Source organism: Peromyscus maniculatus, chromosome 1, assembly GCF_049852395.1.
Source record: "Peromyscus maniculatus bairdii isolate BWxNUB_F1_BW_parent chromosome 1, HU_Pman_BW_mat_3.1, whole genome shotgun sequence".
Lineage (NCBI taxonomy): Eukaryota > Metazoa > Chordata > Mammalia > Rodentia > Cricetidae > Peromyscus > Peromyscus maniculatus.
In genome coordinates, this window is record NC_134852.1 from 131469037 (window position 1) to 131757394 (window position 288358).

The 288358-nt window shown below is 45.1% G+C and overlaps 1 protein-coding gene and 2 long non-coding RNA genes across 3 annotated transcripts in view; 2 read left to right on the plus strand and 1 right to left on the minus strand.

Annotated features, from left to right (window-relative positions):
- The first annotated feature begins 80232 nt into the window (after positions 1 to 80232).
- Positions 80233 to 186472, plus strand: Hs3st2 (heparan sulfate-glucosamine 3-sulfotransferase 2). The gene is made up of 2 exons (XM_006980334.4): positions 80233 to 81180; positions 185117 to 186472. Exons 1-2 carry the CDS (start codon positions 80696 to 80698, stop codon positions 185733 to 185735), a joined length of 1104 nt encoding a protein of 367 aa, XP_006980396.1. The 5' UTR covers positions 80233 to 80695; the 3' UTR covers positions 185736 to 186472.
- On the minus strand, positions 186243 to 225073 carry LOC121831482 (uncharacterized). Its single transcript, XR_006074949.2, has 3 exons — positions 224732 to 225073; positions 215235 to 215387; positions 186243 to 186351 (listed from the first exon to the last, which is right to left on the minus strand). It is a non-coding gene; the product is annotated as an uncharacterized LOC121831482 (long non-coding RNA).
- A 48565-nt stretch (positions 225074 to 273638) lies between these two features.
- The window catches only part of LOC143268554 (uncharacterized), a 14876-nt gene continuing 156 nt past the window's right edge, over positions 273639 to 288358 (plus strand). Inside the window, exons 1-3 of the long non-coding RNA XR_013044619.1 lie at positions 273639 to 273736; positions 286369 to 286618; positions 287128 to 288358. The exon at positions 287128 to 288358 is cut by the window's right edge and continues 156 nt beyond it. This is a non-coding gene — a long non-coding RNA (uncharacterized LOC143268554). The remainder of the gene's footprint in view (positions 273737 to 286368; positions 286619 to 287127) is intronic.

The following is a 288358-nucleotide window of genomic DNA, read 5'->3' on the forward strand; positions in this document are numbered from 1 at the left end:
AAAATTTTTCTTTCAGGATAAAGATAACTTCACCCATACCCAGCAGGAAGCAATTTTAAGAATATGACACCCACATTGCCAAAGAAGTGGTGTGGGGCGGGTGGTTTTTTGGTTCTTTTAATGGGTTTTGGGTCTGGGATAATTTTCAATTGTTTAGGGGGGTTGGTTACAAGTTGTTGTCAAGGGTTAGGAAAAAGGCTAAGCAAAGGAGATTAGATTTAAGGTTCTTGTTTAAAAAAAAAAAAAGAAAGAAAAGAAAAAGACAATTACTAGTTTTAAATACTTTACATTATTACCAACTATTAGGATATAAAGAAATGAAAGTTAGTAGTTAGACATTACAATAGAAATTGTAGTCATATTAGATATGTTTTAAAAATTGAGCAGATATATTTTAGACAGGTCATCTTCAAACCCTTCAGAGATCTAACGAATATGGCATTTAAAATATTTTAATAACTTAGAAATTTTTCTTTTTTGAGACATGTCAGCTCCTGGCAGTACCAATCTACTTCAGAGAAAATATGGGCATTGAAGAAACTGCATATGGAGTTAATTTTCATTGTGGCAAAAGTTAGCCACTGGACAACAAAGTATCCTCAAATCAACAGGACAAAATGGACAGACAGAACACGAAACAAAGGACTACCGATTCCTGCCAAAACAAGTATGGTTATGGCTTTATCAGAAGGCATCTTCTGAGGCCAGGACAATATGGCACCATCCCTGAAGTGGCCTTCACAATCTGGAAAAGGTACAGTGCCCTTTTCTTTGAAGGCAGCTGAACAGGCAGTGGGCCGATGGCTTCTGTTGTGCAATGGAACAGCAACTGAAAGCTCACGCCTCTCAATAGTAGACTGGCATTTAATAGAGGGATGTGGAGAAGGGCATGCTTAGATGAAGCCATATATACACAGCCAAGAAGAATGGACAGCTGAATTCAAAAACCATCAACAATTTCCAGAATTTAAAATCCTGAATCATGACATGACACTAGTGGAATTCAGGTGTTTCTGGTACATGGACTGCTCTCACCCAGTGTGAGGTTGAACTGTTGACCTTGTGTACAACCTACTTCACAAATGAGTCTGTCAGATACGCTAAGCCTATAGGCTGAAGATGATGCCCCAACACTGTGGAGAAACCTCAGGTGACTGTCCAGGCAGCTGGCTGTTTCTGTCAACTCACAAAATTTTTGGAAGTTGCTTTTGTGCACTTCCTGTTTTTATTTTTGTTAGCTAATATTATTTCCTTCTTGGGTCTCTGAGGGAGTTGAAGATTAGTTAGTTATAGTTGAAGATTAATTAGGATAGAAAGTGAATTAGATACATTTTGGACTTACTAAAATAGGATAGATAAGGGAATTATTTTCTCTGATTTGTCAAATACAAATGGACTAGACATCGTTTAGGTATTTGTTACTTGTATATATTGTATATAGTTATTGTACTTTTGTATATAGTTTTTCTTTTGTTAGTTATAACCTTTTGCCTTTTTTCTTTTTATTAAAATAGAAAAGGGGAAATGTGGTGATATTTTATTTGTACTGAAATGTTATTTTAATTTTATGTTAATAAATAAAGTTGCCCTGGGGTCAGAGCTATTAGAGCCATAGTAAGAGTGTGGTGGTTAGAAGAGCTAGGTAGATTTCTGTGTGTTCAGGGATACAGCCAGTATTGGAGACATACGCCTTTAAGACCTGGAGGGCGGTACTTACAGGCAGTGATGAGGCAGTCATGTGGTTGGGTTTACAACCAATGAGAAGGCAGAACAGAAAGAATATTTAAACAGGGACACAGGAAGTACCTCCCTCTCTCGGGGAAGCTAGGAGCACTGCAGGAGGTAAGATTTTATCTCTGAGCTCTGACCTCTCGGCTTTTCTCTTTTACCTTGGCTCTGTGTTTCTTATTTTAATAATACGATTGGTTACATCTACACTTGCCAACTACAATTAGACTGGAGATTATTATTACAAATATATATAAAGAACTGCAAAAATTAAACATAAAAAATTAGCCATCCAATAAACATTTGTCAATAGAAGACATTATAAATGGCTAACAGATACTTGAAAAGGTGTTTGACATCTTTAGCGATCAGGGAAAGACAAATTAAAACTGCTATTAGAGTCCATCTCACCTCAGTCAGAATGGACATCATCAAAGCAACAAGTGACAAGGAATGCTGGCAAGGATGTGGGGAAAGAGCAAACTAACAAACTGCTGGTGACATCTGACACTTCTTCAGCCACTGTGGAAATTGGTGTGCAGATTTTTCAAAAGTGAGCACTCACAACCGTCTCACATATACCTGAAGGGAGGGCTGCAATCAACATGCCGCAGAGACACCCACAAATGCATGCTTATTGCTACACTATTCACAATAGCCAGGAGTGGAGACAGCCTAGACACCCATCAACAGACAGATGCGTGACAAAGATATGGCACATGCAGAGAAGTGAGTTGTATTCAGCCATAAAGAAGAATGAAGTCATGACATTTGTAGGAAAACAGATGGACCTGTAAGTCATTCTGTTAAGTGAAATAAGTCAGACTCAGAAAAACAAACGCTGCATGTTTCCTGAAATGTGAGGAACCTAGATTTAAAATTGTGTATATGCATATATATGCAGGGGAGATCACGAAACTTGACAGTAGATCGTAAGAGGGGAGGAAGAAGTCTTGGTGGAGGGGATGGTGGGGATGGTATAGATTATGTGACTTGAAATTAGAGGTGTGTAATATCTTGGGGAAGGAACTGAACCAGCTACAGAGGCAGGGGCACAGCAGGGTGCACAGTGGAAGATATGTGTATGAGAGTGCCACAATGAAACCCACTACTGTATACACTAACTTTCAAAACATTATCAGCTCAACTTCACCCAGGAGGGACTAAGGGGCGGTGAAGGCAGCCAGCTGCAAATTTCAGATCAACACGCTCCACACTTAATCCAAAAAGTTAGTCATTGTCAATCTGAACTTCACATTTATTTATTTTGTGAGTGTGTCTATGTGGGGGCGTTTGTGCCAGTGGGTGTGTTGCAGGAGTCAGTTCTTTCTTTCCACCACATTCCGAGTCGTGGGTTCCAGGGCTAGAACAGAGGTTGTCAAACTTGGTGGCAAGTGTCTTCATTCGCTGTTAGCTTGTCGGCTCTTGGTCCTCATTTTTCTTTGCTGAATCCAGCGTTGAAGCCTAGGGTCACCCTTGGTACCACACCTGCCTGACTGTGACACAGCCCATAATGTCTTCATCTACTGAGGCTGAGACAGAGGTCCCCAGCAGCTGCTTTCAAATGTCCCCGGAGCCACTACTGTCTTTTGGGCATGTAGGAGGCAGGAGGTGCATGCATTGTCAAGGCAACTGGAAGGAGCCTTGCCACTTTGCCCTCCAGGAACAGGGTGTCAGCAGCTAAGTAGCTGGGCGAGGCTCCTGCCTGCTGCTTCCCAGGGAAATCAATGATTTAGTTAAAGCCTGTCTGCCCCGAGCTGCGGATCCCGGCCATCCCAGCGGAGCCGCTCTGCGAAAGCCTTTTTATAAACCGGCAACAATTTACACTCCAAATGATGTCCTAATAAACTGCAGCCGCAGCCCTGCCAGGAGCAGGCCGGATAAACGCTGCCTTTTAATAAAACACATCGAGCCTGGCCCAGCAGGGCGGGAGCCCGCTGTGTGGAACATCCTGGCCGCACAGCCGGAGCCCAGGTCTGGCGGGATCCTTGCACACCCCCACAGCGCAGGGCTGTATGTGTAGGCTGGTATTCTTCGAGGATTAAACAATGTGTCCCTGAGTTTTAGATTCCAGAGGTGGGAGGAGACTTTGATTTCATTCTAGTATGCTCCACAGAGGATGCTGGCTTTCTAGTGTCTAGGAACCTCCCCCATGATTCCCTGTTGAACCAGGAGACCTGCAGTCTTAGAGCAGAGAGCTCTCGTGAGGGATTGGGCAATTTGATTCACACACTGAGCCGGCCTCTTCCTAGCTGTGTGACCTTGGGTGCTTTCTTAGCCTCTCTGTGCTGCATGTTGTGATTTATTAAGTGGGGGATAATGCTGGCACCCCTTTCTTAAAATTGTGCAGTGATTAGCACACAGTAAGTGACTTAATGGCAACCGGTCTCATGGTTATATTATGAAAATGCCTTGCTGTGTCACGACTGAGAAATTCCTAGTACATAATAAAAGTCTAGTTAATGGTATAATATTTGTAATCTGAGATTTAGTTCAAGTACAGTCTACATCAGAAAGATCTTCAGAACTCGGAGATGAAGCTGCGTCGCTGTTAACCCTACCCGCTGCTTCAGCAGCTGAGCAGAGTAGATTTCATCCTCAAGTCCCACTCCCCGATGTACAGATACAGGGGACTCCTTTTCTTCAGCTATTGTCCCCAGCATGCTCCAGTTCTTTCCCATGAGGTCTCATGTTTGAAATGGTGACACTAATACCTTCCAGGATGAAGTGCCTGTAAATTCATGGTATAAACCAAGTACACTTCCCTCTGCTTTCTACCCAAGAGCAGGATGCCATTGCCACACTTCCTGGGAGTCAGGTGTCTTAGGAGTCATTCATCTTGGGTTCCAAGGCTCCATCAAAGCTGGGTGTCCTTGGGTAAGTTACATAACTTCTCCGTGCTTTGCTTACGTCATCTGAAAGATAGAAATAATAGCTATGTGTGCATGAGTTAGTTGACTGAGACGGTCTAGCTGATGCAAGCTAGTTTAGTGTATGCTAGACACTCAGTCAGTCTTAGGCTGCTTGTGTCCCAGAGTGGCGGCATGGAGCTGAGGGGGTTGTCCACGAAGATGGCTCCTTAGCCCTCTCGTTAGCCCAGCAGCAGCTGTCCTCCATCTTCAACATCTTCTCACTGTTGGCACATTCTGAGCTTCAAATCTCTCCACACAAGCTACCATTAAACGTCAACACGCTTGTCTCATCCCCCACCAGCTGTTACTTCCTTTGAACACAAGTGCAGGCCTTCACATTAATCCATATTTAATTTCATCTTGCTAGCTTTGGGCTGTGATTCCAATTGTTGGAGAATCTTTTGGATGCTCAATCTGTCATCCAGCCGCAGCCAGCACTCCTTGTGTCCTGGCTCACAGACAAATGTATGCTATAAAACCTGAAGGAAGAGCTTGAGCTCGGAGAAGATTCTGTTCCTCATGTCTGCCCAGGGCTCATGTTTCATTTAGGGGCTGTTGTATCTCTGTATCTGTTCAAGGAACTACCCGAAACCATGTCCCATGATTTGAGGGAAGTTGTCAGTCACAATCCAGATGCCAGAGGTGAGTTAATGGGCCAATCATATTCTTTTTCTGGGATTTAACGGTTCAGACAAATGGCAGGAGGAACTAACTCCACAGGAACAGAGGAGAAAGACAGAAAAGTAAAAACAGGTTAGAACTGGTTCATCTTCGGAATTGCTCATGTCCGTAGCTTCCTACCCCATGGGTCCCTAATGCCTCCTTTCTCTGTGCATGGTAGCATGGCTCTTAACTTTGCCTTTGATACAGTAGATCAGTTTGTTTATCGCCACAGAGTCCTATGTAACAAATGATCACACCACTCTGACTTGAAACGTTAAGCATTTATGTTATGAGTCTATGGATCACTAAGCTCTGTTAACTCAGGAAGCTACAGTTAGACAAAGATTCAACTAAACTGTTCTGCTGGTCTCATCTGCCTGGTTGGTCATCTAGGGCCTCAGTTAGAACATCAATGGTGTTCACTGTGCCTTATCTTTCACTAGATTTGTAGGGAGGGAAGGAGGGAGGGAGGAAAGGAAGGAAGGGGAGAGGGAGGGAGGGAAGAAAAGAGGAAAGGAGGGAAGGAGGAAAAGAGGAAAGGAGGAAGGAGGAAAAGAGGGAGGGAGGGGAGGAGGAAAAGAGGGAGGGTAAGCCGATGCTTTTTAAAGACTTTGCTTGTACCATACCGTTCTTGACAGCCAAAGCAACAGGAAGAGCAATGAAATCACATTACAAGGAGCGTGGATGGAGAACTGGAGAATTTGGTGGCATTCACGCCACGCCACAGGCTAGTTCAAAGGTCCCTCATAATTTTACCCCCAGCCCTGATGGAGTGATGGCTGGAAAGCTTTCTCATGTGCAGTGATTCAACCTTTGGAGCTGCAAACCACTCCCTGGTCCATCCAGCGAAGACATTGTCAGTGACACCTCAGGTACTTGCAGGTCCTGGAAAACTCAGAAAAATCAGAAAAGGAAAACCTTAGCTTTTGTGTAACTAAGTTACATCTGAGGAGCAGCTCCTCTGGAGGCCAAAATGGGGTAGAAGTCAATTCCAGGAAAAATGAGCGGAGCCTGGAAGACGGCATCTTCACCTGAGTGAGGGCTGGCGTCAACTCAGAATAAATGCTGGCTCATGCCAGTCTCATCGGCTACTGTGTGACCTTTCACAAGTCACTTGATCTCTCTGGTCTTCATCTTCATAGGAGTATAGTGACAGAATAAAATTCTTTTGCAAAGTAATTGTGAAAGAGTCCCTCTTTATTTTTGCACACACTGGCTAGATATTAAATGGCTGTATGTTGGCTGCAAATTCAACCCTTTGTATTCGTCTTTATGATGCTGTGACTGAGACTCCATTAACCATATTTCTTTCTACTGTGAGGCATATTCTTTACTCCCTGACTGACTCTGTCCATAGGGGAGGCTTCCTCTGTTAGCTGTGGAGCTGCAACAGGAAGGGGAGACTTATCCTCTTCCTATTGGCTTCCTGTTCCTATGAACATCTTAACAAGATTCCTCCCTTCATATCTGGTCTATGGTGTTTTGTTTTCTGAACTCATAGATGACTCAGTCTCATGAGAGACTTCAGCGTCAGTGCCAACTGGTTTGCATCACCTCTGAACTTTTGAGTTTTAGTAACACTGCTTCCTTCCCTGGTTGCCTCGACCCTTGGGGGATGTACTCTTGTCTCTTCTGAGTTTTCTTCCCTCCTCTTAGTGACCCTTTAAAAAAAACTTTATAGCTTACAAAATGTTTCTTAGTTTGTATTCATCCATCCTAGTAACTAGTGTGGCTCCTATGAGTGATAAGCCTGTATTCTCTCACAGAATCTCATACAAAGTCCCATCCCATTGCTCTGAATAAATTCTTTCCTTATATTCCCATTTTTCCTGGGCTTCCCCAAGGTAGTGATCACCAAACTTGTTTTGACAGAATTCACTGGCATCTTAGTTACTTTTCTATTGCTATGAAGAAACACCATAAGCAAGGCAACTTATAGAAGAAAGGGTTCATTGAGGCTTGCTTACAGTTTCAAAGGGTTAAGGGTCCTTGGCCATCATGACAGGGAGCATGACAGCAGACAGGCAGGCATGACACTGGATCAATAGCTGAGATCATATGTATTGAGACAACAATGAGAGAGAGAGGATGAGAGAGAGAGAGAGAGAGAGAGAGAGAGAGAGAGAGAGAGAGAGAGAGAGAGAGAGAGAGAACGAGAGAGAACCCTAGAGCTAACTGGGAATAACATGGGATTTTTAAATTTCACCCCCACCGGCCCTTGTGATAAACCTCCTCCAACAAGGCCACACCCTCTAATCCTTCCCAAACGGTTCCACCAACTGCAGAATAAGCATGTAAGTATATGAGCCTATGGGACCATTTTTATTCCACCACAACTTGTATCCTTTAACCTCAGGTGAGCAGCAGGCTTTATTCCCACTCCCCCTCTCTCCAGATCCATCATTTTTTTGTATTGTGAATTTATGGTCCTCCTGTCTCAGCCACTCAAGTGCTGGGATTAAAGGCATGCACTATCATGCCCTGTAGAAGTCTGTATTTTCAGAAAGTTCTCCAGGGACAGATGAAAGTCTGGTTCAGAAAATCACTTTTCTGTAGCCAAGGACCCTGTTGCTCCAACTTTGTTTCTAGGACTTTTACTCTGTGCACACTTCAACATGAACATGTGTTGAATGGGTGGGTATTATATTTATGCTCTTCTGTCACTGTTTCTTTACTATGAGACTCAACAAGAACTGCCAATGACTGTTTTTCTGTTAATGAAGCATGTGCAGTGGTGGTCAGCATGGGGGTTATAGTTCAGCTGTGTTTTCTCCCCCAAGGGCTTCTGTATTGGAGGCTTCTTCTATAGTATGGTGTGTTAGCCACTGGTTAGGTCAGTGGGAGGCATGCCTTTGCCAGGGACTGAGGGACTCCGGTCATCTTGGCTTCCTGTCTGGTGATGGGATCTCTGGTTCTGAGTTGGGCACCTGCCATCTGCCATGGGTGCCTCACTAGGTTCTTTGGACTTTCAGTCTCCCCAGCTATGACCTACAGAAACCTTTTTTTTTTTTTTGTTACTCAACTGCACGTATTTTGTTATGGTAATGAAAAGTGACTATTTATTCTTGCCACTAAGCCTGAAGACCTGAATTCTATTCCCTGAACCCACACATCAGGAAGAGAAAATCAACTCTAGAAGCATCCTCTGGCCTACACATATGCACCGTGGAATGCACCTCCCATTCCACATAATAAATAATAAATAAATGCAAAAAGTGGACTAGTACACTAACTTGTGTTTGTCTCTGAGGTAATCTTTTGGACTAAAAATTCAATCCTGAGTTTGATAAAGATGTGTTTGTCTTAGGATTTCTATTACTGTGAAGAGACACCATGATCATGGCAACTCTTCTGAAGGGAAAACATTTAATTAGGTGGCTTACAGTTCAGAAGTTTAGTCCATTATCATCATGGTGGCATGCAGGCAGACATGGTGCTGGGAGAAGTTGCTGGAAATTCTACATCTTTGATCCACAGGCAACAGGAAGTGAACTGAGACACTGGGTGTGTATTGAGCATATATGAGACCTCAAAGCCTGCCTCCACAGTGACACACTTCCTCCAATGAAGTCGTATCTACTCCAGCAAAGCCACACTTCCCAATAGTGCCAGTCCCTGTGAGCTTATGGGGGGCCAGTTGCATTCAAACTACCACAGTATTCAAATGTTCCCAGAAAGTGTGCCCTAAAATAACAGAAAGTACTACTTAGGTGGCTGGGTAAGCTCAGTTCCTGATTAGTTAATTGATGGGGACAATTTGGAAAGTTTCTTTTTTCTTTAAAGTTTGACTTGAGCTGAAGTTTTGCAAGCATATGAAGGCATGCTACCAGTCTTTATCAGTCAAAGCTGGTTTGGAGCTCTCTGATGGGAAGCTCACAGAGGGAAGATAGCTTTTACTAGTCTGTCTGAAAGAAGAGAGAAAAGCTGGGAGGGCTTAAGTGTTAACTGATGTGCAGTACTTACCTCTACAGTAAGAGGATATGGTTATTCAGCACTTGTCCTATGCATATTGAATTAATAAATGTGGGAAAATACCTATCAGTTGATAAATCAGTGTCACTTAGTATCCCCAAAAGAATGGCTGTTGAACACAAGACCTCTGCCTTTAGATGTCTCAGGGCTCTGACCCTATAATGTAGCCCCTGCCGCTGCAGGTTGTATCTATACAGATTTATGAATATAGCAATTCTCAGCTGAGAATGATTATTGCACCTCTATTCAGCAACCTTGGCGGGAGGACATGGTGAAGTCTGTACTACTTGGACATGGACCCAAGAGGTTTCTTATTGTGTGAACCGAGGGATCAAGAGATACCCCAATTTCAACAGAGACTTCTTTGGCTACCCTATTTCTCACACAATCTTTATTTTAAAAAAAGAAAACAAAAAACAAAAAACAAAACCTTGACAAGAAATTCATTTGGGGGAGCTGGATGGCTCAGCAGTTAAGAGCACTGGTTGCCCTTCTAGATGAGCCAGGGTCAATTCCCAGCACCCACATAGCAGCTCACAACCATCTGTAACTTTAGTCCTAGAGGATCTGATGCCCTCTTCTGGCCTCCTCAGGCACCAGGCACTTAAGTGGCACGTATACACACAAGCAGGCAAAGTATCTATACCCATAAAATAAAAATTAGTTTTCTACAGTCTAGTCTTTTGCAGATAAACTTGTCAGATGGAATTGTTTGTAAAGTCCTGTCCATCTTATGAAAGAGAGAGGTTTCTTGACTCTTAGGAGGTGACATCTAGATGATCACAGTGTCTAGGAGGAGGCTGGGGACTATAGAGAGAGCTGCTGCTGTGGCCCAAGAAATAACATTGGAGAAATGAGAATTATTCTAGGAGAATTATTCTTTTAAAAAATAGCATTTATTTATTTAATTCTTTAATTTAAAAAGAGGACAAGAAGAGTTGTATGGAAGGAAGAAATAATTAAAATTAAACTTATACCTAAAAATAATATTCACTTAGTTATGTGTATGTGTGTATGCACATGGTGGTCGGAGGACAACCCATGGGAGTCAGTTCACTCCTTCCGCTCTGTGGGTCCTGAGACTCAAGCTCAGCCTGACAACAAGTCCCTTGACCCACTGAGGAATCCTGCCATCCCCAAAACACTCTTCTGAGTTAAGCTAGTTTTATATCACTAGCCAAGCCTCATTTTAAGTTTTTATTTATTTTAAAAACTGGCATACAAACTATTAGGTTTCATTATGGTATTTTCTTCATTTAAAAATGTTTTTATTGTTTTTTGAGAATTTCATACAATCTATTTTGATCATATTCCCCCTTCTAATTCTTTCAAGATCCACCCACACCTCTATAACTCCCCAATTTCATGTCCTCTTTTCTTTAATATATAACCTATTAGATCCAATTTGTGCTGCCCACACGCTCCTGGGTGTGATGAAGTTTCCTGGACCACGATTGGCCTCCTAGGAAGCATACCCTTCAAAATTTGTCTCTTCTTCCAGAAGCCATCAACTGTCCATACAGCACCTCCCAACCCATGGTTGCGAGCTCACAGGTCCCAGCTGTGAGACTATTCCTTCTACTCATCTGCCCGAGGGACACAGCACCAAACTGTCCTGTGCATTCATGTCCCTCTACTGTAGATTAGCACAGCTCTCAGACCTGAGGAGAAATAAGTTTCTTTGTGTGATGGATGGTGGTTAATTCAGAAAGCTGCAGCTGATCAAGTTCAGAGAGTGTCCCACTCCATGCTGGAGTATTGACTGCTTGGTCTCCTGCAGGCCTCGTGCGAGCCACCATAGCTACGGTGAGTTCATGAGTGCAGTGGTCCTGTCCTACCTAGAAGACACTCAGTCCTCCCCGAGGCTCTTACGGTCTTTCCACTCCCTCTTCTTCAGTGGTCCCTGGGCCTTAGGGAGGGTGTGATGCACCATTTGTGACTGGACACACTACTGACTCTCGACCAGTTGTGAGTGTCTGACTTAACCACCATCCACTGCGCAGAGAAATTTACTTTTCTCACGAGGTCTGAGAGCCGTGTTAATCTACAGTAGAAAAATGTGAACTTAGAGGGCAGTTTGGTGCTACGTCCATCTGGTAGAGTAATGGTAATAGGTTCACTCCTAGAAACTATGAGCTCTCCACCAATGGGTTCTCGCCCAGATTTACAACACCAGACATGTGCTTCCTTGTGTGAACCAGGCCTTAAATCCAATCAGAAAGTGATTTGTTAACCCCATAACATCTGTGCCATCATTACACCCATGGGTCTGTCTTCTCATGCTGGTCATTATTGCAGTTCACAGGGTTCACAGCTGGGTAAAATCACTGATTACTTTCCCCCCAAGCAGCCTGCATGCCACCTTCCAGAACTGTGAAAGCTAGCCAGAACGGAAGAAGCGTCTCCTTCGATTCTAATTTGATTTATCCATGTTTTGTAATGGATATGTGTGATTTTTTTTCCAGAAAGTGTCCTACAAATTGAATTCTGGCTGGCAACCAAGAACAATGGTAAGAACCTGTATTGTTTAAGGGGGCCCCAGGACACCTCTGATCAAACACTTAAGGGGAGGTAAACCATACCTGGTACTAGACTTTTTATTTGGCAACCCACGGTTTCTGGGATAAGCAAATCCCCTGTGTAGGGAAACTTCAATCAAATTCACACATACACACGTGCCCATGTGAAAACACACACACACACACACACACACACACACACACACACACACACACACACACACGGTTTATAAAATATGGCTTTTTCCAAATATCCTTAGTGTGAGTTATTCTTCCCCTAATGCTCCCCTCTGACCTATCCTCCCACCCATCTTCCCACTTAAACTTCCCTTCCATCATTTCCCTTTTCTGTTTCATATCTCCCCTGTCATTGTGGTATTTTCCCCCAACCCCTAGTATTCCCCACCCTGTCCTTTCTTTGTGTCCTTCAGACCCCAAGCAACTTACCCCACTTTCATGCTGCATGTGCCCTATTGCCTCCCCCAACTCCCACAGCAATATATATACAGAATGGAATTTTATTCAGCCAGGTCTTTTGTCTGAGAGAGTCTGCAGGCATTTTGGACTTGGCTATCTACAGAAAGGAAGTTCTGTGCAAAGTGAGAGAAGAGGGATGTTCAGTGTGCCTGCGGCAGAAGGAATAAGTGATAAGAAACAGCCTCAGGGGCTAAGCCTTTGGCAGAAGGGAAATTTGAAAGACATCACATAGGAAACAAAGGAAGTAAGAATACGATCAGTTAGAGGAAGGTGGCTGTTGAGACTCTGCAGGCAGACAGATGAACATGGCTTAATTAGATAGTGCATCATTAAGTTGCAGAATGGCACAAGGACCTAGATCTTCTTAGGTATCAGTTAGCCTGCGATGTAAGAAGGTTTCCAATGCTAGGATGCCCCCCACCCCACCCCAAGGAGGGCAGACACAAAGGAGTGTGAGCTGAGCCAGCTCCATGCCAAGGAATACACAGGGATCTAACAAACCCTTATCCACCGGGGATAAGGGTGTGGCTATGGACAGATCTTAGGCACACAGTGTGCCTCAACTTGAGAAAAAGAATGTGCCTATATTTTAAGAGGATTTTTTTGGAAGGGGTGCATGTTAGCAGAGAATTTCTACTGCAGAAACTATTGACCTGGGGTGTGAGCATTTCTGCATCTGTTGGGACAAATAAAAAATGATGAACGATGCAAACAAAACAAAAGGTATTAACTATGATGTAGTACCAAGGGCTGCCATGCCTGTGATAGTGTGAATCAGATGCCCTGAGCTACTAACCACCAATTCCTCCCTCCTGAACTCTACAACACCTTACTGCACAGGCCACATCTACACAACATACTTGTCTTCACCAGCTCACAGAACCCAGGTACCGAACCATAGGAATGGTGGCTGTAGCACTTTAAAAGGTGCTACAGATCAATGTAAGAAAGCTGGATTATCCCAGGGACATGATTCATAAGAACATAGTGGGAGTATACTTGTAATAGGGCATCTTTGCTAAATGATGCTGGTCAAGGGGACACTCTTTCTTTAACAACCCCTTGACTGTCTGTCACTTATCTGTCCATGTCTATTTGCATCCATAAAAAGGTACTGTTGAAACAAGAGGAAGCAGGGAAAGAGACCAGAGAAATGAGGAGGATAGATGGCCTCTGACAGCTGGCTTCCTTCTAAAGATAGGGGTTGGTTTAGGAGGTGATGGACTTGTGGAAATGAGGACATGGGACAGATGTCTGACTTCCCAGAAGGTCGGGGGATGCTGCTGCTGATGCTGGTTCTTGGACCACTTCTATCAAAGGGCCCCCAAAATTTCCCTGGCTCTTGCCTTTACCGTGGATTTCCTGTCCTAAACCTTCATGGATTCTCTGCTGTCTCTGAGGCTTTCTAGTGATTTCTCTGTTGAGATTCCTGGGTTTTTTATTTTTATTTGTGTGTGTGTGTGTGTGTGTGTGTGTGTGTGTGTGTGTGTGTGTGTGTGTTTGTTTGTTTGTTTGTTTTTGCTTTTTTCAATTCCAAGGAATCACAACTGAATGTTGATGTGTTCCTACTGCTTAAATCCACATGATGGAATCATCCTCATGTCCAAAGCCATATCATTTGGTAGTGGAGCCTTTGGAGTATAATTAGGCCATTTGGGTGGAGCCCTCACCGATGAGTTTAGTAACAAGTAACTGGGGAGGGGATTGCTTAGTTGGTAAAGTGCTTGCTGTACAATCATCCGGATCTGAGTTTGAATCCTCAGCATTTATGTGAAAAAGTTGAGGTGGTGGACATACCTGTCACCTCAGCATCGGGGAAGCAGAGACAGGAGGACCTGTGGGACTTGATGGTCAGTTAATCCAGCGGAATCATTGAGCTCCAGGTTCAGGGAGAAATGTGTCTCAAAAACTGAGGTGGAAAATGGCTGAGGAAGACACCTGATGGCAGCCTTCAGCCTGCACACACACAGCCACATGCACAAGAGGGCACACAAGGCTCAATAGCTTTCTTTCTGAGCCATGAGAAAATAAGAAAATACAAACCAGGAATGGGCTTCCACCAGACCCTGGGTCTATAAGCACCCTGATCTCAGATGGCCCAGCATCTGTATAATGGTTTATATATCATGTATTCCCCACAGGCTCATGTGCTGAAGGCTTGGTTTCCCAGCTGATGACACTATTTTGGAAGTTTCTAGAAACTCTGGAGAGTAAGCTCCAGCTGGAGGATGTGTGACTATTTTGAAGATTATACCTGGTCCTCATGCACTTCCTTTCTCTTTGCTTCCTGTTGTCCATGAGGTGAAGAACTGTCTTTGTCACATAGGCCCCACACCATGGCATATCACCTTAGCCCATGCCAGGGAGGGGGGTCAAGTGACTATACACTGAACTCTGGGAAACTGTGAGACAAAATAAGTCTTTCTTCCTTCAAACTGTTCTCTCAGGTTTTTGTTAAGGTGCACAGAAGAAATGCATACCTAGCAGAACCGTGAGAAATAAATACTGCAGCTCAAGTGATGCTTTGAATGTTTGTGTCTCTCTAAAATTTTTGTTGTAATACAGTTCCCTAATGCTAAGACTTGGGAACTTTAGGTTATGAGGGTTCCCCTTTGTGAATGATATTAATGCTTTTGTTTACAAAAAGCTTCCCATGGAGCTTTGCCATTTTGTTTTTCCAATATGAGGGGACACATTATTTAAGACATCATCTTGGAAGCTGGGGCCAAATCCTCACCAGATACCTAACATATTGAAGCTTTTGTCTTGGACTTCCCAGGCTCCAGAAGAATAATAAACGCATTCTGACTATTACCAATTTCCAAGCCTAAGATACTTTGTTATCGCGGCAAGACCAGATTGAGAGGGCCAAGAAGTTTCTGTTTATTTGTTACAGCAACTTGGAAGGAATAAGACAGAAACCTTGAGTAAACAGTGGGCAACTGGAATCACCCAGAAGAAACCGTGAGTGATAGCCCAGGGTCAGATCCAAGAAGGCCAGGGAGTGGGGACCTGGGGGAAACTGAGTCTGGGAGCAGAACAGGCTGTGAAAGACAGCTTTGATCAGAGCATGGGTTTTAGTTCTGAGGCTCTGGACACACAAGGATATCAGATGCCTGTTTCTGGGCTTTGTGGGGTTAAAAGGAACAAGCAACAACACCCACCAACAAAGGAATCTGCCTTCTCTCTGAGAAAAGCAAACAAGAGAGAATCCCCATGTGCCACCTCTCCTTACAACAGAAACCTCTAAAAAGACAAAATGGTGATGGCAAATTGATTTGGTAAGAATCCCCTTAGAGGTAGACTGCTAGAGAAGAAAGCGTGAATGTAAAAGGTGAACAAGTATATAGAAATATGCATTAATAATAAGAAAAATGCAAGTGAAAATAATAACAAGATACCACTTTACACTCTTGGGCAAAGAATCTGGGCAGGGCTGAGTTTGGGTGGGGAAGGGCACCTCTGGAAGCCTTAAATCTGCAGAAGGAATGGCAGCCGGTACAGAGTGTCAGCAGAATGCTCTGACACTAAATGGAATTGAGCATCCGTATCCCTGAACCCTGCTCCCAGTAGAACCGAGGGTGAAAGTGAACCCAGTGTTACGGCAGCGTCAGAGTCCATCACTGGAAGGGTGGAAAGTCATGGCAGCGAGACCAGTGGCTCAGAGAGCATGAAGAGCAGGTCTTAGAAAGCTTAAGGCCATGCTGTCCTTCCAAGGCATAGGGCAGGGAGAAGGGAAAGGGGCTGACCAGTCAGCAGAAGAAAAGAAGGGTTTTGTGCAGGTTAGTGATGATATTACAAAAGTTGAAAAATACTAAACAAAAGAGAGTCAGGTGAGGCTCTGTCTTAGGGCTTCTATTGCTGTCAAGAGACACTATGACCACAGCAGCTCTTACAAAGGAAAACATTTAATTGGGGCTGGCTTACAGTTCAGAGGTTTAGTCCATTATCATGGCAGGAAGCATGGTGGCACACAGGCAAACATGATGCTGGAGAAGGAGCTGAGCATCTACCACTGGGTCTTCAGACAGTGGGGAGAGAGCCACACTGGGCCCGGCTTGGGCTTTTAAAACCTCAAAGCCCACCCCAGTGACATTCTTCCTTCAGCAAGACTGCACTCACTCCAACAAGACCACACCTCCTAATCTCTCAGGTAGCGCCACTCTTTAAAGACCAAGTATTCACATATTTGAGCCTATTGAGGACAGGCCTATTCAAAGCACCACAGGTACCTAGCACTCCTGCCTAGTTGAGGCAGGAGGCTCCCAACTTCAAGACTAGCCTGAGCTACATGGTGAGGCTTTGACTTGGAAAAATACAAAAGAAATACAGATGAACAACCAAAGAAACCAACAAAAAACAAACAAGCAAACCTGAAAAAGACAGAAGGAACCTTTCCAACCCCCTAAGGGCTCTGTTACACTTCCGTAGGATAGGGGCAGGGGTCAACAGCTTGCCAGTCCGTTCAGGGTAAACCTAGCAAGGAACACAGTAGGTCTGGGCCTGCCCTAGAAGGGTTTTCCCACCCCCACATCCTTCTATTTCTGCAATGTCTCTGTTTTCTCACATCCAGTCTTCCTGGGTATGTCTTCCTGTGAGAGGATTCCAATGCGTGAGTGAACTAAATTGGGACTCTATTGGGTATTGCAACTACAGCAGGTGATGATGTCATGGCAGGCAGGCAGTCTTCAGTATCTGTGGATTCAACCAAATGAGGATTAAAATTATTTTAAGAAAGTATCTGCAGTGAACATTTGCAGACATTTTTCTTATCGTCATTCTCCAAGTAATATCATACAAGAACTGTTTATACAATATGTTTATACAACATTCAATTTGTGTTAGGTATTGTAAGTAAACTAGAGATGGTTTAGACTTCCATCATTTATACCTTAGACTTTAAAGCATATGGGAGGGTGTGGGCATCCGCAGATGCGGGCATAGAGTGGGCTGTAGAGCCAATTTCCAGCAGTTACCATGTGACAATGGCCTGTCTGTTCTGAGGACCCATCTAGGAACTGTTTCATCAGCTCATTCAGAGGTGAGGACTGGATCTGCGTTTGCTAATAGCCTGGGTTATAAAATTAGTGTTTTAGCATTCAGATGATTCTTGTTATGTCAGGTTTGGCCACTGACGGACCAGTGATTTTCAATATGGATGGCATGATGTAATCACTAGCAGAGAGAAAACCAACCAACTAACCAACCAACCAACCAACCATGAAGAAGTGTCTGACCTAGTTCCAGGTCATGAGTGGCTTGTCTGTAAAGGGACTCTGCTCAGAAGGATTGTCCCAGAGAAATTCCTCTGTTCATCATCTGGGTGCTTAGTAAACACACACCTTTCCCTTTGCTTCTTTGGAAATTCTGGTGTGTGAGTCATCAGACTTTAATTTTTTTTTTACATTTTTTTATTTAATTAGGGAACAGGAACATGGCAAAACATGCAGAGGCCAGAGGACAAGTCAGTCCTCTCCTTCCACATGTGAGTTCCAGGGATGAGATCAGGTTGTCAGACTTCGTGGCAAACTTGTCTGCTGAGCCATCTTGCTGGTCCAGACTTCATATTTTTAACCAGTGTGCTTGGCCTCCCATAATTTTGGGCTCCACATGGATGAATTCAGCCAACAACAGATCCAAGAAACTTGGAAAAAGATTTGTGTCTGTGCTAAACACACACAGACTTCTCTTTCTTGGTGATATTCCCTGAGGACCACAGTCTAACAGCCATTTATATGATGTCTGCATTGTATCTGGTATTCTAAGTCATCTGGAGATGATTCACAGTGTGTGACAGGAAGTGTCAGGGGTGTATGCAAATAGAGTGTCATCTCAGGTGTCTTGACACCCTCCAGATACAAAGAGATATGGCTGTGTAAGTCCTGCCCCAACTACAGCTTCAGGATAAAGGATCTCCTTTTCTCTGATAAAGAAAGGAGTCTCCTCTATTGTTTTCTTGGAAGCCCTTCTCCCACTTCTGACTCTGGCTGATCATCTTTCTTGGAAGAAACAGGTGCATTTGGGACAGCACTTTTGTTGTCTGCTCACTAGCACTGATCCCTGAGTTCTCAAGGTCCCTTGGTGCTCAGACAGACACTTATTTATGGAGTGACAACTTTGTGACTTCCCTTATGCGTCTCTCCTTTATCAGTGTTACATTCCCTGGAGCAGGATGTGGCTCTCCTTGTACAGATCTTCCCATCATGGATGTGACATGGAGGGGCTAGGTTTGTTGTCACTTAAAAACTGGCTACTAGGATGCTCTTCATCTAGCCCTGGCTTTGCAGCAAGTGCCTTGGGTTGAAACCACTCTTTGTAGACCAGGCTGGCCTCGAACTCACAGAGATCCACCTGCCTCTGCCTCCCAAGTGCTGGGATTAAAGATGTGCACCACCACTACCCGGCCTAGGTTGAACCCATTCTTATTAGCTCTATCACACGACACTGAGAGACCCCTGTTCTCTTTTGGACCAGAGATTGTTCCAAGTTCCTTTTGGAGTCATTCTCAAGAACCTGTGGCATCATCTGAACTGAGATAATGGGCTTCAATCTTAGCTCAAATAGGCAAAGGACATGCAACGGCCTTTTTTACGGGTGAAAAATACAAGTGACCTATGCACCAGTAATAATAATAATTAATAACATTCAATAAAATCATAGCCTTTTGCCTGGCAAGGATAAAAGATTATTAATAAAGTGCACTGTCTATGAAGGGACTGTGAAAACAGGTGTTCCTGTTAGTGGGGATAGTGAATCGGCCCAGGAAAATCTGGCTGGACTTATAGAAAATTTAAACGCCCACATCACTGAAAAAGCAATTTCAGTTCTAGTAATTTGCTCTATAGGGCTAGTCATAAAAGAATGCAAAGGTAAGGGGCAGAGAGTCTACAGCAGTGCTCCTCGTGGCCATGAAACCCTGGGAAACTGTCCGTGTCCACCAACAGAAAGCAGGTAGGCAGCTCTGGCACCTGGAATCCCTGTAGCTGCTAATGAGAATGAGGGTGGACCTGTGTAGACAGATATGGAAAGATTGCTATATTGTCAAAGACAGCAAATCTTATATTAATTAAATAATGATGTTTCCTCAGCTTGCTTAACTCTCTGAAAGCCTTTTTTCAGCAGTGACAGTAGAGATGTATGTGGATGCTTTGGTTCTTGATTCTATCACATTCGAGTCCTGTGATGTGGCCCCAGTTTCTTCATATCTTTGGACGTCAGAGTATTTATATTTAAAATGGAAGTCATAACAGCTACTTTATAAAATTCCTACCTTGTTCAAAGAGATCAGGCGGGAGTTCAGTCAGTAGAGGTGCTTAGCATGCATGATCCCTGCATTGCAGAAAGCTGGGCATTGCCGTGCAGTCCTGTGATCCCAGCACTTGGGAGGTAGAGGGGGGTAGGATTAGAAGTTAAAAGTCATCTTAGGCTACATATTGATTTGGAGGCCAGCCTGGGCTACATGAAACCCTGTGCACAAAACAACAAAACAAAATGGTATGTATAAAATCTTCAGTGCAATATAAAAGTCAATCAGTCTTAGTTCCCCCTTCCTTGAAAGTAAAATTGAAGTGGTATAAACAGAGGTCTATATGTAGAGGAAGGCTAGATCAGGCCCTTATCTACCTCAGTTGAACGCATTGTCTAGATCAGCCTGGTGCTTTTCCTGGAGTCTGTATGCCAGGCAGTCTGTAGTTTATGCTGGGGAGTGAGGCCGTGTAGGGATTAGAGGATTCATTTAGCCTGCCTTTGTCTATTTCGGTCCAAATTCACTTGTTATCTATTTTACTGAGCTATTGTTGGCTGCCTTTAAGGCAGAAATTGAACGAAAACTCTATTTTAGTGCCCAAAGTGTAAATCCTCTCTTGAGTTTGGAAGGTAATAAAAATGAATGTTTAGCAGGCAGGGGCGTCCTGTTAGGATTTAGGAGGAGTCTGTTTCTACGAAGATATTTGGTTATGCCCCACCCCCAGGTCTAACTTTTATTTTCCCAGTTTCTACTAGAGGGAAGAAGAGAGAACGTTCATTTTCCTCTCTACCCTAAGAAAAGCAGCGTGAGTGTAGCAAGAGAGCAGTTTCAGCACCAAGGAGCCCATAGGGAATGGTAGAGACCACAGCAAATAGTAAACCACTCTGCCTTAGGCTGAGCAGCTGACTTCCAGCCTGAACTGGTGATGCCATCCAGAATTAGCAGCTTGCTACTGTCCCTTTATCTAAGTTGTCAAGGGAGGCTATTTTGTTTTGTTTTGTTTTCATTTTTTTTTTTGTTGTTGTTGTTTTTTCAGTGATGGCAACTCTCCTTGCAAATATGAAAACAAGTGAAGACCCAACACACCACAGGCTTGAGGAGACACACCTGTGCCACTTGTTGCCCAAAGGACTCAATGTGCAGCCTTCATCTCAGCTTCTTCATCAAGTGTCCGTGAGAAAAGAATGCCGAGAGAGGTATGCATGAGAAAGAATGTAGAGTGCTTGCTATGCAAGTGTGAGGCCCTGAGTTTGTATCTCCAGCATCCACACGAAAGCTGGGCATGGCAGTGCACACCTGTGACCCCAGTGCTGTGCTCAGAAGGACAGAGATGGGCAGCTCTCAGGGAGACTAGCCAAAGACATACCCTGTCTCAAAAATAAAATAAAATAAAATAAAATAAGGAGGAAAAGGTGATTAAGGATGCCATCCTGATGTCATCCTTGGGCCTTCATGGGTACCAACACAGGGGAACACACCCTCCCTTACTCACCAACTCATCCACCACCCAAAAAACTCAGAGAGGAAGCCTGTGAGTCAGGCTCTGCTCGGAAAACAGATGGCACATTGAAATAAGCACAAGAGAGAGCATCTATATTAAATAAGGGGACCACAGAAATGCGGTGGGGTGATGGGAACACTGGGTAGTGGGGACCTGGGGGACTTGGAGGATGGTATAGTGGAGGGTGAAGCCACGGTGTTGTTATCTCTGTGCTGGACAGTTTTATGTCCATTGACACACGCTAAAGTCATCTGAGAGGATGGAATTTCAACTGAGAAAATGCCTCCATAAGATGGGGTTGTAGGGCATTTTCTTAATTAGAGATTGATGTGGGAGATCCCAGACCATTGTGGGTGGTGTTATCCCTGGGCTGGTTCTCTAAGAAAGCAGGCTGAGCAAGCCAGTAAGCAGCACTCCTCTATGACCTCTGCATCAGCTCCTGCCTCCAGGTCCCTGCCTCATTAGAGTTCCTATCATGGCTTCCTTCAATGTGGAAGCGTAAGCCAAATAAACCCTTTCCTCTTCAGCTTGCTTTTGGACATGGTGTTTCATCGCAGCAATGGAAACCCTGACTAAGGCAATTTCCTCATCTCCAAAGGGAAGTAGAATTATGTGGAACAAGTAAGCTTTTGGGGCTGACAAAGGAACAGGAAACTGGGAGCACAGGAAGCTGACTGGGAGCCCCCCAAAACCTGACTCTGAGTCTGCTTGTGTCTCAGTGAGTCCCATGCCACCCATACACCACTGGGCATGCAATAGATGCCCAGTAAATCCTTCCTAAAAGATGAGATGCTTGAGCAACAACGAGACATTCGTACAATAATCTCAACATGGAACCTTCCTGCCATCTTGGGGACTAGACCTCTCCAAGCTGTAGGCATCTGAATGAGAAGAGCCTGGATGGAAGAGCTATGTCCCAGTACTACTCTGGGATCTCCTGGCTCAGAGAGCAAAGCCTAAAGCCTCCTTCCCGCAGCTGCCTCCTTCTCTCCAGCTGGAAATAACTGTGGAAACAAGTGGCTTGTGTCTGTGCATATTTCTCACTTGGCAAATCAGCAAGCAAGCAGTTGGATTAGAGGATTAGGCCTCAAATGAATGGCTAATGGCATCTGTGAGATGCTTCCCAGAGGATGAGAGGCAGGTGGCAGGATCCTAAGGCAGGTCCCAGGCCTCTGTCCCGGAGAAGCCTGAGGAAAGAGCAGGAGGCACTCACCCCTTCTCACTTAGCCACAGCCGGCTTGACCTATGTTCTCATAAACCAGAGCAGACCCAGGGGCTTCTTTGCAGCAAACCAATACTTATCAAATGCATGCAATGGACCAATCTTGTCCTAGGTGGAGAAGGCAGATCAGTGACTGACAGAGACCCTCTTTCCCCCTTCATCTAAGTTTATAGTGTGTGCCTCAAAGGCCCAGAAAGCTCCTTCAAATACAAATTTTAGGACCCCGTGCTTGTATATTCTGACATAATAGGTCTGAAGTAGGAAGCAACAATCTGTGTTCTCTCTCTCTCTCTCTCTCTCTCTCTCTCTCTCTCTCTCTCTCTCTCTCTCTCTCTGTGTGTGTGTGTGTGTGTATGCTGTATGTATATATGTGGATGTGCTTGCCTGTACAGGCACATGTAAAGGTTGATGCTAGGTGTCACCCTCCATCATTCTCCACTGATTTTGTTGAGGTATGGTCTCTTAAGGAACATGGAGCTCTCTTTTTTGACTAGTTTGGCCAGCCATCCAGCCTCCGGGATCCATGTGTTTCCGGCTCCAGTTCTGGGGTTGCAGATGCATGCCACTATGCCTGATTTTTAGAGTGGGTGCTGGGATCCAAACTCAGGTGTGTGTATTAGTATGCATGGAGGACACTTCACATGTCTTCCTTAATGATTCTCCACCTTTCTGAGGCAAGGACTCCCACTTTTATCTAGAACTCCCCAATCTGGCTATCTCTACCTCAAGAGCTGGGATCATAAATGGTCTCCTAGTCCTGAGTATTTCACGTGGATTCTGGGTATTGAGTTCAGGTCCCCAGGATTTCATGGGAAACAAGGCTAAATGAACTACTTCCCTAGCATTGACCTCAAACCATTGACTGACCATTCTATCTTAACCATCTTAATTCTGGATTTATAGGTGTGCACCACCAGGCCTGTCATGAATACGGCATTTACAGGCATGTGCCACTAGACTTGGCATGAATAAGTTGTGATTTCCCGTGTTTGGTTGTTATTTGGTTTTAGTGGGAACTGAGCCTAGAGTCTTGCACATGGCAGGCGAGTACTCTGCCACTGAGTTACATCCCTAGCCTTCCTTTTGTTTATTTTTGAGACAGGGTCTTGTTGCTGGAGGGCTTCTCTCCAGGCTCCACCAAGCCCCGCAGTCCCACAATCCACGTATAAAATAATCACTCAGACGCTTATATTATTTATAAACTGTATGGCCGTGGCAGGCTTCTTGCTAACTGTTCTTTTATCTTAAATTAACCCATTTCTATAAATCTATACCTTGCCACGTGGCTGGTGGCTTACCGGCGTCTTCACATGCTGCTGGTCATGGCGGCAGCTGGCGGTTTCTCTGACTCAGCCTTCCACTTGCCAGAATTCTCCTCTCTCCTTGTCCCACCTACTTCCTGCCTGGCCACTGACCAATCAGTGTTTTATTTATTGACCAATCAGAGCAATTTGACATACAGACCATCCCACAGCAGGGTCTTATGTTACTTGGGCTGAACTTGAACTCACTCATAGCCCAGATAGGCCTCAAACTTTTAATCCTCTAGGCTTAACCTCCAAATTACCGAGATGGCAAGTGTGTTCCATTCTGCCTGGTATGAATCTGCATTTTCTTAAAGCAAGCATCCTAGATGCTTCTCCTGCAACTGGCCTTAGCCATGACCCGAGGGTCATCTGGTCTACCAGGTTCTATGCCTATTAAGGAAGACAGCTGTACCAGACTCCCTTAAACCGGAATTATGCTTTGCCTTAGGGTTTCCAGGGCATGTAGAAGGAGGACAATCTAGCTGAGGCAGCAGCTCAGATGGTAAAGCATTTGCCTGACATTTGTGAGGCCCAGGGTGTGATTCCTGGATGGGAATGACAGTAGAAGAAAAAATCCAAAGTGCCAGAAAAGGAGGGAGGGGACCCTGCATTTTCAAAATTCTTATTGAAAATCACCAGGAAAGGCTCTGTGCTGGAGATCATAAGCCACCTTTCAGAAAGGCCAGCCCAGCCAGTTTCCGTCACTATGGGAAGAAATCTCTTCTCCAATTGGATATCCAGTGAATGGCTGCAAGAAGGCCCTGCTGTTTAAAAAGTTAATAACACTGAAAACAAAGGTACTAATCTTTAAATGCTTCACGGTGTGATCATCTTTTTGTAGCAGAGCATGGGGAGCAGCAGGTTCAGGCCCCATTTCAGGCTGGCTCTGGGTGTGCCTGTATTGAATGGAGTGGCAAGCAGAATTGCCTGTACGTTTCCGTTATTATTTCCTTTTGTTAAATTTCTTTCCAAATACAGGAAGTAAGATTAGTAGAAATTAAATGCACACATGATACAACTCCATGCTCATGATAGACTACAAAAGCTGCCCAGTGCTTGCCTTTCCCAATCTGGGGAAAGTTTAACATGCCTCCAAACCTGCCTCCAAGTCTCCCTTGTAAGAATACAAGTCCTACTTCATATCATGTGACCCAAAGGGGATCACACCTGTGCTTTGCACTGCATGATTTCCAGAGGTGCTGTTCATGTAGGCTCAGTGTAAATGATGGCCCTGGAACTGTGCAGTGCACAACCTGCATGACTATGCTGTCTCCAAAGACGTACAAACAACCCTGAGAATCTGCCCCAGGCTTTTGATTGGGTAGTCAGGAAGCACGCCTATTTTACTGCTATCAATAATACAGTGCTGGAAACTCAGACAAATGAAACACCCCAGAGACCCTAAGTATCCGTATTTCCAATCACACTGAGCACACGTTCTTCACTCCACAAGTGCCAATTTGTATTATTCTGAGTTCCACTGAAACTGGCCCAAGCCCCTGGGGCTCTGCTTGCCTAGTTTCACTTGTTACCCTGGGATAATTGGTTTAAAACTGATTACTGGGTCACTAATTATGGGGCCTATTGACAGTGTATTTCAGCTTAGAGAAGCAATTAAAAAGTTCACCCTAATTAATCAGGGGTAATTAACAGGTCTTAAATTTTGTCAAGAGATTAATTATCAAGAAATCCAGAACAAATCAATGTGTGTTCCAGGAGGGTAAGCGGGGACCCAGGCAAGGGGTGTGGAGGTTACCTGACTTGCTCGTTCATTCACTTAACAAACGTTTGCTGAGCACCTACACAGTGCCAACCCCAAGTAAAGGTATTGTTGTCACAGTCTAGGTATGGTACTTAACATGCATTACTTCACTGAATCTTTTTGGTGGGGCTGGGAATGTGGCTCAGTCAGTAAAGCGCTTGCTGTGCAAACCTGAGGACCTGAGCCTGGATCCTCAGCACCCCCACAGAAAGCTGCACCCATCACCATGTGCTTTGAGGAGGTGGAGACAGGCAGAGCTCCTGGGCTTGCTGGCTGTCTATAGCCTAGCTGATGGTCTTTGTAGCATTTGTCATCCCATCTTCACACCACACTAGTCTAACCCTCTCTAATCCAAGGACTGCAAGGGAGGAAAAGGTGACTCTCAAGGAAGGAACAGGGCAGGTCCAGCCATCAGAATTGGTGGCAAAACAGTAGGAGAGGCGTCTTCCTGCACAGGCACTAAGTGACTCCAGGGGTGCATACCCACCAGGGGAGCTGCTGCTCCATGTTACCATGTAAAAGGCTAGAAGACATTATTTTCTCTTTAAAATCTCTTGACAAGAAAAGCCAAGGGGAAGCTGGAGCTCTGGCTGTGTTCTCCCGTGTTCTGCCTCTGGCTGCTCACTCCCTGGCACCCCCACTTCTCCCTGGCGCCTCCACTTCCCCTCTGTGATTTACAGTTCCAAGCACTCATCGCTGCTTGGTATGCTGTCTTCCTTGTTCATCACAGTAAGAAGTGAACTCCTTGCGCAAAGTCCCATCCATTGCTCTGTCTCCTATGCACAGGCCAGTGCTTCCTCCAACAGGCATAAAACCACTCCCTCCCTGGAGCAAAAGTGTGCCAGCTGGGATATTCAAACTGTGAAATTCTGAGGGAACAAGAAAGAAGCCAACACAGAGAAAAGGAGAAAACACCAGAACAACACGCGAGAGAACTACTTTACCTAAGCAGGTTGTCTTTCTGCTTGCTAGCTTGCTGCAAGAACTCACAAGCTTTGCAGTCTTTCCCCCAGAGCTCTTTGACCAGCCGGTCTAGCCAATGAACTCCAAAGTCAGCGAGAGACCCTGCCTCAAAAGAGAGTTGAGAGCAATAGAGGGGGAAATGAGATGTCCACTTCTGGCCTCCACACCTAGAGCAGAGGTTGATGCTGGATGTATTCCTCTAACATTCCCATCTAATTTTTAGAAAGGTCTGTCATTAAACCTAGAGCTCACTGTTTCTGCTAGACTGGCAGGTAACCGAGGTCCTGGGATCTGCCTGTCTCCACCCCCACCGCTGAGTGCTGGAATTACAAGTGCACGTCATGCCTGCCTTTTACTTAGGGGTCTGGGGATTCTAACTCGGGTTCTCATGCTTTCAAGGCAAGCACTTCTTCCACTGAACCCTCTCCCCAGGCCACCAACTGAGCTTTCTAAGCTGCGACTCTGGTTGTGTTACTTCTTCACATGAGCCTGGCAGTGCTTCCTAGGTTAAATCCCAAGTTCTTAGCAGGTTCCATAGAGAGCAGATTCTAAGATGCAGTTCAGCACAAAGCATGCCTGTTAAGAGGTCTACCCTTGGGATCCTCACCCACGAGAGGGAGAAGGGACTAGAGATATAGGAAGCAGAGGTATGAAATAGGCCTAATGCAGCCTCAACTAATTCCCAAGGAGCTCTGGACTTAAGCCTGTTCCTCACAGCTCTCCTCAGGTGTGTCAACTCTTTTCACCCTCATTGTCTATGAGGTGCCCCATGAAGAATGTGAAGACAGGTGAGGCTGCAGCCAAGGCCATGCCTGAGGGATCTGACAGCTGAAGGCTGGACAACATGTGTCCAGAATCAAGAGTGACCATTCCTTTCTTGAAAATAGTCTGAGGGGTATGGTACAGTGCTGTCATATGAGGCCACGACATTTTTTTTCAACCTGCCTACTGTATGCCTCTTCAGTCTCATTTTGAAATTATTCCATCATTTATTATCTACATTTTCAGGCACATTACCTTTTCTTTGCAGATTCCCAATCCACTACATACCTTCATGCCCCAGGACCTTTGCACACACTGTTCCTTCAGTCTAGAATATTCTTTTCTGCATTCCTAGGAATTCAGGAATTTCCCTGCTTCCCATCTAGACACTCCAACTAGTTCTTCAGGTCTGCCAAGTGTAGCTTCCTCTGAGGAACTGTTCTGATCTCCTGCCTGGGATGGGACACCTGACACACACTTTCAAAGCTTAGGTACCCTTTATTCTTGGAGCTAGCAAGTGAGGGGCCCATGCAGAGCTACATCGTCCCTGGAAGTTGTGTGTAGAAAAAGACAGGAGAGCCTAGTGAGCCAGCTTGATGAGAGTAGATTAGGGGAGCCAAGTCCAGTATGCAGAGGGCTAATTTTCCTTAACATTTAACATAGAGATTTGGAAATTCTTCTGTTTCTTTTATGCTATGCTGGGACTAGAACTTAAAAGGAGGAGTTGGTACCAGACTCATAGTGAGGGGCATCAAATGAAGTTAAAATTGAGGAGAATAAACTTCAGAGTATTTGTCGGCCACCTCTCCTCACCAGAGAGATCCTCTTCTTTGTAGTGAGCAGTGGAGATCCACAGTCTGGCATGAGTGAACATTTCTAACGCAAGAACTGCATCCACACTAAACACTGTTTAAACAACTCTATGCCACTTTTGCTTGCCAGATCTCCTTAATCCTCCTATCAGCTCTGGAAGGAGGGGGCTATCTTTTCTCTTTGCTGGTAAGATGTACCAGGGTGAAGTAATTGGCTCACAACCACACTTGTAATTAGGAGCAGAGCTGGGCTCAAAGGCCCGGTTGCCTGATAGATGGAATTTCCATAACAGCACAGTGAGCATCCAGCTTTTTTGACCTTGGTACCTGAGCCTTCCCAAGGGGCCAGAGCTCTGGCCCAATCCCTGTTCCTCAGTAGTTCTGAGCCCTGGCTAAGGTGGCCAGTCTTCTGTCACCATCCCCCAAGCTGCTTTCCCCCTCCTGCCAGCCTGGGCTGATCAAGTCCCAGCATGCCTCAGGCTGTGGCTGGCTTGAGTTATGACATAACTCTCCTGAAATTTTCCCTGTAAAGGGAAAGGGGCCAATCCAATGTGAGTTATTCTTATTGTAAGCTCCCCAAAGCCAGGGACCTTATATGATTTATCTCGGTATAACCCACAGTACTGGGGACAGGGTCTGGCACACTGCATGCAATAAATGTTTATGGAATTGACTGGAGTTTTCAGAGAGGTTGAGGACTAAGCATTCTCTCTCTCTCTCTCTCTCTCTCTCTCTCTCTCTCTCTCTCTCATACACACACACACACACACACACACACACACACACACACACACACACACACACACACGAATACACATTTTGTGCTCAGTGTGTGAGACTGTTTGTGATCTTTCTCTTGCTCTGACATGTTCCTTGTGTAACCTCATCACTCATTTTAATTACATTATTGTGGACTCTATTTGGCCTTTGGCTATTTCTGAGACCAAATTAGAAAATTTAAAAACAGCCATCTTTCTTAGCAGAGAACCTAGTCCAGCACAGCGACTGCCCTGGGGTGGGAGCTGGGATTTGGGGGTGTGGGTGAAGGATTTATTTCTTGTAGACCTCTCCTTTATTCTGTTTGCATTTTTCTTTTACTCATGTTCGTGTATTGTGTTTTCAAAAAATAAAAATAGAAACATTTGAGACAAAAAATACAGCCACGTTGCTTCTAACACCACCACTGACTTACATAAAAAGCTTTTATAACTGGGTTAGTGAGAGACTAAAGTTGGAGCCTGTTCTGGACAGGTTTACAGGTCCTCAGGGACATATCACCATCACCTGGAGGGGAAGGAGGACAGCACAGGACTGGATGAGCCTAGCAGGGGTGGCCTTTCTCCAGGGACAGTTCCCTGTGTTTACCCTCAGCATGCATTTAGTGATTCTCCCTCACTGGGTCGGAGACAGACCTTGCAAGGATTAGGCGGGGTAAGCTCAGAAATCTACTCAGCAAGATGAAATCTGTCCCTTCATTCTTAGGCTCAAGTGGAAGTGATTAAAACAGAGAATCAGGGCTCGAGGGGCAGAGCCCTGACTGTGGCTCCAAGTTCTGTTACATTCTTTCCGAAGATTGTGGGATCATTGGCATCTGGTCTCCAGACGCCGTGGCAGCTGTTTGGAGCCTCTGAGATAAACTCCGAGGAGGATCAGGGTCTCCAAGGTGGACGGTGAACTTATACCAGCTAATGAGCTCGCTGCAGCTTTCTTCTGAGTCCAGAATGTTCCTGGAGGGATTAATTTTTATCAAATGACTTCTTAATGAGACTACGCTTACCTCCAAATTTGGAGACCTCAAAGCTCCTGAAATTTAAAGCTAATCATCAGACTGGCTGGCTTTGAATGTGAGGAGTTCACACAACCAGAAGCCCAGAAGACAGCAAGTCAGAGGCAGCTAGGAGCCAGCAGAGTGGGAAATACAAGTAGGAAATTCAGCAAATGCCTTGACATGTTCTGCAAAAGGCGCAAAGGTCTGAAATTAGGGTGCAGGGAGCTGGGTCCGGCTTACAGATGCAGTTCATTGAGTCCACAAATAATTTTAAATCTAGGGAGATTTCATGTTTGAGATTCTACCCAGATGACAGTCTCCTGAGCTGCTCTTTGTGATAGGCTATGTGTTTCAGGCTGCCACAGTCCCTACCTCTCCCTTCATAGCAAAGCTGTGTGCCATGTTCTGTTACTTGCCCAGTTCTTGTGGGCATTTGGTCTTAGTTTCCTACCCTTGATAAAACCATATCCGTGCTTAGAAGTTATAGGATGGAGGGAGTACCTTGTAAAGTTGGGGGTCATTTTGCAAGTTTTGGAATCATTTGGTTGACAGACTAGACCAAGATTACTCCATGGCACTCAGTTTGGGAACTCTTCGATCCCAAGCCACCCTCTGCTCTCATTTGGAGTCCCTAGGAGTTAGCTTTAGTGAACTAATAGTATTCTTTTCGAGCTCTGCATTAGAATGACTCTACGTCTGTCCTAAATCATTTTCTGGTACTCTCATATCCATATAGTCTTCCCCTCCTGTCCTAGCTTTATTTCTGTTGTTTTGATAAAATATCCTGACCAAAATCGAGGGGAAGAAAGGGTTTGTTAAGTTCATGATCCAGGTTACAGTCCATCATTTGGGAGAAGTCAAGGCAGAAACTCAAGGAGCTGTTCACATTACACTTACAACCAAGGACAGAGAGAAACCCATGCTGCCTGCTTCCTAGATTCTCTCATTATTATACATTCATCCTCTGTCTAGGGAATGGTGCTGCCCATGGTGTGCTGGGTTGGCTAACAATAAAGACATCCTCTCACAGACATGTCCACAAGCCAACCCATTCTACATAATTCCTCATTGATTTTCTCAACTGACTAGATTGTGTCAAGTTTACAGTAAAGTCTAACCAGTCCACCTCTAGAGGGTGGCCAGGACCTCTGACCCTCCTCTCACTAATATGGCAAAGATGGCAGGATGTAACTCTCAAACTTATGATTTATAAAACAGTGTATTTTGCTAGAAGACTTCATTCTTGCAGGCTTTTTGACGTATCCTAAGTGACTGTGTTGAGGAGGCCAACAAATAGCTGGGGGCTGTTAGCTGGAATCCTGGCTAACAACTAGCTAGAGACTGGGGCACTCAGCCCAAAGCCCACAGGATCTGAATCCTGCCAACAACCACATGAGCTTCAAATCTGGTTCTTCACTAGTCAAGCCTTTGGATGAGAGCTCAGAGCCAATAGGCACCTGGACTGCAGCCTTGTGAGACATGGAAGTAGAGACCCAGCTAAGTCATGTTCAGACTCCTGCTTGGTAGCAACCATGGTTACTAGAGATGAGCCATTTGAAGAGTTGTTGATAATGTCGTTAGCGATGGGTAGCTAGTGCCTCCTCACTTGAGTTTGGAGGGTCCACCCTATGACTACCTTCCTTCCTGGTGTGATTGTCTCTCTATCTCTAGTACTTTCATTCATGGTTTAGAATTTCTAGCTGGTGATATTGATTATCAGCAGTCTAAACTCCACCCAGAATAGACTTTTCTTTAGGGTTAAGAGGTACCATCAGCTCATTCTCTTTTATTCAATTTACTGAATGTCTCTCACCATACATATGACTTTCTTCATTTAAGGGTCCCTCTCTTGTAGTCTCAGTGTCAGTGATGCTGAGAACTGAGTGCACGCTCCAGGACCAGTTGCTAAGTGGAATGAATATTGTTGGATAGGGGGCCTTATTTTTTCTTCTCCAGTTTCTTTCTGTTTTTCAAACACATCATAGTTTGAGTAATTTCTTTTCGGCATTTATTTTGTTTCCAGAGAATATAACCACTGTATGGATGAAGGATTCTAATGGCTAACTATTTATGCATATTTATGATTATTAAGGGGCCAAAATGTATAAATGATGTTATAGTTTCTAGATGTTTTCTAAAATGACATTTATTCTCTTGGAAATTGTAAGTGCTGACATTTACTTACTAGGCCAAAGTCACTTGATATGGCGTTAAGGAATGAAACCAGGCCAAATGGAGGGTCCTCAGGAAAACTTAGGCTATGGCAATTTTGTTAAGAGCAATCAGACTTTTATACCTTTATCAGAAACAGAATATAATGGCAGTTGCCAGGAGGCAATGATATTTGCAAGCTTTTTAGATTCATGTCTAAGACCAGTTGTCCTGTCAAACTTACACGTTTCCTTGATTTCTAAGGGAACATACAGAGAAACACAAAACAGCCTGAATGCTTCACTGCCTGAGGGAGTACATTAGTCTTTCAGGAACTGGAAGGTACATTGTGCCCCAGGAACCATGGACTCTAACCTAAAAAACCTATGGTGCGTGCCTCTCAAGGCAGCTAGGCTAGGCCAACTCCATGGTTCTCTGCAGGAAATGTAGTGTACAGGAATGCTAACATCCCTACACATTTTTCAATGCAAGACAGTGTGTTACAGTTTAATAGCTGGGAATGTTATCTTATTGTTTTTGTTTGTACTAGTTTGTTTATGAGTAATACAGAATTTTTACTAGTTGTTTGTTCTTTAATAAGGTTATATTTCAGATCCATTGACCATTTTTCTTCTAGGATGATTGATCTTTACCTAATGAACTCATATTTTACATTATAAGACCACAGAGGGGTGAGGTAATTTCGCCAGATGGAATCACTGAGAACAAAACCATATTTCATTAACTTACTCTGCAAATATTTATGGAGCACATGCGTCGTGGCAAGTACCATTCTAGATGCTCAAGGCAAATCAGATGAACATGTTAAAACAGCTTCTGAGAAGAGACTGCCTCAAGGAGCTCACAACCTAGGGGGACAAGGGACAAACAGCAACCACAGTAAACAATGCAACTGTAAAGCCCCAGTTCTTAAATGATGGGTCCTGACCTCATGAGGAAGTGGCAGAAAGGCTGTCAAGAGTCAAAGTTTTCTGAATGTGCAATAATTAAAAATGAAGTCAAAATCAGACACACATCAAATCCCGAGTGTTTTTGCAGGGCACACCCATGTAGTGTCATGTGACTCCACTGCAGCATGGTTCTGAACACACAATGCTCTCTCTTCACTACACATGTCATCATGCTACTCACTGTCCACAAATGTTGCCAATATACCTTGACTGAGCATTGAGATGATTGGTCATCTTGAGCTGCAGTGATCTTGCTGTGTATTAAATGTCTTCTGCTCTTACAGACACATAAGTTACTCAGTTGAGGAAAATGAAGACACTTAATAAATTTTTCACCGTCACTCTTCAGCATGTAAGTATAAAATTAGTATAACTTTGGGTTGTATTATTTTAGAATGTTTGATTTTAAAAATTCTTGTTTGAGTTGCTGATGAGTTTTGCTAAAACATTGTTCAATGAATTTTTGTTTTAAAATTAGGATATAATTTCAAGGGAAAAAAAAACCTGAAATAGCCCTAAATTTACTTCTGCTATTTTGTGCTGTATGTTCATGCAAAGCAGCATTTTTTAACACTGACAATTATAAAATCAAAATATCAGTCAACTCTGCAAAATGTCAAATATGCTTTTCACCCAAGAGCATCAAACATTCAGCCAAGAACTAATTCTTTATGGAAGAGGTGAACAAATAGACCCATCTTGTTAGTATTCAATCTTTAAATACATGGTAAAATCATATATATGTTGAAGAATTGTCTTAAAATAAATCCTTTTATGGTTTATTATCAGAAAATATTTGATTTGTATATGTATTTTATATTTCTGGGGTTGCATAAAAGTTCCTCAGGTGAAACGGGTCACAGGTAGAAGCAGTAAAGAGCCCAGGTATAGTTGATTAGGAGATGACAAAGCTGTTATATAGAAAAGTGGAACATAGTAATTGCCAGAGCTGGTGCATGTGTGGGATGGACTCATGGTATTAAATACGGTGGTCAAAGGATGCATCACTGAGAGTGTGATTTTTAGCTGCTATTTGAAAGAGGTGTAGAAGTTAAGATTGTGATATTCGGGGGTGAAGTCCTTCAGGGCAAGATTCAGCAGCAAGAGTAAAGGCCTTGAGACTGGGGAGTCCAGGGTTCTGGAGGGGCAGCAAGGAAGCAAGCTGTGCAGGAGAAGCAGGAGGAGGAATCAGAAGAGGAGACCAAAGTGGGAATGTGGTGAGACAGGAAGAACACAATGCAGGCCTCATAGGTTATTGTGAAGATTTTGTCTTTTCCTTTGAATGCAGTGAAGACCGACCCACCATAGAGTTTTGAGTAGAAGAGCAAATGATCTGGAAAATCATTAACATGAGATGGAACAGGAAGGCCAGACTTCTGTACCTCACCACACTGCCTGGTTTAAGATAATCATTCTACAACAACCAACTTTCTTCTAAGTATATGAAAGCCATTCCCACAACCCCAGCACCTGCACAGTGCCTGACTTGGACTGGTGTACCAGGGTCCTGTGCTGTTGTTCCCTTTGGGGGAAGGGACCAAGTAGGTGCAGTGTCAACAATACAGGCTTTGTCATCCCTCAGACTGGCATGTGACCTTGCTGTGATTCAGTGATCCTCTATTGTCTTTTGCAAACCAATTTCAAATGAACCCAGCATGTATGAACAGATCCTGTGCAAAGGGTGAACGACTGGTGAAAGCAGAAGAGAAGCAGACTATGTGCATGAATTCCAAACTCTGTTCCACAACTGTCAAGTGTGCTTTGCGGGACAGCAGTCAGACTTCCTCAGGGACCCTAACCTTGCTTCATCTCTCTTGTGTTTACACAGACACCCCAACAAAGCCTCTTTCAGTTGGTATTGCTAGCCTATTTTTATTTCCTTGTTTATACTGAAAATTTTTTGAGGTTATAAGATAAGATCTCTTCTCTCACCTCCATCCAAATCCTCTCCTATAACCTTTTCTTCTCTTCTTCAAATTCATGGCCTCTTCTTTCATTAATTGTTATTGCATGCATATATGTATATGTACATACGTATTTCCAAATATAATCCACTCAGTTCATGTAATGTTACTTGTGTGTGTGTTTGGTACTAAACTGCCAATTCATGTGCTCTCCCCTGGGGAAGACCACCTCTCCCACTCCCAGCTTTTCTCAGTTGTGTAGGGTTGAGGCCTCATGGGCTTTCCCCCACCCACATTGGCATGTCCATTGGTGGTGTTCTTGTTCATCTCACATTTAGTCACTCATGTTGGTAAGACGTTCTGGTGTGGATTCTGACTACTAGGAGATACCATCTTCCAGAAAATTTCCTGATCCCCTATAAAGATATAATCCTGTATATAAATATACATATGTGGTTTTAATGAACTTTTTTTCCATCTGGGCTAATGGTGTGCCTTCCAAGAGCCAAAATCCAATGAACAAAAGTAAAATAACAGACAACAGACGCTGTTAGAGGATATTAAATCACAGTGTGAACCCTAAGTCTGCATTTTCATTAATTAAATAAAATTAACCTTGGGTCAGGAGGCTGAGTGAGCAACTAGTTGACAGAAAATAATCAGAGCATCAGAGGGCATCTGGAAGAGACAAAGAGATGCACTGGAAGTAGCAGGGGGGATTTGGAGAGGCATGGCATTTTTTCTTTTTGGTTTGGTGAAACTGAAGGGTGCTTTCTTGGGGAGACGCCAGCAAAGAGAGAACGATAGCTAGTTGCTACTCAACCTCACTGAGCTAGCAGGTTTTCACCCCAGCCTTTGAATCTCATGTCTTATTTATAAATAGATCACTAGAGACTTTGTCAAAGCTGCCTTTAGCGGTGGGAGCAGTACAGCTAGGGCCCAAGGGAACAGAATTCCTCCAGGCTGTGGCCTGGGCAGCCAGGCCACTGTCAGAGAATCAGGATGGTGACTATAGCGCCACAATTGCTGGCTGAGATGGCAGTAGATTAAGGCACCACCACTGAGCTGAAGATAAAGCAACAAGTCCTCTTTGAGTTGTTGGTCAGGACTGTGCAAGAGACTCCCCAAAACAGATGGCCTATTGCTGTTACCCTTGGTTGTCCCCAGAGGCAGAAGGTAAGTTCCTATTGCTGAAGATACCAGGCATTTCCAAAATAGGGCCCAGAGACCCCTGATCTGGAACTGACATGAATATCTCCTCCCTGAGGACTAGCTTCCATGGAACCAGAAGTCATCACACAAGCTTCCAAAGGAGGGAGGCAACCAAGAGGGTGGAAACATTATTTTGTATTTTTTTTTTGTGGGGCTGACCAAAAGAGCCTTCAATGGATTGATAATCATGGGGTCTGGTGGCTACTGTATAGAGAGCAGACCACAGAATAGAGGCAGTAAGGTCAGTAAAGAATCCAATGAGAAAATCATGAAATGATGGTGGCTCAGACCAGGATGACATAATGGAAAGCAGGAGTATTTGGATCATGTGCCAGTGCATGAGAAAGGCCAGTAGTTGACTTCAGGTATCTCATTATGTGACCATTACCTTATTTCTTGAGAAAGTGTCTGCCTGTGAACTTGGAACTTTCTATTTTGGCTTGGTTGGCTAGCCAGTGAGCCTCTGACACTCCCAGCTCCATTGCTGGGGTCTCAGGCACACACCACCACACCCAGTTTGTTGCGTGTGAGCACTGGGGATCCAAACTCAGGTCCTCATTCCTGCTCAGTGAGCATCTTATTCATAGAACCATATGTCTAGCTCCAAGGACTCTGGATGCATTTTGAAGGAAGAGCTGGTGAAACTTCCTGACATGTTAGATGTAGCATACAAGCTGATGTGAACAAGTCAGAGGAAGGAGCTGCCATTAACTCCAAAAGAGAAGGTTGCAGAAGGAGCAAGTTTTGAAGGAAAAGATGTCAAACTCACTTTCAGACATCTGAAGGATTGTTTCTCCTGCCTTTTGTAATAGCCTTTGATTTGTCAGGGAATGGTGCTAGGCATGATAAAAGTTGTAATGCCTCGCAAGGGAGGAGGGAAAGTATGCCAAGAAAGAGAGAGGTTTCAGTGAAGGTCACATGAGTATGTTATGAAGAATTTCCTTCTTGTGGGACTTGTCATGCTCACCGTCATCTGGTTTCCTCCTGGACCCACCTGAGGAGGATGCCTAGAAGGTTGGGTAGGATTATGTGGCCAGTTGTGAACAATGGGTTGGAGTGGAAGTGAGGTGCACACCTTCTGACACAAAGTATTTAATAATCAAGCTGACAGTGTCCCTTGCCTCTGCTGTGAGGGCACAGATGGTTCAGCCACACAGCGTCAGAGCCTCTGTGATCTTTACCATCTTGGACCCCTGAGAGATTTCACAGAGCTGAGCTCTCCATTGGTCTTGCTAGCTAGCTGAGCTCTCCATTGGTCTTGCTGGCTAGCTGAACTCTCCATTGGTCTCGCTGGCTATGCATCACTAGGCAGCAGCAAACCTTCTTGGGGTAAGTGCCTGAGATTCCAGGTGGAATCTGTGTCCACATCAGAACCAGACTGTCTTGACCAAAGCAGCTCTTAAGTACAGATGCAAATTGCACTTGCCCTTTCATCTTTTATCCTTTTAAGCATCCTAGATGCTGTTAATACTCTCTGGACGCTCCTGGTAATACACCAGAACTCTCACTCACCCTCGGGGATGCAGCTCTGCTTGAGACACCCCCGCCCCCAACTCAAGCAGAGTTCCCAGGATACTGCCATAGTCCTGCTGTTAGAGCACTTTCTGCCTTGAGTGGAAATTCTCTCTCTCTCTCTCTCTCTCTCTCTCTCTCTCTCTCTCTCTCTCTCTCTCTCTCTCTCTCTGTGTGTGTGTGTGTGAGTGTGTGTCTGTTTCTGTGTGTGTCCTGCAAGTATCAGTCTATTCTCCTCTTAAGAACCATGGAGAAATACATCAAAGGAAGCTAAACCTGGGTAAAAGGCAGCTATACCACTTTACCGGGCAGAGTTGTACTTCAGAGATTTTTTTTTTCTTTATTTTGGCAACAAAAACCAATATTGCTAGTTTATGTGGAAAAAGGAAATGTCTTGGGAGGATCTAAGGACACAGAAGTTCTTGGAATCTCAGAGAAAGGTGAATTATCAACTCAAGGTGTTATAGGACTCATTTCTCAACCTTCCCTCTAAAGTTCTGCTCTAGTCCAATTGAACTTCCCTTCTAAAGCCCCAGTCTATCATTTAGATAACTGTTATTGTTTGTTTGCTGTTTATTTGTTTTTTGGTCAAGACAGATAATCTTATCAGTATGGGTCACATGCTTGTCTGTGATCCAATCACCAACTGCCACAGGAAAAGCACCTGTCTGCTTCACAACTCTGCCCACAGTCTGGACCTGGGACTTTTGGACTCTAACCAAGTGCCCATCCCGCAGCCTGCTTTCATGTCCAAAACTGCCCTGAACATATACAGAATTTCTTAGGTACATGGTCTCTTTCTGGATCGCAGAAAATATCCTTGAAGTCTGGGTGATCTTATTTGCCATTAGCTGGCTCCTTTCTTGCCTTTAGCTGCATTTCTCTTGGTGATCATTGGGACTCTGGACTCTGATCATCACCTTTATCAGACTCACGTGAGGCCAATTGCTTATTGGCTGGAAACTGACAAGTTTCCCCACATGAAGCATATAGTAGGGGTGAAGAGATGGCTTACTGCATGAGTATGATGATCCGAGTTCAGATCCCCAGCACTCACAAACAAACAGGTGTGGTGGTGGGTACCTGTAATCCCAGCACTGTGGCATAGAGATGAAAGGATCCTTCAGGCTTAGTCATCTAGCCTAACTAGTGAGTTCAAGCTTCAGAGGGAGAGCCTGTCTCAAAACAAATACGGTAGAGGACAAGAAAGGAAGACTTTGACCTCTGGCCTCTGCACACCCATGCACAGACACATACACCTGCATACACACATGTTCACTCACATAGAGAACAAAGTAAATGTTCATTAACTGGAGCTAAAATGGACTAAGATGGGAACCAGAAGCAGGCAGGAACTTGGCAGGTATGAGCCACACATTTCAGAAACAGATCACTCCACACTATTCTTTTTCATTTATTTATCCGCTTGCTCATTCAACAAACATTCCCAAGTACCTGGAATGTCAGCACTGCTTTATGTCTTTATGAGGACGGTAAGATAAAAAAGATCTTGGCTTGCTATATTCACTATAATGGGGAGAAATCAGCCACTTAAATCTTGGGTGACAAAATAGTAATGAGGTCATTTTGAAAAAATGCAAATATGAGTTTGTGGTGGTCAGCCATTAGAAGCTGGGCACTCTAAAAGGGACTCAGAGGAAACCAAGAGCAAACCCCCTCCAAGAAATGTGAAATCCAAAATGCTGTATAGTCCACCCTAACTTCATGTGAGAGACTGCAGTCAAAACACAGGTATACTAAAAATATTCTGTAAAATTATCTCTGGGCTCTATGTCTAAGATATAAATGAAGTTCAGCCTTAGAATTACATATACATGTAATATATATTTATATCTTCCAAAGGAAAAAAATTCAAAAGCCACAACATTTTTGATACTAAGCATTTCAGGTAAGGAATCCACACAGCCTGTATTACGGGCTTGGAAGTACTGTTGTTGAAAATGACACCCCTGTGCAATTTATGATAGATGAGGGAGCAAAAGAATTGAGAGAGTAAATAACTCATTCAAGGTCATCCAGCTCAAAGCAAAGATGTGAATCCCTAACATTACTCATGTGTTCATAAAAACCACCACCAGTTATTGGGCAATTAAGTTACAGCCAGCTAGGTCACAGCATATAGATGCTCCTTAGCTTACAGTGGGTTATGTCTTGATAAATCCATCATAAGTTGAAAATATCTTCCATTGAGCATGCATTTAATTCTTATACTCCACTCCACATGCCAGCTCAGTGACCCAGGGCACTATAGATCATTGGCTATTTCCCTGATTGTGGGGCTGACTGGGATGGAGTCCATACTACTTAGAGTTAGCAAAGGAAAAGGTCAAATCTGAGATTTGAAGTACAGTTCTAGGAAACGAGTCTTCTTTTGCATCATGGTAAAGTTTTTTTTTTTTTTTTAAAAAAAAAAAGGAATATTGAATCATCCTTAGTTGAGGACTGTCTAGCCGTGTCTTATGTGTACTGTTCCATTTGCTGCCTATGAGGCACGTGATCTCGTTATCCTTCAGTTAACACGTTAAAACAAGAAAGCAGATCCTGAGAAGTTGATGGAGCCTGCCCAGCTCACACTGGTCCAGGCAGTGCATGACCAGGATGAGAAATCAGGAGTGTCAGACTCCGCAGCTGAAGCCCCTTTGGCACCTCTCAGGAAGGTGTGGGAACCCACCAGTGTCGCTGTCCCCACAACTGCTTCCATCTCCCCCCCCCCCCCCACCATCGTCCCTTGCTTGGAATCATGCAGGGAGCACTCAGAGCACCTTCTGTGTGGGACGTTTGTAGCAGTGGAGAATCAGAAACCAGGGTTTCCTCTGAGGCTTTTCACTTCTAAGTTTTGGCCTTAGAGAAAAGGGACATAAAACACAGGCAAAGAAGATTAGCTGAAGAAATGGGGAGACTCCATTGTCACTAGAATCGAGTCTTCTAGATAAGGAGGAGCACTGAGGGCGCCAACAGAGGAGCAGAGGAAGGAAAAAGAGAGTGAAAGAGAGAAGAAACAAAGCGAGTCACAGATAGGTGGAGGGGAGAGAGAGAGAGAGAGAGAGAGAGAGAGAGAGAGAGAGAGAGAGAGAGAGACTGAGAGAGACAGAAAGATAGAAAGCAAAAGACAAGGACTCTGGATGCAAAAGAAAAATGTGGCATGGCCCTTGGGAAGACCAAAGTTTAAATTTCTACAGATCAGAGCAATACAAAGCTTGTAAGAAAAGAACCTTTCATCAGGTTGAGCTGAAAGAGAATGAACTAGCAAAGGGCTTCTTGTTGCCTATCTGAGTTAGATGATGGATTTGTGATGTGTTGGGTGATGGGCCAACAGAAAAGCATGTTGTACATGGTGAGTGGAGAGAGCTGTTGTGTTGAGGTCAGTACCACTGATCATCAAAGGCAAACCTTTGTCCATTTGGGTTGCTCTTTTCTATCTGCTCTTTCTTCAAGGATGATGGGCAGTATTGAAAACTGAGGTCTGAGTAAGTTAATGCTGGATCCTTGATGTGATGTGATGTGGTGTGTGTGTGTGTGTGTGTGTGTGGTGGTGGTGGTGGTGGTGGTGAGACCAGAAGAGTTGTGTTCATTGGTCCTGATCAGAAAAGTTGTTGAATTTATCACTAGGTTGGAACCTAGGTTCGAAATTTGCAACATACCTCATCCATGAGAAGCCAAAATTCGAAGCCTACACTATGGGGTCACTTTACAAGTGAAGTTTGGTAAATCCCTTTTAAGTGCAGGGTCTTTAAATTCTCAAGTGATTGGCTAACATCATAAACTTGTTCTACACCAGCAACCCTGATGTGTCCTTATTAGACACTGATGTAAAATCTTGCTCTAGTAACTGGGCTCCATGAAACATCCATGACATTAAATAATCCCCACTAGGATTTAGGAATAATTAAAAAACATCAGACTATAAGAAGAAATGGTCAGCTATGAAGAGGATTCAGCAGATTCCACAGGCAGTAGAATTAGCAATCCAAGGAACTTCAGGACCAGAAACAGCCTGTAAGAGCCTGTAAGTCTATTTAACAAATTAAAGAGATAAAAGAAAAAAAACTGATATCAAAACCAGGATAATATGAAAATATTAAAAAGCATATTTGAGAGAAAAACAAATGAAGTGGGTCTTGATAAAATATATATGCTTTGGAAAAGCAAACCTCAATAATAAATGTGTTAGATGCCAGATTTAAATAAAATTAAATAGAATTGTTAAGATATGAGATAAAGCAGAGAATATTAATGAATATGAATGTCACATTAAAGAAGAGGTATACAAAACAGAGAAGAAATATTTAGAACAAAATATGAGAAAAGCTTTGGAAGGCAAGAATTGAGAGAGTGAAAAACCGTCAACACTCAAGGAGAAGGACTTCTGAAACTCAGGAGGCACACTAGAGCTCTCAGGGGTTAGAAGCATAAAGCACCTGGGTCAGAGTGAAGCTGAAAAATATTAAAGACAAGAAAAACTGTAACAAGTCACCAGAGATAAAAGACAATGAAATTACCTCGGAGGGAAAACAGATTGATAGCCACAACTGCAACTCAGAACAATCTCTTTGATATCTTGAAAAGGGAGTGTCGACCTAGGACACTTCATCCAGTTTGAATATCAAAAATGAAGATAATAAAAAGGCATTTCTAGAGACAAGAAAGGGGAGAGAGCTCAACAGTCTCAGGGCCACACCTCAGTAAATGGGTCATGAGAATGAGCCTTCACTGAGCCAAGTGGAGACAACTGGAGCTTCTCTAAGGAAGTATTTCTCTTATGATGTTTATATGAGATGGACTAAAACAAGGTGGACATAAAATAAACACTCAAAAATAGAGCAGATGGGGAGGAGGAGATGGGAGTTAATGGTTTCTAAAATCTGTGTTGCTCTGGAGGATAGTAGAAATAGGCTTACTACAGTGGTGAAGTACCCACATTGAAAATGTCAGGGCAACCACCAGAAGACCAGAGCCTGACTTCAGAATGTATGGAATTGCACAAGGGAGCCTGACTCAGTATGAGAAGGGACCAGCAACCGCACAATATAGAAAGCAGAAGAAAACGCACACGACGAGATGATAAAAATCTATCTGTCCTAGAAATCACAATAAATGTAAGTGGGTTACAGCCATCAACTAGTACACATGTACACTTGAATTGTCTCAAAGCCCTGAATATTCCCATATGCTAATCACTAGACCCATACCTGAAAAGCAACTTTTAGAAGTTGCTGTGGAGATCAGAGAAGCTATTCCTAACTAACAAAAGAAGCCAACAGACCAGCATCAACAACGATGGAATACTATTTAAGACAACTTAGTATAACTGAGGACTCAAATTAGTCATGACATGTATATTTAAGAGAAACTTCACAAGCTCTTTATAAGATTTTTAATATAGATGTTAAGCATGAGGTTATAAGAAAGAGTCTCTGTGAAGGGAAATAAGACACATCTAAGAGCACGGGTGTGGGCTTCTCTGAGAGAGAATTGCCTCCCAAGCTATTTTCGACAAACAACACAGCTTTAAAACATATAAATCCAAAATGATAGAGCTGAAAGAAACATGACAGTTTTGCAGCCACAGAGGGATATTTTAATAAGCATTTCTCAGAAACAGATAGATCAAGAAAATGAAAAGTACATACGGATATTGAAGTTCTGAATGCCACAATTAATAAGCTTACTCTAATCACATGTTAAGGATATAGATGATAAAATTAGAATATATTCCTGTTATGCACACCTGGAAGAGTTATTAAAATTTCCCCGGGCAATGAAACAATCTCAACAAACACAAAAGACCCAATGTAAAAGCATTGGTTAGAAATTATTAAACATTCAGACATAAAGACAAAAAGCACGTTCTGGTGAAACAGGCAGATGCCAACTCTGAACGCCCCTGTGGAAGGTGGAAAGGTCATGACTAGTGCAAGTGGGAAGTGGGTTTCTTTCGCACTGATCAGTGTGGCAAAAATGTAGAAGTTCACCAACGACAGCCACCAGAGAGACGGGAGGTGACGGAGCCTCCCGCACTGCTTTGAGCTGGCAGGCAGTGCTGAGGACTGGCTGGTCAGCATACACACCAAATAGAAAACCTGTGTGCCTCTATCCTTCCGAGTCTGGCTTATCCAGTGAATGACATGGTGAGCGTCATTTGATCCACCTTCATGCCGGTGACACAATTCCATTCTTCTCTGTGGCTGAAGAAAACGCCATTGTGTAGTTCACAGAAATGTTGCTTTTTGATCTTTTGGTGTAAGCTTTTCTTGTCACCATGCAACAGAATCCAGTAAGCCTTTTGTACACTTTAAAGTGATTGTAGGTAGATATAGATATAGAGATGTATATATATTACATCTATATACCTCCCTCTCCCCCCATCTCTTGTGTGTGTCTAATAAAAATACTGGAACATTCCCGGAGAAAGAACCACACAAATTGAGGGGTGTGTTTAGAGGGAGGCAGTCTGGAGGTGTCAGGCTGTAAGGTGAACCTGGGAGGTTCTCTCACTTTGCAAGTCACAAGTGCATATGCGAAAATATACATACTTAAATGATTTTGGTGCTGGACACATAGCTGGCTGTTTTCTCATTTGATGTAGGTTGTAAGTCATCCACAAACAACATTTTAAATATTAAAATTCTGACCATAAAAGTCCCTGCAGAGTGTGCCCAACGCAGCAGAGGCTCCATCACAGCACAGCAAGCTGAAGGTCGGGTGTGTGCTTGGCTGTTCGGAAGGGACACTTATTGGCATTTAAGCGTGAGGCCAGGAAGATAGAATGTAAATTTATATCACACACCCCAGTGAAATCAATAGAGGTAATTTTGTGATTCAAACCCATAGATGTGCACAGAACCATCCGGATCTACAGAGAATGAGACACAATTGAGAGGGAGCTCAGGGGGCGATTTAGGGCCTGAATTATTCAGCGTGTGTCTCCTGTCCCCTTCACTTTGGGGCGCGGTGGAGAAGCAGGAATCCGGCTGCCGATTGGCCTCAGCTCGGATGCTCTGACAATAACAGAGTCACGGTGAATGATAATTGAGCCTTCTCTACATCAGTGTATGGAAATCTGTTTATAGATTTGGATTACAAATTCTGGAAGCTTTACATGTTTAATGATTTTTCACCAACCTTAAAGGGCTCCATACTGTTTCAACCACGACTATGCCTGAACCCTTGGCTTTGTTGAATTAACTCCAATCTGACCCAGAGGCATCCACTTTTGTGATTAAGAGGAGGTTGATTGTAATCTCAACATTCAGGAGGCTGAGGAAGGAGGATCTGGAGTTCGAGGTCAGCCTAGGTTAGTGCAAGTTAGAAAAGCTTACAGTGGGCCAGGGGAGACAGCTCGGTTGGTAAAGTGTTGGCTTCACAAGTGTGAGGAGCTGCCTTTGGATTCCCAGGACCCACACAAAAGCTAGGCATGGTAGTGCATGCCTGTCATCCCAGCGCTGGGGAAAGCCACAGAGACAGGTGGATTCCCTGCAGTTCACTGTTCAGCCAGCTAGCCAGTGAGCCCCAGGCTCAGGGAGAGACCCTGTCTCAAAAAATAAGGTGGAGAGCCATCAAAGAAGACAACCAAAATCAATCTTTGGCCCTCAGATGTATGTGCACACATGTTATCTGTGTGCAAGCATTCACACACCCACACAAATGCATGCAGACGCCACACATCCATAAACACACACACACACGCACGCACGCACGCACGCACGCACGCATGCACGCATGCACGCACGCACACAAAACAAGAAAAAAGAAAAGCTTGATGTGCCATGTTCCACCCCACTCCCAGCCTGTGTTCCTTGTGGGATTCGGAATGCAGAGGGGAAAGGAGAAAGGCAGACATTTTGGGAAAGACTTCAACCAGTGACTGCTTATATCCCCTGGGATTCTAGGTGCCCAGTAATTCCAAATTTCCTAACACAAGTCCCTGGGGGCCAGAGGGTGGCCCACTGGGTCTCATTTGTGTTTTTTCTAAGATTGAAGCAACTGGCCATGAAGTTGAGACCTAACAGGATTAAGAAGCATGGCAGACAGTGGAGGGCTACAAAATCCAGAGGTGCTAAGAGAGACACACACACACTAGAAAAGGAAAATTGAATTAGCAGTGACATTTTTTTGGCTGCAGGCATTATTTTTCCTTTTGGACTGTGGAAATAAAGAGAAACTTTGATCTATTCTACTAAGAACTTGACAAAACATCGAGGCCAGACTATTGCTTCTAATCTTATTTGTTCTTTCTAGACTGCATCCCTGTGGTTCCTTTTTCCTTGAGGACAGAGCTGTGTGTGTCCCTGAATGGACATTTCATGCTTCTGTTACAATTCCATAGGGTTCGTCTTGCTGGGCACTAGGGAGGGGTCTGGTGATGGTTGTGAGAGGCAGCTACAGTAATTTATCTGCTTGTACTGGTCATGGTCCTGTTTTGATTCACACAATTTCAGTTTTTCTCTTCAGCGTGGAAAAACCATCAGTAGTGGAAGTTCAATAGAAAAAGGACAGTCAGTGGGTAGAGGATCATAAATATTTATTAAACAAAACTTTGGTGTGTGTGTGTGTGTGTGTGTGTGTGTGTGTGTGTGTGTGTGTGCTGTTGTTGTTGCTGGCAACCCAACCTGGGCCTTTACACATTTTAAACACATTTCCACCTGGTAACACCCACAGCTCTATTAGTCTGGTTTTCCATTGCTATGGTAAGCACCAGGACCAAAAGTAACCTGAAAAGGAATACAAAGTTTCACTTTATATTTCCAGGTAACAGTTGAGGGAAACCAAGGCTGGAAACTGGAGCAATAGAATGGAGGGGTGCTGTTTACTGTCTTGTTCCTCATAGCTTGCTCAGCCTGCTTTCTTAGATAACCAACCCAGGACCACCTGCCCAGGAGTGACACCACCCACAGTGAGCTGGGCTCTTCCCCATCAATCATTGATCAAGACAATGCCCCTACAGGCTTGCCCTTAGGCCAATCCAATGGCATTTTCTCAACTAAGGTTCCCTTTTCACAGGTGACTCTAGTTTGTGTCAATGACAAAAATGAACCAGCACAGCAGCCCAAATTTCCTGTTCTTAAGTGAAAAATTTTATCATTTTCTCAAAAAAAAGAAAATTAGTGAAATAGACATAATCTAAGCATGTGTTTTACATTTTGTGTGTGTGTATATGTGTATGGTGTGTACACATGTGTGTATGTGTGTTCACATCTGTGTATAGGTGCACATGCATGTGTATGTGGAGGCCAGACGTTGATGTCCAGTGTCTTCCTTGATCCCTGTCCACCTTAGTCATTGAGGCGAGATCTCTCTCTTGAGTCCAGAGCATGACAGTGCGTCCAGTTTGGCTAGCTAGCTGGCTCTGAATGTCATCTGTCTGTCTGTCTGTCTCTGCCTCTGAGTGCTGGACCACAAGTGGGCTACCACACCCACACAGCTTTTTAATGTGGGGTGCTGGGGGACCCAAATTCTGGTCCTCAAGTTTGTGGGACAAGTGCTTTGCTCACTGAGCCATCTCCCAATCCCCCCTTTTACACTTTTGAGACAAAGAAATTAAGCAGCAAGCATAAAGCAAGAAACCCAGGGTGTTCATTTGTTTGCTTGCTTGCTTTAAACAGGGACTCTTTGTATATCTCAAGCTTGCCTTGAACTGCCTATGTTCCCCTGGGCTGGCCAGAAATTCTTGCTTCTTCTGCCTCAGTCCTAGGATTGAAGGCACGTGTCACTAATCTGGTAAGAATAGTTATTTTTCAACATAAAAAAACAAAAAACACAAACAAAATATGGACTTGATGTTTTAGTAAAGGACCTGCTAGACTTGGGGCTGGATGTGAAGGATGTTCCACCACTTTAAGAATGGAAGACTATAAGTCAGCATGCACCCCAATCAGTATCAGAAATTGGCAACAGTGTGAAGGAGATCCTGGCAGGAGTATGGGACTGCATCACTCTCCACAAGTAGAAAGACTTTGACATGTAGAACTTTGAAGCCTGCAGCTGTGGTCCAGAAACTCTGTTTTTAAGGCATTATGTGATTGGTGGATATTTAAGATCATTTCAACCAATGAGGCTGAGGTGATAGCTCAGACAATAAAATGCTTGCTGCGGAAGCATGCAGACTCAAGTAAAGGCAAGTAAAAAGGCCTGGTGTGGACTGTGTACCTGTAATCTTGGTGCTGGGGAGGTGGAGATGGGATTCTTACTGACCAGCCAGTACAGCTGAATCAGTGAGCTCCAGGTTCAGTGAGGGACCTTGTCTCGATAAATAAGGTCAAGTTAGTAAGAAAGACACCCAAAGCCAATCACTGGCCTGCACACAACCATGCATACAAGTACACACACACACACACACACACACACACACACACACACACACACACACACACACAGAGAGAGAGAGAGAGAGAGAGAGAGGGGGGGGGAACTATTAACCCAGCTTGCTGGATGAAGGACAGACTACAGAGTAGGAATGGATATAGGAATGAGAAGGATTTGCGCTTACCAGGTAAGACGTGATGAGGGTCCAGCCTGGTACAGTGATAGTGGAGAGAATACAGGATTTGAAATCCCTTTTATAGGAGGACAGTGCTGCTGATGTTGTTGATAAATTGCCTTGGGGGCTGGTAGGCAAAGGGAGGGCGCAGAAACAACTTCGCTTTTCTGGGAAAATGGTAACTCAATTTGCTGAACTGAGAGAGACCGATGGAAAAACAGATGCTGAAGATCAATGGGCTGGCTTTGAACCTGTTTCATCTGAGAGTCTGAAATATTCAAATATAAAAGCCAAGGCATTAGCGGGGTATGCACGCCTTAGTTAGGGTTTCTATTACTGTGATGGAACACCATGACCAAAAAGCAAGTTGGGGAGGAAAGGGTTTCTTTGATTTATGCTTCCATACTGTGGTCCATCATGGAAAGAAGCCAGGACAGAAACTCAGACAAGGCAGGTCCCTGGAGGCAGGAGCTGATGCGGAGGCCATGAAGGGTGCTGCTTACTGGATTGCTCCCTGTTGCTTGCTCAACCTCCTTTCTTGTAGAACCCAGGACCTCCAGCCCAGAGATGGCACCACCCACAATGGGCTGGGCCCTCCCCCATTGATCACTAATTGAGAAACTGCCCTACAGGCTTGCCTATTTTATGGAGGCGTTTTCTTAATTGAGGTTTCTTCTTCGCAGATAACTCTAGCTTATGTCAAGCACAGTAAAACTATCCAGCATAGTGCAAGACTAAAAGTGCGAACTATGCTCCCAGCTCCACTCTTCTGCACCCCAAACTCACCTCCCATCTTTTAGTATCTTCCCATGCCCATCCCTTAACCTTCTAGAAGTGCCATGTCACAATCAATCAATGCCCAGTGTCCTCTACTTCCAGCCCTCTGACTCTTATTCTTCCTCATTCCAATTAATGACTTCCCCACACTGGTCTATAATTTCTGCATCCCTTTCACAGCTCAGATAAAGGCACATCCAACCCAAATCCCCAAACCTTAATATTCTCATTGATCATCTTTTTTCCTGACACCACAACCAACCATTCAAGAAATCTGGTGAGTGTCTATATAACTCAGTGTAAAGTCAAAGGATGAACCAAAGTTCTCTCTGACCGAGCCCTCATGCTCTCTCCGACCTTGCCTCTTGCTCCTGTCTCCTTTCTTCACTTCGTTCTAGCCACATTAGCTCCCTATTGTTCTTCAGGGACTCTAGTCACACTCCTAGCACAGGACTGGGGCACCGGATCTTTTTTCCCCTACTTGTAAAAACCTACATGACACCCTAGTTTCTCTCATGCCCTTCAGACGTCACCTGGTCAGCAAGGCACCCTCTGGTCCAATATAAGGCAGCGTCCTTCCCATTCTCATCCCCATCTAGTGTACTTCCCATGTCTTTGTTTGTCTGTCCTTGCTGGCACGCCAGTCCCCCTGAGACTATTGTATTCATTCTGTTCACTAATGTATCTATGGACTAGAACAATGCTCAGCTGTGGCAGATGCCAGATCAATATTGCTGCTGGTGACTAGGAGTCAAATGATCCGGAATTTAGTTTTAGTGATGACCTCATTCGACCTCACCGAGATCCATCTGTTTTAGCTTTGAGGCAGGGACAATAATATCTCCCTTGCCTATTTAGTGGGTGTTCATGATGATCAACTGAGTCGCTGTCCCACCATGACTTAATTGATAGAAATAAAGGCTATGACATTTCCATAGACTATGACCCCATGCCAAAAATGCAAAACAGAATATGTGAAACTCAGTAAAGGATGCTTCATGGTTCCCTACATAATACCCATAGGAAAATGGGGTGGGGAGGGTAGGAATCCTAAACAAACAGATTTGATCGCAAAATGATCATTATACAAAAGATGGGGGGAAAGGGACCTAGGGAGATGGCTCTGTCAGTAAAGTGCCTGCTGCACAAGCATGGGTGCCTGAGTTCCAGTCCCCAGCACCTGTGTGAAAAAGCTGGGCATGGAGCAGGTGACTGGAGCCCTAGGACAGAAGGTGGGGAGATGGGGAGGGGGGAGGGGCAGTCCCTGGAGCTCACTGGTCCAGCCTAGCAGGTCAATGAGCTCCAGGCTCAGAGAGACCCCGTCTCAAAGAATAAGGTAGAGTTCATTGAGGAAGACATCTGACGTCAATCTCTATTCCCTAAATGTACACACACACACACACACACACACACACACACACACACACACAAAAAAAAAAAAAAAGAAGGATAAAAAAAATCAAAGGTGAAGGCACAGAGTTGTATCCATTGCCTAAAAGTGGTTTCAGGGAGGCTGTGTTTAAAAAAAAAAAAAAGAGCTAAGGTTTGCAAAAATGTTAAGGACAAGAAAAATTGATTTGGGGGCACATTTGAAGCAAGAAGATAAATGACAGGATTGTGCCAACAGATGACAGATTGGAAGCAGAACTTGGATTTTAGTTGTTTCCAACAAAGAAAATGGCCTTCTGATCTGAAGTAAGAAATTTTACAATACAAAATCTAAGAGCAAGAGAGCTCCAGGCACAGTGGTGTGTGCCTGTCATGCCAGAACTCAGGGCTGAGGTTGTTGAATCACAAGTTCAAGGCCTGTCTGAGCTACAACATGATCCTGTCTTCAAAAGTCAAGGGCCAGAGATGTACCTCAGTAGAAGAGCCCTTTTCTAGAGGGCATAAGGTTCTCAGTTCCACCCCCAGTACCACAAAGAGTAAGAGAGACATGAGAGAGATGGAATTCTGATTTATTAGATGAGGAATCCCCAAACCCAACATGACTGTCAACCCAATCACCCATGCCATTTCATGTATTCACTGCCTCTCCCCCAGGCTTGGACCCAGGCTGCCATTCAGTTGTGGTCACATTCTCATTTAGTTTGCAACTTGTGCTGGTGAGAGAGATGATTGAGGAGCCATTCTTTCCAACCTAAGTGGCTGCCATATACATGGGAAGAGACTCTGGTATAGCATGAATCCTAATTAGTCTTAATAATAAAAACCTGGAGCCAGATATGGGGTAAATGTTCAAAGATCAGAGCAGCCGAGCAGCCAGCCACTAGAGAGACTTCTTACCTCTACTGAACCCTCAGCCTGAAAGGGGGAGCTCCTGTCTCCACCCTGTCTTATCACTTCCTCTCCCCACCCCAGTGCTGGGATTAAAGGCATGTGCCCCTACTGCCTGGCCTCTAGTGGCTAGCTCCGCACTCTGATCTTCAGGCAAGATTTATTTATTAAAGCACAAACAAAACATCACCACACTCTGGGTGACTGGAAAGAGATGCAAGTCCTGTGGCACACACCTGTAATCCTAGCTGAAGCAGAAGGACCATGAGTTCAAGGACAGCCTCAGGTCATAGTGAATTATGAATTTTGAAACAAAAGCTAATACTTGATTCTAACAAAAGAAAACTCAGAGCAACTAAAGCAAGTAGACCGGCAAGTCCTTGACTGCTTTGTGAATAACGGGGAAGGAATTCTGTGGTCACTGAGTAAGTCACATGAAACTGACCTCATCTCCTGATCCTGAGAGGGTCAATCTCAGGAGTGTGGTGTAGAACTTGCATGATTCAACTGTTTGGTTGCACAATGAATCTACTTTTTATTGTGGCAGAATAAATCAAACTTTAAATTTACTGTCCTAACCAATTTTTTTTTTTTTTTTTTGGTTTTTTGAGACAGGGTTTCTTTGTGTAGTTTTGGTGCCTGTCCTGGATCTTACTCTGTAGACAAGGCTGGCCTCGAAATCACAGAGATCCACCTGCCTCTGCCTCCCGAGTGCTGTGATTAAAGGCGTGCACCACCAACGCCCAGTCATGTCCTAACCATTTTTTTCCTTTTATTTTATTTTACAATACCATTCAGTTTACATATCAGCCACGGATTCCCTTGTTCTCCCCCATCCCACCCCTTCCCCTTCCCCCCAGCCCACCTCCTCCAGGGCAAAGCCTCCCCCGAGGACCGAGACCAACCTGGTAGACTCAGTTCAGGCAGGTCCAGTCCCCTCCTCCCAGACTGAGCCAAGCGTCCCTGCATAAGCCCCAGGTTTCAAACAGCCAACTCATGCAATGAGCACAGGACCCAGTACCCATTGCCTAGATGCCTCCCAAACAGTTTTAAGTGTTCATTTCAATGGCGGAAAGACAGGCATGCTACTGTTCAGACATCATCACTATCTACATAAGATTCTCATTTTTTAAACTGAAACTCCATTCAGTCATTCCCCAGGCCCTGGTAATCACCATCTTCCTTTTCTTAACCCTTGAACCCTGGTGCGTGCGTGCGTGTGTGTGTGTGTGTGTGTGTGTGTGTGTGTGTGTGTGTGTGTGCGCGTGTGTGTACATTCACAACACAGGGGTCCAAGAAAACACTGAAGATCCCAGACTAAAAGAGTATTTATTGCTATACCAGCATGTAGGGGTTGAACACCTGTACAAAATGGCGACGACCCTGAGAGGAGCGTGCAGGCTCCTTTTATGCACAGCTAGGGGAATTTCAAGAGCAGTTAGGTCATCTCAAACATAACGGGTCAAGCAAGCAGCAGTTATTTTCACATTTTTATTATTAGTTATTAGTATATTTTTAATTGGCTGAGGTTTTTACCATTTTTGGATATACTTGAGCAAGTTTGGGCAAATCTGGACATGACTCTGAAGGGGGTGGCTGCAGGATTTGTCCTTGAGACACTGTGGGGCAGACTCAGGCCTTGTGTGTGCTCTCTCCCTTGTTTCCGAATAAGGGTGGTGTTGATTCCTGGCCCTTTGTTGGGAGAGACACCTGTTCTGCCCCTCTCAGAGAACTGAAGCCTAAGTTCAGTTGTAAAAAGTGGGAACGTTTAAACCCTTCAACAGCTGAGTGTGCGTGTCAGGGTGCACACACGCCACAGTGCACACGTGCAAGTCAGAGGACAACCTGGGGTTTCGGCCCTTGCCTTCCACCTTGCTTGAGACGGGATCTTTTGGTTTTCTTGTACATGCCAAGCTAACTGGCTCACGAGCTTCCAGGAAGTCTCTCGACTCCCCCCATCTCCTTGTAGCAGTGCTAGGATTATGGATATTAACTACTGTGTCTAGTTAGTTAATTCAGTGGATTCTGGGGATTTGAACTCAAGTCTCCATACCTGCTTGCATGGCAAACACTTTATCCACCAAACTACCCCCTACCCCTCCACTCTGAGTTTTTGACAACATAGGAACTCCATACAGAGAAAGCCTGCACCTGTCCTTTGAGGATGGCATAGTTAATTTAAGCTGATGCCCCCAAGTTTATTGTTCTAGAATTTCCTTTTAAAGCTGTTCAGAATGTGGAGTGGGGGCATTGGAGGCTAAAGCATCACAGAACCCCTGTTATTAGATACAAGCTGTCTCAGAAGTCCCTCAGCACCTTTATCCATTCTGCTCCAGATAGCATGTGTTTCTAACAGTAACTGTAGTGAACACACAGTAGGGACTGCCCATCTAAAACCTTGAGGATAGTACAAATTGGTCAGAACAGCTCTTCTGTTGATGATGAATACGGGTTCAAAAGACGCCGTGTTCTAAAATGACATACCGAAACCAAGGATGTGAAGCTTAACCACAAATCAGTGTATTAGGCTAAAATTAGGCTAGCTAGCACATGCGCATGCAGGCAAACAGGCGCGCTCACACAAGCCACAGCACAGGATGGAGCGAAAGGAAGAGCCGTGTGAGCAGAGACTGTGGTTCTTAATTGACCACAAGCTCAGTCTGAGTCAACAGCGGGATGTGGTCACCAAATAAATGATTGATGTGATCCAGGGATGCATTAAGAGCTGCAGCACGCAGGAAGTAACTCCTGTGAAGCCTGGATGGGTAGGCCACACCAGGAATGCTGTGTTCAGTTCGGTGCCATGGGTCCTGAGGGATAGCAGACTGGAGGCTGTTTGGCAGAGGGTGAATGACATGGAAAATATGTCACCCGAGGAGCAGGAAGTGTATCTGGAAATGCAGCACTCTTGCAGGGAAACAAGGGAGATGACTTTGAAATCAGTAAAGCTTGCTTTGATGTGGTGTCAGAAATCAGAATTATAAGTCAAAGTTGGAAGTTGTGGGACGGAATGTGTCTACTCAGCAAAATAGTTCTATGGTTGGACTTCTGAGACAATCGAATCGGCTGCTTCAGAGTGAGTTCCCCGTCATTTGAGGCAATTAGTTGTTTTAGGGATGGGCAGATATAGTGGCACATATATTCAGGACACAGAGGCAGGTGAATCTCTGTAAGTTCAAGGCCAGCCTTGTCTACATAATGAGTTTCAAGCCAGACAGGGCTGTGTGGTTGGACTCTGTCAGAAAAAAAATGTTGTAGGGATCTGGGGAAATGACTCAGTTAGCAAAGTACTGCTGTGTAAGCATGAGGATCTGAGATCGGATTGCTAGTGCTCATTTAAAAGGTTAGGTAGCAGTGCATACATGCAGCCCCAGCACTGGGAGATGGAGACAGGAGGATCCTGGGACTGGCCAGGTAGTCTGACTCCAGTTGGTGAGTTCCAGGTTCAGAGAGGCCCTGTCAAAGTAAGATGGAATCATAATCTCAAAACAATAAGAGTTAGAATAAAAATAGTAAGATGGGACGTGATAACAGAAGACACCAAATGATGACCTCTGGCTTCCACATGCTCATACACATGTACGTACACACACACACACACACACACACACACACACACACACACACACACACACACACGGGCATGCCTGCATGTGCACACACATACACAGAGATGTTTTAGAAAGGCAACTTGGGATTTTTGCAACCCCTCCCAAGAATATTTGCCCAGGTCTGTAGATTTTGTTGATAATTTCAACTGGGGCCGGGGAAAGCTATGATTGGCTTGTAAAAGGAGAAGCTAAGGATGCTGTTCAGCACCCTGCAATACAAGGGGCAACCTCAGAACTCAGAATGAGCCAGCTCAGATTGTCCACAGCACTGAACCTGAGAAAGCACGGTATGGCTAGGGGTCCTTGTAGCTGGTGGAAGCTCGAAAGCAAGGCAACTTAAAATCCAGTAGGTGGAACTTCCGAAGAGTCAGATGACTTAAGTAGTCAAACAGACATCTTTCTCCAGAGAGTCTAACTTTGGGATATTTGAAATGTGCAAAGACTGGGCCAAGGCAGCCATCCATTGCCCCGAGTATGGACTGGGTGTTAGTAGGTCCCTTCCTGGATGACTGTAATCCAGCAAAGCCAGGTGGGAGCTGAGCAGGCAGAAGTTAACCCCCACCCTGCCATGGTGCTGGCTTGTGCTACCGGGGAAGAACCACTAAGTGAGCTCAATGACCTCTACAAGCCTGAAACCTCAACCTTGGCAATGACTCACTCCTGTCTTCCAGAACAAGTCTATGTAAATCCTCAAATACGCCCTGAAATAGAAACAGATGACCTGAGTGCTGTGGGCTGGGAGCAGCTCTTTACACGCAGAGATGGAGTTACGTTGAAGCTGCAGGCTTCTCTGATTCAAGGGGCAAGAGGAAACATTTCTCAGGTTCTAGCTCTTTTTCGGGCACGGTCAACATGTGATGATTGCTTAAATAACCTCAGAAAGCAGCTTATGTGCTTGTGTGAGAGTCCTTAGCTTCTAGCAACAGATACCAAAGCTGCCTGTTTAAGCTGAAAAGAAACCTATTAAATGGATATTGGGACAGCGTAAGCGGGTTTAAAATATGCCTGCCTTCTGATGCATCGAGGCAGTGACTTATTAGACAACCAAACAGATTAAACTTGTATTAATATACAAAAGGCTCATAATATAAAGGTTTGTGAGAAAATTAGGTTATACAACAGATTGAGTTGTGACAGGGTTTACCTTTCTAACGTCACACATTTACATTTATTTGTATGGCTAGACACAAAATGGAAACAAAACAGGATGGAACATAGCTTTAAATACAAAATGTATTTATACACCTAAAACTTCCATAAAAGTGAGAAAAATATGAGTCCTTAGGCTCCACACCAAAAGCATTAGTTTATAAAAGGAAAAGTTGGTGAGTTTGACCTCACCCAAGTTTAGAAGGCTTTCTCTTCAAAAGACCCTAGGAAGGAGCTAGAGAGATGCTTCAGCAGTTCAGCTGTTTCTACAGCGTTCAATTCCCAGCACCTACAATGGGGTCTAACAACCATCTGTAAGTCTAGTTCCCTGGGATCAGATATACACGCACTCCTCTGGCCTCTTCCAGCACCAGGCACACAGGAGGTCACAGACATACGTGCAGGCAAAACTCCCATAGGCATAAAATATAAACAAAATAAAAAGACCTCGTGAAAAGAATGAGAAAGCAAGCTGCAGACACAAGAGAAACTATTTGCAAACCATGTGTCCCCCAAAGGACCAGTAAAGAAAATAAAGACCTCTTTATGCCAAGATTGAAAAATTCAGCTTAGAGAACGTGTGAGAGACGTGAAGATACATTTTACCAAGAAGTACATAGATTGTGGGAACAAGCACACAGAAAGATGCTGCTAAGCATCACTAGCCATGAGGGAAATGGTCCCTGACTCTAGAGGGGTGTCACTACACACACCTATTAGGACTGCCAGAATGAAAAAGTAGTGACAGCAGCGAACGCTGTGGATGTGGAGAAACTGGATTGCGTGCGTGCTTTTGAACGGGACGGTTACTCAGAAAGAGTTGGCCTGTTTCTTTTGAGGTAAACATTCAATTACTACTTATCCACAGTTGAGCTCTTGGGCATTTATTTATCCACAGAAATGAAAATTATGTCCACACAAAAAAACCCCTACACATGCACACCTAGCGGCTTTATTTGTAATCGGTAAGTACCATGACTAAAGAAAATCACAGAAAATCACCATAGCACACACAGGAATGAACTGTTGACACATGTAACATATGAAATTATGCGGAGCGAAAAGGGCCCATTCTCAAACATCGTCTGGCATGTGATTCTATGTGTGCAGTAGTTGAACCGGAGAGCATGTTGCTCATTAGCCTAAGGAGTGGCATGGGGGAGAGGGAGGGAAGCTCATCAAAGGTTGCACGACAGGTTTCTGGGATGCTGGGGCTGCTCTGTACTTTGGCTGCAGAGCTGGACATATGATCTCTAACATGCTGTATAAGCAAATCCACACTCGGATGAGCACAAACAAAACCGGGGGGCTTTGGTTAAAAATAATGAAGATTAAGAGCACTGGCTGCTCTTCCAGAGGACCCAGGTTCAATTCCCAGCACCCAAATGGCAGCTCACAACTGCCTGTAACTCCAGTTTCGGGGTACCTGACACCTTCACACCAATGCACATAAAATAATATGAATAAATTATTAAGAAAATAATGAGCCCCCAGTCCATGGGATGGTGCTGTCATATTCAGGGGTCAGTCTTCCAACCTTAGTTAAACCTCTGGAAGTGCTTTCACAGATGTGCCCAGGTGTCTGTCTCCTAGGTGATTCCAAATCCAGCCACATTGATCATTCACCAAATCCACCACTTGTCACTTTGATACCCAAATGAATAGCTTTAAGCCATAATCTTGTATCCTTGGTCCCAAAAGTCTTTAAATAAAAGTGTTTATTTCATTCATTCATTCATTCATTCATTCATTCATTCATTCGTGTGTGTGTGTGTGTGTGTGTGTGTGTGTGTGTGTGTGTGTGTGTGTACCCATGCATGTACATGCCATAGCACTTGTGGAAGTCTGAAGACAGCTTTCAGAAATTGGTTTTCTCCTTCTACCATTTGAGTTCTGGGGACTGAACTCAGGTCAACAGGCTTGGTGGCCAGTACCTTTACCCGCTGAACCACCTACCTGGCTCACGATAGTTTTTAACAATCACTTCTGCCACTCAAGACAACCCCTCAACTGTAAGCCCTTGTAAAATAAAAATTGACATCTGCAATCCCATACCAAGAGTAAGGAACAGGAATATGGTAAGGAAAGATTGGGCCAAAGAGCAAAATCTAGCAGAAGAACTATTAACCCCAGGAGTTCCAGGTCCACCACCCGAGGCTCATGATGGAGTCATTTGGACTCTGATGGCCTTGGGCAGCCCCACCCCTCCATCTATGCTGCTTATAGCACATATGACCTTTTTGTTAGGTTGGGTCCACTCTGCGTCTGCAAACTCCAATATCCTTGGGTCCCCACTACAACCCAAGCTTCACCTTTCCAGCTTCAGGTAATGATTGCTCACTAGGGGCCTCCTTAGAGAGAATCTAACCTGCCTACACATTGCCTGGCCTCAGTGACTTTCTGGAACTTGGTGCAAGCCTCCATGACCCCTATACCTCTTGAATGTCGCATACCAGCAAAAGCAGCGACATGAGGATGATGCTGTCAGGTTCTGCTGCCAGCTTCAGATGTAGCCTGGCTCCCTCCTACCACATCCGGAGTGGCCTCTGAGCACCCTGACAACAGAACCCAGGCCAACACTTCCCTAGGCAGCTGCTCTCAAGTGTGGACTTCTTCAGTGGGTTCTCAGCTCACTTGCATTTCCACAAGCTCGACACGTTAGCGGGTAGAGTCCCACCCTCAGGCAACCATTACTACTCTGCAGTGCAGAAGAAGCTGGTTTCTCTTTCACGACAGTAATCCCCTTAATAATTACAGCTGCTTCCTCTGTGCTCACTCATCATTCCCCGAAAAACAACACAGGAAATCTTTTGAGTATCCCTACTTGTAAGGGAGTCCAAGAAAGTAAAAGTGGACACTTTCCCCACACAGAATAGAGTGGACTTGGCTGCCAACACTCATTGTGTAAGAAAGTCCATTCTTTCTTGGATGGTTGGAAATAAGAGGAAATGTCCACCGCCACGGTTTAACACTTGACTATTATCTGTGGTTCACTCAGAGTCATGAATAACAATGATGATAATAACACCTGGAGGCTAACCTTTTCTAAGCACTCACTTCTGTCTGCTGGCACCAGGCAATCTCTTTACATCCCTTCTTACTTAATTTTCAATTCCATGATGAAATCCTCATTGTTATTATTACCCCCAACAGAGATTAAAGCTGAGTTACTAGAAATTCCATTAATTCGGTCAGGGTCACCTGGGAAGTCATAACAGACAGACCTTGAGCTCAAGTTGGCCAGGCTCCTAGATCTACAGGCAGGGGGGCAAACTGGAGATGACTTGGGTCCAGAACATTGAAATTTAGGTCTGTTCTTGACTAGGAATCCAGACCTATTCTGGTACAAGTGTCAGGTCTGAGTCACACTACCCATGACGGGTTCACTGCTTGGTGTGTCCTTTGGGGCAGATAATGAAGATGATGAGTTCAAGGTGATTTGAACAGCCGGACTGACTGATTTCCTCTTACCAGGTTGTTTGTTTGTTTTATTTGTTTCTTTGGGACCAGGATTCACAAAGGTTGCAGCTGTAGAACCAGGTCTAAGGCCTCACAGTGAAATGGAAATTAGCATAGCAAGAGACTGGGAAGTGGAGCGGTGCTGCTGTTAGAGCAGAGAGAAGGCTTCTGTCACCTCGCTTCCTTCTCCAGTCTCCACGTCTCAGGTACAGGTTGAAGGTCACATGTTCCTTGGAGTCATTAATATCGAAAACGCTTTTCAGTTTTGACCATTTGGCTCAAGTGGTTTGGATTAGTTGGGTGTCTGTTAGCTATTTCCTCATCTCTGTGATCAAACCCCTGAAAGAACCCGAAGGGAGAAGGGTTTCTCTTGCTCATGGTTGTAGAGTTCAGTCCATCGTCACTGGCCCTGAGCACATGAGCAGACTCTCATGGCAGTGGGCACACACAGCAGAAGAGAGCTGTTCACTTTATGGAGGGCAGGAAGCAGGAGAGGATGCAGGAAGGGGTCTGGGAAGACACACCCCCAGTGATATACTTCCTGTAATGAGGCCACACCTCCTACCTTTCACCACTACTCTATAATGTCATCATAGGGACGTGTCAGTGGATGAATCTGGTTAGAGTCTAATCGACCCTGGAGATACATCACAGACATTAATCTCCTTGTAGTTTCTCAGTTCCATGAAGTTCTATAATCATGACTAACAGTCCCTGGGGCTTTTGAGCTGAGTGACTTGGAGGGTTAATCCAGGTGATTCTGGGGGTGATGGAGGTGTCTGATTGCTCTCAGTGGAATGCCTAAGAGAGGAGTTGCCTCCTAAGAGAGGAGTAGCTTATCCTCACAGCAAGGTACTCCCCAGAAGCTCAGCACAGCTGTGATCCAGACCTGCTGAATTAGAGCATTTCAGGAAGCGATTTTTGGTGCTAGATGGTTGACTTGGCTTAAAGGCAGAAGAATCCCAAATCATATTCAAGCATACTTCTGGGTACAGCTAAAACAGGGAGATGGGCAGGGAGAGGCTCTCACTAGAAAGAAAAGCAAGCATTGGGCTGGCCTCTCCAACTGTTTAAGGACCAAGAAAAAAATCAGCTCTCTCTCACACAGCCACCAACTGCAAAGAATGTTGTTCTACTATAAGCATCTTTCAGTCCTTTTGATTATTTCACAAGATATTAACCTGGGGCTAAAATATTGTTTCTTTTACCTCTTATGCTTATTCAAATTTTAAACAAAGAGAGATGAGGTTTCAAACCCAGCCCCTGGCAGGCAACAGTATCTAAAGAATGATACAACACTGTTTGGTCTGTGTCATATGTTTTAAACTTACCTTCAATTTTGGAAAATGACACTGGTCTTTTGTTTTTAGTAATATACAAATGTACGCATCCTAGTCAGCTTTAACTGTCAACTCAATACTCTAGAGCAGTGGTTCTCAACCTTCCCAATGCTGCTGACCCTTTAATACGGTTCCTCATGTGGTCGTGACCCCCTGTCTTAGTTTTTTTTTTATTGCTGTGAAGAGTCACTATGACCATGACAACTCTTATAAAGAAAACATTCAATCATGGTGGCTCTCTGACAGTTCAGAGGTTCAGTTCATTATCATCTTAACTGGAAGTATGGAGGCATTCAGACAGACACAGTGCTGGAGAGACAGCTGGGAGTGCTACACCTTGCAGGCAACAGGAAGTCAGCTGGCACACTGGGTGGTATCCTGAACATAGGAAACATCAAAGCTCGCCCCCACAGTAACACACTTCCTCCAACAAGGCCATACCCACTCCAACAAAGCCATACCTCCTAATAGTGCCACTCCCTATGAGATTATGGGGCCCCATTACATTGAAACTACCATATCCCCAATCATAAGACTATTTTGCTGCTAATAAAATGATTTCACTGCTGTGATTTTGCTACTGTTATGAATTGTAATGTAAATATCTACTATGCAGGATATCTGATATATGACCCTCAAAGGGGCAGGGTTCACGGGTTAAGAACCACTATCTAGAGTCATTTGAGAAGGGAATTTCAGTTGAGGGATTACGCATCAGAATGGCCTGTGGGCATGTTTGTAGATGATTGTCTTGATTGCTAGCTGACACAGAAGGGCCCAGCCCACTATGGGCGGCACCATTCCCTGTATAGATTGTCTTGGGATGTATAAGAAAGCTAGCTAAGCATGAGTCTCCGATCAAGCTAATTAGCATCCTCCTCCATGGTTTCTTCTTCAAGTTCTTGCCCTGACTTCCCTCAGTGATGAGATGAAACCTCCAAGCTGACATAAACCTTTCCTTCCCTAATTGCTTTTGGTCAGAGTCTTTATCATAGCCACAGAAATGAAACCAGAACAGTATCTAAGCATAAAGAACAAGACAGCTATGGTGGCATGCGCCTGCAACCCCGGCACTCGGAGGGCAGGATTGCTGTGAGTTCAAGGCTGTCTTGGGCTACAAAATAAGGCCCTGACTCAAAACAAACACACAAACACAGAGACGAAGAACTGTGACAGAATCAATCATGTAGCTGGCCCGTGGGTGAGACAGACACGAGGTGCTGGTATAAATGACTGAACTTCAGGAACAGTGCTTGGGATATGGGAAGTGTGTGTACCCTACTCCGTTTCCTCTCTCTTAGGAATCTTAGTGAAGTAGAAATAGCCCAGAGACTCGGACACCACAACGAACATTATCCACGCGTTCCACGCTTCTTTTGCTCTATATCCAGAAAGCGGGCTCTACACATTAGTACCCTCCTCCTTTGGTGTGGTAGTAGCATCTGAAGTGAACCACAGTGTAGTTTTCCATCTCACATCCATAGACAGGGAAAATGGGGTGGTGGTGGTTGGGAGGCAGATAGAGATTATAGAATAGATAGTCATTGATGAAAATAGGGAAGCATTTTCAAGGTCTGCAGCTAAGCCCCAAGCCGTCACTGTGTGAGCAAGGGGGAGCAGAAAAGTTGTTTGTGTGAAATGGAGTGTAAACTGCCAACTTGCTATTGAGGTGGGGGAGAAGGCAGCAGAGACAGGAAGAAGGAGGGTAGAAATAAACTAGAGGGACAGAAGGAGGTACCCACTTAAGGAGCAGTAGACCCCCGCATGTGGGAGACTCTGTAGGAGTTTGTCTGCCTTTATTTATACAATACCAGATAACGCTGCCGCTCACACTCTGTTTGCTGCCGCCACCCCCACCAACAGATGGAGGTAATAAAGAGGCTAAAAATGGAAACTCAAACTGGTGTGTGGCTTTGTTATGGCAGTTTGTCACAGAACAGTCAAGAATCCTTCTCTAGTAGGTGTGCCTGTCAAGGTCGCCCACGGCCCTTTGGGTACTAAATCAAACAGACACTTGGCTGGCGGGGTGCTAGCGTGTCCAGGGAAGCCAAGCTCTTGGGGGATAAGGTTGGCTACTGCCCATTTCTGACTGGCCAGACGCAGGCAGTGGCCTGGTCTCCCTAGGGTTTCTTGAGGGCCGTTATTTGCAGTGTTGGTCAATAGCCTGTATAATTAATCAACTTAAAGGGAGTTCTGGTTAGCAGTGGATCTTGACCCCGGCTGCACATAAGAATCATCCAGGGAGTTTTAAAATGAAGACTAACCCCCACCCTCCCCGCCAGGCCTCATCCAGGACCAATGGAATCAAGAGCCAGTGAGGCCTGGGATACAAGGGGAATTTTTTTTTTTAATCTCTGCAGGTGTTTTTAAGATTTATTTTTTGTTATTTTATTTTATTTTGTATTTTTAATTGTGTGTGTGTGTGTGTGTGTGTGTGTGTGTGTGTGTGTGTGTATGCACATGGGTACAAGTGCCCACACTGGCAGTGGGTCCCTTAAGCTGGAGTTACAGGTAGTTGTGAGCATCCTGATGCCGATCAGGCTGGGAACTGAACTTGACTGTCCTACCTGGGCGGTGTAGGCTTGTGCTGCTCTCCAAGCCCTCTCCGGGTGATTTTAACGTGAAGTCAGAACTGAACCACGAGGCTGGCCCAATAAAGGGACAAGTTCAAACACACATGCCTAGTACTGCTCTCCCTTGTCAGCAGTCTAAGTGACCTGCCTTTTCCTGGCCAACTCTGAACTGGAAGACGAGAGCAAAAGACTACAAGACAGCCACGTAAAAAAAAATCCCCGAGTATAGCTGAAGTTTTCTACAGAGCATTGCCCTTCAGATGGCTTCCAATTACAGGTATTGGCTAAAGTTCATGATACTCACAGTCAAATTGTCTCCCAGAATCGCTGTCCTGATGTAATTGCTCGAGTTTTTAAACACTCTTCCCATAAGCCTATTGCTTATCGCTGAAACAATATCGGCCAGCTTGAAAACTGATCAGTTCTGTTTAACATTCATTTTGTAACTTCAGTGCTATTTTTCCACTCGTGCATCTAGTCACGAGAGAGATGAGGGATGGAGCCGTTAATTTCAGTGAGGAGAGAGGACCATCCAGCAGTCGCTCTAGGACAAAACAGTGAAGAGAGATGGTTGGTCATTCAGCAGCTGCTCTTGGCCAATTGCTTATCCTATTGCAAACTACTGACAGCCTTGTCTCAGATGACATGAAAACATACATTTCAGGAAATTCGGCAAAGTCAGCGAAGAGGAGAATTCCAGACAAGAAATTACCAATGTTTAAAAACATATGAAAATGTTCTCACCCTCAGCAATAGAGGGATACAAATAGAAAAGTGATTACATATAAACTGTTTTCTAGATGACTGGCATTTGCGGTCCTGGGGAACCTTGAACCCAGAACCTTGAACACCCTTGGAAAGAGCACTACCATTGAAAGATGTCAGGAGGCTTTGAGGTTCTGAGGCACAGTCTTCCTATGTAGCTCAGGCTTGCCTGAAACTCCCTGTGTAGCCAAGGATAACCCTGAGTGTAAGCTCTCCTTGCCTCTCCTACTGGATTCAACAATCCATTTGCAGATATGCACCACCACATCCACCTTAAAATTATATTTTAAATCTAATTTCTTAATTAATTTGCAGAGTTGAGATTAGATGGAACTGCTGGAAGTATGGCTTAACATAGCTACTTTGAGAGAAATTATTGAAGTTAAAAACCATGCATATCACATACTGAGAGGCAGTAAATGCCCTTTACTGAGGAAGTGTCCACCCCCAGGACAAGCAGAAGCAGTACTCCATGAACTACCCAACTTCTTTTTGGTTGGCAGAGAGCCTGGACCTCTTGAATGTGCTCTTGACCCTTACACCCGTACATCCCAGGCCACTTTCCTCTCAGCTTCACGTTCTCATGGAACCAGACACTGTGGTAGTGACTGGCACACAAGGAGCAAGTCCATGGCTACTCAAAGGTTTCACTGGCTGAGAACACAAGACTGACCTCTGTGTCAAAAGAGGCTCCCCAAAGCCTCCTAAGGATTAGAATCTCAAGAAACTGAGGCCAAAACTGCCACTTGCCTTCCGAATATCTACTTTCCTTTTGGAGGAAAAATCCAACCAGTTGATATTTTGTCCATCAAAAGTGGCTATGTCCTAACATTCAGCCGGGTGTTGCTGTGTAATTAAATTCTTTAAATTAAAAAATACACTTATTTATCTATCTACATATCTATGCATCTATCATGTATGCATGTGTGTATATATGTATGTATCTATCATCTATCTATCTATCTATCTATCTATCTATCTATCTATCTATCTATCTATCTATCTATCTATCTGTGTGTATGCATGTGGGCACAAGTACCACAGCATGCAAATGGAGGTCAGAGGACAATTTGCAGGTGTCTGTTTTCTCCTTCCATGGTGTGGTCACTTAGGTCATCAAGCTTGGCCACAGCATCTCTACCCACTGAGCCATCTTTCCGCCCCCCTTATATGATTAAATCGTAACAAATGAAAAGTGTGCAGACGGTTTCCCTCAGAAGCAGGCAGCACCCCATCTCCCATCCCCCAAGCCATCATTTCACTGGAGACCCAGCCTTCGAGAACCTTGGCACCTATCTTCCAGGAGGAGGTGGGGTACATCCAGAGCTGCAGAGATCTGGAAGCAGCTGGGGTGGCTGACACCACCAAACTCCACACAGACCCAGACTGCCTTCTATTGGACAATCTTGAAGTGAGACAAATTTATATCTTATTCAAACTGCTGTTGTTGGGTGTGTGTGTGTGGGGGGGGGGGTGTCAGTCAGATGCAGCTAAGTTTCATCCCAATTGTAACCAACTAGAGGCAGCGGCTCTGTGAGGAATGTCTCTCAGAAACTGGGTTCAGTCTATAGGTGTCAGCACGTCATGGGAACCAAAGTTGCAGGACACCATAGCACTCTGTGCACGGCAAGTGTCTCTCAAGCCTCCCCCCCACAACACAGAAGTGTTGTCCCATTTTTCTGTGTATGAAATGTCTTTTAAAAGAGCATAATTATATTTCCTAAACTATGATAATATTAAACAATTCAGGGGGTGATGAAGAGAATACATGAAAAAAATATACCCGGAACTGTCAAAAGCCACCCTGTCTTTGCCTGCACTAGTCTACATTTTCACCTAACGAATGACTCATGGACTGTTTGTACGGTATAAATTAGCTAGGTCTCCCACAGGCGCAGCCCCTGACCTCTTTAAACTGTTTTCATGCCTGCTGCTTGCCACCTGTGGGGACCTCAAAACCGCCAGGGCTGGAGACCTGGATGTGAAAAAAATCAACCTCTTTGGCGAAGAGAGATAGCGCAAGAGGTCCCACTGGGTGTTTTCGTTGGCGGAGTTCATGGTTCTTTCAGAAGCCCTCTGTTGTGTGCACCGTGTTTTCACCGTGCCACGGGGAGACAAAGGAAAGGGGGTCATTAATCCACAAGGAGGAAAACTGGGAGGGCACAGTGTAGCAGGAATCTTAAAAGTTTTTATTAATAAAATCAAATCTGAGGCGAGTTATTGGGGTCCATGCTGGTAGATCAGAGAGATAGAACAAGCCACAGCTATCTTACCTTGCCAGTTCCTCAGCTGGTCCTGTTTCCTCAGACTGGAAGCTTCTGTGTCCTCATCCCAATGGCTCTCAGCTGAACTGCTGCTTAAAAGCCTGAATGCTTATCCAGCCAAATCTTAACCAGCCAAAAGCCTCTAGTTTCTGGTCCTCACGCCTTATATATCTTTCTACTTTCTACCACCACTCCCTGGGATTAAAGGCTGGCTTTCTGGGATTAAAGGTGTGTGTCATCATGCTTGGCTATTTCCAATGTGGCCTTGAACTCACAGAGATCCAGAGGGATTTCTATCTCTGGAATGCTAGGATTAAAGGCGTGTGCTATCACTGACTAACTAGTGGCTTGTCTGTTCTCTGACCCCAGGTAAGTTTATTAAGGTACACAATATTTTGGTGAACACAATACCACCACAGCACAGCAGCAACACAAGGTCACGATAGAACACCGGAAGCAGGGTCAGGCACCGCAAAGCCAGCGGCGCTGCCACCACAGTCTGGAACAGGAAGTATTTCCTCAGGCAAGCATCTAAACGGTTCTTCTGCATCTAGAGGTACCACCCAGCACGGAAGGCAGAAGAGGTACAGGTTGAGAGCTGCGCTCCTACTTCATTACTTCTGCATTGTTGTGGCCAAAATAACCAGGGGGAGGATTGGTTATTTTGACTCATGGTTGGAGGGCCTGCCTCGGGTCCCTTATCCCCATGTGGTTGGGCAGAGCCTCGTGGCAGTGGGAGCCTGTGGTGGAGGCTGCCCTCACTTCAGAGTGGACAGAAGCAAAACAAGGCGGGTCCTGGTGTTTCTCTCACTGTCTCCTTTTTCTCCTTTTATTTTGTCCAAGTTCCCAGCCCATGAGAAGATTGCCATCCACATTCATGCTGGGTCTTCTCTTTTATCAGTCCTCTCTAGAAACATGGACACAGACATATCAGAGGAAGCCTCATTAATGCCCTAGGTGATTCTAGATTCAGTAAAGTTGACAAGGAAATTAATCACCCCACCCCCTCACCGCCACCTTTGTGAAGTAACCCTGGCCATGTGCACAGTCAGACAGTAGTGTGGTTTCCTCTCTTGTTACTTATTCTACAGGAAAATAAGATGACTCTGTTCTGGGTGACCCCACACTGGTAGTAGGTCAAGTGTCAACATAAAGAGAAGAAAATTAGTTCACCATCATGCCTTGTATTAGTAAAACTTTCCAAACATAGCAGGGGTGTGGGGAATTGTCAGGACAGCAGGAAAACCTCCTTGTTATAATATTAAATGGTTTTCTTTAAGTTAAAATGACCAGACTTACCCTTTACAATTGACAGAGGACTAGCTAAAAAGCAAACCATCAAAATTCCGTGTGTCGTTTTCTTAACCCTTGTGGCTGCCTCTCAGTTTGTACAGAGCTTTATTAATTTTAGCTGAGCAGGTGACACTTTTTGTTCTGTTTTGTTTTTTATGAGGCTGAGTCTGGGGTGTGTGGCTCTCGGATTAGGCTGGGCTGCTCGGTTTACAAACTGGAGTGACGCTCCTTCCTGCTTCTCAGCACTGGGATTAGAAACGCAGAGTGCTACACCTGGGTTCTCAAAAGTTATTACGTATGCTTATCTGCATATCGTGTGTGTGTGTGTGTGTGTGTGTGTGTGTGTGTGTGTGTGTGTGTGTTAAGCACACAAGCCATGACACACGTGTAGCTGTTAAAGGACACATTTTGGGAATTTGCTCTCTCTTACCATGTAGTCCTGTAGATCTAACTCAAATGGGCAGGCCTGGCTGTAAGTGCCTTTGCCTGCCGAGCATCTTACCGTCCCCACTTAAACCCCCCACCTGGCATTCTATGTGGGTGCTGGGGATGGAACATCATGCTTGGATGGTGAACACTTTGCCAGCCAAGCCGCCTCCCTGTGCACACTTAGTGTCTGTGTAAATCTACTAGCATCAGTGCATTTGGTCTTCTTAAAACTAAAAAGGGAATCATTCCATTTCCTCATGATTCTCAAGCTTTTCAGTTTTTAATGGAAATGGCTTTGAGTCTGCTGGTTGTCTGGGAAGAGTGTGGGGCAGAGCGGAGGGGGAATGACCTGGGAATCAGGCGCAGTTCCCTTTGGCTTATTATATCAGAAGACTTCCAGTGTTATTGGAAAGTCTTTAGCCCCAAGAATGGAGTTTCTGAGTAAGCTCAGAAGCCACAGACAGCTTTGAGTAGCCAAACCCAGCTTGCTTTTGAAACTGGACTTCAGACCTCCTAGGGGCTTTAACAACATCTGTCCAGAAAACAGAGCTGCTCCAGGTATTTCAAACAAAGAAGTCTCTCTCTCTCTCTCTCTCTCTCTCTCTCTCTCTCTCTCTCTCTCTCTCTCTCTCTCTCTGTCTGTGTGTGTGTGTGTGTGTGTGTGTGTGAAGGGGAAACTGGATCCAAAAGTGATGGAGGGCTTGGAGGAGTGAGAATGGAAGTTAGAGTTACTTTAAAAACATTAAACACTACAGGAATTACTCCTGAGCTGTGGGAACAGAAAGGAGGGTGATGTTAAAAGCCCACAGTTGCTGTAGGATGTGACTGCTGGAGATACACTTCTGTTACCATGGTCACATTGTCTGAGGGGCTGTTACACGGACAGAGCAAAGCCTGTGGGTTCTGTGGGGCTGAACCTAACGGTCTGCCACTGCAAGCACCATGCGATGTGACCATGAATTAGGAGTCTAATCACCACTGTTGCTACTGCTAATGTTATGTATAAACAACCTATCTTTTCTCCTGTCTGTCTATTTTCTTTTCTGCTTCCTAGACTTCCTTTCAGGGAACCTAACTAGAAACTACCTGGCAGCGGATTCTGGGAAATGCAGTTTTCAGGGATACAGCAACTTTTAAACCAAAGGGCAACATGGGGAAGTGGGGAAGAGAGAGAGAGAGAGAGAGAGAGAGAGAGAGAGAGAGAGAGAGAGAGAGAGAGAGAGAGAGAGAGAGTTACAGTACTGCCTGTGGAATTCAGATGAAAAAGGATGGCTACTCAGATGGGACAGCAGCAACAGAGGTGATGAGGGTCAGCCATGTTCTGAGGGGAGAATAATTGGAACTTGCCAACAGGTTAGGTGTGGGGTATAAAAAAACGAAAGATTCACACTGACTGGAGTTGTCTTGACTTAAACAATGAAAAGACTAGAGTTTCTGCTTACTTAGATGTCTGCGACTGGGGTAAAGTCAAATTCTAGACAGCTAGTAAGACCTCAATTTGGGACATGATTAGTTTGAAATATCCATCAGACCCCCCAGTGGAGTGCTGAGAAATTGACAGCTCAGGGGAGAAAGGACGCACATTTGTAGTTTGTAAGTATGAGGGAGGCCTATCAAGCCTGAGAACTTGTGATGCCACTAAGAGAATGAGCCTAGAAAGAAAAGAAATGATGTCCCCACACTAATCTCTAGGATACTCCAAGTTAGAGGTCATGGAAACCAAAGGCAACCATTGATGGAGACTTGGAAGAGAAACAGGGAGAATGTCTCACAGACTGTGTGTTTCAGGGGACACAGCTAGGAGAAGAGAGTGCAAGCTGTGCCAGATGCTGCTTGTATGTAGGATCAAGAAGGGCTAAAGACCGGGTGGAGGGCTGGGGCAGGGTGCTTGCCTAACCCCAGTGAGGCCCTAGGTTTGATCCCTACCTAGCACCATAACATTGAAAGAAAAACTAAAACGAATTGAATTTATTATTACGAGACTCGTGGGTGACCTTAAAAAGAACAGTCTTTTAAGACAAGGCAGGAGCAGTGAAAGCCAGAGCAGAATAGGCTCCTGGGCCAACGGGAGGAGCCAATGAGCAGAGATGATTCTGCAGCTGAGCTGTAAAGGGAGAAATGTCAGTGGAGCAGCCCTGGGAGGGAAAGGTGAGGTCAAGACGGGCTAGTTTCTTTTAAAGATGGAATAACTAGCCCCCACACTTGTATGCTGTTGGGAGCAGTCCAGGGCCACGGAGGGGGGGGGAATGATGGTGAAGAAGAGAAATAGAAAGATGTCAGGGGTCATGTCCTTGAGAAGACAGGAATAGATTGGATGCATGCACAAGCGAAAGAATCTTATCTAAAAGCACACAGAAAAATCACACGAACAGGACAGAAAATAATGTCCATTGACGTAGATGCTGGCATGTGGGGAGAGGTGAGGGGGAAGTTCTCTTCGGATTGCTCTGATTTCCCAGTGAAGTGGGACCAAGGTCATCAGCTGCAGGGCCCAGAAAGGCAGCATCAGGGGTGTGGGAAGAGAATGGGTGGTCTTAAGGATGTTCATGGGAGGACTCGAGATTGAATGGGCTAGAAAACGGAGCGTGATTGTAAGGAAGCGTTGAGGGGCCACTTGAGACTAGAAATGATGAATTTTAAGTGGGACTAGTCAGGGCACTTCTGCACTTGCTGTATTCATCTATGTTGTGAAAGCACTGAGTGGGGAGAGAGATGATTTCAACCAGGAAATCCAGCACAGAGAAAGAGGGTCAAAGGACTCCACAAGACAGGCGACAATATGGTTATCCTGTTTATTTGAGATGTATTTATTATCCAGACTTAGTCAAGAGAAAAGAGATCATGAGGAGTAACTGACAAATGGATGGTTTAGTCCTTTAATGCGAGTGCACCAGCTCCTGGGGCTAATGCAGTTGTCATATTGACAACTGGCTGTTTGGAGATATGATCTGCCTACTTATCCAGGAAGCACTTATGGAACACATGCCATGAGCTGTGTCTAGAGAGGGCATTTGGTTACTTTCATGGGGATATTTAAAGTACTGGGGTTATACAATGGATCCATGGAAGGAGAGCTATGGTTGATTTTCATAGCTTGAACTTGATTTTATTTGTTATCAATGCATTTTTCAGGTTGGTTGAAAGATGCATATCTCTCTGAAGTGTGTACATTTGTATCAATCAAAATAATTCAGGTCAAAAAGAAAATTTATTGACCTATGCCACTGGCAACTCTTAGTATTGTCATGGCCAATCAGTATTCACTGAAGGCTGTCTGTTAGCCCGACTCTATCCTAAAGACATCACACTGTTTTGTTTAAGCCAGAAGGAAAGCCAACATTTGAGCATAAACAGCCTGCACCCAGAGACCATACTCCTAACCACTATGCATTATTGCCTCTTTAAAGGACAGCTTCAGGCAAAGTTGGATCCAGGGATCTCCAGTTTCTCATCAGGACCAATTCTTCACCCTGACTTTGCTTAATTTACATGTAGCTGAGGCTTCCTCCAGTCACAGCAGCTGCAGGTTTATGTCACCCTCAGCCTAGCATTTCCCATAGAACCTTTTCTCTCTCTGAAAGTCCTGCTACATAAATCTGTTTGTGGTGATATTTTATTTGTGCTGAAATGTGATATTTTATTTGTATGTTAATAAATAAAGTTTGCCTGGAGATAAGAGGTCATAGTCAGCCAAAAACAGAAGTCAGGCGGTGGTAGCACATGCCCTTAATCCAATCACATGGCAGGCAGAGTCTCTGTGTGTTCAAGGACACAGCCAAGTGTGGTGACGCATACCTTTAATCCCAGTACCAACCATAGAGACCTGGAGGTCTGTATAGACAGGCAGTGACGAGGAAGTGATGTGGCTGGGCTTAGAGCCAATGAGAAGGCAGAACAGGAAGGCAATAAAAGTGCAGATTAGATAGGAAGAATCTCTCTTGGGAAGCTATGGGGAGGTGGTGAGCTAAGGTTAGTTGGCAGCAATTGCTCTAATCTCTACGGCTTGCACCTCTGTATTTGGCTCTGTGTTTCTTATTTAGTAAGACTGTTTAGAAATTTGTCTAACATCTGTTCTTAATGCTATGGAAGGGTCTCATAATGATATGAAGTAAAGAAAAACATTTCACAAAGCAGTAGAAAATACCTGACCCATAAGCAAACAGGTAAGTGAATAAATAATACACCCATGGAAAGGGTACAGACAAAATCCTAACAAAATTAACAATATGCAAAATGCTGACAAGTTTCTGGGTGTTAGCATGTTCTTTCTTCTCGATTCTTGCTGTTTTCACTTGTTTCTACATCAAGAATGTTATCACCCAACAAAAAAATGATAAAAGGACACCGGGAGCTAAGGCAGGAGGACCAGTGTGATATTGAGGCAAGCCTGGGCTACATGATAATCTCAAGGCCAGTGTGGGTTCCATGAGACCTTGTCTCAAAAGAAAAAGAAAAGGAAAAAAAGAAAGGAAGGAAGAAAAAAGAAAAAAGCTAGATGAAAGTGTTTTTTTAAAAAAGTTGAATTGCTTAGATTCATGGGAATATAATGATAAGACATTGGGCTTGGTTACACATCTTTTTTTTTTTTTTTTTTTCAAACTAGATCCAGCCCACACAAGCTACACAGGAAAAAAATGATTTTTCAAGGTAGTAGAACTATTATTTGCTTTTCATAATTGTTGTAAGTTCCTCATCAGCAACAATACTTCTGAATTTGGAACCTGGAGTGGTGGCTCAGAGATGAAGAACAGCTGTTGCTCTCGTAGAGGACCCGGATGCAGTTCCTGACACTCTCATGGTAGCTCACAACTTTCTGTAACTCCAGTTTCAGGGACTCCAGCAGGCCTCTTCTGACCTCTGAGGGTATCAGGCATACACACAGTGCATATGCACATATCCAGGCAAAGCAGTTATACACGTAAAATAAAATAAGTCTAAAAAGTCACAGTACAAACTAGCAAGTATAGAGAGAGCTTTATATTTCTCCCTGGAGCTACCTTGCACTCATCTCACCTATACAGCTGATGTCTGTGTCTTGTGAAATTGATGGAGTAGGGTTGATACAACCAACAGTAGTGCCACTCTCCTCTCTGTGTGCGGGGTTAACGAAAATGGCCATTCCCAGCCAGCTCTACCATAGGATTGAGCAAATGAGTGGGCAGGGGCTGGCGTCTTCCCTGGTGCTACCCTTCAGGTACGTTTTGAAATGAAATTTTATTTCATCCTTGGAAGGCCTGGACAGGAGTCACATTGAGTGGTTGATCAAAAGGAGAAAAAACATGAAGAAAAGAGGACTACCTTAACATGACTATGCAGCCCAAGTTCTAAGGACCAGGCTGAGCTGGAAGTAGCTGTGTCAACGCAAGAGAAGGAGACAAGATAAAAGAGGTTAAATAATGCAGGACCTGAGAGACCAACTGGTGCTGGGCTGCTGAGGAAAGATGCTGAGGTGAGTGAGGCTGGTGCTTACCCTCCCCACCCATGCTTTTGTTCTCCACTCCCCTGAGCGGCAGCATCTGGGAGAACAGAAAATTCAACCCCCCGGAGGTTGCTTCCTTTCTTTTAAAATAAGGGTTTTAACAATGCATATGGTATTGGTTTATTGAGAGGATTAAATTAGGTAGTGCAACCAAACCCCTGTTCCTGGTGCAATAAATGGTATTTATTATTAGGTCTGTGATTGTTGCCAATAACGGAAGTGGGGAATAAAGCAGGGTTTAGACTCCAAGTCCTTAAAGTCCTCAGGGTGGCTGGTCTTCTGGATTTTTCTCCTGTTCAGAGGATCTGGAGCGCCTTGCGCTTTGGGGTTTATCGACAATGGCAGCAAGGCTGTTTCCTCCCCATCTTCTGAAAGTGGAATGTTTATGCCCACCCTCTAGGCTCAGATGTGAACTTTGTGTCTCCCAGAAAAGAACCAACAGATCACGCGACTCCACTGTCCTCTGCTCCCTAGGAATCACTCTCTTTGGGGATATTTTCTTACATTTTACAAAACTCAGCTCCAGGAAAAAATTTGAAACTTACCCTCAAACAAAACTGAATAATGAGACTTGATTAGGTCCAAAAATGTAAGGGAAAGAGAACTTCCTTGTTTTATAATTTCAAATTCAAGGTCTTCAATGCAGGGCACTAGAGTGGGAGGGAAGGATCATCCCAGCAGGTGCAAAAGAGACTGAAGGAAAAGAACTCATCCTGCGATGCTGTCACTCATCAGCTCATCAGCTCTGTCCCCTGCCTTCCCTCATCCTTTCTGATTCTGTGGTCTATACCGAGGTGGAAGTGTTTGTCCTGGGTGAGCCACTCATCTTCATGCTTATCTTAGCCAAAGTCACTTTCTGTTGTTCACATGTCAGTAACCTTTACTGAATACACAGAGAAACAGAAAAGTTGAAAAAAAAAAAAAAAGGTAGCTGGACCTATAATGGTCTCAGATTCATGGCAGTTTCAGTTTTTTGGGTCCTTAAAAATAAGTTTCTCCCCGCCTCTGTCCGTTTTCATCAAAGTAGCCCTAACCTTAAGTCTAATGGGACATTTTCTTGATTAATGATTGATGTGTGTGTGTGTGTGGGGGGGTCAAACTCACAGTGAGTGGTGCCACCCTTGGGCTGGTGATCCTGGGTTGTATAAGAAAGTAGGCTAATAGCACCTTCTGGAATGATCCTTCCCTCCCACTCTAGTGCCCTGCATTGAAGACCTTGAATTTGAAATTATAAAACAAGGAAGTTCTCTTTCCCTCACATTTTTGGACCTAATCAAGTCCTGGTGGTGCACGCCCTTAACCCCAGCACTCAGGAGGCAGAGGCAGGTGGATCTATGTGAGTTTGAGGCCAGCCTGGGTTACAGAGTGAGTTCCAGGACAGCCAGAGGTGTTGTACAGAGAAGCCCTGTTTCAAAAAAAAAAGAGAGAAAAGGAGAAGGAAGGAAGGAAGGAAGGAAGGAAGGAAGGAAGGAAGGAAGGAAGGAAGGAAGGAAGGAAGGAAGCAGATTGAGCAAGCCATGGGGAGCAAGCCAGTAAGCAACACTCCTTCGTGGCCTCTGCTTCCCTTCCTGCCTCCAGGTTCCTGCCTTGAGTTTCTTCATTGACATCCCTTTATGATGAACTGTGTAACACAAATCTTAAAAGGTCTTATTAATAAAAAAAAAAAAAACCAGGGCCAGATATTAGGGTGAAAACTGAGAGATCAGAGGAATAGAGCAAGCCACAGCCAACTTCACCTCGTCAACTCCTTAGCCCATCCCGTTTCCTGGACCTGGAAACCTCTGAGTCCTCATCCAAAAGTGTCTCCATTGAGCTGCTGCTAAAAAGCCTCTAGTTCCTGGTCCTCACATCTTATATACCTTTCTGCTCCCTGCCATCACTTCCTGGGATTAAAGGTGCATGTCTTCCCCAAGCAAACACATGAGATCTCAAGTGCTGGGATTAAAGGGATTAAAGGTATGTGTCACCATGTCTGACTCTGTTCCCAGTGTGGCCTTGAACTCCTGGAAATCCAGACGGATCTCTGCCTCCTGAATGCTAGGATTAAAGGCGTGTGCTACCACTGCCTAACCTCTATGTTTAATATAATGGCTATTCCGTTCTCTGACCCCCAGATAAGTTTATTAGGGTGTACAATATATGAGGGGACACAATATATCACCACAGAACTGCAATCTGTAAGAGGAAATAAACTCTCTCCTCCCCAAGTTGCTTTTTGCCATGTTGCTTATCACGACAATAGAAAGCAAAGCCAGGGAAGTCCCCTTAGGCTCATATGGAGATGGAGCTCTTTCTGGACAGTTTGTCATAAGGGAAAGTTTCCATAAAACTCTGTGGTTAATTCTCACTGGAAAGAGTTGAATTGCTTAGATTTATGGAAATATGATGATAAGACATTGGGCTTGGTTACACATTTTTTTTTTCAAACTAGATTCAGCCCACACAAGCTATAAAGAAAAACATTATTTTTCAAGGTAGTAGAGCTAATTATTTGCTTTTCATAATTGTTGTAAGTTCCTCATCAGCAACAACACTTCTGAGTTTGGAACCTGGAGTGGTGGCTCAGAGATGAAGAACATCTGTTGCTCTTGTAGAGGACCCAGACTCAGTTCCTGACACTCTCACGGTAGCTCACAACTTTCTGTAACTCCAGTTTCAGGGACTCCAACAGGCCTCTTCTGACCTCTGAGGGTATTAGGCATACACACAGTGCATATGCATATATCCAGGCAAAATGGTCATACATGTAAAATAAAATCTACAAAGTAATATTTGAAATATTCAGATTTATCCAGGTATAGTTACCCAAGGCCAAGACCACACTTTAAAGGTAACCTGCTGCTAGAAAGCATGTGTCCTGGTCACTGTTCAATTGCTGTGAAGGGATGGCATGACCAGGGCAACTCTTAAAGAGAAAGCATTTAACTGGGGCATTGCTCAGTGTTTCAGAGACTTAGTCTATTAGCATTTGGGCAGGGAACATGGCGATGTAGGTACAGTGCTGGAAATGTAGTTGGGAGTGACATTCTGATCCACAGGCAGAAGTGAGACTGAGTCTGGCTTGGGCTTTTGAAACCTCAAAGCCACCCCAGTGACACACTTCCTCCAACAAGGCTACACCTCCTATCTTTCTAATCCTATCAAACGGTTCCACTCCCTGGTGACTAAGAATTCAAATATATGAGCCTATGGGATCCATTTTTATTCAAACCACTATTGTACGTGGCAACACTGATCAATTATGTGTGAAAAAAATGTGGATGACCCATAAAAGTGTCCTTAAAGGGAAAAGACATGCATTCTCCCATCTTCTTCTTCCTGACTGGTGATCAGAATATGAACAACCGACAGCAGGTGGTTAGGTCATCATGAAATATGGGATGACTTTACAGTGGAGGAAACATGGCCAAGCACATGGTAGCCTGGGTCCCTACCATTGAGGGACTTTCATGCCATCCCTGAATCACTTTCTTCAGGACTTGCATGTGATAGAAAATCAGACATGTACCTTCCCTAAGTGAATGCCATCTGATGAGTCATGTGACTCATAATCCTACTGGATACTCCCTAGGGAGAATCTCGGGCACTGTCCCTCCCATTCCCCCAGAAATTCTACCACAGTCTTCGTCTTTACTCTGGTTAAGATTTGAAGGAGAAAATTCACCTGTTTTTGATGCATCAGAACTTTTAGAGTTTATTTTTAAAAAAAATAAGGTAATTTAAAAATGAAGAAAGTACAAAATGACAAGGTATAACCTTATCCAGGGCTCTTTTTCCTAAGGAAAAGGTGTGCCAGGGTGGATTACACTACATTCAACCTTGTGATTTTTAACAATGGAGTGCAGAAATAGCAGGCGGGCAATGTGAAGAACTGTTGAAAGCATGCATACAACTCCTTCCAGCATATCTGTTTTGACGTTTTTATTAACAATTTGAGTGAAGAATTAATTAAATTGTAATCAGATGTGGAGGTGACATGGTGTCAAGAGACTGTCTCCTGCTTTGGAAAATGAAATCATATGACTACAGAATTACAACAGTAGGACTTTAAGGCTTTTGTGGCTCATAGCTCATAGCTCCCCATTTTACAGATCAAAGAAACTGAGGCTTAGAGAGGACAAAACACCTGCCCAGAGAATCAAGAGTAAAGCCAAGAGTGGGGAATGTAGCTCAGTGGTAGAGTGTTTTCCTAGCTGTACAAACACCTGGGTTCAATTTCTAAAACCCTCAAAAAATAAAGTGTGAATTTAACCTTTCTATTTTTTCAAGAATATGAAAGCTAAATCATGACTTGGGATTCAAGCAGACATTTGAAAAAAAAGCCATAACTGTTGCCATGAACTGATGAGATGAGATGAAATTTAATCAGGTCAAATGTGCAAGGACCTACATGTTAGGTCTTTTTTTTTTTTTTGTCTTTAAGTCCACTGTGCAAGCACAGTAGGGGATAGATATGCCTTAATCATCAGCCCTTGTAAGGAACACTTAGAGATGTTACTTGGTGGCAAGCTGGAGATGTCAGCAGTATGATGCAGTTACAAGAAAAAGATGTGGGGTCTTAAGTAGCATTACTAGAAATAGAATTTATCAAAGGGGGTGAAGGTCCTGTTGACCTTTTTATTCTATATCTAGAATTCTCATCCAGTCCTGGGTACCCAATTTTAATAGCAATCTAGACAAATTTGTTCATATCCAGGAGAGTAGCCTGGGATGGAATTATGTGAATAATGCTCAAAGGAAGTTCAGAAGCTTCAGAGCTCTGTAATTAAAACCTTGAATCTTGGAGCCAGACTGTCTGGGTTTAATCCTAGCTCTGCCAATTACTGAGTATATGTTTATTTAACCTCTTTTTCACTCTCTGTAAATTAGGACTTATAATAATGCCTATAATAATACCTATCTCCAAAGATAAATGAAGTAAAGCCTTTTAAGTAGTTTGCACATTGTGGCACAAAACAAGCACTTGATACATGTTAGCTATTGCTAGAATTAAGATTCTAAAGTGCAGAGTAGACTCGACATGGTACTATCTGTTCCTATGGTACATAGGCACAAATCTGTGCCACTTTCAACCTTTATCAGAGAAGCTTCTTTTCTCAGTAGACAGTGATTACTCCAGAGACTCAACTGGTCAAAGTGTTAAGAATAAGTGACTATGAATGTTCAGCCCTAAGAAGGACATCTGTGTCCCATGCTTTCCAAGGCTTGGGGAACATTGTGGAAGAGGGGGATGTAAGAATGGTACAGCTGGAAGGTGGGGATGAGTGCTTTCTAAATATGTCACAGCATCAGTAGTTACCTGTGCAAGATCCACACCAGATCGAGCCAGTCAACATTCCAAAATAGAGGGAGAAAGAACCCACCAGGTCCCACTCCAGGCTGAGGATGATGATGGCTGCTGGGGGAGTCCTTTTTCTTCAGAAGTGTGACTACTGGTAAGACACCCATGCTCCAGCCCCACACTCAATCATCTATGAAACTCACTAATTGAACTCAGGTTATTTTTTAAGATGAAGAAGAAATGAAATTGAGAGGGAATATGTTAGAGGGTTCTGGGAGGAGCTGGGGTTGGGGAATCATATAAAATTCTCAGAATAAATCAAAATATTATTTAAAAATAATTCAAGGAAATGTGGGAAAATGGTAATACTATGGTAGGCTTTAACAGTTATTAAATGGTTTAACACATGCTAACAAATATTAGTAGTTAGTGCCTACAGAAGAGAATGGTCTAAGTTTTCTAGGGATGGGCATGGCTTGGGGGAAAATATATTTCCTAGTTTGAGCAAGAATACCCATACCTTGCCCTGAAGTCATCAGTAGCCCAACGGAAGCTGAGGTGGTGGAGGGGTCATCCATCCATTTTGTGAGTCTTCACTTTGGGAACATTGGTCGTAGTGATTAGGGGACACGGTTCCCACCTGAGATGTAGGGTTCTAACAAGGTACTAGTGTGATCTCTTAGGACAGTACTGGAGTTCGTCACGCAAACATGTTCTGGGATTAGTCCCTGGGAACTGTTCTGTCGACAGCCACTTGGCAATCACTGTGAAGAAACCAGCTACACGCTGGCCCTTAGGGCGTCTGGTACCCTGGACAGCTCCCTGGGGAGCAGTCCAACCGCTAGGGGGCGGCCGCCAGGAGATGAATAAGTCTTGCGGCTCTGGGGCTCTTTTTCCTTCCAGGCCCCAGGGGAGGTGGGGTAGTGCGAGGCGGAGTGGGACGGGATGAGGTGGTGTGTGTCAGTCGGGTGGAGGTTTCTGCTCCATGGGTGCGAGACAGAGCAAGCAGCCTGGGTATGAGTCAGCGCGCGGGTGCTAGGGGGCTTGGTAACTAGTCACGCAATCTCACTCACGCTCGGTTCCTCCACCCATCGGTTTTACTGTGTGCGCCCTGGTCCCAGGCGTGTGCGCACACTGCACGAAGTCAGATTTCAGGCTGTGTGTATTGGTTCAGGGAGATGGCTGGGGATGGGGTGTGTCCTTGTTGTGTTCCTAGGCTCGAGTTAGGGGTATTCGCCACCCTCTGTGGGGTTTTGGGGTGTGTCCGGATTAGGGTAAGCTTGCTCCTGTGCTAGTGCGTGCATGGTGCATGTGTGGGTGAGTGTAGTGGAACCGAGTATCAGGGTTGGGTGCTTGCATCAGCACCCAGGTCAATGTCTAGGGTGGGTGTTGGCATAATCTCGACTCAGGTGTCCAGAGGCCAGAGTGGTGGGGGTGTCCAGTCTCCCGCAGGAGTGCACGGTGTACCTGGCCACCCTCCCCTCACCGCTCCAAGCTGGCCAAGGCTCTTTCGGGAGCAGTCCGCATGGGGAGGGCCTGGGGTGGTGTTGTACCTGAGCGGAATAAGAGTGTGGGGGTGCAAGGGGCGGGCCAGGTCCCCGGGCGCGGCGCGGGCTCGGGGGACCCGCGCGGCTGACGTCAGACGACTCCTTAAATAGAGCCGGCAGCGCGCTCCACTCGGCATTTCCCGAGGAGCCTGAACGCGGCCGGCGCCAGCGCCACCGTCCGGTCCGCGCATCCTCCCGCCGGCACAGCCGCGCGGCCACCGAGCGTCCCCTGAAAGGCGCTCCGAGCATCCGGAATGGGGCTTCGGGCGCTGGGCGCGCTCCGAACCCGACGCGCGTGAGAGCCGAAGAGTGCCGGGAGCCGCCCCGCTGCCCGGAGCCCCCATCGCCTAGCACCGGGAGATGCTGGCAATGCAGCCACCCGGTCCCCGAGGAGCCACCGTCTCCGGGACCCCCGGGCGAGGTGCTCGCCCAGGCCAGCAACCCCCGGAGGAGACGGCGTCCCCTACGCCGGACCCGCACGGCGGGGACAGCGCCACACGAGCCCTCTAGGCGATCGTAGGGCCGCGCAACAGCTCCGCCGCAGGTGCCACCTCTGAAACCATGACCCCCGGCGCGGGCCCATGGAGCTATGGCCTATAGGGTCCTGGGCCGCGCTGGGCCACCTCAGCCGCGGAGGGCGCGCAGGCTGCTCTTCGCCTTCACGCTGTCCTTGTCCTGCACTTACCTGTGTTACAGCTTCCTGTGCTGCTGCGACGGCCTGGGCCAGAGCCGCCTGCTCGGCGCGCCGCGCTGCCTCCGCAGCCCCAGCGCAAGCGGCCAGAAACTTCTGGCGAAGTCCCGCCCGTGTGATCCCCCGGGGCCGACGCCCAGTGAGCCCAGCGCTCCCAGCGCGCCCGCGGCAGCCGCGCCAGCACCGCGCCTCTCCGGGTCCAATCACTCCGGCTCACCGAAGCTGGGTACTAAACGGCTGCCCCAAGCCCTCATTGTGGGCGTCAAGAAAGGGGGAACCCGGGCGGTGCTGGAGTTTATCCGTGTGCACCCGGACGTGCGGGCCTTGGGTACCGAGCCCCACTTCTTCGACAGGAACTACGGCCGAGGGCTAGACTGGTACAGGTAAGGGGGAAGACCACAGCTCCTCTCTGAATGTTAGGTCCGCTCTGAAGGTCCTCTTTTAAGCCAGCAAGGGGGTGTGGGTGATTACAGTAGGAGGAATCACCCAGAACTTCCAAGGGACCAGCTCTACACGAGGTTCTTTGAAGTGCAAAAGGAAGGGGCATTCCTTCCTGTCCCTGGGGTCCCTGGAAGAAAGGGGGCGTTTCCAGTCAAACACAGGTGCTGGCTGGAAGGCTGGCTTCCCTGTGCACTTTTTAGGGCGGCATGGGGCTGCTTGCTCAAGCCATTTGGTTGTCTGACCACAGCCTTACTCGGGCCCTAAGCTGGTCTTCCCTGATCGGTAGCACCTGACGCTGAGAAAAGGGAGCCAGGACAAAGGCTAACTGGAGTGGTTCCTGCCCAAATAGGTTTCCCATGTTTCAGACAAAATGAGAGTGTGCCCCCAGTTCTTGCATTGAGAAAGGGAACAAGCTCTGCCCCATTCAGAATGCCAATCTCAGCTGCAAATATTGGCTACCATTCTGAATTCACTCCCTTAGCCGCTCCAGTCTTGGGTTAGTGAGCTTGGAGGAAAGGAAGCGACCTCGGATTTTAGTCGTGGCTCTGACACTTAGATTAAGCAAGTTCCTCAAACTCTGGCAGCCTCTCTTTCCCCATCCATCACAAGGGGCAGGGAAATAGTTCTTGCCCTGTTCCCCTGCCAAGGCTTTTTCAAAGTGTTTGGAAGATGTAAAAATGACACTTAGTGTCGGGGGTGGGGGGTGTGCTTTTAAAATAGCAACCAACAGGAGGAATTTGGAAGACAGGTGGGCATTGAAAGCGAGGGCTAGACAGGATCCCAGGAATAGTCAGGCATGCCTAGAATGCTCACTCTTCCCTTGGACTTCTGCTGGCTCCAGTTCGCCCCAGTGGGTGGTGTCTGGACATGCAATGAAGCTTCACTGAGGTGGTGGTCTTCATTCTCCAGTCCCCCAATGTCCATTGGCCTTGCACACCCTGTGTGGTGCAGGATAGGTCCACAGAAGGACTGAGTCAGGGCACCTTTGGGGCTGGAATATAATGCATGGACCTCTGAGATGTCACAGTCTACCTGGAGACATTCTAGACAGCTCTGCATAGTAATGGAATTGTGGAGAGATGCCATGGTAGCTGACACAGTTGCTGAAGCTATTTCCTTTATTTTCACACAAAAGGAGACCCTTTAGTCAGTAGACTCATAAGCATACTGGACAAAGGATGATTTCACTAGAAAAATGACCCTAATGAAGTCATAACAAAGGGTTCTGGGTTTTCAAAGAAGGGGGACCCATAGGAGTGACTTGTCACCTTTTCCAGCTAGCCCTAGTCAGTGGTAACTATGGCTGTTAGGAGCAAGGGATGGGACATGTGCTGTCCCCAAGAGGCAGACACACTGTCGGTAGTGGAGCCAGTCAAGGGACAGTTGGCACACAGTCAGGTGTGGCTTCACGCCAGTGCTGATGGCCCATCATGTTGTCTGAACTGTGACCCACGGGTGTTTCATCTAGTTATGTGCAAACACTGTCTGAGCCAGACCCCAGGGAACAGGCTGCAGTCGCACTGAACACTAGTGCCCTGCCCGAGGTCAGGGCACTCACTGCATGCCAGGGTTTCCTCGATGGCAAATGTGAAGATCGTTAGGAAACCCTTTCCCACTGTGAAGTGCTTTTAAAGTGCAAAATAGCCAAATTCTGAGCTTTTAGGTAATGCACTCTCCCATAAACACCTCTGTGTTGAGCCCAGACTTTCCTTCTCTGCTCCTCTCTCCTCCACCAAACAGCATACCTCAGGCTTCCTTTCTGGAGCCTGTGTCATTCAGGGATGACTGCTTTTTATTTTTAACCTTGGCATGTGTGATTCTAAGCCAGCTTAGCTGTGAACCTTGGAGATGGGAGCCATGCCTTTTTTTTTCTTTTTTTCTCCTAGCACATTTGGATTCTGCTAAAATTCTCAGCTGAATCTTGGTAGGTTTTATTTAACATGAAGCACACTGACAGCTCCACTTCTTGCTCTCTCCCCTCCCCCATTCCCCTTTCCTTCTTGATATTTCTAAAGGAAAGCTTAGCCTAGAGGTCTGGTCATAACTATGATACCCATCAGTTTCCCAGGAAGGCTGGGAAGTCCACAGCACTCAGGAAAGGCTTGTGCATTTTGTGCTTTTTTTCTGGGGGGGGGGGCTGCAAACAACAGCCCCCAGAGTCAAGGATTTTATGTGGGAATTGCTGTTTTCACAAAATGTAATATATTCCCCATACTTGGGCACTCTTTCTGTTCTTTTCTGTTATCATCACTTGAGTTACATGCAGCAATTGCAGAAACTATGGGGATTCCTGGGATTCCTTACAGTGTGTGTTCAAGGGGCCTCTCACCCACTGTTGTGGCCTGGGTTTCCTGGGGTGGAGCTACATGCGTGCAGTGGAGTCCTTGGTACCCTGCTCATTTTGAAGCCCTGGAGCATTTAGGCCAGAAACTGTAAATGCAGACAGACAGTGGGAAAATAAGAATCATCACCATCAAGCCACAGGTGAGACTTCTCCCTGAAGGCAGAGTTGATAGAGCCAGAGAGACACCATCAGCAAAAGGGGCCAGCTAACAGAGCCCTCACCCTCTTTATTCCTGGATCCTAATCCCTTCTTGGGAACCACTAAGTCAGGCCACCCTCAGAGAGCCCAGCCCTCTGCAGGGGTATTGCTCTAAGACCCTTCTGTGCTCTCATTTCTGGCTCTTACCTTACCTGGGCAAATTTCCTCCCAGATGCAGTAGCATATGGATCTGTGGGGGAGCAGCCACTAGCTGCTCAGAAGAAAAGAAAAGTTATACTAGGTTGATCATGGTCCCAGGACAGAACCCACTGTGTTAAAGGTCAGAGATGACCTCTTTAGATGCTGTACGATTTGGAAAAGGGTGATTGCCCCGAGTCTCCACTGCCTTCTTGTGGAATGGAGCCCATGATAATTATCTCAGGTTTGAAGAATAAACCTTGAAACATTGCATATCAAAGTTCCATGGGAAAATCTTTGGTATATAAAGATAAGCAAGCCAGTGGTGTTATTGCTGTTGCCACAGTTACTGCTGTTTTGCTACCAATACTCCTGTGATTGCCATTAACAATACCAATACTCAAGTTATTGCCGAAACTGTCAGTGCTGTACCTGCCTCCATCACCAAATGGGACTGAGGAATGCATTGCTAAAGAATTAGTTTCAAGCTTCCCTTTCTCCCTTTGTGTGTGGTGTATGTGTGTGCCTGTGAGTGCAGGCACACATGTGAGTGTTCCATGTGTGTGTGGTGTATGTGTGTGTGTGTGCCTGTGAGTGCAGGCACACATGTGAGTGTTCCGTGTGTGTGGTGTATGTGTATGTGTGTGCCTGTGAGTGCAGGCACACATGTGAGTGTGTGTATGGAAGCTGAGTCATTTTCCTCCTTGGTGTTTGAAGCAGGGTCTCTCACTGAACCTGGGACTCACTGATTCCACTAGGGAGAATGACCAGCAAACTCCAGGGAACTGCCTCCTCAGCAAAGAGATTGTAGGCACCCGCTAGTGGGTTTTGGGTTTCATGTGAGTTCTGGGGACCTGAACTGAGGACCCCCATGCTTCTGTGCACTGCAAACATTTCACCAACTGAACCACTTCCTCAGCCCATACTTCCCTTTTTCTTACTTCCTCCCCCCACATCCTTCCTCCTTCCTTGCTTTTCCCTCTCTCCCCATCATCTTCTCTTCCTAACTTTGCATTGATAAGATTTCACCTCATATTTCTGCATATCTATTTACCACCTTTAAAGATGAGAATGATGCCTGACCTAGTCTTTCGTGATATAAAAACCATGTATGATACCTTATGTGGAAACGTTCAACTGACCTAAGATTTCAGGTAAGATACTATTGTTTTACCAAAGTTCACCTCCAATAAAGTCTATTCGGTAGGATCATCATTTATAAAGAAATATAAATGGTGTTGTGTCCAGGAGTCTTTAGGGTTCAAGAGGAAGGTGAGTTTTGTTTCAAGCGTCTCAATTTTGCTAGCACTGTGTGTTGGTAGGGTGTACATGTGGAGAGGAAGGGAGTCTTTTCTAAGTGCATTGAAATGCCAGCAGGAGCAAGTTAATACATGATAATTGAGTCTGCACTCGTGTCCAAATGTTGATAGATGAACTTGTTATAAATGTTAGACTCTATCTCACATCTCTGCTTCCTTTCTTGCTCTGCATCGGTGTGTTTGGGGACTGTGTAAGGCAAGCAGACACAGGTTTTGTCACAGAGGTGATGGTCTAAGTAAGACAGGATGGGAGGCACAGAACGAATCTACCACATTATCAAGCTTATCCAAATCAGTGACTCATATGTAACAGCAAAGCCAGACTCTGGCTTAGCAAGCATTAGGAGGAAGCCCATAGGCAGGAGATAGGGGCCTTCTGCGTGAAGAAGAGAACACAGAAGGCTTTGCAATCTTATAACAAACTGATCAACACACAAAACAGACCAGCCAATGCTCACTGTGAATACAAAGGATTTGTGACCTCCCCTGCCCCCACTTGTATGTGGTCTCATGTACAAGTGTCTTTTTTTATGAGTTTTCCTACCCGGGTCCAGGGGAGTGTGACATGTTCTGATTAAATGAAACCATTGAGTCTGGAAACCCCCATCTGTCAGCCTTGCAGCAGGCTGGAGATATATTAGTCAGTTCCAGCATGTGTACAGTTCTTCTCAGGCACCAAAGGACATTCAAAATGTGGAGCTGTCATTGCTCCAGGAGAGTTTGGGTGGGGAGAGTTGGTCTTACTTTTCTCTGGAGCTTCAAGAGACTGGGTGAGCTGGGAATGAAGAATGGAATGTCCCCAAACCCTTTGCTTGAGCTTATGAAGTGAAGGAGACTCTGGCAGGCCCTGAGATTCTCATTGAATACTGTTAAGACTGTTCATGATGTTAAAATAGAGAAAAGTATCATTTAATAGAGCAAGTAAGAAGCATATTTTTTTGTTTTGTTTTAACTTTTCTGAGATTAGAATGTCTTACAACAAATGACAGATGTCCTCTGCTTCCACCTTGGTTGCAGAGCTGCTCCTCACCAAGCTGTCTTCTGCCTTGAGAGTGTGGCTTCTCCACTTAGCCTGAAACTCATCAGTCTTCCAAAGGACCACTGACGACATGGAAAATCCCCAACATGGCATCTCTATAGCCAGCGGCAAGGGGTCTCTGTTGGGAGCTGCATCCATTTTGAAATTTTGAGTGTTACTCACACCATCTTTCTGAAAGCATCTATTTCACAACTAGAGAAGGTGTGGTGCAGATGCCCACCCGAGATGCGCTGCTGTGATGTTCTTCTCCATGGGCAACTATAAAGAGGCATGTCCCAGGAGCCCCTATCCATTCTGGTACAGAGTCAATGCCAATAGGTGCTGTTTCCTGAGTGCTTGTTAATGTTCTCTGCATCCAGTGTTCAGCAGTGTTGAATAGCATTCTTTCCTTGGTTAGCCCTCCATGAATCATTTCTGAATGATTGAGTGACAGAGTGGGTGTGGAGGGGCGGAAGCACACAGCTCCCTATTGATCCGGATCTGCTGGAGGACTTGGAGGGGAGGCCAGCTCTCTGTGTGATGGCTCACAGCCAGTGGGCAGGGGAGGTGGAGGTAGATAAGCAGATACTCGGGCTGTGAGTCAGGCCAGAGGGGCCTAAAAGGTCATGCAGCCAAGCTAAGTCTGTGGCACCCTCCATTCCCCCCAGCGCTAACTCTGAGGTGGGTTAATCCATTTATTTGTCAAACGCCCACCATTGGCCAGGCTCAGTGCCAGGCTGCTGTGGGCTGGCTCTGCTGCCACTCTTCTCTCCTAATGGGCTGCACTGATGGGCTGAAGTGCTTTGTAGTCCACGAGCAGCTTGACAAGGTGGGTAAAAAGCCACCAGCGAGTGGAAATAACTTAGCATTTCAGAGGTAATTGCTGCCTGTCAGGCTACACAGCTGGGCTGTTGGTCCAATGCGTCACTCCCCAGGGCTTTCTCTGTGGGATGATGGGACAGGATGAGGAACTGAAGGCTCTGTGTGTCTCCCAGGAGACATGGCCAGATGCTCTGGTTTGGTCATGGGGCCTTTGGCATCATGTAGGGTTCCTAGGTACACATCAGTTGTTGTGTCTTCCTAAACCTCCAACTGGCAGTGGGTTCTTTCTCAGTGCCTATAGCTCCCATCTCTGCTCTAGGTGGGGTCTGGATGGGCTTCCCACTACCATCTTCCAATCTGTGGCAGAGCTCCCATTTTGGAGGGATGAATCCAGCATTTTACAGAGCTCAGTCATTATAGTCCACTACCTCTACTATGATTTTCTTAGTATTTGTATTCCAGTGGTCTCATTTAAACTTGTGATGGTGTTTAGCTGAGACTGAGTAGAGTGTGGGAGAGGAAGGCTTGGTCGATGAGTACTAAGTTACAACTAGGAACCCAAGACTCTGGTAAGCTATTGCACTGTAGAGTGAATAAAGATGACAATAATGCACTCCACATCTCAAAAAACTAGGAGAATTTTGAATGCTCCACTATAAAGAACTGATAAATGAGGAGATAGATATATTTAAGCTGACATACATATGATACAACATATATGAGTGTTGAAGTATCAGGTGATAATTAATCCCCTTATGCTAGGCTTTGTTATTGTAACAAAATACCAGAGATAGGCAACTTTAAGAGGGAAATATTTATTTTGGCTCATATTTTTAGAGGTTTCAGCTCATCATTGATTGCTCCATTCCTATGGTATGTGCAAAGGCAATATGCCATGCTGAGTAGGTGGAGGAAGCCCTCCACCTACAGGAGACAGAGATAAAGGGTCTAGATTCCTATTATTCTCTCCAAGGACACATGCCAGGGATCTAACACCTTCTGAAACACTCAACCTCCTTTTAAAAAATTATTTCTTTCAGTTTTTGAGATTGTAATAGAATTACATCATTTCTCCCTCTCTTTTCTCCACTCAAATACTCTCATATACACCCCTTGCTCTCTTCCAAATTCATTGCCCCCTTTTGATTATTTGTTGTTACATACATATATTATATATACATATATTCCTAACTACATAAATATCAAAGACTCAGTCTGTTCAATGTTAGTTGTATGTACATTTTCATGAATCATCCTTTGGTACTGGATAACCAGTTGGTGTGCTCTTCCCCTGGGAAGACTTTCTCCTGCTCTCAACATGCTTCAGTTGCCTGTAGTTCTTTGTGTAGGGTGGAGGCTTCCTGGGATTTCCCCCATCTGCATCAGCATGGCTATTGTCATCCTTGTTCATGTCATGTTTAGGCAGTCATGTTGGTGAGATTTCATGCATGTAGCCTCTTGTTGTTACTAGGAGACATAATCTCACGTAAACTCCATGTTCTTACAATCTTCCTGCGCTCCTTCTGCAATGTTTTCTGAGCCTTAGGGGCAAGAGTGTTCTGTAGATGTATCCATTGCGACTGGAATCCAGAACTCTGCATTTTGATTGGCTGAGGTTTTCTGTAAGGATCTCTGGAGGTTTGGTGCAAAGGGAAGTTTCCTTGATGAGTGAAAATGACATTTATCTGTGGGTATATTATAATGTATTGATAATGTATTAGGGATTGTGCTGTGGAAGTTGTGTGTTCTCCTCTAAAACCCCTGACTTCACTAGCCCTGGGCAACCGTTAGCTAGGTGTCCGGTAGCAGGCATGAACTCCCTCTTGTTGAGTGGGTCGTAAGTGTGATTAGAGAGCTGCTGGTTACCACCAAGGCTACACATGTCCCACTACTGCACCCTTGGTTTGCTGGCCCTTGATGTGGTTCATTGCCGTCAGAGCGCCATCATAGCTGGGTAGGACTGTTGGTTGCTTTCTTGCTTTGGAACCTTGCTTAGAGCCTTCTGGTACCATTAAAGTTAGTCCTCAGTAGGAGAGTTTCAGGTCAGTTCCAACTCAGGGGCCTCTGGGCCCTGTAGGACCCCTCCTCTTAAAGGATCCACCACTCCCAGAAGCACCAAGCCTTAAATACATGATCCTTGAGCAACATTTTCTAGGTCCTAAGCATGCTGCCATCTCTATACACATTTTAAAATATTTTATGCATCAACTAAAAAAATAAACTTAATTTAAAAAAATTATATAATCTTACATGTTAAGAAGTTTATGGAGGGAGTTAGTGGGTAGAAGTAGGGAGTGGATATAATCATATTTATTGTATACATGAATAAAATTCTCTAGAGTAAAGGAAAATTATAATCTTTCATAAAGAACGAGGCCTCGTTTTTTTTTAGTTCCTATTTTAGAGTAAATAGCATACTTGAATAGATGTATGTAATGCAGCTCAGAAGTGATGAAGGGAAGTTCTGCATGCCTGTCTTTGGGGCACAGAGTTCCTCTTTTAAGAAGAAATGTCAAGCCCCAATTCTGTGGGCCCCTCTAATGATGCTATCCATTTGTAAACCCGACTCATTCTATGCAAATGCATTTCAAATAAATATATTTACAAAACAACTCCATTTAAATAAACCACCCTAAATGGAAAGCTAGCACCACCTTCTGAAAGTGATCTCAAAGCAGACAGCGTGAAAACAAAGCAGTGTTATTGAGTTTTTACCAGAAAGCATGCCGGATGTTCCAAGCCTACTGCATTCTCTGTCTTTAGCGGGGCTATCAAGAGACACTAATAGGTTAAGAAAATATTGATATCAAGCTGAGATTTTCCTCCGTGATGTGAGCAGTAGGGATGGAACCACAGTATAAATGATGGTAAATTTCCTTTCTGTGGTGCAGTGGTATTTTTCAGATTCTGCAGGACACACAGAACATGACCAACATCATGAGAAGCATGTCTGGATATTGTAAAAAATCCAACTTAAGTGAATACAGCAGTGGCTCTGGGTTTTTCAGGTTCCAATGATGTGTTAATGATTGGGAAAGAAAATCAAAATGAAAATTCAGAACAAATGCAAATGCTAAGAGAAGTGTTCCAACATGCAGTGTTCACAAGGGCATCAAGGCTTCGGTAGAGCCAAGCTTCCCCCAAGAAAATACATGGTGGATATTTAAAGGGAAAACTATGTTAAGCTACCAGGCTTCCTTGCTATTCCCACTATTAGAGAAAAAAACACCATGCCCCCTCCCTGCCAACACACACACCAACTGTCACTTTAACCTACTTTGTGCGTAATTGTAGATGTTAAATCCAAGATGTCAGTGCAAAAATAAGAGAAAAGTTGTTTCTGTTAGAGAGTCAGAAATCTACGGGAGGGGGCTTGGGAGTGTTTCTGTGTCTATTTTGAGGTTTACGTGAGACAGGGTGTTTCTTTAACATGTACATCTGGGGCTGGGGAGGTGACTCAGTCAGTAAAGTGCTTGCCATGGAAGCATAATGACCTGCATTTAAGCCACAGCTTCCAGGGGAAAAGCCAGGCATGGGGACATTCTTGCAGTCACAGTGCTGGGGGGCAGAGACAGGAGGACCCCTGTGGCTCACCAGCCGGGCAGCCTAGCTTACCCTGTGAGCCCCAGGTCTCAAAGAGTGACCCTAACTCAGAAAATACACAGTACACGCCACATGGCTCCTGAAGAAGGACAGCCAAAGCTGATCCCTCGTCTCCACTCGTACGTGCACACTTACGGATGTGGACCTCCCAAGAGAACCTGTGTGCAAATTTCTGTCTCTTCCATTCTGTTGTGAGTGACACGAGGTGTACGAGTTTGAGTTTGAAATGGTTCCCATGAATCATGCTTTGAACACTCAGTCTTGGCTGGTACTGCTGTTTTGGGGGACCATGGAATCTTTAGGAGGTGAGCTTGGCTGGTGGACATGGATGATATGAGCAGCTCTTGGTGATTACGTAGTCTCAGTTTGGGTCCCATACCCTGCTTCTTGGTCCAGTGCAATATGAGTAGCTGCTGGCCCAGGCTCCTGCTGCCAAGCACTCCATCATGCTATTGCTGCCATGACACACTGAGCCCTCTGGAACTGTGAGCCAAAATGAAGCCTTCCTCCCTACACGGTTTATGTAAATCATTCTGGTCACAGCAAAGAGGGAGGCACTGATGCATGAAGTGTGTATTCGGGGAGAGCAGGGAGTCAGTTCTGCTTCCCCAGTCTGCTTAGTGTCCCTGAGCCAAGAGTGAAGAAAGTGTGTGTGGGACTTCGCCCATGTCATGTCCTTAGCAGAGACATTTACATGGTGTCTGTGACAAGGCTCCCTGGCCCTGCCTTTCATGGGGCAGTAGTCATCAGTATTGCTAGGGAGATGGTTTCTTGCTACTGAGTGTTTCCCTGCTCTGAGTGCCCACTGCCAGACAAAGAACCCCAGATCTACTGTGAAGCTGGGGTGTACAATGAATCGACATTGAAGCTCTGCCTCTGGTTGAGCTGGGAGCCTCAAAAAAGAATGAAAAGATAGATCATGGGGAGGGCGGGCAATGACCAGATTCAAAGGGTGTGTGGGATGAACTTAAAAACCAGAAGAGACAGAGACTACAGTGGGTCACCTTATTGGCAGGCTTTTCCAATACACCAAGTAGATGCCTACAAATGGGTAGAGTGAACACAAATGCTATGCACACTGTGATTTGTCCCCCCCCACACATATATAATAAAATTTGATACATAAATTTGGCACAGTGAGAGATGCGTAGCAATAACTATGAAAACAGAATATTGGTAACAATGTACTACTGTAAGTTATGTTCTCTCTGTCTCTGTCTCTCTCTCTCCCCCCTCTCTCTCTGTCTCACTCACTCACTCACTCACTCACTCACTCACTCACTCACTCACTCACTCATTCATGCTCTATCAGCATCTTATTGTACCTTCAGTTTTTCATTTACGGAAGCACTTCACAGTATCTCCTTGGCATCACCAAATCTCCAGCACTGCTACCCTTGCACTCTGGGGCTATGATTAAGTAAAATGGGGGTTATTTAACACAGGTACTGAGAAACTGTATGTATTAGTTACTTTTCTTATTACTGTGACAAAATACCGAGAGAGAAGTTCCAGGGAGGAAGGACGTATTTTAGCTCAAAGTTTTAGAGGTTGTTTGTCCCATGTGCTTGGGCAGAACATCATGGTGATGAAAGCATGGGCCAGACAAAGGGATTTCTTAACTCATAGCAAAAGGAGGGATGGAGGGAGGGAGAAAGAGACAGAAAGAGGAAGAAGAAGTAGAGGAGGAAGAGGAGGATGGGGAGGAGAAGAAACAGAAAATGTCCAGGAGCAAGATTTTCCCTGAGGAACTGCCCCCAATGATTTACTACTGGCAGCTAGGTTTTACTTCCTATAGCTTCCAGAACCTTCCAAATTAGTGCCCCCCCATCTGAAAACCAAGCATGCAACATCTGAAACTGTGGGATGCATATAATACTCAAATAATAACTTTATGATAGTCAATCTGATAACTAAGGCAGTTACTGAGTAATGGGTGGGTAGTGTATACAGTGTGGATACACTACATAAAAGGATGATTCACTTCCCATTTAGAATACACAAGAGTGGAAATGCAATTGTATAGTCAGACTTTTCTTTGAGCTGCCAGCTCACAAATAATGATAAGGAGACTTATTATTAATAATGAAAGCTTGGCCTTAGCTAAGGATTTTCCCCAACTGGCTCTTAGAACTTAAATTAACCTGTTTTTATTAGTCTATGTCCTACCTCGTGGCTTGGATACCTCTCCTCTGTACCATATGTCCAACTTCTTCAGTGTCTCACTGGCATCTCTCTTGAGCCTAGATTCACCACTGGTTCCTCTCTCTGCCTGGAAGTCCTGCCTAGTCTCTCCAGCCTAGCCATTGGCCATTCAGCTCTTTATTAAACCAATCACAGTGACACATTTTCACATGGTATAAACAAATATTCCACAACACCATCGTGTTATTCATTGTAATGAACAATTAACACTTACAAATTCTTTCATTCTGGGGTTTCTTATTTAATAAGTTTAAAACACACTGCACAAGAAACTACAGAAAGCCAAACCATAGACATGGGGCATGGGTAGTTGTCAAGAGCAATCAAAAGCTCAGACCCTGAAATCGGGAGGACTGTGTTGGTATTTCTGCTCCACCACTTGCTGGGTCTGTGTCCACCAAGCGGTCGCTTCTCTTTGGCACAGTGTTCTGTGTGCACAATGGGGCTCCATCATACCGAGTGTCTGATAGGGAAGCAGTGAGGGTTCACTGGGCAATAAAAGTGCTCCAAGCATTTCTTGTATAAAAAAATGCCCAAAAGTATTAACTGTGATTATTGGCCATTGATACCATCATTGAGATTTTATTTATTTCAATACTAATTGATAGTAATCGGCGCTGGTTACTGCATGGAAAGATCATGGTCTCTCGACAGAACCCAGTGGTACTCTAAGAGCTTTATTAGGGGGGAACAGGAAGGGAGCCAGGCCTGGGGGGAGGGAGCAGAGCAGAGAGCAGGGAGAGGAGAGAGAGAGAGAGAGAGAGAGAGAGAGAGAGAGAGAGAGAGAGAGAGAGAGAGAGAGAAGTGGGGGTCTACGGTCTGGCTTTTTTAAGGTGGGTACGTAAGTGAGACACAAAACCCCGAACTGCGCATGTACAGGATTTTAACACTAACAACACAAAAATGAACAGAACGCAGGTTCTGCCTCTGGGCTTCTCACATGTTGCGAGGGTTTTGAGATGCCCGTGACAGTTTCATACACAAGTCAGAGTACTGCAACAGAGGCCCTAGGAGAGCAAGAGTGAAACGGAAAGATGGCATCTAGTCAGAGGATGGCTTCCTGGAAGAGATGGTGTGTGAACTGAACCCCAAAGAGCAGACAGCCAGAGATGATGCTCTACCAGCTGCTGGAGAGGTGTCCCCATGGGGATGTTGTGTCCAAACATCCCTGTCTCACAATTTCTCTTCTGGAGACAGTGCCATCCACTTGGTGAGCACTTGGTATGTGTCAAACCCATACTAACCTCAGAAGGGGGGGTGTCTTATTTTAGGGAGCTGAGTGGGAAATGTAAGTCAGGAAGACCTAAGCAACAGAAACTCCCAGCACCTGTGTGGTCCCAGGGGCGAGGCCCCCATGTGGGGCAGGGCAGTGAGAAGCTTTCCAGCCGAGGCCCCAGCTTGAGGGAGGGAGTTTGCAGTCGCTTTCGCCTCTGCTGGGATTCTTCCTTCCCCAGTAGTCTCTGGATTTGATTCTTTTTGTAACACAGGCCTTGGATGATATGCACAGTCACCTCCTCAAAAACAAGAGGAAACAACACATAGCCCTCCTTTGCGGCCTGCCGGGGCAGCTCCCCTTCCTCATCCTCCTGTAGCTTTCTTCACTGCCTTATCTTGCCTACTGCGTGCTTCTTGCTACAATTCCAATGTGTCTTGATCGTTCTCTCTTGGCTTTGAAAGCTCCCTAGGTGCAGAACCTTGCCTGCTTCATTTATGTTGACATCCCAGAGCTCAGAGTGGAGCCTGACACACTGTGTGTCCTCAAGAAATCTTGTTGAGTGAATATGCTCAGATGTGAGGCATGGCTGAGATCATGAGTCTGTTCTGAGGCCACCAGTAATTTATATCCCTTTATTTGGATTACCTTAGGGTCTCTGACAGAGTGAGAAAAGACAGAATCTGTATGTTTGGGACTTGATTATCATGTCATCAGATGTCTATTGAGCACCTACTATGTACCAGGCTCTATAATAGTCACTGGAGAGAAAGAAATTAGTGAAACATCCAGACAAAAGCCCATGTCCTCTGCAGTCAGCAACTAAGATATATCTGTGTCAGATGATGGTAAGTGTGACAGAGTGTGACAGAGAGAATGCGGGGAAGAAGGGTGGGCAGAAAGGTGTTGGTGGGGACAAGGGATTGCAGCCGCCAGTGCTTAACGGTTAGAAGAGGCCTCTCTGAGATGGTGGTATTTGAACTAAGACCTGAAGAAGATACAGGGACAAAGAATGCTATAATTTAATGGGAAGAACATTCTAGCAAAGAGAAGCAAATGCAAAGCTTCCCATGGCATCTGGGATGGTGGAGTAGTGGTGATAACCCTCAGGATTGCAGGACCAGGGTAGCCAGAGTGGGTCTAGCAAGGGGAGAAATATCTAATAAATTCAGGGAGCAACTGGGGCAGATTAAGCAGGGCCGTAGAGACTCCTGCAAGAGCCTTGACTTCTGCTCTGAGTCAATGAGAAGGAGCTGTGTTGATGGACTTCTGGAATCCTGTGATCTGATTTTGTTTGCTTTTGCGTTTAGACAGATTCTCATGTATCTCAGTCTAGCTTTAAACTTGCTACAGGGCCAAGAATGACCCTGAACTTTAGATCTTGCTACCTCTGTTTTCCGAGCGCTGGAATTACAGAGGCACACCATGTCTAGTTTTTGTGCAGCACCGAGGGCAGAACTGGGGCTTTGTACATGCTAGGCAAGCACTCTACCCACTGAGTTACATCCTGAGCTCCTGACTTGCTGCTTTAACAGGCTCTCCTGAGCTGCTCTGACAGGGGGAGCAAGGCCAGAGCAGGAAATGCTGCTGCTGCTGGTGCTGCTGCTGCTGCTGCTGCTGGTGGTGGTGGTGCTGCTGCTGCTGGTGGTGCTGCTGGTGCTGCTGGTGGTGGTGGTGCTGCTGCTGCTGGTGGTGCTGCTGGTGCTGCTGGTGGTGGTGGTGGTGCTGCTGCTGCTGCTGGTAGTGGTGGTGGTGGTGGTGGTGCTGCTGCTGCTGCTGCTGCTGCTGCAATGGTAGTGGCAGATGGAGAAGCCCGGTGGCAGATGCCCAACACGGTCTGACAATGTGATTTCAAATAGGTGGACAATGGCAGAGCACCCATTCCTAGGGCTCTTTGGAGCCCATTTAAAACAGATGGGATGTTTGGATAACCTCTTGACATCCTTTGAAGGATCTTGTCCAACCCCCAAAAAAGCGCATGTCACTTGTATGAGTTACCCAGCTTCTCCACTTTGCTCTAGCCCCACCCACAGGTGTGACAAGGTAGCTGTCTTGATGACATTACCATATTGGAGACCAATGCCTGTGATTTCCTTCTGGAAGAATTGAATGCTAGCATGTCTCTAAAATAATCGGGTTCCGACTCTCGCGGACTTCCCCCAAGCTGCTGAAGCATAGGGAATGTTCTCTGCCTTGGCAGCCTCTTTGCAGTGTGTTTCTGCTTTGATGGCTTTAATGAAGATATGAAATCATCTAACAGCTTTCATTTTGCTCAGGCGAGATGGCTTAAAGTGGAGGGAGCGTTTCCCAGGATCAATCCCCATCTTCAGAAGTGGTTGGTTAAACTCTCTGCAGTTATAGCCACTTCTCACTGGAACGGTGTGGGATCTGAATTATTAATTCTGTGAAAAATGAGTTAAGTCACCACAGAGCTCTGTAGTGGCACCAGCTCCACTCTGGGTGCCTTTCTCATATTTCTCCAGCAAGAACATCTCAGTTAACCAGAACTCCTAGGTAAAATGGCTAGATCTCTCTTTGTTAGTCATTTGCTGAGGGAAAGAACTACATCAGGTTTTTTTTTTTTTTTTGGGTGGGTGGGTGGGTATGTGCTCTGTCAAAGGCATTTATAGGTTCTTGAACTTCATTTTAATGACAACTGTGTAAACAAGGTCATGTCTAGGCACCTCTGCCAGTTGGCTAATGCCAAGAGAAATATGTAGAAGGATTGGGACACCCTGAGCTATCAGAAACTGGCATTGGGAGTTGGAGGCAGGGACTGAGCCTTGCAGAATAGCAAGCCCAAGGCTTCGAAGATGGAGTGTTCTCACGGGCTCTGTAGGTCATGAATGAGTGAATGATGTTGGCCGTGGGCCAACAAAAATCTGGAGCTCACCCCAAAGACCTAAGTCCCATTTCAGCATCTTGGTATCCCCAAATTTTCACTTCTCTTCTCTTCCCTCCCTCCCTCTCTTGCCCCCTTCTTTTCTTCCTGCTGTCTCTTCTTCTCTTCCTTCATTTAAAAGAAAGGCCTTTAAAATGTAATAGAAATAGTGGTGCACACCTATAATCCCAGCACTGGGGAAGCTGAGGCAGGCGATCATAAGTTAAGGGACAGTCTAGGTTTTGTAGCATGTTACATGTAGGGTTAGTCTGGACTACACAGCAAGACCCTGCCTCGAAAACAGACAGTGAAATCTCCATTTGTAAGTGTGTTTCACGGATTCAAAACTTTTTACAAAAATATGGTGTGGACAGGGTATTACTGGGTCACCTGTCTTTTTGAAACTGGGATAGCGGGCTTCAGAAGCAGACACCACTGGCCCTCTGCTACTGATATACTGGGATGTGTGTTGCTCTGTTCTGCTAAGCCTTGGTTTCTTTTATACAAGCTAACCGTCTCAAGTGCTCTTACCCCATAGCTCTCTGAAATAAGTCAATCTAGCATGCAGTATTAGATTTTACTCTCATTCCCATTGGTCCTCTTTCCAGAGTTGTGGTTGCAGCAGGTATGACTATTGGTTAGTTTATGGCTATGCCAAGAAAAGAACAGACTTTTGCTGTCTTAATGCAGACTTTTGTATGTGGGAAACTATGGTCTTATCAGCCAGAGAATGAGGAGAATAACCCAGAGTCAGGATGATACATGATGGGAGAAATCCATTTGGTTTTAATCCTGGACCCCAGGGAGAGAGAGAGCCGTCAGTCTCTGCTGCTCTTTGTCAGTCAGGTGTGTGCTCGCAGCATCTCTGTAGGATGCTGAGTTTGTGATGCTGTCACTGCCCCGAGCTGCTTCTCCAGGAGACTGAAGCTCTTCAAAGCTCTCAATGCTGTGTTTACAGTGGCTCCGTTTCTCCATCATCCCCCACTTCTCATGGCACCAGCATCTGGGACAGGTGCTTAGAGGTTCATTATTTTAGAGATGATCTTGCTTGCAGTGAATGTCAATGTCCACTGATTCTGGAGGTTTGATAGATGGAATCCATCCTGGAGAGGGAGACCTTCTTGACAAGAAGAGGCCCAGGGATGTACAGGGCTGGACCATAAAGATCATCCCAGAAGAACCTCTGTGGCTCAGTACTTAGCACGTACAGAAAGATAGAGGAACATTGTGGTTTGGGGGTAAATGAAGCTGGAGAAAGGAGAGAGTCAAGACCAGAAAAGGCAGCCACAGCTCAAGAACAAATGGGCTGCCAAGGTTAACATGAACCTCTCTGAAACCAAGTGAAGCCTTGGTGTTAAGGATGGTCCATGACAGTTGTGTGTTCAGCCCTAGGAACCATCAATGGGCAAGCTAGAAAGTTCTCAGGCCATATCCTGCTTCTGAGGCAATGTCCACGTACCTCTGCTTTCATGAGGCTTTCAGAAACCTTTCGAAAAGCGAATACCTTGTTTCCAACCTCCAGCTGTTTCTGTGTCATCCTCACGACTTAATTTTCCACACACCTACAAATACCATTTACTTCATACTCTATCAAGGACCTCTCATAATTTTTATTCTTCTACATTTACTTAAAAATGAAACTTTAGGAGACTGGGGAGATGACTCTGTCAGAAAATTAGTGGCTGCACAAGTGTGAAGACCTGAAGTCCATCCCAGACTCACGAAAGAAGACAGGTAAAGTGGCATGCTCCTGTAATCTCAGACTGGAGTGATAGAGACAGGAGGATCCTGGGACTTGCTGCCCAGTTCATCTAGCCAATTTTGTGAGCTCCAGATTCAATAAGAAATTGTGCCTCAAAAAAACATGGTAGGGGCTGGAGAGATGTCTCAGAGGTTAAAAGCACTGACTGCTCTTCCAGAGGACTCAGGTTCGATTCCCAGCATCCACACGACAGTTCAGAACCATTTATAACTCTAGTTACAATGCCCTCTTTTGGCCTCTGTGGGCACTAGGCACATACATGGTGAACAGACATGCGTGCAGGTGACACCCATATACATAAATAATAATAAATAAATCTTTAAAAATTAATAAGGTGGCGAGCAATTGAGAAAAATAGATAACATCAACATCTGGCTTCTACATGCACATGGACATAAGTGCACATGCCCCTGCACAAATGTACACACACACACACACACACACACACACACACACACACACACACACACACGAACTTTATATCACCATCATTAATGATATTCCTTGCTTTTTGCCAGAAATAGAAAGTAATCAAGAAAACAAACACAGTCATCACCAAACCATGAGCTCAGCGCTAGTCCAACACCGGTGGCTGATCTGCTCTGCTCTGCTGGCCACCATGCTCTGCCTGAGGCAACCCTTCTCTACTGAGGAGGAAAATAAACAGTCGGACGTCTGGGAATATAGCTCAGTGGTAGAGTGCTTGCCTAGCACGCTTAAGGCCTTAACACACACACACAAACACACACACACACACACCACACACACACACACACACACACACACACACACACACACGCTCACACGCTCACACACTCACACACACTTAGAAAGCTATCAACAGCGTTCTAGCAACTAAGACTTTCTTCATGATGCAAGTCGGAGGCACAAATGTCATGGAATGGAAAAGCTAATTATTTGCTAATGACCTGATTGAGTGATAGTAAAGTGACTGTGTGTACCACCTCATCTTTTAAGCATCAGTGCTGTGTCTCCCACATTTTGGGAAGTGCTGACCCACCCCCGCCCCTCTGGCTTTGGTGTCACCCTATCACTGTATCATATTTAGTCGTCATGGTCCATCAACAGCTTGGGAGGGACTGGCTGACATTACCAAGTCTGAGTGGTTTAAAAAGCTGTGATTCTGATTTAAATTGCAAATGGATGGGGCATCATGGGAAAGCGAACGCAGCCGTGAAAAATGGGAGGAAAAGATCCAGCTCGGCAGTATTTTTAGATATCCCCCCCCCCCCGATCTGTTTTGCATAATTTGTATCTGGACTTTGGCTTCAATAAGTTCCAATCTTTACTCACCAACATGCTCACCAAGGGCTAACCCAAGGTTTCCTCCCAACCTCCCTCAAACCCCCTGTGTAAAACCCTTGTGAAGTGCTCCTTAAAAACACAGTGACTTGGATGGGTCTCAGAGGCATCATGCCATGCTGAGTGAAAAGAAGGTTATCTACTGCGTGTTTCCAATTATATATGACACTCTCAAACACGCAAAGCAATGAGCTAGAGAAAAACCTAATGGTTGCCAGGGCTTAGGACAGTAGGGAGGGCGCCCAGAAACAGTCAAGGTGGGTCGTTTTCTGTTAGGGTTGCCCTCAGACAGTGGTTCTCAACCTTCCTAATGCTGTGACCCTTTAATACAGTTCCTCATGTTGTGGTGACCCCCCAACCATAAAATTATCCTGTCGCTACTTCGTAACTGTAATTTTGCTACTGTTATGAATCAAAATGCAAATATCTGATATGCAGGATGCCTGATATGTGACCCCCAAAGGTCATTTGACTCTCAAAGGGGTCATTACCCACAGTTTGAGAACCACTGGCCTAAGTGACCCACTGTCCTGTATCCTGACTGGAGGGGTGGTCAAACAAACCCACACATGAGCTAACACGTGTACATGTACCTATGGGAACAGCTCTAGAGGGCTAAGTGGGTTAATAAAAAGGAAAATAGCAATTGAAACGGACAAGTAGGGGTTTGGGAGGGAATGGGGGTGGATTTGATTAAAAAAAAAACACATTGCATACATGTGCAAATTCTCAAACAATAAAACAAAAATATATTAAAATACAAACCGCAAGGGTCAGGGTGTATCTCAGTGGTAGAAACTTTAGCTAGCATTCATGAAGCCTTGGGTTTAAACTTATCAGGACAAAACAAACAAACAAAAATCATAGCATAGGGCACTCAATGGAAGTCCATTTTATGGTATATTTTCAAAGACAAAATTAGAAGAGAAAATATTAGGAACATCTCTAGCTGTAGGACTCACTGATGGATGCCCTATACTCAGTAGAATGGAGTCCTAATTATCAGAGGGGCAGCTCTTTTTTTTATTTTTCTGAGTTTCCAAGCTTTCTTAACTTTCATCCTTGTTACCTATTAGCTTCAAGGCTGCAGGTTGCATTGGGATCTTACTCCATATCCCACATGTGCCTTCCTGAATAACACAGAGGTGTGGAGGCAAGGCTGAGGTGAACCGATTGTGGTGAAGCCTCCCTCGCAGAGAGCCAACTGTCTGAACTAGAAGCATCCTCTTGCTCACTTGTGCACTTGACTGCACAGAGCAGAGCAGAGACAGAAGCCTCTATAATGCACTTTCCTGGCCAAAGCAGCCAGGGCCAGAAGAATGCTCATTTTGCAGTGTAGCTACCCACAGTTCTCCTCCACACACACTGTTGACTCTAACCTTTCCAGAGTCCCGGGCGCTACATAACTTCTCAACAGTGTTAATCAGAGGTCACCAATCATGTCCTCTCTTTCATGACATCCGGAACTACACACAAAGACCACATGCCCAGGACAGAAGAGAACCAGCAGGGCCTGCCTTTAAAGCTGTCACACAAGGTGCTCTTGCAACCTGACCAGGGGCCTGTCTGTCACTTGGCTTCACTAAAATAGTTTGCTTTTCCTTTGAGAAGTAAGACACCGTTCATATTATTGTCATCCCCCTCAATGAAATGGTTGTGCCAAAACTACCTAGACCAGAGGCCAGAAAAAAAGAAAAAAGAAAAGAAAAAAAGAATGTGGGTGTTGCCATCCCATGGATGATAGTTACTCAGAAGAGGGGCTGCAGTGGCCCAGGAGTGTGTACAGAAAAGAAGGACAAGGTGTGTCATGAAGAAAATAAGAGAGGGATGAGGGGGGCAAGAAGATGATGTCACTTCCTAAAATACGGTGGAGCAGATTATAGGTGACCAGGCATGGTGGGGTACCTACCTCTTCAGCATTTTTTTCTCCCATGTGAGTGTCTTTGGAAAGGTACAATACATGTCCACTTTACCACTCACAGTGCTGATCCACCTACCTTGTATGCTGGGCTCTTGTAGGGTCAGCTTGGGATTCGCATGTTTCAAAAATGGTCACATCAGGTAGCAAGACATTTGGTCCCTGTTGCTGCCATTACTTCCCCCAATGTAGAACTACTCTTATTTACTTGAGTTAAAGAGAAATGGATCTATAAGCAAATGAATAAGCAAAGAAAGAGACATCCAGACAGAATTCGGCACAGCAGATAAAGAAAATTTACAAACACTCTTAAGATATATTGCTCAATTACAGGAACAGCATGGGTTGTAGATGTAACTCAGCAGTAGAGTGCTCACCTCCCATGCACAAGACCCTGGGCTCAGTCCCCAATCACATACACACACGCACCCCAGAGCCGCAAAGTGAAAGCCATATGGTATCTTCTGTATAGAAGAGGAAAGAGGGATAATACATTCAAATGTCCTTATTTATGCATAACTTCTGAATGGCTACAGAGAAAAGTCCAACCCACTAGCAGTCGTTTCCTAAGAGTAAACTCGGGTGGGTGGGGGACATGGATAGAGGACAGACTTTTGATCGACCTTTTATATTTCTTATGCTGTGTGAGTTCAACCTATGAAGAAGTGGAAATTGTGCACTGTGGGGGAAAAAACGGGAGCCTGATAAGAGGATTAAAAAGTCACTCAAACAGTCCTCAGGGTTGTGATCACTATTAGTATATTGCTTTCCACTGTTCTGGATAAGTCATTGTGTATGTTATATAGCATTTTACACACACACACACACACACACACACACACACACACACACACACACACACACACGTATATAGTACATGCCCTGTGCTTCATAGGTTGCTTTGTAAGTTATAGTTTCAATTAACAATGTGACACGGTTTTCTTCATACCAGGAAGTATAGAGATATTCAGTCATCAAATGTCTGTGCAGCGTTTGATTGTATAGATGAGTGTTGTCTATTTAAACAAAATATTGATAAACTCTTCAGTTGCTTCCCAACTTTTGTTCCTGAAAATTTTAATGTAAGGGCAGCAGCAGGCTCTTTGCCCAGTTTCCTCTCAGGACAAATCCTCTTTTGGAGGAATTTTCAGCTTTGAGAATAAGTATGCTGAAAACATGGATGTATCAATTTTAGCATAAATTTCCAGTTTTTTTTCCACCCCAGCCCTCACATCTTAAGAGAAGTGTATAGTCTTCCCTAGGGGACCCGAAAGGGCCTTTGTCCTTTGTCAAAGAGGGAGTTTTAATCTTGTCAATTCTCTAACATTGCCCATCTAGTTAGTCATTGCAAGTCTAATGCATGAAACTATATCCTTTTAATTTGGATTTTTTTGTGTTTTAAAGAATGTTTTAGTCCAGTTGTGATTTTATTCTTAAAATTTTGGTTACTTTGGTCCATTAGGTATTTCTTCATCTGGCTTGAGAGAGGACACTTGAAGTTAATGGCTGGGCTGACCTCTAGCTGACTTCAGCTTCTAATATGTTCCTAACAGTTGCATTTGGCTGCTTTTGTCTTTATATTAAGCCTGGTGATGATTTTCTTTTTCCTTTACTTAAAAAGAAAATCTGTGATGTTGAGGCTTGAACACAGGGCCTGGAGCACTCTGGGTATGCCCTCCATCACTGAGCTGCACCCTCAGCAAGTTTTACTCTTTACTTTGAGAGTCTCACTAAGTGCCCAGGCTGACCTTGGCAAGTCTTGAACCTGTGATCCTCCTACCTCAGCTTCCTGAATGTAGCCAGAATTACAGACCCATACCTGCAGGCCTGGCTCAAGCTTGATACTTTTCATCTTCAATATAAAAGCTTTAAGTTTTATGTGTAGCTAGAGTGTATAGCTAGAGTTTTCCTGCCTGGCCCACAGTCAGGACAAATCTCTGTCACCCATCAGTCCCACAGATGCTCAGACCCAACTGAGTAAACACAGAGACTTATATTGTTTAAACTGTTTGGCCTAATGGCTCAGGCTTCTAGCTATCTAGTTCTTACATCTTAAATTAATCCATTTCGATAAATCTATACCTTGCCATGTGGCTCGTGGCTTACTGGCATCTTCACATGCTGCTTGTCATGGCAGCGGCTGGCAGTGTCTCTCTGACTCAGCCTTCCACTTCCCAGAATTCACCTCTCTCCTTGTCCCGCCTATACTTTCTGCCTGGCCACTGGCCAATCAGTGTTTTATTTATTGACCAATCAGAGCAATTTGACATACAGACCATCCCACAGCATTTATGAACTTGGTGAATAAAATATTTGGACTTTTTAGAAGTCACATACTGTGTTCTTTATCATTTTCTTTTCTTTTCTTTTCTTTCTTTCTTTTTTTTTTTGGTTTTTGGAGACAGTGTTTCTCTGTGTAGCTTTGCACCTTTCCTGGAACTTGCTTTGGAAACCAGGCTGGCCTTGAACTCACAGAGATCCACCTGCCTCTGGCTCCCAAGTGCTGGGATTAAAGGTGTGCGCCGCCGCCGCCGCCGCCGCCGCCGCCGCCGCCGCCGCCGCCGCCGCCGCCGCCGCCACCACCACCACCCAGATATCATTTTCTTTTGTTTTGTTTATGTGTAGTTTCTTTGTTTTGTTTTGTTATTTTGTTTTGTTTTGTTTTTTGATACAGGATCTTTCTGTGGAGTCCAGGCTAGGCTTGACCTCACAGGGATCTTCCATCCTCAGTCTCCCCAGGGCTGGGATCACACAGATACCTCTATGCTCAGCTTTCATCCCCCCTTGCTGTGCACTCTTGCATCCTCCTGTCTCTTCGGGTTAGTGGGATTTTCTTTCTCTCCTCTTCTGGAGTGAAAGTTGTGTTACCTGTATCTGGATTTTTAGTAAATGCTTTTAGAGCTGATCAAACACTCGCTAAAGAACAATACAAACAGTGAATGCAGCCCCAACACTGCCCATGGTGTGACTGCCCAGCACACGACTCCACTTTGCTTTTGTGATGTTATCATTTATCAGAGACCCTGTGGCTACATCAGTGGTTCTCAACCTGTAGGTCAAAACCTCTGGAGGTCGAATGACCCTTTCACAGGGGCCACCTAAGACCATCAGAAAACACATGTATGTACATTATGATTCATAACAGGAGCAAAATTACAGCTACAAAGTAGCAATGAAAATAACTTTATGGCTGGGGGAATCACTACAAACGAGGAGCTGTATTAAGGGGTCACAGCACTAGGAGGGTTGAGAAGCACTGGTCTATATAGTTTAAACAGTTAACCAATATCACGATGCTTAGTGAACAACAGCAGCCTGTCATCTGTGAATTCTGATTTCTGGTTATAGAAGTAATCAATTTTAGAATTCTTTCAGTTTGCTTCTTCTATGTTCTGCATATTACTAAGTAACGTGTTTATGCGGCTGCGTCTTATAAATCATATAAAGCCTAACCTTGGGAATTAAAATTGCACCTGCTAGTCATTCGGTTAAAAATTTTGGTGTTGTAACGGTACAAAGTGTCGAAAACAATGGCAATACATAGAATCTCTGCCCAGATCAGACAGATGTGACCAAAGAGCTATTCAACAGCAACTAGGGTTGATTAACTGGAGAAAATGCACTTACTGAAAATTCAACCCAGGTGTCAAGGGAAGGAGGAGACAGCTTAAGGAACTGAACCCAGGTCCTCTGCATGAGCAGTTCATGCTCTCTCTCCAGCCCCATGTTGATGTTTTAACCTGAGCCCCTTGCAGACTGAAAAACGTTTTTCTGTTTCTTTTTCATATAATACTTTGACTGGGTTGGAATTCTCAGGACAAAAATGTTTTGTAAAAGCTGTGAAAATAGGATCTGATGGTCACAAGGCTTTTGTGCATGTGTAGCAGAGGAGAATCCAGTGTCAGCTGGATCCTTTTCCTCTTTGTAGGCACACTGCTTTGCTGGACTTCTTTCTCTTTGCCTCAGATGCTTACATACATTTTCTCCTTTACTTAAATTAAAAATTCAGGCTCTGAGCCAGGCTGACCTCAGTTCAAGTCCAGACTCCTCTCCCCACTAGTGTGTCCATTTGTGAAGCTCACTTCCCTGATCTGTACTGTATTCTGTCCTGGGTGTCACAAGTGTGATGTCTGGCTGTATAGGAATCATAAGAGGCCCAGTATAAATTAATGTGTGCACAAGTGCTTAGAAGAAGAACCAAGCCCATAGCAGGGACTATATCCAGATTTAATATTATTTTATATTGTATTTAATATTTTTTACTTAACATTATTTTATCATTGTGGTTACCACTACTAAATATTTAGGCTTTATCTTGCTATTAATTATATTTACTCCTATAAGTAGCCAAGGTTTCCAGCACCTATGAGGAAATTTTCCATAGTTCCCTGGAAGCACATCATCTCCCAAATTGGCTTTCTCTTCTTTGTTTTTGGGACACATGACAGACTACTGTCTCTGTACTTGGCACAATGTACCTCAGTAAAGTGTTTTGTGTTCTAGGTTTCTTGTATCTGGAGAACCCCCTGGACATCATGAGATGGATATTTGGATACACCCCAAATCTGTACTCAGCGAGCCCTTCCCCCACACCTATTTTTGAGTTCAGGGATGTTCCCTGACCCTGCTGAAGTTCCCCACATACCCCAGGGAAGCAGTTAGAGCCCAGGCTGCACTTTGCAGGTTGGTTGGGTCTTTTTCTTCCTGGTCTCATCTTGCATCTTGTAAAAAATTATTCTCCTTGTGGTATGTCAGCCAAACGCATCTCTAGCCCCCAGAACAGGTGCAGACTTCTGTTTGTCACCACTAAGAGAGACCAAGGAGGCTGGATGGAGGAAGCTCTAGGTTCAAGGAGCCCTTTTAATCTGGAGCTGGTTTTTTTTTTTTTTTTTTTTTTTTTTTTGCTTGTTTGTTTGAATAGGGCCTCATGTAGCCTAGGCTGGCTTTAAACTCCACATGTAGCTGAGGATGGTCTTGAATTTCTGATTCTTTTGCCTCTACCTCCCAAGTGCCCAGTTTACTTGGTTTACCTGGTGCTAGGGCTCAAACCCAAGGCTTTGTGCATACCAGTCAAACACTCCATGAGCCTGGCTGCATCCCTGCTTTTGATATCAACTTTATTACCATGGAACTGTGGGGCTTCTTCAGAGTGGAATCCAGATTTTAAATCTAGGCTTCTTCGTTGGTCTATAGTTAGTCCCCCTTCCTTCCTTTACATTGCTGGGCATTAGATGCTTTCTCTCCAGGAGAAGCACAGGAATTTGGCCCTTCTTGCCAATCCTCAATACTGTAGACCCCTCCAATATAATACGCCCTTGGGTTATATCTAAATTGCATGAGATGCTGACATATATAATTTTTCTACATTGTGAAGTCAAAGATGTACATATGTCTGCAGGCTGTTTGTTCGGGAGGTGGTTCCTGAAAGCAAGGGAGAAGAACAAGTTAGAGGTGGTCACTTATCACTATGGTGAGTTAGATTCGATCCTCCTGGGGAGCCTAGGAGATCATGCAGACAGTGCCACAGAATCACCCATCTGAGGAGCTATTGGTGGAGGGTATTTCCAAAGCATGCTTCCTTCCCATACTTCAAGTCTGCCCATATTAGAGGAGAGAAAAGCAAGTGTCTCCACTTTTGGTAAAGCCCTGGGTGACCAAGAAACCCCATGAGGGGTGCCGTTGGGGATCCCAGGAATTGCCCACAGCTGAATTTCCAAGTGGGCTAAGCTAGGAGTGAAAAGAGAACACAGTGGATCTGCTCCTTAATGTACAGGAGTTTTCTTGATCAGGAACTTAAAATGAAGTCTCACTCTCTGCCAGCCGTTTCCGCTCCTGGAACCCCATCACTGGGAGCAGATACACACCAGGTACTAAGCATCCCACCCAGGACCTGACCTACTGCCCTGCGTGGATAACTCATCCACGACCTTCAATTGTTTCTGTTGGGCTTGGTCTGGATCTGGCATCCTATTGCCAGCCTTTAGTTTTTGTTCTCTTGGCTGAAATGTGCCTGCCAGGCCTTAGTCTGCTCTGAATTATTTAAATCAGGCCACCTTCTCCAGAACAGGGACTCTAGAGGCACCCACCGTGATACAGCAGCCCAGCCATTTCTAGGGCATTGGCACCCAGCTGTGCGGACTAGAGCTGCCACAGGTGTTGGAGAGACAGCAGAGCCTCAGTAGACTGAGAACATCAGCTGCCTCTCCCAAGAGAGCCGAACAGAGCTCAGGAGGGAAGGACAGGTGTCAAGAGCTCTGGTCCTGAGCCGGGAAACCATCACTCGAGTTCCAGGAAGGACATCAACTTCCCTTTGATTTTTGGCCAGTAACTTGCATGTTCTTTGGACTTTCCCCCCTTCATTTATGGAATTAGAAGGCTCCACCTTCTTCTACAGGAACAACAGTAACAGTCTAGTTAGAGTTTAACCTTGGCAGTTACTCTCTGCATTTGCTACATTTACCTGCTGTTGAAGGAAAGAGGTACTGAGTTTCCAGTTATGCCCCCAAAAGAGTTTCAGGAGAAAAAAAAATGTAACTAAAGAATGCAACTAAAACACTAATTTAAAGAGTAACCCAAAGGGAAAAATTGTGCAAGAATGTGGAATTCGGAGGGTTGTGTGTGAGTGCCGAATTGGAGGGAAATGAGTGTGGATCGTTTGCCTAGTTCTAGAATCTCTTCTAGGAGAAATTGACTGCACCACCAGGTGGAGGCTGCACTGTCGGACACTGAGGATTTTGAAGGATCCCTTTTGGAGCCCTTCTGGAGTAGGCTCATAGCTGGTCCCGGGGCCAGCATCCTTCAGCTGCATCCTTTCTTGGGCATTGTGTCACCAAGGAAGCTTTTCTGACAATTGGTGGAGGCTTCTCTCCTCTCTCCTGCAGCAGCCACAGAAGGAGTCCTTTGAAAATCATAAATGACAAATTGCTTTTGTGGCTGCCTTGACGTCCTTGTTTAGTGCGGTCCAGGTGTGTTGTAGCTGAATAGTTGGGCCCGAGTCTGGGCTGGGGAGAAAATCATTATGAAGAGCTATCGATTAGGTGTCCACAGCTGCTGAAGCTCGGCGGCGGAAGCTTCTGGAGCTGCATTTATGAAAGGGCACGGGGTCACAGAGAAGGGCAAGGATGTGAGGAAGTGAGGAGGCAATTTGTTTAAAGGACAATGGTGTGTGAAGGCAGGAAGACCTGGGCTCAGCTCTTCCCATGCTGGGGCAGGCCATGCAGGTGTCTGCTGGGCATGTCTTTCTCTCTCTTACAGCCAGGGCAAGGCTCTGGGGACACTGCTTCTTTCCTGGGAAATCTTTCTTTGACTCAAATGATTTTCTGTTCTTTGTGTGTGTTGCATGATCATGTGGATACAGGTACATATGTGTGCACATGCATGCAAAGGCCAGAGGAAAACCTTGGCTGTCGTTCCTCAGGTGCTACCTGCCTTGCTTTGTTTGTTTGTCTCTCATTGGCCTGGAACAAAATGACTAGGTTAGGCTGGCTAGCTGGCTAACCCCAGGGGTCCACCTGTTTCCACCTCCCTTGCACATAAGTGTGAGCCACCACGGCATCTGGATTTCTTACATGTGTTCTGGAGAGTCAATTCAGATCTTTGTGCTTGTAAGGCAAGCACTTTACCAACTAATCTCTCTACAGCCTCATGTTCCTGTGTGTGTGTGTGTGTGTGTGTGTGTGTGTGTGTGTGTGTGTGTGTGTGTGATCTGTGCACATGTATTTTCATGCGTGTACATGTTCATGTGTGTGTACAGGTGCTGTGTACATGTGGATGCCAGTGGTTGATGTTGGGTATCTCCTTGCTCACTCTTCACCTTGTACACTGAGGCAGGGTCTCTCACTTAAGCCCAGAGCTTGCCAATTTGCCAGTCTGGCTAGCTAACTTGCTCTAGGGATTTCTTATCTCCATTCCCTGGGTTCTGGGATTACAGGCAGGCTGTCATGCCCTCACGTGGGTGCTGGGAATCCAAAATGGTCCTCATGCTTACACAGCAAACATTTTACCCTCTTGAGCCACCTCCCCAACCCCTTGTTTCCCCCACACACAGTCCCAGCCCTGCCCCATGCTGCCCTTTCCTGCCCAAACACAAATAGCCCATCTTCTACTGCTCGGCAGAGCTCAGCCTGCACAGCACAAGCCAGTGTTGCTTCCTCATCTATGAACTGCACGAAACAGTGATTAACATGGTACATTCCTGATTGTCTTTGGCAAACCTGTGTAACACACCCCTCGCTATCCTGAGGATCTTCAAACACACGTGTGTGACTGTGAAAGGAAGCATAGCCTTGTCCATGCCTCTGTCTCCCACAAGCCTCAGAAAGTATCTGGGCACATCACAAGGTTAATAAATATTTGCTGGATGAATGCATGAGGGTTCGAACCATACAAAATCCGGGCTCAGAAAAGTTCATGGGCACCCACTGAAAGCCCGTTGGACTATTGGCTCCCAGTTGCAAATTCACAAAGAGAATGGAGCAGCGCTCAGGAAACCTGGAAAGAGCTCTGGGCGAGAACAAAAGTGTAAAGAGGAAGGAAGGGTATAACAATGTTCCTTCCTGCCTAGAGCTTTGAAATAGTTGTAATTTTGAATGATCTGTCAATCACACTTGATAAATTAAATCATACCTTTAAGCAGCACTTCTCAACGTGTTTTCTTCTTCGCACAAAAGCTGAAATATAGGTAACTTCTGTGACTTATGGGAATTTTCTTTCCTGGGTAGCTGTAATCTCATGCTTTTTCCTCAATTCACGGCAGCATATTGTATTTTCTCTTGAGAAGACACATAATCTTCCCCCATTTTCAGCTAAGATTCTGATATTCCTCCTCCATCATCATACCTGCTACTCTTAGGAGAACTAACGCCTCGGCTGCCTCTTGCTCTCATTCTTGTCCAAAAGTTTCTCTGAGAATGTGATGAAAACTACCCCAACCCTCTCAGTTCACAGATCCACACACACCACAGTTTCACCAAGTTTATCTGACTGCAATGGGTGCTTCAAGTCCATGTAATGTGGATGTGATCTTTAGAAAAGAAGAATTAGGCTTTCTCATTTCAGCTTCCCAATGGAAGAATAAACGTTAATTTTTCTGGGGGATATATGAACTTGAAATTGTGCAAAGTAAGACAGGAACTAGCTTTTAACTTGAGAAGAAATTATAATCATGTGATAATCGGGCTGCACAGCTTCCGCCATCTTTGACAGCAGTGGGTTCTGATGTTGGTTTGGATGGGCACCTGGTCACAAAGGTAAGTAGAAGCAGATGAGACACACTCAAAAGCTGCCATGGGTAGCTTTACCCAATGAGGTTGGCCTGAAGCCAGCGAGAACAAGAGTTCTCCCTTGCTCCTTCAGTAGAGTTTATGCCCCATCATGCACTTGGACTTTCTCACCAGGGAGGTCAAGCTCATCTACATATTCTGTAGCTTCAGAAGCATTGTCTTGCTTTTACAGTTCACCACAAGAAGCTTACAAAACTTGACGGTCAGCGTGCACACAGGAGGAGAAAATGGTTCCACTGGAAGAGGGGGCAGTTTCTCTAGCAGCGGGCTGGAGTGCATGGTACAGAGATCGCTTTTTCCATGGCCCAGCACCAACAGGAGAAAGGAAGGTGCTGCCAGCAAAGGGGACACATTTTACAACACCACACAGAGCCCTGCCGGTTGTCTTCCTCTGCTGGGAGCCACAAGCTGGCTTGCCAGCCGCGTGCACTTTGGAAGTACGCTGTCTGCCACACAAAGGCTGTTCTTACAATGAAGTTGATTTGATCTAGAAATTATCAGTATTTTATCTTTTTCCTGAATAACATGGTAACTTTGCACAAAAATACCCATCACCAACCCCTCACTGTGCAATTGTCTAGTATTTGAGTTACACCCTGGGTGCTGCAACCCAAATCACCTGATCACCATTTATTCCATTTTGAAAACAGCAAGCGTGCCACCGAGAGCCCGGGGCCAGATATAGAGCTGCAGGAGAGGGCATTTTCCTTGCAATGTTTCAGCGTTACTTTGGTCTCATCATTCCTTGCTGTGCCTCCCTCCTCCCTTTTGTAATGGGAATGTTTACTCTGTGACACTGTATACTGAAAGCATGTAAGTTGTTGCTAATTGCTTTATTTTGTAGGCACTCACAGTTAAGGGATTGTCTTGAGTCTCAAAAGAGAGCTTGGGCTCTTTGAGTCTCAAAGGAGACCTTGGACTCTTTAAGAGTGTTAAAACTGTTCGGACAATGAGGACTTTTGAAGTTATGAGCTGGCCATGAGGCCAAGGGGACCAGGGGTGGAATGTTACGGTAAAGTAATATGTTTGGGTGTGAGATTGACAAAGGGGGGCTTGTCGTGGTTAATTTCAGTTGTCAAACTGATTGGATTAAGGAGCACATGATGCATTAGTGGCAGATAACTCTGGCTGTATCTGTGGTGGTGTCTCCGGAGAGATCTGACTGAGCATGAATGTGAGTGTCGCCATAGGCTAGGATGCTGGGCTGAATAAAAAAGAGAAAGGAGAAGGCAGTCTACGAGCTGCTTTCCCCTTTCTCTGCCCCCTGCTTGGTGCCCATGGACCATGCTCCTTTGAACTGTAAGTCAAAATAAACCATCCATTGGTCCCCACTGCTTCTTTCAATGATGTTCTTCTGAATTTCATTTGTCTATTGTTAAATCTTTATAGTTTGTGTTCCATCAAAATGTTGCTATCTTGGACTGAGGATGAGGCTCGTTAGGATAGTGCAAGTCCCTGAGTTCAAAACTAAGCACCAAATGAAGAAGCTTTCTGTTTTGTGCTCACTTTCAATGAAGATTGGTTTAGGCGGTAGAATTCTATTCCAGTGTCTTCTAGAACTTTCTTGTTAGGAAACTTGCTTTAAATTTGAACTCTCTCTTTTTCCTTTGATTGCTTTTTGCTATATGTTTGGTGCTCTGTAATTCAGGACAAAGTCTCTAAGCAGATTCATTTTATTTGCTACCTCTTGGAAATTCTATATGCTGCTACCACTGTGGTATGCTCACACACTGTATTCCAGGTTCCTATAACTTACTCCTCCCTCTTAACTGAAAATTTATAACCCTAGTTCAAGATCTTGCCAAACTGTCACCTAGCCCTGACATCTAGTTAACCATCATTTTCCTTATTGTTTTTTGATCCGAACTCATGTTCCTTTTAAATTCTAGAGATTGATGGTTTGGGGCACTTCTGAAACATTCTCAGCCACCATCTCTGAACACTTCTTTTCTATTCTCTCTACTTCCTCCTTCAGGGCTTCCTGTTAGACTCAAGCTGTATCATCTGATGTATTTCTCCAGTCTCTGCTCATTCCTTCCTCTTTCTTCTTCCATTAACTTCTCTTTGCTGAACTATAGGGATTTTCTTCTGTTTCTTTATGTGCTCAGGATGCCTTTGACAAGGAAAAGGCCCGATCTGGAAGGGTTGAGACTTTTGCCAAAGTTTGCATTCACCCGTCTCCCCACAGTGCCTTCCTAAGTGGTTCCATTTCTCTTAGCCTCTTCAATTACATTAACTACATTTCTGTGTAAATTTCTCTTACTATCTGTTAAACTTCTCCCAGGTACAGAGTCCTGGGAAGCTTGTGCTCTTTCTATCATATGTCCTTACTGTTCATGATGATGAATCATCTCTCTGTGTTTTTGAGGCTTTTGTTTGTTTTACATTTAGAGGTTGTTTTAGCTGGGGTTGCTTTTGTCATAAGGATGCCACACTGTCTTGGGTGTAGAAGCCACTGAGTGGCTTTGCATTTGTGTACTGAGACACACTTTTCCTCCCCTCCCCTCCCTTTCCTTTCTCTTCCCTCTTCTCCCTCTTTTGAGATAGGGTCTTGCTATGCAACCCTGGCTGGGCTTCTACTTTTGTGCAATCCAGACTAGCTTCAAGTTTGAGAGCCTCCTCCCCAGCCTCCTGAGTGTTAGGATTATAGGCATGTGGTCCTATGTCTGGCTAATTCTGTTCATTCCTTGCTCTTTGATTCATGTACCATACATGTAACCTTGGGACTTATTTTATCAAGACTTAAGGTTTTTCCCTTGACCCCAGAGTTCTTCATAGTTCTACAGGTTGTGGGGGAAGAGTTTCTCTAGATTTCCTCTTCTAAAGCAATTACCAGTGTAAGATTCCTTGCTCTACACTGGGTCTCAGTTCCTGGTAATATTTCACAGGAACTCAGGGTCACACCTTCAGTCCTTCTATGGCATTATAGCTCTACTCACTAAGGCCAGTGCAACGCTTTGTCCCAGCTGAAGTTCATGTGAAAACTGGCTTGCTAGCTGGGAGTATTGGGAGGTAAAACCAGTTAGAGGTGATTTGGCTTTTGAAAGGGATTAAACCCTTTTGCAGGCTTAGGTTGGTTACCACTGAGCCGATGGCTACAAGGCCGAGCTAGCCTCTGTGTTTTTCTCCTGCCTGCCCATGTTACAGTGCAGCAGGGCACCCTGCTTAGATGATCAGTCGTCTTGTGACTATGTCTTTATAGATGAACTGGTCTCAGGTATTCTGTAATGGTAACAGAAAACAGTGGTGCAGTCTATATAAAGTCTATCTCTGTAGGCCATGGTGGCAGAATTCCAACTGCCAGCATTCTCAAAATTTTGAGCACTTGAGAATTTCTTTTCCTTTTAATGTAAACTTCTGTATGTATTTTTATTATGACATTTTATTTGTCATTTCTATAATTCTTGGATTATAACAACCCACTCTTGTGGAAAATCATCTACTTTCAGGGGCCTGAGCTCCATGCCCCCCCCCCCGCCCCAGCATCACATTGGAAATCAAAGATTCAGTGCATGTTCTGGAGGAGAAGCAACATTGAAGCCATAGTTGATTCCCAGTGGGTGGAGTTACAGTGTCACCAGAGGAATGGGGGTGTGATGAGGGTTTCTGTGAGGTTGTTACCCGAGACTGAGATCCAGCATAGAACTTGGCATTTTATAAAAGTTGCTATAAATGTCAACCTCTCTCCTATTAACCCATAAAAATAGCTAGGGTTATGTTTCTGGGGCCTCTATAATTCTCTTTAATCACAGCAATGTGTATTTCATGACACAATAGACAATTTAGCAGGATGTTAAGGATAGGATCCAACTTTTAGTAAAGTTCTTGACTGTTCAATTTGAGCTTTGGTCTCATTAACAAAATATTCTCATAGTCTAATGTCATTTCAGAGTGTACAGAGGTTGGTCCTTCAGACTGGTTGCTGTGTTGGACCAGTTAACACTTAGGCATTGTCCTGATTTTTGAGTGAAGATGTTGCCAGCTGGGCTCATGGCTAGCCCTGTGTGTGGTCTTACCTTTCATTCCCTGGGTGTTACAATTTGGTTACTTTGTTTCCTCCTGTAAACTTACTGAGGACCTGAACCAAGTCAGAGTCACCTTGCAATCACCTATGCTGCCAAGCGCACAGAAAGCATGCTAATAATCGATATACTTAACAGGAGCAAGTTTTTAACCAGAGATGTTAACTTGAACACAGTCTGGGGTGTCATTCCCCACCTATTACATAGGAGACTCCAAATCAGTACTCAGTGATGAGAGGGTCAAAGAACTGCCATGCAGTGCTGACCAGAGGTGGGCTCAGCGTGCTGTCTAACTAGGCCTACCAATTCCCAGAGTTCCCCTCTTGGGTAGGCAGCCCAAGGCATTAATCTTGGTTGTTGATTTGGCAACACCCGGAATCAACTAGAACCAAGTAACAGGGCACACCTGTGAAGGATTTTCTTAGCTGGATCACTCGAGATGGGAAGACCCACCCTAAATCTGGGATGCACCTTTTAGTAGCAGCCCACATAAAAGGACATGGAACAGGGACGCTTCTGCCTTATTCCTGCTTGCTTTCACTCTTTCTGGCAAGTTCGTCTACCCAGCTGCTGAGGCATTCCTTTGCTGGTGTTGGAACCTACACCTTCAGGATTCCAACAAAGATCAAAGACCAGCTGGGAAACCCAGCCTCGTGAACTGAACTACCACAGGATTCTTGTCTTTTCCACTGGGAGACAGCCATTGTTGGACTAGCAGGACCACAGTCTGTAAGCCTCTCTAATAAACGCTCCTTTAACACTGTCTGTGTCTCTGTGTCTGTGTCTGTCTCTCTGTGTCTGTCTCTCTGTCTCTGTGTGTCTGTCTGTGTGTCTGTCTGTCTGTCTGTCTCTCTCTCTGTTCTGTTCTCCTAGAGAACCCTAACTAATACAACATCCTCACAAAACTTCATAAGAGTGCAGGGACAAAGACGACCAATGCAGGGTAGTCATAATGAGGGTAGAGGATATTGGGGATCCTCTCAACGCTCATCCCTGGCAATGGGTGGGCAAAAGAGGCAATGCACAGCCCTGAGTTCTCTATAGCTCCTAGAATCGGTAGGTCAGAGCACTCAGAATGTGGAAAGACTGTAAAAGCACAGCACTGGGTTTAAAAATGCAAGAAAGGAAGAGCCTTAGTACAATAACACTTATGTAAATTTTTTAAAACCCACATGCAGAACAATATACATATTGCAAGAAGAGACTCCAGCCAAAAGATAAACATTAAATATGTGAGAATGGATTCCCTGTGGAAGAGGGGAAGGACATAGACAAACATATTAATTAATAAACACTTAAGAGAGATGTCGCAAAAAGATTAACAATGATGACAAGCCACAGAGTCCGGAGGATGGTTAGCTCTAGACACATGGTGCTGGAAAGATAAAGAGGAGACCAAGTATGATGGTGCACACCAGCGATCCCAGCACTTGGGAGGCTTAGGCAGGAGGACCATGAGTTTGAGGCCAGTCTGGGACACACACACACACACACACACACACACACACACACACACACACACACGAGGGAGGGAGGAGAGATCCTGTCTCAACAACAACAAACAAAAAAAGCAGAAAAGGAGAAGACTGTCCAGTTCTCTCTCTCTCTCTCTCTCTCTCTCTCTCTCTCTCTCTCTCTCTCTCTCTCTCTCTCTCACACACACACACACACACACACACACACACACACACACAAAATCTTAAGTATTTTCTGGAGTCCTGTACTTCTTATTAATTAGTGTCTTGTTCATGGTTACTTGGCTGCAGCAAGATGTAACAGAATGTGATTTGGGGACCAGATGAGTCTCTTCTACATATTGGCTATTTGATCTTGGGTGACAGATCATTTCAACTTCTGGGCCTCAGTTTCCCCATTTGTAAAGGACCAAGACCCCTGAGGGCTGTTACAGGAGCAAAATGAGAAATTACAAATTATTTGCAGGACTGTGGTGAGTGCAGATAGTCCACAAACACGATTGCCCTCTCCTTGATTATACTCCCCAGGGTCTTGGTCTGTAACACATAGTGTTCAGTCAAGATTTCCTGAGTGGAAATTCGCTGATTTCCAGCAAAAACTGGAGCAAAAGGTGCTGGTGTTGGCTCTAGTTTTAAATTAAAAAAAAAAAGAAGAGGAACTTCCACACAGTGTTTTTAAAAGCACTCAGGGTTGTTTCTGAGTGCTTTGAAGTACTCTCCCTTGAATACCTTTAAGAAGGACTTGTCACCTTTGAGCACAGACCTCTGCCATCCCCTCCCAGCTGTCTTCCTGCCTTCTGTCTGGAGGACTCTGTGACTTCTCACTCACTTCCCCGCTCAGGGAGAAGTCCCCTTAGCGCTCAAGTTGATTTCTCACTTGCCTGTGTTCTCTACTGTCTGTCAGAGAGACCATAGCTTACAGCGGCTTTGTGATTATCCCATTCCCGCTGCCAAGTGAAGAAACCCTGACATTGTCCCATGGACTGTGGTGATTTTCTGAGGTCCTTTGATTGATTGCATTCATCTTAGCAGCAGGTTATATGCACTATAAAATTATCCAGCTGTTTCCTAAAATCTCCCATTCAACCCGAGAGTCTTTAAAAGCTTTTGCATTGTGAACGTTTTCACTCCGGCAGATTTGGACAATGCAACTGCCTCACCACATTCAGAGCCTTGTTTTTATCATCTGGGAAATGGGAATGATCTTTAGCATGATGTACTTAAACACCCCTGGGGGCAGTGGAGCAGGTAATGGTCTGAAGTAACTGTGTGTGTGTGTGTGTGTGTGTGTGTGTGTGTAGCCACACATGGACAGAAATGGCTTTCCCACCCTCTAGGGAAGGCTTCCTTTTTGTGGTTCCTGTATTTACCTCTGACAGAACCCAGTCATCCTGCTCTTAAAGTCATCCACCCCAGTCCGAGTTGGACAGCGTACATTACAGAAAACACACTGTTAGGGTTTGACTTGGTGCTCAGCTGGTGGTACTGCTTTGGGGTATTGTGGGAACTTCCAGAGATGGGGCCGTGATGGAGGAAGTGGATCACTGGAGGCAGATCTCAGGAGTGATTCTCTAACTCTGATGTCCCATTTTCCCCAACCCTTGCCTCTCTTTCCTGATCCACCAAGACAATTAGCAAGCAGATTTTTGCTGCTGCTGCTGCTGCTGCTGCCGCCGCCAACAGCTGCTTTGAACGCTGCCTTGTCTTCCCTGCCATGATGTGCTGGACCCTCTCAAGCTTGAGCCAGAACAAACTGGAATTTTATTTACTTATCCTTTAAGTTGCTTCTTTCATGTGTTTTATCTCAATGATGAGAACAGCGACGAATACACAGATCCTTTACTAAAAGGGTCTCAGTGTATGTTACAGCTTCATTTTTATGTGTGGGGAAACCATCTATTTTGCTATCTGGTTCTCATTCTGATGCTTTGTAGGCAGATGGGGTAGAGTGAGCTGTGCCGCAGGAACAAAAAGCCCCAGTGCCTCAGTGGCTTAGCACTATAAAGTTTCCTCTTGTTTCTGCTACACGGCCCTTGAAGTCTGTGGCAGATGTGCACTGGCTGTGGTCGATCAGAGATGCAGCTGATATAAACCCTGTTACAACATCTGCTTCCCAGCTCAGCGCAGGTGTGGAAAGGGAATGCGGGAGGAGTTCACTGGCTCCTAACACTCCTGCCAGGAGGAGCTCAACACGCTGCTTGTAAATCTGCTTTCTCTGGCTTACCATTCCCTAACTCATCACACTCAATTCAGCAAAGAGACAAGTGTCCCCTTGAATAGTTCCCACATAAACAAGGGTTTCCAGCGCCCTGGACACTTTGAAGTGATGGCTGTGAGTTGGGGACTGAAATGTTTTACTGGCTTAGTGTAAGTCCTGGATGTAGAGTCTGGAAGCAGAGTTGTTTCTACACAATAAGGTGTGGACTGTCTGTTAAGTTTGATTTCAATGTCATATATATACATGCATATACATGTATGATATTATATGTAATACATACATACTATACACACATTATATATATATATATATATATATATATAGAGAGAGAGAGAGAGAGAGAGAGAAGAAGAAGAAGAAGGAGAGAGAGAGAGAGAAGAGAGAGAGAGAGAGAGAGAGAGAGAGAGAGAGAGAGAGAATATTGCTCAGTCATAAATAATTAGATGTGGAAACTGAAAAACACAATGAATGAAAGAGAAAGAAGAAAGAAGGAAGAAAGGTTGACTTAGAGGCAAAAGAGGGATTACTAGGGACTAGGAAAAGTTCCAGGATGTGATGTGGTGTGTGTGTGTGTGTGTGTGTGTGTGTGTGTGTGTGTGTGTGTGTGTTGTGGTGTATGTATGTGTGTGTGTGTGTGTGTATGGTGTATGGTGTGTGTGGTGTGTGGTGTGTATATGTGTGTGTGTATGGTGTATGGTGTGTGTGTGTGTGTGTGGTGTGTGTGGGTGTGTGTATGTGTGTGTGTGTATGGTGTATGGGGTGTGTATGTGTGTGTGTGTGGTGTGTGTGTGTGTGGTGTGTGTGGTGTGTGTATGTGTGTGTGTGTGTATGGTGTATGGGGTGTGTATGTGTGTGTGTGTGGTGTGTGTGGTGTGTGGTGTATGTGTGTGTGTGTGTATGGTGTATGGTGTGTGTGGTGTGTGGTATGTATATGTGTATGTGTATGGTGTATGGGGTGTGTATGTGTGTGTGTGTATGGTGTATGGTGTGTGTATATGTATGTGGTGTATAGTGTGTGTGCATTGAGTGTTGTTTAGATGAAGAGTGGACGGACACAGCCGGTGCACAGTGTATGTCTGTATGGAAGTCTCACTGGGAATCCCCTTCATCAGTACAATTAAGAATGTCTGTGAGGTGGTGGTTCATTTTGATCTCCAAGTTGACAGCATGTAGAGTCACCTGGAGACCAAGCTCTGGGTGTTGTGCCTTTGAAGGCTTTCCTAGAACCAGTTAACTGCAGTAGGAAGGCCCACCAGGAACGTGGGCGGCACCATCTCCTAGTCTGGGATCCCAGACTGACTTGGGAAGAGAAAGCAGGCTGGGCACAACTTTATCTCTCTCTGCTTCCTGACAGCAGAAGCAATGTGGCCAGCCATCTCACACTCCTGGCACGGCGCCTTCCCCGCCATGATGGACTCTAGCCTCCCACCGTGAGCCAGCGCAAGCCCTTCCTTCCTTAAGTGGCTTCTACCACCAGATATTTTGTCACAGCAGTGAGAAAAGTATCTAATAAAATAGCAATAATACGAATTTTAATTTTTTTAAAAGAAAATAACATTGAATTTTATACAAGAAATACCTTTTTAGTGTAAGCCCATTTTTTATGTGTTATACAGAACACTAAAAAACTATTGCTTATCTGAAATTCAAATTTAACTGGGTGTCCTATAATTTTATTTGAAAAAAAATGGCAACTCCTAACAGGAATTTATTAGCAAACCACACAAAGGGAAAAGTTGGTTTCTCCGAGCTGGGATGCTGTGCAGGTTTTTTTTTTTTTTTTTTTTTTTTTTTTGTCAAGTTGACTCAGCTAGAGTCAAATTGGAAGAGGAGACTCAATGGAGAAAAGACCTCCATCACATTGCCTGTCTGTGAAATCTTTTCTTGTTTAAGGGTCGATATGAGAGGGTCCAGCTCACTGTAGGCAGTGCTATCCCTGGGCCGGTGGTCCTGGCTTGTACAAGAAAGTTCAGCAAGACACAAGGAGCAAGTCATAAGCACTCTATGTCCATGGTTTCTCTTCAGCTCCGGCCTCCAGGTTCCTGCCTTGAGTCCCTACCTTGACTTCCCTCAGTGATGGGCATGTAAGCCAAACGCATCCTTTCCTCCCTAAGCTGGTTTGGTCATGGCACTTATCACTGCCATAGAAAGCAAACTAGAAAAGACACAGTATTCAGAGATGGAGGAGCCATCTCTGAGTGGCACAGACCACAGTTGTTCAGACTGGGGATGGAAGGACATGATACTCCTCCCAGGTGTGACAGAGCCCTAGAAAGTAATAGTTGGGAATGACACAGTAGTGTTCTGGTTATCCAACACCAAGCCACCTCAAAACTCCGCTAAATAAACCAATAATTTATTATCTCTCATGCCTCCATGGAATTCATGAGCTCGTCTAGGCAATTAGTTTTTGCTTAGTCTCTCCTACCACTGCAGGTGGATGCTAACTGGGGCTGTGAACACCTGAGCTCTCCAGTTTGGGCCCTGTCTACCATAGTCATGGGAGCTTCACACCCCTTACTTATTTTTCTTTTGTGTACATCAGGGGTGTGTGTGTGTGTGTGTGTGTGTGTGTGTGTGTGTGTGTGTGTGTGTGTGCATGCACATGTGTGCACACAGAGGCCAGAGGTCTTTTCAGGAGCCATCCACCTTGTTTATAGAAGCAGAGTCTCTAACTGGTCTGATCCTCACCAAGTAGTCTTCTGACTGGCCAGGGAATGCAGGGATCTACCTGTCTTTACTTCCCAGCACTGGACTTAGAAGCCTTCACTGCTGTGAGTAACTTTCCATCCTCTACTTGCTCTATTGTATCGCCCATGTTCCCTCAATAATCATTTAAGATTAAAAATAAAGAACTATCCAGACGAGTGTAATTTAAGGTCAATTATAATGGTGATGGTCTGGTCATTATCCCATGGTATTGGTCCCTCTCTCCCCTCCTGATGGACTTCGTGTACTTCCTTGCTCCATCAGCACTAGCCTTGACCATGTGGCAATGCTTTGCTTAAAGGATGGTGGTTGGTCAAGATCAATGATCTATAATGTGTCTGTGGAGCAGATTTCTCTGAAGTCTCTGAAGTTGCCACGAGAAAAGCACATTCCAGGTAACCAACTGGTTCAAAGTGATGAGGCATTGGGAGTAACCTGAGTCCACCTGAGCCCATCCCAAGCTTAGCCTGTCACACCAGTGGCTCTCAGCCAAAAGTGATTGTTTTTCTCCCTGTTAGGGAATGTGTGGCAGTGTCCATAGACATTTTTGGTTGCTCTCAGAGGCACAGGCACTCGGTGTGTACAAGTCAGGGGTGCTATTAAATATCCCCCACTGTGCAGGACAGTCCCCACAATGAGTACTTATCTGGCTTCAGACATCAGTGGTAGGAGTGGGGAGATGGCTCCATCACTAAGGTACTTTCCATGCCAGCACAAGGACTGGAGTTCAATTCCCAGCATCTGCAGAAAAAAAGCTGGGTGTGGTGGTGCAGGCTTGTAATCCAAGCTTTGGGGAGGTGAAAACAAGCAGATCCCTGGAACTCATTGGCCAGACAGTCTTGCCTACTTGGTGAGTTCCAGGCCAGTGAGAGACTCCACATCATAGAATAACAAAAATAGACGCTGCCTGAAGGACACCACTCAATACTGTCCTCCACATTCATGAACATTCGTGTGCACACCTGCATGCATGTAGGCATGCACACACGTGTGGAAACAAAAATAAAATGTCAGTGGTGCTGAGATGAGATGCCCTGGTCTACACCAGGAAAACTCCAGTCCACCTACCGACCCATGAGCACAGCTACAAGATTGCCATTTGAAGCCTCAGTTTTTTTTTTTTTTTGGTTTTTTCGAGACAGGGTTTCTCTGTGTAGCTTTGCGTCTTTCCTGGAACTCACTTGGTAGCCCAGGCTGGCCTCGAACTCACAGAGATCCGCCTGGCTCTGCCTCCCGAGTGCTGGGATTAAAGGCGTGCGCCACCACCGCCCGGCGAAGCCTCAGTTTTGTGGGCGGTTTTAAATGCAGCATTATTGTGGTAATAAATGGCATCAGTAATGGCAACCGTGAGAACCATGCTTTATGAGGCCAGCTCAATAAAATGTTCCTCCCAGCTTAACTTTGCAGTCTCCTTGCGGCTCTGGTCCCTGGTCATTCTCTCTGGAAAAGCGAAGGTCTGCAGATTCTCTGCAGTTCATAGTCTCCTGGGAGAGAGGACATCTTAGCCTCCAAGGTCCACTTCCCCCCTTGTGTGTTACAGCTTCTCTCTTGCCCTATGAAACCCTGTCCTAGTTACTTTTCCCATTGATGTGGTAAGAAACCCTGACAAAAACAACCTAAAGGAGAAAGGGTTTATTCTGGCTCACAGCTCAAGGGTACAGTCCAGCGTAGTCGGGGAGCAAAAGCAGGAGGAGCTTGAAGCAGCTGGTCGTAACCCATCCAAAACCATTAACAGATGATGGGTGCACATGGCTGCTCAGATCCCTTTCTCCAGTTACACAGTCTGGGATCCCAGCCAGAGAATGATGCCACCCATTGTGGGTGGGTCTTCTCACCTCAATTAACACAATCAGGATAATCTCCCGCCGGAATTCCCAGAGGCCCATCTCCCAAGTGATTCTAGATTCTGCCAAGGTGACAGTTAACTGTGACCACCATGAGTCTTAATGAGTCTCTTCCTTACAAGGACCGCTCCTCCTCCTCTCTATCACATTCTATTTAAGATTTTCCTCCAGATGGTTATAATGATGGTTTTTCTCCTGCAGAAAACATCACATACTCCCTCCTCCCCACAGCCCAGACTCTCCAGCACTGAGGACCACCTGCTGCAGTGGTGACGGTGTTCCCAAAGGAACCTAATCCGTTCTGTATTTTTCCAGACCAGATGACAAATGTTCCTAGTGCTCCTTCATAAAACCCCCACAAGATTTCCATCCTTTTCAGCATCTTAGTTCCCAAACTGAGAAAAGAATCTGGTTTTGACTAATTGACACAGAAAAAAAATCACAGATTTTTTAAAAAAAAATTTACTGAACATGCCATTATATTCTATATCAGGGATGTTTTCATACGTATCTGATGTGGAAGATTTTTAAGAATTGACAGAACTGTTCAAAGTGCAGAGAATTAGTGTCTGTGGAGTGCTCAGGCACTAATGGAATATCTATATCACACCCCTCCCACCAAGGCTCAGGGACTGTCTTTGATAAGGGGATGGAAGACTCTAAGAGCCAGAGGTCAGAAGGACTGGAGTGAAGCAGTTCATGTCCTCGGGACATGACAGAACTGTTGCACACATCAACTTACAGCAGCTGCAGCGGCCTGCACAAGACCTGCACCAGATCAAGCCACTCAAGGCCCAGCATGGAGGATGAAGGCGCTCATGAAGCCCCACTTCTGGCTGCGGAGCTGTTGGCAGTTGGCGGCTGCTGGGGGAAGGAGAGTCAGATTTCTCTTTGATAGTGTAGACCTTGGGAGGTCAACCATGCTCCAGTTAATGGCCTCATATTCAGGACTATGTAAGCAACACAAATTAGAACCAGCAGGCTATTGGGGGGGCACATGAAGTTGGGAGGGGGTGGTGATTGGAGGTAGTCCTGGAAGGAGTGAGAGCTGAAGAGAGGGGTCAATATAATCAAAAGACATTGTATGTATGTGTGAAATTTTCAAAAATTTAATATATATATATGTATTTGGAGAGAGAGAGAGGTGTGTAATTTTTCAATTTGTAAAATGTAGAAATCAATCACAAAAGCTTGATAAGTTCTTATATCCATCATCCATGTAATCACTTCTCAGGAGATCCCTTAATAGAATATTCTACTGCCTCCAAAGATCCTTGTAGCCCCCTCCACGCCATCATTCCTGACAAAGGTAACCCCTGTTGTACCTTCTATCACTATTAGCTTTCTGTTGCTGTGAGAAAATACCTGAGTTAAATTAAAAAGAAGAGAATTATGTTGCCTTGTGATTTCAGAAGTTGTGCAAAACATGTGGTGGAACAAAGGATATTCAACTCCTGACAGCCAGGAATCGGGGAGGGGAGGGAGGAAGAGAGGATGAGAGAGAGACAGAGCATGAATGGATGGATGGATGGATGGATGGATGGATGGATGGATGAATGAATGAATGAATGAATGAAAATATATCCTTTAACCGTAAACTCTCAATAACTCATTTGCTCCATTGGGGCCTTACCTTCCCAAAGCTTCCTGTGCCCCTCAATATCCCATGCAGTTATAATCAGTAGATTAATGGTCTCCTGTTGCAATGGGAGCTGAGCCTTCAATACATGACCCTTCTGGAGATATCCCGATCTAAGCCTAATAATCAACAACGATTAATTTTACCTGCTACTGAATATCATATGGGGTGGGTCCTACCAGTAAATCACTCAGAGTGTCCTCACTTGTTTTCCATTTTTTCCCTCTGAACATGTTTTTAAATCAATGTTGATAGGACTACACATCGGCGAGTTCTAAATGGCCTCTTCCACAGAAAAGGGGGAACAGATAGTGGGTAGAATTTCCATCACTGGTAGCTCATGAGTCCGAGAATAAATGAAGAGGGGAATTAAGGACTTCTGAGAATAGTAGCTATTTAACACAGGCATCTGTATGTATCTCTACCTCCCATCACCTCCTCAATGAGAATCGACACAGCATAACAGGAGGACCATGCCCATAGGGGTTTTGACATAGTTTGGGCATTCCAAAAGTCCCAAAGCCTAAGTATTCCAAATTCCAAAACTGTTTGAAGGTTGATCTCATGCCACAAATGGAGAATTACATACATGTCCTGACACTGTGACACCCTGGAAATACCCTATGAATTACCTTTCTGTTTTGCAGTAAGGTGTGTGTGAAATTTATTTTGTCACATTAAACTTGGGTCCTGTCTATAAAATGTCTCATTATATGTATGCAAATGTCCCACAACAAAAAATTAAAAATCTGAAATGTGACTGTTTCCCAATATTTTGGATAAAGAAAACTGAACTTGTACCGAGAATGGCATCGCCTGTATGACAGGCATCTCAAGCTACCTAGGCGCAGTGGCACACAGCTTCAATCCTAGCTATTCGGGAGGCTGAGGCAGGAGGACTAAGAAAGGTCAGGACTTTGTGCTAGATCCAGGAAGTATGAAGCTGCCACAGCAATCCCCCCACCCCCTGCCCCTGCCCCTGCAGCCTGAGATGACCCCAGGGCAGGCAGAGGAACTAAGGCAGGAGGTAGCCTGTGCTTGGGCTTCCTCCAACACTGGAAGGCTGCCACACATACAATTCTGGAAAGCTCCTCCGCCCCCCAGTCTCCAGTGCCAGGAGTCAAAATAAATAAACCCCACTAAGGTGGGGCTTCCTCCAAGGCTGGTTGTCTGATCACTCAAGAAGCCTGGCAGAGTTACTGGTCTAAGCAGGTTAATTCTTCATTAGTTAATTTGAATGAGTTATTTTTTCCCCTAGAAAAACACCCAGGTTTTCAATTTTAAAGTGTGGGCATGTGGTCTGACCATTGTGTTTTGAATCAGCCGAGGGATGGCAGTCATCTGACTTCAATCCTGTGGAGTGTGGCTATTGGAATTTCTGGGTTCTTGAACCCTAGAGAATGCCCTCCTGTTGCTGAAGCGGGGTGGTAGAGCACAGGGCTGTTTGTGCAGAGCCCTGGGGTGCAGGCTTCAGAACCCTCAAATCATGGTGTTGTCTTTGATGTCTTCTGCCACGGATGTGGGATGCAAGGCTGGGCTGCCTCCTCTCCTTTATAAGCTTCGCCCCCGGGTATTTATAGAGATCTTTTCCTTGAAGTTAGAACTTCACCAGGATGCATGTCTCTTTTCATGAATTTTTTTTCTGATTTGATTTGTATTTTGAAACACAGACCAGGGTTTTTGTTTAACTTGGGAACATTTTCCCTCACATTGAATATTATTATTTCTGTTTCATGTATTTCATCTCATCCTTGCACAAAACATACATTTCTGCCCCCTCTTCCTCCTTCCACCCTGTGTGCTCTCCCCCATTTCTTCCTTTCTCCTGAGGATCAAACCAGGGTCTTGCAAGTTCTCCAGCACCGATTTATTTCCCAAGTCCTGAGGTTTTCTTTTTAATGATTTTTTTAATAATTCGTTGAGAATTTTATGCAATATATTTTGATCATATTCACCCCTTCCCCAAGGCCTCCCTAACCCACTTCTCTTCCCCACCCTCCCAGCTTTGTGTACTCTCCAAAACAAAGCCAACAAATGGACAGACAAAACACCTATGGAGTCCGATTTTTGCTGCTCACACACTCTCAGGTATGGGGCTGGCCACTGGAGCGTGAGCGACTCACCAGCGACCACGCCCTTCAGAGAACTGGCTCTCCCTTTCCCAGCTGTCAGTTTCCCTTAGCTCCTCAGCTAGGAGTGGAACTTCATGGCCACCTCCCTCCTCCATGCTGGGGTTTTCTCTGGCTTGAGCTTGTACAGCTCTTGTGCATGGCATCATAACTGCTGTGCATTTATGTGTGCGACTGCCTGTTGTGTCTGGAAAGGAGTTCTGTTGTAATCACCCATGACCTCTGTCTGTCTCACACAGTCTTTCCACCCGCTCTTCTGAAATGAGCCTTGAGCTTTGGGAAGAGGGGTGTGTACAGATGTCCAAGTGAAGTCTGAGAACTCTGTAATCTCCTGTTCTCTGTACTTCGGCCAATTGTTGATCTCTGTGTTAATTCCCTTCTACTGCAAAAAGAAGTTTCTCCAATGAGGACTGAGAGATGTGTTGATCTATGGGTATAATAATAAGTTATTAGCAGAAAAATAATAGTAGGTTCTCCTCTAAGAACGAGGACCTATCTAGCCACAGGTTCTTGGCTATGAGTTCTTGGCTTGGATATGAGTTCCTTCTTATAGGGTGGGTCTTACATTTAATCAGAAAGTGGTTGGTTATTGCCATAACATCACGTCACTATCATGTGACTGGGCATGTCTTGCCAGACCAGCTGTTATTTTAGCTCATTGGGTTCACAGTCAGGTAAGATTTATGATTATTTTTTCCCCTTTGATAGTATACATCATGTTTTCAAGCACCATGAAAACTAGTCAGCAGGGGTGAAGCTTCCAGGTGAGTACCAGCTTGATCTCTCCAAATTCTGACTCAAGTGTGGGTATCTCCAGCAATCTGGTCTTGTATCAAGCTCTGGGGTGTAACCAAGAGGAATGGCAATAGCCAGCATCTCCAATAGAGGTAACCGGTTTTGGGCACTGAGATTTTGATCTGTTAGCCTGTGGTATCTGGGGGGAGGCTTTGTCCTATTGTTGTAGGCAACTGCATTTAAACTCCTTTTGTATATGTACATGATGAGTGTGCATGTGTGATCTTTAGACATCTTCTGCAATAGCGGGTTTCTACATGGCTTTGGTCTTACAGCCCTTCTGCTTCAACCTCCATAGTGCTGGCATTCCAGGCAGACTACAACCATGTGCCACCAATCCCAACTACAAATATACACTTCCTTTGCTGTGTCACACCATGCTGCCTGTCTGCAGCATGTCCTCTCACCCCGTTCCTCTGGGTCCTGTGGCACTGGCTTCAGCTGGCCGACATCCTCCGAGCCGTTTTTCTACTTTGCTAATTTAGCTGTTACTGTATCAAATGCATTTTAAATAGTTCAATTTCTCTCTGCGTTAAAAGCATAATTATTTTTTCTTTGCCTTCTCCTCACATCCATATTTTAGTTTCATTGAGTCTGCATTTCTTAAAGCAATTTTTTGATAGTACAAAGAAATGCTGTTGGAATTTGCTTCTGCTTCCTGCAGTAGATCGTTCTGAGAACATTTTTCTTCTTCTCTTTTACAACAGGCATTTTTCACAAACTTTGCTCTCCCCCCCTTTTATTGTTTTTAATTGATGAAACTTCTGTTTGGGTCTGGTAATTTTTTTCTTTTTTAAAATAGATATTTTATGTGTATGTGTGCATGTGCCTGATTGTATGTATATAAACTGTTTGCATGTAGTGCCTGCAGAGGTAAGGAGGGGTATCAGATCTGCTGGAACTGGAGTTACAGACAGTTGTGAGTCTCCATGTGGACTCTGGGAACTGAACCTGGGTCCTCTGCAAGAGCAGCAAGTGCTCTTAACCACTGAGCTATCTCTCCAGCCCATTTTTTTCCTTTAGTAGATTTTTTTCTAGTAGTTTTCCGCACATGGACTTTGAGGTGAGAGACTTTGGTGGTTTGAATGAAAATATCTTTCATAGGCTCACATGTTTGGTCCCAGTTGGTGGTGCTGTTTGAGGAGGTTCTGGAACCTTTAGGAGGTGGAGACTTGTTGGAGGAAACATGTGACTGGAGACCGGCTGGGTTCACAGCCTTACTCTCTTGCTTTCTCTGGCACTCTCTCTCTCTGCTTCCTGTGCACAGATGAAATGGGATCATTCTGCTTCCTGCTCCTGCTGCCATGCTATGCATTCCCTGCCCTGATGGACTCTCTCCCCCTGGAACCACAGGCCAAAATAAACCCCTTCTTTAAGTTGCTTCTGGTCATGGCATTTTATGACCACAGCAGAAAAGTAATTAACACAGGGATTGTAACCCAGAAAGAAGGTGAAATCAGTTTCAACCCCGACCCTGGGCTGACACTTCACATTGGCAAGGCCACCATAGCAGTTTCAAACATCCCAAGGGTCCACACCTAGCAGTGTGGCAGATTTGTTGCCTGCTCATGCCATACCTGCTATTAGGAGAAGGCATTTCACCTTCCTACTGACTACTGCCAAGGCTGTTTTCTAAGCACATTGCAGAAGTATAGGAGCGGTTCTAGCCTTTGAGTTTTCAGAAACAATCTGTCTCTGTCTCTCTCCTCTCCTCCTCCCCTAACACACACACAGCAGAAAGAACGTTCTCTTTTCTCTCAGCATCTCCAAAGTCTACTTACAGCTCCTTCCATCATCAGTTCGTCTTTGAGCCACTCCTCACTTCTGGGGACAGGAGGCTTTGCCTGGTCAAGCAAAGAGACCTTCTTACTTGTTAAGCCGGATCTGAATCTACCCCCAAATCTTCAGAAGAATATCAACATGCCACAGCTGTAAGAAGGTTGACTGGACAGGAAGCAGCACAAAGGATACACATATGTCATAGAAAATGTCCCCACTAACAGCACAAAGGATACATATATGTCATAGAAAACGTCCCCACTAACAGCACAAAGAATACATATATGTCATAGAAAACGTCCCCACTACTTCTGAAAAGTCACTCAGCCTTCAAAGCGTGACAGGCTATGAATGGATTCAGTTGGGCGGGTCCGTTCATATGTAAGAGGACTTAGTCACATCACAGATGCTATGGATTTCTATAAACCTTTAAAAGTTTCCAGTAGCGGCACCTTCTGCAAACAGCATAAAGGTACTACGTAGACCGGCGAAGTGGTCTTGTCTCGAGACGCCTCTCCTCATGGTTCTCTCTGCAGGCTACAATGGTTCCCTTAGCTGGCAGCCCTGATACAGTTTCTTCAGGCTATTTTGCATCTTTAAGTTTTAAGTCTCTGATGTTTTGTCTTTTCCCAGACATGGAAACCTGTTGCTCAACTACGTCTGTTCTCTGGCAACCCAGTACAGAAGTCCACAGCCACTAAAAGCTCCAGTTCTCTCCATCCTGGCTGTTTTGGTATTGAGCATTTCTATGGGAAAGATGGTCACATTTCCCATTTTCCTTGATTTGTGGCTCCTGGAATTTATAAATACATAAAATAATATATGTTGGGGGCTGGCAAGAGGGCTCATTGGGGAAAGGCGTTCACCACCAAACTGATGACTTTCGTTCAATTCCCAGGAACCTTATGGTAGAGGGAAAGAACCAACCCCCAAAATTGTCCTCTCTCTCTCTCTCTCTCTCTCTCTCTCTCTCTCTCTCTCACACACACACACACACACACACACACACACACACACACTCACACAAATAATGTAAATAAAAACCACACATGTCCAGATGACATGAGAGTAGGAGCCAGGCCATCTGGAGAAGAAAAGGGATTATAACAGAAGGAGGTAGGAGCGGGGAGAACGGAGTGAGTAGTGGAGTTTGGGGGGAATTTTCTCAAAGTACACTGTATACCTGTCTGAAAATGGCGTTTTGTAACTGTATAAAAATATATTTTTTAAAATCCCTTGAAAAACATCAAAAATAGTGACAGAAAAGTACTACTGAGGTATATGGGCAAGACCCTAGACCCTTGAGGAGCATGCTAGGCTCATCTCTGCTTCTCTTTGGTTGCTGAGGGACCATCAAGTTGGCAATGACCTCCAAGAGCCCAAGAAGCAGCCCTCCCTGAGCAGGAGTCCAGGCTGGGAGTCCTCTGGGTTCTAATCTTGACTATTCTGTGGACTTGTACGTCTCAACACTTCTCTGGCTCTTTCTGTGGTAGAGCAGAGTGGGACCGTTTACCATGGCTTGACTCGTTCAGATCTAATGCTTGCAGGTGTCCAGTGGGGAGAATAAAAACACACCGATCAAGGTTACACCATATCAAAGGAAGCCCTTTGCCCACTGCTGTGTGTAATCACAAGAGACACTGTCCCAATGCTTTATAAAGACACTATGGGGATGTTACATCCCTGAAATACACACATTACACTGAAAATATTATACATCAGTAATGCATGTGTCCCTCTCAGCCTTCTGAATATCTCGGCTTAGCACCATAGTGTACCATAGTGTTGGTTGTATCTCCCCGGCTATGACCACATGGCCAGCTGGAAGCTGTAGCTAGCTGTTGCTGCCCAACAGCTCAGGAAAAAAATGGATCCATGCAACACTAGCCCAAGGCAAGGTCAGAATTCAAAGCGCAGTTGTTACTGAGTGAGGATTGCTGTCCTACCATGGTGAAGTTGAACAATCATCAGTTGACCCAATGTAAGTCAGGACCTGTGCATGCTGCACTATGGAGTTTCTACATCACTCCCAGAGGGGATGCTACTGAGACCTCTGTGCATCAGTGATGACTAGGAGACTCACTGAGCTGAAGACTCCTCATTCAAAATTTAGCAGTTATTGCTGGTGGCGGTGGGACTAGCACTGCTGTTGAAGTGTTTACCTTGCAAGCAGGAGGACCTGGGTTGGATCCCCAGAACCCACATTTAATTAGCTGGGCATGGGAACACACACCTGTAGTCCCAGCACTGAGCAAGTGAACATAGGTAGATCTTTGGAGGCTCCCTGACCAGCGAGCCTGTCTGAATCAGTGAGGCCCTGATTCTAGTGAGTGACTGTCTGAAAAAAAAGACAAAGTGGAATGTCACCTAAGGCTGTCTTCTGCTACCCAGATTCACGTGCACACACATGCATCTGCACTAATATACACAGGTGAAACACACACACACACACACACAAGCACATGGTGATGCACGCCTACAAACTGAGCACTCAGGAGTCCACCCATTAGATGTGGCCAGCCTGGGCTACATAATGAGACCCTGCCCACCCATTCTCCCTCAAACAAACAGGTCAGGGTCTTACTCTCCTGAAAAGATAGTGAGTTTGTTCCTGATAAGTAGGCAGCTAAAGATAGCATTGTGAATTCCCACATTCTTAACATCTTACGAGGGAAAGACGACCTTGATCTCTGGTTGTTTCACAGGATGCTCCCTGTATCTTTCCTAAGTCTGTGAAGCACCGCCCTCCTCTTTCATGTGAGAAGAAATCGGAAGGTTTCTTTTAAGAAACTTCCCCCACCCATGGCCCCTTGGGGGGTATTTGAGGTGGTCTTAAAGCAGGAACAGTGGAAAATTCGTTAATATAATTTCTTCTCCAGCCCCATTGCAAAATGAAAGGGAAATGTGTTTAGGGAAAAAAATTCACTTACAAGTTTGGCCAGCTGCCTGAGCACAGGAAGGAGCCTGACAAGCTGAACAAAGTTGAACTCTCTCTAAATAAAATTCCCTGTGTTTCTCCCAGTTCTGTGCTGGGGGGAGCCCTTCCAGCGACCCCTTTGCTAATGATAGCCCCGGCATCAATAATGGAATGTGAAAGACAATCTTCTAATCAATTCCTCTTTTTTCCTGCTGGTTTAGATTAAATCACAGAAAATGCCCAAACGCTCCATCTGCTTCCTCTAAGATTTCTGGTAGGCTGGAGCCCAATTATGTCTGCCTTATCCATTTTTAATAATCTACTTATGATCATGCAAACACAGGGTGTGATTATACCCACATCAGCTTCTGTTTCAGAGCTTCCAGCTTCATCCATAATTAATAAGCCCCTCGGTGCATTGGAGGGGAGCTGAAGGAGAGACGGTAGGCATTCCTCGGGAGCACAGCTCTTTCAGCGGCCGTTCATTCATTCATTTTTACAAACCTTTACTGGTGTCTACAGAGTGCAGGAGCCTCGCTAGACCCAAAGGTAACAGGATAATGCATGCTTTTATTGCAGAGAGCCCTCGACTGTGAAGGCAGACGCACACACACAAACATCTGTGGTATGGACTGTGCCTGTGCACTTGCAGCAAACTTCAGCTGCTACAACAACCGAAATGTTTTCTGTTCTCGAATGATGAAGAATGGGATAATTAGATCACTGTGTTATCACAAATATAATCTCAGGAAGGCCTGTGTGGGGCCAGTTTCTTTTATTTGAGAAAGAGTGAGCTATTCTGGGGAGGCAGTCAGTTCAATAAGAAGAAAACGCTGAACTTGCAGCAGTCAGCCGGGGTACAAGTCCCAGCTCTGCACTGTGTGACCTTATACAAATTGATTCACATCTCTGAGCCTATTTCTATGTTGGAAAATGACTTCTTTCCCTAGGCCTCTCTGTGATCACATGCACAAACTCACCATGTGGACGACCAAGCACTCTTACCAGTAGCAGAGACAATTCAAACCATTGCTCCTAGGAAATATCATGAGACCAAGTTGCCCTTATTCCTCTGATCCAGCTATCGCCCACATTAGACAGCTCAGAACCTTCACATAGGCGGCAAGTGCAGAGTCTTCCCAAGTACCCCAGTGTAAACTCTGCTTGCTTGCAAACAGTGCAAACTGCCTCTATTCTCAACACAGAGGGCACACTTTGGGGGAAGGTGCCAGGGACCCCCAAGTTCGCAGAAGGCAGGATATGCTGACAGTGGTATGTATTCTGTCGGTATTTGCAGAAAATGCCAATACCTTACTGCTTATTTTCATTTTGGCATGCCGGCTGCCAAACCCCCTCAACTCTCTTTCCTTTTTCTTTCCTAATTTAAAGAGCAAATTTACTGAATATCTGAAAACCTACTCCTCCAAGGCGGACTTTTCCATAAAACGGGACTTACATTGAGACTGTACCCGGACCACCTATGGTCTCAAAGTCTTCCTCATTGGGCCAGACTGTTTTGCCATCCTTACCCCTACCCCAGATCCAGTCTGCTGCCTGGCCTATCCTGGAGGAGTTCCCTGCCTTCGGAACCTCTACTCTTGATGGAAAACCCAGAAATCTGAAACCCATGATTTACACTCAGTGAAACCTGCAAACATTAATCTCCAGCAGGACTGAGGGACAAATAAGGACACCGGCTGTAAGCACACTACTGAGGGCTGAGACTGAATTTAAGCTGGTCTGGTCTAAGGAAACCTGGCAGTTGCACTGGGCCCCGTGGATGGGGGGTGGGGGATGTTGGGCAGATAGAATATGGAGGCAGAATGCAGAAATGGGCAGCTCTGGTCATGTGCTGTACAGCTCAATCAGATCCCTCCCTGACTATAGGCCATGCCACCCTTCCTTGGTACACTGCCTTGAAGTCTCTACACTGCATGCACATGCCTTGCTAGACTCCCCCAGTTACCACATGGCTTACTCTCCTGGTTTACAAAACCAATGCTTCAGTGTCTCCCGAAAACTCCACTTAAAATTACAACGATCTCCCTCCCCATACACACCAGAACTCCTCATCACTTTGGTGTTTTAATTTCCTTGGCCCTTATTGGTGCAGTAATTTCCTTTACCTGTATCATTTCCTTTTTGTGGGTCTTCAGCACTCCCCATGCCATCTCAAACAAATTTCTATTTCATTCGCTACTGCAACCCTTGGCCATCTCAGGCTCTCATAGGCTCTGGTGAAATGTTTGTGGAAGGGGAAAAAAATGAAACAGCCATGTCCTGTACTTAGAGCATGCTTTTATGCATCATGGCTACTCAAGAACATAGAGCATATTTCACTAAGATGTAGAACACATGCGTCATATAAAATATATTATATTGGTTAGTTGTTGTGGTGACAGAAACATCTGGGAAGAAGAAACCTCAGTTGAGGAATTGCTTCCATAGATGGCTTAGTGAGCATGGCTATGGGGGGTTGACTTGGCTGGTTTGTCTCAGATGATTGATGTGGAAGGGCCTAGCCCACTGTGGGCAGTGCCATCCCTAGGCAGGTAGGTCTGGTGGTATAAAATGGTAGCTGAGTGTAAGTGTGAGAGCAAGCCAGGGAGCAGCTTCATCTCCGGCTTCATGCTTCTTTCTTGAGTTCCTGCCCTGGCTTCCCTGTAAGCTGTAGGATGAAATAAAGCCACTCCTTCCCAAGCGCTTTTGGTCATGGTGTTTATCACAGCAGCAGAACACTAACTAAACACATGCATCTCAGCTGATAAGACTCTGAAGAGACAGTCCCAGGTCAAGCTTTAATCTTGCCATCTCCTCTCCTGTAGGCCTTAGCTGTCACCTAGATAGTAAACAACACAAAAAGCTGGGCAACAGGAAACTTTAGAGGAAGACTAGAAGCACATCTTCTAACCCAAAGATGGAGTGGGGGTTACTTTCTAGACTCAATGATAAATGTAACGTCCTGGAATGGAGCTGCAGAAATGGTGCAAAAGTTAGGAACTTTCTGGACAAGCATTGGTGCCCGAGTTCAGATCACCAGATACTCACATAAACACTCTTTGAGCACAGAGGTCCACCTGTAATTCCAGCCTCAGATGTGGAGACAGAGGATCTCCATGTCAGTGAGTCAGAATTTGATGGACAGACTCTGCATCAATGAATAAAGTAGAACATTGATCAAGGATGATTCCTTATCCTAGGGCCATTACATGCATGCACACACACGGACACACATATACATGCAGAAAAAATTAATACACACATGCATCACACACACATGCACTCAATAATATATTAATAAAACACAAAGGCTCTAACAGTGGCCTCTGAGATTGTAATGTGGCCACTTTAGACTCAGATGTGGAGCTCTCTGTCCCTTGAATCTACCTAGGGCCTTTTCACTTGTTTTCCAGAATTCTCTGTTGCCTAGGCTTGTCTTTCTCTTCATTCAAACCTCAGCTCAATGTATTCACACACCTTTCATGTGTGAAATAGTCACCTTCCAGTATCCTCCCTCCACAGGAGGATGGCAAATTGTTTTGCTTCGTTCCCACTTTGTGCACACGCCTACCCTTCCCCTGGTTCATTTATCAATGCAGCCTCAATATGGAAGAATGCAGCACCCTGTGTTGCCTAGGTGCTCACTATACATTTATTGGTGAATAAATCAATGAAGAGCACCAACAAGCCACCAGGCATGGCTGTATTAGGATCCAAAGGCAACTAACTGTGTGGGTGTCTCATTCATACGGCAGTCTTTGAAGAGAATAAAAACAACGGCTGCCAACTAGGAAGCTCCAGGCTCCAAAGAGCCCGTAGATTTTTGGGGAGTGCCTCCCCACCTCTGGAGTGGTTTAAAGGCACGCTAACCAGGCACCTGTGAAGCCCCAGCTGTTCATCACCAATCCCCTCTATCATCCCCATTTTACATAACTCTGTGGCCTGCCTGCTCCTGAAGCATTTCAGCTCACCGACCCTGGACCTCTAGATCATTGGAACTCAGGAACTTCTGTGGTTTTCTTCTTCTTTGGCTTTCCTTTTCAGTCCACTTGTGGGGAACTGGCTGAAGAACCAGTCTTCTCACTGCCCCAGGCTGCCAGCCTTGGGTATGTATACAAACATTGCCAGGTTCAGGGAGTAGGCAAGATGTGGCTGATGGTTCTGGAAAAGGAAAGCAAGGCCAAGAGCCAAGAGGGAAGAAGACTAGGGTAGAGAGAGGATGAAACTTCTCCCAGGAGGAGCCATCTCAAAGCCATATCAAGGCAACCCATCAAAGTAGAGCCAGGTCAGTTTTGATCACTGCTTATACCCTTAGCCCCCAGCAAAGATTACGATCAAGTGGCCACTGAAGGCATCTTTTTTTTTGTTTTGTTTTGTTTTGTTTTTAGAGACAGGGTTTCTCTGTGTAGCTTTGCGCCTTTCCTGGAACTCACTTGGTAGCCCAGGCTGGCCTCGAACTCACAGAGATCCACCTGGCTCTGCCTCCCGAGTGCTGGGATTAAAGGCGTGCGCCACCAACGCCCGGCTACACTGAAGGCATCTTAACTCTAACACATCTGCAAAGACTGTTTTTATTAAAGAAAACACAGCTCTCAGGGGTTTAAATCCAATGCACTGGGGGGGGGGCATCACCCTGCCAACTGGATACAGCCTTCTCCATCATGCTGTGTGTGAGAGTACCACCAGAAATGGGTCTTCCACAAGGAAGGAAGGAAGGAAGGAAGGAAGGAAGGAAGGAAGGAAGGAAGGAAGGAAGGAAGGAAGGAAGGATCTTCAGGTGGCCTCGCTAGGGCCTCCAGAAGTGTAAAATTCATAATGGGTGTTTGAAAATGGTTTGCCCTCTGAGTTATCATAGATGTCATTGCCTCCTCTTCCTCAAACAAGCCAACAAAACAAAACAAAATAAAACAAAACAAAAGCAGCTTGGCTTTCTGGCCTAGAGGCTTGAGAGATGTCTCGGTGGTTAAGAACACTTGTTACTCTCCTAGAGTACCTGAGTTCAGTTCCTAGCATTCACATAGTAAGGTGCATCACAACTCCCTGTAACTAGAGCTCCAGGATATCTCATGTCTTTTTCTTCTGCCTCCATGAGCACTGCATGCCTGTGTGTGCTCACTTGTATACACATACACACACACACACACTGAAATAAATTAAAAAAATATTTCCGACCTCTCATGTTAGTGCTTTTCTTTTGGTTACTCTCAAAGTCACTAGCTCCTGCCACAGCACTTCTGATTCAGCAGATCACCGCAGCTCACAGGACTCTCTCACACACACGGGGTATCCAGACAGCCCAGTGTGGATGTGGCTAGCTGCCACCCTTTCCCTTCTTCCTCTGTAGCTCCCAGTACTCAGTGTCCCACAGTGTCTTCCCATGGTGAGTTTGGCAGGAGTCTTTACCCTGCCTGAAAGCCCCTAGCAAGCAGTTCATAAGACCAAGGTCACGTCTGATGTAGAAGACAGACGTTTTCATGGTAGTTATGTGGGAATTTAAATTTCAAGGTAATGGAGGGACTGGCATTCATACAATCTTTGTAGTCCCATCAGTTGAAGCTATGATAACATGGCAACAGTCACATCCTGGGCGTGGCGATGTGATGACTGCCTCGTCCTCAGTAACCATCTCATTTAAGTATCATCCGGATGTGAATAGGAGGAACATATTCAAATCATATACAGAAGAATGAGTGGGTTTTCTACAAAGTTATGAGGGCATTTCACAAAGCACAGGAAATTCAAAAAGAACTGTCAACAGGACCCGAGATGCCCATGATTCATTTGAGCAAATAGCAGACACTATTAATTATCATTTCTGACTCTAAACTCTAAGTCACCAGGAGAGATAGCTTGGCTGGTGTAGACTGAGGCAAGTGTGCATAGCTGAGCTAGTTCATACCAGAACTTTTAGGCTGTTTGGTAGAAGTGTGGCTGCAGGGGAATACTCCTGTGGGTAACAGGGCTTTTCCCAGGAAGTGGAGCTGAGAGCCCCAGAATAAACCTATTTGAATGGCTGACTACAAAATGTCACATAACAATACATAAATAGATAAATAAATAATAAATAAATAAAACAGATTCCCCCAGGGACTGTTGCTTTCAGAAAATAAAATAGATTTATGCCTAGGTAAATAAAAGAAAGGAAGAGAGGGAATGTGGAGGTGAGGGAGGGAGGAAGGGAGAGGGGGTAAATCCAAACATATAATATTAGAAAGACAAAATGGCAAATATTTTAAAAATTGTGTTTGCTAATCAGGAAGTGTTATTCAAGAAATAGCTTCTAGAGAAATTTATAAGAAAATACAGTAAAACTAACATCCCAACAGTGATGGAAATATTTTGAAAAACTTAACAGACCAAAAAGATTTTATGACAGAGTTCAACCATATTTTCAAGAAGCTAGACTCTGTATACCATTCCAGACATTAAAAAAAGAATACCCCTTGTTTATTTGGTTATCTGGGAGCTGCATTACACTGATTATACAGATAGAAAACCTGAATATGTAGAAGCTGAATATTCAGCAAAAATAGCAAAGGGAAATAAACATCTAGAGAATTTAGGGGAAATGTGTTCATGTTCAGTGGCCAAGTAAAATTTCTTTTGAGAATGTTTTACTTATAGGAAGCCCAATAATACAGTTAAATCACTGCAGTGGCCAGAAGAAGAGAGACTATGCCATCAGCTGGGCAGCTTCTAAAGTAGGCAGTGGTCATGTCTATGAACAAAATGCTGAATTGGGACTGCAGGGTAACCTTCTGTATAGAGACACCTAAATACCTGCTTGTAGTTTCCTTAACACAGAATTTAGAGCCTGGAAATGCCATATATATATATATATATATATATATATATATATATATATATATATATATATATATAGAGAGAGAGAGAGAGAGAGAGAGAGAGAAACTTAATACAAATTCTGGAAAGAGCTATGTTTGTCCATGACTAACAGAGGGTAGTATTGTCTGTTCAAAAACCCAAGGAAATGAATTAGAGGAGAGGGACACACACACACATACACACACACACACACACACACACACACACACACACACACACACACTAACCAACTGGAATATATGTGGGGAGGTGTACAAAAGTATGACAGGTACACAAATCATAAGCATTTGAATAAACTTTCTGAAGGAATTTGTATGAAGAGAACTCTAAACTCTAACTAGATGGTGTATACCAAACACTTGAGTGCTGGAGCTATAGTACATCCCTGGATGTGAATCACCTTCCAGGTCATCTGTTCTTTTTATCCAGTTCAAAAGAAACTTTTCAAGTTCATCTGCAGATCAATTAGAATAAAAGTAAATATTTAATTGAACACAGATTAAGAATATTGCACTAAATGCAGTGAAAATCTATAATAATTAAAAAATGGTGACATTAGAAGAAAAAAATCAATGAATAAGAGAAAAATCTGTGAACATGTTTGGAATCAATATGCAATATTGTTAGTAGGAGAAACTTATTTAGCTGGTAATATTGGGACAGCTGTCTAGCCAGTGGGAAAAGGATTTCTCCCTCATGTATACCAAATATTAGTCTTAAAGTGATTACAGATTTAACACTAAAAATAAAACCATTTTACACCAACAGAATGGTGGGAAAATGTAAGTACAGTGCCCATGACAGGATGTATCAAGAAGAAGCTAAGAAATTAGGCTTAGTTGATATAGAACCATATCATCTGTTTAAACACAGAACATTTTACAATTTTTCAAATCACAAAAGCAAAGCAGACAGTAAGATGGTCATCAGGATCCTGAATACATGAAGCCAAGGGTTATCACCTTAACAAGTAAAGAGTTATTACATACAAACAAAAAAATCTCATACTGGGCATTAACAAGGGGATTCAAGTAGAAAACCAACAAATCAAAGGCTAAATGCCCAACTCATTTGTTAGAAAGAATGCAGTGAGGTAATAGGAGAAACCTTTGAATTCCAAAGCCAGAGCTTCTGAAAAACAGCAAAGAGCCTCGCGGCATGCTCTTGGTACATGATGGCTGGTACAACAGTCTTCTGGAAGGAGATTTGGCTGGCTGAATTGACTCAGTCATACCAGAAGCTTCTTCCAGAGAAGAAGTTCAATGACACAGAGTACATGCCTGTTTAACCCCGGGAGTGTTTGATACAGCTTTGCTGGACATTCAAAACACAAACGGATGCTGATGTGAGAGATTGGCATGGAATACTACACAGCTGTTTGAAAAGATGTAGTAAATGCAAACGAAGAATATTACCCACAGCACACAACCACATGTGAAATGATTACGGCATAAAGCAATCATTTAGTTTGATTCTGTTGCTGTTTTAAAAATAACTGCACGGGTACCAAATCACATTTACAAATGGAAACATAAATGTCCAGAAGGATATACAACACACTATTAATAGTGTTTATCCCTGTACATGGGGATTATATAAGATCCTTTTTCCCTCTCTTTCCTTGTCGGATGTGTTATTTCTGTGCACATTAACCAGAGAATGCAAAGTCGGGAAATGTTTTAATGTCAGCAGCGGTTAAGTTTCAGATCTGTTTCCAAGCCTGGCCCTACCCAGGCCCGCTGTTAATCTCTGATGAGTTCATACACACTTGTGCTCCATCTTTCACTTTCAGGCATCGATCTGTTTCTTTTTGGAGTTAATTTTGCTTCTGCAGCTCACTCCGATCCCTGGAGCTGGGGCACGTACTTAACTCCCGGTCCTTTGTGTCCCTCTCCAGATTTATTCGGTGATTTCTCAAGTGTTTTTCCTAATTGAATATAACTCATAATTTCATTTTTAAAATACATGGACCCATTAGTGTCAGTAATTAGACATTAACAAGTATGAAGATGGCCCATTAATGAAACAGCAGCTTTAGGAACCTCTGATGCTACACTCTGTGGGGGAGAATTGCTTATCAACGCCGTCCCTTGAGGATTGATGATGGACCTGTTTGTGAACATCTGAACAGCAGTGGGACCAACAATGAAATTACCACCTTCCTAACAGGGGCTAAAGCAAGGACTGCATGTGGGATTTATGTTGCTGCACGAACAGCCCAGATACCCAGCCAAGCTGGAAAGGAGGCCTCTGTAAAACTAGTCCTAGGAGGCTGAGCCGACTCTGACAGACCCTCCCTCAGCTGGGCTGCTGGACCAGTCTCTGAGCCTATCCCCTAGCACATCTAGAAGGTCATGATTCAAGATGTGGCGTCAGCATCAGGCAGCTGTGAGTTCAATTCCACTTTGCCAAGTTCCAGCTTTGTGATGTTAGGTTTTTGTTGCTGTTTTAGGAACAGAAAATGCATTTATTGATTGCTGATTGGGGATATCAACAAAGAAAACCTCAGACTAAGTGAACTAGGAGTTGGATGAGTTTTTGCAAGTTACTTTGCCACCCAAGATTTAAGATCTTCAGTCAATTGTTACTTTAGACCAAGCATTCAGAAGAAGCCCTGGACCAGCCCATGGCCTAAGTGGATTGAAATCAAAGACTCAGAGCCATGATCTTCCTGGAGACACACTCCTTGAGAAGACAGTATAAAAACAGCTATATACACCGTGAATCTTATCAGCGGTGTTGTGCAGTCATAATCCAAAATGCTAGCACTGATTTACAAAACAGTAAAACTGTAGGCTCTCCTGAACTTGCAAGTGGAGAAACTGAGAGGTTCTGGGAGCTCTAAAAGTTTGCCTATGCTTATAGAGAGCTCACTCCAACATGGAATGAACTTGAGCTGCTTGAATGCACCATGCAACTTTCGACCTCTGGGGTGTTCTGCCCTGAGTTGACCAGCTCATGTATGTGTCATAGACATATAGCACTTCACAGACAATTTCTGGGCATCCATGAAGCCTGTTACTATCCACTGTCAAACTGACAGGTTCTGTGATCACCCTGGAGAGAGGCTGTAGCCGATTTATGTAGATAGATTGGGTCAACGAGTTGGGAAGACCCACATTAACTGGACTAAATAAAAAGGAGTAAGCGAGCTGAGCACTGGCGTTCACCCCTCTCTGCTTCCTGACTGTGGATGCAGTGGGACCAGCTGCCTCATGTTACTGCATGTGTTCACTGTGAAGATGGACTTGGCTCCAGGACTTCAAGAGAAAACAAACTCTCCCTTCCTTAAATCGCTTTTGTCCGGTATTTTGTTGCAGAATCAGACAAGTAGCTAATGTGAGCCTCTTGGGAATGTCCAGACAATAACGTCAGGGCAGTAACAGTCAAGTGTATAGGGATGACAGTCCAAGCCTCCCAAGTGATTCCTCCTTTGTCCTCCCCACTCTTCCATCTGTCCCCACACAGCATCCCATGGTATCTGTAAAACAGGTCACATGGAGAAGACTAGACCCGGACCTCCATCAGCTTCTTGTTGTATTTGATATAAATGCAGAGACTTTGTATTTTTTTTGTGTGTGTATCTGTCCTTCCAGGCAACAGTGGCCTCCTTAACACCAGTGAAACACACTGGAACCCACCTGGGGGACTGCACACCTGTCCAGACCACCACCACCATCACCCACTCTCTGTTGGCCTTTACTTAAACATCTCCTGAATAAAATCTCCTCTGCTACCTTTGAAAAACCCCAGCCTCCTCAGCCCTTCAGACTACCCCTCCTTCCCTAGTTTAGTTTTCCATTTAGAACTTGAGCCCTCTAGTGTGGATTACCTATCAGATATGTCCCATGTCTATCTCCCCACACCACAGAGACTTTGGCCTTTTCAGGTCAGTCCATGTCTGGGCTTTAGACCAGCACCAAGCACATAGTAGATGATTAATAAATATTTTATGGATGTATGGCTTTGCCTCATCTCTTTGATCAACAGGGGTCTGGCATTTGGGGGTCAAAGTCCTAGAGAACCTTGCAAGGCTACATCAGTAGTACCTGCTAGTAATACAGCTTATGAGCTACCAATGTGTGTTGCTCCATCACTGATGTTGGCAGGGACAGGGCCAATGTAGGCTCAGCTGGGAGGTGTGAAGGAACGGAAATTGCCCCTTGGGGAAGTAACCAGGAATATAAACATTTACTTGGGCGCCAGCTATAACAACTACAGATGGCCCTTATTCTCCAGACTGCTTATTGTTGATGGAAATGAGATCTGTGTACCTTAGATGCCCAAACCAGCCAGTAGCAGAGCAGACACTCTGAGATGAACATTTCAGAAGCTAGCCTGTAAATCTCTCTGCACAGAACAGGGACAGCCCTGTGATCTGTCAGTGGAGCATCCGGATGGCAAGTAGCAGTCTGGAGATAAACCCAGGAAGGAACTACTTAATAATCTACCCTTCACTTCTCATATCGACCCGAAAGATGATGACTTCTGACTTATTTTCCAGGAGATAAGTTCCTCCTTAAATGTATCCTGATTTTTATTGTCATTTGCCTGTGCTTCGTCTCCTGTGTCAAATACAGTCAATGCTGCTCCTGAGCTGCTGTTGCCCCAAAAGTTTTGCTTGACTCATATAATATTTTGAGGAAAAAATATTATTGTATGCCTACTTAAAAATGAAAACATAACAAAATATAACACAATTTATCTTGGAAAATGGAAGATTTGGGCAACATTGGATCCATATTCCTATCTGTTAGCAGCCAGCTGGAAAGCAGGAGGGTATCCTGGGGCTCTTTGTCCGCCCTGCCCAGCCCACTACACTCACCATTGTCTGAATGATTATATAAAAGTTTAAACTAGCAAACCTGGCTTCTACCTTTAGGTGGTGGCCACCCTGCTGAGGAGGGGGGAGCACTCCTTCTATATTATCCCACAATATCGGAGTTTTCCAAGGCTGTATTCTGAAGCCCCAAACATGAACGTATTGAACAGTCTTCTCCTGGGTGGCTTGTGACAGGCAAAATGGAAAGGATACCATTTATTTTAATTTTTTTTGAGATAATCACTCACTGCATAGCCCAGGATGGCCTGATGGCATGAAACTAGACTAGATAGCCCAGGCTAGCCTCAAACTTTTGATCCCCTTACCTATGGCTTCTCAGTGTTGGAATTATGGGTACTTTACCATCCTCAGCTGTGCGGGAGGCATTTGTAGAAAGACCTTACAAGCTGGATGTGCTTGTGATATCTGCACTTGGGAAGCTGAGGCAGGAAGATTGTGGGTTGGAGGCTAGCCTGGGACACACAGTGAAATCTTGTCTCAAGAAAAGAAAGAGAGAAGCAGGAGGAAAGGATGGAGGAAGTAAGGAAGAAAATAAGGGATAGAGGGAGGGAAGGAAGGAAAGAGGAGTTTCTGAGCTGGCAGATGGGTTTAAAGCCTGACTCCACTGTTCCTCCAGAAAGCACTACTTCTGTGGCTTGACTTCCTCAAGTCTGGAAGCAGAATTTATTTCATTGACCATGAAATGGAAAATTGGAGGAAAACAAAACCTCTAAAATAGCAAATCCAAAGTCTGGAACACAGCAGATATTTAAATATTCATTAAGTCTTGTCTCACTTTAATGGTGAGTTTCTTGGACCATTTTCTGTTGACCTCTACTCAATATCCATCTTAAAATGTTAGGGGACAAATATCCCAGGGTAGAAAAAGGCAGTGGGAGATGGATGTTTTTGTCTTGGCACAGGTAATTTTGAACATATAGCCTCTCTCTTTGATGTAAACACTTCATTAATAAATTTATTAACACTGTGGGATCTTGTAGACAGTTATCCAAATCTTGTTGGATTAAGAAGCCATATACTCTTCTTAGTTCTTATATTATGACTGCAACACTTAGCTTAAAGCAATCCCCATACATTGAGTATAACAATTCTCTAGGGTGCCGGTTTGGTTCAAGGTCACTTGGATGGTTCTTCCAGTCTGGATCAGACTTAGCTAAACTCAGTTGGGTTCATCCCCACATCTGTGGCCATCTTGCAGGTCAACTGGGGCTGGCTGACATATGGAAGTTTGGTCTGGAAATCATGAAAACCATGTCTCCACATGGTCAACCATTATCCAGTAAGATGTTGGTCTTACTCAATAGGAACCAAGGGGTTCAGGGTCCACAGAAGGGCAAACCTTGGTGCCCAAGAGTGCATTTACATCTGCTACGTGTGTAATGATCTATTGGTCGAAGCAAGTCACATAGCCAAGTTTTGAGTCAGTGTGAGAAGGCACTACCAAGGAGGGCAGCAGCAGAAGGGGAGTGTTAGACCCTATAGAAACCATAAATTAAGAAACTCCTAACTCCTAGTGAGTGCAAAACCCAGCACGGAGCTGTCCTCCTCCATATACCACTTGAAAATTTGGGGACTGGTAAGGAGTTTGCTCCAGAAAAAACTGTGCTCAACTCTTCTCCAGCTGTTCACAGAGATCCCACCCAAGCCCTCCAATGCTTGCTTCTCTGTGTGGCCTGACTTGACCACAGCAGCTTAGGCAGCCGGCCCATATGGCTGTGTCTCTACAACACCAGACTCTGCCAGTACCATATGCTGTCTGGGAAAAGCCATTGCTCACTCAGGCATCATTGCTGAGAATGGGCAGAGACATCTGCTGGGGCTGGAACCTGTCATGGTCCAGACAAGTACCAGGACCCGGTGTACCTCCAGGCCCCAGGAGCTGAAACAGCTGAACTAAAGACAGGTCTCCTGGCTCTCCTGTGGTCTCTCTTCTGGATCCTGGTTCTGTCACTGGTTCCAAAAGCAACCAGTGTTCTGTGTCTCCCAAAGTCTCAGGACGTAGCTAGAGTCCCAGTAGATTGGAATCCATCTGATCTCTCTCCCTTATGGGAATGCAATGGGGACTACGTCACCCTCTCTGTCTCCCTCAGAGTTAGGTTACCCCAGTGGGATTGACTCTTAACTACAGCGAAGCACGGAATTTGAAGGTCATGCCAAATTGTATGCAGGAGGCTGAGGGTCAAGCCTGCAGAGGCATGCCTGTATGAGGCAGCAATCAATACTGAGAGAACACTCATTATACACCCCAGCCCCAAACATTGAACCCTGTGACGTCTGTATTATCAGTGTTATTGTTATTATTAATTATTCTCTTAAGGAATCCATGGGAGCCTCTTATGCTAGTTCAGATAAGGGTAGGTGGAGAGATAATACTGAAGGTCTATCCAGGGCTCACACCCTTGGTTTTGACACCAATTCATTAAAGACAGGGAGGATGAGATAGCCATCAGAAGTACCACCACTTGGGTTCTGACTACAAATTCAATGTTGGTCATTCTGCTCAGACAACCCCACATTCAGGCTCTGCTTTTTGGGTGGCTAAGTAGTTGGAATGGTTGCCTCTGGAATCCCCATGAATCCACCATGTGTTTTGGTACCTTGTAGATAACCTCTAGAGATTCCACAAACCTAATGCCCTGCAGGAAGAACAGCTGATGTAGTGAGTTCCCGTGTCTTTGACCCTGTTATGGAGTCCCATGGGAAAGCAATAAAGCTCTGTTGTGGACTGTGTCCTTGAAAGGGCAAAGACAGATGGTGGAGGAGGTGGGGATTTCAATGCCCTCTGCTGGGTTTTCAATCCTGTTGAGAAGTCACCCCAGGGGCCTGACATTGTGGACACATGGCCCAAGCGATCTGGCCCCATTTTACATGAGATTAGCTGCATCTAAGGTGTGATGTGGGAAGGAGAGTGCCTTGGAGCTGATGAGCTTGGTCCACGGCAGCATTAATGTGGCTGCACACCCAGCAGGCATTGCCATCCATCAGTCTGTCGGCCTTCTGGGGGCTGCTGTGGTGAAAATTAATGTGAAAGTAGCAACTCCACCACTGAATTCTTCCTCCAAGTCAGTTTGTATCTGAAATCTTCCCCTGAACTCCTGGAGAGGGTAAGGCAGCCCATTCAGCCTCCTACCATAAAAGCATGGGGATTTTCCATGCTTATGAACCTCAGACAAGGCTCAGGGGCCATTAGCCTGGGAAGATACCCCTAATTTGTCAACTAGGGACTGAGTGACCCATAGTGAGAAAGAATATGAAGCCTCTAGTGGCCCACAAAGCTCTGTGAGGCATGGAGTCCAGCCTGTGGGAATGTTTAAGGACTCTCTGCTAAGGTATGTAGAGAGCAATCGAATGACTTCAGAATCATGTGTGTTTGCTAAGTATCTTATCTTGGTTTGTCTTGTCTTCAATAGTGCTAATGGGGGAAAATAATTTGGTTCTGCACAGTATAGATGATATTTGTCAATTCTACCTGCCCAGCATCCATTCCCTCTTTGTACTGGCCCTGGGATTTTTTGGTTTTTTGCTTTTTTTTTCTGCTGTGGAACATCTTCTGTGTTTTGTGGTCCTGGTTGAGGAATTCATCCGATTTTTCTGCTAAAGGTGAACCTTTAACCTGGGCTGGCCAGTGAGGACGTTCCTTGTCTGTTAGTTATGGGGTCTCAAACCTAGCTGATCTTAAATTCCCTAACATTTGGAGTAAGAATGCTGGCAGAAATAAATGGTTTCTCCTCTGAGATCTCAAGCTGTAAATATTATGTAACAAAAGTGTGGATGGACATCTCTACCATACACACCAAAGAGTCAGTCTTTAAAGTAAAGGCACTACACAGAGCTCAGCAGAACCAGCCAGACATGGTGGCACAGGCCTGTGATGCCAGCATTCAAGAGGCAAAGGCGCTAGGTGGACCTCCACTTCCCTCCTCCTTCAGAGTGGTGTTAATATAGACTGCAGGACCTTATTCCTGATAAGCAGGTGAGAGGCGTGCTCAGCAACAGACTGGTTATGCCCCCTGGCTGGCTGGTTTGGACACGGATATCCTGTTGGAAGAAGACACGGTAGAATCCACGTTCAAACAGCAAGTTATCACAAGTTCAGAAGCAATTTGGGCTACATGTGAGTCCAAGCCCAGTCAGAGCAACTTAGTGAGAATTTATCTCACAATGAAGTGGAGCTGGCTGGGGATGTAGCTCAGTATTTGGTGAGCTTGTGCAGCTTGTACAAGGCTCTGGGGTATAGACCTGGCACTACACAGAGAAGAAGAGATGTAGGGAAAGGATCACTAAGTGATAAAGACAGAGGACACCAAGAACACTATTTGATCTCTGGCTCCAAAGAAGCCTTAGACTAAATGAATCCCTGAACTCCCAGAGCATGTATGACAATCAATTCCCTTGTCATTGAGTTGAGTTTCTGTCACTTGTGACCACACAGCTAAACTCAACTCTAACCCTGTCTCTACCATCTCCTAGTTCTATGATCTTGGGAAAGTATCTAACTTTCCTCATCTGAAAATCTGGCATAGTAACATCACGTGTCTAGTGGGGCTCCTGAGAAGACTAGTGAGGACACCTGTAGATGTGACCATTTTCTGACTTGAACATGTGCTTGTCACCTTCCTTCCCTGTGTCCTCTGTGGCTGGTGCAGATGCCAGTACTCTTGGGAAGAACACAGCAGAATCCATGTCAACACAGCAAGCTCCAAAGGCTACTTCAGCCCTTGATCTTTGTGCTTTTTCTCATCTTCTGCTTTCCACTTTCTTCATTCACCAGTCACTCCATTCTCTAGAAAAGGCATCAGAATTCACATGTGGACATTGTGGCTGCCGTGCTAGAATTGTAAGATTTAAAGAAAGCCAACTGAGAGAAGCCAGAGCCTGTAGGGTGTTGGTGGGATTATGTTATTGGTTCATTGACAAATTCAATGAAGTGGTTTTTTGTTGTTGTTGTTTTGGCCTTATGGGCATGGTCTTCTCTGAAGATATGGGACCCCTTAAAAACTGTGGAGCAAGGAAGGGTTGCACCCTCTCTCTTGGGCTGATAGGAGCAAGTGGTGGAGAAGCATGGCTTGCAGTTTGGTTCCATCACCCTTGGGCAGAACGGCAGCACAGCAGTGACTGAATCAGTGCCCGCCTCTCAGCTCTGTTCTGTTTCCTGAGTGTACCTTAACTCCTTAATAAACCTTACCTGGCCCACTTCAGGATTAGGAACAAATGAATGAACATTAAAAATATGTGATGTCTATAACAAACTCTCATCTTTCTTGGTGAAATTGGACACAGAGGTTTCCAGTGGCTTTGGGAAACAAGAGATACTTCATATCATAAAAACAAAGACAAAAACGTTTTTTTTCCAGTTTGCCTGGAAAGATGCCTCATCCAGAAAAATGTCTCCCATGAAAAACATGAGAACATGAGTTCAGATCCCCCAGAACCCACATAAAAAGCCAGGTTGGCAGTTCATGCCTGTAATCCCAGTGCGGAGGAAGTGGAGGATTCATAGGGCTTGCTGACCAACTAGTCTAGCTGAATTGGCAAGCTCCAGGTTAAGTGAGAGACCCTGTGTATTAGTCAGGGTTCTGTAAGAAACAGAACTGGTGGAATGATGTGTATGATTTATTAGAGTTGCTTGTAGGCTGTGGTCCGAGTCCATCAATGGTTGTGTTCTGATGGAGACCAGGGCCAATGGTCTGGTGGTTGTTCAGTTCACGAGACTGAATGTCTCAGCAGTCCTGATCTGCTGCTGGAGTTTCAGGGGTGCCCTAGAGAGCCACCAATCTTCAGTCTGTGTTGGAACCCCAAAGAAGCAGGCTCTAATACCAGCAAAGGAACGACTCAGTGGCAGGACAGATGAACTTGCCAGCCAGAGTGAGGGCAAGCGGGCAAAAGACAGATGCCTCCTTCTTCCTTGTCTTTTTATGTGGGCTGCTATCCGAATGTGTGGCCCAGATTTAGGGTAGGTCTTCTCACCTCAAATGACCCAATCAAAAATTCCTTCACAGGCTTGTCCAGTTGCTGGGGTTTAATTTGATTTCAGATTTAATCAAGTTGAAAACCAAGATTAGCCATACTTGGTCTCAGTAGATGCTAAGGACTGGTAGGAAGAGAGCCAAAGGACAAATATGACAGGAAAGAGGAAAAGAGGCTGGGGGTTAGGATACTGGGGTGATGGGTCTGGGAAAGATGAGGGAGAGGAAGGATGTACTAAAACCAACTGTTTAAAGTGTCGCAGTGATATTTATACTTTGTACACTAATTCAAAAATAAAGCTAAGTATTTAATAAATAAGATGGAGAAGTGGCTGAAGAAGATAGTTGACAGCCACCTCAGGCCTCCACACGTGTACAATAAGAGGAAATGGAGGAAGGAAAGAAAGAGAGAGAGAAGGAGGGGAGGACAAGGAGGGGAGGGGAGGGAAGGGAAGGAGAGGGAGGAAATGTATGCCAGCCCTTCTCAGCCCCGTTTGTTTGCAAGCTCTCCAGGAGCCAGCACTATGAGTCTCCTGCTTGTTCGTCCTCCAGCATCTCTCCCGCTCTCTGGCACTTTATTAGTCATTAATACACATCAGCCAAAGAAAAAATAAGTCAGTACGGTGTCACAGACGTGCACTGCCTGCTGGCAGCCAGGAAGATGCAGCGACAGAAACGCGTTTCACTGGAACGTTATCGTGTGTTTGGTAGCCTTGGTGTTTTGTTTTATTTTGTTGTTTTTTAAGAAGAACGTTTTAAAACCGAGAAATTTCACATGGGAAAAATATTTTTGTTTCTAATTTCATATTAAAAAACAGCATATGTGGGGATTTCCAAGGAGATCCTTTGGGATCAGTGAGGGAGGTGAACTTAGCTGCATGGAGATCCTCAGACCACAGCAATGTCCCAGATGTCCATATGCTCCATTTGGGGAAGATCCAGATCTCCTTACAGTAACATTATCAACTTTAAATAGACTCTAGCTCCAGAGCACACTGACCAGTCCCACCTCTGACGGTCACAGGACAGAAAGTGACAGCTGAGAAACTCAGACTCTCACTAGCCAGGCTGTGCCTGCCAATGGTGCCCAGCAACTCCACCTGAAAGTCCAATGCCCCTTAAGAGAAGGCCAGAGAACTGGAGAGGCCAAGAAAATGAAAGAGATTTTCTGGAGGGCAGAAGTTGAAGGAGTAGGAACTGTTTTGTCAGGACAGGCATTAGCTAAGGTGGAAGCATTTGAAAAGCTACCATATGGAAGAGCAACTGAGTCTGTGCTATGCAGGATGGATTGGAAGCTTGGGGAATCACCGACAGCGCTATCTAAAGAGATGAAATGTGCTTAGACAGCACTCCAGTGGGTCTGCAAGATGGCTCAGCAGGCAAAGGCGATTGCCACCAAGCCTGACCACCTGAGCTTGGTCCCATGTGGTGGAAGGAGAGAAGTGACTCCTGCAGGTTGTCCTCTGACCTCCAAGTGCATTCCTTGGCGTGCAAGAACCTCCCACATGCATGTACCCCTCCCACACATGAGAAATAAATAAATGCAACAGAAAAAGAATTAAAGAAAGACACTAGGAATAACACTTAGATGAATTTGGAGCTGTGTTTGGGATTTTTGTTGTTGTTGTTTTGCTCAAGTGTGATTGAACTGTATCCATATTCTCCTTCTACTGAGGCGAGCAGTTAATTACAGCCCTCCTTACTTCCTGATTCTAAACTTTAAATTAAGGGAAAAATATAGATGCAGTGAGAAATTAAAATATAATTTGTTTGTATTTGTGGTCAGGCTAGACTGAACCATGATCTTGAACACAAGCCCATAGTGATGCTGAGCCCTGCCTTTACAGAAAGTTGGGGCACCCATGTAGCCAGTCACAGGGGGACATCAGACTGTCTTTTATATCTCATGAAAGAATGTCAGAGAGTGACTTCCAGATGTGCTCTAGAAACCAGGACAGGTCCTGCCAAAGGATCCATAATTTACATGTGATGGGCAAGTCACAGTGATGGGGGGGGGTGGGTGGGAAAGAAAGTAGAGATCAGTAAAGAAGCAGAGATACCCTGGGCTCCAATCCCACCCTGTTAGCTCTGACATCTAACGCTGACACCATGCTTATTCTAAATCAGGGATTGTTCTAAAAGCTTTACATCACTGTAGTCCTTTCATCTGCCCTCTGAAGTGGTGCTATCAGCACCTCTGTTTTATAGACAAGAGACTCAAGGAATAGGGGCCTTCAGCAGCTTGCGTAAGAGCACACTGGAATCCCTATACCCTGTTGCCACAGGACTGTGTGGTAGAAGGATTCTCATGCCATGGATCACCCTGGGTCCTGGGGAGTCAAATTCCAGTGCAGGCGCTTCACAGATGGGCTGCTGGGTTTGGGCCTCTGCTTCATCACATTTAAGTTGGGTAACCTCGGGCAACTTCCTTAACATCAGTTCTTGCATCTGCAAAATGGAGGGAAAACTATGTTTCCTGTCTTGTCGGTCCCCTATGAAGCCAGGCAGGTCCTGATTCCATCTAGACGGCTACTCAGCCATCACTCCTGTGGCCAGATAAGTCCCGCCCACAACCATTGCACTGTTTACTTTTAGACGACACATCATGCCGCTGCCACAACAAACCACTGTACAAACAGAGCAAAGGCTCCCTCGGGCATGGACTGGCCCCCCCACCTACGCTTCCTCCAACACAGGAGGACAGCCCAGACACTGATTGGACCCATAGTTTTTGAAGATAGGTTGAAAGGAGTCAAGAAGACCCCCTGGAAGAACAGAATGTTTGAACTTGGGGCTTCTGCTCTCAAATCTCACTTCCTACTAGAGTGGCTCAGCATGTGTCCCTGTGAGGCTTTTTTGTCCTCGTTTATTTTTTAATACCAGAAATGCCCCCCCTCTACCAGGGAGAAAATGGGCTCCCTCCCCCAGATAAACACTTCAATGAGGATCTCGCATACGGAACTAGGTTGAAGTCAGGTGTATTTTACCTGGTTAATTGTCATCCTTGGTTGCCCAAAGTCTGGGAACCACAAATTTCAATTGACCAGGCTAGCTCTGCTTTCAAACTCTCTGAGAGTGTACACAGCAGAAATCAATATTTGGGGCTAGAGAGATGTTCAATTAGTGAAGTGCTTGCTGCTCAAGCAGGAGGTCCTGGGTTTGAATCTCAAGTACCAACATAAAAGACAAGAGTGACATCACATGCCTGTAATCCCAGCACTGAGGAGATGGAGAGAGAGGATCCCTGGGGCTCGCTGGCCATCCTAGCTAGGCAGTGAGCTCCAAGTTTAATCTTACAAAAATAAAGTGAACAGTAGTTGTGGAAGACATCCAGTGTCAATCTCTGGTCTCTGTACATGTGCATGTGAGTTCACACACATCAAGAAATCAGTCTGGTGTGATGGTGCATGCCTGTAATCCCAATACTTACTTGGGAGGAAGAAGCAGAAATACTGTAAGTTCAGGGACAGCTTGGCTGCATAACAAGACCCTGTCTCAAGAGGAACATGTGCTAGAGAGAGGTAAAGGGAGAAGGAGTAGAGAGGAACAGGAGGGGTAGAGGGAGAGAGAGAGAGAGAGAGAATGCATGGGGGTAGCCTTCCTTTACCAGCACCCTGTGGGGGGCAGACTCCCTGGCATCCCAAGACTGATGGCTGAATGTGCATTGCTTTCAGGGGGTGCAGTTAACACTAGGATTTTCCTCTAAGCAAAGTGGTCCTGTGGGCTCATTTGCTTCTCCCTCAAACTCCTCTCCAGACAGCCACGAATTCTGCTTTATAGCTCCAGTTAGCTGTACAATTAAACTCAAAGCAACCCGTTTATGAATATGAGATGCCAAGTTTCCTTGCAAAACATAGCGAAGTAACAGATGCTTTCTTGCAGTAAACAAATTGATATACAGCTTGGTGTTTCTCTTCTCGGTACTCGCAGCAGAAAGCCTTCCCAGGAAGTACAACTTAGGGACGAGGTGCTGTAAGGTGAGGGGGGCTAGGTCACTCCACTGCACATAGAGCCTGGATGACCCACTTCTGAAGCTGTGAAAGAGTTCTCATAGGAGGCCAAGGGCCACAGTCCGACTTGTGCAGAAGAGACGAATGTGTCACTTCCAGGCAAGCCCGGCCCCAGGGGAGACAGTCTGGCAAAAACTCCATGGACACTTAATTTGGTCTCCATTTTTCCTTGGTTGCATCTGGGTAGAAGAAAATCCACAAAACTTTAAGTAGGGGGCCCAAAGCAGGTGTTTTTCTTTTACTTTTTGCAGTGCGGGGGACCGAACTCAGGGCCTGACACATGCTAGGCAAGCACACAAGCACCCAGCCACATCACAGCACACAAAAAGCAGCCTCTGCTTCATAGAGTTGAAAATCAATCACACCGGCTGAAGGACCTTCAGAGGGAGGCATTTGACCCACTCTCCTTCGCTGGTTTTTACTGGACAATTACACTGCAGCATGGATCTCATTTTGGAACAATGAGCCCTGATTCACCCAAGGCCCTGGTGTTCTTGAGGTGTGTGTGTGTGTGTGTGTGTGTGTGTGTGTGTGTGTGTGTGTGTGTGTGTGTGTGGTGCCTGGTCACCTCACACTTTTATTATCCCATGTGCATCTTTAAAACCATTTATTTCACCTTAAATATTTGGGACCGTTCTTGGAAGCCCTTTAACAGGCAACCTTGCTCCATAAATCTGTCACTGGCCAATGTCATAACCTATTCAAATTGATACAACAAAACACCACAAACTGGGTGAGTTATGGACAGACATGTATTGCTCACAGTAGGAGTCAAGTCTAAGATCAGAGTGTCAGCTTCCAGCCCATAGACATGTTTTCCCACCGGTCCTCACATGGTGCAAGAGACAAGGGGGCTCTGGGAAGACCCTGTAAAGACACTAGTCCAGTTCACAAGGACTCTGACCTTGTGACCTAATCACCTCCCTGTCCCCACCTCCACTTGTCACAGATTCACTTCAGCATCCGGGCTTTGCAGTAACACAGACTTTCAATACTCAGCACAACCCAATCTACACGTATATATGCATGAACCCGTAGCTGCCCTCTGTGCTCTGCTCAAAGCTGCCTCAGTCGTCACCCCTACATGAAGGCTGTCACTTGATAGTAGCGTGCCTGGCCAAAGTTCTGGGACGTTCATATCTCTAGAAACTGCCTTCAACAGATAACAGGCAAGGGCGCATGGAGAGCCACTCCAGACTCCGTGGTCGGGACAGCTCTCACTCATGTCCTGTGCTGTCTCTTGGCCCTCGCTTCTCTCAGGGGTCACACAGCTTTGATTGGCTTCCTTTCTGTCCACACCCTCTGCTGTTTTCAAAGGTCACCCTCCAAATAAGAGTATTACATGAAAATCCTTTCACAGAATCTGCTTTTTGGAGGAGGGGTAGGGGTGCACACCTAGACTCCAAGTCCATTCCTGGTCTTCGGTCTCTCGGTCAGTGCTGATGTTCAGCTAGCTCCCTTACACTCACGTCTCTCACTAGGGCTGCCTGCCATCCCATCAACATAGAGCTAATTGTTGAGAGCTTTCTAGCTGGACTGCAGCATCAGACACCACTGACGTTTTTGGTGTGTACTGGAAAATACACCCTCCTTTCCACTTCACAATGTCAGCATACACACTTAACCAAGGACTACTGGCTTCATGCACACAGCCTTGCACTCTCTGGAGTCAAGTTGGGTGCCTGCTGTCCTTGTACCTCGAATGCACCTCCATTTTTAGCATTTCCCCCTCCTCTGCAGCCGTGTGTCTTCTCTGTTAGATTCCAGGCTCTTTAATTAAGGCTTTAAAAAACCGGTTGCCGCGCCAAGGTCAGGGTACAGCACACACTCTGGAGCGAACCAGTTGACAACTTTGTACAATAGTCATTGCATCATGAAAATCAATACCAACCCACCTTCCTCTGGGTGCTGGCTACACAAGGCTGTGCCTAGCTGAAAAGACAGAAGCAAAAATGTGGATATATACAGACCCAAATCTGTGTACAAATTCTTGGAATTAAACAAAGGAGTAAGCTCTGAGAACAACAGAACCTTCTGACTCAAGAATTTTGGTGATAAATGTACAATCAAAACCAACTTGGTTGCCATGACAATAAGTGGAGCGGGAGGCAGTGCAGGGTATCATTCCATCATCCATGTGCGGGGCACTGTGCTGACACCGCCTATGCATGTTATTTAAATCCTACAAAAGCTTGCAGAGCATATAGTCCTTTATTCAACTCATAAACACGGGAACAGAGAGAGCTTGCGAGTAGCTGAGTACCCTGATCTTCAAATGATGGAGACTAGATTACAACTCGGATCTGTTTTCCACTGGGGTTATTCATAAACACATCCCACTGGGTTTTTTTTTTTTTTAACCACAATTAGGAGGTGAGATGGAACTTGATAATTTGGAAAATAGTGGATTTTTGACAAAAAAGCAGTGCTTGTTCTTAAGGCTGACAGAAGCCCTCAGCAGTTAACAGTAAATACCTTCATTCATTCCAAGGGTCTGGATACCAGGAGGAAGATTCCAGGCTTCTTGCAGGTCCATCTTGTACAACCAGAAGAGAAGCTAATATCCCTCCTCTGATATCCTTGTTAATCAGAAATTACTTCCATACAAGCTCTTAAGGTTCAATAAGATCTACTGACATTTATATAACAGCTTTGGGAAAAAACATGGACCTCTGTGATTCCATCTAAGGTAACTACACCAGGTGTGGAAGTTCTAAAGACAATTCCTTCCTAAAAGAACATTTATTTATTTGTTTTCCATGAAACTCATTGAAATGTTTTTTACTTTAATAAAACCATACTTTGTAATGCTTTTTCACATTTTCTGTTTCAGATTATTTAATAAAACAGTTATTTATATTTTTAACTCAAAAGACAATGTAGACATCCTTTGATCTTTTTCTGGTTATTAAAGTGTTTCTTAAAGAAATCTCAGTACGGGGGCAAGAAAATGGCTCGGTGAGTAAAGTGTTTGCTGGACAAGCATGGAGGCCTGAATTCAGATCCAGACCCCCACATAGAAGCTGGAAGTGGCGGCACATGCCCCTAACCCAGGGCGGGGCTGGACACAGGCAGATCCTGTCCTCACTGACCAACCAATCTCACTGAAATGGAGAGCTCCAGACACATGAGAGATCTGGTTGAGAAGTTATTGAGAAAGATATCCTCATGTCAACCTGTAGCCTCCACATACACACCTGCATGAGCAAGAGAACCTGTGAACACATGTGCATGCATACACACAAGCACACACATACATACATACATACATACATACATACATACATACACACAAATACACACACATACAGAGGCACACACATATGCATGCACGCACATACACAGGAGACAACCTCATCCATAACAGAAAGATCTCAGCTACATGCATCTTTCTGCAACCTCTTTCTATATCCTTCTCTCATGGTCTTCATGAGGACATTTTTCAAATACCGTTCTGTAGATGTAACTGTCTTATTAAATAAGAAACACAGAGCCAATGCAAAGATGAAAGCCCAAGAGGTCAGAGCAATAGCTAAGAGCTAAAAACCTTACCCTTCACTGCTGCTGCTATCTTCCTCAGCAAGAGACCTATTTCCTGTCTGTTTGTCTTTTTTATAGACTTTCTATTCTGCCTTCTTATTGGTTGTAAACCCAACCACATGACCTCCTCATCACTGCCTATCTGTACAGACCCCCAGGTCTTCTATGGTTGGTATTGAGATTAAAGGCATGTGTCTCCCTCCATGCTGGCTGTATCCTTGAACACACGGAGCTCTGCCTAGCTCTGCCTCCCAAGAGCTGGGATTAAAGCTGTGCGTGCGCTGCTGCTGCTGCTGCTGCTGCTGCTGCCGCCACCACCACCACCACCGCCGCCACCCAGTTTCTGCTATGACTTGCTATTAGCTCTGACCCCCAGGCAACTTTATTTAACATACAGATAAAATCACATTTCAGTACAATTAAAATATCACCATATGCAAATGCATGGGTATCTTTGTTTTTGTTTTGCCTTAACAGTAGCAGGGGTAAAATTGTTTCCTTCTCTCTGTCTATGTCTCTTGGTCTCTGTCTGTCTGTCTGTCTGCCCCTCTCCCCACATGTGTGTGTGTGAGAGAGAGAGAAAGAGACAAAGACAGAGGGAGACATGCATGCTAAGCAAGTGTTCTATGACTGAGCTACAGCTGTAGTTAGAAGTTTTCCTGTATCCTGGCTGGCCGGCGGTCAGGACAAATCTCTCCCACTCACATTCCCTAAGTAAGCACACAGAGGCTTATATTAATTATAACTTCTTGGCCATTTGCTCAAGCTTATTACTGACTAGCTCTTACATTTAAATTCAGCCTATTTCTGTTAAGCTATATGTTGCTACACGTTCCATGCCATTACATGCTGCTCCCTGGATGGCAGGCTGGTGTCTCCTGACTTTGCCTTCCTCTTCCCAGAATTCTCCTCATCCGCTTACCCCACCTATGCTTCTTACCTGGCTACTGGCCAATCAGCATTTTATTTATCAATCAGAGCAACATATATTCACAGCATACAGAGTAACATTCCATGAGCTGGGGCCCGCAAGGCCACAGGCAAGTGGCTTTTTCGTGAATTCCTGCCCCATGGTTGGATGCCACACAGCACTATCCCTCTTTTGATTTTTGGCTTTGTGACTGTCACACTAAGTTGCCAACCATGTCTTGAATTCACTCTGTAGCCCAGGCAGGACTTGAACTTGGGACTTCCAATTGACTGGAACTACAGACAAATACCACCTGGCTCTGCTTGTCACCAGGTTTTTTAGGACCCTACAGTCCCTGTGTATTACACAAACAACCTCTCCTCATGTAACTCTCAACCTCCTTGCACCAACTATTGCACACATCAGCTATTGCAACAATTCCATTTAATAGATAGGAAAGCTGGGGCTTGCTGAGGTTAAATAACTGACATCTGATGACTCCGTCAGGATGTGAGCAAAGAGGACTGGAAGCTACATCAGACATATCTCTGAATCCGTATAAAGTATGTGAAATATACTGCGTCTTCCTGATTCAAAGAGCCATCAAACTGACCCACTATATCAGAAATGCCCTCCAATGGGGCTAAGTAAAAGTTTTTAACTGTCCAATTCCCTGGCATTCGTGTCTTGCCGGAGGCACTGTGATGTAGTAGAAATCACCTGTGTTTAACAGGCAAAGGCCAGGGTTTGCTGACAAGTTTAGTTAATCCACACAGACGTGACTGATGAGGAGACTGGTTAATTAGTTATGGAATTTTTAAAAACAAGCAGATGTGCCATGTGAAACGCATTTTACTTCCTGAGCCCAGGGGAAGCATGGAGATGCTCCTCGCTGTGTATACGCTGGTGTCTTGATGGAGCGTTCAGCTGTGTGTTTTGCAATGCAGGTATCCTGGCTTTATTCCAGCGTGGATAATTGCATTCTGCTTGGGTTCTTCCTCCAGTCCCAGGCAGGTACAAGGTTGTTGATAGTAACTACAGCTTACAGGAGCCCACTAAGCACAGACACATCCGGGACCTTTCCACATACCCTTCCCAATCCTTTCCACAGCTCTGTAGAATTGCTTTTATTTAATCCTCTTTGATAGGGAGATGGAGGCTTGTAGGTGAAATGGCTTGCAGGGACTCCACAATGTTAAGTAGCAAGACAGAGACTCAGACTTTCAATTTCCACAGTCATTTGGGGAAAAGGTACTTGAGGAAAAAGTTGAAGGTACAAACAAGACGTAAGGTGTATTCCAAAGATGACATTACAAAGTGTTGATTTTAAATTAAATTGAATTTTAATCTAACTAGTTTAAATGTAAGTATAAAATCAAAATTACAAGGGATTTAACTTGTGTTTCTTTGTCTCTCATGAATTTGAATTCTGCACCAATTTTAGATCTTTGGGGAATTATGTTTCAGGATGAGAAATGAGTTTCCTTACAATCCTGAACCTCCAATTTCCCTTTCCAGAGGCTCATCTGAACCTCTCCTTGCACCTCATCTAGTACATTTTAGGTGTCTACACCTTATTTTCTCCTTGAAGTTGCTGTTATAACTTGTTTGGCAGAAATGTACTGTAGCTCTGTTTTTATTTTGAATTTATAAGTGTGTTGGGAGTGAAGAAGTGGAGAATTTTATATGAATATCAGACAAGGAGCAGCATGTTCTATAGTGAAGGGGAGGATGTGAGACTAGACTATCATGAAGCAAATTAGGTTCTTCCTTTGGATATCCAAATATACATGGGGAGTGTGTATAAAATATTTTCCAGATCATTTTTTAAACATCAGCCTTTTCCCCATCTAAAACATCTGCTAAAGTGTAGTTTATAATCGTAGCATAGCATTTCCTCAAACTAATCATAATAGGATTGTGTACATTTAGGTTATCTTTATTATTTTTGCCACTTACATATGCAAAGTGGCCTTGAACACCTTTCCACAACTATCTCAATATTTTGACAGGATGCATTCCAGTGATGCCTTCCATAATATGCACATGTATTTGCAGCCCCAATGATTATGTAGGGCACACATTTCTGAGTACAATAAATAATTTTAACATTCTGATAGGTCAAAACATGATCTTATTTGGACTTATTTTGTATTGTTTTGATAGCTACTGAATTTTAATGTTTTACCAATTTTATAACACCTTTGAATAATTATGTGTTTTCTTTTAAAAAATATTTTATTTTATGTGCATTTTGCCTTAGTGTATGTCTCTGCATCATGTGCATGCAGTGCCTGAGGAGGCCAGAAGAGGATATGGGAGGCCCTGGCCAGGAGTTAGTCAGTTGTGTGGGAGCTGGGAACCGAACTCAGGTCTTCTGCAAGAGCAGCAAGTACACTTGCCGGCTGAGTCATCTCTCCGGCTCTGGAGGTGATTTTCTCATCTACAAAGATGGTGTATGTCAACATGTTAGCTGTGTGTCTGCTGTATGTGGAGGTGATTTTCTCATCTACAAAGATGGTGCATGTCAACATGTTAGCTGTGTGTCTGCTGTATGTGGAGTGGGGCTTGGCCTTTGCATGGTCTTCCTCTTTCTGTTCTTGTCCCTGTTGCCATTGTTGTTCTCTATTGTAAAACTTTGGACATTTTGTGGTCAGAACCAAAGTTTGCCCTTTTGCTTTTTTCTCGCGTAGTCAGGTCTTTCCCAGTTTGCAAGGACAGATGCACCCACTGGGTTACTAATTGTTTATGTCATTGTCCTCTCTCTCTCTCTCTCTCTCTCTCTCTCTCTCTCTCTCTCTCTCTCTCTGTGTGTGTGTGTGTGTGTGTGTGTGTGTGTGTGTGAGAGAGAGAGAGAGAGAGAGAGAGAGAGAGAGAGAGAGAGAGAGAGAGAGAGAGGAGAGAGGTGTCGAGGAGGGTATGCATGCCACATGTTGTGGGGGTCAGAGGGTAACTAGTGGGAGTCAGTTCTCTCCTCCCACTATGTGGATTAGACTCGGGTCATCAGGCTTGGCTGCAGGCACCTTTACCCACTGATCCGTCTCACTGGGCCCATTGTTTCCTTCTGAACCACTGAATTATTTTGCTTCTTTTGACTTAACATTGGGATAAGCTGTGAATAAAGAAATCTTTAAGCCCACCACCTTGCAAATGATTATCTAATTGTTTACCAAAAGACCCAATCACTCAGAACTTCTCAAATAATTAGAAACACTACCCCTGGGGCTGGGATGTAGCTTAGCAGTAGAGTACTTGCCTAGCATGCACAAAAAACCCCTTGGTTTTTATTCCTAACACTGCAAAAATAAAAATAAAAACATAAAAGGAGGAGGAGAAGAGGAGGAGAAGGAGAAGAAAAAAGGAAACAATCAAAAGAAAAAAGAAATTGACTACAGTAAGAAGAAAGTGAGGAAAAGAAAGAGAAGAAGGAAAGAAAGGATTAGTGAAGTCTGAGGCTATTGTTCCCCAGCTGTCTGCGTTCCTGACCCGTTTTTATTCACACTCCATCAATCTGCTCCCAAGCCACAGCCACACTGTTTTAATTACGACAGCTTTCATACATGTATTCATATGGGATGTGGCAATTTCCTGCCTCTATCACTCTTACTTCTAATAAAATGAACTGGCTCTTTTCATTAATTTATTAACCCAATAGAAACTTTATAATTATTTTGTCAAATTCAATTTTTAAGTCCTTTTGGGATTTGGGTTGGAATTACACTTGACTTATAGATTCATTTCAGAAGAATTGATGTCTTACTAACATTACGAGTTCCCATCTCTCCATTTATTAAAGTTTTAATTGAGTTGTCCATAAATTATAGAGCAATATTAAATATTAATTGTGTTAGTGGGCATCTTTGTCTTGCCTAGCTTTAATGAGGCTCCTAGCCTGGAGGTGTGGAGAGCAGGCCGCTCAATGGAAATGCTGGCTTCTACTTTTCAGTACCTTAGGCGGGTGGTTCTCCCCCCCCCCCCCCCCCCCCCCCCCCGCCCTCTCCTTTGCACCTAATTTCCTAAGTGAAAAATAGGGTCCTAAAGTTAATAGTGACACATACCTGGTGTGTTGAGAGATTTAAATGTAATACCACGTGTGAGGTGAGTGTGCACTATGCCTGCCATGGGCCTCCCAATAAATCTCAGCTCCCTTCCTGCCTTGGTGCCGATGGGTTAAGATGGATGCTCTGTTGTTGCTGTTGAAGATGTGGCTTCCTGCCTTCTTAAGCTCATTTTTCTCACTGTGTAATGGATGCTGAATTTACTAAGTTCTAATCTGTGGAGATGTTAATTTTCTTTTGACCTATTTCCGCACTGAGTGGTAACTCTGTATTCAATGGAATGATATTGAACTCAATGCAGCTTGGCAGCTTTTAAAACGTGTTGTGCTTTGAGAGAAAGGGCTTGATAGCTAGTCTATTGTGGGGGAGGGGGTCTTCCTCTGTCACCCCGAGGAGATCCATCTGTCTGCTGCCAGCATCTGTGCCCAAGCCACTCTACTCTGTGCCCCGTGTCACCGTGCCTGGCGGTCCTCATCTCCAGAGGACAAGCCGCCATGGTCTGTCCTGATAGGTGATCCCTGAGCTGCTGGGAGATTGTGTCAGAACCCATTTGCTGCTGCTGGTGTGACTTAGTGGTCCATGCCTGGCAAGCATCAGGTACAGGGGCAATCCCCAGCTCCACCAAACAAAAATGAATGAAGAATGGGGGGGGGGGGGCATGAAGAGAGAAGGAGCGAAGGAAGGAAGGGAGGAAGGGAAGGAGGAAGGGAAGGAGGGAGGGAGGGAGGGAGGGAGGGAGGGAGGGAGGGACGAAAGAATAACGTTTCATTATTGCCACTCCTTCTAAGGCCACTCAAGTGTCAACCATCTACTTTTATCTATTTCTTTGTATTCAGAGGGTTCTTTGAGGGGGACCCTCTACTTGTCACCCCAGCTAGAGATACCTGCCTGCCTGCCAGTGTCCTGGCTCCTCGTCTCAACCCACTCTTCTCTGTGCTCAGTGCCATGGAGTCTGGGGACTGGTCACTGTTGGCAAAGGATAAGCTCCCCTTTCCTCATATTTGAGTCCTGCCCGGGACCTTTAAACACACACAGCTGTCTGCGGTGGACCTTAGTCATCCCCATTGCTCAGCAGAGGAGCCCCCCCTGCTCCTGTCCCAGCCCATCCCTGTGCCGCAGGCCACCCTCTCCCCAGCCCTGCCCTGCCTATGGTACCCACTATTCCACTCTCTGCCTCCATAAGATCTGCTGGGTTTTCGCTTCACATGTAAATGAGAGCACATGGCATTTGTTAGAAGAATAATTTTGACAGTGGAAGCTAAAAGCATTACTTATCGGCTTCGGTACAGTTTAACCCTAATTATTGTCCTTTTATGCACAGCTTCTGCAGTCTCAAGCTCTGTCACCCTGTCACTTGGGCAGTTGTTGTTCTGTGTAGGGGACTCTTTGGAGGGCAGGAAGTGATGTTTTCCCGAGCTGTTGAGTGTTTTACAAGGTCTTTCTCTTGCTCTCATAAGCAAACTGACGAAATAATAAATATTAGGAGCCATATTTTCTGCAAACTTCTACAGATGGTAATCTGTGTTTTGTTTCTTTGTTGATGTTTTTCCTAGCATTTCATGCAGCTAAGATGTCCTTATCCAGCTTGACTTTGTAGAAATGTTTCTTTTACATATGCCAAATGCCTATAATGCTAGCAAAACACTTGCTTCCTACCTGTCATTTAAGATGTCTGAAACAATGTGTTTCTATAGGATAGATAATGGGTGGGTGGATGGGTGAGTGGGTGCTTAAATTCGTGGCTGTGTGGTTTATCTCATTAGGAGTAAGTAGCCTTTCAGTCTACCCATGCAGTCATCTTATCATCCTGGAAATGTCTGCTTAATGAAATCTGCCCTCGTACTTCCAGCCAATTTGCTTTAGGCCTTTCTTTCAAGTCTACCTACAAACTATGCATTGCTGCAGCTGCTCTGTCTGCAGTACCAACATCTTTCTGGTCAGTTCTCCCATGGGCCCTGACACTTGAATTAAAATAGCTTCAAGTTTGTTCTGATTTTACTTTCTGCATCTCACTAGCACCAATTTTGATGGCTGTCGATATGGGGGGCTCCTAAACTTTTAGATTCTCTGTAGTGGTGTCTTACCTCATCTGCCTGGTGTGTGTGTGTGTGTGTGTGTGTGTGTGTGTGTGTGTGTGTGTGTGTGTGTGTGTGTTCAGGAGCATACCATGTCCATGGCACAACACATGTGTGGAAGTCAGGACAACCTAAGATGTCGGTCCTCACCTTCCACCATTGTCTGAGACAGGGTCTTATTGTTCACCGTTTTGTGTGCAAGTTAGCTGGTCCTCCTGGACATTCTGGCTATGGTCCTGTCTACCTCCATCTCACATAGGAGAGCTGGGATTACAGACACACTCCACCATGTCTGCTTCCCCATGGCTTCCTGGATGCTTGCACCGCAGGCCCTTTCCCCCCGGACCCTCTCCCCAGCCCACCCTGCATTTTCTGACCCTCTCATGTTTTTCATGCTGACTGTATCTAAGATGTGCTCACCGCCTGACTTTCGGTCCCTTCGGGGTTTCTCTGAGCACTTCATTCCATCATTACATGTTTTCTCCTTTTCCCTTTTCACATGTTGTAATGAAACTTTTTTTTTGCCCTGTATTACCTCCACCAAACCTGTAGCTTCACAAGGGCAAGCCCTGTGTCTATTTTATTTATAGCCATGACCTTGGAGCTGGCTAGCAAACAGTAGGTGTTCAGTAAATGACTATTGAATGAATATTATATGTCCTCATTACAGTGTTCTGGCAATTTCCTAGAATATGCTAAAATAAACACTTAACTGGAAAAAAAATAAAAAAGGTCCGCCCCATCCCTGAATCAGTTGTGTGCTGCAGACCATACACAAACATACTTTGGGAGATCCTTTGCAAAGATCTTGAGCAGATCTCTATCTTTAAGGAGCTCATGTCACTTTGATTTAGGTCTCAATTCCTCCCCATCCTATTCTCCTGACAAGCAAGGTGTTTGGTGGCTATGATTCATGCCCATTTGCTTGCCTGTGATGAGACTAACTCCGTGACAAGGATTAAGGGAACAGAGAGACAGGCAGAAACCATCTCCCGTGATGGGGCTTAGTGGGGGGACTCACAGAGGAGAAAAGCAATATATAAACAGATATGCAAAGTCATTGCATGCCTGTGCTCACAGCTATGAGAGAAAGAAACTGTGGGACTAGAAAGTCATGTTGGAAAGCGGTGATATTTGATCTGAGGATGAGAAAGGGTAAGCCATGGAAAGAGCTAGGGTTAACTACCCTGGACAGAAAGAATACTAAAGCCTTAGGATTGGACAAGACAGGGCTGGAGGATTTGAGAGAGGAGGCTAACTGAATTTGCTGGGTTTCCTGAATGCCTTCTAGAACTTAAAAAAAAAAAAAAAAAAAAAAAAGCAATGTGGAGTTGTTCTACAACAAAGCTAGCCAAGAATCCACAGTTGCACAATTTAGGCAAGTCTAGTCTTGATCCTGACCCAAAAAAAAACCCCACATTGGGGACCCCACAGCCACAAGTGCAGTTTCAATAACATCAGACCATGGACTATATGGAGGGAGTGGACCATGCTCAGTGGACTCAGTAGCAATAACTACTTCTCCTTGCTCCCTGAATGATTAGGAAGCCAACTCCTGATACTCTTTGCAACCATGAACTTAATGCAGGAGTTGATGTGTCTACAACTTTTGAGAGGCAAGACACAGCAAAACTTATCAGCAGTCAAGACTTGCCTGTGTCTGCTACATCAGCTGTAGCAGAATCACTCCCCACTAGGGGGCACTGTTGTGCTGCAGGAAGTGGGGCCAGCTTGTGGAACTCATCCCTGCAAATCCATCCATATCTCTGGGGACCCTGGTGTAGGAGGTTGTAAAGCTTTGTGATATATTACATATAATATTGCAAGTGCCCTGGGAATTCTTGGGGACTGACTGGTTCTTATTCAGTGGATCTGAGCACACACTGTAGGGGGTGAGGGGAGTTGTGTGGATATCGAAGGTAGGAGAGACAGCATGATGGAGATAAGCATGCTCAGACTACGGAGACTGGCATCCAAAGCCACTGGGCTGGTCCCCTCCATTTTCACCTGACCCCATGCTTTCCATTTTCTCTGGAGTATGAGCCAAGCTCACCAGCAAAGGGCAGGCTTTGGTGATTTGAAGAGCGTGAGAAAGGGCTAAAGTCACGTTTGCATGGAGGTGGAGGGGAGAGTCATTTGGCCAAAGGAGCATGGCAGACTAGCCATGTGTGCTAATGTCCTTCATGTCGGCAGCCAGGAGTCTGTGGTGGAAGCCACCTGCTGACTCAGGTGTTTTCTGACACAACTCTTTTAAATGGGGGAAGGGGGAGGGCAGCCAGCTTCAGGCCCCCGCTGCTGCCTGCAAAGCTCCGTGGTGCTTGTCTCCTTCAGGTCTTTACAGATGATCTGCCGTTCTGTAGGAAGTGAAGGGGAGGAGCGGCCAAGCTGTGAAAGGAGGGAGAAAGCGTCTCTTGGAGTTGGTCTGTGTACTGTTTCCGACTGACTCACGGCGCCCACAAAGGGGGAAAAACAACCCTCTCAGCGCCCCGTGGAAGCCATTACGATCCTGTTTCCTGGCTGTTGATGTCAGTGACGAGGGAGTACCGGACAAGAGTAAGCTGCATCAGGATGAATTTGAGTAGGTCGGCCCTAGCTAGAGAACGGACGGCAGTGAAACTCTGGTTGGCAAGAGGAGCTCAGACAGCTCTGAGCTAGCTGTGATGAAGGTCAGAGCTAAGAGGTTACCAGCTGGACCAGCTGTTCAGACATGGGTGTCACTTGACAACAGGCGGGGAAATGCATGTGAAATAGGCATGGAGACCAGGAACATGCATTCCCAAAGCCAAGAAGAAAAAAAATTTTAGGGAGGAAGGAGTGAGTAGACACTCCAGATGCCATAGAAAGGTAGAAACAAAACAAAACAAAAAACAGGACCAAAATTGGAATTAACGGCTGAGATTGTGGCGTAGTTGGTGGGATGCTTGCTTGGTTTGATCCCCAGCATCGCACAAATGGAATGTGGTGACACATGCCTGTAATCCGGGCACTCAGGAGGTGGAGCCATGAGAATCAGAAAACCAAGGTCATCCCTGACAATGTAATGAGTTGGAGCAGCAGGGTTACGGGCCCTATATAAAAACAAAACCCACAAACAAACAAGCACACACACTAGAATTGGCACTTAGGGGTAGACTCGGAGAGAGACATGTGGGAAGGAGATAGCAGGGAAATCAGGGGCTGCGGAATAAGACTAACAGGAAGAAGTGGAAGCATTAGGTCTAGTTCAAGACCCTTGGCTAGAAAGACCAGCAGACATAGAGGACTGCAGGAGGAGATGGAGCTGGCCCCAGTCTCCCCAGAAAGACTTGACTCCAAGGGGCAAAATCAAATAGAAAATGGGAAACCCACTGAAGGTCAGATGTGGTGCTTTATGATTAGCATAGGCTCTCACCTGCTTACCTCGCTGCTTAGACCTTGGGACAGCTGAGGAAGTCTGAGCCATCCACCTGTTGCTGGTGAGGAAGCTAGTGGATATGTCACAGACCCAGGAAACAGAAGTGCTCTGGCTTAAATCCTACCTGTTGTGTTTAGTAATCCTGCTCACGCACAACTCCCTTACCTGACATCAGTTACTCCACTGCACTGACTACAATAAGCGTTTGTAAATACTTACTTTGCACCAGTATCACCCGGGCTGCCTTGACACCCCGTTACTCCAATAGCAAGGGCCGGCAAGTCAGCTTCCACGTGGAGCAGGATAGAAATGCAGGCTCTTGACCCCTTCCTGACACCTACCGAATTTGTATATTAGTGAGTCCTCACCGGGATTTAACTGGCTCAACCCGGGGAGAAGCTCAGAGAGGAGAGGAAAAGAGGAAAGATGTGCAGTTACCTCCAGCTAGTGTCCCCAGGCTCAGCCACAGATGGAGCCTGAGGAATTGAGGTCCAGTTGCCAGGAAACTTCTCAGGGCTGCTCATGCAGTCGCAAAAACACTCAACACCCACGGTCCCCCAGCCTCCTATCAGGGCCAGCGTCTAGAGAAAAGATGCCTGCCATGTCCTTGCCACCCACTCACACTTCAGCCACTTCAAACGTTCTTCCTTCCCTCGATCTGCAGTGCGGGCATTCGTCTTCCTAAATAATATCAATGGAGGCTTTTAAAAATAGCTTTTCATACGCTAGGGTTTCTTGATGACAAAGAGCACGTGCTCATTTGTCAAGAAGAGAAGAAGCAAGTCCGTGCGCACAGAGAGCTAAAGGTGAAAATAAATTCCCGTTGTACACCACCATCCACTGCACACCTCCCAAGGTCATTCTCTGAATGGAAGCACTGCTAACAATGTCCTGTGCATCACTTTAGAAGAGTCACACGCATATGCACGCCAGCATATGTATGTAGATTTTGGACGCAAATAGGGTCACATTAACCTGACTGAAACTTGCCTTTTCCCACTTAATAATACACCCTGGACTCTCTTCCATGTCTGTCTTTAAATAGATCTGTCTTGCTTTTAGCAGCCACTTTATAATCTAGTGCACAGTCTTGTTATAGTTTATTTCAACCACATCCTACTAATGGCCACCTGGCTTCATTCCTGGTCTTTCTCTTTTGTACATGACATGTGGGAGTTAGGTTCGTGCCTGCTGCTATAATAATAATTAAGGAAGCAAACAAAATGCTTGTCCCTGGCTCAGAGTAGCTCAGAGAGGGTATTTCCCAGTCATAGGACGACGGCTGTCCCGCTTATTTGTTGAACTGGTCCCATTCTAGAGTCTTCTGCCTCAGAAAAGACAGGGAAGAGGAAAGTCCCATTGTATTAGCACCTTGGCCTTGAAGCAATAGGTTGCATTTCCACTCACTTGGGTGTGGTAAGGAGAAAGGTAGTCCTTGTGGAACTGTGGGAACAGTGCAAATAAGGTCACAGAAGGGAGGAGGTCCCAAGGAGGGGAGAGGGGGAATCTCTGTTGGATGCCTCTCCATCTCTACCACAATTACTGCACTGAACATCCCCATCTCCCACACGCCTTTACACATTTGTGCAGACAGATTTACAGAAGTGCAATGGCTGTGTTCAGGGGATGTACACTTTCGATGTTACAGGTAACGTCTCACTGCTCTCCTAAAAGTGCATTTATTTGTGCTCCTGCCGTGTCAGGAAGGCTTCCGCTCTACACACCTTTGTTAAAATTACAATTGTCACACCGTTTATATAGCTGGGGAGGTGACTCAGTGGGTAAAGGGCTGGCTAAGCAAATGCGAGGACCTGAGTTCAGACCCTCAGACCCACGCAAAGCCAGACACAGACATGGTAGCACGTGTCTGCAAGCCCAGTACTCCTACTGGGCGAGATGGAAAGTGGAGACAGGAGAGTCCAGGAGCAGGCCAGCTAGCCTGCGTGCCTGCACGACAGTGACCAAGAGACCTTATCTCAAACACGATGGAAGGGAGGACTGAGGTTGTCCTCTGACTGCCACAAATACATTAGGACATGCATGTGCTCCCCCGCTCTCCCCAGACGATCCGTGTTGTAAGTGAATAACAGGATCTCATCGTGGTTTGAATTTGCATCCCTTTAAATGTGTGCCTTGAGAGAGAGCGGGATTGTTTTCACGCATTTATTTTTCCATCTGGGGCTTTGTCTGGAGGTTCCTTTCTCATGACCTGTGTCCCTTTCTTCTACTGCCTGTTTCCCCAGTGCTTGTTATTTGGGAGGAGTCAGGGAAAAGATATAAAATATGTAAATGAAACAACGTGAAGCCATCCCTCTGTGTTCCCAGCTTACACGCTCCGAGACTTTTCCCATTTTGTTATTTTCCTTTTACTTCCCACTTTCCCATTGCAGAGACACGTTTTTCTAATGCGCGTTAACTTCTCCATGGTTTTTGTCTCATGCCTAGAAAGGCTGTCTTGGTGCCAAGATGAATTTTTCATGTTCTCACGTTTTCCTCCAGTGCTGAAGCTGCACTTGAATCCAGACTGCAACTGTGTTGCGTTGGTGATTTCCCTCAGTTCTCCGTGTCCGCTTACCACAGCCCCCAAACAGGAACGGGAAGAGCTGCTGCTAGGTGGGGTTGTTGGAGAGTTGGAGCAAGATGATTCTGTCTCTGAGCTTAGGAGAGATTTAGGCTGAGACGCACCAGGCATGTGTCAGCTGTCGGCTGGTTCCTCTCTAGGTTTGTGGTATATGACCCTGTACATGGCTGATACCTGCTGTGTATCCGTTCCTTATGGTGAGCAAGTTATGGAAATTTTGAAATAAATAAATAAATACTTTCTTGAATTCCAAAATTGAAGACTTTGAATGCATGGCTGGTCATTGAAGGAACCCACTGTCCCCTGTATGACTGTCACGTGGTATGAACCCTCACAACAAAATTCAAGACTAATCCCATAGTGCTCAAGGTATGCCTTTATGAGAGACCTTTGAAAACTAGGAGTCACTGCAGAAGTCGCAGAGAGACTAGGTAATGTTGTCTTCTCTCAATAACTAGGAGGGGCCTGTCCAGGGCTGGACCACCTGTGGTTTTTATCCCCAGGGAGAGATCCCTTACTTCCACACCTCCATCAATTTTCTTTCTTTAAAAAATAAAATTGTATTGGTTCTCTGAGAATTTCATACGATGTGTTTATCACAGTCACCCTTCCCCCAGCTCTTCCTAGATCCACCCCCTTTTTTCCCTTCCCACCCAACGTTGTGTCCTTTTGTTCCCTCTCAAGGCTAAGTTGTACTGCCCAAATGTTCTAGAGAGTGGTTGACTTCTCAGGGTCTGTTCTCTTAGAGAAAACTGTCTCTCTCTTCCCCAGCAGCTGCCAATTGCTAATAGCTCCACGGCTAGGATGGGGCTCCATACCCAGCGCCCCTCTCCAGGCTGGACCTGCTCTGGCTTGGGCTTGCACAGGGCTTGCCCATGCTGTCTCAACAGCTGAGTTCATATGTGTGCCAGCCCTGGTGTGTCTGGAGAACACTGTTTCCTTGTGGTCTTCCACTCTCTCAGGCTCTTACACTCTTCCTGGTGCTTCTTCTGGAATTTATAAAAGGGTGAGGTATATGTGTTCCTCTTAGGGCTGAACATTCCACCATCTCTTACTCTCTGCCTCTTGGCCAGTTATGGGTCTCTATTGATCACTAGCTACAGCCAAGAGCATGGACTTCCTATCTTTAGGGCAATGAGAAGAGAAGCCTTGGCAGTTAGGGGGTAATCAGATGACTGGTTGATGAGCTTTGAGGGCTAACAAGAGCTAACTGGGGACTTTGGGGACCTACAGGAAACATTTCAGACATAGACCCCCTGCCAAAGAATAAAGCAGCCAGTTCTTGCAGGAAGCTGAGTTCTGATGCAGACCGCCCCCCCCCTTCAGTCCCAGTTTGCTCACAAAGCTGTTAACTCCTTAAGGGGAAAAAAGTGTGCTTGACATATCTTTGTATCCCTGGAATGTAGCAGGTGCTAAACAAATGCTTGTTTAATTAATCAACACCTGAATTATGCCACTACAGGAATAGGCTTTATTGATGCAGAGATGTGTCAGGAAGGATTCCTGCCTTCTCAACTCAGATAATGTGTCAAGAATGGGCCATCTCTATATCAGGTACCATGTAATCATAAAGGGTAGAAACAAATGTCTCACTCCTCTAGACCAAGGAAATGACAAATCAGTCAGGGAAGGCTTCATGGTAGACGCAGTAATCTGCTACATATGTTAAGAAATCTCAAAGGAAGAATTTCAAATGGCCCTAAGACATTTAAGGAGTTGCTCAGCAGCCTTAGTCATCAGAGAGATGCAAATAAAAATGACTCTGAGATACCATCTTACACCTGTCAGATGGCTAAGATCAAAAGCACTGCAGACAGATTATGTTGGAGAGGATGTGGAGCAAGGGGAACACTCCTCCACTGTTGGTGGGAGTGTAAACTTGTACAGCCACTTTGTAAATCAGTGTTGTGGTTTCTCAGAAAATTGGGAATCAATCTTCCTCAAGACCTAGCTATACCACTCTTGGACATATACCTAAAGAATGCTCAATGATACCACAAGGGCACATGCTCAACTATGTTCATAGCAGCATTATTCATAATAGCCAGAACCTGGCAGCATTATTCATAATAGCCAGAACCTGGAAACAATCTAGATACCCCTCAACTGAAGAATGGATCAAGAAAATGTGGTACATATACACAATGGAGTACTACTCAGCAGAGAAAAACAATGACATCATGAAATTTGCAGGCAAATGGATGGAACTAGAAAATATCATCCTGAGTGAGGTAACCCAGATTCAGAAGGACAAACATAGTATGTACCCACTCATAAGTGGATACTAGATGTAAAGCAAAGGATAATCAGACAACAACTCACAACTCCAGAGAAGCTAGCTAACAAGGAAGACCCAAAGAGGGATACATGGATCACCCTGGGAAGGGAAAATAGATGAGATCTCCATGAGTAAGCTGGGGGTAAGAGGTGGGCAATGGAGGGTAGGGGATAGGGGATGAGATCATAAGGGAATGGGATGGTTGAGCTGGAACAGGGCTGGAGGGGGAAAGCAATGAAAGAGATACCAAGATAGAGGGAGATATCATGGGAATAGAGAGAAATCCAGTACTAGGGAAGTCGCCAGGAATCCCCAAGGATGACCCCAGCTTGGACTACTAGAAATAGTGGAGAGGGTGCCTGAACTGAACTGGCTTGCCCCAGTGATCAGACTGGTGAATACCCTAATTGTCATCATAGAGCTTCTCTCCAATGACTATGGAAGCAGATGCAAAGATCCACAGCTAAACACCAGGCAGAGCTCCAGGAGTCCAGTCAAAGAGAGAGAGGAGGGATTCTATGAGCAAGTGCATCAAGATCATGATGGGGAAACCTGCAGAGATGACCAAACCAAACTAGTGGGAACTTATGAACATTGGATCAATGTTTGTGGAGCCTACATGGGACTGGACTAGGCCCTCTGCATGGCAAGACTGTTGTGTAGCTTGATCTGCTTGGGGGGTCCCTGGAGGTAGGATCAGAAACCATCCCTGGTGCATGAGCGGGTTTTTTGGAGCCCAATACCTATGATGGAACACCTCGTGCATCCTTGAGGCAGGAGGAAGAGCTTGGACTTGCCTATATTGGATGTGCCTCCCCATGGGAGGCCTTGCCTTCTTGTGGAGGAGAGTGGCGGAGGCTGGGGGGGGCAGGAAGAGGGAAGAGAGGGATCTTTGGTGTGTAAAGTGAATGAAAAAAAATTTAATTAAAAATAAAAAAAGAAATGCTCCATGCAAAGGGCACATGTCAAACGTCCCTCGGCATAAAAAACAGCCCAGAAAAGGACAGGCTGGATTTTGAATAGTCCACTCTGGCTATAGCGCAGCAGTGGCCACAGCCAGGATCAAAAGAGCCATAGACGTGCTGTCTGGTTCAATATCATATGGGCTAGTTCAATAGAGAGTTTAAACTGGAATTTAGTGTTTTGCTCCTGGATCACTTAACAGTAAGGGTTTGCTGCTGTAGACACGGAAGGAAGAGACCTCTTGACACAGGTCTACCTCAGCCAAAGGGTAAATGGCCACAGGTGTCTGGAGCTTGGCTGGGCATGGCGGGTTAGCAGGTTTGCTTTCAGAATCCGCTCTTTTTGCAATGAGGCCTCTATCCCCCACTGCAGCTGCTAATTATCCCTCTGGAGACCACAGTGCTTTTCAAGGAGCCTCATTGCCCACTTAGGAGCTAATAAATCACCAAAGTCCCCCAGGCAGCTGAGCCTTCCAGAACACAAGTGCAGAACACACAGATTTAGCAAAAAGGAAGCTTGCCAGAGACTCCATCTGTAATAGTCAGAGGCAGGCCTACTCTGTGTTCCCAGTAATGCTCAGCTCCAGCAGGCCCCTGTGTGTGCAGGCTGTACCTTGTGTGGACAGGGGAAGCTGAGGAAGCCATCTGCATACCACTGGGTGGCCAATGTGAGTCGGAAATCTCATTTCCAGAGAACCCCAGGATGATGAAAACCTGTCATAGTTTGGATAGGAAGTGTCCCCAAAAGGCTAACATGTTGAGGGCTTGGTCCCCAGATGGTGGTGCTATAGAGTGGACACAGGGTAAAACTGGTACTTACACCATCACCAAATCGGTTAATCCATTGATGAGTTCACACTGGATGGCCGGAAAGACCTAGAGACTTGTTGGAAAAAAATCCCTCACTGGTCGGGGAAGCGGGGGAATTTTGAAGGTCGTATCTTGTCCATGCAGCCCTCTCTCCATTTACATATTCATTGGGGAAGCATTTATTTAGCACCCACTACATACCAGGTATATAAAAACATGTGTGGTACAGTTTCCCTCCTCAAGGCGTTAACAGTTCTGTGGGCCAGCCAGGAATGGAGAGGTGAAGTCTCCCACTTGCCATGTTAGGGTCTGCACCTAAACTCAGCTTCCCACAAACATTGGTGGCTTCCTCCTCTGGCAGACGGGTCTACACACGAGTCTAGTTTCCTATAGGTCCCCAAGGTCCCCAGCAGTTCAGCTGTTGAGCAGCTCTGTCTTGCATGTACTTGACACCATGATGATCCTGCTAAGCCATCTCGCCACGCCTAGGATGTTTCTTCAAATGTGTGTCTCCTGTCTGTCATCTTCAGTACGTGCTGGTCCCTCTGTCCACACTGTCCTTGCTCTTCCTTGCCCTACCTTGGTTTTGTTTGTTTGTTTGTTTTTCCTTTTTTGCTGAGCTGGGAATTGAACTTAGAACCTAGTGTATGCTTAATGGACATTTTACCACTAAGCCAGGAATAGTGGAAACTGTTGATCACACACTGAAACCTCTGGAATCATGAGCTAAAATAAATCTGCCCCCCCCCTTAAAATGGTGTCCCCAACTATCTTGTCATGTCTGGAAAATTTTTTTTTTTATTTTTCTCTCTAGTAAGCTCTTCAGGAAGTCTTTTGAGTTTTTCCTTTAGATGACACGGCACAGAATTCTGAGGTGTGGGACAATGTAGTAATTCATGGTCCTCCTGTCTCATCCTTCCCAAAGGAAAGCCTTATCTTTCTCTTGCTCTCCTCAGTGGATATTTTCAGAGTCGCCTCCTCCCCAGTGCCAAGAATACAGCAATGGGCAAAGACATCAATCCAAACTCTGAGAGTTTACAGCCCTATCATGGCAGTAGGGATTCTAAATATGCTATTAAAATGGACTGGGGTCTGGGGATGTGACTCCATTAATAGAATGCCTGCCTAGCATGCACACCCTGGGTTTGATCCAGAACCACATAAACCTCACGCGGTGGCACAAAACTATGAACCCTACACTTGTCAAGTGGAGGCAAAAAGAAATCAGAAATTCAAGGTCACCCTTGACTACAAAGAAAGTTTGAGGCCAGCCTGGAATACATGAGACTTTGTTAAAAACAAAACAAAAACCAAAACCAAACAAACAAAAAAGCTATAGACCCTTACTCCATTCTCACAGAGTAGGGAGGCATGGGGGAGCAGCATGGGGCACAGGGCAGCCATTGCTCACAAAGAGCCCCAGTAAAGGCTGTGGTACTGAAACACATAGTCTAATCGATCCTTCTTTGTCCACTAGAAACATCAGCTTTCCCACTGAGGCTCCTGGGGCTGCACTCAGTTTCTAATTGAATTAGTCTGGCTTGGGATCCAGGTGAAGTGCTCCTCCAAGAACTCCCAGGGTGGTCACCAGGCACAGTGCTGAGCCTTGAGCTCGGGAGAAAGCGCAGTGAACAGCACAGAAACTCTGTGGGAAGCACTCCTTTACACTTCATTTCCCTTCCTGCATCTGGAATGTGTGATGGAAGCAGAGCTTGGATTTCCCCCCTTGGTCTATGGCACCTATGGCCATAATGACATCTTAAAAACAATGAGAAAAGAAGCTGGACAGTGGTGGTACACGCCTTTAATCCCAGCACTTGGGAGGCAGAGGCAGGCGGATGTCTATGAGTTCCAGGCCAGTCTGGGCTACAGAGTGAGTTCCAGGACAGGCACCAAAGCTACACAGAGAAACCCTGTCTCAAAAAAGAAAAAGAAAAAAGAAAAAGAAAGGAAGGAAGGAAGGAAGGAAGGAAGAAAGAAAGAAAGAAAGAAAGAAAGAAAGAAAGAAAGAAAGAAAGAAAGAAAGAAAGAAAGAAAGAAAGAAAGAAAGAAAGAAAGAAACAAAACCAAAAAACCTCTTCCCAGGATTCTCTGCCAAGGCTTCCTCTGCCAGAATGGTAAAGAAGCACTAAGCTTCTAAACCAGTGCCGATGTCCGAGGACTCAGAAGCCACACTGTGGTTGGCAACTGTGTCCTCCACAGGCCAATAGGGTAACAGCTCAGCCCCCAGCCAGTGGTGCTGGTGGGAAGTGGTACAACCTCTAGGAGGCGGGGCCTAGCAGGAGGCCCTTTGGTCCCTGAAGTGTGCTCTTGAGGAGGGTATTAGTGCCAGCTCCTTTCATCCTTCCTGCCTGTGAAGTAGAAAGCTTCCTCAACCCATGTTCTCCTACATGTTCACCACAGACCCCAAGAAATGGAGCCCATTAGCCACACCCTGGACCATCCAACACTGTGAGTCAAATGTGTTTCCTTATAAGTTGATTATATAGGTCATTATGTTGTTACAGCAGCAGAAAACTGGCTAACACAGGACACTTCCCAACAGGCCTGTTTCTGAGGTTGAATCTTGGATCCCCTCACTGAGCAGTGATGGTGGGCTAGGTTATATGCCGAAGGCAAAAATAAACAAGAGGCATGTACAAATAACTAATGATCTTTGGTAATAAAAAGAGACATAAGGGATAATTACCAAAGGAAAGGATGATGCTGATGAATATGAAACACCAGGAGACGACAAGAAAGGGTCACAGATGTGTGACTTCGGTTTGGATTTGTAAAGATGAGGAAGCATTCATCAGAACAAGCAGGACAAAAGCCAGTACCAACCCCTGAAAAATTAAAAATCCTGAGTGTGGAGACAGCTCAACCAGCAAAGTGCTTGCCACACAAGCAAGAGGAGGCGCTTCAGCCTCAGAATCTACACAGAAAGCAGACACAGTGGTGGAGGCCTGTGCTTGCAATCTCCACGCAGTGGGCATTAAAATGGGTGGATCCCTGGGGCTCCATGGCCACCAGCCCCACTGAACTGGTGAACTCCAAGCCAATGAGAGACAGGTTCTCCAAAAAATATGGTGGACATATCCATGAGGAATGACCTCTGGCCTCCATGTGCAAGTGTGTGCACACACAGGTGCACATGCACATATACCCACAAAAAATAAATTCAGCCAAAGAAAAACGCGTATGAAAAAACACTTGTGTTTGGAGAGTGGGTTTTATGTTCAGTGTAGCATGACCATCAGCTTACCAGGAAGTGATGGGGATTAATTTTAGAAAGCCAGGGAACTCATATTCCACGCAATACAGGCTTTATTCAAAAGAATCACCGAGGCTTGAGTTGATTGGATTTGCTTTAGAGGGTTTGTCCTGGTGGCAGACTGGATTGAAGCCAGCAGAAGCATGCGCATGGGAAGCTATAATGGCAGAGAGAAAACAAGTGTGGACACCCTGTGACTAGGCGAGGAGGATGCAGACTTGGGAAGGCTGGGAAGGCACATCTTCCAAGGAAAAAAGACAGACATTTGTTCCCCCGTCTTTAAAGCGATATGATTTGCGGAGGAAGCTAGTGAGTTTGGTTGTTGAGGAGCAGTGTCCAGTTCAGAGACAGTCAGACCCTGCAGTTTAGAAGACAGAAAAGCTGAAGTTACAGCTCCCATTACCAACTTATGAATCACTTCCTGCGTGGGAGAGCAAGTAGGTCATTCAGGATGATCGTGGAGAAGGAGAGAAACGGGAGATAGTCTAATGGGAAGAGGCAGAATAGACTGGGGAAAGTCGGGAACTTGAAAGAGGCTGAGGAATCCAGAACATTCCTGGATTAGAGAGGTTGTTGGCTCCATTTAAATCTCAAATATATAGAGAAGGGCTGGAGAGATGGCTCAGCAGTTCAGAGCACTGACTGCTCTTCCAGAGGACCCAAGTTCAACCAACACCCACTTGGGGTTTCACAACCATCTGTAACTCCAGTTCCATAGGATCAGACGACCCCTGCTGGACTCCATGGGCATTGCAAACACATGGTGCATAGACATACATGTAGGAAAATCACACGCGCACACGTGTGTGTGTGTGTGTGTGTGTGTGTGTGTGTGTGTGTGTGTGCACGCACACACAAATACAGGTGTGTGCAAGACTGTCCAAAGCAAGAGGGGCAGTTCAGTTCCAGGAAGAAAAATCCAGACTGTGACTGGCTGTAGGGAGAATCCTTGCTGAGCAAGTTAAAACAACAGATGGGGGGTAAGTCCAAACAGCAAGTGTAGGAATAGTCTCCTGGTATTTTTTTCCAGCACTATGTAAAAAAGAAGGGATACAGAGACTCAAGAGGGATATGCAGTAGGAGAAGCATTCTGCTGTTTGCTAGAAACTGTAAACAAGCAAAATTTCATCTGTGGTATAAGAAGAAAAAGCAGACCTCAAGGTGCAGGCTCATGTCCCCACCCGTGTGTGGAGAGCACAGAGGTGGACATCCAGCCTCTCCCCACAGTATTATCACAGGTCGTGACCTGTTCCAATGATGTAAAAAGAAATGATTTGCTGGGCACAGGGGCATGACTACTGTGAACTTATAGTCTGGCTTGTGTGTGTGTGTGTGTGTGTGTGTGTGTGTGTGTGTGTGTGTGTGTGTGTGTGTGTGTGTGATGTGCTCATGTATGCAAGTATGGATGCCTATGTGTGTATGTACGTGTGTGTGTGTGTGTGTGTGTGTGTGTGTGTGTGTGTGTGTGTGTGACAAAGCTGGAGGAGGACCTTGGCTGCCCTGCTCTAACACTCCCCTACCCCTTATTCCCTTGAGATAGGGTCTCTTACTGCACCTAGAGCTAGGCTGGCAGCCAGCAAGCCCCAGCAATCCTCCTGTCTCGGCTGCCTCTATGTCACTGTGAAAACAGGCATGCTCAGTCACACCTGGAAATTTTTGTAGTTATTAAAATCCAAACTCAGAGCCTCATGCTTTCACAGCAGGTGCACATGCCCCTTGATTTTAGCATGGATCATGTTGGTTTTGCAACTGATGTGCCTATTAGGAACTGGAATGGTGGAGTCTCTATTAGTGTCCAGCTGGGGGATGCTGTGCTACTTTGGACGTCACCAGAATTGGTCAGAATTTTCTAAACTAGTAAAGGGGGAGATGTTAATGGATGCTGAGGGCAGAGTTCACAGTTGGCCTACTAAAGCTTGAGAAATGCTGCCTCCACGGATTCCTTCTCAGACATTCCCTATTGCACTAAAGGATATTGCAAAGATATACATTTAATGGCCTGTCAAGCACCAAGTCCTATGCTGGGGGAAACCTTTGCATCAATTACACCCACAGAGTTTGGAAGAACATTAGAGGTGGTTTACGTGTCCTGCGCCATATGTGCACTATGTCTACCCTCATCATACACCCCTACCTGTCTAATTACAATGTATACCAAGTTTATATCTAAGAAACTCCGTCTGAAGAGTCTATTGAAATGCATTTGGGGTTGTTTTAATTCCCTCATCCCTTCTCTCTTCTTTTGAGACAGAGGAGTATCACTATGTAGCCCAGGCTACCCACAAATTCATAATCCTCCTGTTTCTGCCTTCCAAGTTCTGGGATTGCAGACATGCTACCATATTGGGCTTGATATCCCACATTTAAAACTTGGCCCACTCCATACTAATGTTGTGGCCTCATCATGAGACACCCCCACCCCAAGCAAGACCACCACAGAGCTGATATCTGATACAAAACACACAGATGGTTATCGATAAGAAGCAAACCCAGGTTTGGTCCACATCCAACACTCGACCCAGCGGGAGGAGGAGGACAGCCCTGAGCTCTCAGGGTGAGGGGTTTTTAAAGGAAAAAACTGCAAGCAGGGTGGTACAAGCCTTGGCATCATATGACTGGGTGAGGATGTGTTACCTTTGAATTTACTGGTTGGGGGTTACAGTTATCATTTTGGGGGCAGGCCTGGACAAGTCCCAGGCTCTGTCCTTGAGCTGCCATGGAGGCTGGCTGGCCTCACAGGTTCACATTGACCCATACTTGTAGCTCTAAGTTGGTGAGGGGTCCCAGACAGTAAACAACTGGTTGAACCTTGAGCAGTCAGAGTACGTGCAGAAAGGGAGCTACTGCAAGGACTATGTCTTTTGTTTATGGCCCTTGCAGAAACTGCTTGCTTGAGTCTCAGGAAACTGAAATTGAGGCCTGATCTCTGAGAGAAGACTGACAGCCTGTTATGGCATCTGCTTGGTCCTTTCACTAATAACCACTATTAAAATTTTCATCCCATATGGGTTGATACAGACCTTGGGTCTCAAAACAAAAATATTGGCCTTCCTGCACAGTAAATGTAGAGCCTAAGGATGAGTATTCAGAGAAGTCTGAGGAAATGGGCTGAGCACAGGTGGACCATGAGCCCAGCACACCTTGCTCTCACAGGTGGACCATGAGCCCAGAAAGCCTTGTTCTCACAGGTGGACCAAGAGGATGAAGCCAGCATACCTTTTTCTCACAGATGGACCTGTGAGAGGGCCTGGGGATGGCCCCAGAAAAGGGTCAGTTTCAAGATGGGTTAGAGGAAAACTAAAAGAATTGGGATTTGAGAGCTTATACCTTTCTTGTGTGGGGGACACTAATCTCATATTAAGAGTGGGTAAGAGAAGCAAGGTTGGGGACTTACAGTGAGAATTTGAACCATTGCAGAATGACAGGGGGTGCTGTACAAACACACAGCTGGAGAGTCAACCAAAGCTGGAACTGATAACTGACTGAAGGCAATTCTGTCTGCTGGCTGGAAATTTGGGCACAGAATTGGAAAGCATGAACAGTTGGAATGCTACATTGTTGGAGAATGAGAGATCAAGTGATACATGGTGATTATATTGAAATTATTGCCCACTGGGTCCAGAATACAGACGAAAGTGAAACCAAGAGGTGTCAGAGACCAGCTCCGACCTGTTGAAGGGTTCTTGGGGGTCGGGGGAGAAGAGAGGAATGAGGAAGTGTTAAATAGCAATATAAACCTGGACAAAGAAAGACAGAGACACAGGATAGCTTCAGAAGGGCCCTGGGTCAATACCCAACTGCCCAGACTTTATTCCTAACGGGCCTTTTATGCATCAGCAAGGGGAGGGGCAAAAGACTTCCCCCTTCCAAGGTCAAGGTATAAGGTACCAACAAGTGTAGACCCTTCAAAACACCTGGTACCCACACCTTTGGCCAAATCACCTCACTATGCAGCCCTGCTGGGGCCAAGCAAGCTCAGACTTTCTGACCTTGAGTAAGGCCTTACTAGGGAGCCTCTGTGGGCCCCCACAAAGAGGCTCATAGATAAATTTGAGGACAGGTATAATGAGTTTGGAACTGTGGTAAAGGTAAAAGGAGACAAAGTTGTAACCAGTCATTTCCTGGACTGGTTACTGGCCATAACAGACTGGAAGCCAGGTAACACTGAATCAGCAGAAGAGATTCTTTCCCTGGTGTTAGAGGTCAGATTGCTAACAGGGTCAGTCACCTTCATGTGCGTGAAGGAAGGAGCCCTGCTCTGTGCCTGTCATAGCTTCTGGTGACAGCTGTGTTGTTCTTGGCCTTCGGGGTTACAGCTTTACTGTGTCGGCTTACCCTGTCCCCTATGTGTCTAAGGTGACTGCTGTGGATTTGAGGCCCACACATCCAGGATGCGGGACTTCACCTTTCCATCTTCATGGACTCTTTCCCCCAGTAGTCACTCACACTCACAAGTTCTAGGTGGATATGTCTTTGGGCGAGTCCTCACTAAACTCATTTCATGGCCCTAAAATAAATTGCAGGGTGAAACATTTTAGAATGGTGACACTTTCAAAGACAAGGCCCAAAGTTTGACTGTAAGAGTTTTCTAAAGCAGTGATTCTCAACATGTGGGGCGCGACCCTTTGGGAGGAATCACCGACCCTTTCATAGGGGTCGCCTAAGAGCATCAGAAAACACAGATATTTGCACTACGATTCATTACAGTGGCAAGATTACTTTGCGGTTGGGGGGTCACCACAACCTGAGGACCTGTGTTAAAGAGCAGCAGCCTTAGGAAGGTGGAGAACCTCTGCTCTAGAGGAAAGCAAAGCGAAACTGGTGACAGAAGAAGCTGGAGAGCTGTGAGGCCAGGTGGAGGTGATAGGAGGTCGGGGCGGGGAGGATGCTGGGAATGGAGAGTCTGTGACACCGAGAAGTGTGAGGAGGGGTGTGTTGGGGGCTATGAAGTGCACTGTTGGAGGGTAATAAGACTGAGGAGATGGTTTGTCTTAACTCTGATGCTTTCCTGTTGGCCTCATCTGACTCTGTGTGAATTTTAGAACAGCTTTAAAACAGACCTAGCCCAAAATGCTGTGAATTGATTAGTTTGGGATAGAAAGAACCTTGGAGATCTTTATTTAAATAGAGGTGTAGGGGAGAAAGAAACGAACTAACCAAGAAGGAACCAGGAAGAAAGAAGAAGTTACATCCTTATGTAATAATGTTCAAGTGCAGTCCGCAGCAAGAAATGCTGGTTTAAAGACAAAACATGACCTTCAAAAAATAGTAGCAACTGGGAACTAGGGGTGTTCTTCATCATGACTGGAGAGAGATACATCTGGACCAACCAGAGACTGCAGAGTGGCTACCCTCGTCCCTTGAAGTCCCAAGCAGAGCCAGAAAATTAAAAACCAAGGGGAAGAGGGCTGCATTGCCTGGCTCTGACGGAGCTTGCTACCAGCCTGGAGAGGTCTTTGCTTCATGCAGCCTACACAAAGGGTGTAATTCAGATGTTCTTCCACAGAAGACGTCAGAACTCATTTCTATAACTGTTGCTATTCTTGCAAAAACAAGCTTTTTGCTCCTCAGGAAAAAAAAAGATTTTAATATATTTGAAGAAATATATTTTTTGCCAGGATAATACTCAACGGCTTACTTTGTATCTTTCTGAATACATAATAAACACATTAAAAATTTCAAGCAGCGTAAAAGATTATACAATCAAATGTAATTCTCATTTATCCCCGATTGCCTGGCTCTCCCCACCCACATACAGTTCCCCCCACAGCACTAGCTGCAATTACCAGAGTCCTGGGTCTCCTTCCTGAGACAAGAGGCCATACCTGGCCTTTCTTTATTATGAAGGATAGGGTCATCCTTGGTGTAAATTGCCACAATTCCAAACTCTATAGATGTTGAAGACTCTTATATAATGGTGTAGTATTTGTGTGTGGCCCATACTCCCCTTCATGTAGTCTTGGAATCATCTCTAGGTGACTGGTTTATAGTACATAATGCAGCATAAATATTGTATACAAAGAAACATTTGTATATATTTAGCACGTATACCTTTTCCTAAAATACTTTTAGTTTGTGTGCGTACAGTGTGTATGTGTGTGTATATGAGTGTCTAGTGTATATTTGTATGTACAGTGTGTGTGAATGGGTCAACAGTGTGTGTGTCTGTGTGTACAGTGTGTATGTGCATGTACAATGTGTGCATGTATAGTGTGTGTGTGTGTGTGTGTATGTGTGTAGCAGAGGACAGGCTCAGGTACCATTCCTCATCTTCCACTCTGAGGCAGGTTGCCTTTTGTTTCTCTGCTGTGTATACCAAGCTAGCTGCCCAGTAGCCTCCAGAGAGTCTCTACTCCGCCCATCTTGCATAGGAGTGCTGGTATTCACAGACATACAGATACCCATCTTCACATGGATTCTAGGGGTTCAAACTCCGGCCATCATACTTGCCTGGCCTCCCCAAATATTTTCCATTGACAACTGGTCGGATCTCTGGCTGTAGAACCCATGGATACAGAGGCTTGCTGTATGGTAGAGATCATTACATAGTAATACATGTAAATCCACTACTGGTTGGTTAAACAATTTGTTTAACCCATAGTGACAGATATTCAGTTTGTTTCTGCCTTAAAGAAGCCTTTGTTAAATATGCTTTTAAAATTCAACATGAGTTGAAGGGAGTTCCTCACCAAGTAAGAAACTCAAATGGGGCAGGAGAGAGGCCTGCATGAGTGGAGGGAACTAACAGCACACCAAACCAGCCATGCTCGCTGATGATGTGTTGTTTCTGTCCCCAGGAGCCTGATGCCCAGGACCTCGGAGACCCAGATCACACTAGAGAAGACGCCCAGCTATTTCGTCACTCAAGAAGCCCCCCGACGGATCTTCAACATGTCACGAGACACCAAGCTGATTGTGGTGGTGCGGAACCCGGTGACCCGCGCCATCTCTGATTACACGCAGACACTTTCCAAGAAGCCGGACATCCCCACCTTCGAGGGCCTGTCCTTCCGAAATCGCAGCCTCGGCCTAGTGGATGTGTCTTGGAATGCCATCCGCATCGGCATGTACGCACTGCACCTGGAGAGCTGGCTGCAGTACTTCCCGCTGGCCCAGATCCACTTCGTCAGTGGCGAGCGGCTCATCACTGATCCGGCTGGTGAGATGGGGCGCATCCAGGATTTCCTGGGCATCAAGCGATTCATCACAGACAAACACTTCTACTTCAACAAGACCAAAGGATTCCCTTGCTTGAAAAAACCAGAGTCGACACTCCTGCCACGATGCCTGGGCAAATCAAAAGGGAGAACTCATGTACAGATCGACCCTGAAGTCATAGACCAGCTCCGGGAATTTTATAGACCTTATAATATTAAATTTTATGAAACCGTTGGGCAGGACTTCCGGTGGGAGTGACTCTCCGAGGAACAAGGGCTCTTATCTCTCCCATGAGGTTTGCTCCCAGAGACCCTGATCCTCAACTCCAGCCCCTCTTCCCATCTTGAACCCTATGATGGATCATCTTGGAACCAGAAAGCTGAGTAAAGGCCAAGAGACCGGCGGTCCCTGCTCTGTCCAGGAAAAGTCTACCTGCTTCTAGCATACCCATTCAGTTCTAGAATCGGCTCCCTCCCACCCATGAGAGGCCTTGGGGAATTGCTGTAAGAAGAGTGGGTCTCCCAATGTTAGGGGATATTCTGAGTGGAGATGGTTCTGTTGCTGTGAGAACATCAGTCCATCCCATCACTGTGCACTCAGTGGTGGACTTCTTAATTCCATGTGGCATGTACCTTCCCTCTGAGCTTAATTTCCCCCAGCAGCCCTGAGTGGTAGGATAGGAGAACGCCCTCCACCCTCCTCAGAATGCAGCAGCTCATCAACAGTATGCAGAGCCAAAAACACCTCTCTGGCCACTCCAGGAGACAGACTCTGTGATGATGAAACAAGCCAGTGACTTCAAAGCCTGTGGTCTCCACTGTGCCTGGAGGATGCTGTCTTTGAAAAGCACTCTGTGACTCTCTCTCCCTGCTCCCTGTGGACAAAAGCACATAATTCTGCTGTTACGGGTACTTTCTTCACACGAGCTTTCATGTTCAACATGCACGGAATCATGCTTGTCCATGTGAAATAAATATGGCTCTCTCGTGTCCTTACCACTGAGTGTTTCTCTCTAAGCCAGGCCTTTATTCATCAGTAAATCTCAGTGTAAGAAGTCAATGATGTGGAAGACATGGGAAGACAGTTAGGGGTGGGTGGGAGTGTGAAGACTGTGGGTGGGGGGAGAAACCAGGGTGGAGACAGGGGTGGTTTCTAGCTATAGGAATCTGGGACAGAAAGATTTCGTGGAGATCTGTAAAGAATGTGTTCATTTTATTTATTTATCATCAGGGCTAGGCATTGAACTCAGACCCTTATACATGCTAGGTGAGTGTTCTAAAACAAAGTTATAGCCCAGTCATTTTTACATTTGTTTTCTTATTGAGGTAGTGTGTTGTATACATACATGTTCAGGATGGTGGAGAGTGTGCTCATGTATGTGTGGATGTACATGCTCATGTGTGCACAGACCTGTGGAAGCCAGAGCTTGGTCTCAGGTGTCATTCATCCAGCAGGCCATCCACACTGTTTTTTTGAGACAGAGTCTCTCACTAGCTTGAGGCTCGCCACTTAGAGTATTATGTCTCAGGTAGACTGTCCACTTGGTTTTTGTTGTTTTGTTTGGTTTTGAGGCAGAGTCTCTTAGTTGGCTGGAGCTTGCCAATTAGGCTTAGCTGGCTGAACAGAAAGCCTCAGGGATCTGCCTGTGTCCACTTTCCCAGTGCTTGGTTTGAAAACGCTTGCCACCAGGTCCAGCTTTTACCTTCGGTGTTGGGAATCAAACAAAAGCTCTCATGCTTACTCAGGAAGCTTTACTGATTCTCCCCTGCTCCTGTATGTTTAAATCTTGAGTAGGGTCTTACTAAGTTTCCCAGGCTGGCCTTGAACTAAAGGTCTTGCAGCCTCAGCCTCCTGAGTATCTGGGATTAAAGTCATATACTGCAGACCCAGCTTCTTCTCTGAAACATGATTTTGACTGGATAATATCTCTGCTTAGATACTTTCAACTGAAAATACCAAATGGAAGGTCTGAGGACTGAGGGAGCATCAGACATGTTTTTGCCTGGCTGGCATGAAGCTTTGAAATACCTGGCAATGGTTACAAACTGGAAGTATTGGTGTCAAAGTGTGGGGTTTCAGCTTCTTTTTTAAAAAATGGATACTTGTCTACACAAAGCCTGTACTCTACCATGAGAAATGGTGGCCACTTTTGGACAGGACCTGCACTCCTGAGCTTCCCAACTCCTGCATAGGCCCTTTCTCTAATATGCATAATCTGCTTGTCCCATGTGGGGATTTCCCAGTCTTGCTTTAAATGTCCCAGACTCTCAAGATGGTGTCCAGTCCCTCCAATATGGCACCCAAGATAATCCAAACCCCCCCCCCCCCCCCCCCCCGTCTGGCTCTTCTCCTGCTTCTTTCTCATCCTCTCCTCCAACACTCCAGAATTACGTGCTTTCTTGTGCCCTTTTCAAGTCTGCATACTCTGGCCCATTCCCTTTCCTCTGCTTTGGAATACTTGCTCTTCTCCCTCCCCCCACATCTCCATCTCATTTGAAAACCAGGACCCCAATAAGACTTCATTCAAGTATCACTTGCTTGGCAAGGCCATCTCTGTCTGCTGACATCTGCTCACTCTTCTGTTTTCATCTGGTAGTTTATCAATAACAGATTTCATTATACTAAGATAACAGATAGACATTTAAATGTGTTTCCACCATAGGCCATGAACTTTGGAAGATCATGACTATTTTATGCCAACCCAGTGTAGTCTCACAGCAAATGTTTAATGGGTGGATGGATAGGTGTGTGGGTGGATGCTGAAGACTAGGGCCTTGGATAAGCATGTGCCAAAGAAGTAAACTGTTGCAGTATGCTTCCTGGATGGTGCCATGGTCTAGGAGGCAGGAAGCACTAGGGAACCTCTGAGGGCCTCTGCATCCATGTGCTCTGCCAAGCATTATAGAGGTGTTAGCAGAGTTTTAGGGCAAAAGCCCCCAACAATTGGCCTCCTGCCCCACTAAACCAATTAAGATGAATAATAATGAAAAGCAGAGAGAGGGGTTTGGATCCATATTTACTCTGGGAAGGGGGACAGAAAAAGGGACCACATGACCCCAAGTCCATCTTCAGGGCACTGACTAGAGCTTCGGGTTTAAACAGAGGGAGAATGGTACCAGGTAGACATAATTACACCATTCTGGTCAAGTATGGTCTGGATGCTCTTGCCCAGTTCTGGTTTTGCAGGATGGTCCAATAAGACCTTATCACTTGGGAAGAGCAATCTGATGAGCATGGGAATCACCCCTGCTCCAGAACACCTCCCATTCATAGGTAATGCTCATCTGAGTGGTGTGCTGTCCCTGCAAGGCCATGTTGTTCCTGGCATTGGAAGCAACTGCAGACTTAAGATAAAGGCTAGAGACTTTTGATACCCTTCGGGGATTGTGAACAGGACATTGTAAAACGCTGACATTAAGAGGTCTCTGCAATTCTTATCTTTGTGCCTTTACCCTTGGAGGGGAGTAAGACAAGCTAGACATCTAGTGTTTCTAGATAGACACCTGCATGCCTGCATGCAGAGGTGAGCAGGTGACCCTAAGAAAAGGAACCAGGTCCAAAATGAAGACAGAGATGCCAAATTTCCATAGTATCTTGTGGGACCAAGTAAAGAACTATTGTTTTTCAGTACAAGTTCTAAATGCCTGTAGGTCATAGGAAGGCAGTATCTGACTTACCAGGATCAAAGGACACAGAAGTCTAAGATGTTAATGGTATGTATAGGCAGGTCTTGTGAGCCAAGCATCTTCCAGGACAGCAGATAACTGCGCCCATGATGCTGAAAAATGAGTACTGTGAGTTCACGCCTATTGATCTGAAAATGTGATGCAGAGGAATGAGGAGCCATGGCTTTCTAGAACCCAGACCCTGAGCCATTAGTGAACAGAAGGACAAGTTGAATGTGAATGTTAATAAATCACCCTGTAGTATTTCCTATTGAAATTTGTTTAGTGTCCTGGTATCCTAAGCCACACTCTGACCAAAACCATAGAGACAGAGTTTCATGGGGACATAAAAGAAACCTCAGATAAAGAGTCAGAAAAATGTGAGACTTATCTCAACTTCCCAAGAGTTCACAAAGAATTTGTAAAAATCTTGAATGCTGTGTGCAGATAAGCTGCATCCCTCTACATTGCCAGCATCCACAGACTGCCCGGGCTAAGCAGCCGCCCCATCTTAATGAATAGGTATGCCTCCTGTAATTAGCATATCAATCATTGTATGCAAATGAAAGATGTTAAGGTGCATTTAAAATCCCAGTTTAAATGACTGAAATCCAGAGTACATGTGTCTGCTCAGCAAACTCTGATTTTTAATCCAGTGTAAATGTTCCCTCTTGCTCAGGCTGCCCCAGGGCAGAGTTGCACAAGACCCACATTAGTGCAGTTTAAATAGATGAAGTCTGCCTCTTTCATCTGAGTCCAAGAGGGAGGCCTCCTCAAGGAGACATGCACATGAGGTGGGGGTGTGGAAACCAGACCCAAAGCAGTACCTTACAAGACTGAAAAGTGTGCCTCTCTCTCTTGATAGTATCTCAAAGCAGGTGACTGGCTAGTCTTCAATACCAGAGATGCAGGGTCCTCACACCTTTGTGAATTCAAGATGGTGTGACACATGGTCGCATTCCACTACAGCAAGGAGCCTTGCCTTAGGCACAGCCTCCAAGTCAGAGGGAAAGCTTCTCCATGGAATGAAGTGGAAGAAGGACTAAGGTGTGCCCTGAGCAGAGGTGGCTGGCACTGGGAAGCTGGCCATAGGCTCTCCGATGTGTAGGTGGAGGGTCATGTTTGTCTTTCTGTGGTTGGTGCTGAGAGGAAAGCAAGGGGAGATGAAGAAGAGTTATCTAGCACACACTGACCAAGACTAGACTGTTGGAGGTGGTGGGTCAGAGATCTATTGTCACATTGGCTGGCCTTTGGCCCCTCATACACCATTCCCTCAGGAGCCAAAGAAGGTCCAGGAGAAAACTGCCGCTTCTCGTTGAGGCTATAACATCCTTTCTACTTCTATTTCAGGTTACAGCATCGGTTCTATTCATTGCCTCCTCGTGTTATGAATGGTACTCTCGAGGGTTGTACGGGGTGGTAGCATTCCCTTTATCCACACCCACTTCTGTAGAACTCAATCCCTTGACCATATTACGAAGTGCATGGAGATGGGGAGATATAAGGAATTCTGTTCTAAAAGCAGAGTACAGCATGTATGGAGGGCCACCTTCCTGTCCCAGACACAGACTCTTCATAGAGCAATGCTTCCAGTGTGTGCTGCTCTCTGTGGTTCTGGGACTGAGGCATGTGAGCATGCATCTCCATTTAAATAGAATGTGGGTCAGTTCATGCTTCCCCTGCCCTGCCTCTACCTAAAAGCAGCTAGAGAAAGCACCACTCTGGGGGTCAATAGGTTCAAGTTTAAGCCCAAACTCTCTTATTTCCTAGCTGTATGACTTTGGGCAGATTATTTCTTCTTGGGATGATTTAAACATCAGTAAATCAAGACATACATCAAACTCATGATAAGAGGTTTGTGTGACGATTAGGTGAGAAAGCTCTTGTTTGGCACATAGTAGGTTCTCAGTTTGTTCTTGTTTATTTGCCCCCTGGCAGTAGAGCCTGCCACGGCTGCTAGTCTTCTGTCAGATGAGAGCCCCTGCACCGAACTCAGCTCATAGCAATTTCCTTCATCCTATCTCGTCCCGTGTACTTTGAACGAAGTTGTTCTTACAACCCAGGATCGAGCGGTTCAGTCAAAACTGGTTCAGGATAAACCCAGCTTAAACATGTTGCTTTTACCTCTGGGAGCTTGGAGAACAAGCATAAGTGCCTTGGCATGCACTTATAAAACCCTTACTGCATTTTGCCATTGTACAGTGAACATGTAAATGTGCTCCATAGGACCAGTATTCTTGACTGGTTGCTTTGATGAGAACAGTAGCTTAAACAAAGAATTGGTCTCTCTTAAAAGAGGATCTTGATTGCCCATTAACATGTATCTTGCTCAATTCATTGAGACACAAAGAACCTGAACAATGAATCATAGGGCATCCTAAGAATTTGGGCATTGTATTGTGGGACATCCTAAGAATCTGGGCATTGCATCATGGGACATTCTAAGAATCTGGGCGTTGCATTGTGGGATATCCTAAGAACCTGGGCATTGCATCCATATGGGGCATCCTAAGAACTCTGCAGCAACAAATATTTTTAACTGGGCCAAAAAGTGTGGTTCTTACACTTATATCTTTTAGTCACCTCTGGCTGCAAAGAAAGTCAGGGAATGCAGTCTCTTTGCTGAACACATGTCAACCTAGAGTGTTGATGCCTGGGAAGAAGGAGGAACGGAGGTCAGAGAAGCAGTTAACAGGCTCTGTTAGAAGGAAACCCAAGTGTTTGAAAAGTTGTCCCTGCTTACCAACATTTTTCAACCAATATTCAGAATGGACTTAGGAAGTGCCTCCATGTTCCCCAAACATGGGTGCTATTTGAGACTTCCAATTTGTCTCCCCCTCTTTTCCACTTGAGTTCTGAAGGCAGGAGACTCCAGTACCAACTTTTCTCTACCTCATCTCCAAGTTAGTAAATGAGATCTCGGAGGGAGTGGCAAGACAAAGGACATCAACTGTAGTATCTGCCAACATCCCTGGTGTAAATGTTCCCTCTGTGGCCAGTTCCCAGCTACCAGTGAGCGTGGCTGAGTGTCCAGAGAGGAGGAGTTATACACAACCAACTCCTTGGAGACAGAAGTAGCCGGCTCGGATGTACCACTGCCTGATTGCTCCTCTCCCAGCTTCCCCGGCCAGAGAAGACCTGAGGAGATAAATCAGCAGCCAGGACTTGTGTTATGTGTTCAAGTGCCTGGTGCCTAGAATTAACCTGAGCTCTGGGACCTGGACCAAATGCATTTTCGGTATTGAGTCAGATGCTACTCAGCTGGTGACTCAAGGAGTCACCTCTTTATAAAGCTCCAGCCCAACCAAGTTCAATTCCATTCCGTCAGGGAAAGAAAGGGAGAAATGATTTAAATGGCACAGCAATTTTATCTTCAATTTTTGCAGATAAAACGCACATGCACTGCAGAATAACTGTGAGAAGGAGGCCCAGGTCTTTTGTTCTTCCCTTTCATGCATATGATTGTCACTGAGAACATGTTGCTTCACTAACTGGTCCTGATGTTGAGTATTACCTGTCTTTGTATTCCAGTGTGCCTAAACAAAAGCCACCCAGTGCTTCAGATGCTCAACCGGGTGAATAGAAATCTAGTGAGTGGTGGACCATGGCAATCACAGCTTGACTATCTGTCCTCTCCAAAGTCCCTTTTGAAGCTTAATCCTTGATGCAAAGCGGCAACAGGCAGAGCCCTTAGAAGGCAAATAGGCTGTTAGGGCTCTGTGCAGGCCCCTGTCACAGGGCTTAATAGAGGGAGTTCAGTCACCTTTGTCCTTCTGTCTGTTATGTCTCCAAAGGACACAGCACTTACAAACCATCCTCTTGGAAGCAGAGAGCAGTTGAACTGGCCATCGCTTTGGTCTTGGACTTTCTAGCCACTAGAACTAGAAGACGAAGTGACATTGTTTACCAGGAACTTAGGGCATTTTTGTGTCAATATCCTGAACAGGTTAAGGCAGAGGGTGAACGGGTAACTGTTGGATTGAGGGGGTGGCTCAGGGGGATTTTGTTCATGTCCCTTTGTCATCTGACATGTTCTCAGAAGACAATGCCATCCCACGTATTTGACTCCTATCATTGAAATCTGTTTCCCCCAGTACACACAGACATGCTTTATAGTTGCTAGCCCATATTGGACCAGACCATGAAGGGAAGACGTGAAAGAAAAGTAGAGGAATTCTAGAAACTTTTTAATTCTTAAATCAGCCTCCCCCCCCCCCCCCCGACCCGCTTGCTACTGGGCCACATAGTTTGTGTTTCCCTCCTCACTTGATAGAATCATTAACAAACATGTATGCATGTATGTGTCTGACATTTATTTTCTTCCCCTGCATCTCAAAGGCCTGGAGATGAATCTTCATGAGTGACGTGTGTCTGGCTGATGTCCAGTTGACTGTAAATGATGGATGACACCTGGCTAATTGGATCATGACTGACATACAAGCATGGTCTGCCCAGAACACCTCAGTATGGATCTTAGCTGAGATTAGCAGTCTGAGTACCACTTTATCACCCATTGATGGGCTTGCTATCCTGCCCCCATGCTTCTAGGGAGGGGCTCTGTTTTTTTCTAGACCTAGACCATTTAGGGTTTTGCAGCTCACTAAACACAAGTGATCCCTGTCCCAGTGGAGCTCAGTGCTAGGCTCCTGACAGGGACTGCACAGGTCTCTTCTGCTACCTCCTGAGTCCTGGGAACGCTTGCAGAGGCTCTCTGTGTGCAAAGTACTTAGACCTGGGCACAGTAACGGGGTTCTGGGTAATATGATGATGGAAACACAAAATGGCAGAGGAGAAGAATTCGGGGCACAGAGGTATTTTAGATAGGAGTTCAACCATGTCTTTAAATAATAAGATGTGATTTTTTTTACACTGGTTTAAGGGAATGGGGTCCTCTCACATGACTTCTTATCGCTTTTACCTTGTAATAACTAAAAGCTTTATTTCTGTTTTGCAGAGCGAAGAAATTGAAACCCAGAGACTTAGCTGGCATGACCCAAGTTCCACAGTGAGGACTCAAACCTACAACCTCTAGTTCTGAATTCCTTGTCTTTATGAGGAAGAGGTGTGCACTACAGTGCTCACATGCAAATGATCTCCTAAGAAGTTGCCATGGACAGAGTTTGTTAGACCCAAGGCCAGAGAACAGATGCACATTGTGCTGTTCACAGCACTCATTCGGTCTCCTCTGACATTACTATCTAAGAAGTGGTCACAGGAATAAGACATCAGACACAGAGCCTGGCCCTTCTTTTGTGATGGCAAGGACAAGCATGGGGGTCGGGGGCAACTAAGCCTCCTTCCAAAGCCAAACTGACATCTGGGAAGTAGAGTTGCTAACTCAACACAAAATTCCAGATTAAAAAGTTCTGTAATTACAAAGGTTAAAACTCTGGGTATTGGGGTCATACATATATAATCCCAGCACTCAGTGACTTGAGACAGAAGGATCCTAAGTTCTAGGCCAGTTTGAGCAGCACGGTAAGAGCTTGTCTTGAAGAGGAACAAGAGGAGGAGGAAGAGGAGGAGAAGGAGGAGGTGGCTTGACAGTGAGAGTGAGTGAAGGGAGAGGAGAGAGAATGGGAACAAACACGCTATAATCATGTCAAGGAACATCATAGTGAAAAAAGTCCTATAACTGAGCTGAAACATGGCTTTGAGCTTCTGAACACTTTTTATTTTGGTTTTTTTGGGGGGAGGTGGGGCAGGAGGTGTTTGTTTTTTGAGAAAGGGTCTCTCTTTGTTGCTCACCCCTTAGACCAGGCTGGCCTTAAACTCATAGTGATCTACCTGCCTCTGCCCCTCAAGTGCTAGAATTTAAGGATTGAGCCACCATATCGGGAGTTTCTGAATACTTAAGGCAAAGAAGAAAACTGATGGGAACTGCATCTCATATGATCTCATGATGTGAGTTCAAAGCAGAGAGAACCAGTTTCCTGAGAGAGATTTTCATGTGAGAGACACTCATCAAAACAATGTTCCTTTTTTACAGGAACTGGGATAATCTGCATGTTGGTCTTCCCCATATACAATAATGAGAATCTAAATTAGATGCTTCTGTTAGATGTCCAGATGGTATTGTATAACAACTATTAATTAGCAGCAGTCTGGACTGGTAGAGGGGAAAAGTAAGACTATCTTTTCCTTCCTTGAACCTAAATCACAAATTACAGTATTAGATTGGCTGTGGGCAAATGATTAGCCACCAATGTCACCAGTGACTTCGTGTGAAAAGGGGTCTAACAAGAAAAATGGGCAATTAATAACCAAAGTTTTATGAAGAGGAGGGTGGCTACAGAAACTGCTAACAGAGATAGAGGCATATCTCCATGAACAGGTCTCAGGTAACTACAAAAACTAGATACTGGGCTGCTGAGCTGGCTCAGGAAGCCAAGGAGTTTGCTGCCAAGAGACCTTGGCTTGATTCTGGGGACTCACACGGTGGAAGTAGAAGACCAACTCCTAAAAGTTATCCTCTGACCTCCGAATCATGTGCCTGCACACTGCTCTCTCTCTCTCTCTCTCTCTCTCTCTCTCTCTCTCTCTCTCTCTCTCTCTCTCCCTCCCTCCCTCCCTCCCTCCCTCCCTCCCTCCCTCCCTCCCTTCCTCCCTCCCTCTTTCTCTCTCTGTCTCAATAGATGATAGATAGATGATAAATAGATGAGATGATAGATGAGATGATGATAGTAGATAGAAGATAGATAGATAAAAGATAGAAGATAGATAGATAGATAGATAGATAGATAGATAGATAGATAGATGATTGATAGACAGATAGATACATAGATACATAGATGCCATTTAAACTAAAACAGCACCATGGCTTAGCTTTGAAGATTCTGAGCTTGGAAAGCAGTGCTAGGACTCTGCTCCACCTTGTGGCACAAACGCCTGCTGTACCTAGATGATCTGCCATGTTTTTAATATGTTTTGCCAACCCTAGTTTAAAATATCAAACTGTATTAAATTTCCAATACCTCATTATTTTGATCTATAAGAAAGACTCTCTCCCCTGTCTCCTCCTAAAACAAACCTTTAGGAAATTAGAGGCACAGCAAGCTATCAGAGTGTCCTGTCTAACGTACTTGAGTGACCAGGGTCTATTTAAAAATCACATCATGGATAAATACACTGACACAAATGCTGCTTTTCCCTTCTCACGCTTTGTGAAAAGTCGATCATTAAATTCCCCATAATCTTCAACGTCAGGTCTTCTGTACGTGTTTATTAGTTCTTTGAGACTTTTGTTTAATGTATTTTGATTGTATTTTGCCCCTCTTTCCGCTCCTTCCAAGTCCTTACCCTCCCCCTTCCCTACCCACCAGACTTTGTGTCCTCTTTTCCCCTGACTCAGGTCCAATCTGTGCTACTCATATGTGTGGCCATGCACTGGAGCATGGTGGACCTACCAGCTCCTTTCTGTGGTATGTGGTGATTAATACAGGAGCCCACAACTGGTCAAGATGACGTGAATAAGACCCTGTAGAACAGTCAGCACTAAAACGGTCTTGTTTTGCACTGTCTAGAAACTCTCTGCTGTCGTTGTTTGGGCACTTCTCTATTCAAATTCCTGAGTGGTGACGTTGATGGGTAGGTAGAGTGTTAGATCTGAGGCAATCAAGGGGATGGCAGCTTCACCTTGTCGCTATGTCTCCTAGAGGTCAGATGCCCTTTGTGGTTCAACGTCTTTGAAGCTAAAGTTAGGTTGTTCCTACTACATTAGAAACTGAGGCAACAGGGCATCCCGCCAATGAAAGGGCTACGTCTGTAAAGACCTGACGTCACTACAATGTCGCTCACAGTGGGGCTTGGACACGCCTCCTCCTTTGAGAGCTTTTCTAGAGGATCATGGGAAGAACACCCTAAAAAGAAGATCTGGGCCACTGTAATTTGAGAGGATCACCTTTTCTTATGGGCATGCCATCGACCTCGTAAGTATCCATGAGAAATTCTTTTAAATCCACAATGTGGAGCCCACTGGCTGCTTCCCACCTTCGAGGCAACTCACTCCAGTCTCTCTTTGGAGCGTTTACTTTACTTTGCTAAACAAACTTCTGCTTAAGCTGTCTATATTTCTTGACTTAATTATTTCCTTCCAAGAGACAAGGCCCACAAGAATTCTGTGACAATAGCACCACAAGAATGTTTCCCCCCGTCCCACATCCCCATCCCCAGGACATTGGGACCGCTGACCTCTCTGCCAGTAGATTGCGGAAACGGAGGCACGGCTTTCTTGTTACAGCTAAGGGCTTGCTTACACCCAGCACTTACACTCTTGGTTCACACCACCAAGAATGAGGACCAAATGTGGGTGCAATTTCTTTGCCTTCACTGAGTTAAATTTTCCTGCCTATTCTGTTACAAGTCCATCCGGCGACCTATATAAACATCCAGGATTAGCATCGATTTAGCTCGCTGCAAGCTGTATAACCAGTGAAGCATGGCTTGAAGGAAAATAATTTCAAGAATGTTTTAATATGGAGACTTTTTTTTATAAGGGTTCAAATGTAAACTGACTCCTGACTTTTCCAAAGGGTTTTCTTGGTAAGAGAGCTTGAGACCCTTCTATAAAGCATATTTGGAGACTATGTTTAATTTTTTGATCACAAATATCTAGCAATTAATCTTTTGGGAAAATGGCAACAAAATGGTTCTCAGGGGGTCACCAAGTGAATGAACATTTGGGATGGAGTAATTTGGTGTTTCCCATTTGGATGCCAAGAGTTCTCTGCCAAACACAGGTTTTTGGTTTGGGCTGTGTGCGTATGTTGCCAGTTCTACCTGGTACATTTAGCCAAAAGGATTCATTATTTCATCCTGCCTAGATCCTGTAAATGTAGCTTTGACTTGCAATGGGTGAGGGATGTTGTCTTCCCTGTTGGCTACTGCAATAAGACATGTTTCCTGTTGCTAAAAATTGGACCACATTTGTAAAGAACACAGTCTCTTCTCATGTCATTTAAAACAAAACCAACTTATCAGTCTATCCACTCGGATTCTCGTGGTGAGTTCAGTAAGATGAGGGACAGAAAGGAGAATTAAAAGCCTTGGGTCAATACTAATAAGATCGTGAGACTCAGCTTATAAATGATTTATATATGAAATCAAAATTTATATATGAAATGATACATCAATGGTCTGAACTTTTTTTGTCCTACCTATTCTCTATTAAATGAACTTGAATCAAATCATGGCCAGTAGTCGAATAATGACCTAAATCCTCCTGTCCCCGATGAAAAATACAAAGAAGAGAGACTCACCTTCAGTTTGTAAAGCTATGATTCCAGAGAATCTTAACTAGGCCAGTGCATCCCAAATTTGAGATTTTTTTGACATGATTTTTACAATTTTGAAATGTTTGTAGTATTTATGCAATAATTACCTTAATTGTTTATTTATTTTTATTTATGTATATGCTTGTTTATCTGCCTATGTGCACATGTGTGCAGTCACCCACAGAGACCATCCAGTCCCTCTGAGCTAGAGTTGCAGGCAATTGTGAGCTGTGAGATGTGGGTGCTGGGACCTGAACTCGGGTGCTCTGCAAAAGCAGCAAGTGCTCTTAACCACCAAGCCATCTCTCCGGCCTCACCAAAGGACTTAAACCATCACTTCTCAATTAGTCTCATTATTCCTCAATTACTTGGAAATGAAACCTCCATTTTTCTCATAAATGGAAACACTGGTTCCATCAACTCTAATAAAACACAAAACCACCGCTCTTGCTGAAAGAGAATGTCTCCCCCTTCTAGAGCTGGGTTCTAAGACAAGGCCCTTTCAGAAAGCACTGCTAGATCATGACCTACCTCTTCTCTTCACAGACTTGACCTGTGTGGCAGCAGGCAGTCCCTCTTCCCTGTCTGAGTGGGGCTCATTTATCAGGAAATCCTAGTCTAGAGTCAGGCAAGTACCTGGGTAAATGAGCCTGTTCCTCAGACCCACACCATACCACAGGGGAGCTTCCCAGTATCCCACCTGAGGGACAAGGTAGGGGGCATTAGTAAACTTCCTGATTCACAAAGTCAGATCTCATCAGACGAGATCTCTCATCTCAGATGTCAAACCATCACAACAAGGGTGTAACTGATATCTTTCATCAGTTTTAGACTTATGTCTTTTTTTTTAATTAGCTCAGAATTCAAATGGAAAAGCAGAATTATTGATCTCTCAAACCCCAAATTTATTCATTTTTCATTATTTTTGTGACCAAAACACCCAACAAAAAGAATGTAAGGGAAGTGCCAGGATTCAAGGGTAGGAGGAGGAAGAGAACGAGCATAGGTCACAATGGGAGTGTTAGACTGGCTTACACAGTGTGGCTGGGTAGTCCAGCAATGGCTGTCTGCACGCTGGAGAACTTCAAACCAGACACCTGCTCAGTTAACACAGCCAGATGCCCCAGCAGTCCAACACAGCACTGACAGCCTGGGAGATTGCAGGAGAGCTGCTGGGGGGATGCCTGGAGAGCTGCTGGGGATTCCAGAGAGCTGCTGGGGGATGCCTGGAGAGCTGCTGGGGGATGCCTGGAGAGCTGCTGGGGATTCCGGAGAGCTGCTGGGGGATTGCTGGAGCGGCTGGTTTAGTTCACACAGGGAGGCTGCAGAAACTGGGCTCTGACATCAGTGAAGGATGGCAGCAGCAGGAGCAGCAACAGAGTAGATGCACTTAGAACAAAGATTGAAAGTGCTAGGCAAAAGTAGCAGCTTGTCTCTCAAAACTCTTCACATGTGGACCAACACTGGAAGGTGCTGCTCACTCTGGGGGACAGTCATCCCCTTTGTTAATTCTCCCAGGAAATACTCTCCCAGAGAGTCTTAGTCAATCCCAGATTCAATCAAGTTGACAACCAAGACTAACGATCATGGGAAGGAAGGAGCTGTCTTGACTCCTGGTTTGAGAACACTCAGTTCACCCTAGCAGGCTCCCATGGTGGAGACACTCAGCTCACAGTGTGCTTGTTGGGGAGCAAGGGTAGGGGGTTCCCTGCCAGCCTTCTCCTTTTCCTACTCATTCCATCTGGGCTCTCAGTCCATGGGGTGGGTCTCCCCACATTGTTACCTGTTCTGACAACACCTCACAGACACTTCCAGAAGTGTATCTCGGTATCCTAAGCAATTCTAGATCCAGTCAGGTTGGCAATGAAGATTAATTATTACACACAACAAATATTCACATCTGGTGTAAAATGTGATCAATGCAGTAACTAAAATCTTACAAACCAACAAAGAGATGAGTCATCCTGTTCTCAGATATGCTGAATGTGGAAAATGTGGGAAGATACAAACATTTATCTTTTTTCTAGTGAGAATAGATGGCAGAGTTAACCCTTTATACTCTACTCCAAGAGTTAATTACAATAATTAATAATAATTGAGACAATGAAAGCTGAGAGCAAAGACTCCAGCAGCCAATCATTTTCTCCAGGAATGGGGATAATATTTTTAAAAATGTTAGATCCAGTACAGCATTGATTCTGACCACGGTGCCTGGATTCCAGACATATACCACCAGGATGGCCTCCTTCTGTCTGGGATAGTGCAGAGTCCTCTGAAATCTTGCTACCCAACCCTACATCACCTGACAACTTGTTGAAATGCAGACCTACAGCAGTCCTGCTCAATCAGAATCTCAACTTTAACATGTTATGGTAGGAAAAGCCCCCATGATTTCCCAAAACACTACCAAGGAAAGCAGTCTGCAGACAGACACGGGTCTGTATACCTATGTAGGCATTTCTAGGCATTGAATCTGTGTCTGCACCTCTAACATCTCTCCTGATGTGTGTATCAACAGCAGAGGTGCCCCTACACAGATATAGTCACTTGAACAGCCAGCCAGGTGCCAGCTTTTTCACTGTTAATAAATGAACCATTTCTAGAGGTATTAAATGTGTTAAGTCTTTGATTATGAAAGGAACTGGTACCCTTAAAAGATAGATCTATCATCAAATAGGACAAATGTTAACATGTGTTAGTTTTTATGGTGGATATATGGATTTCTGTTACATTATTTTCTACACGTTTGACATTTTGATATGAAAACATAAAAAATATGAGGCAAAAGTAATAGATATCCAGTTGAGATAGGAAAAAAATGCAGAGACTAAAACTTGCTTGCAATTCCACTACCCAGATATACCTCTGAGTATTTGTTCTCTCAATCGTTTTTCTTGTTAAGAGGGGAATTTAAATTTGCATTTTTATTATCATCATTTAAACTCATGCTGTTAATTCATCTTTCTTAATGAATTACAATTGAAATGGTCACCGAAATGAAGATAGAAATGGGTGGGGAGAGAGAGAGAGAGAGAGAGAGAGAGAGAGAGAGAGAGAGAGAGAGAGAGAGAGAGAGAGAGACCCTCATCAGCGTCAGGAGGCAGGGAAGGTAGCCAACAACATACTGAGGCTAAAGAGAATTTTAGACCCAACACACACACACACACACACACACACACACACACACACACACACACACACACACACACAGTGGGGGAGATCTTATTAGTTATTTTTATTGCTGTTGTAATCAATTATCTGGCACAGCAACACAAGGGAGGAAGGGCGGGTTCTGGTTTACAGTTTTAGTTCTCACAGTCCGTCCCCCTAGGGAAGGCATGGTGTCGGAAGCACAGGATAGCTGGTTACACTGCACCTACAGTCAGGGAGCAGAGCAAACAGGGAAGGGGGCCCCAGTGCTCACCTCCATGGGACCCAATTCCTCCAGCAAGGCTCCACCTCCTAAGACTTCACAACTTTCCATAACAGTACCGTCATCTGGGGACCAGTTGTTCAAACACAGGAGACTGTGGGACATTTCTCATCCAAACCACAACAAACCCTCATACTCAGAGAATGGGACCAAGGGAAGGCATGGTCAGCATCCACTCTGGCCCACAGTGTTGGGCCTGGCTACTCCCTCAGACAGTGTGCCAAGCCCAGACAAAGCATATGTAAGGAGTTTCTAATGGGGACACTAGAGAAGGTCTGTGCCCTAGTGACTTCTACTGCAGGAATAAGCCCAGAAAGGAAACTGCTTGGCCTGGAAGGAAACTTTTGTGGGCAATGCTGACTCCCTGGAAATGCACTTCCTACTCATGACAGGCAACCAAAACCCTAATCCAGAAAAAGAAAACAACGAAAATACAAGTTTCCCATGTATCTTTCAGTCCTAATAACAGAAAGATCCAATAAGGGCTGGTAGAGTCTGCTTTCTTCTTCTTCTTCTTCTTCTTCTTCTTCTTCTTCTTCTTCTTCTTCTTCTTCTTCTTCTTCTTCTTCTTCTTCTTCTTCTTCTTCTTCTTCTTCTACTACTACTACTACTACTTCTTCTCCTTCTCCTCCTCCTCCTCCTTTTCCTCCCTCCTCCTCTTTCTCTTCTTCCTTGTCTTCTTCTGCTTCTCCTCATTCTTCTCTCTCTCTCTCTCTCTCTCTCTCTCTCTCTCTCTCTCTCTCTCTCTCTCTTCTCTCTCTCTGTGGTTTATGCATGTGTGTGCAGGTATACTCACTTGTACATGTGCATGAAGGGCAGAGGTAGACTTAGGGTGACTTTATCACTCCCCACCTTGTTTTTGGAGACAGAGTCTCTCACTGAACCCAAAGGTGGCCATTTTGGCTAGACTGGCTGGCCCCCAGTATATACCTGCCTTGGCCTCCCAGCACTGAGATTATATACATGCACCTCCATGCTTGGCTTCTAGGAAGATGCTGGGGATCTGAACTCAAGTCCTGATGCTTCCACAGCAGGCATTTACCTGAGCCACCTCCCCAGTCATAGGCTTATTTTTTAAATCTGGGAATGGACAAGAATATCAAACTCTGTAATGGTGTTCCAAAAACCAAAAAAAAAATGTTGGAGAAAAGAAAAAAAATAAAGGAAGACTTAAAAGTTTAAGAAGACACTGTGCTACAAGGTCCTTCTGAAACACAAGCCAAGGAAAAATGGGGGCAGGGCGACCTGTTTGCTACTACTCCTGGCCTGTGTTTTCTCAAGGCATGAAAAGATACTGCACTTATAAAAAGAAAATAATTAAGAAATATTGTGCCAGGCATGGTCACTCACATGGGAGGCTGAGGCAGGAGGGTTGCTGAGACTAGCCTGTGCTACATACTTGAATTCCAAGTCAACCTGGGCTACAAAATGGGGCCATGTTGAAAGAGAGAAAAAGGAAGGAAGGAAGAAAGGAAGGAAGAAAGAAAGAAAGAAAGAAAGAAAGAAAGAAAGAAAGAAAGAAAGAAAGAAAGAAAGAAAGAGAGAGAGAGAGAGAGAGAGAAAGAGAGAAAGAGAGAAAGAGAGAAAGAGAGAAAGCAGTGAGGAAGGGGGAAGAAAGGAAGGAAGAGAATTAGAGAATTATTTTGGGTTAAAACAAGATGTAGATTATGTTAGAAAGGACTGGCTTTGTATTCCAATAACCAAATTTTGGTTTCAGATTTCAGAGTTTGGTTCTGCTGTCTCTTTAGCTGTGTGCATTTGATGGAGAAAGGCTCTCTGCCTCCACTTTTTTCAGGTCCTGCCTCACAGAATTCTAGAGCATATTCGATGTGATCAAGTGTTTGTCAAAAAGTTGATCGTTCCATACTTGTGAGTCTTTTGTTTTTGTTTTTTGTTTGTTTTTGTTTTTGCTTTTGCTTTGAGGTCATGCCACATAACCCAGTCTGGCCTTTAGTTCTTGGCCCTCCACTCTCTGCCTCTTGGAGGCTGGGATTCCAAGCATGGGCCAGCATAACCGGCTATAACATATTCTTTTTGCTGGTAAAATATATATATCAAAATCAACGGACAACTTCTGCTTTCCAGAGGGAACGTCTAGCCTGCACACTTACCTCTATCCACTCACCCAGTGCCACTCAAACGATAAAGAGCAAAAACTTCTGTGACCCTGGAGAATGAAGAAAGGTATTGCCAATAGGCCTGAGGCTGGAGAATTCTGGGAGGGCATGAAGCTGCCAGCAGTCAGACTGATAGAACTTTTGTACTGCACCAGGGGAATGAATCCCTGGAAAGACAAGCCCCGGGGAAACAAAAAACAGCGCTAGAGAGAGGGGAGCTGCCAGCACAGCCTGCTACACAGTGAAGAAAGCTCCTCAAAGAGGGTGTGGCTTTTTCCCTACATGCATAGAGTTAACATGGACTTCTCCATATAGTCAGAGTTGGCAAGAGTTGTGTGTGTGCTTCTGTGTGTAACATGCATGTTTGTGTGCATTCACCTCTGTGTGCGTGTGTGTGTACTCCTGTGTATATGCATGCACCTCTGTGTACAAGTGTGTGTGTGTGTGTGTGTGTGTGTGTGTGTGTGTGTGTGTGTGTGTGTTAAGGTCTCAGCCTGTGAATATATAAACAGCCAAGAATGTGGTGTTAGAAGGGCTATTCTTAGAAAGAGTTTAGAGTTGCCTTATGACTATCTTGCTATTCAAATGTGTGCACAGCCATGTGAAAGAGCGTGTGCTGTTAGGCAGTGCAGGAAGCTGGGTACCAATCCAGAGTCAGAGGGGCGGGGTTGAAAGGGAGACTGCCATTTCTTAGCTCTGTGACCATAGCTAAGTTACCAATAACCTCCCTGTGCCTCAGTTTCTCACTAATAGACCCAGGTTAATGATAACTCACCCCCATAAGATATGAAGAGGAAGAGAAAACACTGAGAAGTCACAGCTTTTGCCAAAGCTGTGCAAATCACTCCACAAGCGGGAACGACTGATGCTACCGAACTGTGGCTACAGGTGTACGAGCGAGCGAGTGAGCGAGCAGGCGAGCAGGTGTAGGAACATAACACACACCGCTCCCTGGACCCCAGCCTTGCTCTTTCTATCTCTGGAAGACAACTAGGTAGGAAATCCAAGGAGCAGCTGGGAAAGCAACTCCCACTGACGCGTACAGAGGAAGTGGTATCCCAAAGCAGAATATGCAGGCCCAACTCCAGAGCAACTGTCTCCACACCCCGCCCCCAGGGTTGATACACCCTCCCCAGACCAGGAAGAGGACAAGAGACATTGTTGCTCGTTAATAATTTCCATAATCCTCACTATCAGCTACGAAGCCAGTAGCCTACTCCACATAAGCAATAATAATTTATGGTTGCAGTTAATGGGCTGTTTTATAGGAACCCACAATTATAATTGGATGTCAAGTGTTGTGAATCTCAGCGGATGGAAAGCGACAACCACTGGGGCCTGGTGTTTAATTTTTTAATGTGATTATTAAATTTCCCATCTCCCTGCTCCTGTATCTTTCCTCGGCGTGGCTTCCAGCTGTGGCTTCACTCTGTCAGCACTGTCTTCCCTGGCCCAGAACCTTGTAATTTACTTCATACACTCGTTTCTGGCCCTATGGGTTTTTCAGGGTGTATGGTCTGGATCCCGCAAAAGTGGGGTGAATACTGGGCTGGAGGGATGGTGGCTCCATTGGGAAAGTGCTGGCCTAGCAGGCAAGAGAGCCTGAGACTGATCCCAGAACCTATCTACAAATGCTGGGCTTGACGACACGCACTTGTAATCCCAGTGGTGGAGCACTAGAAACAAGAGGGTCCCTGGGACTTCCTGGCCAACCAGTCTAGCACACTTGGTGAACTCCAGGCCAACAAGAGACCTGCTCAAATGAAGGCTGATGGTGTTTCTGAAGATGACATCTGAGGTTGTCCTCTGGCCTCCACATGCACCTCCACACAAACATGCACCCACCCACATGTACATACAATTTTTCTGATTTGGAACACCCCCAAAATTAAACTCTAGCAAAGAACATGGGTCTATAGATCTATCCAGCTTGTTTTTGCACATGCTGAACCTACACATGTGGCCTAGTGGCCTCTAGCTCATTCAGATGATGACTGCATTAATTACTGTCCTAATTTGCTTTTCTGTCATTTTGATAAAGCGTTCTGATCAAAGTCAAATTATAAGAGGAAAGAGTTTGTTTGGCTTGCTCTTCTGGGTAACCATCTGTCATTGAGGAAAGTCAGGGAAGGAACTCAGAGCAGGAACCTGGAGGCAGGAACCATGGAGAGACACTGCTTGTTGACTCTGGCTCATACTCAACCATTTTTCTTATCACTCAGGCCCACTTGCCTAGGGATGGTGCTGCTCACAGTGGGCTGGGCCTGTCCACATCAATCATCAATCAAGACAGTCTTCCACAGACATAGCTACAAGTCAGTATCATCAAAAATGTTTTTTTTTCAATTGAGAGTCCCTCTTTCTTGGTGACTCTAGATTGTGACAAGTTGACAATAAAACTAACCAGGACAGTTACTTTTATGTCAGTGTGACCAAAATACCTTTCAGAAGCAACCTAGGGTAGAAAAATCTTTATTTTGGCTCAGTTTCAGGGAATTTCTGTTCATCTTCTTAAGAACATTATGGTAGCATTCATGGAAGTAGACTGTGCAGCAGAAGTTGTTCACATTATGGATGATCAGGAAGCAGAGTTGAACCAGAAGCAGGGCCAGGTATAACCTTCAAATCCCTGTCCCCATGACCTATTTGGCCTAGCTAGGATCACTTCCTAAGGGCTCTACAACTTTGCCAAATAGCAACACTAACTGGCAAACAAGTGCCTAAAATATGAGCCTGTTAGGATCCATTCAAATTCAAACCTTTGTAGAAGGGGTACCCTGCCTCCATTGATCCAGCAGCCATGAATCCCTTGTGGTAGTTTGACTGTAACTGGCCCCCAGAAGCTCATAGGGAGTGGCACTATTAGGACATGTGGCTTTGTTGGAGGAAGTGTGTCACTGTGGAGGCAGACTTTGAGGTCTCATATATGCTCAAGCCATGTTCAGTGTCTCAGACCACTTCCTGTCACCTGAGAGTCAAGATGTAGGACTCTCAGCTCCTTCTCTAGCACCATGTCTGCCTGCATGCCACCATGTCACAGCATGATGATAATGGACTAAACCTCTGAAAATGTAAGCCACCCAATTAAATGTTTTCCTTTGTAAGAGTTGTTGTAGTCATGGCGTCTCTTCACAGCAACAGAAACCCTAACTAAGATGCCCCTAGAAGAAACTTGCCTGGTATTGTGTAGTCAGAATCTGTCTTCAGATTTTTAGATGCTAGGATCCTAGAGTAACACAGAACTTGTCGAGTGCACACATTAAAGAAGTGGTGTTACTTTGGAAAGTAGAAAACAGATGAAGAAACCATACCAAAGATGCCTTTCTATTTCCAGTCCAGAGTCCCAGATGAAAGACCAAAGCCTGACTATTCAAAATAAAGAATAGACATAGAACAGTTGGCCAGGATGTCACTATCTGATTGTGGCTTTGTGCCCATCTGCCTTATCCAGTTCAGATCCCAGCTCTGCCAAGATCTTGGTGCCTAAAGCCCAGTGAAGAGGCTAATGGGACACAACACTGAGTGTGAGCCTTGTCTAAATCAAAGGTAGATGTACTGAGTCTTTTTCTGTCCTGACAGCCAGCTCCCAAATAAATGACACAGAGACTTCTCATTAATTATCAGAGCTTTGCCAATAGCTTAGCCTTGCTTCTAACTAGCTCTTATAACTTAAATCAACCCTTTTCTATTAGTTTACATGCTGCCATGTGGTTCATGGCTTGTTACCTCATCTCCTATATGTCTTGCTTGTTCTCCATCTTTCCACGTCTCTGCCTTCTTCCCAGCATTCTCTCTGCCCCCCCATATCCTGCCTAGGTATTGGCAATTTAACTTTTTATTAAACCAATCTGAGTGACACATCTTCACATTGTACAAAAGATATCCCGTAACAGATAGATGATGACCCAACATTGCTGAGGATATTTAATCCCACACTAAATTGCAATCCGATTATAACTCTAGAACATAGCCATTCCCAGAACTCAGTGGAAAAGTGGTCATGAACTCATTTGCCTTAAAGCCAAACCCACCTCAAGGGGAGTCACTGAAAACTGTCACTCACTCATCATAATCAGAACCCAGAACCGTCACTTCTGAGGGTGTTACACTGCAAACAAATTTATCTCACAGCACCACATGCTATTCCACATGGACTTCCAGTTCTCTGTGGGCAAACGCTGTCTGAACCAACCTAGGAGATCCAATACCAGCACAGAAGCCAGAATAACATATGGTCAGCTGCCAACATGGCAGGATATAGAACCACCCTGGGAGACAAACTTCCAGTCCTGTCAATGGGGGAGTTTCTAGATTGGGTTCATCAAAGTGGGAAGGCCCACCCTAAATGTGGGTGGAATTATTCCAGCTGGGGTTCAAGACTGAATAAGAAAAAAGTAAGCCAGGTGGCAGCATTCATCTCTCGGCTTCTTGACTCGGGTGCAGCGTGAGCAGCTGCCTCCTCCTGCTGCTGTGACTTCCGTGCCATGATGGACTAAACCCTCAAACTGTAAACCAAATAAACCCTTCCTTCCCTGAGATGCTTTGGTGGGGGGGTATTTTATCACTTCAAGAGGAAAATGTAACTAATACAGCAAGCGGCACGGACCAGATTAAGAAGAGAGTGATGTTGGAATCCATCAGGCCTGAGTGACAATCCTTCTCTACCAGTTCTCAGCTGTGTGCCTCCCTGACTATGTGACTTTCCCACTGCAAGGAGCAACTCAGTACAGAATGTCAGTGTCATTTTCCTTCTCCAAAGGCAATGTCTCTGAGGACGGTGTTAGATTAATATCTGTTTTACTATCCATCAGTCTATTAGGTTTTTATCATTACCATCCATATACCTGGCATGGGCAACTTAGGAGAGGAATGGCTTCTCCTGGACATGCCAGAGTAGAAAACAGTTCACATGACGGTGGAGAAGAAATAGGAAGCAGTAGAGACATACACCCCAAGGAGTTTCCCCTCACTGTTCTACTCCTCCAGCTTGGTCCCACCCCCCAAAGTTTCCTCTGAAAATAGAACCATCAGCATGGAAAAGCCTTCAGAACAGGAGCCCGTGGGACGTTTCATATTTCCACCCTAACCCTCACTGAGTGTACAGCCCCCACAAGGCTTCCGGTTCTGAGAGCCCCTGTGACCTATGAAATCAGCTGATTTCTGCGTCTGATTTTCCACTGCACAGCTTTCTACCACAGAGAACCCACGGACCTTTGAATCGCCTACCTTTGGCCACCATGATGCTAGGTAACAACAATCACAAAATACCATTGGTACCCAAGAGTTTCGAATGTGAAGTGTCCTCCAGTAGTCTCTTCTGTTTGACGACCTGGGGCACTGTTTGGAAAGGTTGTGGGATCCGAGAGGGGAAGCGGAAGGAAGTGAATCACTGCACAGGGAGCCTTGGGGCTTAATATCCCAGCCCCACTTCCTGTTCACTCTCTGCTTCTTGAGATGTGGATGCCATGTGACCAGCCAGCTTCCTGTTCCTGCCCTTGTGTCCTCCCTGTCTGCTGCTGGCCTACTGCACCAGGGTGAACTGAATCCTCCAGGAACTGGAGAAACTAAACCCTTGCTCCTTTGAGTTGCTTTCATCAGAGCACTTTATCGTGGCCACAGAAAAGTAGCTAAGAGAGTTTTCAACAGAAACCATTTGTGATTTCACTAAGTTCCTGGGATGGAGAAACCGTTCTGTTGATCTTGACTGCTCTCTGCTGATCTCTCCTGTATATAGTGAGGTGCTGTCTGTCCTCAGGACTACTTCATGAGACACCTCATTCTCCAGCCCGTAACCTGGGTTACCCCCAGACATTTCCTACAGCTCCATCACACTAGCCTGGGCTCAGGGTTCCAAGAAAGTGGGCAGAGACCCACCAGAGTCCCTGAGGCCTGGGCTTACAAATGATAAACCATCATGATATCATGTCATACCAAGTGTATGGCCAGCCTAGCTCGGAGGACTGGGGACATAAATTCTTTCTCTTAATGGGAGGACCTTGAGGGTCACATCACAAAGGAAAATATCAGAGAATGGAAAGAACTATGGCCATTTGGGGGGACTTTTTGTGGTTGAAATCTGAAGTAGCTCCCACAGGCTAAAGTTCTGAATACTTGATCCTGGCTAGTGATACTATTTTGGGAGGCTGTGGAGCCATTAGGTGGTTAGACTTAGCTGGTGAAAGTAGGTCTCTAGAGGCAGGCCTGGCAAGGTTGCACTTTGGCCCAAGTTTCTGCTGCACTCCCCAGTCATCCAGGATGTGAGGCCCCTCCACAAGTGTCCCCACAACCTCCCAAGCAGCTTCAACATGTCTTCCTTTCTGTCCACCCTGATGGACTGAAACACTGAAAGTCAGCCCAAACAAGTCTTTCCTCTGTTGGAACCTGGCTGGTCTAGTTGCTGCTGTGAGGAGCTGAGGGGCTGCCCACAATGCCCCCCATCATCTCTCCCATCACAAAGAGCCAAGATCTGTCCTACCTGCCACCCAGGAATCACAGGCATCCTTCTGTCACGCAGCGTGGTCTCATGTTAACAAAGCCTGCTTCCTCATGGTGCAGGACCTCCCTTGCCCTCAGAAACCTTTAAGAGTACATGCCTTGCTTTGTCTGTGGGACTGTAAAGTCTCTTGCAGCATACTACTGGCTGCAGTGGTGAGAGACCTCTTACCTGAAGGCCAATTCAACTCAACACCTTTCTTGGAAACCTCTTTCCTCATCTCCCACCCCCAAACCTGCCAGTGCTGTGGGATGGTCTGTATGTCAAATTGCTCTGATTGGTCAATAAATAAAACACTGATTGGCCAGTGGCCAGGCAGGAAGTATAGGCGGGACTAACAGAGAGGAGAATTGAGAGAACAGGAAGGTGGAAGGAGTCACTGCCAGCCACTGCCATGACAAGCAGCATATGAAGATGCCAGTAAGCCACGAGCCACGTGGCAAGGTATCGATTTATGGAAATGGATTAATTTAAGCTATAAGAACAGTTAGCAAGAAGCCTGCCATGGCCATACAGTTTGTAAGCAACATAAGTCTCTGTGCTTACTTGGTTGGGTCTGAGCGGCTGTGGGACTGGAGGGTGACAGAAATTTGTCCTGACTGTGGGCAAGGTAGGAAAACTCTAGTTACATGCCAGCCCCCTTAAGTTGCTTCTGTTAGGTGTGTTGGACACAGTGACATAAAGCTAAGTGACAAGGACATCAATATACTATGTATTCCTTGTCCTCTTTAAATCTTATTAGTCTTTAAAAGCTTGTTAAGAGGCTAGAGTGAATGACACACTTGAACTGGAACCAGATTTTTAGATTCTGATCACACATATGATGCTTAGCCTTTTGAACCTGTTTCCTTGTCTTTAAAGCTGTGTCAAGAGTAAGAACTGATGACTCCCCTCCTGCTCCCATGACTCCTTTAGGGCATGCCCACCATCTGCAGTTAGCAGGACAGGAAGAAAGAACTAAATGGCAGATTGATGTAGTCACTGCCTGGCCATGGTGTTCATCTCAGATCCCAGGTGGGCCTGGACTCCAGTGGCCAAAACCAAGGTCACAGACACTGATCCCCAGGAAGACAAACCTTCATCCTTTCCCAGGTGGCTATGGCTGTGGAGGAAAGGGCAAGGCAGTGTGGACAACAAGGGCATGATTTATTACCCTTTCCATTTTTTTTTTTTCTCAACGCTGTGGGAGAAGCTGGAAGTATGCACCGTGCCTCACTCTCTCAAGGTAACTAAAGCATAACACAAATGTTTTCCCTTCTGCCCTCATCTACTGTCTCCTTTCCCCCAAGGCAGGTGCTAACTAGGCCACACAAAACTCCTCTCATTACTGTTTGCTTCATTTGCATTTTCCAATTATAATATTATTGTCCTAAACTGAGGGTCCTGTTACTGGGGCAACCAGAAGTGGTGCTTATGCAGATTCAGCCTTTACTTAGACATCAGTTCTACTGCTTAAAAATCCACTCTCTGTGATTCAAAGAACAGAAAACACCCTGCAATCTTACCTGCCCTTTCCCCTCATCTTGTCTTTCTACAGACAAGATGTAGCTGAGTTTCTCCTGAGTCACTCACATAATTCATTTTACTTTTTACTTACCAGCCACAATCTTTCTCCTCCTCCGAGCACACTCCCCTCAGATCAATACTGCCTACTCAATGCCTACCCTGTGGGGCTGGGATGAGGTTAAATGCATAATGCATTTAAGATTTTAGTACCTTGCTCAGTGCATTGGAAAGAGCTCAATAAAGATTAACTACCAGCATTACTATCACTATTAATATTGGTGTTAATATTAATCTGTCCCCACCCTCATTACAGTATTTACATGGCTTGTTATTGCCACACTTCTTACTTCAGAGAATCTTAAATTCTCTCCTCTCTGTTCACTCTGCTTACTACCTCTAGCCAGACAAACCCAAGTCACAGAATGTCTGCTATCTGCTCTGGACTACTTCCAGACTGGAAGAGCCCAGAGACTTCCCTGCCTTGTCGTTATTGACTCCTGTCCCAAGCAGAGGCCAGGGCCACAGGAAACAGGTGGTCCTGTGCAGGTACCTCCAGGTCCCCCTTCCAAACTAAGATGAGGAGAGCAGCAGCTGGCGGGAAATGAATATGCCATAGACCGCGCTGCTGGAATAGCTATAAATAGGGAAAGCCAATGGAGTGGAAAGGCAAGTGTTTAAGAGCTAAGTGTTCTTTGCAACAGCAGGCCCGCACCTATTTTATCAAGCAGTATTTACATAAAAGAAGGCGTGGTGGTGCCTACGATATCGTTAGACATGGGCTGCTTCCTTACCACGAGGATGGAAGTCTGGGAGAAGCAACATCTGGAGAGTGCCTCAAGGACACCCCAACAGCCAAGACTCCCAGAAACAGACACAGCCATCTCCTTGTCCAACCAGAAGCTGTTGCTATCCACCCCCCACCCTACCCCCCATTCTCACAGCTCTTAACTCTCAGCCCACAGGCACTGTACAGAGTGCAAGTGGCTTCTGTGTCCCAAAACCAGTGTACCAAAGTGGACAGGTCTGCTTAGTCCCAATCCTGAGCCCCACAACACTTATTGTGGCTTCCATCTGCTGCTCAGGGCACCCCTCAGCTTAGCTTTGTAGGATCTTATGGCAGACATCAAGTCACAGACCACCGGTTCTTTGGTAGCAATCGTCCCCTAGAGTTCATACCCTTCATCTTAGCTGTGGGCTCTGTCTGCCACTTCCCCCACAGCATGGGACACAAGTAAGACTGGAACCCAGGTGTCTGTGGCCTCATATCCGTGGTTGCACAGATGACGCGCATTAGTGGTTAACTCTGAGTTACCAACAATGCACCGGTGTCATGTTGAGGAAAGAAATAAAAGCGCTTCCCTTTGGAGTCATTTAACTGAGAGAAAGTCCAGATTTGAACTCTCTTTTGAACTCTCTATTTCATGTTCTCCGTGTCTTCAGCCCTTTGTCTGTCTGTTGTATGAGCCTGAGTCTGTGCCTGCCTCTGTATCTGTCCGTCCCTGTGTGCCTGTGTATGTTATTCTGTGTGTGTCTATGTGTTGAGACTATGTCTGGCTGTGTGTCTGGCTGTGTGTGTGTGTGTGTGTGTGTGTGTGTGTGTGTGTGTGTGTGTGTGTGTGTGTGTGTTTCTGTCTGCGTGTGTCTCTGTGTCTGCCTGATGGTGTCTGTGAGTGGTGTGACTGTTGGTCCCTAACAAAAGCATTACTCTGTATTTATTCAACAGCATAGGAAACATCACATGGAGAAGGAATGAGATACTTGACAGAAATCTTTAACAGAGTTCTACAAGGGGTTAAGTCACCGACTGGCTCCAACTGACCCAGTCAATGACCATCATTGTTTATTAACCAGTGTCCCTAAGTGGGTGCTTTCGACCTGTATGGTAGAGTTTAGAAAGTTGCTTTCAACTTCTGTATTCGCTGCTTCCAGCTAATGACTCACTGGCATTATTCTGAGTCAGGGGCTTGTAAGAATATACAAGAGAGCAACTATGCAATCTTGGATTGTAAAAGTTGACTCCATGAGAAATCAAAGGCAAACAAGGTTGGTTGTTACGTTGTTCTCATAAAGGCAGGTTAAACAAACGGGCTGAGTTCATAGTAGGACAGCAGCCTTGGATGTATTATCAACTCTGTGAGATCCAGCAGAAGTTCCAGTCTCTTAGAATGCAAGAGATATGTTCAGAGTGTGGCATCACCACACTTGGATATGCTGTGCACCCATTTCTTCTTGGGGTCTTTCTTCCCCCACACTGCTTTGCGAATTTGCTGCTGTCTCTTGTGTGCCATATTTAACCAGCAGACACCTTTGACTCCGGCTAAGGGAGGTCACCTCCCTTTCTCTCCGAGTCTTCAGAGCCACTCTGCTTCCTCCTGCAAGCCTACCCTCAACCATTTCAGAAATCTCAGGTAATTCTTGTGCCCTCAGCCCCAATGCTTTATCTCTCAAAGCAACCAAACGCCAAGTTGGCCACTTGCATGCATGGGAGAAAGGAAATGTAAGTAGTGACCAGGCAGTAGCATTTAAGAAATGCTGATTCCACAGTCTACCTACACAGTCTGTCCTTTCAGGAACTCCCCCACGCCCACACACTCCAAGCGCCAATGCTCTGTTTTAGCCCAGCCTTGGCGATCTTCTCTCGCCCACCAGCTCTTTGCTGGCTCAGCTTGCTCATGCTGGAGCCAGTGAGGTGGTCTGGGAAAGAAGTGGATGCTGGGCAGGATGCCTTATGGATCGGCTCTGTCTTGTCATTGGTTTCTGACATTTTTCTTTTAAATCATGGGTTTCAAGGACCACTCAAAATAAAATCGTTATGTTGCAAACACTGAATCACAGCTATGACCCAAACGATGGCGCAAAGCTGTTGCCAACCTTGGCATCCTTTAGTCATTCAAAGGAGTGAGTGGTTCCTGATCAAATGCCGAGGGGCACAAGCAAACAAAAGAACGTGAATGTGGGAATGAGGTTAGTAGACTTGGGGTGTACAAGGGAAGGAGGGAGATAGGAGGGGTGAGAGCCATCGGGGTGCATTACACACATACATGGACTTGTGAAAGAATGAATTCAATTAATGATAAAAGGAAGTCAGTAGTTGTCTGTTCTATGCAGAGCCCATGGCTAGGGGAGGCTCCGAATAATGATTTGTCTTTGTCTTCACATACTTAATTGATAATTTTGAATGTTTACTATGGGCATTCTGCTCGGCTCGGAGGACATAGCAGGGACAGAGAAAGCCAAGGTGCCCGGTGGAAGAATATGTGAGGGGATGTACCTGTTAGTTTCTGTCACCTTGACACTGGCTAGGTCCACCGAGGAGGAGGAGGAGGGAGCCTCGCTTGAGGAATTGCAGCATTTCTTTTTCATTCATGGCTGATGTGGGAGAGTCCAGCTGACTGTGGGTAGTGCTGCCTCTGGACAGGTGCTCCTGGGTTACATAAGAAAGGGGGTTGAGCAAGTCACGAAGAGCAAGACAGTGCGCAATATTCCTCCACGGTTCCTGCTTCAAGCTTCTTTCCTGGCTTCTCTCGACTGATGGACTGTAACCTGTAAGATGAAATAAACCCTTTCTTCTCCTAAATTGTATTGGAGCACAGTGTTTATCACAACAACAGAGAAAGCAAACTAGAACAGGGAGTATATGCAGGATGAATAAATACACAAATAAATTAGAGACAGAACGACAAGAAAGCAGAATAAGGGGACAGAGGATGACAATGGTCCTCTTTTCACGGAGGCTGATCAGTGAGGGTCACTCCGATGAGGTGACTCGAACACAGTGCCAATGGCAGACGGGTGACAGGAGAGGATCATTCCTGAGACTGAGCAGCAAAGGTGATTGTGCTTCGTGGGGAGCAGAGTGATGGAGGACGCACAATGGACTGCAAGCTCTGGGACAGGGTGGAGGGAGCCTCAGTGAGACCCCAAAAGGCCAAAGCCTGCAGAGCTCATCATGGCAGACATCCCTGCTCAAGTGTTAAGAGAGAGCCCTAAGCCCAAAGCAATGTGATGAATCCCCCAAAAGCTCTCTCAGGCTCAGGTGCACAGAGCACAGGTGAGTAGAGAGATGAGCAGGCAGCCCCTGGCATGAGGAGGCTGGTGCGTGACCAGGGATGGGCAGCAGAGACAGAGAAGTGGATATAACTAGGATGTCCTGGTTTGTTTTCTGTGGCTATACCTGGATACTACTGGCAGGTAAAGAATGGAGGTTTATTTGGCTCAGAGTTCCGGAGACTGTCAAGTCCAAGATCATGGCCTTGGTGTCCAGCAAATGCCTTCTTGGTGTATCAAAACATGGTGGAGGGCATCTGTTGGTCAGACCGAGCAAGCTTGCCAACTTGGATCTTCCTTCCTATTCATAAAAAAAATCACTAATGCCATCATGGGGAAATCCATCTTCATGGCTTCATCTAATCCTTATTTTCTTTCACAGACATCCACGTCCAAATTCCACTGACACATGGCCTTGGTGATTAAGATCCTAACACATAAATTCTGGGTAACCAGCATTCAAACCACAGCACAGAGTATATTCTGGTCCTGGAGATGACAGGTCATATTGAAAAACAGAATATTGGGATTGAAATAAAAAGAAACCCAGCAAAATTTAGACATCCTCCCCCCATTCCAGAGAAATCTACAGATCATGAAAGACCCCTCCCACCCCTATGCAAAGTAGAAGTCAAGGTCACCTATGTCACCCTCATGTATTTGTGACTATTATCACCCCAGTCTTTACAATGAGAAATTTGTGTAAAATACCCTATTCTCAACAATGCCCCATGGACCAACTTCTCATGATTTTATCTTGGAACTTTCTAGAAAACTTATTTACACTCTCCAGTTGCCTGATCAGGACAATCTAGAGCTTAGAAATTCCATCTGGGCTGTCTCATAACCTGGACGACATGTGCATGGACATCTGGTGATATTTTGTTCATCAGATTCTGCAGATGAGATGCCCTGGGTTACCTTAGCCTCCTCTAACTTACGGTCATGACGATACACTCATTTACCTGTAAACACATTGGCAACATGCTCTTCTCTAACGCAGTGAAAGCCAAATACACTTGTGTGCAGTAGCTGGTTCTTCGTGGTGTAGCTTGAGGCACCAGAGCCAGCATCATCCCGAGCGACATCTTGAACTGGTCTATATGGAGGACTACATGCTCCACCTCTCTAAGCTTCCCTATGAAGATTCTCGCTGCCAAAGATTGCTGGTGTAGATTAGTCATGTCCTCAAGCCGTAGGAATAGCAGAGGATTTTAGCAACAACACCTTAGGGAAGTCACCTCATAGTTCCATTTCACAGATGAAGAAATTGAGCCCCAAAGAAGTGGCCCCTAATTACAGTTAGAATAAAGTCTGAGTCATGTATTAAAGGGTTCTGGCATGCAAGATTTTCTGCCCCCTGTTCCAGCCCTTCCTGTCTGGCTCCTAAACAGAAAGAGGGTAGAGAAGACTGCCTCTGACTGGGGTTCCAGTGCCCCCATCCACCAGCTTCCCCATCCATCCCAATTCCATTTCTTCCCACTACAAACATTCTGGGTAACCCCAGAGTTCCCCGGAACTACTGCTGGGAGCTCAGGCCCAGCCCCCCTCCCTTTGCTAGCCTCCAGGGTACAGGGAAGCCTCATATGGCCTGTCTGGGTCCCTGCAAACCCCTCTGGGGCTTTGGCCTGAACCCCTCTCGTGGTCCCCAGGCACGCAGCCCGGCTTTACTTTCTGCCCTCCACCAGACAAGGGCTCCACTATTGATCCTGGCGCTGCCCGCAGCCGCCTGTGCCAAGAGATGCAATTTACCACCAGCTCGGAGGTCACCGCGGAGGAGGCCAGCCGCCCGCTGGCGCTTTTATGTCGCTATAAAAAACCATTTAAAGGGCCACTTTGTGAGCCTCAGCGCAGCTTGCAGCACAGGAGGAGGGAGGCAGCGGGATCTGGGGAGCATACCGCCCCCAGGCTGCCTTTCAAGCGCCCGAATCAGATTCCAAACCCCAGAAACCTGTTTCCTCTCTCGATGAACTCGGGAAAGGCTAGGGCAGGCATGGGACGCCCGGTACAGCCCCTGCATCCCCCTGGCAGCGCAGGTAAAAGGCGGATGCAATCAGGACCCTTCTTAACTCCCCATCGCCTCTAAGACCCCTATACCTTGCTCTGCGCGGACATGCCCCCTCATCTTCCTTTTCCATCTTTGGGCAGACGTAGGTGCTATTACTGCCCATTTCTCAGAGGGAAAACCCGAGGAACAGAAAAGCGAAGTGAGCTACGGAAAGTTTCACAGCTAGCAAACAGGAAAGCCTGGGTTTAAAGTAGGATCGTCCGACCCCAAAGCCAGTATCTTAATCTCCTTAGGACTCCGTGGCACCACATTTTGGTAAATCTAAGGCATTCAATTCAGCCACAAAAACTCAGGCACTTGCTTAATAACAAGGAGGACGAAAGACGCTAAAACCATGTTGCAATCCCCACTCGGCTCTGCCTGCTCGATTATGCCACCTACAGGTAGAGTTGATCATTGCTTCTTGGACCACCACTAAATTCTTTTTCAGTTTCTTTTTTAAATTCCTTGGAGTGCCTCCTATTCATCAGAGTTTTTTTGATTTCTGACCTAGGTCAGAAGCATGGAACTGGCCTGTAGGTTGGCGCCATAAATGCCTACGATCTAGTGGGGGCCATCGAAAAGGGTGATTATAATGTGAAAAGAGGCAAGGAAGACAGGCGGCCTGCAGAGTGTGTCCTTGAGTTACCCTCTGAAGGATAAGTTTTCCAGGCCAAGTAGAGTTGGGAAATGAGTTCCTGGCATGAATGAAGACTCAGGGATGATGGAGGACACAGCACCGCTGGCAGTCATCAGTTACCACAGCAACGAAGTCATCCCACCATGTCCACTCTGCATATGGTCTTGTACAGAGTGTTATGCAAGTATCAGATGCCTGCATTCACCATAGAAAACCCGAGTCCTCTCGAAAGAGAAGCAACGCGGATCAGGCCCAGTTCTTGGCGGGACTTCCTGTTAGTTTCTTTGAAATTGACTGTTTTGTTTTGTTTTGAGACAGTCTGGCTGTGTAGCCCAGGCTGACCTGGGACTCATGAGCCTGTCACTGGGGTTATAGGTGAGCACTGCCACCACCAGGGATTTCTAGACAGTTCTTGCAAACTAATTTGTCACTTCTTAAGTGACTAAAGGGCTCAATGCTGAGAGACTCAGCTAGCTTCTCTTTCCTATACAGTCACTCGGGATACAGTATGCCCCAGGCTTCCTTGAACACCAGCAGCAACAGATGCATGCTTCCTCTTAAGGGGAAGGAAGCAATGAAGGCCTCCTTCAGTAACTGCTCCCACACTGAAAGGCAGAAGAAGCTGGAGTCTGACATCAGCAGAGCATGGCCTGGTGCACCTCACAAGGGGGCGCAGGGGAGTATCTTCATCCAACACCTGCCTGTGGTGTGTTGGGGCTTGCTGCTTTGCTTTGCAAGCCTCCTCCAAAACACCTCCTTCCGGACAACCCCCTCCCTCCAGGCAAAACACACACACACACCCACATACCCACACACACCCTCACCCTTCACCCCCACCCTCCATCCCTGCTCCACCGAGCCTGCAGTTTCCACCTCTGCCCCAGGCTTCCCTGGCATCCTGTCACCCTTTTTCTAGGTGTCATCTCAGTTCTGAGTCCAGCTCCTCCGCCTGTGGAGGCTCCACGCCCCCCTGGCTTAGTTCCCTGTCTTGGCCATCTGTCTTCGCTGTTCTGTGTTTTTCAGTCTCTGTTTCCTGGAGTGCGATGGTCTTGGTTGTCAGCCTGACTGGATTAAGAGATGGGTAGGAGTGGTGAGATGTACCTCTGTATGTCTGTGAAGGGCGTTTCAGAGAAGGTCTGCATGTGGGACAGAGGCTAGGGTCAATAGACAGGCCCAGAATGTGGGCAGCGTCTTCCAATGGGCTGGTGTCCCAAATGGAAGGAACCTGTAGGAAAGCAGAGAATGTCTACTGCCCGCCCCTTTTTCCTAGTGAGGTGCACAATGCCATGGTCTGCTGACCTCAGACTCCTGCTTCTTCTGCCTTTCAGTGTGGACTCAACATCAGTGACTCTCCAGGGAGCCCCAGGCTTCAGGCCGGCATCCCAACTTCATGGACTGGGAAGGACTGGCTTCTCTACCTCTCTAGCATGCAGACTGCCACGTTGGACTACCTGATCCCTGTTGTGCAAGGCAATCTGATAAATCCTCTTTGTAACACATACATCTATTCTGATTTTTTTCTTTAGAGAATCCTAAGACTAACCCCACCCTGAAATTTCTCATATCTCTCTCTCTGTCTCTGTCTGTCAGTCTGTCTGTCTCTCTCTCTCTCTCTCTCTCTCTCTCTCTCTCTCTCTCTCTCTCTCTCTCTCTCTCTCTCTCTCTCTCTCTCCTCTACTGATTCCCATAGAAACGTGTCTTCTACTTCCCTAGTCTCTAGAATGTGAATAATGGTCACTCTCATTATGCAGATGGAGAAACTGAGGCTTGGAGAGGAAATGAATACAAAACTGTCACTCAGTCATAGGATCACTTTGGTAGTAAAGGCCAGCTCTAACTGGCACTGGGTGTGAGGGGCTTATCTGAAGGGACCCTCCAAGAGGAGAGCCACCCGGTCGGTCCCTTGCTGTACCTCTCTATGCCTGAGGCACTTGGTGAATATGTGTTGACTCAAATGAATGTTCAAATACCTTCATGACTTTCCCCCCAGCTTGCCTGGAGGCTTTTTCTGTAAAGTTTTATAATTTAGTAATAAATGCACTTGGTTATAATATGTATCATTGTGTCTCATCATTCCCAAATTACTTTATGAATTAAATAACTCAAAAAGTAAACTAGAGTGAAACTCAACACAATCCCGAGCCTATCCATTCATCCCTCCGTCCTGGCTGTCAGATGCCAGTGCTTTCTTAAATAGGAGAGAACACTGTCAACATATTAATTTGGAATAGCTCTTGAGATACACTCAGGCATGGCAGTATCAAAAAAAAAACTCAAGAGAGAGACAAAAATAATCAAAATGGATGGATTTGGGAAATCCTATTCTAAATGCTATGGATCTGAAAATATTTACTGAAAGAAATATACCCATTCTAGGAAGGCTGTTCAGCAGACAGAAGTGGAAAAGGCTTCTACCAGAATGAGATGCAGAAAATTTGGCAAATGTTCACCAGAAATAAAACGATAAGTTAAACCCTCCCTTGGGCAAATGGAGGAAAATGTCCATATACGTGGGCTTTTCTGTGACCCAAACACTCACTCCAACTCTGCTACACTAGGTCTAACATGCTCAAGTTATAACGACAAAAAATATCAATAATTACTGATAAAATAGAGCTGTTGAAACTGTGATAGGTTATGTGCATGTTCTATCTATCTATCTATCTATCTATCTATCTATCTATCTACCTACCTATCTACCTATCTACCTATCTCATTCTCAAGGTATCTTATTGTACTTTTACATTTCCAGATAAGGACGCACTTTACAGTTTCTCTTTGACATCTCCAAACATTGTTGAATAAAACAAGGGCTTACCTAACACGTGCACTCTGCTGTCCAAATGGCCACCTGAAAGCTGAGATGGGTACTAAGTGACTGATTGGAGGGTAGTGTAGGCAGATTGGATACTCTGAACACAGGGGTGATCTGTGTCTCGGGTAAACGAGTTGTGAAATTTTAGTTGTGCTACTTAGAACAGCATACAAAGTAAAACTTAATGACTGTTTATTTCTGGAATGTTCCATTTAGTATTTTCAGTGTATGGTTCTTCACTAAAACCCCAGAAAGTGAAACCACGGATTAAAGAGGACCACTGTGCTTCCCCTATAGAGAGTACTGGGTACGGCACTCTACCATGTTCAGTTTAGGCAAATTGGTGTAGACAAATGGTTGGTACCCTATTTTCTTACCCCTAACATTCCTTCCTCTAGGCCACAAACTTTCATGAGCCCCTGGGAGACAGATTTCTGGAGCTGACCTGGAGAGAGACAGACTTAAGTAGCCTGGGTGGGTCCCGATGTCCCCATGGGGTCACTCATGAGATCTGCTTAATCACAGCTGGTAACATGGATATCTGGTGGTACCCAGTGCACTTGGGAAGAAAATAGATAGCCTTCCCTCTCACACCAAATGGCCTTTTCATGTTTCTGGCTCGACATGCGTGCAACCAGAAACCCTCAAAACATCAGTGACTTGAACAGCCAGCCTACATTTTTTTTTCCTCCTTCAATGACAAGCCCTGATGTAGGACGCGCTGCTGACTCTGTGATCACCAGGGACCCAGGCTCCTTCTGTCCTGGTGTTCCAGTCTTGTCACCACATGACCCAAGACTGGCCGCTTGTACTTAGCCACTATATCTACATTCCAGGGAGCCAGCAGAAGAAGAGAGACAGACATGTTCTTCTCATGTGAGGGGACTTGAAAGCCTATGCAATACTCTAAGAACACCCCATTGACTTCAACCTAATCACACACTAGCTGCAGGCAAAGGCAGAGGAGAGCCTTTGACCTCAAGTGGCGATGAGCCCAACACATCAACAGTTGGTTAGCCAAAGAGGAAGAGTAGGATGCTGGCAGTCTTAGCCACAGTGTCCACCTGTCTGCAGCAATCATCGGGGCAGACGTCCAGCCCCTCTGCAGCTGGCATGTCCCGATGTGACTGACATCAGGCTGAGACGTCTGGTCTTGCAGACTCTTTTCCTCCTCCATCCTCTGAACTTCCACCTCAGGTTTTTGCAGTCCGCCCAGAGGTAAGACGTGAGGCCCCTCCAGCAAAATGGATTGTCTTGTTTGGCGGATTTGGAGTGCTCCTTTTGTTTTAGTTTCTGATATTTGAGAGCCAGGCTGTTTCACAGGGGAATCCAGAGTACCAGGCCCTCTTTCACAAATGAACTGAGAATCTGCCCATACTAGGACCACCCCTATGTGTGGCCACAGCTGGCTCAGCCAAGTAGAGCTGCCCTGTGGAAGAAGCATGAAATAAACCCCCACACTCACCTGTGTCCATCTGACCTAAGAAGCATACGTCTTAGGTCCTTGTTCTTTCTTTCTTTTTTGAGAATGCTGGGAATTAAGCCTAGGGCCTCCTGCAGGCTGGGCGGGCACTCTACTACTGAGCTGTATCCCTCGCCCTCCTTTGACTTTTTATTTTGAGACAGGGTCTCTCTAACTTGCCTAGGCTGGCTTTGAATCCACTCTGTAGCTCAGGCAGACCTTCAACTTGAGATCTTCCTGTCTCAGTTCTGATGCTACCCCTGCCAAATTGGTGGCCCCAGAGCTCTATGTCCTCCCCTAAGGGAGGTTCATGGGTAAAAGGCACAACACAGCTGTGATGACAAGCCTCATTTTAAATCCTGCAAGTCTAACCTCCCTTAGTCCCTCTTGCTGCTGGGAATGGGTGCAGTAAACTCTGGAATAGCATAAGGGGTTTTGCTTCAAAGGAACTCAGGCTCATTAGATGTGGTCTGTGCAGTTCATAGTCACGGACCTGGCAAGTATCGAGGTGCACATCTGCGATCCCAGCACTCAGGCGCTGCAGCAGGAGGATCAATGATTAGAAGTCAGCCTGGATTACATGGTAAGCCTGACACAAACTCACAGACCTCCTGTGAGTTACTGAGCCCCCATAATTCTTAACTCATATGTGTTACAAAGATGTGGCAACATCACAAATCCCTGGTAGGGCATTCTGAGCTGGATGCATCATCCCATTCTTACCCAGATGTAGAATGTCAGCTAATCGAGAGGAAATGTCAGACAAGCCCAGACTGAGAAACATTCTCCACCATAACAGACAAGAGTTCTCCAAAGTATCAAGGTCCTAAAAGACCGTCCACATGGAGGAAGTTGGGAAGACAGGAGAATGAAATGCAAGTGGCGTCCTGGACAGGAAGGGTGTTTGGAGAACCCTGCTGAACTCTGTGTCAACTCTGCAGCCTTCAGAGTTGACTATTGTCTGTTCTTGACAATCCAACTACAGTTTTGTAAGACATTGATGTTGGTGTAAGTCAGGTAGGTCCAGGACATTCAGGAACATTCTACCACTTGGTCAGCTTTTCTATGTCTAAAATAATTTGCAAATAAAAAGTTGAAAATAAAGTTATTATAAAAATGTCTATCTTGGAGCTGTGGAGGTGGGTCCAGTCAGTTCAATTCTTGCCACGCATGTATGAGGACTTGAGTTCAGTCTCCAACACCCATGTAAAAACCTGGGTGTGGTAACACATGCTTGTAATCCAGCATGGGGGCTAGGGGTGGGGGTGTAAAGACAGGAACATCCTTAGGGCTTGCCAGCCTAGGTTGCTTGGTGAGTTCTAGGTCAATGAGAGATCCTATCTAAAAGAAAGAGAGGGGGAGAGGGAGAAGGGAGGAAGGAAAAGAAAAGTGGGCAGAGCCTGAGGAATGACATCGAGACCTATGACCTACACACACACACATGCGCCAGCATATACTCACACACGTGTGTGTATACCCTCACTGGGTTTATCTCATGGAGGCACAATGGTGATAGAGACATCATATACATAAAGAATGCATTGCTACAACTGGGACACATGCCTGTCATCACAGCACTCAGGAGGATTGAGTGTTGAAGGCCAGCCTGGCTCCATAGCAATGCCACCTGCAGCTCTTGAAGCATTCGGCATCAGCCAAGCTGAAGACTCACTGCACGCCAGTCTCACCCATCAAGGAAGGTACCACCATACTCCTTTTAGAGATGAGCTTGAAGCCTAAACAAGGCTCTAGCTTACCTGCTTGAACATGGTCTGTCCTTGCCAGGTTTGCAGGGAGCTCTCTTCCGGGGGCTACCCATACAGCGTAGGGGAGCCCTCTCTGTTCTCACCGGTGGCCCCCACACCCACTCTTTTCCGGCTTTGATTTATACTTCCGGAAACCGGCTGCTCTTGCCAGCTTCCTGCTCCTGCCTTTGGATTTCATTAGCAAGCCCCGTTCTAATTGAACTTTCATTCACTGGCCACAGATCGGCAGTTAATCAAGCTGTTCCCAGCTTGGCTCGCTCCTTTGGTGGGGGCAGAGACTTCAAGCAGCACTCAGTCCCACTCCCGGGGCAACATACCCTGCTCTCCAACTGCGTCCTAGGACACAGTTGTCCCTGTGTTCCCAGGACACCGTGCTCCTAGTGATTTCTAAAGAAGGCTGTTAGATTCGGATGGTAATCACAGCCCCTTCTGGCACATTCCCTGGACTCTTGGCCTCATTAGAAATCCTCTCCTTGCCTGCTTCCAGCCTCTCGCTTACAAGTAAACGCTAGCCTCTGCTCTCCTGCCTGCCAGACTCTTGGGGCACCTCGTTTACTTTTTTCTTAAAGTAACATTTATTGTCGCTTTCTCTCATTCTCTGATTAAGGAAAGAATATGTGCTCATTGCAGAAAAATTGGAAAATGGGCAAAATCACAAAGTAGAAAATAAAACTCAATCATAATGTCACCAGCCAGAAATAAGCCCTGCTGATATATGGAAGTACAGAGGTTCCTGGACTTTCTTAAATATGGCTTTTGTGAAAAATTACACATCATAGGTCCAAATCCCTATCTGGAGATCCAGACTGCAAGTAAAAACAGGGTGGTTGACCCCATTGTATGATTCTGATGGACACCAGTCTTATTGTAGCCTACAGGAATGGCACCTCCCGAAGTTGTACGGTGCAATCTGTACAGCTGTATGTGGTGGCTGTGCAGAAAAAGGCAGTGTTGAGCAAGCCACCCCTGGGCACAATGCTAGGATTCTTCAGGAAGTCTGGATCACCGGGCCCTGCCAGCTGAAAAATGATTTGAGGTCACCCAAAGACTGTTCCCTCCTGACTCAGGTTTCCCTCTTCACACTCCTACTGACCCACCCACCCACCCCCTTTTTGGGGGGTTTCCAGAGGAATGTCTCCAAGCCTGTTTCTTATGCAGTCATCCTTGGTCTGGCTGTCCTGGGTTTGGACAGTGCAGGGGCATCCAGCAAAAGTCCCACCATGGAGATAAAGAGGGAAAGTCCTTATCTCTGCACTTGAGAGGTACAGAGGCTAAAAGGGTGGGGCTTCCCTGACCACCTGACCTGGATCCTGAGGAGAGGAAGGAAGAGGACCAGCAGGCAGGGAGATGCTCCGGTTGCTGTTCCTCATGCACCATTCCTTCTTTGGGAAGGCATTCCTTCTCATGTGACATGGCAGGAAGAGGAGTCATTCTGTGCTGGACTGTGAGTGCCTGGGAACCAGACATGAGTCTGGAGTGAACCTCAGCTGTGTTCCTGTGACCTGCAGAGGCACCTTCTCTGCCCATGTCATCTTAGGTCCCTCTCTGTCTCCCTCTGCTTCCTGGCTGCCATGAGGTGAGCAGCTCCCCACTACCCTCTCTCACAGTGATATCTCGAGGCCTTAAAGCAATGGAGCCAGCTGACCATGGATTGACATCTTGGAAACCATTAGACAAAATGTTTCTTTCCTCCTTTGTATTTCTCTGAAGCATTCATCACAGCAACAAAATGTCTGATGAACGCAGACTTCATGGAGAAAAGGAAGCCACATACTGTCTGCCAGTTGTCAAAATGGTATAACTATGTTCTGGGAAAAATCAATATTCCCCTTTTATGTTACTTCTAATCATACAGTTCCATTGTATGAATATACATAAAATTATATTTCTTATTTATGAGCATTCTCACTATTTTTCAAGTTTTATACACTAGGAATAAACCATGGTTTATCTATGGACTAAATATTAATCTTTGTCCATAAATGTTCATCCAGATAGGGTATGGTGACACACACCTATAATCCCAACACTCAGGAAGGAGATGCAGGCGCTACCACAGTCTAAGCCATGAGAAAGCCCATCTGAAAAATAATAGTAATGGCCTGGAGAGATGGCTTGGTGTGTAATGGCCCTTTCTGCTCTTGTAGAGGACCCAAGCTTGATTCCCAGCACCCACATGGAAGCTCACAAACTTTCTGTAACTGCAGAGGATACAATTCCCTCTTCTGACTTCTTCATGCACCAAACACACATATGTCCATCTGCACACATTCAAACAAAATCCCAAAAAATGAAAATAACCTTTTAAAAAAAAGTTTTCCATGCACTTTATATAATAAATCTATCTATATTGCTTAATGTTTAGGTACCTAGTCAAATGGTATGCATTTGAATATCTAACTTGAATATCTAACTGCCTACACACAAATTATATCAAATTTCTAGATATGGTATATAAGTGCTCCTGCTTTCTGACCCATAGCGGCTATAGAGATACATCATTGAGTGGGCTACCTAAATATAGTCTTTTGAGTTATCAGTCAAATATCACTAGGGGACCCAAAATACTGAACATCATATTCACCAGAATTTTTCTTATGGTCGTGATCTCACAGGCTGGGAGGAATTGCTCTTCTTAGAGGAAGAATGTAGGCCCTCTAGAGGCTGGTTTGGAAACAGTGCTTTTAAACTCCTTATCTAAGGATGGTGGTCCACAAAACTGCAAGCCCATTATTTGCTTGGTGAAGCTAAGCTGTATGACCAGGTCATCTCAGAGAAACCAAAATCCACTGAATTCTTCTTCACTCTTCTCTATGGACTAAATATTAATCTTTGTCCATAAATGTTCATCCATATAGGGTATGGTGACACACACCTATAATCCCAAAGGTTTCTCTTCTTTAGACCCACTGAACAAATATTTACTGAGCAGTAGTCCTAAACATGCAAAGCATGGTTATCAACCAGACTGTTTGTGATTATCTGGCATGAGTTGAAGAACAGCATCTTTGGACTCCCTACTCCTTAAAGGGAGGTGGGGGGTTGTATAAATATTCATTCCTCTGGGTTACCTCACTCAGGATGATTTTTTTTCTAGATTCATCCATTTGCAAACCTCATGATGTCATTGTTTTTCTCTGCTTAGTAGTACTCCATTGTGTATATGTACCACATTTTATTTATCCATTCTTCCATTGAAGGGCATCTAGGTTGTTTCCAGGTTCTGGCTATTACAAATAGTGCTGCTATGAACATAGCTGAGCATGTGCCCTTGTGGTATGATTGAGCATTCCTTGGGTATATGCTCAAGAGTGGTATAGCTGGATCTTGGGGAAAATGCTTTCTTTTTACCATTGTACAGTTTTGGCTTCCATGGAATGTACTCACTCATAGATGGATACTAGATGTAAAACAAAGGATGAATAGACTACTACTCACAACTCCAGGGAGTCTACCTAGTAAAGAGGACCCTAAGAAAGACACAGGGACTGCCCAACAACAGAGAAATGAATGAGATCTACATGAGCAAACTGGACGTGGGGGGCGGGGTAATGAAGGGCAAGGGTCAGAGGAAAGAGAGCTTAGGGGAGCGGGAGATCCCTGCTGGATCAAGAACAGAGAGGGAGAACAAGGAATAAGAGACCATGGTAAATGAAGACCCCATGGGAATAGGAAGAAGCAAAGTGCTAGAGAGGTCCCCAGAAATCCACAAAGATACCTCCACAATAGACTACTGCCAATGGTCGAGAGAAAGCCTGAACTGACCTACTCTGGTGATCAGATGGCCGAATACTCTAACTGTCATGGTAGAACTCTCATCCAATGACTGATGGAAGCGGATGCAGAGATCCACGGCCATGGCTGAGCCCCAGGTGGAGCTCTGGAAGTCCAATCAGTGTGAGAGAGGAGGGATTGTATGAGCAAGAGATGTTGAGACCATGATTGGAAAAAGCACAGGCACAAATAACCAAACTAGTGGAAACACATGAACTATGAACCAATGTAGATGTAACCAACCATCTTATTAAATAAGAAACACAGAACCAATGTAAAAGAGAAAGCTCAGAGCTAAAATCTTACCCTTCCTCCTGCGAGCTCCTAGCTTCCTGAAGAGACCTATTTCCTGTCTGTCCATCTTTTCATAGTCTTTTGTTCTGCCTTCTCATTGGTTGTAAACCCAAACACGTGACTGCCTCGTCACTGTCTGTATGTACAGCCCCCCAGGTCTTAAAGGCATATGTCTCCAATGCTGGCTGTATCCCTGAACACACAGAGATCTATGGGATTAAAGGCATGTGCCACCACCGCCACACTCTGTCTATGGCTCTAATAGCTCTGACCCCCTGGTAACTTTATTTATTAACATACAATTAAAATTACATTTCAGCTGGGCGGTGGTGGCGCATGCCTTTAATCCCAGCACTCGGGAGGCAGAGCCAGGTGGATCTCTGTGAGTTCGAGGCCAACCTGGGCTACCAAGTGAGTTCCAGGAAAGGTGCAAAGCTACACAGAGAAACCCTGTCTTGAAAAACCAAAAAAATAATAAATAAATAAATAAATAAAATAAAATAAAATAAAATCACATTTCAGTACAATTAGAATACCACCACAAACCAATAGCTGAGGAGCCCCTATGGAACTGGATCAGGCCCTCTGAATAAGTGAGACAGTCGATTAGCTTGAACTATTTGGGAGGCCCCCAGGCAGTGGGACCGGGACCTGTCTTTAGTGCATGAGCTGGCTGTTTGGAGCCTGGGGCCTATGCAGGGACACTTTGCTCATCCTGGTGAAGGGAGGCGGGGACTGGACCTGCCTTGACTGAATCTACCAGGCTGATCTGAATCCCCAGGAGAGTCCTTGCCCTGGAAGAGATGGGAATGTGGAGTGTATTGGGGGAGGGGGGCAGGAGGAGGGAGGACAGTGGAATCTGTGACTGATATGTAAAATTAAATTAATTATAAAATTAAAAAAATTCATGCCTCTCCTGCTTATAAGCAAAAGGAAATATAAAGGGCACCATAAGACATTTAAACAGTGTCTAATGAGGATGTTAGTCTGAACAAAGGAAGACATATTTACTAGCTCTGTTTGAGAGGCCATAATGGCATCAGTTGTTAAACTTATTTCATTAAGTTGTGCAGCTCTTGTTACTCAGTGAATTGTTCTTTTGTGTATGTGGCCATGTGTGTGAGTGTCATGTGTGCAGGGGCTTGTATGCATTCCACTGAACATGTACATTTACATACATACAGATGGAGGCCAGAGGACAACCTTGAGTGCCAGTCCTCAGACACCATCTACTTTCTATTTTTTTAAACAGGGCTCTTGCTGTCCCAGAGTTCACACACAGGCTAGGCTGGCTGCTCAGCCAGTTCCAGGAATCCATCTGTCTTTGTGTACTTAGAGCTGGGGTAATTAGCATGTGCCTCCATACTCAGCTTTTTTTTAACCTGGGTTGTGGGAATTGAGCGCAGGCCCTTCCTTATATTTGCATGGCAAGAAATTTAACCAACTAAGCTATCTCATTAGCCACAATATTTAATTGTTAAAATTTGGTTTGAGAAGGCATACCTATAAGAGTTTATACATCTCAGTCCATCTCTGACTAGCAAATTAGAAATCTGTCATTGCTGGATGTTAATGATAAGGAAACCATAGCAGGTGTCTGTCTCCTTTGCCCTTGACGATCTGATGTGAGGTTATCTGTAGTCCCCCTGTGGTAATTTGAATCGGAATGCCCCCATAGGCTCATATATTTGAAAGCTTTGTCATTAGGGAGTGGTGTTACTTAAGAGGGACTAGGAACTGTGGCCTTGTTGGAATAGGTGTGGTCTCATTAGAGGAAGTGTGTCCCCGGGGGTGGGCTTCGGAGTTTCAAATTCTCAAGCCAGGCCCAGAGTCTCTCTCTTCCTACTGCCTGCCGATCTGGACGTAGAACTCTCAATTTCTCCAGCACCATATCTGCCTGCTTGCTACCATGTTGTTCCCCCCACCCCCGCCATGATGACAATGTACTAAACCTCTGAACCTGTAAGTCAGCTCCTGATATTTTCTTAGCAGCTTCACATGAATCTGTTGATATTTTAATTATTGTCTGTGGCCCCATGGCTCCTCAATCAACGCCCCTCGGGCTACTCAGGCTGCAGCCTGGTGGGGCTTCTGGTACTGCAGCCCAGCTCTGCCATGACCCTGATAGGTAGGTTTAAATTAAGTCTCTGTCATTCTATTTATCAGTAAGACTCAGGAACCAACGGCTGGGGTAAAAGCCTGCTAACTCAGAGAGGCTGAGTAGCAACTAGATGACCTTGTTTTTTGAGCGAAGACACAAGAGACTCGTCTCTTCCCTTGTCCCAGAACCAAGAGGAAGCTCAAAATCCAGTCCCTGCCCTTTCTTTCCTGTGCATCTTCTCTACCCAAATTGCTGACTGACTTCTCTATGTCCAATTCCAGTCAGCTAGTAGCTGGCTCCGTCCCCTGACTCAAGGTATAACTTTATTGGGCACTCTCAGGAGTGTCAGAATGCAATAAAAATATCCCATAATACTTCCCCTTTTTTGTCCAAATAAAAAGGAAAGGTTTTAACTTTAGCATAGTAAAAATATATACAATAAGGGCAATAATCAGATGTTGTCTAAATAAAAAGGAAGGGTTTTAACTCTAACTTAGTAAAACTATATACAATAAGAACAATTGTAAGGTGAGAATTACATTTATAATATCCAGTCCATTTGTATTTGGCAAATTCAGAGAAAGTGCTGTATTATCTATCCTATCTTAGTGAGTCCAAAGTTTTATAGCTACACCATTTTCTATCATAACTTGTATTACCACTCTAAAGATATCTTTTTAGACCTTAAAACATTTTCTTAGATAAACAAGGTAAGCTTTTATGTTTCTCAACCTTATAAACTTTACATCTCTTACATGAATTTGGTAACAAGGAAAACTGTAACTATAATTATCTATTGGAAAGCCCTGCTGGTCAGAGGTTGCAGTCTTCCATGGCCTGGCAGCTTTCTTCAAGCTCAGCAACATGAAGTACTCCCTCCCCAATGAGGCCTACTGATCTCTACCTGCCCTTATTTGGAGGATGTCCCTAGGCCCAGATGCCTGACTTATCTCAGAGATGACCCTTGACATAGTTCCCTGCAAATTCTCTTCCCCTGCTGATCAACGGTAATTAAGTAACATGTTCTAGCTATTTTCATAGGGCTATGCTGCTGTGCTGCCACTAACCCAGCTTTATGATAGGAGCATGCTGTTTAGCACAAATTAGGTGATTCCCTAGCTACTGCCCCCAAACCTATATATTCCATATACTCTGGAATAAAGTTGAGTTGTCTCACTGAAGTCATCTCCCAGAGGAGGACTATCTGTGTCGTATCCACAGCCATCTGAACCCTGTTCCCTGTTTCTGCTTCCTCCACCCTCATGTACCAATGACCAACAATCCTGAGGAAGAAGAAGACACACACTGTCTGGTTGTCAACCTCATCAGAGGCCTGATAAGGGATATAATATTACCTGATTAAACAGGACGTGCAGAACAAGCAACTTCCAAAACTAGGAAATGACAGAGACATCTAGCTGCCTGGACAGTCACCCCAAGGTTCCTCTGCAATGTTGGGACATCCATCTTCAGCCTCCGGGACTAAAATATCTGACAGACTTTTCTGTGAAGCAGGAATTTTGAAGGATTGTCCTACCCTGTCTTGGCAAAGTTCAGCAGTTGCTTTCTTTTGTGTCCTGCTTCTCCAGTTTGGACAGCATACTGTCAGCAGTCAAGGCAAGGACAGTTTCTTGCCCAGTGGCTGACTTTGCCACAATGAAAGAAAACTGCATATGGAGGTTCTTTGATGCCCATTATCCTTTTTTGAAGTAAATTGGTGCTGCCAGGAGCAGACATGTCTCACTGTCATGAAAAGCCTTAGGTTATTAGAACATCTTAAACGCCATATTCTGTAGGTCTCTGAAGTGTTTGAAGACCAGTTGCCTGTCCAAAATATATCTCTGTTTATCCTTGAAAACATATCTAACATTACTACAAGTGTGATTATTATAGATGACTAACTACTGACCTGTATTTCTTAATTATCCTAAATAGTTTTCAAGGACTAGAACTTTACATTATATTTTAAAATGAAGTGCATACCTTAAACAAGAATAGAAACAGATATATAGTATAACAAAACCTTAAATTTGTATCAATATACAAAAGTATCTTAAACAAGAGTAGGAGCATATACAGAGTTATTTTCTAACAAAAAATAACCTTAAATTTGTATTCGTATACAAAAATCCATACCAATGCAAAACATTTGAGATTAATAGTTGCTTTTTAGTTTAAAGTAGATTCAGTAATCTACCCTTTTATCCTATCATTCCTTTATCTTCCTTTTTCTTTTCAGAAAGAGATCCTTGAATCTAACCTCCCTTGCTTAGTTTTCTCCTTTACCATGACCAGTAACAATTTGCAACCAACCCCTAAATGACATCAAACATCCATAATCCACTGAACAACCAAAAACCACCTACCCCATCTCTTGGGAATGTGGACATTGTATTCTTAAAATTACTCTCTGTTGTCTGGGGGCAACAGCATCTTTAGGGAATCCTTAGAAAATTGAGATATTGACCAAGTCCTAGGGAAACTAGCTGTAACATTTGTTGTCCAGTCTCTGTGTAATGGAAAAGTGCAGGGCTTATCTGAAGTCCTGGCTAGAGTAGTCTGTGGGGCTGGACCCTCTCAGCTACTAGCTTTGAAGCTGTCCTGAGCAGTCTGTAGTATGAAACTGATCTTTGGGTGGTGTTTGTTAGCTTAATGGGATTACTACAATCTAGGTGGAATCATTGTTGGGGGCCCCATCATTTTTTGGAGACTTCAAAGATCACTGTTAGGAATGGTCACAGTTTACTGCAGAAAACTTAAACATTGTAAATGTCATATGCAGCAGATCTTAGAGAGCTTAAAGGACCACAATCTACTAAATAATTCAGGTTGCACAAACTTAATACCTAGTTACCTGCTTCAAACTCAAGCCTGAAACCACATACAGGAAGCTAGACGAAGCCTATTTAGAATTAGTTAGTACTCTTTATGACCATTAATAGCAGAAAGTTTAAATATACATATATAAAATCTTATAAACCTAGAGATAATATTTGTACTTTAAGAAAAGTTTTAAAGAGTCAAAATAAAACTAAAGGATTATGAGATAAGTGACAATAGAATAGTCCCTTAATTTTGGTTTTCTTGTGTCCCATATCAGGTGGCTCTTCTGACATGAGACAGAGATTTTGGATTTTCCTTTAATAAACATTCTTGGGTTTAAAGAGGGACCCATGCTCTAACTCCAAAGTCAGCTTTAATTTTTAACTGAATTGAGACCACAAAAAGATCATTTGCCTTTTGTGTTTGTAGAGGGCAGCAGAAACAAATATTTTGGAAGACTTATGAAATTTATCCTGTTGGAAATATGCTATACCATTAGGCCAATTTTACTCTTTTCCTTGTGACATTTTTCTTTGTGACAAAATGTTTCTTGGCAACAGAAAAAGTATTATATTTTAACAATAAAAAATTAATTGTTTTCATACCTGATCAAATGAAAGGCATTTGTTAGTCTTATAAGATAGTTTGGATTGAATGACCAAGTTGTTTGATGAACTATAGCCTTTCTGAATCAAGATGTCTCTCCTGTTTGAATCTAATTTTTATCAATCTTGATGCCATCCATTGCTTTTCTTCTACTGTAGAAACAAAAGCAAAACCTCTTCCCCAACATAACACATATACTTGTTTCCATTCTGAAGTCAACACATCTTTAAAGTATATAAGCTAATTTAATTCAGCAGTTTTTTTTTCTATTATCCAATGTCTCTCCACAGCCATTATTACTTTTTCATCAGCATTTAAAAAAATTTAAAATTAATAAAGCACTGTGTAATCTATCTCTGGGAGTCTTTATTACTCCTTTCTGTTTATTAAGTATATCTTTTAAAGCACAATTGGATCTTTCTATAACTGCTTGTCCTGTAGGATTGTGTTGTATACCTATAATATGCTTTATACTGTAATATGCAAAAAACTGTTTCATTTTACTAGAGACATATGCTGGAGTATTGTCAGTCTTAATTTGTAGAGATATCCCCATAATAGCCATGACTTCTAATAAATGTGTAATCATAGATTCAGCCTTTTTAGAACTTAAAGCAATTGCCCATTGAAATTCTGAATTTGTATCTATGATATGGTGGACATATTTTAATTTTTCCAAACTCTGCAAAATGAAACATATCCATTTACCAAATTTCCCTTCTTTTAGTACCTTTTGGGTTACTTCCAGTAGGTAACAGTGTTTGATTATACAAAAAACAAGTAGGACATTTCCTTATAATTTCCTTGGCTTGTTGCTGAGAGATAGAAAAATATTTCTGCAAACCTTTGCTGATAACATGGCGTTTCTTATGAAATTCTGAGGCTTCTAGCATGTTTCCTACCAATAGCTGATAAATTCATCACTGCCTTGTGCTAGAGGGCCTGCTAGACCTGTATGGGGTCTGGTATGTGTTATATACAAGAGATGATTCAAGGTAAAACTTTATTGGGCAGTCTCAGGAGTGTCAGAGTGAGATCAAAATATCCTACAACAAGCCCCAATTAAATGCTTTCTTTCGTAAGAGTTTTCATGGTTATGGTGTGTCTGTAAATCAATGGAACATTGACTAAGACAGAAGTTGATACCAGGAGTGGGGTACTGTTGTGACAGGCCTGACCATGCTATTGTTTGGAGGAACATGGAACATGTTGAGACTTTGGACTAGAAAAGAGACTGGACACATTAAGCAGAGCTTAATGGGCCATCCTAGTAGGAGCATAGAAGAGAGTGTTGAAGGGGGTACATCTCAAGAAGTTTCAGAGGAAAACTGGAGGAAGGCCACCCCTGCTTCAGGCCTCATGTGGCCTCACAGGGTTGGCAGGCACCACTACTATGAATGAATGTATGATGGAGAGGCTTGTACTGTAGAGACAAGAAGAACTGCAGCCATGGTTCTGAACACATAATATACACTGTTCCCAGGGCATGTTATCACACCACACAATGTGAACAAACACTGCCAGAAATACCTCAGCTTGTACTTGATTTGGATGCTGTAAATTTCAGTGTTGTTACTGACCTACAACGTCTTCTGCTCTTATAGAAACATCATGGTTTAATTACAGAAAACAGACTTTCAGCTTCTCCTGCTGTTAATCTTCAAGTCCAAGCATCAGCTTCTATCTTTGGGTCATACTGGGTTAGAAAGTTAGATTTCTAAAACTACCTTCTGTAAAGCCGAGCTGTATTTCTTAAACACCATTAAATGTTCATTTTGGTTTGGGGTTAGAACAGAATTTCCGATCATTTCTGAAATGGCCCTAAACCTACTTCTGCCACTTTTTACTACATTTTTAAAGTGAGGTAGCATTCTTACCATTGATGACAATAAAATCAAAATATTAACTCTGAAAAACATTGAAGAGACTCTCTGTCCTGCAGTATCAGATACTCAGGAAAGATCTTCTTTATGTGAAAATAAACGAACATATCCATCAAGGTAGTATGAAGATTCCCCTTCATCTATAACACATGATAAAATTATATGTACACCAAAGAATTTTTAAAATAAATGTCTTCATGACTCCAACCATGTCAGTAAATATTTGAGTGGTATGCCTGTTTTTATGTATCAATACACATGGAGTCATGTAAAAGTTTCTCAGGCCAAAAAGGGTCCCAAGTACAAAGAGCTAAGAAGCCTGGGCTGTGGCACCCCAGGTGCACTGGGAGAATCAGTTTGGTTGGAAACAGATGGGTGGTTTTACTTAGGATTTGAAAACTGATACCCGTAGCGGTGTTTGGATGATTGATGCTGGCTTTACTGTGATTTTTTTTAACTTTTGCATTAGTCCTGACAGAGTCACAAAATGATTTGAGAACCTTCTTTTTCTTTGCTGTAACCATCCCAGTCTGGAATGTCTTACCCTTTGTGTGCTCAAAAGACAGTGTTTTGTTTTGTTTTGTTTTGTTTTGTTTTGTTTTGTTTTGTTTTGTTTTGTTTTGTTTTGTTTTGTTTTGTTTTGTTTTGTTTTGTTTTGTTTTCGAGACAAGGTTTCTCTGTGTAGCTTTGGAGCCTGTCCTGGAACTCACTCCATAGCCTAGGCTGGCCTTGAACTCACAGAGAGCCACCTGCCTCTGCCTCCCGAGTGCTGGGATTAAAGGTGTGCACATCCCTGTTTGCGTGAAGCTTGTTTACGTTTGTTCCAGGGCTGTTCTCATTCCCCACTTCTTTCTCTTGCAGTTTTACTTTTTTCCTAGACGACATCATTTCAGTTTCCAGATTCACTTGCATTGTGTTGTGATCTCCGTTGATGGTTCTCTCATCCTTGCCTCCAATTCCAGTACTCGGCTCCCTCCTGCATTCTGAGTTCTGCTTTTCACATTTTCTGGGGTCTTATTTACTTTATTGGGTCCACTCACAAAACTAGGCACGTCCTGCCTGTTTTCTTAGATTGTCTGGAGGTTCATTTGTCTTGCAGGCATGTTGAGATCTAGGTCCTGGTGGGACGGTCAGGTCTTGGTCTCAAGTTTTCTGGTTCAATAGTGATTTTCCCTTTGTTTCTCTCACCTGTTTTTCATGGGTTTCTTTGCTTGTCCTCCTCTTCCTAACACTGTAGGTCAATGCCAGCTTCATTTATTTTCACTTTTTACTGGTTTAATGACTAAAGCATTTAAGACAATTACTTTGCCTGAATCTAGCTTTGGCTTAGCCCACAAAATCGAAACTCTTGCACCGCACCCCCTCTTTCTCTGAGATGGTTTATTGTTAAATAGTTGTTTAGAGATAATTTTAAGTGAACAGTAGGTTCGACATAGCAAACAAAAGAAGCGAGAAAGAAACCATAATTCTACCAGTCCAGCTGTTGGCTGCATCTCCCCCAGCGTCCTCCATGGCAGTTACTTCTCTATCCATTTATTTTTATTTTCTGAGGCAGGTTCCCAAGTAGCCCAGACTGGTCTTGAATTCTCAATCCTACCATGGCCTCCCAGACTCTGGAATTGCAGACATAGGCCATCATTCCTGGTCCTTCAGACCTGCAGTGGTCTGAAAGAAAATGGTCTCCAAAGAAAGTGGTACTCTTAGGAGGTGTGGCCTTGTTGGAGTGGGTGTAGTCTGGTTGGAGGAAGTATGTCACTGTAGGGGTGGGCTTTGAGGTCTCTTTGCTCAAGCTTCACTTAGCGTGTCAGTTGACTTCCTATTGCCTCTGAGTCAAGATATAGGACTCTCAGCTCCAGTACCACATCTGCCTGAATACCATCATGCTCCCTGCCATGATGATAATGCACCGAACCTCTGAAACCATAAGTGATCCCCCTCAATTAAATGTTTTCTGTATAAGAGTTGCCGCGGTCATGGTGTCTTTTCACAGCAATAGAAAACCCCAACTAAGACACTACCTTTTTCTAAAATAATGTTCTCTTCTGTCCTAAAAGCCACATTCTTCTTTATTATTTATACCTTCTGATAGTTGTATTGATCATCAACTTGATATGATCTAGCTAGGCTCACCTCAATGACAACTTCTGAATGTCTTTGAGGAACTGTCTAGATCTGGTTAATTCAGCTTGGAAGACCCACCCTCACTGTGGGCAGTCCTATCCCATAGGCTCGAGTCCCATCTTCCTTTGCTTCCTGCCTTGGGATGTAATGTGAGCAGCTGCTGCAGGCTCCTGGGCCGAACCTTCCTGGCTATGATGGGCTCACTATTATGCAAAACAAACGCTTCCTTCCTTAAGTCACTTAAGGAAGAAAATAACGAAGGGAGAAATAAGGAAGGGAGAAAATAACGAATACAACCCTGTTGCTGCTTTGGGGGAGCTGTGACCATCGAGAGTCATAACTTCTGTGAAGATGGAGGCTGCTGGGCAGACTTTGATGGGACTGAAGTCTTGTTTCTTTTTCCCTATGAGCATCAGAGAAAGGAACCGTGACAAAGATGCTGTGTGCAAGAAGATGGTCCTCTGCCATATTTTTGAAACAGTCAGCCTTCTGGTGTACCTTAAGAACAGGGAAGGGGAAATGAGCTCTCATTCTCTACAAGGCAGGCCCCGCCCTTTCTCCAGTTCTCCACAATTTACAACTTAATTCAAGTCCACAAATCACATCACTTGTTCTGGGCCTCACTTTCTTCATCTGTATAAATGGGAGCAATCTATGTCCTTATCTTGCATGGTCATGATGAGTCACACAGACCTCTTCATACAGGACTCACATACAATAAACACTCACTAAATGAACATGTAGTCGGGGCTCCCACTCACTCTCTGAGCAAGCAAGATGAGTAAGAAGCTCATGGCTCCACTGAGGTTTGGGGGACCCCTATGCCTGCTTCTCATCTGCAGTTTTACAAAAGCAATTAAAACTCGCCTGCGATCCCAAGTCTCTGGATTGTCCTTGAAGCTGCAGCTGCCCTATTGAGAGCGGAAGGCAGTGCCCTTCTGTGCGTTCTCGTGCTGTTTATTATGCCAGCGAGGCTGCTCAAGCTCATTACTGCTGCGGAACACAGGCCCCCAGGGGCTGAAGTAGAGCCGGGTAATTACCAACAGATCCCTAATAGGTATGGACTCAATGGAAACAAGTCAATCAGGAATGCGCTGCTCATGTCTAAACTATTCCAATCCACACTCTGGGGCACTGGAGACTGCTAATGAGGGCCATGCTCCTGAGGCCAAGAGCCCTGGCCACCAGCTCCACCCTGAAAGTTCTGTGCTTAGAAGAACCTCAACAAGTGGCACTGACCCCCCTAAGATGCTTAATCTCCATTACCAACTTGACTGGGTTTAGAACCACCTAGCACAGGGGGAGGCACACCTCTGGATGCATCTGGGTAGTGTTTCTAAAGAGGCTAACCTAAGAGAGAAAACCCACCTTGAATATGGAAGACCCTATCCCATGAGTTGGAGAGCTGGTTGAGTCCCATTTTATCTGTTTCCTGGCCACCATATGTGAACTTGTGTTCTACCATGCCTCCCTACCATGATGGAATGAACTCATTGTAGCTATGAAACTAAAGACATCCTCCCTCCCTTAAGTTGTTTTATCAGATGTTTTGGTGACAGATGTGCCACAATTACTCAGGGCCGCCATCCAAGGTAACCTAGGAGGCCAGCTGGCTTGGCTTGACATCAGACTCTGCCCTGGCTACATGGCTTGCTCTGTCCTCTCCAGTACAAACTGTTCTTTAAAAACACCATATGAGAAGAATTAACTCAGGGAGCCCACCTCCTCCTCTACTTCCCTTCCATCTCTCTGACTCCATCTACATCCCAGGTGGCATCCTGGTTGGTTTCTCCCCTTTATTAGCATATATTCGCATATGCTAATATATTAGCATGTAATGGCATCTATTATTTGGGTTTCATTTAGACATTTTTAAAGGCTGAGGATGGAGCTCAGTGACAGAGCATCTGCTTAGCATGTGCAAAGCTATAGGTTTGATCTCAGAGCTGTCGAAAGAAGGAGAGGGCAGAAAGATGGAGGGAGGGAGAGAGGGAGGAAGGAAAGGAAGGGAGGGAGAGAGGGAGGGAAGGAAAGAAGGAAGGAAGGGGATTTTTCCAACTTTTCAAATGTATATGGTATACTTCAAGCATACTCACCCCTTTTACCCTCTCTTGGCCTCTCACTCCTGCTACTCCCTACATCCACACAGGTATCAGATGCAAAACTGGTCCTTTTTAGTTTTTGGTGTGTATGTGGGTAGTGGGTAGTGTACATATGTGTGCGAGCTCATGTGTGTGGAAGCCAGAGGACAACCTCGGGCTTTGTTTCTTCAGATGCTGACCACCATTTTTGCTGTTGTTAGGACAGTCTCTCATTGGCCTGGAGTTTGTCAATTCATTTAGATTGGCTGGCCACCACGTCCCAGGGAGCTGCCTGCTCCAACTCCCCACACCAGGATTATAAACACACACACACACACACACACACACACACACACACACACACACCATGGCCAGCTTTTAAAATGTGGATTCTGGGGATCAAACTCAGGTTCCCATGCTTGCAAAGCTAGCACTTGACCAACTGACCCATACCTCAAACATGAACTGGTCCTTTACCCTCATCCTGTTCCTTCACTGGCATCATCCAGGCTACATTTCTCTTCTCTTGACTTGGCCATCATCCATGACAGATTCTGATAACATTCCCTCATCCCCAAGCAGTGTCACAGTGGAGCGAGTCATCCAATTATTCCTAAACTCTTCTCTCCAAGGAGCTCACCTGCTTCCTCTTCTGTGGCTCCCTCCATGACACACTGAAGCACACTTGCCTGATGAGCCCTGAAGTGAGGGGAGAATCCGTGGTTAGTGTCTAAAAAGTTTACTTCCCCATAAATATTGCAAAGGGAAATTGATAGTGGTAGAGTGGCAGTGAGATCCTCACACCTTTCACTTTGGGAAATACCTGTAACAATTGATGGGCAATTTTACACTCTGTTGATGCTCATGAAAGGAAGGTAACAAGATGAGTCAGTTCAGGAGAACTTACAATGGAAACTACCCTGAGAGAAGGGGCATCCTTTGAGTTTGGAGACTGTCAGTGGCTTTCTTCCTTCCAAGTTCCATGGCAACAAAATCTTACCTGCAAGGAGGGCAAATGGTCCTACATGAGGCCATTTTCTCCCCTAAGGTCGTTGAGTACATGTGCATGGAGTGAATTGTGGAGTTCATCATAGTGGGATCCCTTCTTCCTTTCCCATGCATCTTCTGCTTTTGGACTCATTGTCTGTCAAGTCCTACAGATTCTGTGAATCCTCTGAAGCCCAGGGAGCTTTGTGGCACCAGAAAGTTCTGCCATTCTTGACTTTCCAAAATGTAGTATGACAAGTATAACAGTTCACACCCGGAATTCCAGCACTTGGAAGGTTGAAGCAGGAGGATCATGAATTCAAGGCCAGCCTGAGATAAGTAGCTAGATCCTATCACCAAAAAAAGAAAGAGGAAATAAGGAACAAATGAAAGAAAAGAAAAAGAAAAATGGGGCCTGAGACATAACCTTGTGGTGGAGCACTTGCCTCGTATGCCGTCTAGAGTTCAATCCTCAGAACTGAAAAAGGAAACCAGCAAATGACACACATCTTTCTCATCCCCATCTTCTCCTGAGCTTCTGTCTCGTCTGTTTTTTCAACCCTAAAGAAAAAGGAAGTCTGCACCACCTAGGCATCTTTTCTGCATCCTTGTCTGCATCCTCGTCTTGTCACTGACGTCCACGGCCCTGCTCTTTCATCACAGCTGGGACAATGCCAGTGGGAAGTGACTTGTCTAACCAAAAGCTTCCTGCTTCCTTTACTCTGTAACTTGGTTGTCTTCCCACCTCAGATGGAGCACCTTGGCCTCCCCTAGGGTAACATATCACCAATGGCAACTCCTCCAGCTGGACTCTTCTACCCTCCACACAGTTCCACATTTTCATGACACTGAGGCACTCAGTCATTCTCTTTTCCCAGTTTATGAATTTCTTAGCTTGGCAATCCCCCCTAACCAGCCCAGACACCCTACAATCCTTCATTTCAGCTTCCTACCCACTCATGCTCCCAACTCCCCTGTTCTTCTGTCAACACCCACCTAACCCAGTGTTTAAGTTGTTAACAACCACTACAGAAACCCACACAGCAATGCCTGTCGCTACAAATGCACAGCCTCTCATATCAGCTTCTCTCCAGCCTGCCTAGGAATCAGTTAAGGAAGTCAAGTGTAAATATGTTTTAGCTCCATTGTCAAACTCAATCAGGTCTTTTAGCTTCATTGAGATGTTGACACTTGTACCTAGGAGAGCCTGATACAGAGGTGAGACCCACCACTAAAGAGCAACAAGAGTCTGTGCTAATAAAATCAGTAGTGAGACACATGGCTGCCATTGTTCATTGTACCTTTCCTGCCCAGGGACAGTCCCAGAGGATCCTGGAACCAACTCCTTACCATCTTGCACTGAAAACTAACAGTGTCTCCTGTCACTGGTCATCATGTCCTGGCACAACGGTCTAAGTGAGGAGAGGGATGTACATGCATGAAGAACAGGCATTCAAGAACAAGGCAGCTCACAGGCCCACACTATTCTCTTCTCTAGAGCGAGGATGGGGCCAGCCTCTCTGACAATGTATCTCCCTACCTTGGAGAGCTCAGAGAAAACTGGCAAGCTTGTGAAGACACAAGGCTCACCCAATCCATAGCAGTAGTGCCTAAGGCAAGACTGCCCATCAGTGTATGCACATGGAGCCTTGGATGGCAAACACCCACACTTCTTTGTGCCAAATGCCACATCTACGCTCCTCTAGATCTAATTTGGCTCTAGCCACCAGGCCATGGATCATGCTAGTATTTGACTCACATGGCTCTCTTGAAACACCTTGTGTCATGACCTCCCCTCAGTGGCCTGTGTTGCCAGCGGAGTGAGGCTCACTGGCTTGTGTGCACTTAGTACTCATACTATGACATCAGCACTCACCCTTCTCCTTGTTGGCAAATCAGCTGCCAGCCATATCAATGCATCCATTGTGGGTGTCTAGCCCATTGGGGCCTCCAGGTGACTATGGTACAGCGGCCATCTACCTACGGTAGCAGGAGAGACCTCCAGGAAAGACCACAGAGCACCATCAACTGCCAGACCCATGAGACATAAGACTGCAGAAGTGTTTCGATCACCGAGTATTGGGGTGACATGTAGTGGAAGTAGCCAGAACAATGTTCAACCTGCAAGGGGCTGTCAGCGCTCCTGGTGATCTTCCCACCTATCCTGAGAGCACGGCTTCCCCTCACCAAAGGGCCCTTCCTTTGCTGATGGTGGAGTTAACGTACAGAAGAGGGGGCGGGGGAGGAGGTTTGCTTAGAATATGCATGGGGCCTGGGGAGAGGAGTGGTAAATCGCCCACGACTTTGGAAACTGGTTAACCAGGCGAGGTGAGGAGGCTGGGAAGCAGAGTGGGCACAGAATATGAGTGCTGCAGTTTGAATACCTCCCAGAGGCTCATATTTTGAAAATTGTCCCTCAGCTGGTAGCACCTTTTGGAGGAGGGGCCTTGCTGATAGAAGCTGACCACTTGAGGGTTCTACCTACTCCTGACTTCTATCTTGCTCTCGGAGGGTGAGGTCTGCCATGTTGTCAACCACCCTCTCCATAAGCTGCCACTGTCACTGGGCTGCCGCCATGCGCCTTCCCAGTCACTATAGACGTTGTGAGTCAAAGAAATCTCTCCCTGGAATTGTTTGTTGAAGACTGTGGCCACTGCAGTACAAAAGTGCACGACGGCCTGCCCCAAGTGTTTCCTCTCACCCCTCCAGCCTCTGCCGAAAACTCTGGTCAAGGGCCCATGCTGGGCCAGACTTGCTCTTTACCCAGCCCTCTCTACTGTGTGCTTCCTGGGCTGTTACCCAGCCCTCCCTACTGTGTGCTTCCTGGGCTGTTACCCAGCCCTCCCTACTGTGTGCTTCCTGGGCTGTTACCCAGCCCTCCCTACTGTGTGCTTCCTGGGCTGTTACCCAGCCCTCCCTACTGTGTGCTTCCTGGGCTGTTACCCAGCCCTCCCTACTGTGTGCTTCCTGGGCTGTTACCCAGCCCTCCCTACTGTGTGCTTCCTGGGCTGTTACCCAGCCCTCCCTACTGTGTGCTTCCTGGGCAGTCCACATCTCCCAGCGCTTCTCACAGTGTCTTAGAGTTTCTTGGCTGCGTTGAAACACCATGACCAAAAAACAACTTGGGGAGGAAAGGGTTCATTGGGCTTACACTTCAGCATTGCTGTTCATCACTGAAGGACGTCAGGACAGGAACTCAAACAGGACAAGATCCCAGAGGCAGGAGCTGATGCAGAAGCCATGGAGGGGAGCTGCTTACTGGCTTGCTCCCTATGGCTTGCTCAGCCTGCTCTCTTATAGAACCCAGGACCACCAGCTCAGGGATGGCACCACCCACCATGGGCTGGACCCTCCCCCATTGATCACTAGATGAGAAAACACCCTACAGCTGCGACCTCACGGAGGCATCTCCTCAGCCGAGGCTCCTTCCTCTGATGACCCTAGCTTCCTCCTTCCTCAGGTTGACACTCGTAGATGTCCACAGCACTTATGCTTTATCCTCACAGCCCCACTCCCCATGCTCCTTCCTCAGTGACGTGCCCTCTGTCCACACAGTCCACCACCATCCGGTGGAGTGTCCCCGACCACACCGCTGCAGGAAAGAGCTGAGGGTCCAGGTGTCCATGACTTGTCCAGCAAGTACTGAGACTGGCTTGTTGGTGGAGAGAGGTTTCGAGCAGGAAGTCAGAGCGCAAGCCAAGAGCCTGAAGGCTGAACTCAGAGAATGGTGCTGTCGTTCATCTAGGTGAGTTTCGAGGTCAGTCACGTCCTGTCTCGGGTTTGTTTCCTCCTGTGTAGAATAGTCCTGAGTGGAGGGAGCTCCTACACCTAGTGGATGTTCGGGAACTAAGAGGAGAGTTACAAGGAGGAATCTACATCATCTTGTTACAGCTGGGGAAACTGAGACACAGCAGAATTAAGGGGCTTCCTCAAGCTCACCGTCAGTCACCCAGCTGAGACCCCAACACAAGCTCTTTCCTGCTGACGTCTGTCCCGAGCCATTCTTGCTGCCCCTATCTACTCTACAGTGTTTTAGGAGGGAAATAATATCAAATAAAAAGGGCCGAGAAATTCTGGATTCGATGTTATGTCTCCCTCTCCCATGTTCATATCTTCTTCTGTTATATATTTGGAGGCACTGGGGGCCCGGTAACTCATAATGAACTGGGTGTAAACAAAAGACTTCATGCAGATGACAGCTTACAGCAGCATTTCCCTCTGAGAGCTAATATCATGATACTACACAAACCAAGGGTAGGGAGACACCCCCATCCCTTCCTATTAACGCCATTCGGTGGACTTTTAAGGACACGGAACTTCCTCAATTGCTATGGCTGGGAATGCCATCACAGGTCACAGTCTCTGTAACCCCTAGAGCCCTGTGAGGCTGCGCATGCAAAGCAGTGCAGGGACCTGGCTCTTGGACCATGCAGCATCCCCTGAGGAGAGCTCTCCCTCTCATTAATACTACCCCCTAAGGATGGAGGGCAGAGGCCCAGGTCAGCACAGAAAGGGTCCTGCCTGCCCCGTGGGTCATGGTTCAGAGAACAGGCTTCATGAGGTCTCAGATGTGCATCTGAGCCTCTTGCTCTGAGCTGTCACGCCCTGGCTTGAATACAGATGAGCTCAGCTAAGGTGTAGCAGCTGTCGCAGGGGGTGCTAGCTGGAGCCTGCTGTCTGCTGGGAGGAGGAGGAGAATCCCTCACCTAGGAGCTCTTAGCTGGAGTTCCCCCAAACTAGAGCACACATACGACATCATTGATGGGGCACACAGTAAGTCTCACTTCTGAGAATTTTAAAAATATGAACTCATTGAACGTGTACACGAATGCTTTCACCTACATGAGATGCTTCTTTCCTTTTTATCATTCTTCTGTATGTGAAAAATGTAAGACATGTAAGATTAAGAAAATGGGAAAAATTTTCTCAGGTCAAATGATTAGATGGTGGGATTTAAACATAAACACACCATGCTTATATCTGTCAGCTTTTGCTTTGTAACAAGCATTTGGAAAACATAATGACTCGAAACAATTGTATTCTCTTTCTCATAGTGAGTTAACAGGTGTGTTCCTCTGGGCTGGGTCAGCTCAGCTGTTCTTTATGGCCAGCTGGTGGCTATGCCACAAGCAGCTGGTCTACGATGGCCTCTTCTATGTGTCAAGTGGAGGTTCTGGGTCAGCAGGGGGCAGGGATGAAAATAAATTTTGCCTCTATGTTCTTCATCATCTAGTAGGCTTCCATAAATTTATTTGCACAGAGGTAGTCAGTGGGGTCTCAGATGAAAAAAGGTGTTGGGGGGGGCGGGGGAGACAAAACCAGTGAGCATGTACTTTCCAGGCTTCTGCCAGTATCATGCGTTAATTTGGATGTGGATCGCCATGCCCACCAAGGGTTCATGCATTGAAATTTAACCCCCATTGTAAAGTATCAAAGAGGCTAGAAACGTAAGCCAGCTGCAGTGTTTTGAACTGGAGCCTGTGGGAGAGGACTAGAGTGTTAACACAGCCATCAGAGGAGCCCCGATGTATTAGTCAGAGTCCTCTAACGCAGTGGTTCTCCGCCTTCCCAATGCTGTGACCCTTTAATACAGTTCTTCATGTTGTGGTGACCCCCAATCATAAAATTATTTCATTGCTACTTCATAACTATAAATTGCCACTGTGAATCATAATGCAAATGTCTGATGTGCAGGATATCTTATATGCAACCTCTGTGAAAGGGTCGTTTGACCCCCCCCCCCAAAGGGATCGCAACCATGGGTTGAGAACCACTGCTCTAAAGGAACAGAACTTACAGGGTGAATACATATGCATTAAAAGGGGGTTTATCCGAGTGGATTACAGGCTGCGGTCCAGGTAGTCCAACAACGGCTGTTTCACAATGGGAAGGCCAAGAATCCGGTACTTATTTGGTCCACGAGGCTAGATGTTTCAGCAGTCCCAATCTGAGGCTTAGTCCTAGAGGATTCCTAGAGGGGCTTCTGGTCATCAGTCTACAGTGGAGTCCCAAAGAAGTAGAATTTCATATCCGTGGAATAATGTCTGAGCAGCAAGATAGATGAGCTTGCCACTGAGAGTGAGGGAATTAGGCAAAAAGCAAAAGCTTCCTTCTTCCATGTGCTTTGAGGTGGGCTGCCACCAGAAGGTGTGGTCTAGATTTAGAGTGGGTCTTCTGACTTCAATAACCCAGCCAAGAAAATCCCTTGAGTTTAGTTGATTCCAGAGCTAGTCAAGTTGACAACCAAGACTAGCCATCACACTCATTATTAAATGCTGATAATTTTCCTAAGAGACAGAGACTGGGAAAGAAGTATTTGCACTGTCCCCACCACCACCACCTGCCATGTGATTCTCTGGTCCACCCCTTGGATTCTAATATCTGGAAGGCCAACATGAGGTTTAATCCTCAAACATTCAGAGCAATCATCTAAATAAAAGCCTTTTCTTTGTAAAGTTACCCAGGCAGTTATTTCATTTTACTAACACAGTCCTATTTTCCCACAGTCCGAAGCAAGTCACAAGGCCAGCCCAGAGTCAGTGTGGGAAAGGCTACCCAAGGAATAATTAGGAGCTGGTTTCCCAATCTCCATGATTTCCTTAGCTCATGGGCTTCTAAGTTTTAACCGGGTTTGGATTCCCCATGGGTCCCAAGTCAATCAAGAGAGTCTAGATACTCCTTATTCAACTCATCCCTGTCCTTTTTCCCAAGCCCTGTCCAACCAGCAGCCTCAGCACCATCATTGTGCAAGATCTGGCTGAGCATCCATGGATGGAAACAAAAGTGCATTGTGGGATTTGTGGCAGAATATCTCATTTGTCTGGACCTCAGTGGTTTTTATTCGGTTCTGTAGAGCCATTCATTCAATAAACATTTATTCAGTTCCCACTGTCTACCGGGCAATGCACTGGACAACTAGACAGGACTGTAAAACCAGCACAGTCTTTGCACCCCTGAAGCACCAAGCGTAGCATAATGGCATGAGCAGATGGCAACCTAATCGTCTGGGTAGTGAGCATGTAATTACAGACTGATATAAATGCCTTGGAGGACAAGAGCCCAGTTCCCTGAGAGTCCTCTACTCTCCTGGCGGCAGTCACAAGGAGAAGAGAGGAGGATCTCCCTCAACTAGAGGACGGTTGAAAGGAAGTGGGAGAACCAAGGGGGAGGGCACTGAATCCAGTCAGGAGATGGCACTCCACAGATGGCTCGCGTTTTTTGCATGCCTGGAAGCAGAGGCTCTGCCTGCCTCTGTCCTGGGCTACCTGCTTGGGGATATCTGTCTAACGGTCTCAGATGATGGAGATGAAGCCCCTCTCTGGAGCAACTGATAGACATGCTCACTGCCAGGCACAAACATTTCCACTCCCCTCAGTTTGAACTTGGAATGTGCCCTGTCCTGGGATCTGGAGTTTGGAAAAGCAATCCACAAGCGATGGTGGAAGTCATCACCCCAAACTTTCTCCTTGTGTGATCCTGGGGATTGAATTCACAGCCTGTGCACATTTCACCAATGCTCTACTGCTGAACTACATCTCTCGTCCTCGAACTCTGTGTTTCTCTCGTGGTGTGTACGTGTGTGTCTGCACAGGGTAACATCAGATGTCTTCCTCGATCACTCTCTCCCTTATTTTTTGAGATCATGGCTCTCTCTGGATACGCAATTCACCAAATCAACCAGACTAATTGGCCAGTGAGCTCCAAAGGTCTTCCTGTCTCCACCTGCTCTGGGCTAAGATCACAGCCATTGGATGCCACGGCCACCTTTTTTGTGGGGTGCTAAGATGGGATCAGGTTGTCATGTTTGTGCAGCAAGCCTTTGCCAACAGAGTGGTCTCCCCAGCCCTGAACTCTGCATTTTTGTGAATAAAATGAACTGTCTTTTCTCTCCCAGCCAGATGTCTCATGTCTTCTGCAGCTAACAGGTTAGCTTGCAGAGAAGATAAAACCAGGATCTTTTGTGGTTCCCTTAATAACTTGATTCCCCCTCCTTCCTCCAAAAAAGTGGCTTACAAACAGAAGCCTGAAGGATGAACAGAGGGTGATAAGTTGCTGGTCAGCCATGTGAAGCAGGGAGACTCCATCCTGGAGCCTGGTACGAGCCATGAAAGGAAATTGAGGGTACCCTAGGCTTGAAATCCATCGAAGAAATTGAGTGTCCCCCAATAACCACCTTATTTATCTTCTAGAATCGTTTCTGCCTTGACAACCCCTATGTAATAGGTTGCAGTCCAGGTTGGCATAGCAACTGATAATCTGGCTTTTTTTTTTTCAAAGTACTTTTATTTTTACATTCCCTAGACTTATAAGCTTGCCCTAAGCATCTGGATAATCACGGGGTCCTATGTGTAGGGAAGTAGCTTAGAGGGCCAACTTCCAACTGGTGAGGAATAGATACAAACAAAACCCAATTCATTTAGGGAGACCAAGGCTCCCAAATAGTCCGTTCTGACATAATAAGTAATTGTTGGCAAAACCAGTTTCCTTTCCTTCGTGAGCTATGTCAGAAGAGACATCACAGCTGTGGCTGTTCTCCAATTGTGTGACATGCACTGCACTTGAGTGCCCACAGTACAGGGTCAGAACACCTGGGTTCAAATCCTGTCTCCACTGGCCAGCTCTATGATCTCAGACAAACCAAAGACTCACCTTACGCTTCAACTTCCTACCAGAAAATCAGAACCAATTTCATAAGATGTCATGGAGATTAGGTATAGTGTAGACAAAATGTTCAGAACAAGCCAGACATGGCAGTGCACACTTAGATCCCTAGCAGTCTAGAAGCAGGGGAATCTTGAATTCAAGGCTAGCTCAGATTACATAATGAGTTAAAAGCCAGCCTGAGCTACATAGGGAGATCCTTCCTTCCAAAAACATATTCCAAATAAAAAACAAAATGAATGAGTTGAAATAAGAGTGTAGAGCAATGTGACACATTGTACTCAATAAATGTTAGCAATTGTTTTTATACTTGTTTGAAATGTGCTTCCTCACAACCTCTGTCATTCAAAACTTTCAGTATGTTGTTACCATGGAACAGATATCAGGCAGCAAATTAGACATCTGCAGTTTCTGCACCATTTTCAAAGAAACTCCTTCTTGAGATTGCTGGAATCACTACAAAACCTGCCAAGACACCATCACTCTCAATGCAATTTATTGATGACATGTTTGACAAGAGCAGATGATCCTGGTCATTGAGAAAGTTTGGGAAATACCATCCCAGGCGCTGCTCTCTAAATCCCCAAGTCAGCAGCACTAACATTGCATGGGAGACTGTTAGAATAAGGGAATCTCAGTTCCACCCCAGAGATGCTGATGTTTAACTCAGTCCAGTCAGTCATGCTGCAAAAGGCATTCATTAGCTAGGAGCATTGGTTCAGGTCTATGGCTCTCTACCCCAGGTGCACTATGGGTCTTTACTCTGTGTGTTTAGTGATCTCCACCCTAGGTGTACATTGGTCTATACCTTGGTGTACTATGGATCTATACTCATGGTATGTGGAAAATCTCCACCCTAGGTACATGTGGGCCTGCACTTTGGGTACAGAATTGATCTCCATTGTAGGGCATTGTGGGTCTATAGTCTGGGTACATGGTTAGTCTCCATCCTGAGTGCATGTGAGTCTACACTCTGGGTGAATGTTGAGTCTCATCTTCATCCTGAGACCTTATAGACTGGTCTTGGGAAGGGCTTGTGTATTAGTGGCTGTCAAGGCTCTCAGGGGGATTCTCTCATGCAGCCAGGGCTAGGAACCACTGACCCAGGACAACAGCTCTCAAACCTTGACCTGTCCATAGCCTCTGAAATTAACAGAAACACCAATGTTCAGACTCAATAAAAGATGATGGGCCTGACTGTGGCCATCTTACGAAGTTCCCAGGAGGCTCTGAGAGTGACCAAGGCATGAGAACTACTGATGGGGGTTTACAGTCCCAAGTTGAGTCCCAGGGACACCTTCCCTACAGGTTACCCCTCTTCCTAATCTCTTCTTCCTCAATGCTACTTGGAGGATGCCACAGCCCTTAAAGCCCAAGGGGTGAGAAGACCTCAGAGCTAGATGAACCAAAGACACCCTCAGACACAGTAAATGGGGGCTTGCATATCAAATCCCCCCAGTCCCTCTCTCCCTCCCCCTCTTCCTCCCTCCTTCTTCCCTCTCCCCTCCCTCCCTCTCTCCCTCCCTCTCTCCCTCCATCCAAATCAGTTTTTGGTTTGTCGTTAAAGCTTAAATCATTGCTAACATTTTCCAAAATAGATACTGCATAAAAATTTTGGATTTCTGGATCTTGTGGAAGATTAGGGGATTAGCAACAATACCCTGCATGGGAGCCATAGGCTATAACTGCCCCTTACAATGGGCATGAGCTCTGTGGTTTGCTACCATCCCTGCTGGACCCTCAAGGCTTGTTACTGTGTTGCTCTGTGAGCATTAGGAGTTTGCAGCCTCCAGGTGGGTCTACCTGCTCATCTTGTGAATGAAACAAGCAAACCCAGATATCCAGTGGCAACTGTATGCTTAGTCCCTGAATTATGATCTGATTAGATTTAGGGTCAAAGTTTTGGATTCTTCCTGCTTAGAGGAAGCTGTGGAGTCTCTTGGGTTAGTCTCACCCTTGCTGAGATAACCTCCCAACTTCATCCAATGTCAGGGATATAAAGCTTCCCCATTCTCACTTTGAATCCTGGGCAAAGCACCCGGGAAGTACAGGCAATCTCTGCTCTTGGCCTTAGGGCTGTCACCCCAGACTTAAGGAAACAGCAAGTCTGTACCCCAACAAACTTGTCTTGTGGGGATACCAGTGCACGATCTATAGGCTTACTTTGAGGGTTACATCCACTGTCTGTAAAACATTCTGACAGATGAGGCAGAGGAAAGGCTCTCTTGGCAGAGCACTTGCCTGAGAGAGCTGTCTCTGTCCACCTTCAAAGGAGTCATTATTCAGCTCCCTACAGTCCTAGAGGGATCCACCGGAGAGTGTGTTCAGAGAGCCACCTACTGGATGAGTGGCATTAGATAAGAGGTTGACACTTGTGGAGCCTGGGATTTCTGCTCTGTGTATCAGAGATAATGGCAGCATTTACTCCTTTGAGTGTCAAGAAGTTTAAATGAGATAATGTATGGACAACCGGCTTGCCTACCCAGAGCTGGGCTCCCGCTGATGATTGATTACCTCTGGGGTTTGGCTCCTCGACGCATCATTGCCACCTGGTGGTGTAAGAGAGTAACTCCAGGCTCTACAGGGCATGAGCGAAAACAAGGCAAAGGGCGGCCAGAGGCTGGTGGATAGAGAGGTCTGATTCTGCGGAGGAGGAGAACTGTCCTAATGAGAAGAGTCCCAGGGAAGCTTTCCTCACAGGTCTCTCCTCCTAATTCCTCCTTCCTCAATGCTACTTGGCTAGTCCCACACATCTTAAAGTAAGAGGACCTCAGAGTGGAACAGAACTGAAAGCATCTTCAAAGATATAAAAACAGCTTACATGGTGAACTTGGGTGTTGCTGTTCCTTGACCATTCCATCATTACTCTCCATTCCCAATGACAATTCTGGCTTTTCATCTTGTTCCAGAATTCTCCACTTGACATTGGCAAGCTGGCCCCCCAAACTGCTTGGCTCGTGGATTTGGATCATAACTGTCTCCATCAGTTCAGGTTGCTTTAACAGAACAGCACCGAGCAGGTGGCTTGAACAGCAAACATGCATTTGTCACAATTCTGGGAACTGGAAATCCAAGACGAGGCACCAGCATTCTTAGCTTTTGCTGAGGGCTCTCTTCCTAGTTATGTCGTTGCATGGTCTTTTGTGGGTAAAAGGAGAGAGACAGAGACAGAGACAGAGACAGAGACAGAGACAAAGAAACACAACAGAGAGAGAGACAGAGACAGAGACAGAGACAGAGAAATGAGAGAGAGAAAGAGAAAGAGAGAGTGTATTAAGTACTAGGTCCTGTTCTAGGGGCCAGAGAACTGCCTGAGAACAAAATAGACCACCAACCATACACTCTGGACCTTAACTCCAGTGCAGAAAGATAGACAACAATGAACACAAGTAATTACAATACAGAACACATTGGTGATAGGAAAAACTATTCAAGAGAATGAGGTGACATTCAAATTTAGACCGAAAGTGTCAATGAACGCAACTGAGTGGATGTTTGGGGGAAAGAACTTTTCAAGTGGAAAACAGCAAGTAAAGCCTGGAGGTGAGACCATAGCATGCTACAGGGGTGACCAAGAAGCTGGCATGGCTGGGGTGGGCAAGTCAGGGGGGCTAGTAGGAGATATGAGGTAGCTAGAAAGTGGGGTCCCTGGCAGTGAGTGATACAGAGAGAAAAGATACAAATTGCATGTAAAAGGGTCATTCTGGCTGCTGTATGGTGAATAGGTGGAGGGGATAAGGACTGAGGGAGGATCAGAGCAGAGAATCCATCTAGGAAGCAGGAGATGTTGGTTACTTGAACCAAAGGGATTGAAGTGAAGCTGAGAAATGATGGGCATCAGGGCCTGACTGAGTATTACAGGAACATCAACACCCTACCCACTGCACTTCCCACTGGTCCGACTAAAAGCATTTAAAAAAAGGGGACTTTTGAGGCTATGCCTGTCCCATATAGTACATATTCCCAGAAGCCACCACAGTGATATCCCTAGAAGGACTGTTTCCGGCTGACACTGAAGAAAGGTTGTGCCTCATGTGGGTATTGTAGCCAGGAACTTAACCAGTGACACCCGTCTCTTCTCCTGCTCTGGTATGAAACCTCTTCATTGCTAAGCACTTGGCACTTAGAGGACACCAGTCCTGATCAGACTGTCTTCCTGACTATATTTCACCTACAGCTCTAGGGAGACTGGAGACAGAAGGTTTATTAAAAAACAAGACCCACTTTGTCCACCTCAGCAGAACATGCTTCTGGAGAGGCTGGGTATGCAATTTTGAGTCTAGATCAGTCTGGCCACAAAAGCTTCTTCCAGTCCACAGTCATTAGCAACCCTGAAATCGATAGACAGCCTAGGCCTGGCCCAAGAAATGCAAGAACAGTCATAGCCACAGCCCCAATTACACCACCATGGTGGTTTAGGGGTCACTGGGGCGAGTGCTAAAGATGTCTGCATCCCCTAGCCACAGATGCTGACGAGGTCCTCAGTCACGGGCTTCTCTCTCTCTCTCTCTCTCTCTCTCTCTCTCTCTCTCTCTCTCTCTCTCTCTCTCTCTCTCTCTGTGTGTGTGTGTGTGTGTGTGTGTGTGTGTGTGCTGTGTTGTGCACACATATTCAGTATATTTCTCCTGCTTTTAAAAATAGCATTGGCAAGCATCTACAGTGATAATGATGTCTGAGAGAGTTAGCCAAGGAGTGGGGAAGAAGTCTGTGCAAGAATGAATAAAAAAAAACCCACAATGGGGACAAAAGTTCAAGGGACAATCTCAACTTATCATTAAGAGGCAACAACAGAAAGGATGTAACTGCTTGTTTGTCATATCAAAACATGATGCTCACTTGCAAAGTGGAAAAAAATCAGCCCATATGTTTAAATTTGTCTGTGTAAAATAATTTAATGGAATAAAAACCTCTTACAGAAATGTACAAAACAATATGCAAATAGGTAAATACATTTATTCATAAAAATTACATTTTAAATTAATATTTATTGGTACCAAATTTATTCATTATATTATTAAGGAAAATGAAATAAAGCAACATGGAACTTGCAGCTTTGATATTCTTGTCAACTAAATATCCTGGAAAAACCCTTCACAGAAAACATATAGAAGACAGGTTAGCTGATAAGCTGGTACACAAGTCTCGGATCTACGAGATGCCACAGCGAGAAAGTGGGGGCTGATAAAAGAGAGGGGAACAGGCAGTGAGGCTACAGTAGGCCAACACATGCTTGAAACTCACAGTCCCAGGAAGGGTTTACAACGTTACAGATGTCAGAGACAGTGACCTAAGTCCTTAGCTGGGGAATGGCACTCAGGATCAGGCCCCACAAAGGATATACACATTTCAAGGGAAAAAAAAGTAAAATATGAAAAAAGGGAACAGAGACAAGAAAAAGAGGCCAAAGTGAAAAAAATCGGAAATACAATTTTTTAGAACTACATGTATTTTGTTTCCACTGAACAAATGGTAAACAGCTGACTTGTCTTGTGACTGTAGATCCCATAGATTGTCTCATAACTAGGCTTCCAGGCCTGTTTTAATATTCTGACTTCACGTGTCTTACTCTCATTCCCTACTGCTGAGATTTTAAAAAAGTAAAGCCATAAACCTGACAGAAGCGACCGAGGAGGGGCTTATTTGACTCACGGTTACAGGCCATAGTCCATCGTTGCCAGAAGTCAAGGCAGGAACCAGAAGCACTAGGTGCATCGCATCCATGGTCAAGAGCAGAGAGCAGTGGTTTAATTATTCCTGAACTCTGCCCACTTTCTCCTTTCCTGCACAGTCCAGGACCCAAATCAAGGGAATGGTGCCACCCACTTTTAGGCTGGGTCTTCCTGCATCAATCACTGAAATCAAGACAATCCCCCACAGGTCAATCTAATCTAGATAATCGCTCCGCAAGCTTCTCTGTACAGATGACCCTAGATTGTGTCAAGTTAACAAACCGAAGTAGCCATCACATGGGTATCACATGGGGAGAAGTCTACCCGACAAGGTAAAAGCCCCAGTCTGCTCTTTGAAAGGAACCAGAAGGGTGTGACAGGCTCCAAAGTCAAGGTCCAGCCTTGGCAACATCATCACAACATTCCTGTAAGTCTGAAGTCAAAGATCGGTGGCACTGAAATCATGCAAAATTGAGCCCTGGAGATGCAAGAAACATCTGAGAGCTGTCAGACCTTAGAACAGCCATGGTCCTGGGGCGGGGGGGGGGGGGGGCACTCATAATCTAGGGTTGGTAACCTCTAGATTTGGACTGGACTATCTGCTGTCTAAGCCATTCATTAACCTTCGGGGCATTTTCTGAACCTTGGTCATTACTGTCTTATTAGCATATCATTAATTTCGGTGTTACTCGGGGGTCACAGACATCATTGTAATAGATGAATTTCCCAACTATAGGGAGTTAAATTGTCTCAAAAATTGGATCAGTGTTACCAGAACAAGAAGTATGTTTGTGTAAGAAATGCTATAGAGAAGGATTAAGAAAAGATTTTTTTTTAATTCCAGGTAAGGACCTAGATATTAAAGTAAATGCCTAAAAAAGAAAGAATAGATTGGAGGTTGCTTGGACTGGGAGTAAAACAGAAACTCAGGGAAGTTGACACAGGAAGCCTTAGTGGGTGATGGGAGTATACTATAACTAGCTTATTGAGGTGACTTTAACAACCTTGTGAAGTTACTAAAGCAGGTGAATTGTATGTGTGATATGTAGGCTGCAGTCAACGACATTGAGGGTGTAGAGAACAGTTCTAGTTCATGAATAGAGAAACAGTGTTCGGTCAGGCATCACTTAGACAGATGTTGGACTCACCAATCAGAAATGAGGACACTGATGGCAACGAAGACTTAACAGGACTTTGTATCCAGGTATCAGCTGCATAAAACAGCTTCACTTTTCACTCTAGAAAATGCCGGACATATATAGTAAAGATGTTGTCAAAAGCCCCATGTTTCCAGCACCCACCTTGACCAATTTAGTTTTATTTTACATTAAGCTCTGGCACAGTTGGCTCCCCCCTCCACACACAACATTATCATTGGCTGTTTTAAAATTATTTTATCATTGTGAATACACACACACACACACACACACACACACACACACACACACACACACACACACACCCGAAGTAGGTAAAACAGTACAGTTAGCCCTGACAAGCTCCCTGCCAGTTCTAAGAATTGCTAATACACAGAATTTCTCACCTACATCCTTCTTACATCTGTGTCACTTGTAAGTATACCGCAGATCCCAGATTTGGGATTTCTTTTCAGATCTGAGATACTCATGTGTCTCGAAGAGGGAACTTGATTCCTTTGATGTAGCCGTGTGCTCAAATTTCCAATTCTATCACAAATGTCAAAAACATGCATCCACTTATCTGAATTAAAGGTTCTCAGGCTGCTTTCTGACCTGATGTCTCTCTTGCCCATTTATCTCTTTTTCTTCTTATGATTTCTTTGCTCAAGAAGCCATGCCATCATCTGTGAAGTTCTTCGCAGGCTAGGTTTTTACAGCAGTCTTTCTGATAACAAAGACAGTGAAAGCAGCTGAAGTCATCCATCAAAAGAAAGTCTGGTAAATAAATGAGGAGATAACCAGGTAATCGAATCCATAAAAACACTCTGATTACTTACATCCACCAGAAAGAGGCAACACAGGCGCACGGTGCTAAATATACACTTTCTGCCAGGCTCTAGTCTAAGTGCCTGAGATGCAGCAGTAATCAAAGCAATGCCTGGCCCTGGCCCTCCTTGAGTCTATTTGAAGGAAGGGCGCAGACATTAAGAACCTGCATAATGAAAAGGCAAAGGGCAGCACGTTGATACCCATAATGAAGGTGATACATAAGGAAGAGGAGGAGCTTCAGAGTCAGGGGAGGTAGAGAAAGGAAGGGTGGGATTTTTAGATGAGGTGGTACATCAGTTACTTCCACATCCTGACAGAAACTAATTAAAAGTGGAACTGTCCATTTTAGCTCAAAGCTTCACAGCTCAGTCTATGGTCACAGCACATGGGCAGGATATCATGGCAGCAAGAGTGTGTGGTGAAGGAGGATTGGTCACATCATGGGAAGCAGGAAGCGGAGTTTTATACCATGTGACCAATTTCTTTTTTTTTTTTCCCTCACAATTTTAGAATGTTCTGGCCATAACCTTCAAAACATGAGGTGTGGGGATACTTCCAATCTAAGTGGTAACAGGTGGTCAAGGGCAAGGTGCACCCATCAGAGACACTCTCATGTGACCAACTTCCTCCAACTAGGCCCCACATCTTCCCGTTCATCACCTATAAAGAATGTCAGTATTAATGTTAGACACTAATCCATTCATCAGGTCAGAGGTCCCATGCTGTCATCATCTCTGGAAACGCCACCACAGGCACATGAAGAGGTTTGCTTTACTAACCTCTTGGACATTTCTCAACTCAGTCAAGTTGACAAGATGGTCAAAGCAGACCCCAAGGACAAGATGGCATTAGGCAAAGACCTGACTGAGATGATGATGCAGCAGGCAAGGCAGAGAATAAAGAGAGCATCCAAGGCAGAAGGAGTAACCTGTACAAAGATCCTGAGGTGGAAATGTGCCTGGCATGTTCAGGAAACAGCTAGAGGAGTCAGTATGGCTGGAGGCCATGATGGGGGCAGGGAAGTAGATGTGGCCTATGTGGTACCCAGGTCCAGATTGCACACGGCCTTGTAAACCACCACTTTTGCTCTGGGTAAGATAGAGCCATGGGAAACCCCTGACCTGAGTGGTGACATGATCTGATACTACAGTATGAATAATAAAGTTTGCTAAACTTACCGCATGACTCCACCCTATGTGTGCTCAATACAAAAACCCACCTGTGAGGAAACAAGTTGGGACCTTCTTGGATCATTTCCATATCAGTGGCACAGCTCTGGGAACCAGATGATAATAACAGGCTATCTTTCACTCAATACACAGAGGACCACTACAAAGGAGCATCTCTACTGCAGCTTAGGACCAAGGTCTTGAATGGGTGAAATTTAATTTTTAAAAAAGTTTTTTAAACTTAATAAAGTTTATTACTAATGCCAAGATTAGAGTATAGGAAATGAGAGTCTTCTAGGGAAAATGTCTTAATGTTTTCAATTAAAATAAAATTCTATTGGAACTCTCCCATGCCCATTTGTTTATACATTGCCCGGGGCTTTGTGCTATAACAACAGGATTTGAACATTGTAATAGAGACCATGTGGCCCCTATTTTGGGGGAAGGGCAAGACTTCAAAATACCTTTTCTTTGTGGGGAGGGGGGTCACAATTGAGCCCACCACAGGGATTGCTTGATAAGATCCACCTATTTCCAAATTGCCTGTCTAGTATCATCAATTCTCTATTGACACTAGGCTCCACCCAAATGCAGCACCCCACGACTTCATGAGACTTGTCCTAGGTCAGGTCTAGTGAGCCTGCCCTGCCCTGGGATAAATGCCTGGCTAACCAGCCCTGTTCTTGGTCTTCACACTCTGCTTGGATTCCAGTTTGAGTCATTGCTCCATTACTAGCACTCAACCCAAGACTGTTGGGTCAGAGATTCTGAAAAAGCCCTAGACCTCTTAAAGTACAGCATATCCTGAACACAGTGAGTCATCGAGATCTCAAAAGTAGGAGATACAAGGGAACCTTCCAAAGCCCTCATGCATATGTAATTCTCACAAGCTGCTGCTTTTGATGAGTAGGGAAGCTCCCTGCCACTCATCACAGATGGCCGGTCATCAGGCGGATGGAAAGAACAGTGGAATTGGCTGGACTCACGATGCTATTCGAAGGTGTACCGCTCCTTCAGGTTTACAAGAGGCGTCCGCATTCTTGTTCCCACGGGATCTAAAACATTGCAACACTCTCGCTTTCCCATGTTTAACCCAGGGATCCAACAGCACAGTCACGGGATTTTGTCACGGCGTAAATAGATCATTTTCTCTCCATTGCAGCTGCTCCTCCAAATCCTAAATTGAGAGGACCTTTTCTGCCAGTGCCCTGGCATCTCTCGCCATCTCCACCCAATCGGGACAAAGCTGGTAAAACTCCAACAGCTGTGCTATAGGAGCCAGGCATGAGAGACCTAAACCATTGCCGCCAGGCGCAGTGTGCAACCGGCACAGAGCTGAAACTGTCCAACCTCGAATTGGTCATCGTTGTCAAGAGCCTTGTGCTAGGCATCCATTCCATTCTGTTTAATTATTCATCTAGTCAAAGGACACATCCAATTTTTTTTTTTACTAAATAGGGCTGTGATTCTAGTTTGAAACCCATTATTTTTCTTAATTATTCCTCTTCCTTCTGGCTCCATTCACCAACCCATGTACTCTAGGTACTTCATCTGAATGGAGAATAGCAAAGCACATTGACTTTCTCAACAGTTTTCCATTTTATGAAAATATTAAAAGAAGAAAAGTAAGTGAGATAAAGAAAGACAAATGCCTCACATTCTCCTTGACATGTTGAAGCTGGGAAATTGATCTCTGGAAAGTGGAATAGAACAGTGGCCACAGAGGCCAGCAAGAAGGGAGGGGACAGAAAAAGAGTGATTAATGGGGATGGGGGACATCAAGAGGAATACCTTCTGATGTTTTATGGCAGAGTAGGGTAACTATGATTGCAATCAATTGGGAATATATTTTGAAATAGCTGGTAGAAAAGATTTTTCAATATTATAAACACAAAGAAATGATAAATGTCTGAGGAGCTAGATATGCCAGCTGACCCAGATCTGATCATCATACATTGTATATGTGTGCCAGAATACTGCAGTGTGCCCCATAAATATTGCAATTAAAAATAAAATAACAATAGGGCTGAGAACTTTACTAGGTGACAGAGCAATTACCTGCATGTGTGAGGCCCTGTGTGAGGCCCTGAGTTCAATCATCAGCACTGGAAAAATGTAAAATTTAATTGATTTTTTATTAAAAAATAAAATAAAGGTAGCCATTTATTTGTCGTGCTGGGGTGCTGTGTGCTGGAGACCAGACCTGTACCCATGTGCATTCTGCATTTCAGAAAAGCATCAGGCTAGAGGCCAAAGCATCCCTGGAACTCTCTCACCAAGCAGACAGTTGTTAGGGTCCATACTTGCATTTCTGGGAGCCTAGTTATGGTGTCTCTTCCTAAGCCCAAATGTTTCCAATATCATTTTTGTGGACCCAACACCAAGAACAAAAAGACATGGAGAGCTTCAATTTCTTCCTGTTAAGTTAACCCAAGCATGATTTGCCAAATGTATCTTGTACACTGAGTACCACACGGATTATAAAAATGGGAAAAATCCCTGTTGCTTCCATCTGGAGACTGATAAATTGAGAGGGGAAGATGGACATGAATTAGTCACGTAAGTCTAATATGATATTGTATTAGTATCATTCTGTGTTTTAAATATGAAGTGTCCCCCACAGGTTCATGTGTATGAACAGTTGATTCCAAACTGGTGGTAATTTGGGGCAAGAAGCATGGCTGGCACTGATAGGCCACAGGGTGGGGTGCTTTTGAGGGTCACATCTGGCTTCACTTCCAGCCTGAGCTCTCTGATTTGCTGAGACATAAAAAGCTGCAATCTCGTGAATCTGCTGCTATGTCCTCCCTACCATGATAGACTCGTCCCCCCTCCCTAAAAAAAAAAAAAAAATCCAAAAATAAATCTTTCCTGTTTCTGTTAGGTAATTAGTAACAGAAATGAGAAAGGCTAACAAACATTTAAGTGCTACTCGGGGTATGTAAAGAGTACTCTAGAGCTGATGTCTGTGTGGGAGGCTGTGGGAATGTCGATGCCATTGGCTCTTGGCTGTTTCCTTCTCCAAGATCTATCTTCATCCAAGGCCTCTGCCTTCCTGAAGGTTGTACCCTACCCTGTCAGCCGCTTCTTCAAAGGAGAGGCTGATGTGGGGTGACAAGAGCCTTGCATCTGTTAAGGACACCTCTGGAGGGACATCTCAATCACAGAGTCCCTTCTGCATGACTGAGATCTCTCTTCTCAGGTCCATTGCTGTTCCTGCCCATTCTTGCTTCTTTCTCTCTCTCTCTCATTTTATAGGTGTTGTATGTACACATGCCTTCATCTGTCCCCAAATGCAAATCTCTGCCACAGAGTTAGGTTCTCCAGGGCCTCACCTGTGTCAGGGATCGAGGGCAAATAGACACTTGAATTAGGAGATTTGGAAAAGCCTCAAAAGCACATTCATCTAGTATCCATTAGATGTCTGTTCTGATCTGGGACTTTCCAGACATGCAGGGTATATCCAAACACCCCTCTCAGGGCAGGTAATAAGCAAGGTGTTTTCAGTCGGTGCTAAGAAGAACATGGCTTTAAGACAGTGATTCAATTGGACTCCTGGGGCTCCACCTGGGGCCTGACCATGGATCTCTGCATCCGGTTCCCTCAGTCATTGGATGAAGTTTCTAGCACAATTAGGGTGTTTGGCCATCCTATCACCAGAGTAGGTCAGTTCAGGCTTTCTCTCGACCATTGCCAGTAGTCTGTTGTGGAGGTATCTTTGTGGATTTCTGTGGGCCTCTCTAGCACTTTGCTTCTTCCTATTCTCATGTGGTCTTCATTTATCATGGTCTCTTATTCCTTGTTCTCCCTCTCTGTTCTTGATCCGACTGGGATCTCCCGCTCCCCTAAGCTCTCTTTCTCCCGACCCTTGCCCTTCATTACCCCCCACTCACGTCCAGGTTGTTCATGTAGATCTCATCCATTTTTCTGTCATTGGGCGATCCCTGTGTCTTTCTTGGGGTCCTGTTTTCTAGGTAGCCTCCCTGGAGTTGTGAGTAGCAATCTAGTCATCTTTGTTTTACATCTAGTATCCTCCTATGAGTGAGTATATACCATGTTTGTCTTTCTGAGTCTGGATCAGGCCCTCAGAATAAGTGAGACAGTTGATTAGCTTGATCTGTTTGGGAGGCATCCAGGCAGTGGGACCGGGACCTGTCCTCAGTGCATATGCTGGCTGTTTGGAACCTGGGGCCTATGCAGGGACACTTGGCTCAGCCTGGGAGGAGGGGACTGGACCTGCCTGGACTGAATCTACCAGGCTGAACTCAATCCTCAGAGGAGTCTTTGCCCTGGAGGAGATGGGAATCGGGGGTGAGCTGGGAGGAAGGGGGTGGGAGGGGGGAGAAAAAGGGAATCTGTGGCTGATATGTAAAATTAAATTAAATTATAAAATAAAATTTAAAAAAGGAAATAAAAAGACAGTGATTCAAACACCGTAGATGCAAACACATCACGGAAGCACTCGTTCAACTTCAGGCCCAGAGCTCCTGACTCAGGAGCCCACAGCCCACAGCCTGCATTTCTACCAAGGCCACAGATGCTGCCAGCCCTCCTCAGCCATTGCTCTTTGGTCATCCTGGATTGAAAAAGCTGACTTCTTGTCAACAGACTTCTGAAGTAGTCTCAAAATAATACGAACTGGTGTGAGTGTGTGTCTTCCCTGGGATCTTCCCACTGGGAGTGACTTCCTATGGTTATTTAATCTTGGAAGATGCTAGAGGGAGACACGATTATTAGCCTCAGAGGTAGTAAGCAATGTGCCAAAGGTCACACAGCTTTAGCAGCCCTGAGATTGCAACACGGGCTGCCCTCCTTCCAAGCCTGAGATCCAGGCTAGTGTTTAGATCTGCTGCCCAGCTGGCTAGGACTTGTCAAGAACCCAGCCCCGTGAGGACTGTTTGAGCCAGCCCTGCTTGGTAGCCTGACACCCTCTACTACATGGAATGGTCAGCTATCTGTTACAACAGTAGCTGGCAACCATTTCCAACCACCGTATGATTTTCAAGGAACTCACAATATACCTCCTGGAACATAACCAGATTCTTACTTCGCCCACGGGTAAATTGTAGGGAGCACTAGAAGTGATTCTAAATTACAGCCTACAAGCAGGACAATAATTCCCAGCTATCACGGGTAAGAAAACAATATAACAGTAACAGTTGATCACTATGATACCAGAATGACAAGATGGCCTAGAGGTATGTGCAATTCCCTGAACACTAACTGTGAAGTGGGGGGGGGGGGGGGTGTAAAAAACAAGGCATTGTGAGCACAACCTGTGACACACTCCAGTTTGGATTTAGAAAGTAAACCACTTGGAGATCTCATCTCTTAATATGTAGTTGGCATCTGTGCTTTTGTCTACCTGGTGTCCGTTCTATTGGGAAAGCAAGGCCTCCGTCCAAATGTAGCTTTGGTAGGGATGGCTCCAACTGAGTTCTACAGGTGGGCATGGGATATATACATACTCATAAAAGCAGAATACACCCTAGTGCCAACCATCACTTCATTCCGACTGTCAAACTCCATGCAAGGATATTAGTCCACACTGCCAAGTGACTTCTGACTTGTGGTCCTCTGGCTGGAAGGATGTAAGTGGGGAGCTGCTACACAGTAAGATCAAGCAGACACATAACACAAAATTCCACTTTAGAGACACTTTTGTGAATAACAGGGGATGCTGTTAATTATGCAAGACAATACACAAAACATTGTTACTTGAGAAAACTGGATCATGAGAAGAACCAAGAACAAGGAAACATAGTTTAAATATAGAGACCTTGGGCTGAGACAACGGCTCAGTGTGTAAAAGCACTTGCTGTGAAAGCCTGAGTACATGAATGTAAATCCCCAACACCCATGTGAAAGCCAGGCATGACCATGCACTGTAACCTCAGTGTTGGAGAAGAGAGATAGGTGGATCCTAGAAGCTTAATGGTCAGCCACCCAGCCAAAGTAGCAAGCTTCTGATTTGATGAGAGACCCTGTCTCAAAAACAAGGTAGAGAACAATAGAAGACACCCAACAACCTCCTCTGGCCTCTGCACACTTAAAATGGATGTGCACACACACATATACCAAATATACATATTATATGTATGATGTACACATAATAAAGAACTTTTATTTTCAATATCTAAAAAAGAGGGAACAACCAAATATCCACTGATGGATAGTTCATAAATAAAATATGGTCTGTGTACACAATGAAATATTAGTTGCTCTTTAAAAGAAAGACAATTCTGACACATGCTACAACATGGATTAGCCTCAAGGGTATTCTTTGAAATGAAAGAAGCCTATGACAGAGGGATAAATGTTATATGGTTCCTCTGAAATGAGATACCTTGAGTAATCATAGGACTCCAGTGTCCACCTATCTCTATCCTCCAACACTGAGATTCCAGGCATGCATGGATATTCATAGGGACAGAAACTAGAAACATGGTTACCAAAGTAGAGCTAGGAAGGAATGTAAATAAACAAATTCAAAAAAGAAATTGAAGCAATATCCTGCTGTAGCTCTTTGGAATAGTTTATTTTACGGTGATTTTAGAATTACAGAGAAATTGCAAAAACAACAAGCATTTCCTTGCATCCATTACAGTTTCTACTGTGGCCAGACTCTTATGCCACCATGGTGTGTTTATCTCAACTGAGACACAGCATAGGCACACAGCCCTGATTCCATATTCTGTAGGTCTTCTCTAGCAATGTCTTCAGTTCTGGGATGCAGGGTAAGAGGTCACGTGGTACCCAGTTGGCACATCCCCCAAAGTCAGCCAGTGACAGTGTCTTCATCTTTCCTTTGTTGTTATTGATGCTGCTGCTGCTACCATTGTTGTTGTTGTTGTTGTTGTTGAGGTACGGGGAGCTTTAGAGGGTTCAGAACAAGCAGGAAGTAGACTTTCTCTCTACCTGATCTTATCTGATGTTGGCTTCATGATTGGGAAAACACCATGGAAGCAAAAAGCCTTCACATTGTGACAGGGGCACATTTATCAAAAATGATCTCTCCTTATTTCATTTCTATCACTGTGATAAAATACCCTGACAAAAAGTAACTTAGGGGACAAAGGTATTTATTTCATCTTACCATTCCAGGTCACAGGCCATCACTGCAGGGAAGTTAAAGTGGGAACTTCCAACAGCTAGTCATGTCACGTCCGCAGTCAAGAGCGGTGGAAAACAAGTGCATGAAGGACCATTTGCTCGCTGGTACTCAGCTTGGTTTCTCTACTCTGATGCAATTTAGGGAATGGTGGTGCCCACAGCAGGCTGAGTCTTCCCACATCAGTGAACTTAACATAACCCCTCACAGACACGCCCACAGGGTAACCCAACACAGACAAACCCTCAGAGGTCCTCTTCCCGGATGAGTCTAGTTAAAGGGTGACCTTTAACTGTCATTTAACTACTGCTTGATCCATTGTTGGGGATGTTGACCTTCTGGCCAACAGAGCACTCACCAGATTTACCAGATACAGTCAGTTTGTTTTCTCCCTTTTCCATACTCTGTTCATTGGAAGCAGGTCCCTAAATGCAGTCCACACTCAAGTGAGAGAAGTAATTAAGCTCCACATCCTGATTCATGGTACTTTTGAGCCCCTGAAACCACCTATACCTGAATCCAAATACTCCCGGCCTCTTCAGTAAAGCAAATCAATGTTCTTTCTTGCTAGAACCAATGTGTGGTTCTGTCACTTGCAAATGAAAGACCCCTAATTCTCATTTCTTTTCCCATCTATCCTTCATGCAGAAGCCTGCATGATTTTTTAAGGGACTATATGATAAGCTCCTAAAACTATCACTAGGTCACAGCTTATTTGTATACCCTGCATGATGACAGTCCCTTGAGCCCTGGAAACTCTGTTGCCCTGAGGCTTCCACCCACCTACCTCCCAGGATAAAATACTCTGTTGATTTGACCCTGTTAGGACAATGGTCTATTTAGTCTTGTGGGTTTTCCACATGTAAAAGAGCTTAAACACTCACAAGTATTTATAGACATGATCTCTATTAAGAGAGTCAGAGGGGCTGCACTTTGTCAACCTCAGTGACCCAAATCTGAGGTTAATGATCTCACCAGAGCTGTTAAGTTCGATCTTGTGAGCCTGTGAATTTCACAGTAATGACCAAGAGTCCTGGAATACTGGAACATGCTTATGTTACATAATCCATCCATCCCTTCATTCGTTCAGGGAGTATTCATTGAATTTCTATGTGTCAGATGCAATGCCAGACTTGGTGAGTGCCATTAAGAACAGGACAAAGCTCTTATTCTCAGAGGAATTATTTCCAACAAGTAGATGTCAAAGATGTAAAAGAGATGAAGAGAGAGGTCAGTCAATAAAATGCTTGTGGTGCAAACATGAGGACCCAAATTTGGATTTCTAGCACCCACATAAAAAGCTAGTATGGTAGTTCCAATATAATTGGCCCCCATAAGCTCATAGGGAATGCACTATTAGGAGATGTGGCTTTGTTAAGAGTAGGTGTGGCCTTGTTGGAGGAAGTGTGTCCCTGTGGAGGCAGGCTTCAAGGCATCATATATGCTCAAGCTATGCCCAGTGCCTCAGGTCACTTTCTATTGCCTTTGGATCAAGTTGTAGGAACTTCTCAGCTCCTTCTCCAGTCTATGTCTGCCTGCATGCCTACATGATGGATAATGAACTGAACCTCTAAGCTGTGAGTGAGCCCCAATTAAATGTTTTCCTTTATAAGAGTTGTCATGGTCATGGTATCGCTTCACAGCAATAGAAACCCTAAGACAGCTAGGCATGGTGGCATGTGCCTCTAATCCTAGCGTTGAGGAGGCTGAGACAGAAAGATCCCTGTTGCCCACTAGCCAGACACTCTAGCTGAACTGGTGAGCTCCAAGTTCACACAGACCCTGTCTCCAAAAATAATGTGGAGAGCAATAGAGGAAGACACAAACCCTGGCCTCTACACCTTTGTGCACGCACACACACACACACACACACACACACACACACATACACACACACACACACACACACACACACACACACACACACACACACACACGGGGTGAGGATAAACCAGGTAGCTTCAGATACTAACTGTATTAACTGCCATGAGGGCGATAATAGAGGGGAATGATAAATGAGTAATTGAGAGAGAGAAAGAAGAGGGCTTTAAATGGACTTTTAAGGGATGGTGTCACCTCTAAACACTGAAAGAGGAGAGGGAGCCAGTCGTGAGAATCTCCAGGAAAGGGACAGCAAAGCCAGAAAGAGCTTGGCCTGCTCCAAAATAGGAGAGAAGTTGGCTCCATTATTGTGAGCGGGGAGACAGGGAAGATGTCACTAAAGAAGTAAGCAAGGGTCAGGCTGTGTGGGACCTTCGTAGCCATGGAAACGAGGACTTGTAAGGAGGGGAATGACGTGATCTGATTTATGGTTTTTGAAGTCCGGTCAGGCTGCTCAGTAGAAAACAGATTCAGAGGTGTCCTCATGGAAACAAAGGCCAGTGAGCTGTGGCTACAGTCCAGGCAAGTGAAGACAGAGCCTAGATTCTGAGCCACAGCTGTGGACCTGAGGAGACATGTGCAGACTTTTATAATTGTTTTGGGTGCTAGGCTGTGCTAGAGAATTAGATGTGGGGCACAAATGAAAATGGATGCAAGGTTTGGACTTGGATCATGGTGCCATAACCTGAACAGACATCCCATATTTTAATTGTGTTCAAGAATAATGTAGTAATGGTGTGTGGTGAGAGGCAGGAGCCAGGGGAGGAAAAGGTGAGTCAGAGAGAAAGGAAGCAAAGTCAACCAGGAGACTACTGCAAAGGTTTCTGGAGCATTATATGTCCATTTGAAATGTGTGGCCATGAAGTTCAGTCAAAGCCAAGCAGCGCAGGCATGAGGTGCTCTCCTGTAACTTTCCGTTGTGTGGGAGCATGTGATGGCCTGGTCCAGCTACCAAGGAAGGTCTTTGTTGATAGGTAAAGTAGGAAAGAAAAAGAGTCGGGAACATTTGAACTTATGTAATCAGAATCACAAGATGTGGAACCTACACAGGATCAGAAAATAAAGGAAGGATACTGAAGAAGCTGACGGATAATTTAAGTAAGACAATAGATCAGAATGGCCCTATGCAATATGGAAGCCATACTTTGGCCATAGAGCACTCAACAGGTAGAGGCCTGAACTGAAAAGAGTCTAGTATAAAGTGTACATGTTTTTTAAAGGCATCATGAGACATGAAGACATAAGACATATCATTGATAATTTTAATATTGATTATGGATCAGCACAATTATAATTATATCTACTGGTCTCAATAAAACAGATGATGAAAAATAATTGTAATGGATCATTTCATACACCCTCATGTTCTTGGAAACTTGTAACCAACCATGGTGACTTCTGTTTCCACTGGGCAAGGACAAGCTACAGGTGTCCCTGCATCAGGAAAATGTCTTGAGGAGAGGTATGTAAGTGAGAAACATGGACTTCGGATTTCCGAGGCTGTCTAGTTAACATCATTGGCGAGTATGGCTACAGGAAAGGGTGGCAGGAGCGGTCTGAAGAAAATCCTGAGTGGGTGGGAAGGCCAGTGAGTGGAGATGCCAACAAGATGGATGAGTTATCCTCAGGAATGTGGAAAGCACTGGGCATGATGGGAATAGTAGAGTGGGATGGTGGCCAGGCAGCCTGGAGAAGGGATGGGAGCTGGTTACTTTGAAGAGGCAAGGCTGACACTGTTGCCTTCCTGTCTAATCAGGCCACACAGCAACTGAGCACTTGAGGTCCAGCTGATCTGAACTGAGATCTGGCCCCCACCACCACCCCACTACCCCCACCCACCACCCCCTGCCGAGGCTCTCACTTGGAAAGTTCCCAGGGTTATTTAAAGTAAAAGAAAGGTGAGAGTTTTAAAAGCAAATGGGGAGCCCCAGGGTACATGAGGTGGGAGGAAAAAAAGGACCTTACACTTAGCAAGTCTGACCTGGGGGCTAGAGGCCCACTGCCTATAGAGGAAATGGAAGAAGATGCTTGGAGAAAGAACTGAATTTAAGGGGTGAGGGAGCGGGGCGGGGTAGGCTCTGGAATGGGAATTCTGGAAAGTACTGAGAGAATGATGGAAGCCGGATGTGGGAGACACGGAAGGACGGGTGCAGTCGGGGACGTGGAGAGCTGCAGCCAGGCTGATGGCAAATGCTCCGGAAGACTGCCTCCCGGGCATACGCAGTGAGATCACCTGTGTGTGGCCTGAGAGGCCGTGCCCTAGAAGCCAAGAGCCTGTCAACAGATGCCACCGCTTGGTCTCAGTGTGATAGCATGGAAGGAGGAGACAGTCTCTGCTGCTCTCGCTGATTCTGAGAGCTACTGTAAGGTTAACTGTTTTATATATATATACATATATATATATGTGTGTGTGTGTGTATATGTATATATGTATGTATATGTATATGTGTGTGCATATACATACATACATACATACACACACACACACACACACACACACACACACACACATATATATATATATATATATATATATATATATATATATATATTGGTTTTTCGAGACAGGGTTTGTCTGTGTAGCTTTGCACCTTTCCTGGAACTCACTTGGTAGCCCAGAAAGGGTGATTATATAATGAGAAGTGCTGGGGGTAATTAGAACTTGGGGTGCTGCTGCTGTTGTGAAGATGGGAGAGCTTTCCATTAAATAGGTCAGGCAGGAGAGGCACTGGATATGAAGAGTGAGAATGCCTATGGATATGCCGGGAAAAATGCTGCTGATGGAGCCCTTAGGAATGCTTACTCAGGACAATTTGCTCCCATGGAGATGTGGCTGCTTTGTGATATACTTTTAATGAAGAGTGTTGAACAGTTGATGTACCCAAAAGAATTCTGAGGAATCTATACTAGTTAAGTAGTTAATGAGGCCACCAACAAGAATGAAACAGGTTATGTACTGCACTCACCACATACTTTTATATTTCTTTCTTTGCTATTATTTAGGATTTGTGTGTTGGGGCGGGGGGAGATGATCTCATGTAGTCCAGGCTAGCCTCCAGCTTCCCATGTAGCTGAGGATGACTTTGAACTCCTGATCTTCTCGCTGCCACCTCCCAAGTTCTGAGATTACAGGTGTGTGCCATCATGCCTGGTTTCTATGGTGTTAGAGATTGAGTACAGGGCATTGTGCATGCTAGGCAAGTACTCTACCAACCGAGTCACATGCTCAGCCCATCATTACATGGTTCTATGATTTTATCATTTCTATTATGTGCACATATTATTTTTATAGGCAGAAATATACATAGCATATAATTTGAAGTTATGCATTTCCCAAACAGGAAAAAATATATGTATAATATTTGAAACTACATATAAATCCTTTAAAACTCCACATAAAAGGGTTTGAGTTTGAAATATAAGAGTTGGCAAGCTCCCTGTAAAGCCTAGTGTATCAGTCAGGGTTCTCTAGAGGAACAAAACCAATAGAATATACACAATTACAGGAGGGGATTTATTACATTGCTTCCCCAGGCAGAGGCTGGATAGTCCCACAGTGGCCCTCTGCAGGCTGGAGAGCCAGGAAACCAGGAGCTGCCCAGACTAAGAAGCTGGAAGCTTCAAAACTAGAAAGACCAAAAGTATAACTCAATGCAACAAAAAATGCAATGCCAGAGACCTGGAGAGGAGTAGCCTGTGTAGCCAAAGACACCGAGATGTCTGCAGCTGGTGCCTCAGCCAGGACACCTGCTTGTGTGTCCCAGAGAGCTTTCTGCTTCCATCTTCTGACCCATCCAGGCTCCTCAGCTTACTGGATGGAACCACTCATCTCTGGAGACAGTCTCACAGACACCAGAAAGTGCGCGTACCTATTTCCTAGGCTTTTCTCAGTACAATCAAGCTAACAACTACAGTAACCATCAGGCCAGCTAGTACATATTTGAGGCTTTCCTGGCCGCACAGTCTGTGCTGCTACTACTCAACTCTGCCACTGAAATGGAAGTAACCATAGCCAGAGCGTGAATTCATGAGCATTGTTGCAAGCTGATAAAAGTTCATTATTTTTTCAAAAAGAGGCATTTGATGGTTTGAAAGAAAATGCCCCCCCAAAGGAGTGGCACTATTAGGAGATGTGGCCTTGTTGGAGGAAGTGTGTCACTGTGGGGGTGGGCTTTGAGGTTTCTTTTGTTCAAGCTTTCCTCAGTGTGACAATCAGTTGACTTCCTGTTGCCGCCAAGATGTAGCACTCTCAACTATTCCTCCAACACCACATCTGCCTTCATGCTGCCATGCTCTCCACCATGATGATAAGGGACTGAACATCTAAAACTGTAAGCAAGCCATCCCAATTAAATGTTTTCTTTTAAGAGTTGCCGTGGTCATGGTGTCTCTTCACAGCAATAGAAACCCTAACTAAGACAAGGCAGCAAGCTCAAGTTTATCCAACCAGGTGTTATTTCTCAATCTTCTAAGTGGTGGGTGCACAACATGAAACAGTAGCCAGGTAAAGAGAAGTAAAGAGACAAAGCCACAGGTGTTCTCCCATCTGCTCGGAGTATTTTCATAAAACACCAGGTGCAGTTGTGCTATAAGCTACAATTTTAAAAAGCACAAAGAAGTTAAAAATGCAATGTGGAGGGGCTGAAGAGGTGGCTCAGCTGTTAAAAGCATTGGCTGTTCTTGCAGGGGATCCCGGTTCAGTTCTCAGCAACCACATGGAGGCTCACAACTGTCAGTAACTCCAGTTCCAGGAGATTCAATACTTTCTTCTGGCCTCTGAGGGCCATCAAGCACACACATGATACATATGCATACATGCAGGAAAACACACATACATAACAACAAATAAATAGATGAAAGTTTGGGGTCAATGGCACCATGATTTCAGACAGCCTGGAATGACAGGTGCTACCATAAAATTAGCTTTGGAGCTCCCTCAAGCCCAAAGCAATAGGGAAACAAGACTCTTCCAATATCCTGTGAGCACATGAGAGGAAAAGTCCCAGTTTAATGTCCATTACCTTTAATAACAGCCCTGGAGGCCGCCTCAAGGGCCAGGACTAGCACTGTTCCTTTCCTACCAGACTCCTAGCACTGGTACCACAGTTCTCAATAGATATGACTGGGTAAACAAAGTCCATCCTTCATCTAGGGCTAATTTATCCTCCTGGGTTTTTAAGGGATTTGAGAGCTGGAGATACAATTCAGAGCATTGTGCATGGCAGATACGTGCTCCATACTCTCAGCTTTTCTTTTTTTAATATTTATTTATTTTTCTTTTTATCTTTTGTTATTATTCTCCCATACAATACATCCCAGATGCAGCCTCCCCTCCCTCAACTCTTCCCAGCTCCCCACACACACCTCTCTTCTCCCCCAGATCCTCCATTTCCCTCCAAAAAAGAACAGGTCTCCCAGGGATGTCAACCAAACATGGCATAACAAGATGCAATAAGACTAGGCACAAAACATTATATCAAGACTAGACAAGGCAACCCAGTAGGAGGAAAAGGGTCTCAAGAGCAGGCAAAAGAGTCAGAAGCAGCCCCCACTCCCACTGCCAGGAGTCCCACAACAATTCCAAGCTAAATAACCACAGCATGTATGCAGAGGATCTAGCACACACCCATGCCCCTTCAGTCTCTTGATCTTCTCAGCTTTTAATCTCACGCCCTTCCAGCATTCTTGAACATCTGGACACAGTGAGGGTCTCTTCCCAAATCTAGCACCAAAAAATAAAGTAAAAAACATTTTCTTTCTCCCCAAGGAAAGAAGTTTAAAAATTCTAAGATAAAAGGTCCATAAATGTGGCGAGTAGAATTCTACGAACTCAAGATGCTCTGTTCAGAGCCTAGGACCATAAAGAAGGTAAGACACCATTCCCATGAGTGTATTCCTTACACGGTTAAAGAGGTCTTTGTCATTGTCTCTATCTGTCACCTTTTCTATCAACTGACTTTGAATGGATCAAAAGGTAGGTTATCTGTGGGGCTGATATAATCACATGACATAATCACATGAAGGACTGAGTGTTTTCTCAAGCTACTGTCAGAAACGTAAGTCATAGGTTCAAAGAATAAGAAAGATCGAATGTCCCACCAATGGTTTTGTATATGTAGTGCCTATGAATAAGAACCAGAGAATGGGAGCCTGCAGGTGACAAGGACCCCAGGTGGCAGGCAGCAAGATAACTGGGAGCTCAGTCCTACACTCACAAGCAACCCCCAACAACAGAGTGAGCTTAGCTCTGCTTTTTTTTTTCTCTAACACCCCTCTAGATATGAGCTCCAGGGAAGTAGCCTTACAAGGCCCTAAGCAGGAAATTTAGCTGTGTCCACCCCAAATTCCAATCTGCCAAACTGTAAGGTCTTAACTGGGTGTTTTCATGAAGTTTGTGATAACTTGTTCCACAGCAATTGAAGTTACTGCCATCAATCCCTGTCTAATGGGCAGGAAGACACAGGATTCCCAGAAAGTAAAAGTTTCCCATACTGGAGCACAACGATGAGACCTCACAAGGCAGGGCATGTCTGTCCCAGACCCGATGTCCACTCATAAACTTGCGTCCTCGAAGGTGGTCTCATTCCTTTGTAAGCCCCCTTCGCATGAGACAAAACTGAAAGCCAATCTGTAGCCATGCCTGGGAGGAGAAGACTTAGAAGAAAGGACACAGAGACAAGCAGTATTATGAGACAGGGAATAAACGCTAAGAAATGAGCCACTGGAGTCCCTAATAAGCCAGAGAGGAGCCTGGGCCCCAGCAGTGATGCTGACACTCTCTAAATTCCCAGATACTCTGCAGTACTTAGCACACCACAGGGTAATTATATAGACTAAATGTCCCCGGGCCTCACAAGCCGCATGGCACAAATGAGGTCGCATCAGCATTTATATCCATAATTAGCTATTTCAGATCTCTTCTTATTGACTGAGTTAGTTTAGGTCACAGGATAGATTGCTGGAACAGAGAGGCCTAAATACATAGTGGTTCAAGCAGAATAGGTATTCCTTTTTCTTTCATATAACATCACAGGAAGGGATGGTGGTCCTAGGCAGGGAGTCAGCTCCTCTCCATAGGGTCCCTCAAGGATCCAGGTTTCTATTATCTTGTTCTACTTTCCTGTGTGGTACTGTTTTTACCCATATCAGGGCTCATGTACCATCACCACCACCAAGTCCACATTCAGCTCCCTAAGAAGGGGAGGAAAGGACATAGAAAACAATGTTTACTCTGAAATAAGTGACCTGTCACTTCTGCCCACATTCCATTGGCAGAACTATGGTCACTCTAGCTGCAAGGGAGGCTGGGAAATGTAGTTGTCTCTAATAGTCTAGAGAGTCTTTGTTTTAGTTAGGTATGAGATATCCCTCAGAGGGTTGGCTCCACAACTTATGCCATGGGGAGGTACTGGAAAGTTTTAAAGGTGAAGCCTAGCCTCAGGAAGCAGGCCACTAAGGGCTGTTTCCATTGGGGTTCCTTCTCTGTCTTTCTATATCCTGGCCATGGTGATATGCTCTCCTCCCATAATGGACTTAAATGCCTCAAACCAAAATACATTCTTCATTTCCTTTTTATGCCATGTGTTTTGATCTCTTTGACAAACCTGACTAATGTGGTTCTATTACTCTGAAAAAGGAAAGAGCTGATTTTTTAGGGCAATAAGGAGTCTCTGCCATACAAAGCACCAACACAAAGTTTGTTGCAAGTCTCTGAAAGATATTCCACATGTGTTTGGACAGCTCCAGGGTAGCATGGAGCCAGTCCAGTCGTGTCTGCTCCATCATGCTCTGGGGAACTATGCCAGTTAGAAGCTGTTCCCTGGGCCCCAGGTATGTGACCATCTTCATTGTGACACTTCAGATGGAGCCAGAGGCAAGGACTGGGTGCCAGTAGAGGATCTGAGAGGGGATTTCAAGAAGGAGGAATTAGAGGTAGAGTGAGAAGGAAAGGAGGAAAAGCCAATGAATCCTGTGTAATTGGCATTGGTCAATTTTCTGTTGCTGTAATGAAATACCTGAGACTAGATAATTGGTAGAGAATAGAGATTTATTAAGCTCATAATTTGAAAAGTTTGGTAGTCCAAGAACATGGTGCTGGCATCTGCTTGGCATAAGGCAAGAGTCTGCTTCTTGCATCCTAAGGTGCTAAGACAGAGCAACTAAATTAGCTTGAGTTTTATGATGCTTAGTGCTCATTGTCACCTTGACAAAAATCTAGAACCACCTGGGAGCAGAGTCCCTGGGCACACCTGTGGGGTTATCCTGATTATGCTAAATGAAGTGAGAAGACCAGCCCACTGTGGGTGGCACCACCCCCTAGGCTGGGGGTCTTAGACTATGTAAGAATGGAAAAAAAATGCTAAATGTCAGCATGCACCCAGAAGAACAGTTGCTCTCAGATGCAATGTGACCAATGGCTTCAAGCTCCTGCTGCCTTGAATTCCCCAACAGGATGAGTTGTGCCTTGAACTGTGAGCTAAAAACAAACCCTTTCTCTCTTGGGTTGCTCTGCTCTTCATATTTTATCACAAGAAAAGAAACCAAGACCGGTCTCCTTTGCCCTTCTCATGAAGCCACTGTTGCCATGGAGGGAGGAACCCCAGCCCCAGGACTTCCTCTAGTCCTGATATCTCAAAGCCCCATGTCTAAACACCATGAACACAAATGCTAGAGAAGGCCCAACTTGTGGACTTTTGAAGGACACACTCAAACCACAGCATGACAGATTGCCAATTTGAGCAAAAGGGACTCAAATACTCAGGGATACTTTGTGTCCTTCTGGAAAACAAAAGACTGAGAAATGTATCTCCAATAAACACAGTCCACTGCTTGAGAGAGTGCCTGAGCAGTCTGCCTGCTCCCTGCCCAAGAGTGAAGGCAGAAAGGCAGAGAGATAAGGCAGGCACTTGAAGTGGGATGCTGTCAGCTGGCATAAGGACCACCTACCATTGCTGCTGCTAAAATCTGAAGGGCCAAGGGGTACAGCATGAAACACCAAAAGTAACAGAGAAAATCATGCATAGAACCAAAATGATAGAAATGTGAAGAGTGTCTCTCACATCTACACATACCCAGTCTACGGGCTGGGCTGGGTATAAATCATCTTTTCTCTAATCCTAGAAATGAATCCTTAAGGTTAATTTATCAGGGCCAATGAGGTGGCTCAGTGGGTAAAGGTATTTGCCACCAAGCCTGACAACCTGAGTTCACATGTAGAAGGAGAGAACCAACTCCCAAAAATTGTCTTCTAAAGTCCACACTCAGTGTGCCGTGGTACACACACACACATCCACATATAGCTACATAAATAAACGTAGTAGGGAAAATGACCTCCTCATAATTCTCTTGCTCTCACGCATCCCATTCACATGAACAGTGTCAGGGGGTTCCTAGACTCTGTGTCTAATCTTAGCTGAACGTTCACTACTCAACCCCCAAAGTCAGGTTACCCCTTAATGCGTCTTGTGCAGACTAAGCAAGAAACAGTATGGAGTCTTGATAGATATTAACTAGAGTTATTTTTCACTCATGTGTTTATGAGCACTGTTAGCTACCACAAAGCAAAGGGTGTGTAACAGAGACGCTACCCCTGGGAGCTCCAGACGCAGCTCAGGAGTAGAACGTGTGCTTAGCAGGCGTGCAGCCCGGGCTTCAACTCATGTCACACAAACAGAAAAGGAAAGCTAGCGTTATTTTGGACTGAGATCCAAGATTTCGTTCATCAAATGCTGGAGCCAAGATTTAACCCCAAACTTAGGCAAACTGGTTCCCAGTCAATAGACTAAGCTTCCATGACCTGCACTCCTCTAGGAGTGTTCGCTGGTGGCTTTTATTTTATCATAATAGAATTGTGGGCATAACCCTAATGTGAAGGCCCAAGGAAGAATGCTTGGGAGTGACAGGGTCACTCCCCTACCCATTAGTCCCTACTCCAAGCAAAACCTGACCCTGAGCACTGCAGATACCACCTTGCCAGTTACCACAGTCAAGTGCTCCCAACAGATGGAGACTGAGTGGCAGGGATGAGGCTAGGCCTCTGCAAACACTGAATAATGGTGCCAGAGTTTGAGAGCCTTGGAATGAGCTATTTCAGCTTGGTTAGCTTTTTAGGGCATTGCGAAGAAATTAGATGTGGAGGGGGCAGGTGCAGCAGGGAGCAGCCGCTGGGTCTGGAAGGCTGCCATACCACCTGCCATGGGAGAGAGCCGAGGCGGAAGCTCATTAACCATCCCCGGATCATTACCTCCTGCTCCCCAGGGGCACAATCACTGAGTGTGGACTTTCAGTTCTAGAGGTCTCTCTTCAAGGGTCCCTGTGGGCTGGAAGCAGGGCTCTCTTCCCAAGAAGGGATGGTGCAAGGGATGGCAGAGAGAGCCATCAGTAATTACTGGTTGGCAAGGTAACAAAGCCTGGTGTTTCCTGTAAATATTGTCTGCCCAGCTGGGGAAACTGAGGCTGGGGCTCAGAGGGGTAAACTAACTTTTCTAGAACATACAGTTTGAAAGTGGCAAAGGCAGAGATCCAAGAAATCCTTCTGGGGCCCCAGACTATAGTCTTAACTGTTACGCTGCCTGGAGTCTTATAGAACAGATTACAATAGTTCCTGTAGCCAGTGAGGGTATCCAGGAACCGGCAGAACTGCCCTCCACTGCAGGCAGAAACAGGAGGGTGAGTGACGTGGGAAAACCGGTCAGGGTGTGGGGCTTATGGCAGGAGGCATTGGTGGTCCTTGTTCAGTAAGTAAGTCCATTCATCTGTATTCATGGAGCGTCTCTATTTGCCAGGCCCTAGAGATGAGGAGTTGAGGATCACTGAGTCCCAGCTCTTGTAGAGAAGGCGGGAGACAGTGTTAAATTCTGTGCCAATAACCTCAGAGGGTGCTGAGAAGGAAACAGACACGCAAGATGACACACCCTGGGAAGGTCCTGCAGGGGGGGTGACAAGTGTCTGGAGGCTATATAGTGAGTGGTTACCCCAGGAAAGATGCAGGGAACCGGACATCAAGACAAGAAACAGCCAGAGCCCCAACGCAAGAACCAACTGGATACTTTGAGATCTGAACAGAAGCCTCTAGGGAGTCTGAAGCTTACTAAGATGAGAAGCATCAAGTGGATGGGCAGTCCCTTTGTCACTGCCTACCCCAAGACCAGATGTCCCTTCTCTGCCTCCTCTGCCTCTGTCTCCCTCCCACCCCAGGGCTTGAACCCAGAGCTCTGTGAGGCAAGTGTTCTACCACTGAGCTACATCTCAGTCCTGTTTCTGACTTTTTGTTTTGAGTCAGAGTCCCTGAGCTGCTCAGGCTTTGAACTCACTGTAGCACAGGAAGTGCTCGAACTCCCTGCCTCAGCCTCCTGAGTGGCCGGGGTTGCAGGCCTGAGCCACCAGGCCTGGCAGAAGTTGTAAGTTTCTTGACCAGGTTTGCTGAGCCATCTCTGAACTTCAGATGCCTGAACTTCAGGTCTGGACACAAAGCTGGTGTTTAACTAGACAATCGTTCCTACTCACTCCTCAGTGGCAATGTGGCAACTGTCGGCAAAGTTTGAGTGCCAGCCCCTCTGGCCACCCTGGAGTCAAAAGTTACACATAGCTTCCACCGAGATGAGAGCCACAGTCTAGCCAGGCCTTGCTCTGGGTAGGAGGTTGTTGGAGTCTTTACTTGCCTACAGCTCTAGAAATCAGCAGAATTCTGGGCCCTCTTCTACGTAGACCGTTAGCTCTCAACCTGTGGGTCAGGACCCCTTTGTTAACCCTCTGTCTCCAAAAATATTTACATTATGATTCATAACAGTAGCCAAATTACAGTTATGACATAGCAATAAAATAGTTTTATGGTTGGTGTCAGCACAACATGAGGAACTGTATTAAAAAGGGTCACAGCATTGGGAAGGCTGAGGACCACTGTTCTAGACTCTTCTCTCAGAGCCATGTGGCTCACTTACACAGCTCTCTTAAACCCTGTGCTCTGGGAATCCTTCCCTGATCAGTCCACCTTTAGCTCCAGCAACTTCTCCCTCCTGCGTCACTTTTCTGCATTCCATCTCACTGTCCCATTCTGTTTACACATTTCCCTTGCTGGCTCCCTGCTCTGCATCACAAGAACATACGCTCCACAAGCAATGGTATGTGTTGTAGAAACAAACAAATAAATGAATGAATGAATGACATCAGAGCAATGTAACTTCTCATGGAACAAGAGCTAAATCATACTGTGTCCCCCCAATAAAACTGTTCTCATTTCAGTAATCATATCCAACGTTTGCTGGCTAGCATTTCTAGAAGAGAGCCATTTCAAAGAGTACACTAAGTTTTTAAGCTTCTGCCTTGTTGTTTTTAATTCCTGTTGGAGGGTCTGGGGACATGCTGATCTTTCAGAGTTTGCAGCCTTAAACAGGGTTGTGGCTTTCTGTGTGTAGGCTTCATCTATGCAACAGAACCATCTAGTGAAAACCTCAACTTCCATCGCCTACATATTTGTAACTTTCCTTTTAAAAGGCTGAGTATAAATTAAAGTTCAGTCTTTTGTGTGAAAATGACTAGAGTGTAGACGCCTGGGAAGTCTCGGTGCCTAGGTCACAGATCCCACAGTGGGAAGCCCTGGGCTCCTGGTTATGAAGGCTCAGTTGATTTAAAGTTGGTTTCCATCCGGACATGAGGCTTTAGCTGAGGGGCTCAAGGGCCACATGCATAGTATCTTTCAAATTTTCTCAGCAGGGGTTTAAAATCCTGAAATGATGAGTAGTTGAATGATAAGATGGGGGACACCCCATATGAGCAGCATGGTGCCTGTTCCTTCACTCCTTGATAACACCCTGCTCCTCCACCCCCTCCACTCAGTAACAGCTACTGAGTAGGAGACTAAAGGCCCAGGACTCTTAGGACATTACATTATCCTATAGCCTCATCTTTTTCACAATGATTGGTTCAGAACTGAGCACATGATCCACACCTGACCAATCAACAGACAGTATCCCATTGACAGTGACCAGAAGCCCTTAAAAGTCCCAAATTGAATCTCATTGAACTGACTTGTATCTAGAGTCTGTGACTAAATCAGTCACCATGACCAGGAGCATATGGGTCATGGTTGGACAGACTTGATCTATGCTCTCCTCCAGAGTCAGAGAGAGGTGGTCCCACTTGGATGTAATGATTGGAGGCTTGTTTTCTGACTCATGAGTTCATGTTCTACTTTCCCTTAGGTGCCTAAGAATCACAAGCTTTATTTATTTGTTTGCTCATTGAGATGGGGGTCTCACTAGGTAGCCTGGGCTACTCTAGAATTCAGAATCCTCCTGCTTCAGCCTACCAGGTGCTGGGATTGCAGGTGTGTGTCACCAGCCCTGGGTGCATGACAAATTGTTGTTAAAGCCTTTGGCCATCACCTCCTGAGACCAGCATCACCACTTCTGAGCATGGACAAAATTCAGTACATCAGTATTTGATTTTTGGCTATTTCATTCAGTGGCTTTGAACCCTGGAAACAGTATTTAATATTCTGTGCCTCTGTTCTTCTGAAAATGGGTATAGCATTCATTTCTACCTAATGAAGCTGTTAAGAGAGTAAATGAATGTAAGACAGTGTCTGGTAGGAGTATATCTGTCACCTTCATTTGAATCTTAACAGTCATTCTCTTGGGGAGATCATTCTTTAATGCTACGGTTTGGGTGAAGTCTAGTGCAAGTCACCTGGCTATCCCAGGACTGAATAGAAGGAATAAGCACAGTGAAGTGGGAGGGGCTTAAATTAACCAGAAAGATGTGAGTGAAATGGAAATGAAATGAATGGTGTAGCCAGCCAGTGGGGAAGAAGTGGAGGAACATGAGTTAGAGTGGTGTGGAAGAGGAGATGGTGGAGGAGGGTGAGTTAGAGTGGTGTGGAAGAGGAGATGGTGGTCAGGTGGAATGGAGGAAAGAACGGAAAACTGGCACAGTAGGGTAGGACGTGATGGGGCCAGCCTCCTAACAGAACATGGGGTCTCCCACTGCAGTCATTTGGTAAACATGGCATCAGAGAGTGGTTATGGATGTGGCCTCAAGGTTGTTCTCCTCAGTAAGATCAATAAAAAGGGAAGGACAGGGCACTGTCCTGTTACAAGTATGGGTGCTTGTGCACATAAAGGTCACCTGGCCTCTACTCAACCTGTATGAAGAACATCTTCTAGGATCCACTAAGACCCTGAACATCCAGTGGAGCCCTCAGTAGAATACATGTTGCCCATAAAAACTTTTGAGCTTATCAAGGACAGAATCCACAGTGTGTCGTTTGGTGAAGGTCAACTCAGGTGAGGATAATGGCAGATGGATGACTTTTCCTCATCATCCACAATTTCTACAGCCCTGTTTTAAACTATTTTGAAGATAGACAACTGGAATGAGAAGTGGACTCATCAGCAGAATCTTAGGGAAAAACGTATCTATTAATAAAGGCTTGCTACTCCATAGACACATCTCGGGACACCTCATCACATTCCTTCTCCCTAACAAGGATCAAGATAACCAGAGCAAAGCTTAGATAAGATTCCTTGGGTCTCTGGTAATCTGTAGAGTTGTTGGTTCCCTAATGACTCTTGTGGCTGAGCAGAGCTTTGGCTGGTGGGTAAGTGCTGTGAGGCACATAGCAAGCAGGGCCATTTCCTCCTGGGACTATTACACCTAACAGAAGGAATCGCACAGCATAAGCACCTGAGAAGTAGATGTGATGCTCCATAGATCTAAGCAGATCAGGGGAGGATGCTTCAATCTTAACACAGGGAGAGGATACAGTATAGAGAAGAAGAGATGGTGCCCCTTTTTATCATCAGGTTTCTGCCTCTCTCTTCATCCATTGCTTCTGATTTTCTATGCTTGTTCTATTCTAAGACACAGTGTCTTGATGTGGTGGGGATAGGAGCACTCAGAATGTTTTTGTCAGTGGTCCTTTGAGAACAAAAGACTCTCTTAATATCCATGTTAATTCTTCTAAAAACAGAATTTGGGAGGACTCTATATAAATACACAGCAATGTGATAACCAAGAACTGGACATTGGCACAATTCTCCATTCTTTGGAGACCCTACAGTTTACATGTTTTAAGTGTCCTGTGCATGCAAGCCTACAACATACATTGATTTGTGTGACCACTGGTATAGTCAATATCTATCCCCACAGAGCCCCAGTGCTGCCTTTCACATCCACTGGCCCCTGCCTCCTCCTGAGCTCTCCTCTCAGTAGCCACCATTCTTCCATCCTCCATTTCTGACATATCAAAAATGTTGCATGATAAGAATGATGCACCATGAAGCCTCCATGGACTGACATGGGTTTTTTGCACTCAGTATAACTTCCTTGGAACTCAGCCTAGTGGTTAAACACGTTGATACCTTGTTCCTTATTTGTTTAGATTGCTGAGTGGGAATTCACAGTGCTGATGACAGTATGGATGTTCCATAGTTTGTTTAATTATTTGCCTATGGAGACCATTTGGATTGTTTCTAATTAGGAGCTTTATAAATGAAACTGCTATGAAATTTTTTTCAAGACAGGGTTTCTCTGTGTAGTTTTGGTGCCTGTCCTGGATCTTGCTTTGTAGGCCAGGCTGGTCTCAAACTCATAGAGGTCTGCCTGCCTCTGCATCTTGAGTGCTGGGATTAAAGGCATGCACCACCACCGCCTGCCTCTGTTATGAACATTCTTACACAGGCTTTTGTGTGAGCATCAATCTACACCTCTCTGGGGAAAAAAATGGGACACTTGTGATTTTGTAGGAAATTGTCATCCCCTTTTTGAGAGCATGTCATTCTATTTTGCCACCAGCAATGACCAATGTTCCTTAGCCCTCCACACCCTCAACAGCATTGAGCATTATCACTATCTTGTATTTTGACCATAACAATAGATGCGTAGCATCATCTCATTGAGATCTAATTTGCATTTCCCAATGACTAATGATGTTGAATATCTTCTCACAAACCTTTGCAAGGAAATTAATCTTGAGATCATTTTCCCACCTAATAGATGGAGGGTCAAAAACTAGGATAATAATACTTACTGTAGAGAGGTGATGGGTGAGTTCTAGAAAAGAACACACTGTATGACTCTCCAAGAAACACTAGGAGCTGGGGAGGTGCTCCGTGGGGAAAGCGCTGACTATGCCAACACAAGGGCCTACATTCAAATCCTCGGAACCCACAGAAGAGCCAGGTGCAGCTGTGCTTGCCTAGAATGAAATGCTGGGAAGCAAGGATACAAGGCTCCCTGGGTGGGGCTCGTGAGCAAGCCAGCCTATCAGAACAGTGAGCTTCAGGTTCAGAGAGAGCCAAAGGACCCTGCCCCAAAAAACAAGATGGAGAGAGGTTAAGGAAAGACATGCTGATGTCACCCTTTGGCCTGCACGTGCACCCACACAGACGGGCAGAAGGGAGTGAAGAGGTAACTAGTTTGGGCATGGTGGGCACACCTATCATCCCAGCATTAACAACAGGATCGTGAGTAGCTACAGGGAGGGGTTCCTATAAGAAACATTGCTAGTCCTGTAGAGAAAGGAAAAACAAGGAAAAGGTACAAAATCTAGCAGAACCCCACCCCACTACTGTTGAGAATCCTCTCCCTATACCTCACTGTATTCTCACTATACTATAGGAAGAATATCATTACTTAATATTACAGGGTCTCCACAAGGATGAGACAGGTCAAAACTTGAGAGGAATTAACACGGTGAGTGCTCAGTTCTCTATTCCCTGGTATTTAGTCTATCAGAGGATCCAATTAATCCTTGTTCTCTGTATTAGTTACTTTTCAAAATACCTGACAGAAGCAGCTTCCACAGGAAGCACTTACTTTGGCTCACATTGCAGGGGATACAGCCCACCACGCCGGAGCAGGTGTGGCACTGGGTGGCTGAGTGTGCAGCAATAAGCACTTGCTGCACAGCTTGCTCATATCTTTGCAAATCAGGGAATAGTGAACTCACACCAGAGGTGGGTCAGGCTATCACTGCTTCTGGCAGCCATGCCTCTCATCTCAAAGGTTCCATCCACAGCCTCTGAAAACACCACGAGCTGGGGACCAAGTATTCAAACACACAGCCACTTTCACACACAAACTATAACTGCCCGGCTGATATTTCCTGTCTCTCCAGCCATCAACCTCCAGTCACCAGAGCCTCTGCTGGGACAGAGCGTGGAATCCCAGAGATGACTGTTCCTTCAAGGATCATTGTTCCATCAGGGTGCCCCCACTGTTTCCAGAGAAGAAACAAAGGGCTTGGCTGTGGATCAGGGGGAGATCACATTTATCTGAGAAGCTTCCAAATGAAAACTAGCATTTGTACTTATTGCATTTCACCTCCAAATTTGATTACATTCCTCTCCCGCTGTAAATCTGCCTTCCTTTCTGCCAGCTTATTATTAAAGCCAGGATGGAACTGGTGGAGTGATACATAAAATTTCCATCTTGGCTTTGACATTCCAGGAAGTTACGAACCAATTACAGCTGCTGAGCCTGGGGCCCTGATGAATCACAGAGCACAGCAAGGGATGGAAGAGGCCAGGACCTGGAGGGAGGGGGACAGTGAGTTAGGAAACATGGGCCAATTAAATAAGACCATCCATTTTAATCTGTGTGTCTTGCTTTATATTTACTGTAAACAGAAATGTGAATGAGTCTTGTGCATTTATTTGAGTGTGGTGTGGGGGGTCTTGAAGACAATGCAGATCTTTAAAATGGTTTCAGAATCTGAAAGTTCTGAAATTTGAAATGTCCCAGGAAAGAAACAAACAATATGATGACCTGCTCAAGTGTCAGTAGTTCTCATATAGATGTCAACAAAAAGCCACTGACACATACTTTGGGGTTTGTGGGTCTAATGATACCAGTTCCAGCTCTGAGAACAGACTAGCACCTCTGTGGTTGAGCTATGGCATCCCCTTCAGGAAGAGCCTGAGCTTGACCAAAGTGTGAGAAATTTTGCCTCTGCTCCCTCATCAAGCAACAAGCATACCAGCCTGTTTGTGCTGACTAAAGACTGAAACACATAATGTCATCAAGATGGCAAGGACGTGGCCCAGCCAGGTGTTCAATGGTGTTTGGACAGGGAGCCCCAGTTGGATAGATGGCCCCAGACACCTAGTTCAAATAGACCTAAATTAATCATGCCTACCTTCCTGAAGAGGGCTTAGCTTCCAAGACAGTTGAATTTGACTTTCTCTGAGGAGCTTGCTTGTGTTCCTCTCCTGTGGGCAAATGCGCAAAGGAATTCAGTACCATGGACAGCAAAGGGCCAGCCAGCCGGTTACTGACTGTAGCCCTTTCTCTGACCACCTGCAATACCTGCTTTTCAGCTCATGGTTCAAAGACATTCTGCAAGCTGTAAATTTGATTTAGTGCCAGGCCACAGTCCTATAGCTCTGACTTTCATCATGGAGGTCCTTTAATTCCAAGTTCTTATTTCAGGTCTCCAGTTTGGGGCAGGACTTCTAGAAGAAATTCCTAATCTTCTCCTTTGTTGTCTGCTCTGTCTGTAGGCGAGATGCTGGAATGGGAAGAGTGAGGCGGGAGTGCCATGGATGGAGAACTGACGTAAGTTCTGAGAGCAGCCGTGTTGGTGAGGCAAAGAGACAAGTGGGAGCGTGCCTAACACAGTCAATGGCCAGGAAAGTCAAGACCAGAAAGAAGCAATGTGCAATGAGTGAATCAGTGTGGTTCAAGAATAAAACCATGAGCAGTAAGTGGACACAGCACATCCTTCCTGGGACAAGAGACATTCAGGAGAAGGTATGTCATTTCAAAGGCTATGGGCCAACCCACCAACATGCTCATCTAGGAAGCAGGAGCAAGAAACAGAACAAGGCTCAGATTAGTGGGTGAGGAGGAGTGTGGCAAACAGGTAAACATTTGTTTATCTTTCCCCTCCCCCCACCAATCTCACCTAGGATGTAAGGAGTAGAATGCTAGCAAAAGTAGTTCTGATTATGAGCACCATGGGGGTTCCCAGGAGAGAGGAAAGCCTTGGGGTATTCTCTCATTCCATCCTTACATTTCTCACACTACAACAGTGGCTGGGAGAACAGGACAAAACTGTATATGCCTAGGGGAGAGACCTCTAATGAGTCACAGGATGTACCTGGGGGAGTCTCAGAAGATGTGCTAGCTGGCTGGGGGGAGGGGGAGTCCAGGTTTTGGCCTTCAATCCAAAAAAGACAGAAAGCAATAGCCAGGCACAGCATACCTCTGCTTGGCAGCAATCAACACCTGCTAATTCATTTGCAACGTTTGACTCCTAGGAACACCTGCTCCTCTGGTCCCTGTGCATCTGATGTTGTCCTTGAAACCAGAATACCAGCTTCCCAGGGAGGAGAGAGCAACAAAAGCAGCTGTCAGAAGTCCCAAGTGACCCTCCCTCCCCCTCCCAGCTATGTACCTTTGCTGGAGAGGGCCAGTGCATAGGCTGCGTCCTTCCTCCTTCCCCCCACACCTGAGGCTCTGTGTGGCCTGTGTTCTGGGAGATCAGATTGGGGCTTCAGGCCAGAGGAAGGAATCTCTGCTTGATTCTCTGATTCTTTACACTCCTGTTTCTAAATCTAGACTAAGTCATATCGGGAAAGCTTTCCTAATTGTCCCTATATCTCTGTTTCTCAAAACATGGCCTGGGGGGAGCAGCCCCTGGGATCTTCCTTGAAATGCCAGCTCTTAGGCTCCATCCCAATCCTACTGAAACTGGGCTGGAGTTAGGGCCAGTCTCTGAACAAAAACCCTCGTGGACTGAAGCTCCATGAAAAATCCATATCTGTCTGACAGAGTCTCCAGACTGACCAATTGATTAGAACTTAGCCGGCATGAAGACTGGGGAGATGGCTCAGGAAAGTGCTCACCATGCAGGCATGAGGCCCTGAGTTCACTCCCCAGAACCCACATTAGAAGTCAGATGTGCTGGGGTGCACTTGTAACCCAGGTGCTGGGGAGGCATATTCAGGAAAGTCCCTGGGACTCACTGCCAACCAGCCTAGTCTAATTGATGAGCCCCGATGTCTAATGAGAGCCTCTCTCAAACAAATCAAATCAAATCAAATGGTCTGCTCCTGAGGACTGACACCAAGGCTGACCTCTGGCACCCACACCCACACATGCACATAAGAACTTAGGAATTATGGAAAGTCTGGATGTTGCAGATCAGGAGACGAAATTATCTTGGGCTATCTTTAATTCTCTGAAATGCCACTTATCAACCACGTTTTCTCAGAAAGTTTTGAGAATTTCATGCAATGTATTTTGATCATAGTCACCCCTCCCCCAACTCCTCCAAAATCTACCCATCCCCTCCTCTAACAACCCAGCTTTATATCCTCTTTTTCTTATTTTTTAAGACTCAACAAGTCCAGTATGTGCTGCCCACATATTGTCTGATATGTGGCCATCCACTGGAATGTGGTTGACCTACCAGTGGCCATTAAAGAAAACTGACTCTCTCCTTCCCAGTAACTATTAAATACCAATAGATCCTCAAGTAGGGGTTGG

What these genes read in the sequence shown, in the direction of transcription:
- Hs3st2 (XM_006980334.4), top strand. Translation starts at nt 80,696, where the DNA reads ATGGCCTATAGGGTCCTGGGCCGCGCTGGGCCACCTCAGCCGCGGAGG. An exon ending in CGAGGGCTAGACTGGTACAG is followed by an intron (nt 81,181 to 185,116) that starts GTAAGGGGGAAG and finishes TTCTGTCCCCAG; the next exon opens with GAGCCTGATGCCCAGGACCT.